This window comes from Grus americana, chromosome 1 (genome assembly GCF_028858705.1).
Source record: "Grus americana isolate bGruAme1 chromosome 1, bGruAme1.mat, whole genome shotgun sequence".
In the NCBI taxonomy this organism is placed as follows: domain Eukaryota; kingdom Metazoa; phylum Chordata; class Aves; order Gruiformes; family Gruidae; genus Grus; species Grus americana.
The window spans coordinates 40148802-40436066 of NC_072852.1; the positions used below are offsets into that span (position 1 = coordinate 40148802).

The 287265-nt window shown below is 40.7% G+C and overlaps 8 protein-coding genes and 1 long non-coding RNA gene across 17 annotated transcripts; 6 read left to right on the forward strand and 3 right to left on the reverse strand.

Annotated features, from left to right (window-relative positions):
* The first annotated feature begins 5533 nt into the window (after nt 1-5533).
* On the forward strand, nt 5534-14531 carry YEATS4 (YEATS domain containing 4). Its single transcript, XM_054839159.1, has 7 exons — nt 5534-5731; nt 5881-6000; nt 6476-6542; nt 6643-6737; nt 9345-9437; nt 9514-9601; nt 11208-14531. Exons 1-7 carry the CDS (start codon nt 5681-5683, stop codon nt 11375-11377), a joined length of 684 nt encoding a protein of 227 aa, XP_054695134.1. The 5' UTR covers nt 5534-5680; the 3' UTR covers nt 11378-14531.
* LOC129211690 (uncharacterized) lies at nt 8213-32838 on the reverse strand. The gene is made up of 3 exons (XR_008578921.1): nt 32598-32838; nt 11182-11246; nt 8213-8922 (listed from the first exon to the last, which is right to left on the reverse strand). It is a non-coding gene; the product is annotated as an uncharacterized LOC129211690 (long non-coding RNA).
* Nucleotides 32839-32937: 99 nt separating this feature from the next.
* FRS2 (fibroblast growth factor receptor substrate 2) lies at nt 32938-93973 on the forward strand. 4 transcript variants are annotated; one of them, XM_054838064.1, is made up of 8 exons: nt 32944-33091; nt 46073-46122; nt 74407-74513; nt 77116-77207; nt 78815-79001; nt 82210-82368; nt 83271-83434; nt 86338-93973. In XM_054838064.1, exons 4-8 carry the CDS (start codon nt 77142-77144, stop codon nt 87286-87288), a joined length of 1527 nt encoding a protein of 508 aa, XP_054694039.1. In that variant the 5' UTR covers nt 32944-33091; nt 46073-46122; nt 74407-74513; nt 77116-77141; the 3' UTR covers nt 87289-93973. The 4 variants fall into 4 exon arrangements, with proteins under 4 accessions (XP_054694022.1, XP_054694039.1, XP_054694030.1 ...); XM_054838055.1 differs by lacking the exon at nt 46073-46122 and adding an exon at nt 58467-58558; XM_054838047.1 differs by lacking the exon at nt 46073-46122 and having other exon boundaries at nt 32938-33091.
* Nucleotides 93974-97896: 3923 nt separating this feature from the next.
* Nucleotides 97897-109839, forward strand: CCT2 (chaperonin containing TCP1 subunit 2). Of its 4 annotated transcripts, none has more exons than XM_054805235.1 (16): nt 97897-98043; nt 99308-99382; nt 99848-99913; nt 100010-100121; nt 101011-101087; nt 102125-102237; nt 102785-102987; nt 103187-103287; nt 103374-103501; nt 105409-105512; nt 106439-106558; nt 107140-107268; nt 107356-107459; nt 108503-108602; nt 109248-109389; nt 109529-109839. In XM_054805235.1, exons 1-16 carry the CDS (start codon nt 98041-98043, stop codon nt 109557-109559), a joined length of 1608 nt encoding a protein of 535 aa, XP_054661210.1. In that variant the 5' UTR covers nt 97897-98040; the 3' UTR covers nt 109560-109839. The 4 variants fall into 4 exon arrangements, with proteins under 4 accessions (XP_054661210.1, XP_054661221.1, XP_054661199.1 ...); XM_054805246.1 differs by lacking the exon at nt 97897-98043 and adding an exon at nt 98306-98507; XM_054805224.1 differs by lacking the exon at nt 97897-98043 and adding an exon at nt 98622-98651.
* Nucleotides 109840-111805: 1966 nt separating this feature from the next.
* On the reverse strand, nt 111806-113389 carry LRRC10 (leucine rich repeat containing 10). The gene has a single exon (XM_054846220.1). The coding sequence runs from the start codon at nt 113312-113314 to the stop codon at nt 112478-112480; it is 837 nt and encodes a 278-aa protein (XP_054702195.1). The 5' UTR covers nt 113315-113389; the 3' UTR covers nt 111806-112477.
* A 4621-nt stretch (nt 113390-118010) lies between these two features.
* LOC129211953 (cathepsin E-like) lies at nt 118011-127686 on the forward strand. The gene is made up of 9 exons (XM_054839781.1): nt 118011-118073; nt 118248-118425; nt 120459-120576; nt 121079-121197; nt 121537-121736; nt 122391-122513; nt 122817-122961; nt 125681-125779; nt 125872-127686. The coding sequence occupies exons 1-9, from the start codon at nt 118018-118020 to the stop codon at nt 126049-126051; spliced, it is 1218 nt and encodes a 405-aa protein (XP_054695756.1). The 5' UTR covers nt 118011-118017; the 3' UTR covers nt 126052-127686.
* Nucleotides 127687-131822: 4136 nt separating this feature from the next.
* BEST3 (bestrophin 3) lies at nt 131823-153600 on the reverse strand. Its single transcript, XM_054843100.1, has 10 exons — nt 153464-153600; nt 149530-149699; nt 147745-147839; nt 146937-147170; nt 141474-141628; nt 140696-140773; nt 140139-140291; nt 136580-136660; nt 135073-135224; nt 131823-132732 (listed from the first exon to the last, which is right to left on the reverse strand). Exons 2-10 carry the CDS (start codon nt 149679-149681, stop codon nt 131823-131825), a joined length of 2010 nt encoding a protein of 669 aa, XP_054699075.1. The 5' UTR covers nt 149682-149699; nt 153464-153600.
* A 16310-nt stretch (nt 153601-169910) lies between these two features.
* On the forward strand, nt 169911-201261 carry RAB3IP (RAB3A interacting protein). Of its 3 annotated transcripts, none has more exons than XM_054847190.1 (11): nt 169911-169999; nt 178225-178500; nt 178710-178971; nt 184949-185044; nt 187808-187885; nt 188257-188460; nt 191920-192048; nt 194337-194449; nt 197927-198026; nt 198133-198202; nt 200898-201261. In XM_054847190.1, the coding sequence occupies exons 2-11, from the start codon at nt 178250-178252 to the stop codon at nt 200978-200980; spliced, it is 1386 nt and encodes a 461-aa protein (XP_054703165.1). In that variant the 5' UTR covers nt 169911-169999; nt 178225-178249; the 3' UTR covers nt 200981-201261. The 3 variants fall into 3 exon arrangements, with proteins under 3 accessions (XP_054703165.1, XP_054703174.1, XP_054703182.1); XM_054847199.1 differs by lacking the exon at nt 200898-201261 and adding an exon at nt 199253-200884; XM_054847207.1 differs by lacking the exon at nt 184949-185044.
* A 2455-nt stretch (nt 201262-203716) lies between these two features.
* Nucleotides 203717-253768, forward strand: MYRFL (myelin regulatory factor like). Its single transcript, XM_054843011.1, has 25 exons — nt 203717-203875; nt 210382-210472; nt 215161-215228; nt 215323-215581; nt 217075-217166; nt 218985-219132; nt 222318-222513; nt 223612-223688; nt 224937-225047; nt 225619-225709; nt 229909-230109; nt 230518-230626; nt 231112-231221; nt 236525-236688; nt 237279-237342; nt 239039-239124; nt 239896-239967; nt 240081-240127; nt 240249-240413; nt 244927-245001; nt 248538-248625; nt 248849-248923; nt 250978-251086; nt 253460-253534; nt 253628-253768. Exons 1-25 carry the CDS (start codon nt 203830-203832, stop codon nt 253712-253714), a joined length of 2706 nt encoding a protein of 901 aa, XP_054698986.1. The 5' UTR covers nt 203717-203829; the 3' UTR covers nt 253715-253768.
* Nucleotides 253769-287265: the final 33497 nt, after the last annotated feature.

Here is a 287265-nt window from a genome sequence, read left to right on the forward strand (position 1 = left end):
GTTGGCAGAAACAGGTTCAGCACGTGTTCTTCAGGGCGCTCCCAGCCCTTTGCTGTAGGCAGGAACCTGGGTAACACGGTATAGTTTAAACAGCCCCATCCATTTTTGCATCATCTTGTTGTGCAGATTTTTTTCATTCCACTTTTGTTCCTAGAGGTTTCCCCTGTAGCTGTATGCCACAACCTACTTGTGACTCTGAAAGAGACTGCTTTGAAGACTGCCCCATTTGAGGTGATTTCCTTTATTTCAGTAGGCACAGAGCATGTGTCTGGTGCCAGTTTCTTCAGTTCTGCCTCTTTTCTTCCTCCCCGCCCCCCCCTCCCCCCTTCTTTCCCTTTTCTTCCTTTTTTAAATGTGCTTCCATGCTGGTAACAACATTCAAGCCTGTGAACATTCAGACAATGAATCCATTGATCTCTTCGTGATCAAATCTTTGTAGGAGATTTAAAAAAGGAAAAGAGACTTGTTCATTCTCCCATATCAGTCTTCTCTATAACAAGTCATGTCCAACATGGCAGATTAAAGGTAAGAGGGGTTGGGAGCCTTGCATACTTCATTGCAAGGCTGCAGGAGAAAGTGAAGTAGCAACACAGGACTGGAAAATGTCACCTGGGATATGAAGTTCAGTCCCCTCCTAGGGCAGCTAACCACGTCTTTTAACCCCTTCTGAGACCCATCTTATGACCAGATAGGGTCTGCCTGGAGGTTTTGCTCCTGCCATTCCTATGGGAAGGCTGCCCCATTGTTCCCTGCTCCAGTGGTTACAAACCTTCTAAGTTGCTGCCTGAATTTCTTCTTGGCCAGATTATATTAATTTGATCTTGTCCTAATGTTGTTCTCGATACAGTTATTTCCGTTCCCATTGTACTTAACCCCTTAAGGCATTTACAACTAGTTAACACTTCCTCTGCCTTTATTTTGGTAAATTTGTTTAAAGCGGCTCTTCCCTTCTTTAGGACAGACTATATTACACCCACTTGCCCCATTCTTGCATATTTGCCTTTTGGTTCATTTTTCCTATAGCAAGAGAGGATATATATTCCTCTAACAGACACAGGCACGCTATTCCAGAGGGGCCTTAGCAAGGTTTGTATGGTGGCATTAACATTCAGTGCATTTACTGAAATTACCTTGCCTGCTGCAGCCTCCTGTAGATCCTGTCTCATCAGATACTACAGTAGGTAACTTTGTCTCAGCAGAGCCCTAGGTGCTTTGATGCTCTTAAATTCTGTTCTGTTCCTATTGTGCCATTTTCTAGATCATTCAGTTTTTCCTACATGAAATCCTTGCTGTCTTCTCTTCCTTCTAAGTTTGTGTCTTCAACAAATACTAACCTATTTTTATGTTGTCTTTAGCAGCCATTTAATTCTTCAATCTCTTTTCTTCTCATTCTGGTGCTACCACTAGAATGAGAGTGGCCACAATTTTGCAATGAAAGGTGTTTGGCTGAAAGTCTTCTGCCACTCACTATTCCTGCCGATTCTTATTGTTGGGAGCGATTTCTAAAATACTAGAGGAACATCCTTGTCATGGAGTTTGCACATTTTATTGCTCCTGCTATACAGTTATTTTGAAATAACACATAGATGCTCTAAAAAACTGCTGGAGTTTCCAGTGCATCTTTGTCCTTCACAAAGCGTGTTTAAAGTCTCATACTTCTCTATAATCTTGGCAAACTGTTCCACTCTCCATCACAAGTCAGTCTTTCCTGCTCCCTTCTCTTCAGTCACCAAGTGAGATCACCAGAAACCCAGTGGATTTTGGGGCAGGCTGATATCACGTGAGAGACAGATGAAGTGGTTATCTAGCTCAACAGAACCAAGAAATAATAAACCTGCAGCAAACAGTGTTGTGGGATTGATGTAGGCACACCCCAGGTAGTTTACCAAAGCTGCTCCACAGTGCTTCGCTTACAAAATCAGTCATAGCTAACCTTCCCTGTGAATTGTGTCCTGAATTGTCGTCATGTTTCCTGCTGCTTTACCACAACAAAATGATAAAGATGGCAGAGCAACACCTGTTGCTCTAGGCGCTCTGCCATCTAAGCGGTGATTGCAGTTGCATCTGCACGCTTGAAATGAGGGATGCTCTCTGCTGATGGGTGGCGTGGGCCGTGATGTTAGGTTACTGTCCTGCCAGTTCATTGACATCACACTCAGGAGTGCATCATCCCAGCCAAAGAACGTGCCCAAGCTAAAGCAAAGCTGCTTGTTTTCTGTACGTTGCCAAGCCTTTGCTACTGGTCTGACTGATGCCTCCCAGGTGCTTACCTGTAGTTGATGACATCTTTATTTCTCTCTGATCTGGAGTCAGAACTGCCAAACTAGAAGGGAACGTGTAGTCGGGAATTTATCCGTTAGCTCCGAGGCCAGATCTTCCTTGAATGATTGTGCTTCTTGCGAGCGTTTCTCTGTGTGTGAATGTAGAATTGCCTTTGCTGTTTTCTCTCTTTCATGCACTCAGGACCGTTTTCAATACCAGAGAAAAAGAGGAGCGCTCTTCTCAGCACAGGGGGAATTGTCACACCTACAAAGTAAAGGATGCAGTCCCAAAAGTTCATAGCCTCAGGGTCTGAAAGATGGTTTATACAGTATTAGGCTTCTTTAAATGCAGCTTTTGAAAAAGAAAGGCGGCCAAGATACAACTAGTTTGTATTCTCATGGTAGCAGAGTGTTAGACTGACTGGGTCAGTGACAATAAATGAAGGCAGTTTCTCCTCTTCTGCTTTCCTTCCTGCGCCACAAAGAAATGAAGGAGAAAGTGGGACCTTCCATCCACCATGAATACTAAGACAGGCTGGAAAATACTCTTCAGGTCCAGCCACAGGAGTGTCTTGAAGCGTCTGTGGGTGGCGAATGCTCTCAGCCATGACAAAAGCGTATTCTGAATAACATGTTTGCAGTTTATAAAATCAACCTGAACTGGAAGTAAAACTAACGCTTTCAAGTTTCACCTCCTTTGAGATGCATTGGGGTTGTTTTCCAGCTCAAAAGGTAAAGTGGAACAACTATACAGAAGACCTAGAAAAGCGGTTAGTTCCCAGATGACTTAGGTGGAGATAATTTTGGGGAGCTCTGCCCATATAAATATTGTCATTTTCAGTCAATGCTTTGGTGAATAATTTTGCTTCAGCTCTGTGAGCTTTCATTGAAAGACAAAACCTCCCTTTGTACCCCACCCCCCAAAAAAACCCCAAACAACTTGTAGCTTCCTGAGGAATAAGAATATCATAAAATAAATACAAATGTGAATCAATGCAGTATTGTTTTCCAGAATTTCCCTACAGCCTGAAACATCTGAGGGGCATAAATGGGATGCTGAAGTTTTAACATGACATTCGAAACATTAGTATTGTTAATTACTTTAAATGGTCATTACTTCAGCAAAATTTGCAGCCAGTTTCTTCCTTGACAACTCATAGGGCAGTTGGGAGAAGGACAGGACCTTTCTTAGAGGTAACCTTTCCTGAAGGAAAATTTTACTTTTCATTAAATAGAGGAAAAATGGAGAGAATAGATATATATTTCATTTTCCCCAATAGCAAAGATAACTGAATTCAGAAGTGGTTACAAAAATAGAAATTAATAAATACCAGGGTCATAGAATCACAGAATGGTTTGGGTTGGAAGGGACCTCAAAGCCCATCTAGTTCCAACCCCCCTGCCATGGCCAGGGACACCCTCCACTAGACCAGGTTGCCCAAAGCCCCATCCAACCTGGCCTTGAACACTTCCAGGGATGGGGCATCCACAGTCTCTCTGGGCAACCTGTTCCAGTGCCTCATCTCCCTCACAGTGAAAATTTTTTTCCCTAATATCTAATCTAAATCTACCCACTTTTAGTTTAAAGCCATTCCTTCTTGTAACACATCACTGTTTCAGCAGACTTTATAGGAAGTATAGGAAGCTTGCAGTATCGGTTCAAACAGGAGTCAAATTCTTGCTGGGGCTGGGCTTATTCACCTTTGTAATGGCCAAGGTGTTTCCCCCAGTCCTGCTGCAGGCTGGTTTACAGGCATTCATCCCTCTATGTGGCCACAGCCAGTGAGGAGTGAGGCAATCTCTGATTACACAGGTTTGCAGGTTGACAGGACCAGAGGCCATGTGCACAAACTGAAACACAGGAGGTTCCTTCTGAACATCAGGAAACACTTTTTCACTGTGAAGGTGACCGAGCACTGGCACAGGCTGCCAAGGGAGATGGTGGAGTCTCCATACCTGGAGATATTCAGAAGCCTTCTGGACACAGACAACTGGCTCTAGGTGACCCTGCTTGTGCAGAGGGGTTGGAGCACGTGACCCTTCCCATGTCAACTGTCCTGTGATACCCTAAAGTTCAAAGCATGGTCTCAAGATCCCCATTTGGCACTCAGCAGTAAAACAAGCAGATCAGGCAGGGTTGGTACAGAGCTGGCAGACCACCACTGGCAGGGGAATGAGGCAGTAACGGTGAATGTTTCTGGTTGACCAACAGCCAGCCACGCGTTTCTGACCTGGTATTTAGAAATACTAATTGTGGATTGCAAGACAGGAGTTAATCTTAAGATCTTTGTTTCTTCCCTGTTGGTGACAGCACAGTTCTGGTTATTAGTCAACCTAAAAATAAGAGGATAAAATGAGGATAACAAATCTAAGTTTGAAGACTAAGGTTTTGGCTGTGTTTATCATGAAGAAATTGAGACCTTTACTAAATAGCTATAGTATTTAGGTATCCCTTTGCCTAGTTACTTATTGCCCTCAGCAAAGGTCAGATAAGAACCCAGGTCTCACAGGCTACTTGATTAACTATAAGGCAATATTAATCCTCAAAAAAAGTGCAATTTACAGCTGTTAAAGTGAACTAGCTGATATCATGATGCAATCAGTATCATCGGGGCTTAGTGTGGAAGATGGAGTCTAGGGGCAATGTTGGAAGCTGCTAACAGAGCTGCGATTTGAAGTGGGACACTCTGAAAAGCTGACCTCTTAAAGAGGTTGCTGAACACGACAGGGACGATTTTCCAGTCCACCTATCAAAGTTCCTGCAATTCCCTGTGCAAAGCTGCCCTAACAAAGCAAATCAAGTAAGATTGCATGCAGGCATACTCTTTCTTGCCAGCACCTTCCTTCTGAAATGAATTCAGCAGATCTGAATTTCAAAGTCTAGTAAAAAGGAAGCAGCTTTGAATGGCATTAAAAAGTAGATCTGCTTGCGGTAGATCAGCTTCCCTATGCCCACTGAAAAAAAACCAAAAACAACTGTGCAAGCTGAACCTCAGGGTTCCAGAATTGCGGCAAACCCCGCTTCTCCGTAGTAATTCCACTATCAAAACATGAACAGTACGTAGCGCAGGGCGCTTCTCATGCTTCACCATTTCGGTAGATCTTAGACGAGAGCTGATTCACCATGGGTGTTAAGGCGGCTGCGTGTGCTTCTTCCTCCCCCGTTACTCCTGCGTGAGGCCCAAACCGTGACACTCACCAAACGCCTCACACCCAGCGGGGTGGGTCGGTCACGCAGTCAGTCACTCGGTTGCCCCGCCCCGCCGTGACGCCAGCGCGCCGCCGGAAGCCGCGGGGGATGGCGGTCGCGGGCCGGCGGCGGGGGCCGGGCCGGGCCGGGCCTGGCGGGGCCTGGCGGCCGCGGCGCGGAAGCTGAGCGCGGGCGGCGCGGCTGCGGGCGGCGCCCCCTCCGGGGCAATATGTTCAAGAGAATGGCTGAGTTCGGGCCTGACTCCGGGGGCAGGGTGAAGGTGCGGATCCCCGGGAGGGAGGGCGGGAAATGCTCCGCGGGGCCTCTGCTGACACCAGCTTAACTCGGGCTACGAAAGTCAGCAAACGCCTTTCAAAACGTATCGTTTCTGTTTGTTGTCTTTTTTTTTTTTTTTTTTTTTTTTTTAAGGGTGTTACCATTGTGAAGCCGATCGTGTATGGAAACGTCGCGCGGTATTTTGGGAAGAAAAGAGAAGAAGATGGTCACACTCACCAGTGGACGGTTTACGTCAAGCCTTACAGAAACGAGGTAAGGCGTTAAGGGGCCGTGGGAAGGCATTGCCGCTCCTGCCTGCGGGACCGCAGGGGCAGAGCGTGGGGGGACGGGGCAGCTCCTCCACCTCTCCCGCTGTCGGGCCAGCAGCACCCCGGAGCAGTGAATCCGGGTTTAAAAAAGCCGGGGTTTGAGGAGAGGGCAGAAGGGCGTTTGGGCATCAGAAGCGGAGGAAATGCACAGGCTGGTGGGTTTCTAAAAAAGGAAAAAGAGGGGGGAAGGCACTTTTCCTCTTGTGTTTTTGGAGTGATAGTTCCAGGCTGGGGGGAAAACTGAAGAGCATTGAGGGACAAAATACCGACAGACCTGCGTGCCCCTACTAGTTCTTGGATCTACCATCTTGCTCTCCTACTGTGTTTAAAATCAGAAGAAACGATAGGCATGTAGGTTGGATTAATAGCAGTTTGGTGTGCTGTGTAAATAATCAGAAATAATGCTGTTTCTGTTTTAGGATATGTCTGCCTATGTGAAAAAAATTCAGTTCAAGTTGCATGAAAGCTACGGTAATCCTTTAAGAGGTGGGTTGCGCATTTGGGCGTTTGCTCCTAGAACTGGGAACTTGATTAGTTCCACTGAGGCTTTATCACCGTATTAACGTTTCTGTGTTTCCTGCTGCAGTTGTTACCAAACCACCATATGAAATCACCGAAACAGGCTGGGGTGAATTTGAAATAATCATTAAGATATTTTTCATCGATCCAAATGAAAGACCTGTAAGTACAATGAACGTCTAACAACACTTAATTAATTATGGTGGCCTAAAGCTGTGCTGAAGTATATTGCTGGCCAAAATAAGTCCCATCAGCCATGGACATAATAAAACCTGTTCTTGTAGGAAAAGTATTTAATGATTGGCCACATTTTCCTGTTTCTGTGCTTTACCACACGTGATGGCTTTTCCTGTGCTTGGCTTCTCTGACATTTACTAATATGTGACCACATGTTGCACCTTACCTGGGTTGAACACACACTGAGGATTTCTTTTTCATGTAGCTTCCTAGTTCTAGGATATTTGCATATTTTAATTATCTTTTCCTTTTTTGTCTATCAGATTTACAAAATTACAGAACAGTAGGGGTTGGAAGGGACCTCTGGACATCACCTAGTCCAACCCTCCTGGCTAAAGCAGGATCACCTACAGCAGGTTGCACAGGATCGTGTCCAGGCGGGTTTTGAATATCTCCAGAGAAGGAGACTCCACAATCTCTCTGGGCAGCCTGTCCCAGTGCTTGGGCACGCTCAGAGTAGAGAAATTTTTCCTCATATTCAGGTGGAACTTTCTGTGTTCCAGTTTGTGCCTGTTGCCCCTTATCCTGTCACTGGGCACCACGGAAAAGAGTCTGGCCCCATCCTCTTGACACGCACTCTTTAGGTATTTGTAAGCGTTGATCAGATCTCATCTCAGTCTTCTCTTGTCCAGGCTAAACAGACCCAGCTCTCTCAGCCTTTCCTCATACGAGAGATGCTCCAGTCCCCTCATCATCCTCGTAGCCCTCCGCTGGACTCTGTCCAGTAGTTCCCTGTCTTTCTTGAACTGGGGAGCCCAGAACTGGACACAGAACTCCAGATGTGGCCTCACCAGGGCAGAGTAGAGGGGGAGGAGAACCTCCCTCGACCTGGGGCCATGCTCTTCTTAATGCACCCCAGGATACCATTGGCCGCCTTGGCCACAAGGGCACATTGCTGGTTCATGGAGAGGTTGTTGTCCATCAGGACTCCCAGGTCCTTCTCTGCAGAGCTGCTTCCCAGCAGGTCAACCCCTAACCTGTACTGGTGCTTGGGGTTCTTCCTCCTTAGGTGCAGGACCCTGCACTTGCCCTGAATTTCATTAGGTTCCTCTCTGTCCAGTTCTCCAGCCTGTCCAGGTCTCGCTGAATGGCAGCGCAGCCTTCTGCTGTATCAGCCACTCCTTCCAGTTTTGTATCATCATCAAACTTGCTGAGGGTACACTCTGTCTCCTCATCTAGGTCATTGATGAATACATTGAACAAGACCGGACCCAGTACTGACCCCTGGGGCACACTGCTAGCTACAGGCCTCCAACCAGACTCTGTGGTGCTTGTCACAACCCTCTGGGCTCTGCCATTCAGCCAGTTCTCAACCCACCTCACTGTCCACTCATGTAACCCACACTTCCTGAACTTGCCTATGAGGCTGTTATGGGAGATGGTGTCAAAAGCCTTGCTGAAGTCGAGGTAGACAACATCCACTGGTCAAAATCAGTCAAAAAGCAGCGATGGTACTATGCTAGCATTAGTTTCTTTCCTAAGAAAACCAGGTTAAGACACTTCTCTACTTGTATAAAGCACTGGAATTTATTTCTTCCCATCCTGTTTTAGACATATCTTGCAGGTTTGTTTATACAGGTTTATGTAGGAAACTTGATTACCATATTTTAGGGGAAGGGGATGTTTACTTCTGGAAAGACTCAGTTCCTTCTGTTGCATGAACTACAGTGATCCTTCTGCTTTAGCCGTTTTTTGCTGAATGAGAGGGAAACTGAATTTTATGTTTTTCTTGATTATGTGAAAATTGATACTAGACTAGAAAGGACTTCCTGCACTGGCATGCTCAGTAGCACTCTGACCTGTCACACTAATTCTGTTCACAGCTTGACCAAACTGTCCTAAAGTTGGTTGGGTGTTTTCTCTTTGCTGTTCTTGGAAGGCTCTTTCAGTGCTTGTCGTGTTTTTCCTTTCCAGGAAGTACCAACCAGAGTAAGGTATCGCTCTCTTCCACGACCATTCGTGGGCCTGTTTGTGGAAGGGAAGAAGTGTGGGCTGTGTCCCCTCTTCCCAGGTCATGGTCCAAGTGGTCAGTAGTTCCTCAGGGTTGGACAGAGGGCTCCCGTTCCTCTCCAGCTCCTGCTGTTCACAGTGCAGTAATGGCAGAGTAACTCTGTAAGGAGAAATTTCAGTGAAAAGCTATTCACAGCTTTCCCCCCCAGTGTTTTTCTTTCACAAGAAGGGATGGCAGGGTCACAGAAAGCACTTTCTAACTGATTAATTGGCAAAGTTGGCTTGAACTAATTCATCTATTTGGAAATGCTACAAGAAGGTATTCTTAGTAGTTTTTATACACCGATCCTAAACCGCTTGCCCAGACATTTTTAAAGTAACAGGGAGCCTTTGGATAGTTAGTGTGTTTAACACTGAATATTAAATTTCAGTAATTCTGCTGAAGTTATATGACATTTGCATTCCTAAAATATTTTTAAATCCTATACAATTGTTTATTAAGAACAAATACTGCTTGTTGATATCTACAAGATTTGTATTTCCCTACAATTGTCAAGCTAATAAAATTCTCTCTTTGTACAGGTAACCTTATATCACTTGCTGAAACTATTTCAGTCTGATACCAATGCCATCCTGGGAAAGAAAACTGTAGTTTCTGAATTCTACGATGAAATGGTATGAAAATTTTTAATGTAATCCTCACTTTATTTTGAAGAGTATTAGTGATATCATTTATTTTTCTCCTTTGTAGATATTTCAAGATCCTACTGCAATGATGCAGCAGCTGTTAACAACATCTCGTCAGCTAACGCTAGGTGCTTATAAGCATGAAACAGAGTGTAAGTTGGAAATGAAAATATTGTAATTTTAGAAATAAACAATCGTTGGGTTTGCTTTTAGTGGTTTGGTTTTTTCCTGGGCCGTAGCAGTACAATGGAATTGGATGCTGCTAAAAAGTGATATTTTTGCATTAAACTAGCTTCAGCTTTTGCAAAGATACTAATACTTCTTTGAAAACTTTTAAGACTTTCTGATCTGTATGCCTGCTGAAAAGGAAAAAAATTATAAATAACTCAGTATGAAAAGTGATGGCATGATCTATGCCTAGTTTAACATCTTTGAAATGAGTTAGAGAATAAATTAAGGCCACTGTATTTGTGATAAAGTTCTGTTTGGCTGATCAGGACGTTAACTGCAAGCAAAGATCACACTTCAAGCACTGAAATACAGAACAGTACAGTTTTAGTCAAAGCAGCAACCCTTTTGGGATAAAGAGTAGTGTCTGAAAGCTCTTCCTGTCTTTTTCCTTTCTGCCTAATTCTTTAACTGTAGGTCATTTCAGAACATACTTTTTCATTATAGCTTAATGTTCTTTGTGTCCTTATCTAATCTGTCTTTAAACATACACCAGAATTTTAAGGGAATTAAAGAAATGAAACAAAAATACATTGATTCATAAAACATAATGCATTTAGTGATGGTTTCTGTTCTGATCTTGTGAATTTCGTCCCTTATCTTCTACTCTGAGAAAGCAAATCTAGTATTTATTGAGCCCAAATCCTACCTTGTTAGTTACCAGCTCCAACGCCATCGTAGTCTGGCTCACCTGGCCTTTGGCTTATCTGCATGTTCCCATGACAACAGCAAATGTTGAGTATTTTTAGACAGTGAATACCTGGAGCTAAGAGTGGTTATGAGTTTGAAGCTCTACAAGTTAGGGTTCCAATTTGCCTTATGTCTGTTCAGGTGTGTGGACATGTGAGCTACTTCTATTCTCCTACCTCAGTTTAGCCAGTCTCGAGGTGGATTTTGTTACCTTGCATGTTGTTATGGTTTATGTGTAGAAAATATTTAATAATTTGAATGATAAAAAAGTCCAAATTTAAACTTTTCTTACTTAAAAGTTCTGCGTGTTTCTCCTGAGAGTAGATAGAAATGTTTAGTAGAGTTTTTTGTATATATTTCCTTAAAACATGCTACTGAAGTAGATAAAAAATAAGACTCTTTTTTTTTTTTTTTTTGCCACTGCTCCACAAGTGGGGCAGCCTGTGTCAGTACTCAGTCACCTTCACAGAAAAAAAAGTGTTTCTTGATCTTCAGAGGGAACCTCCTGTGTTTCAATTTGTGTCTGTGGCCTCATGTGCTGTCGCTGGGCACCACATGCAAATTATTTGTAATTCTCTGTAATTTCCCATTTATTCGCTGTCAACATGTCAGGTTTTTTTTCCCCACTTAACCTTTAAAAAACTCTGGCAAATGATTTAGTGAATTATATAACTCCATCCACAAAACTGATGGGCTGAATGAAGCCACAAAACAAGCTCTTTCCCCCCCTCACCTTTTTTTTATTTTTCAGGACACATACCATCCAAATTATTGTTGCTATTAAAAAAAAAATACAACTTTTCATGGTACTTACAATATTTATTTTTATCACCACCATAGTTGCAGATCTTGAAGTGAAAACCAGGGAAAAGCTGGAAGCTGCCAAAAAGAAAACTAGTTTTGAAATAGCTGAGCTTAAAGAAAGACTAAAAGCAAGTCGTGAAACCATCAACTGTTTAAAGAATGAAATCAGAAAGCTTGAAGAAGATGATCAGTCTAAAGATATGTGATGAGTGTTGACTTGACGAAGAGCCTATACTGAAAACAGAAGGACTTCAGTCATGGAATTCTATGTGTTGTCTTCAATTCTGTCACTGAGACTACCTGAATTTCACTTGCAAATGATTGAAGTATGTGGCAATTGACTTCATAAATGGGAGAAGAAAGAAAGAATGTATCCTTGTTTTATACTTAAAATCTGTAGGTACTTAACAATTTAGTTCAAGTAGAAGGGGTCTTGGAGTCCAGGCTCCTTTTTTTTTTTTTTTTTTAAACTATTTGTGTGGTATATGAAAACTTTGTATTAAGTCTTGTATTAGTTCGATGTGATTTTACCAAATGCTGGTGTTTACTTTACTTGTTTTTTTTTCTACTGATTGCTCAGAGATGCATCTTTAAAGCTGAAAATAAAACATGCATTTTTTTATGTTAATATTTTTTGCCTCTGTCCAGTTGTGGGCTTCCAGAACAATTGTAAATAGCATACCTTGATTTAACGCAGAGGTTGAAATAGAATGGTATGCAAGTTGCTTAAGTCTGGTTACAGTGATTTCTGAATGTCTGCCTGTTATCCGCACAGTGAAACAACTTTCTGAAAACAGGATTTTAAATAACTTGTGTATCTACAGCTAAGAGTTTCTAGCCCCACATCTGCTTTAACACATATAAATGCATCAATTATGTAAGTTATGCTTAGAAGCAGGAAATTATTCCGGTCCTATTTTGTAGAAGTTTGTTTAATATTTATACTGTACTGTGGTCAGTTCATCACACGTTGTCTCTGCCGCTCCTTCCTCCTCAGGGGGAGGACTCCTCACGCTCTTCCCCTGCTCCAGCGTGGGGTCCCTCCCACAGGAGACAGTCCTCCACCAACTTCTCCAACGTGAGTCCTTCCCACAGGCTGCAGTTCTTCACCAACTGCTCGAGCGTGGGTCCCTTCCACAGGGTGCAGACCTTCAGGAACAGACTGCTCCAGCATGGGTCCCCCACAGGGTCACAAGTCCTGCCAGCAAACCTGCTCCAGCGGAGGCTCCTCTCTCCACGGGGCCACAGGTCCAGCCAGGAGCCTGCTTCAGTGTGGGCTTCCTGCAGGGTCACAGCCTCCTTCGGGTGCATCCCCCTGCTCTGGTGTGGGGTCCTCCATGGACCTCCATGGGCTGCAGGGGGACAGCCTGCCTCACCATGGTCTTCTCCAGGGGCTGCAGGGGAATCTCTGCTCCGGCACCTGAAGCACCTCCTCCCCCTTCTGCACTGACCTTGGCATCTGCAGAGTTGTTCCTCTCACTCCTCTGGCTGTAAAAACTGCTGCTTTTTTTTTTTTTTCCCCCTTCTTAAATACATTATTCCTGAGGTGCTACCACCGTTGCTGAAGGGCTCGGCCTTGGCCAGTGGCTGGTCTGTTTTGGAGCTGGCTGGCATTGGCTCTGTCAGACATGGGGGAAACTTCTAGCAGCTTCTCACAGAAGCCACCCCTGTAGCCCCTCCACTACCAAAACCTTGCCATGCAAACCCAATGCATGTTCTGAAGTAACTAGCAAGTGTTCTCCCTGAAAAATCAGTGTGTGATCTTTTGCCTGTAACATCCTTTTTTTTTTTCCCCTTCTTTTTTTCTTCCCTTTTCTAGAGGTAAAAGAGCCTGATAGAGATGGTGCTACCTCAGGTTTTGAAAGGGCTTGGGCATATTTTCTACTGCTTCAAAGTAGAGTGTTGGAGTAAACTCTGCTATAGGGAATCAAACATCTGACATTCCCTCTCCTATAGAAAACAATATTATTAACACTTTGAGAACAAAGCACTCATTTCTTCATGTTTGAAACAACTGATTGGCTTTTACCACAGCTTGGTAAAGATTTAGAACTGAAACAGTTTTAACACTCTATACATAGACTTAGGTTTTTCATTAAGAAATAAAGTGTTAAAATTTGGCATATTTAGTTTATGGTATTATATATACACAGAGGTTGAGGAACAGCTTTGTACCAGTGGTGTCCACACAGATCCTTCCTAGCACTGCAGACTATCCAAATTTTTCTGGCTACCTAACTGGTTTGGTCTATTGATTCAGTAGCCAACTTCCTTTTAAACAGCTGCTGAAGAAGAATGTGCTAGGCAATTGCAGTACAGTACAATGTGCCATTTTCAGAGCTGTGCACTGGAAATAAGACTTGCATGGGCCGTAGTACATTATACATTTAAGGTTGAAATAACACTTTTCAGTGAAAAGTTAAAAAAATATCCATATAATTTTCTTTTGTGATACCTTATTGTTCAAAGTGTTTATTTGGCTGCTTCCTTGTCTTTGACAATCATCAGTAGCAGATTTTTTTTTAAGGAAAAATACAATAAGGTTAGCACAAAGTGAGTCCTCCCAAGTACATTCTCTTAGCTTCTTGCAGATTTATTCCATTTCCTGAGGAGGTTTTTAAGGTCCATTTGTGCATGCTGAAACAAAAATGGGAATGGAAAGCAGTTTTGGTGATACCAGGTTGAATGCAACATTATCATCTTCATATTGGTCAATTAAAATAAAACTAAGGTAGAATAACTCAGATGGAATATGAAATAGGTTCTGCAAGAGCTGTGACTAACAAGAATAGGTCTGATGCAATGGGCTTGAACAGACCAAAAAAGAACAGAGTGATACCTTTTGAATCCAACATTTTCGTAGGAGCCTAAAGTATTCTTTGTGTTTACATGTTTAATAACATCCAATAAACAGCCTAGTATTCAACGTTACAGAAGCAATGATCCTGGCTCCACTGTCAGTAGTCATCAACGTGCTAGAGATGTAATTTTTGTTTGTGTTAGCGGGGTTCCCCCCCCCAGTTTTTCTTTCAACTTTTTTCTATTTTTTTTCCCTCTTTTTTGTGCTCTCTGTAAAGATTACACAAGAGTCATTAGGTTTCCCCATCAATACTAAGGCAAGAAAATAGTCCTAACATCTGTCTGTGCTGAGCAGTTACTGTTGATAGGGGACAGGAAGAATATCTTCTGCTTTACAAAGTTCATTAATATGTTCTGTGTTTTCATTAGAAAATACTTTCTTCAGATGCTGAGAAAGCCATTGAGCCCTGTATTAGGCAGCAATTAAATTCTGGAAAAAAGTTCATGAGAATTAAGTGGTTTAGGATTTTGGCTTGTGAATAAATGTGAAAAAAACCCGCCTCCCTGCATTTGACAATAAACCTACAGCTACCTTCCCTACATGCAACTGCATGGGTTTCAATTAACATGTTATGTTTGGACCTATGTGTTCTGCTGTTAAAAGAGTTGCTGATGCAAGCACCTGAGAGAGCATGTGTACAAAGTAAATGTACAATATAGTGTTGACCTTCTAGTGTGTATCATTTTCAGTGTTACTAGAACTGAAATAGAGTGGGGCACCTAAGGACACAGTTGCATTTGACCTCCATTGCCTTGAAGAACAAGCAAAACCCAAATGCTACATGCCGCTTTATTTTTGGCAGCCCTGCGAAGATGCGATTCCAGACAAATAGTTACAGTTTGTGCTTGCCAGGGGTGCTAACTTAAATGCTATTTATATTGCTGAGACTGACTTTAGACTGTGGTTTCATCCTGAGTTATAATTGTGAAACACAGATGTATTTCAATTTTCTTTGCAAAGGAGGGGGAAAAAAACCCCCCTTCATTGTGCTATAGATAGTTTGATAGCACTGAATTGCACAGTAATTTGTCCAATTGCCAACACTGAAGCTTTAGGCTCCACTTGAAGTAACCCTTTGGTAGATAAAGATAAAACTCAGTTTATCTCAGTTTATATGCTTACTGTTATCAATTTTACCAATGAGGAATGTTTACTTTAGGCATCAAACATGCAAAAGTGGTAGTTACTGTCATTGCCGCTTCCACTATAAAGACTTGGGGGTTTTACATAGTTTAGTTAAGAGATGTTAATAGTCATCACAGTTATTTCAGACACTGACTGCTTACTTACTTCCTACCCAGTATTACTTATTGCTAGTTGCTTTCTTACCTAGCTCCATCTCATACAACTTCTTTCCTTTGCCTTTGGGTTTGGCACACTGTAGTTTACAGTTAGGCTGTGAAGTTGTATAAGGCTGTACTCAGGAGGTTTCCATCAAAAGTGCCATTATCTGACAGGAGATGAGTAAATACACTTAATTCAAAGATTTACTTGAGAATTTCTGTGGTTAGTAGAGATGGGACTGGAAGGAACATTAAGTCACCCTGTTCCTTTTCTTTCTAGACAGATGCTGGTAATAATACCAACCTAAAAACACTTTTGCTGCTTATGCATTTAATCCATATTAAATACAGTAGTGTTTGCTTCTTAATGGGAATACAGATTTAAGAGCATTTCAGCTTGTGTTCAGACATAAGGTTGTTTTCCAAACACCAGGTGGCAGGTATATCCAGTCTCAGCAGCATTTTAATTACTAGGATTTTTGGCAGATCTGTGATATCTTTGCTTGATCTCACTTGCTTTGAGACTTGATCAGCTGATGAGACAACTTGTATTTGCTTCTGTAGAGATGACCAAATTATCTCTTGCATGTTAGGAAACTGTTCAGCAGCCTTGTGAGCAAATCAAATGTGCTGTGCCAGGAAGCAAAAAAAAGTAATGTTTGCAATTTTTGTTCATTTGGCAAAAGAAGTAGCTTTCAAAATACAAATCTCTCTGGCTCTCTGGGATTGTTTTTAGGTTTTGGTTTTTTTTTTTTTTTTTTTGCTTTTTCAGGCTGAGATTGTATGACAATATGAATGAACAAAACATAACTTAGGTACTCTACTGGACTGCATGCTTTGCTCGCACTCAACTGTTTGCACTTAATTTCAGGTGGAAAATGGCAGGATTCTCCACAAGTAATTACTTTTTTTAAATTTAATGTTGATAGAGTTAATAAGCTTCTTTGACTACTTACTGCTTAATGAATACTATGAATGAACCTTTGGCTTCCAAGTATGTTGCAACTTTTAATTTTCCTGAATACAGTAGGGAAGAAGAGCTTAATTTAAGCAAGGGGAAGAAGAGACAATTAGGATAGTAAAAAAAGAACAGCAACAATGAGAAATTCTTGTTATATATACATCATGATATAATTAGTTGGGATTTATTTTAACACTCATTTCTGATACATTTATACTATTTCTGTTTTAAAAAGTTTTAAGCTAGAACATGAAATCATGTTTCTAGTGAAGCAGAATGCAAATGGCTAATACACATCCAAAATTAAAAGTTACATTTCAATTTTCATAGGAAAATCCTCTTGAATGCATACTGATTAGGCCATAAAAAGAACTCATTAGCATTGGAATATGTAGTATTTGTCCTACTCCCTCCCTGATAATTACTGTACTTTTTAAGGTGTTCATGTGTTAAAGAGTGGCTGGCACTTATTCCCACAGTTGTGGAGAATTCTGCACTTTAGGACAGAAACAAATTTCATCTGATCTACTGGCTTCTGCTTTGCGAATACTTTCACCTGAAGCGATCAAAAGCTTTTTCTTCAATGTCTAATTCTGCAATGTCTAGCAAATCTTACATTTTTTTCAGACTCTACAATTCAGCTTTATTTCAAATAACATTTTAAACATATTTTATGTTAATATTTATGTTAAACATTTTATTTCAAATAACATTTTAAATTTTATTTAACCTCTGATCTAGAATGCTATTAAAATGCATGGTTTTTATTTAAATACACTTCTAAGATTCTCAGTGAAACATTTTGGTATCTTTATTCATAGGATCAAGAAACAAGACATATGGCTAAGAAAGGTCTTCACCTGTTGAATTGATCAGACAAAACTGCACCTCACTTTAATGACTCTGAACAAAAGATTTGAAATCATTTCACAGTTAAATCATAGTTTCTAAGCTTGCATCTTTAAGCACTAGCATGCTGGGTAAATACAGGTATTAAGAGTTGGCAAAAAAAACCAAGGTTTATGCCTGTCTGCATGTAACAAGGGTGACAGCTTTTGGACTCAAAACTTGGAGTATGAATAGTGCTGCAGCACTTTGCTGCTCCATGTGCTGAGTCTGTTGAATGTAGCAGGCCCAGCATGTCGCTCCTTCTTCCTGTCTATGTTTATTACAGCAAGAATTAATCCAGGTCACTTTTTGTTTAATCACCATCCTGAATAGAGTGATAACTATGTGCCACCTAACGCTCCATTCAGGTCCTAAGCCACCTGAACTCTGAGTAGGTAATATGGAGAATGTTGAAAAGTCAGGTTTGAGGGGCTTGCAGTTTATTTTTGGTGTTATTTCATGGTTTCTGTATGGAAGTATTTCCTTCATAAATATTTACTCCATTAGCTAAATATTCCTGAGGAAGAAATGTGTATTTTGGACAAATTGGAATTGATTTTTTTCCTTCTTGCTACAGGTTAGGCACATTTGCATGGTGAGGCAAGACACAGGATAGGCATTAAACTAGACAGACTGGACTCTACCACCCTCCTGTGTAGTGGTTGGAACTGATCAAAGCATCCGCTGCTTTGCAAAGCTTTGTGGTCGCTCTGAATCTTCCTTTTTTAGTCCTTAGCAGCAACCGCCAGGAACCGTAGTGTTAGATGAACACGGGCATCGCCCTGGATTATGACAGAATGTTGTGGGCAATGTCAAGGGGGCAAAACTGATCTGGTATGCATTCAACTGCCAAGCCTGCAAGTCAGCATGTGGCTGCTCCTCTTGGGTAGTAGTTTGTACGCTTTGAGCATCTCATCACTGAATAGTCTGCTAGTCCTGCCTGTTTCCTGCTAGATTCATTCTACAGCATTTAACAGTCATGAATCTACCATTTCAAATAGCTAATGCAGTCTAACTGAATTTAAAATAAACAGTGTTTTGAGTTTTGCTTATTTTTTATTAATAAACCAGCAATGAGTCCTAGTCCTTGTGCATTTCCTGAGAATAGAGAAGATACATTTCTAAGGCTGAGAATTCTTTCCAGTAATTTTTTTCCCTCAAGGACAAAAGGCAGAAACAAAGTCATTACTGTAAAGAAGATTCAATTAATTTGTATGAGTTTCAGTGTTACTTTCTTGGAACAGACTAACACAATATGTGTATTTTAAAATGGAAAAGCAGTAAAACTTTTCATGGTTTCATTGTCTGAAAAGTGAAATTTAATTAAACTTCATTCATAGTCTAAACTGACCCTGTATGGTACTAAATGCTTGCAAGTGCCCTGCCTCTGCATTTGGAGCTGGTAATGCTTAGTACTTCACTAAATAAACCTGCCCTTCAGTCCTTGTGAAGTCAGTGGGTTTCAGTCAGACCTCTGGTGAATGACGGTCATAAATCAGTAAATGAAGAACCCACATTTTCATAGTAGAAGGGCCACTTGAGAAAAGGGCCACTTTAGTAATGTTTTATATTTCATGATAGTTAGACTTCACAGCATTCCTTTACGAGTATTAAGCTAAGGCTTTTGGAAGTCTGATAGATACCTACGCATAAATTTAAACAATCGATTTCTTCAATTTGTCACCTAGCCATTGCGACTGCATGCCCTTGTGTTGAATTTGCAGTAAAATTATTTTCTCGTATTTTGTACATTTGCCCAAAGATTTCCCTTTATAAGTTCCATCTCTCTCCTCAGTTCTATGCTACAGCTCCTTCACCACTCGACAAGTACTAAAGAGAAATTATCTGTAAGACAAAAAGCAAAGTATGACTTGGTTTTACTGCTGCTGTTACTTCCAGAGCTTTATCTGACACTGATGCTGTAGAGTGCTAGCTTCAGAGTCTTACCTAAGTCTAGAGATAGTTTGTGTGACAATTCTGAGTACATTTTGTAATCATCTAATAGCTGTTCACAAGCATGTTGAACTTGGTTAGTGGCCACTATATCCGTGTCACCTCTCTGTGGCCTTGTGTAAAAATACCCCAAAAAACCAAAACCCTATGGCTGAACCTCTATGATAGTATCCCTGATACAAAAAAATAAAATTTGCTGATCTACACTATTTTAATAATAGTAACATTTTGTAAACTGCATCTAATGCTAAATCATTGATGCACTGTGTAAGACACTTGTTATCATTACAGCTTTGGTTGGAATTTCTGCTTAAAAAAACCCACCACCAAATAAATCAACTCAGTTACTTGGGTGCATTCTGATCTCTTTACTGCTCTGTAGTCATACTTGTTTTTTGAGGACTGCCTGTGGTTTACTCCACTTGGACTAGAATTGCATCCAAACTAACTTCAGTAAAAACACTTTGTAATTGTGAAGCAGAACTGGATTTGAAATAACATTCTCATGATCAAAGATTCTAAGAAGCTTTTGTAGTAATTGGAGAATAACAACTATATAAAATGTGTTTGCTTCTCATATTTAAATTAAGCATAAAGATAAAATGCATGAGAGGCTTATTAAATGAACATACAGATACTGCATCTGATAAGATCAAAGCAATTGAGTGGGATTTTAATTTAGGCATTTGACTGACTTTGTCTAAAAAAAAAAAGTTTTTGAAGTAATGCTGGCCTTGTTCCATAATATCTGAGAGGTTCTCTCAGTTGTGGATTGCACCACTGGGCTATTCCCTCCACTGCTGATATATTATTTATATCGCATCCTGAGAATACTGTACATGTAAAACGCACAGGCAGAGTTCCAGGCCTGAAGGCCTTCAATCTAAATGGGCAATATAGGATGGGTGGTATAATAAATTGCAGTTCTTTACTTGAACTGTAAGCAATGTCTTTCAGCTCTAAAATTATACCCTTCATCCACTTTGAACTGAAGAAGCATTCAGTACAGTTCTCATCCTGTGGCAACACAACTCAGGCTGACTATAGTGGATAAATGAAGTGACTGCTGTCTATGGGTTTCACCATCTTAAACAAAATAGGCTGCTTTTAAAAAATTCATATTCCTGGAAGTCACTTGCATGAAAATTGTTCTTCAGGTTTTAAAAAAAGGAGAGACGGAAATGAGACTTAACCCAAAATTCTCTGAAAATCTCCCATTTGTATCATAAAGGCTTTGATTGAGGGTTGGAGTGGTCATGCAGTTGTTTGGTACAGAACTAAATAGCCTTGGGAAGAAAACTTAAGAACAAAAACTCTAAGCATCTTGCCTCATTACTTTGACAAAATAAGCCCGTACCTGCCAATTGTGAATGTAGAACAAAACCCCAAATACTTCAGGCTGCTTCATAGATGTTTGCACTGACAAATGGGTCTTAAATAAGACCAGGATATGCAGCCTGCCCTGAGCTCTAACACAAAGAGCAACTATTTGAACATCTCAGGAAAGGCCAAGGGTATGACACACAGAGAAGAAAAATCCATCAAAGATCATCTATGGCCCACAGTTACCAGTTTGGTTCTTCTGTCATAATGAAGCTCTCTTCCGTGAGGGGACTGAAGCTTTCTTAGGAGTGGAATGAACTTCTCCAGGAGTCAAAGACTCATAAACTTCAACTTTTCTCACTTCATCTTGAATATCTATTTCTTTGGGTTCTTTAATGTAAACACAAGCCATTTTTTAAATGCTTTATTAAAGCAAAAACTATTCTGTCAGCTTTCTCTCCTCCTCCTAAGAGGCACTATGGAATAACAAACACAATTGGGACAAACATCTCTTTATAGTAGAGTTAGCTATTCCCACCTAAATCAAACTGCTTTGGGAAAAATTCCATGAGCAGGACATCCTTGGTCTCCATCCTTTAGACTGCGTGAGAGAATAATGTTGGTATATATTTTGATTCTGTCCCTGATTTGGCTTAAAATATATGCTATTATATGTAATTGAAGGGAAATCTAATTATTTCTGCTTAAAATAATTATTGTTTAAAATACCATTAAATTAACAAGTCTGCTTTTATTTCCCTCGTTTCAAGCAATTATGTAGTTTGCTTCTACCAGCTTTATGTGCAAATTTAAGCAGTCCTAAAAGTGAGAAATAATATGCTGGCTGAAAAATGAGGCACTGTAAAAGCAGCTTTATATTCCATTACCAATAATTCTGCTTTGCTGTACTTCATCTTTTCTTCTTCTATGCCTCTTCTGAGGGAACATGCCCAAAGTTATCTCATAGACTTCCATGTTGGCTGTCTCAGCTCTAATTTTAAAAGGTATTTTTTCAAGGGCTGGAGTGGTTCCTCACCTTGGATGGCCCGCTGCCCTCACTTAGTGGTTTCTGCCCACATGGTAAGAAGGTTCTCGCTTTCCTGAAGAAGCCCACTCCTTATATACTGGGGAGAAATAAAAAACAACCTGGCATTTATGTTTTTCTTCTCTTAAAATGTCAGGCTATGATCAGTAGTTCAGCAGCAGCTTCATAAACTGAGCCAAGCAGGGGTGAGACCCTTCAAGAGAAGGGTAGGTGATATCTTTCACAGTCCTCCGATTTTCATCTGTCTGTATAAATCACGATGCTCAGTTATCCATTCACGTCTAGATGTGATTTTGGAGTACGTGGGACAAAGGCAAATGAAAGAAGAGTGAAGCCTGCTGTACCAGTGTTCAGAACTGTTGATCTTGCATTTTCTTTGACCGCTGCTTTCACTAACAAATTATGATTAAGAGGCAGGAAAGAAGAGTAATCCTGCCAGTGTGAGCTTGGGTTCCCTCTGCAGATTTACTGCTGAGCAGGCAGACTTGTTTTGAAAGACAGAAAGAGAGTGTGTTTCACTGTTTTTCAATGTGACAGTTTGACTTCTTCAGAGAAGCTTGTATTTCTTGCATAAAGTAATACATCCACCCCAGAGAAACTGCACGAGGTCACTGTGGGTCCAATTTACTTCACTATTTACATCAAAGTTAATTTGGAGTAATGTATTTTATCTTTTCTACTCCAGATAGGAAAAACACTGGATGAAAACAAACACCATTACATCTGATTTTGCTAAGTCAGATCTATCACTGCTAGGGGAAAAAAATCTAGGTTGCAACTTTAAATGTTCCTTTAAACATTCTTCCTCAGCACACCAAAAGGCAATTTTCTTGAAAAAGCCAGGGTACTTCTCTCATTGCACAGGACACAGTAACTTGTGCGTTAGAGAAAGGAGTTTCAGAAAGGCAGATACAAACTCTGGTATGTAACGTAGATTTGAATTTGACATTGAAGACCATTTCCCAAAGACAATTCAGTCATTCTGCCAACCACAATGTCCCTTAGTTATGCAAATGACTAAGTAGAGCAGCGATTATCTGCCTAAGCCAATGCAGGTCTTCCACCACTGCTAACTATACATTTTCGTGAAGGTATCTGCTGCCCCTATAGGCACCGGGTCCCCTCAAAGTAATTTTAACAAGCTGTGAGCATGGAAAAAAAGTTCATTTAAGTGTAGTCCTTGAACCTGGAATGGTTAATCCATCCATTCATGAAAAGCATCAAAAAGATACTTTGAAGGTTTTATAAAAAACATTCTGTAAGTCATTCTGTAAACTGATGGCAAAATACATACGAGTAATAGCTGTTCTAGTAAAAGTTTACCTCAATTTGCCAGTTTTCTTTTCTCACTGTCTCAGATTCTGTATGCTGCTACACTATGGCCAGACTTTCTGCTACTGCAATGCTTTTCCTGAACTGGACACTGTAGCAGGACATATTCTTGCAAGGATGCAGGCCCAAGGAAAAAAGACGTTACTTCTAACATTTTCTCTCTAGCAGTCACCATTCATGACTTACAACATATACTGTGAAAAGACTGAGAAAACCATTGATTGATTTAAATCAGCCTTAATTTTTTACCAAAGGCAAAAACTCCACACACTGGTGCTTAATCATACTTTCCATCATGTACAAGCATGCAGTTTTCCATACAAATTCCTTAAGGTGTTTAATCTGCTATTGCAAAAATACTTATTTGCATACAATCACACCCTGCTGTGGTTTTAAATGTTTTCTGAGAATACATTTTGAGCCTATTATCTTAACCTCACTGCCTTTCTACCCACATATAGACTAGCAGACATGCAAACACTATAATTTTTATTCAGGCCTGAGTGTAATTAAGTTGAAGTGCATTTGTACTTTAAAACTATAGGACTCAGCTTATTCCATAAGTATTGTTGGTGAATATACTGTTGTTAAGTTGCTGAGCTGTAACAGGGTCTGCAGCTTACAAATAGAAGTTGTTACTATGGGAGAAACAGTGATCAGCAGTTTTGGGTATTTTTGTAGTCTGTATTGTTTGTTCATGCCATGCATGCCAGCTGTTAAACTGTTAAAAGCAGCAGTCAGTCACAAGGAGCACTATTGTATCTTTCAAAAATCTTAACCCAAATACAGAGAAGCACTGACCTGAGTTAGAGAAATCGGAGTAAAAAACCTCTTTTTACCAGCTTTCTTGTTGGAGGCAGGTTTGATCCAGATGCAGAGAATATGCACTTACACAATCACATTGTGTGACAAGGCAGCACATGTGTCCTGGTTTTTGGCTGGACTAGAGTTAATTTTCACAAGAAGCTGGGAGGGGACGCAGCCAGGATAGCTGAGCCAAACTAGCCAAAGGGATATTCCGTACCATGCTCATATATATACTTATACATAAAGGGAGCTGGCCGAGGAGGTGCGGCTGCTCAGGGATGGGATGGGATGGGCATCGGGCTCCGGGGGGGAGAGCAAATAGCATTGTGCATCACCCATTTTGTATATTCTTTTATAAGTATTGTTGTTGTTATTTTCCTCTTCCCTTGCTGTCCTAGTAAACCATCCCTATGCTAACCCACGAGTTTTACCTTTTTCTTTCGATTCTTCTCCCCATCCCACCAGGGGGGCAAGGAGTAAGCAAGCAGCTGCATGGTGCCCAGCTGCTGGCTGGGGCTAAACTACAACAACATGCTATGCTAGGTATACTCTTCCCCATCATTCAATGTCTGGCAAACTAATTATATATCATTTGTTTAAAGAAGACATAGGGAGTAAAAACCAAAGACTGTAAGCATGGACAACAGTACCATTTACTGACTCCTGCTATAGCTGCACCCTGACAAACAACTCCTCTTCTTGACATATCTTTACAAAGTATTTTAATGACTACTGTCAAGCCACTTGACAGAAAGTACGATAGCTGACTCTCGCTTTCTTTATGGCAAATCCAAAGTGTCTTGTCCCCAATATGTTCTGGCACTGAGTTTTAATATATATTAGTTAACCCAGACCAAATACATTTAACTTTTGTCAATGAATATACCATATGAAATAATGTACAGTTAGGGCACAAGCACATGGTAAGAACCTATCTTTAGAAGGCAGAACCATGTAGGTTGCGATGGGCCTCAGGTGGCCACCAAGGCCCACTTACTGCTCAAAGTGGGCCAGTTACAGCCGATTGTTCAGGACCATGTCTAGTCAAGCTTTGAGTATCTCCCAGGAAGGAGGTCACACAACCTCTCTGGTCAACCTGTTCCAATATTTGACCACTTTCATGATAGAAATAAATAAATAAATAAATAAATAAATATCTGTATCTAAGCAGAATTTCCCATGTTTCAACACCTCTGAGAAGAATCTGGCTTGGCCTTCCATGCAGACAGCAGCAGTAAGATCTTCTGTTAGCTGCCTCCTTAAAGGCTGAACGGTATTGGTTCTCTCAGTCTTCTACCACACACTATTTTTCCAGTCCCCTGACCATCTTGGTGTCTCTCTCCTGTACTAGCTGCAAAATAGCCATACAGTATCAGACTACACAGGTATGCCTAACTTGCTTCTGAACTTAATGACCAGGCCTAAACAGTCAGGAAGAGAACAGGTCAGGTATAGCACAATCCTTCTTGATATATATTCAGAGTTTTCAATAAATCATTGCTTAGGAAAAACCTGAATCAAAGGCCACTGTATTCCATTCCATTTACTAGCTGCCAATACACTGCTTCCCTTTTGAGTTTAGTCCCTTTTTGAAAGTAATGACAGTTTTAGCTTCCACATTTCTGGAAGCAGTGAGCTCCATACTTTAGTTCTGCAGCATCTGAAAAAAAAGACTACCTTTTGGCTGTTTTAAACCTGCTGTCCATTATTTCCCCTGTGTGCCCACTTACTAGAAAAAGGAATGAGAGCTCCCTACCTTCTCTCCACAAGCCACCATTTTATATAATTCAGTCATCTTCCCTCAGTTGCCCAGGCATTGTCATTTTTGTCTTTTTCAAACTGAAAAGTCCAAGTGTTGGTAGTTCTGTTTTAAACAGAAACCATTCTCTGTGTTTTATTATTCTTTTCTACCTTTATCTTCTTTCTGACCTGGGAAACCAGAGCTTCAAACTGTTCTCTAGATGTGGCCATACCACTGATATACACAAAGATGTCACAACATTTTCTGCTCCATTCTGTCTTCCTTTTCTAATAATTCCTGGTGTTTTTGACTTGGAATTGGATATTAACTTTCCACAGAATTACCTATAGAGACTCTAAGAACTCCTTCTTCAGCAATAACAGCATATGTAGAACTTGCCACTAGGAACATACAATTAAGATTGGTTTTCCCTGTATGCATTACTTTACAATTATTGAGACTGAATTTCAACTTCTAGTTTAACACCCATGCTGCTCAGCAGAATGAGATCCTTTTGAAACTCCCTGCTCTCAGCTTCATACTGCACTACTGTAAAGGATTTTGCATCAGCAGCAAACCGTGCTGCTTCCTTACTCACTCTCTTTCCAAGACCATTTCTGAGTATGCTAAGTAGTGCAGGCCCCAGCGTGAATCCCTGTGGGAGTCCAACCGTAACTCTCTTGCAGTGTAAAAAATGACTATTTATTGCTACCCCATTAACCCTTCTCTTTCAGCTAGTTACTAATTTGTAAGACAGGCTTCCTTCCTAACCAATGACAGCTAATGTTCTTTAGCAGCACTGGTGAGGGACTGTGCCAAAAGCTCTTTTGAAATCACTACAATGAATGTATCATCACCCTGGTTTATCAGTTTGCTGAGTTCGCCAAAGAACTTCATGATTATGACAAAGCTTCTCTATTTACAAAGACCCATGTTTATTTTTCCACAGTCTGACGTATTTGTCTGTATGCTGAAGCCTCACCCCAGTTCTCTGTCACTGATTTGCTTGTGTGACCTGAGACAAGTCGCGGTGACTACACAAGTAACAGGACTCAGATGCTGAAAATGAACACTTATGATCTTTAAATGCAAAATGACTGTCTTCAAAATTCTCATCCAGTTGCGTTCCAGCTATGGAGGCGCTTACATTCCATAAATTCCTATTTCAATGAGGTTCCCAAAACATCTCTGATTGCTTTAGCATATACTTCCCTGCAAGCTAATTCTACTCCAAAAGGTCCAGCCCAGACAGTCACAACTAAATGATTTCAGTGTCTAGGATTAAGGAAGCTGTAATAACCATATGATGGTTATAGCATACCCTGAGTGAAGGAAAATATTAATTTATATATTCACAGATGGAGGATGAACCCAAACCCAGGTCCCTCACAAGCAGAGTTTTGGGGTTTCTTATCACTGAAGTATAGGAAAAGGACAGGATGGTTTCTCCTACCTTTTAAATGTTCATGTCCTGTATAAAGGGGCCCCCTTAGGCATCTAACATGAAAGAGTTTACAGAAGTGAACTCCAAGTAGAGCAAGCGGCTCCTTCCAACTCAGTTGGTTTTGAGGACGCTGAGAGACACACTTCTAAGTTTTGCAGCTGCACTTGCCTGTCTGCATTGAAACACCTCCCATGTTAGCTGTGTTGTCAAAATAGACTATTTGTCAGTGTCCTGGTTATGAACTTGCAGCGTGGACCTAACTCAACATTCCTGAATTAACACTGCAGTGGCTGAGGCAAAGGCGCATAGTCCATCTGCCAATTTTCCAATAGCAGATATAACACCTGCCCATGGGACACAACAGACTCAAGACCAGCATCTTACAAGATTCTTTTAGTGTTAAGCCCCCAGTCACTGTGACTTCAGTCACATAAATGTCATTGGCCTTTCACAGTGAAAAGTTTAGCCAGCTTCTTGTTAAAAGTGGATCCCATGTGATCCTGTTCCTTCACTTGCTTCCACCATGTACCACACAGGAAAGCTGAATAGAGAACTAGCTGCAATTGATTTCACCCACCAGCAAGGTTCTTCAATGCTGACTGCCACAAATTCGAGCAGTGCAGAACTAAGGCCCTCTGTAGACCCAATCCACACTCCCTTGTAAGTAAAATGAAACTATTTCTTCTCTTGTAAAGGAAACACAGAAATAATTCCTCTAATGCTAATGAAGTGTTAACTAACACAATGACAAATGCCCTAAGAATACCTAAGTAGTTATTCACTGAATGAATAAATAAATAAGGCAACGAGCACTTGCTGCACACAGAGATTTAAAATAACCAGCTGTTTTCTCCTGTGAGAGGCATCTATTCTGTGTCCTGAATGAGGAAGGGGTAAAATAGAAAAATGGTGTACGATAGGCTACTTAATTCTATCATAAGTTGTGTCCACAAAGGAGTCAAAATTACAGTTGCACAAGTTGCCTAATTTTTAAAAGTCTGACATCGTGACAATGCTCTTTGAACACTGTTTTGTATATAGTACATAGTCAAGTGTGCACAGTTCTGAGGCCCTGAAACTCTGAAATAAAAAGGGGTGAAGTAAGGACATAGCAGCAATCTTCACTTGGAATTTCCTTGCTTTCGTCAGCTGAAGTCAGATCTGGAATGTTATTGCAACACACTGTAACTTTTTTGAATTTAATTAGATTTACATCCCACTTGGTTATCACAGGCTAGTTGAAAACAGACGTGTACATTCTACAGTCAACACATTGATGCTCCTTCTGGGAAACAGCCAGCAAGAAGTTACAGAAACTGCATGTGGCAGTCTTTGTTAGGGGAATGAAAAGACTTCAGTTTCGTTAAGCAGAACATTAATTTGTGAGGAGAACTGAATTTGTATATATACTTGGGAAGACCAAAAGGCAGCTTCACTTGCAATGTTTTTCGATATTCAAATGGTAAGGGACAAAATATCTAGTATCTCAAGGAGTAAAATACATAGTATCTCAGACAAACAGCTCAGCCTAAAATGAGGTCAGAGAAAATACCTAAGTTTAAAATTATGTTTTTGCAGCTCATTGTATTATCTTTAGAAGTCTACAGATCAACTGTCACAGTGACAAGTATCTTGTCTTTCACAGTACATTACTTAGAGCACATGGATCCTTTAACCATGTCAGTGGTGTATTTGTACAAGAACAAGACAATTCATACAACTGAGGAAGACCAAATTACAATACAAACAGCCACCTGAGGAATTCCTGAATGACCAGGTCTGCTCCACTTTTCCCTGGATACCACAGCAGTAAGAGCAGAAGGTCTGTCATATTCCAGCAGTCGTTTCAGGAAAAGTTTCACTATGTGAATTAAAATGTCCAACTGGAAGACACCTTTATTTACTATTGGATTTTAACTTCTTTTTTTTCTACTTTTAATTGAAATGATGACAACTTAACTAATGATTAGCTTAACAATATTCAATGAAGTACTGAACTATTGGTTTAAATTATTGGCTCAATCTTGTACTTCCTTCTGAAAAAAACAAAAGACTTTACTGGGGAGGTGTTCTTTCTTAAGAAGTGCAGGATCAGGCCATAAATGGCTGCTATATAGGCCTTACTGTATGCAAGGGCTTTGTTTGATCGTGAAAACAAAAACTTGTTGATTTGATATACAAAGGGTCATTCTACTTAGCCTGCTACACGAGGGGAGGCAGAATGTGACGTGACTGGCGTTACTCTGTTCAACTAGCACACCAAGTCCAACTCTCTCTTTGTAAATCTGTTTTCCAGTTCCTGAAATGTTGTTATAGACTGAATGTGCGTTTTAAAAAAAGAAGTTTTTGTTACAGCGTCAAATGTATTTTGGAAAGGAAGGGGGTCAGAATAAAATTACACCCAAGGTATCCTCTTACAGCAGAGAAAGAGAGCAAGCTTCTGTACCACATTTCAACCAGAAACATGCTTTCGCTGCTGAGTCATAAAGCCTGAAAGATGGTGTTTATAATAGAGCCCTCACCTATAGCTAGGTTAGGTGGTGCCTATAGCAATATCAAAGGACTTCTTTAATACAAAACAAAGTGACTGCAAAGTTCTATGATTTGTCATGAGGCTGTTGCTACGGTTTTATTTTTAAGAGAGACTGTTTACTCTCCTATGTTTACTTAAAGAGCAGAATTTATAGTTGAAACATTAAGGCTCTGAATCAGTATCCCCTTCCAAAAATACATCCAGGCTTCACGCTGGGGTATACACATCTCATACCGATCAGAAAAGGCTTCCCTGATGAGAAGACAAACTATACATGAAATGGGATAGGTTCCAAAGTTCTTGGAAAGAAGAAATATAACTCCTCCTATTCAAACTGTTGAGAAGTTTGTTGCCATGAATCTCTGAAGAATGTATGAAAGGGAACTGCAGAAACACAGTGCAGAATCTGGCATTCTATTCCCCAAGAGTCCCGTCTTTGTCAGACCCAGGCATTAGGAAAGAATACAAGATAAATAAGGAAGCAGTTTCCTAATCAGATAAATCTGCTGTTAAAATGTTGTATGTGACTGGACTGCTCTCTTTCTTACAGAATTGCATACTGCCTAAATCAACATAGGTCACAGACAAAAGCACTTGACTCACAGAGTCCAAATTTCATGATAAAACCCACCACACAATGTTGGGATCATCTTGTAAGAATCCAGGAACTGGAACAAGAAAGTTCTATGAACCGATACTGAAATACATTAGGATAGTGAAATGAGAACTTCTGGAAATATAAGCTACAGTATATCTGATGTAGTTCAATCTTATTTCCTCTTCAAAGACTAAGAATCTTTTCTAAATATTTATATGATCTTCTAATTTTTAAATAAAAAGAAGGTGCTACTGAAAATTTTCACTTGGGGGGAAAGTTTCATTATTGATAAAGGAGTTAATTCTAAATAGTACTAAAATTTAACACCTTTAAAGTGAACATTTAATTGAGTAAACCAGTTATGAATCAGAGAATGATGAAATGTATGATTACTTTTGTTGCCTCAGAAAAGCCATGCATTTAGCACACCCAGTAGCCACTGCATAAGACCATATAAGAAACACTCAAGCAAATAAACCGAAATGCTTAGCTACTAAAATAATTTTACAAATTTTAGCTATGGGCTAACCACTTCTGGAAAGCTTTAAAGGTGACAGCAGCATCCAATTTTTAAAAAGAGAGAATAGTGAAACAATAGAGGAGGTCTCTGACTTCAAAGTTGATCAAAAGAAAGTTTAGGAAGATCTAAAACAGAACTGAAGATGCCATCAAAGAACTTAAAGCAATGTAAATTCATAATTTGCAGAAGTCTGCAAGCAGCTATGCAGTCTTCAAAAGAACAGTAATCTATACAGCATCTGGATGGAGCTTCAATAATCTCAGTTTGGGATGACAAAAATGATTGTAGATATGACTAACAACCAATATGTCATGGAACCAAAAGATCTTTGAAGTGAGAAAAAGAACAATGTGACCAGCTGGAAATTCCCATCAGGACTGAGACACAGCAAGGTCTTAAGAAGCCAGAAAACCACCTGGAGAAAGATTTTTAAGAGCCACAGAGCACAGCAAAGTTCCAGTATCTAAATACAGAACTGGTCTGTCAGTAAATCTGGGTGAGCTGGGTAAGATGACACTCAAGTAAACAGTGAAGATGACCAATTTGACAGGTGAACAAAACCAGTGCTTCACCTTTGATGAAGATGTTGAACTTGACTGTCAAAGAGACACTATGCTATCCAGATTTAATACAAATCCTGACATACAGTTTAAATGCAGCCATTCACTTGAGCTGGTGAAGGCATGGTGAGAGCTAGAGGGAGTAGAAAAAGAAATAAATGACCCAGCAGAAGAGACCTGTGGAGACATTGTTCCTTGCTCATCCAGACACTGCTGAGGCAGCTACGGAAAAATTGCAATGTACAAATACTTAATTGGATGTGGACTCACAGATTGAGATCAACAAGTGAAGCCAAGCAGACTTTAATGCAAATCTGCGTAACAGAGGACCCAAAGGTCATGAGGAATCCTGCAGATGTTTGTCTTAAGAGCAGCTCATTGCTTTGTGGCCCATTGACATGTTACATTTATGGGATGCAAGCATATACAGTATGTTAGATGACAGAGTTTGCTACGCGACTTCACACATTACATGAGTCAGCTATAGGAAAATCAATTCCCTCTACTTTATCCATCGAGCTCTCTGAGCACTGACTCGCACGCACAGAAGCCAACAGCTGCAATGGTACAAATGCTAAACCACAGTTGTGTTCTCTCTCCTCCTTTCATTCTAGATATTATCACCTTTCTAGGATGCACGTCTGAAGAAAATCTCTGCATGGACTTCAGCTTCTCCAACTCTCATAAAACCTACAGATTAAATGAATATTGGGCTAGTGGAATACTGTCATCCATTTGCTTCTGCTACGAAGCAGTAACTGTCAAGGGAAGGGAAGAAAGGTGAGCAACTGTCAGAGCAAGATCCTCCATTCTCCCTGCCAAAGACTTTAGATAACTGAAACATAGTCAAAACACGAGTTGCACAACCTCTCAGAAAGTAAGATAGATAGACAGATCAGTCCCGTGAAGTAACTCAGTGTATGACACTGTTTGGTGGAGAGGTCAGAAGTTAGAGCAAGGCCAAAGAAGCTACACACAACAAGAGAGAAACATAAGTAGCATGATTCGAGACAAAGCTGAGAGTTTTGTGCAGGTTGCTGGCTGCTCTGTGAGCAATGTGTTTGATTTGTGTGTGTGTTGGGACATTAATTACACATTCAAGATTAACTGTAAATTACAAGGTCTTCTGGCCCAAGACCTGTCACACGTATTGGTCTGTAAACAGGCAGCAGACAAGAGGACGTATGGATAGCAACAGTAAGAACAAATGCAAGGTGTTTTTTTGCACAGGCTAACAGGAGCGTTGTTTCCACAAAGCTGCACAACACGCAGGTGTGGCACCTTCCCTCATTCTTCTTGCTTCCCACTTTTCTTTTTTGCTGTATCTTTGTTTTAAATATACACACTGCCTACCTTTGCTTTCAGTTGCATGTAATGTACTTTATGAAAACAGAGCAACTTGAATGGCTGTAGATGAGTTACCATGGCAGTGTCTAAAACAACACTGTGACATCGTGTACAACACAACTGACGGAGGCTGCCATGCAAGAAATTTAAAACAAGCGACACCAAACCGACTGAACCAATCCTTTCCAAAGCTGTGCGCGCAGTTACAGCTTTATTTATTTTTTTTTTTACCTGAGAAACCAGTAAGACCCGCTTCGTGGCCGCCTCCCTCACAGCTGGCCCCTGCACCGCTCGGAGGCGCGCTCCCCACTGCGTGCCGCTTCCCGGGAGAAGCCCTGCCGGCTTCCCCGCCGGGCGGGTGACAGGCCAGGGCCGGGTGAGGAGCCGGGGCCGGATGACAGGCCGCCACGGCCACCACCGGCCCTCACACCGTCCAACGGCCCCCGCACCGTCCGCGCGCGCCCCCAACGGCTCCCCGCGGCGCACGAGCACCCCTGCGTACCACCCGCTGCCCCCGCCCCCTGGCCACTGCCCCCGGAAGGCGTTCGCGTCGTGCCCCGGAAGTTGTCGCGGGCAGAGTCCGGCCCAGAGCGAGGCCCTGTTGCTGCCGCTATCGGGAGGCGCAGCCGTTACCCGCGGCGCGACGCGGGGCCGCCGTCTCCCCCGTCACAGGCGGCCCGGCCGGCCGGCTCGGCGCGGCGGCCAGCGCGGGGCTCATGGCGGAGGTGGGTGCTGGTCCTTCTCCCCCCTTGCCCTCCCGGCTCCTTCTCGCGGGGGTGCCCGGCCGGCTCCGCTGGGAGGGGGCGGCAGCGGAGGCTCCCGGGGCCGGGCTCGGGCCCGGCTCGCTCGTGGGCGGGAGCAGCCCTGTGTCTCGTCTCCTCCCGTGGGAGCCGCGCTGGGACGTGCCCTGCGGTACGACCTGCCCTCCTTCCCCGTCCGAGGTGTGGGTCCGGGGTGCGGGGGCTCGCTGTGGGGGTGGAGGGAGGCGAGTGGCGGCCGGGGGTCCCCGGGGAGGGGACCGCCAAGGGCACGGGGAAGGGACACGACTGAGGCCGGGGGTTGTTTGTGGGTGGGGAAGGCCGAGGGGGGATCACCGCCTTGCTCTGAGGCGGGAGGGAGAGAGCGGGGGTGGATGAGCGGAGTGTGAGTTTAAAAACAAAAGACGAGCCGTTAAAGTTGTCCTGGCGGTTGGTTTGCTGGAGGCAGGTCTGCGCCGGCTGCGGGATCCCGGCTGCCTGACCGCCCGCCTCTGACTGATAGTTCAGTCTCATCTTGTGTGATCTGTCAAGCGCTTGCACCTTCCTTTAGGTCAGCTGCTTCTGTCACACGCCTCTCAAGACAAGTGCATTTTCTGCTCCACGGCGCCGAGCAAGTCCAGGGGCTTTCGAGGTGCGAGCCCTGAGACAGAGCTCCGTGGGGTCAGTGGGTTAGGGTCAGCACGCAGAGCCTCCCACGGGGAAGGTGGTCCTCCGGGCTTTTCAAAGTGTGTATGAATGAAAGTGGTACCTACCTTACTTGCTCGTTATCTTAAATTCCTCTTCCTCTGACATATCCCTAGATGTGAATGTAGCAAGGATAGATCTGAAGAGTCGCAAAGGTCAAAAGGTGTCTGAGTACTCGTTTGACTCTGTTCGCCATCTAAACTTGATTTTCTGGAAAATGAAAGCATGTTTTCTCATCTTCCTGGTCGCTGCATCTTGTTCAATGTTAATGCATAAGAAGGGATAATCATGATTAGAATCACTAGGAATGTTGTCAGACTCTGAGTTGAAAATAATACTGTTATTGCAATGAATATATACTGTAGAACCAACTGGGGTTGGTTTTAGTAAGTTGAAAAAGTTGCCAACTATGGTTTGATATTAATAATATTTTTAACATTTTTTATTTGTGACTTTCTTGAATAGTCTTTGAAATTTTTTAGCTTTTTTTTTTAAAGCGCTAGCGACAAAGTAATGTTTAGTGTAATGAGCAAAAAAGTTTTCTGATTAAGTATTTTTTAATCTTTGTTTAATGGTGTTAATGTTAGCAGTGATTTTATATTATGAATCTGTCATTAAATTTGCTCTGCTAGCTCTTCAACATATTTGTCTTTAGAGGAATGAAAACTTAATTTTTTTAAGATTCACTGCTGTGTTAAAAGTAATTTGGTATTAAGACACATGGGTCCAGATCCAGTAAGCATCCTGTTTTCCTGTTAAAGCCAGCTGAACTGCCAGTGATGTTCGTTGTCTGTTTTCCTAGGATAGCAAGTGCATTCAAAAAACAGACCTGTCTATGCCTGCTTAAAAAAGAAACTGGTATCAGTATAAATCACCAGTTCAAGTCCAAAAACTCTTAACTCTATTCAAAATGGAAAGTGATTAAGAACATTATTCCTTGACTGAGATTCCCTGAGTTTATTTGCCTCTGTGTCAAGAATGCTTTGAAAATGCTTGTTGAAACAAGACGTCAGCAGTTGTATGTGTAGCTGGCTTTCTGGGGTTTTGCTCACTTTCCAGTTCAGTGTCTTGTCTTAAATGTTAGTGGTGAATTGTAGTCAAAATAAACTGTTCTCATTTCTGTATAATTCTTACAAGCAGAGTAGTTTGGAACACTTTTTCATCATACAAGACATTTCTGTAAAAGAGAAGAAAGGTTGTCTTAAATTGTTGCAATGGGCAGGTGGTAGTTTGTAGAAGAATCTGTCTTTATAAGAAAAAGAGAGTTTCATAAACTGGAAAAATATGATATACAGCATTTGGGAAGACTGGTTTGTGGATATGTGAATCTGATTCTGCACTTTAGTTATACAGTTCTTGAACTGTGATGTTGATATGTTTTGTCTTTTAAATAGATATGATTATGTTTCTTTTCTTTGTTAACTGGATGAACATAAACAAATATGTTTACTTGCCATGGAAATAATTCCCTGCTAAATCTAATGATCCAGTAATAAATTATATTGTTTGGAAGTTAGCAAGATTATTGTTAACAGTCTGTCTGTACTCCTACTTACAATACTTTACTGTTCAAAAATTCGTTTGAAAGTAGCCCCCCATGTTTATTAGGGGTCTGATTCTGAACTCATTGACATGAATTTTGTCACTTCTGTGACCATTGGGTCTTGCAGTTTAAGCAAAACAACTTTTTGATAGTGGATGAAATTCACTTCTGAGCAGAGAGGTTTGTAAGAGCACTTTAATCACCTGAACCCTTGTTTAAATGCCTTATAAATACTAAACTGCAGCTAAGGTAATACTTAACATGACTGCATTGGTTTTGTTACGTGTATGTTCTTCCTCTGCAAATATCTGAGGTGATTTAATCAGTGATATTTAAAAGAATAGCTGGTGAAAGTATTAAGTTAAGGTAACTAATGCTCTGTCTTCATTTCATTAAACACAAAGAGTGAAATTGGTTAATGTAGTGAACTGGCCTCACTTCCTGCTGCTTGTGCCCAAGTAGACTGTGGCTGCTTAGGTTTCTGAAATAAATTGGAACAAGTTTTAATCTTAGGAACAAATTAATTATTATAATCATGTTCAGCTGCTCTGGCAAGTTTAAATTTAAAATGTGGTGGTGTACAAGTGTGTTTCCACAGCATCACAAGCTGATCAAAATTGGACCTTCTGCCTTCTCAGCCTCCTTCCTCTTCTTTCTTCCTTGTGCCTGTAAGGATTGCACCGGGAGCTGATTGAGGAAGCTGAACTGGCTGAAAACTATCGACTTTTTTTTTTTTTTTTTTGGTAGAGTTACTTTTTAATTGCCTCAGTGTCCTGAACCGACTCACCCTGCAGTCGCATACCCGTCAGGGCTGTATGAGCAAAGTGGTGGGATCCGAGAGAAGTTGGGAAGAGCGGCGCTGCATGGGCCTGAACACCTGAGACCAATGTTACGGGACTCCAACCTGCAACCTACTGCTTTGCATAGGCGTACAGCTGGCATAGACCAGCTCCACCATTGAAAAACATGGGTCCTGTTTGTTTCCACCCCGTTCTGCTGCTTCCTCCTTTGTGCAGGCAACTACTTGTATGGTTATGTGGTGAATTGGGTTGAGGTTGGAACTGGCTTGGGGGAGGGGCAGGGAGGGGAGGGTTAGGTTTAAGCTGGATCAGTTTGCTGCACAAACATTTGTGCTGGCGCAAAGATGGGGGTGGAAGCAAGCAGTAAGGGGAGCAGGGTGTGTCTGTTTCTTTTGGTGACAGTGACACATTATGCCTGTTTAAAGTATATTTCATACTGACCTAATTCAGTGAGGTTAAGCTCTTACGGCATTGAGGGTTTGAATGGATTGTTCAGTTATGGTTCATGGGCATATTTTACATCTAAGACCCCTTAATCCATGGCAGTGTGTCTCTGATTTCATTATGTACTTTGAAGGGATTTTGAGGGAAGAATCTGGCCTTTTGTATAGTAACTTTTTTTTTAGTATTTTTATTTGGTACCTATTGTTTCATTTAGCAGTACTTAATGGGAAAAATATGCTCCTGTTTATAACTGCTGTTCACCCATCAAATTCTTGAAACAATGAATTTGTTCAGCATGTATGTTGAGTTTTTAAATTTAAAAGACTAAAATCAGCAAAGGTAGTGATCAGAGTGTCCACTAAGAAAACCGCAAGGTATTTTTCAGTAATAAGTAGATTAAAAAAACCAGAGGAACAAACCTATGAAAATTATGATGCTGACCTAAGACATGTAACTACAGACAGTTTCCTAGGAGGCAGTGTGTGACTTTTCTTAAGTAACTATTTAATGGTTAGTGGTGTTCAAAATCTGTCTTAAGGCTTTCAGGCTATTACAGAAGTTGTACTTAATGTTTCAGGATACGGATAGGCATTGATCTCCCCCCCTCCCCCCCAACATCTGTGAAAATTGTAGATACTGTGTCCCCCAGCCATTTGTCTCTACTCCTCTGCTATAGATTACCATGCTTAATGATCCTTTCCACCAAAGAAGCTGTATGCAGTGTTGAGTGCTTTAGGCATAATCAGTAGTTAAATGGACATTATTAACTCAAGCTACCTTCACTGGTCAGTTACCTTGATCAGTTTTTCCTGAAGTGGATTAGTGTGCTTGTACACGATTCACTCTGTTGCAAGTCTGTATGGGTGGCAGCCTCTCTTTGCTGGGTGGCGATGAGTAACTCTGGGCAGTAGCTACTGCTAGAAGAGATGACCTATCTGCAGCTTTTCAGTAATGTTTTCTGAAACAAATGTAATTGGGTTTATTTTTGTCTGCTACTGAATAACATAATTTTGTTATCAAAGCAATTTGAGGAGCTGTTGGCCGAAAGCTGCTGTCCAGAGATGTGTAATTTCACGCAGCATACGCAGATGATCTAGTTGCGTGTAAATTGTAGAACAGCAGTTCTAATATAACAGACGTTGAATTTTCTGCTCTTAAGCATCATCTTTTCTTGTTGGCCCTACTCTGTAATCAGTGTTAGATGTGAACATTCTTTTTGAACTTGAACTGGTGATAAACTGCTGTGTGGTGTTTTCTCATATAAGTATGTATGCATATAAATGTCCGTGTGTGTATGTGTCACGTATTCTCCAAGTATAATGTACTCTTCAAAGTTTCCTCTTCACTGTTTCTGACAGGGTGGCAACAATCATGACAGTCATTTTAGTTCACTCTTTATTGAGGCCCATCCTCCTGGAGCCATGTGATTCTCCAGAATTTCAGTCTTTCCCTCAAGCTTGAAATGACAACAGAAATAATTATTGCTTGGCTTTAATAAAAAGAACTAATAATTTATTTCTCATGTTTATACAATAAAATTTCATGATTATTGCATGTTTGGGACTGACTATATGCATTCTTTTCTAATTAGTGGAAATGGCGTTGTGATTACTGACTGTTTCCTTCTCTTGTCTCAGAGTACTTTAATTTCATGTCTTGTTCTTCTAAAATGCTTTCACATCCATATGTGGAGTAGTGAGATGAGAAACTTCTTGTCACATAAGCTGTACTTAATCTGTCACTGACTTCTCAGGTGGTCCAGGATAATTCCTAAATGTTTTGCTTGAATCTCAGTCAACAAATTAATAGTAATATCTGTGTTAGGCAGTGTGTTCCTCTGAATTATTGCAAGTGTAAAATCATTGTGTTGTGTGTCGTTGCTATCATAGCTGTCTGTGCTGGATGGCCACCTTTATTTACTTCAGCTTTCAGAATCAGCCACAGTTACTAGACCTGCCATTTCTTCTCACAGAACGTTTTTTTTTTTTTTGATGTAAAGGTTCAAGTTCAGTATTGGCTGTAGGTAGAAACACCTCTGCGTTGGTATGTTTTTCATCTGGGATTTTAAAAAAAAGATCCCAAGTGTAGGTTTTAGCTCATCCTTTTTCTTTTCCTTTATTTATGATAAATGTGTATCTTATGGCAAAGGTACTCAAGTATTTCTTGCTATTCAGCTTTTTCTTGTACATGTGTCTGTTACTCTTCCATTGAGGAAAATTGATTCAGAAATTCTGTATGAATTGTCTATGTGTGTAATACAAACAGAACTATAAGGCAGTTGGCATGTCTGAGATAGTGATAGTTTTCATGGACTGTACTCCAAACTCAGGAGAGACTGGGGCACTGTGTTTTTAGTCTGAAGAACTGACTTCTTTCCCTTGGCTTTTCTTCACAGTGATTTTGGACCTGGCAGGGTTGAGATATTACTGCTGTCATTCATACAGTGGTGACGGTTACTGTAAACCACTGATCCGTTACTGTGTGCTGACTCAATGGTGAAAAGTCGCTTTAATTTCCTGCCTTTTCAAGGGTAAAATAGACTCTCTATCCTGTATGCCGGTACTTGGATTCCTGTGTTTCTAATGGAAGATACAGAACTTTGATCTATCTCTCACTGGAGCTGCAGTTTAAACTGGTGTGTTGATATTTCCACTGTTTTCCTGTGGCTGCTGCCAAAGAGGTTAAACTGCCTAGTAGCACTTACCTGTTGGGATTACTCACCTTGACACAAATGAAGCGTTTGTCTTTCAAGCAAATTTTCTTAAATGCTTTGTACAGGGATATTACCTTCTTGTGTGTTAGTATGACACCTGGCACAATATGCAGGTGGGGACATTTCATTCTTACTGTAATTTAGTCAGTAGATCTGACTGTAGTAATACTGCTTGTTTAGAATCATAGAATATTGAAATTTGGAAGGGACTCATTATGTGAGCATTGGAAAGATATTAGTCAGCATATTAGATGTATTTTTGAGATGGAATATCTTTATTTCGTGACTTGCAAGATGTTTTATAGGGTGGAGAGTTGACTGTTTTTGCCATGCCTTAGGACAGTGTGAAATTTTTTTCCCAAATGGAGATGTTGAAGCAGTAGCTTTAAAGGGGAAACACCCACTTTTTTTTTTTTTCCCCCTGCAGAAATGCAGAGTTTGGTTTATGTATAAACTTAAAGTGAAAAATGAATGATCTAGTGCTGTGTTCGATCTTGGTAGCAATGTATCTTGTGCTGAGCTTTTCTGAAATGACAGCAGTAGCTTTTTGCTTAGCTGCGTAGCAGAGCAAAACAGAGCTGACTGTGCAGCAGTTATCCTTCAGACATGTCTAAATTTTTCAGTCTATTTATGAGTATCAACAAACACTTTGTGCATACTTTCGCCATGCGTTGAATGCTTCTATTTTCCTTTAATTTAGCTTAAAACTAGTAATGGAATTCCTGAGGTTTTGAAAGGAATAGCTCTTGGCAAGCCTAGAGTTTTGAAACCAAAGGCAAATTAAGATACCAAGCAAACACAGGGAGGGCTACTTCTTCAGTCAAGTATGTTAAGATTCTTCCGACATCTTAGAGTTTGTTGTATTTATGTTTTTGGTTTGGGTTTTTTTTTTTTTTAAATCTCTTTGAATTACTCCTTTAAAACACAGTTGTTGTTGTTCTTATTTTAAAAAAGTCTTACTGGAAAGCAAGTGGACACTTTTTTTCCCCTTGATGTCACTCAAGTTTAGCTTTTTCAGCCAACCATTAGAAGTAGAAGGTGTAATACTCTGTTCTTTGTAGCTGTCTGTATTTTTCAGTAACTCAAACAATGATTGAAGCATGTAATTAGATTACAAATTTTAAATAAAATATGCTCTTGCTTTTAAATCACAATAACTGTAATTGAAAGTAGTTGTTATAGTACGTCCGTCAGGTGGTACAATAATACAATCCAAAAATTTATTTACTTTTTCAAAGTGTAGTTGTGCTTTTTATAAAGCATATAGCTAAGCTGCTTTAGTTTTGTGGGAATAAGAGGAGATGTGACGTAGGGAAACTTGTCCGGCTGTCACAGCCTTGTCCCTCTGCAGTACTGCTTGCTGCAAGCATCTTCCCTCTTTTGTACCCTCTTCCCACTAATCTGGAGGTGTACGGTGGCCATAAAGTCGTGCATGCTATTTCCTTTATTTAGGTTACTGCATTTCTTTGTAGAGTTTTGTGGCTCTATGTGCCTTCGTTCAGTCCTGCATTTCCTTGCAGTGTTTCTTATAAACATTTTGAATGTCTCAGAGCTCATTATCATCTCTCTCAACTTGTTTACTTGCCATTCGCGACACTGCTGACAGCAGTACAATCCTTTCTCGCCCAGGGCAGTTGTTTGGGAGTAGCCCTCTTTTTTTTTCCCTCTTCTCCATGAATCCACAGTCATGTTTTATTCATATCCATGTTCTTCCTTGTCCAAACAACGTTTTCAAGACCATGTTTTCTTTTCTGTCTTTACAAATGAAGTTTAGGTCCGTATCTGTCATCTGGAGTACTTAAAGTACCTCCTCCCTCTTCTCCTGCAATCTCTTTAAAATACAGCGATTTTTTTAGTAGTCTGACTGCTAGTTTTCCTTTTCAAGCTAAAGCTCATTGTCTTTGAATTTGAAGACCTGCATTTCATATCTCTGCATCATACCCTTTTTCCCTGCTACTCTTGGTCTACTCTCTCCCCCGCCCATGTCTTCATGTTTCATGTCATATTCTTCACTTTGATTTAGGAAACTTGAGTATAATTGTATGTTATGTATGCTAATGCTACTACAATAGAAAATGATTGCACCTCTGACTTTTCTTCATGGGTATTAGAGTATCCTGTTGTCTCTCTGCTTATACAGATGAACTGTGGTTTTTATCTACCAAAGCTGACAGGGATGCATGTTATCTTTGGATCTGTTCTTATAGAGACCTCTTAAATATATATTGCTCTGTATCTTCAAAATCTGGTTCATTTGTCTAATGGCTATACTTTTAATTTTGGAGTAAACAGAGAGCACTGGTGGCATGCTTTGAACTGTTGTGTAAGTATAATGTCAGTTTTTGTGGACTTTATCGTATATGATTTCAGTTAGTAAATACCTTTTTCTGCACTTGGCACGTTTCTTTGGTGAGGCAAATCAGATGTAATCTGCAGTTTTTATTTAGGTGATATACAAATTGAATTAAACTGGCAATAAAAGTAGTATGAAGTGCCATGTCCTATACATCACTTATTGCAGAACTAAAGCTAATATTAACAGAGGTAATATATTTTAAAATTTTTTTAATAAGGAAAGCCAAGTGACTCTTAAATATTTTTTTTTGTGTCTCATGAAACTTGGGGTCACAAGGTTTTTGTGGCTTGTGTTTTGGGGTTTATTTGGGTTTTTTTGAGAAAGTTAAACTTTTGGGGCTCCTCAGTACTTGAGTGTTTTTGGCTGGTAATACAAGGAAAAAGTAAAGAATTACAATAGTCAATAAATTTAAGACAGATACAGCAAGCTATATGTTAGAAGTGGTTTAGGATAGTAGAGTTAAATTGTGAATCTCTCCTGGGTCATGGCAACTGCCTTGTGTTCATTCTCTCTACTGAGTAGACTTTCATGCCTTGAGAGTGCAGTGTACGTGTCACTCATCAATCTGTATTGCCATAAATGTAAAAGGACTAGGGCATTGGTAGCTTTAGTGTTAATTCTTTCAGGTGTACAAATGTTAATGCTCAAGTAAGCTGGATATTTCGTATCGGTCTATACAGTATTTGTGCAGCTAGACTGCAGGTAGTCTTAAATTCTCAAATAATTGGCCCCTACTTTAAGGTTCCTAAAAGCATCTAATTGGCAAATGTTTGGATGTTCTGTGTGAATGTGAATGCCTGCTTTCTTATCTTTCTGATACTGTCTCTTTCTTCATTTACTGTGTAAGTTTCAGGCGATGGTATTCAGTTCCTGAGCGAGCTTCCTCTGCACGTGAAATTTGGTGGGAAGGATACTATTATGTTAATCTTTGTTACTAAAAGGCATTTGGTTAAGACATTTTAAGATCTTAGAAAGTAATGAACAAGCTAATATTAAATACAATATTATCCAATAAATTGTTCTCTAAACTTGAACTTTGTGGTGTTTATTTAGTAGTATTATAACAACATTGTTGTGCCTATATAGAGAGAAATTCTGAGTAATACGTGCCAGTTGATCAGTCCTGCAGCTCCAGAGTGCTCCATTCCTAAAAATTGCTGGATGAGAAAAGAATGTATACAGGAAAGGAAAAAGAGAATATGCCACACAGGCTTCAGACAAGCTATTTTTTCTTTTTTTTCTTTTTTTTCCCCCTTTCTTTTTTTTCCCCTCCTTTGGCAGGTAGATGGGTGAACGTTCCTTATCCTCCCTCCCCAAGTTCCAGAACTTTTTCTGACAACAGAGGTGGGGACAGCGTTTCCAGCTTATCCTCTGGGTCTTTAGTTCTAGAGCAATGTGGGGTTTGTCTCAGAGGTACAACATATACCAGAAACTTAGATAAGCTTCTAGTTTCTGTAAGACTCTTTGGGTTTAAGTGTATATTATAACTGTTATTTTAAGATACTTAAGGCCACTTAGGGACTTGAAATATTTCTACTCATAAAGGGCAATAAAGTGCCCTTCAGAATCTAAAGTTCAAGTTACTTGTCTTAGATTTTCTGTGCCTACAGTGAATGCGGATCATCTGACCTTCACAAATGTGTTTTCTTTTATATGGCTTTCGTCCATAAGTATCAGTACATTTGCTTAATAAATATTTTTTTTTTTTCCTGCTTCAGGGTTCCTTGTTTTGTTAAGTCCCTATAAACTAGTCCTGTAGAGCACAACTTCATGTATGTCTGCTACATTTAAATTTACTTCTCTTGAAGAGTTTGTATTTCTTATGTCAGCTGTAACATAGAATTCTATTTGTTAAATGGCTGTAACTTGCTAATTTTAAATGGAATGTTTTTTAAATAGTTTCATATAAAAGTAAAAAGTAGTTAGTAGTTTCAGTAGTGTGAAATTAGAGAGAACTACCTTTCCGAAGGTTTGATTGTGCCAATACCATACCAGTTTAGCATTTTTCTGTGAATTCTTCACTGCTGATGTTAAAATAAATGAGTAACACTTATTTATTCTAAAGCCTGTCCCCTATCCTGTCTGCCCCCTCCAAGGACATATGCACCTCTGATTTACCCTGGGGCTCAGCCTAAGGCAAGCTGTGAATGTTGGTGTCCAGGTTTAAATATTTGTGAAGTGTTAAGGTTCACAGGTACAAGCATGTAAAAAATTAATTGGCAAGCAGTTAAATGAAGTTTTATGTTCACATCTCACCTCTGATAGCTTCCTATACTCATCTATTGATAAGTAAATTGGAGCTCAATTTTGAGTGGCTTTTTATTTATTTGGATCCTGATTCATGTAAGATTTCGCTTAGTGTTTTGACTTCTCATTGACTTGCAGGTGACAAAACTTGGTGAGATATGTGGGAAGAATAAGGTTCAACCTAAGCATATGCCGGTCAGTTTGTAATTTACTGGTTATAAGCTGCCATTAGGAGTTCGGAGTAGGAAGATGTCTAAGAGTTGGAACTCTGTTCAGCTGAGGCTTTGAGGACAGACTGAAGTACTTAATGATAAGTAGTGTACTCTAGGGAAAGCTCTTAATAAAATGATTAAATGTTGACTACCATGAGATAATTTATGCTAATGAGTGATATTAACCAGTTATGTGATATGTCAAACTGCTTTTGCATTAGTTATAAGATAACTGATTGCAGTGGTACTGTTGATTGGCTGTAGTGCTGACTTATAAAGTGAGCAGCGCATTAAGGGTGGTGCATTGGATTCTTATGAAATGTTCTATCATAAGCGTTAAGTTTTCATAGTTATTGGTAGACGTAGCACATCGGGACATGGTTTAGTAGACATGGTGGTGTTGGGTCGATGGTTGGACTTGATGATCTTAGAGGTCTTTTCCAACCTTAAAGATTCTATGATTTTGTCATGAAGTATGTAGTTTTAGGCTTTTGCACAATAAAAGTTAAGTGTTTGTTTCAACAAGCTATGCATTTAGTAGCTAATTATTTTGAAATTGTCTGACACAGGTTTTTTTAGTGAACTGCTGTAGTGCTTGATTACATACAGTTCTAGAACTTTTTTCAAGAAAATAAACACTTTTGAAGTAAGACCTGTTTTCTAATCCTGCTGCTATGTCAAAATGTCTAGAATAGGCAGATTGTATTTTTCATGTTGCTTTCCAATGCCCCACATAAAAGTGTGTGACCGAGATGTGGGGGGGGTTTGTTTTTTCTTTTAATGGAGTTATGCAAGTTAACATAGCTTTTATGGTTGATTAATAGCTAAAATTATTGGTGAGGTTAGGATGGGAAAGGGATGGCTAGTGTTCATTCTTTCATAGAAAGAAAATCTTCAGCACTCTTCTGTCACTTGGGTGCTTTCAGCTTTATGTTCTGCTCCATCATTAGTCTGTAGAAATGCTAGCATTCAGATTGTCAAAATTGGACATAACCCAGGAGCTGAAAAGAATGTAAACTCTTGTGTAATTAAATATTTAAAGCTTCCTTGTCAGCTAAGGAGGAATAAGTGAAATACTGTGTTAATGAGGTTTTTAAGTAGTTAGATTTTAGGTTTGTTCTGTATGAAATGTTATTTCTCAAGTGTGCTATACCAAGGAAATGTAGCTTCAGAAAGCCTTCTATATTCCTCTCTTCAGAACAAACAAGGAAATGTCACAGAAGAATGCTTGAGACAATGGAATAATAAAGCCTAGCAGTGTATGGTGAACAGTAGAAGTATTTTACATATTACTTCGAATAGTAAATATTGTGGGCTGACTGTTAGTGATTTGAGAGAGATCTTGGTTTACATTCATTGCAAAGGCTTTCTATGAATTAATTCCAATACCAAACACAACTTCCATGAAGTCACATCATTGATTACCTTTCATTATGAATGGACTATTTTGAGGTGGGTAGTTAACAGGAAATTTTGTAAGTGCATAGGTGCATGTAAAAAGAACATAAAACTAGAAAGAATAAGGGGGTGTTGTCTTTGAAATGCAAATGTAGAGTTATGAATGAAATGCAACTAAAATAGTTACCAAAATGTTTGATGTTAAATTTTGTATGTTAAAAGCTACTTGCTGAGTTACTCATAGGCTAACCCTAATAAGAAACTTTATTTGAACTTTCTTTGGGTTTCAAATCTGGGGTTTTTTTGTGAATATATTGCTTTTATGCTGCTGGAGAGAGTAAAAACATTGTTGAATGGAAATTTGGTAAAAATCTCAGAAACCTAGAAGCTGAGTTTCTTTTGCTCTGTGCTAAAATCCCATCACACTTTCTTTCCAAACTGAGATATGGAGAAGAAGAAAATTCCACTCTTTTTTTTTTGGTGGGTGGATTGTTTTGTTGTTGTTGTTAAATAATGTGTAATTTGGGACTTTTAAAAAAATATTTTTACAGAAACACATTGTTACTGAGACTTGAAATTTTTGTGCTGGTGCAGATACACAGTGAGTAGATCTTTCCCACTTCCTCTAAATATTTTTTTTTAAGTTGTTTGAATGGCACAGTTTTGCCCAGCTGCTTTACACTTGGGTGAAATGTTAACAGTTGAATTGGATGTAGGTAGATTTGGGGTTTTTTTTATTTTAACTCAAAAATAGTGACAGCATAGCTTGGGGCAGTCAGTGCACTTTTTTCTAGTTTGCTTTGCACAATCATCTTGTACCTGAATGATTAAACTATTTGTAAATCAGTTTACAGTATGCCGTACAATATTTTTCTGTTTGCTTGCTTTAAGAGGCCATGATGTGAACTGCGTCAATTTAGCTGCTGATTCATGAGTGGTTCAGTGTTTATCTCCTGAATGAGGTAGGGATTTTGTTGAGGGGCTGGCATCTTGTGAGGATAGTGAATTTATCCACTGGCTCCTTGATGGTGGTGGTTGCTGCTTCCCAGAACTTCATTTTATTTCCAAGAAAACTGTAAATGCTTCCCTATGAAGTGTGTGCATTCATAGGCACACATTAGGCCTGTGCCTAATGTACTGAATTGTACCAATGGGTTATGTGGTGCCCTGCGGGTTTTCATACAGGTTTTATGCATTATTTATACATCTATTTTAGTAATATTTTTTTTTAGTAACTAAGCTACTAGGTGTGCTTCATCTAAGGTTATATTTCACTATTCATGACATGTCTATAGCAGTGACTTGGCAGAGATTTTAAACTTTTGCAAATGTAATTAAACTTGTCAAAAGTGTCAACTATAGATGATTCTCTAGGGAAACTCTCAAATGAGTTGTGTACCATACCACACAAGTAGTAGACTGAGTTCTGAGGATCTTATGATTACTTCTTGTTCCCTAGGCTATCTGATGGCCAGTGAGGAAGCCTAGATGTGCTACAGATTAAAGAACTCGGCTCTCGCTTCAGTACATACTGAGTTACAAAAATGGCTAAAATTAACATACCCATACAAATTTGTTCTATCCAGTTTGGCCCTAGTTCAGTGAATATAATGGACAAAATATATCACCTCAGCAGCCAAGAATTAATGCATTTTAGATTGAATAATGTAATGGGCTAACTGATCCATGTTGCTGCTGCGTAGGGCTGTTAAGAGTGGGGAAAGTTTAACATGCTCATGATCCTGTTTGAAGTAGGCTAGTGCAATAGGACTGCCTGCAAAGGTCACTGTCTCTGCTGCAGAAGAATTTGCGTCAGTCTACAGCGCTAGGCAGGCTTCAGAATCTGACAGCAGCCCTCCTTGCAGCATACCACAGACTTTCAGTTGCTGGCACAGCAGAAGCGAGGGATGAATATAATCTGGCTGTGGTTCCATCATATAGTATTAAAAAGTTTTCCAACTGTTTTCCGTTGTGCACTACACTTTGCTGCCCTTTCACTTGTGATGTTATAGATGTATATAGGGTGACTGAAGTAATGTAAATTAGAAGTTCTCTCTCCTTCCCAAAGAAAGTATTATCAGTACATGTGCTCTGCATAATGTTCTTGCTTCTCTAGTTATTTTCCAGAACACTTGTTAAGCAGCATTGACTGAAAACCAACAATTTTATCCTACTGTAATTTAGGGGGTAATGTACAGAAATTGATCTGCATGTTCAAATAGTCAACATAAATGGATTGGAATTTATGAAGGAGCGTAGGGCTGTTAGGTTAATCTTTGAAATATTCAGGGTTAAATAATTTACTTGAAGTTGTACAACAGTATCAAAGCACATATCATGTTCAGAACAAGCAAATTATTAGTGTGTTGTAATGATCGGCTATTATAGAGAATACATCCAATTCACATGTAGAACTGGACCTGTGGAAATCTGGAGTGTTTCACATAGGTGAGCAGCCTAAAGGTTGGTGGGGTTAAACAGAAATTGTAGGAGCTGGGCAAGATAAGATAAGGTAGTGGATGAGCATAGGGAATTGAATGGGAACTGATAAAGGGGACTAGGAATCACTTAGGAAGAAGCTTGATTTTTGGAATATTTTGAATTTTGTGTGCTTGACTTAATTTATCCTAACTTCACCTATTACATATCGAATTTGAATTACAGTGTTTTACTGTCTTACATTAGCTAATTAGCATGTTGCTTAGTTCTAAATTACTTACAAAATATCTGCAATATTGTTAGGTAGGGATAAGTGGCATCTGTGCTTTTGTTTTGGGGTGTCTTCCAGTGTAGACAAAGGGCTTGCAATAAATGGATAGAGTATCTGGGATTAAAGTGCACTGTAAGTAGCACGATGATTACTTCACACAGCTTCTGTAACTTTGTCTAAATTTTCTTCAGTTCCTTTATATTTCTGTTCTAGAAAATAACATAGCTTTTGCAGATTTTGTTGTTGGATTGCAGTTTCTGTAACATACTCTTGTTGACTAATTCAATTATTGCTGGATGCAGTGTGTTGCTTTGACAGAAGCTTGTGTTTTGTTTGCTTGTACAGTCTAAGATACATCATTTTCATTTGCTTTTGAATTTTCTATATTGACTGCAAAAGTACAGAGAGAAAGGAGTCATGGTTTATCTTGGATTATCCAAACTTGCTTTGGAACATTATTGCCAAAGGCTATTACGCTTAGTGATTATTATGTTTATGAAGTTGTTGTATTTTCTCAAACCACAATCCTTGTAAAAGGATAATTAAGTTAAAGCTTGGGCTATTCTTTGCAGATTCTGTGCCAGCGCCAACATATTTTCAAACAATATGTAGTTATCATTTCAAAGGTATCCTTTTAACTTAGAATTTCAAGTAGTGTAATAAGTTTTTAAAACATACTACTGTCCTACTTTACTGAATATTAATTTTAAGGTGAAAGCAAGCCATTTATCTTGCACTGCCATTACAAATAAAATGTGAAATGTGCTACTTAATATGAAGGCTTAAAGTTTATGTTCTTGCTCTAAATTAATTTTTATGCTGTGGTCACAGAGAAGACATTGTGGGTGATGTGATGGTTGGAGGCCATCTTAGGCACAGCAATCACAAAAAGATAGTGTTTGCAATTCTCAGAGAAGTAAGGAGGGGGTTCAGCAGAACAGCTACCTTGGACTTCCAGAAGGCAGACTTTGGCCTGTTTAGGAGCCTGGGTGGCAGAGTCCCTTGGGAGGCAGTCTGGAAGCATAAAGGAGTCCAGGAAGGCTGGAGACTCTTCAGGAAGGAAATCTTCAAGGCGCAGGAGCAAGCTGTCCCCATGTGCTGAAGACCAGCCTAGCTGAACAGAGAGCTTTGACTGGCACTCTGAGGGAAAAAAAAAAAAAGGAGAATTTATGACCTTTGGAAGAAGGGGCAGGCAACTCAGGAGGACTACAAGGATGTCATGGGGTTATGCAGGGCGAAAATGAGAAGGGCCAAAGCCCAGCTAGAACTTAATCTGGCTACTGCCATAGAAGACAATGAAAAATGTTTCTATAAATATGTTAGCAACAAAAGAAGGGCTAAGGAGAATCTCCATCCTTTATTGGATGCAGGGGCAAATATCATGACAAAGGCTGAGGTACTTAATGCCTTCTTTGCCTCAGTCTTTAATAGTAAGACCAGTTGTTCTCCAGGTAACCCCCTGAGCTGGAAGACAGGGATGGAGACCAGAACAAAGCCCCCATAATCCAAGGGAAAATGGTTAGTGACCTGCTACACCACTTAGACACGCACAAGTCTATGGGACCGGACGAGATCCACCCAACAGTACTGAGGGAGCTGGCGGAAGTGCTCACCAAGCCACTTTCCATCATTTATCAGCAGTCCTGGCTAACCAGGGAGGTCCCAGTTGACTGGTAATTAGCAAATGTGATGCCCATCTACAAGAAGGGCCAGAAGGAGGATCTGGGGAACTACAGACCTGTCAGTCTGACCTTGGTGCCAGGGAAGGTTATGGAGTGGATCCTCTTGTGTGCCATCATGCAGCATGTACAGGACAACCAGGCGATCAGGCCCAGTCAGCTTGAGTTTAAGAAAGGCAGGTCCTGCTTGGCTAACCAGATCTCCTTCTGTGACAAGGTGACCCGCTTAGTGGATAAGGGAAAGGTTGTGGATGTTGTCTACCCAGACTTTAGTAAAGCCTTTGACACTGTTTCCCACAGCATTCTGCTGGAGGAATTGGCTGCTCATGGCTTGGACGGGCGTACTCTTCGCTGGGTAAAAAACTTGTTGGATGGCCAGGCCCAAAGAGTTGTGGTGAATGGAGTTAAGTCCAGTTGGTGGCCATTCACAAGTGGTGTTCCCCAGGGCTCAGTATTGGGACTAGTTCGCTTTAATATCTTTATTAACAATCTGGATGAGGGGACCGAGTGCACTCTGAGTCAGTTTGCAGACACCACCAAGTTGGGCGGGAGTGTTGATCTGCTTGAGGGCAGGAAAGCTCCACAGAGGGTTCTGGACAGGCTGGATCAATGGGCCAAGGGCAACTGGATGAGGTTCAACAAGGCTCAGTGCCGGGTCCTGCACTTGGGTCACAACAACCCTATGCAGCCCTACAGCCTTGGGGAAGAGTGGCTGGAAAGCTGCCCGGCAGAGAAGGACCTGAGGGTGATGCTCGACAGCTGGCTGAATATGAGCCAGCAGTGTGCCCAGGCGGCCAAGAAGGCCAACAGCATCCTGGCTTGTATCAGAAATAGTGTGGCCAGCAGGACTAGGGATCGTCTCCCTGTACTGGTGAGGCCGCACCTCGAGTGCTGTGTTCAGTTTTGGGCCCCTCACTACAAGAAAGACATTGAGGTACTGGAACGTGTCCAAAGAAGAGCAACAAAGCTGGTCAAGGGTCTTGAGTGCAAGTCTTAATGAGGAGTGGCTGAGGAAAGGAGGCTGAGGGGAGACCTTATTGCTCCCTACAACTACCTGAAAGGAGGTTGTAGCCAGGTGGGGGTTGGTCTCTTTTTCCAAGGAACAGGCGATAGAACAAGAGGAAATGGCCTCAAGTTGTGCCAGGGGAGGTTTAGGTTGGATATTAGGAGAAATTCCCTCACTGAAAGGGCTGTCAAGCACTGGAACAGGCTGCCCAGGGAAGTGGTGGGGTCACCATCCCTGGAGGTGTTTAAAAGACATGTAGATGTGGTGCTTCGGGACATGGTTTAGTGGTGGACTTGGTAGTGTTAGGTTAACGGTTGGACTTGATGATTTTAGAGGTCTTTTCCAACCTAAATGATTCTATGACTTTTGCAGATTGCGAGGGGACACAAAAATCTTGCTGTTCGCAGCTTTTGTTGCTGAACACTCAATAATCAGGCTTAGCAAATTACAAACTTCCAAAGGTTTCATGCTGTGTGTTTATGTAAAGTATAGATTAATACTGAGTTGTATAATGCTTGAGCTGAAGTTTGTAAGGATGCTTGACAATTTTTCAAATTTTTGAAAAAAATAATGGGAGTGAATTCCATCAGTCAAATGAAAGACCTTAAATGTCAGGAGCTTAATCTTTACTTGTACCTTAAGTGAACCTTTTGTGTTCTTATTTTAAAGGAAATGCAAAAGTCAGTGGACTCTCTAAAAAAAAAATCTGTACTGGCTAAATGGTCACTAATCCTGTTCCTAAACATTTAGGAACTTTTGAAGTTGTACTTGTGCAGAATTTTTGACTTTTTTTCCTGCAGTGTAAATGGAAGTCAGAAATAGCATTGTTAGTTGTAGAACGGCAACATGCTGCTTGTATAAGTCTAGATTCAGTAAGCCTTTTCAATACCGTTCTCGATGTGGCAACTGACATACTATGCTTTCTGTAAAAAAATCTTAACTTTTCCCAACTTTTAAACAGATTTCAGTATTTGCTTGACATTATACTTTGCACACATAACTGTAGCTTTATATGAACTTAACTTCGCATAAAAGATGTTGAAAGAAAGCAGTTTCAGAGGCTACAGCCCGTTTTCCGTTAGGTGTTCTGTAGGTTTCTGTTAGTGGTATACGAGTTGATCTATTTTAGTAGATCCTTGTAATATCTCTTTAGATTATAATGAAACTGTATTTTCATGACCACTTTAAAATGGTCAGAGTATGACCTGTTGCCAAAAAAGAAGAGTATGAGTATGATTTCTCCTTAGGCTTCATGGTTCAGCCTCCCTTTTGTTGGCACTAGTAATAGTAAAAGATTAGCACAGTGGTTTGGATTGAAGCTTTTCTGGCTAAATAGAACATTAGCCAGAGCTGGAAAGACCTTTAGATCAGCTGAAGGTAACACAAAATAGCATTCCAAGAAAGAAGAGCAAATTTAAAATATCCCGTCTCAAAATGATTGTTTAATTCACAAAAGGAAAACGTCATGCTACTTGATAGCTGTGCACCTATTTTCTATACATGGGAGGAAGCAATACATCCTTGTTAAATTGAATTTGTATCATCTCAGAAACATAGGCTTGGTTTTGAAAGCAGTGGTTTTCTTACCTCTTACCTTCTGTCAGTTGTAGTACACATAATTCTAGGAGAGAATTACAAGTTTTTAAAATAATGATTTATTTTTGACATTTTTCTGGGCTTTGGTGTCAACATATAAAGAACAACAAATTGAGTGGGACATAGATGTGTAAATATTAGCATTGAGTCATTTGGACTTCTCTGTGATTTCACAACAGTAGTAAGAAATTATTTTAACTTTTTTTCAGGGAATCAAGCAGGGGTTGGCAGTGTAAAAGTTTATGGAGTAGCTCAATATTTAATCTGCAGTATTTTGAGTGGCCTTTAGTGTTACACAACTGTTTTGATTATTTATATTCACTGTTTTGGCTTTTTTTAAAGGTATACAGTCATCCTAGTTATTCCCTTTATGTAACTAATATCAAATGCTCTGGTTAAAGTACGTAGGTACAACTCATAATGGAAATGATATATGAATAGGATACAACTGAATTTCTTCTGTAAATGGGATTTTTTACATCCTTCTCCCCACCTCCCAGTCATTCCTGCACCACACATACTTAAATATATCTACTGGGACACAATTAATGTAATGTGGTTTTTTAAATTGTGACAGAGAATATTTAAGAGAAATTCAAAACTTTTAAAAGTTTAACTTTAATCTTGAGTATATGGTTAAAAGAGCTTTCACAATTCCAACTGTTTTGAAAGCTGTCTGCCTGGAATGTTAAAATCTTTGACATCAAACGTGACCCTTATAAGCAATATGCTCATGTAAGTAAGTGTAGGAAAAGCACCTATTTTTTTTAAGGTTAATTTTAATATTTCCTTTCCAGTACAAACACTTGTCCTGACTATAAAATAATTGTGGTTTTGGTTATGTTCAGCCACCTTCTGTTCTGTCTGCCTAGATTAATGCTGCTCCTTTGATGTGTAGAATAAATTAAGATACAAAATTATTTGGGATTTCTCCTCACTGTTAAGTTCAAAATGATGGAATATTATTACATGAAACTTAGATTCTTAATGTTAACTTGTAGTTTTATTGACTGTGAGGGGTAGTCTTAGACACAACTGTTCACAGGAATTTTTTTTCTCTGTTCTCCCGAGAAACATCCTATCTGTCCCTGTTGCTTGAAAACAACAAAACCCCCAGGTTTCTAGGGTTGCACTGAATCAGTAGGAAGCTTGTGATGTTAATGACATATTAATAACAACATGGTTTTGCTATTCATACTGCTGTCTTCTTCTGGATAGACTAAATAAGCAAGAACACTTAAATATTTTGAATTTGAAAGGATCAGTTTCTGGTAATTGAAGATGTGGCTTTTAAGGAATGACTTGGAAAATACATATAAATCTTAATGGCATCCTTTAATGGTTTATATTTATCTTGATATTGTTTAAAATATTACTATGTTGTAAATATAGGTAAATTTCTATGGGAAAACATGCACAGAGTATGATACACATGTCTGCGCTATCATTAATTTGACCATTTTTTGGTGGTGGTTTGAAGGGGATGTTTGTCTGTTAACTGAATGTGAATGATAATCTTTTTGTTAGTCCTCACAGATCTGTTACAACTTTTTGAGAAGCCATGTTTATTTTTACAAGTAGCGTAATTTATTTAGCCAGCACAGGCAGCAATAGCAGTAAAGAGATGGAGGCACAGGCAGGCCGTTGGTGCCTTAAAGTGTCTGCAAAGCGCAAAGAGACTATTCCTTTTTACAAAATGAAGACCAGCAACCTATTTCAGAGTTAGTGGGACAAATACTGTATTTGTGTGTTGTGAGGCCACGTGTAAAATCTGTCCTGCTTTAAACCAGTCATACTGGGTAACTGGGGTTTCTTGTGTGTAGTAAAGCTTTGGAAAGGAGAAACAGCATGCTCAGGGACTAGCTGTGTCTGTACTGCCATGCCATTGGGTACAAATGATCATGTCCTTCTGCCTGTTTATTATGTAGCTTTGGTAAAGATTGAACTTTTTGCATTAGAGACTGTAAACTTGGATAATTCTCTGTATTTTAGGACTATGTAATTCATGGCTGTTTCAATCCAACTAATGATCAAAGTTCTTTGAACCAGTCAAGCATACTTGCTGATACGTTTTCAAAACATGCCAATAGCCAAAATTACAAGCTTGTTGGGCCACTTGGGCAGATTGAGATAATTTTTGTGCATTTGGTAGAAGTTGCACCATCCTAATGACTATTTATTCATTGAAGTTCTCACTGGTTGTTTATGGTGTAATCCATACTGATATATGCTCAATTTAATTTACCATGCAGTAACAGGTTTTTTTAAACGTTTGATGGGTACGTGTTCTCTTGGTCCATCTTCTATCCTGGCCACATAGACTTTCCCTTGTATAGCCTTCAGATTGTAAGGGAATGGTGGGAGACTTTTCAACAAGGTGCCCTTTTTGCCTTAGTATATATGAGCAAAGCTGTGAAAATGATTATGAAAAAGATTTTAATTTCACATGATTGAGCCTTCTATATATGGACCTTTGGACTCACTAGTTGTATTATCTCTAAGAACACAGTTCCTGTAGGAAAAGTAAACTACTTTTGACATAGCATGTCTTGAGAATGTCTGTCTTTATTTCAAGGTCTTCCACCATTACTTTTTCTTCCCTTGTCTCTCTGTGTGCTGACTGTAAGTAAGGTATAGCTGGAGTTCTTTAGGAAGCTTTGTCTAAGTCAAGTTTGCTGACAAGTCGTACGTGTTCCCCTTTCCAAGCCTGTACCCGTCAGCTGTATGTTTGATGCCTTTACAATTGTGTGAAGGGTTATAAGCAGTATCATATCAAATAATATTTCTGTAAGTATAGAATTGCACATAAAAACTCATAACTTGTACTCAAATTAAGGGTGAAGTGCAAGGCACTTAAATTGTATGATAAGCATAACACTGTTTTAACATAGTTGAAATGAGTCTGCTCATTGCCAGTTCTTGGACGGAGAATATTTTCACTACATAGGAACAGACAAAAGCAACAAGGTAGCTGTGCCATAAAACAAGGATGCCAGTTTAGACTGGTAGAGGTGTTTCTGCCAAGGAATTGTGGCTGGACTTACAGTTTTCATGTCTGTTACAGTGTGTGTAATGGTCAGCTGAAATTACATCTCTCTTGTGGTAGCTGCAGTAGAAATATTAGGGCAGGAATTACCAACTGTTTTTTAGAGTTTATAGTCTAAATGGATAAGACAGGCATGCAAGAAAAATACATGTATTACATAAGTGATTGTAGATTGAGAGCAATGGTGGTAGCAAGGTCCTGGATATGGACTAGGGATGAGCTGAACAAAGAAAGCAGAATGAGAAGCAGATAGCTGACACGAGGTGTGGTGAGAGGAAAAGGACCAAGGAAGTGAGATGAATACTGTAACAGAAAGAAAAGATCAAGCCAATGTAGGAAAGACAGCAAGACGTAGAGAGAATCTTCCAAAGGGCCTGGCCTTAGTCACCTCTGGTCCTGTTACCTGGTGTACTTGTCTGGCTTCATCTTACTGGCCATCTCTACTGGACAGAATAACTGGCAGTGTGGTGATTGATACTCATCACCCTACTGAGTCACTAAACCCCAAAGTTGGTACAAAAAGGCCAGTTATTTTCAGGGTATTTCCCAGTGGAAGTCTCTGTGCCAGGAGATGGAATTCTGTAGGAAAAACAGGAAAAAAAATGAGGTAGGTAGAAAAGGAACACTATGTTCAGTAATCATGCTTTATGAATCGTCATATAAAATTATCTGAACTGTGTGCTTATGGAAAACTTCCTCTTACATGGTATAGTGAGGATTTTTTCTTTATTTGAATAGGTGAAACTAATTATCAAAGATACTAGATCAAAAGTACCACTTATGTTAATGCAGCCTTAAAGTTTATAGTTCAGACTTTGTACCTTTGTTACATAGCAAACATTTTGATTTTTCTATCCAAAGATGCATATACTTTCAAACCGTGTGTGTTCATTGATGTTATTTCTACTGTTCCATGTTTTAAGATACTCAGTAATCACTTCTGTAATTTATGTCAGTCTTGTATGTAATGTGGTGATAGGCTAAAATGTAGTCCTTGGCAGGATTGTATTTCAACACCAAGTTCAAATGTAGTTTTTATTCTAAAACTGCTTTTGAAAATCTTTAAATATTGGAGAAAGGAGTTGCTTTTTGTTTGTTTGTTTTTAACGCTAACGTTTAGTCATAAGTTGCTTAAGGTTAGAATGGAGGAACCTAGTCTGACTCCTTTGTGTTATGATAAGACACTACATCTCACTCGTTTACTCTTGAATTGAAAGCAGTTAACTTTCTACCTAAATAATGTATTCCAGAACGTTTACTGACCTTGATTTTGGAGCTACTCAAGACATCAAAGCTCCACCAGTTTTCTTGTCAGCTTATTACAGACATTAATTACCATGTAATTATTATATGTTTAATTATTTGGTGGTTTTTGTACTCAGTGGATTTTAAAACTTTTTTTTACTTCTCAAAGGTTCTATCAAGTTATCTCATCTTGAAGTGTAAACTTTTTTTTCCATTTGACCAATGATTTTTGAGTGTAAATATTTATTAAACTAACTTCTAAACCTAGAAGTCACATCTTAATCCATTTGTAATGAACTTACTTGCTTCAGTTTGCCAGATACCTCAGCTGTTCTATATCTCACGTCTTGCAAACACAAGAGAGCAACTCAAAAATCATTACTGCATTTCTTCAGAGAATAAAACACCATACAGGGGTCTCAGGTGACAGTGTTCAGCTAATAAAATATATATGAAATAGCTCCTCAGAAATTACTTTTAAATTGCTGTATTTTGTTACGATAACTAGTAAAAACAAATCCTCTCCGTGGACAGTGGTGGTTCAGTTTAGCTGGTTTAGACTTTTTCTGTATCATTCCCTGGCCTTTCCTGAGCAGTTGAAATGTGTTGTAGGGAGTGAGAAGATCCCTTAATTATTTTACAGGAGTTTGAATATTAACAATGTTAACAAGCAATTTCCCTTACTTAAAAAAAACCCCAACTTCGTTAAAATGTGTAGTTCACTGCAAAAATGATAATAAGCTGGAGTAGAGAAACCTAACGAGGGAAGTCAGTACTTTATATCTTTTACTGCTTTGAGTTTTCACCTAGAGAGTAAATCTAGAGGGGAGTTAGTAAGTCAACTTAAATATCTGTTGGAACTGTTTTTTAACTTACATTCATCTGTACTTGAAGTCTAGTTTAAGGTGTTGAATCATATAAATTAATACTAAATTTAAAGTACAAATCTAGTTCTTAGAATTGAGCAAATTAGAATAGATTTTTGTTTTCTTTCCATTCTTGTCTAAGTGCCAGCAAGCTTTATGGGCTTGTTATTTAAATGGGGTTTATGCCAAAACATTAAACATCCCATGTTTTTAAACAAATTGTGCTGTTTTGCTAGAGACCACTGAGTTATTACCCACAAAATGCTGTAGTTGTAGAATCTGCAAACGATTGGGTTTTGTATCATCTTTGGGCAGACTTCTAATACCCTGAAGCAGCAAATTGGCTGTTTAAACTACGTAAATAAAGTTATCTGTCCTCTTCTAGAAAATTGTTAGATTGGGGTAGTACCCATTTCGCTTGTTGCACTTGCTTTAAAATTAAGCTGCAAGTCCAGTGGATGGGTCAGAATCGTAACTTTTTTAAATGTTTCTGTTAAAACAAACAAACAGGGAAAAAAACTGCCTAAGTTTGAATTTTTCTGTGTTCTGTCCTTCCTTTCAGGTTTTCTGTGACAATAAGGTGTGATTGATTATTTAACTGCAGCACAGAATTGAGTAACTACAAAGGTGTATCTGTGGGTGTAGTTTCAAAGAGCATTTCTTTTTGTGGTGCTGTTGGTGTAAACAGTGCCACCCCCTTATTTGTGTTTGGGTGTTCATGTGGTGAACCTGATCAGGAAGCTGGTCCAGATTAAAAAATAGCTGAGCAAGGAAAATAATGATTATTTTTAACCCAGATCAGGTACGAGTGACATTAATGATGTTTGGAAGTGATGGGTAACTGAAGAAACATTTCTAGAAAGTAAAACCTGAGACAGGTGAAATTCAGGTGGGTATATGGTTTTCTTGTTAGTTTTTCATTTGTATTTTATTTCTCAATAGAAATAAATGATATTTTGCATACATTTAGGCAGAGATGTACATATTAGCTAGAGGAGGAACATAAGTTATCTCTTGTCAAGTTGTGCTAACGAAGCTGTGATCTAGGTATGGCTTGAAGTCCCAGCTGAGCTAAGCACACAGCTAATTGTAGTCCTGCTCCCCCTCTACACATTCCTTCCTTCTCTTGGTTGTGCCAGCTCTGTCACTAAGCCAGCAGGGAGGCAGCTCAGGAAGCTACACTGACTGAAATGTAGCCTTCCAAAAATATATTTTCTGCTGGCCTTGCTCCATGAAGCAGCTCACCATGGAGACCCATGAGAGCCAGAAATCACCTGTAGCCTCTGGACAGCAGGACTGTGACCTCCTGAAAGGTGGTTGCATGTATTTTTAAGCGGCCCTGCTGTCTTGCTCCTGCTCCCTGCGCTGCCTGCCTGTCCCTCCACACTACCATTGCATATGACCCCTGCCTGGTTTCAGCAATTGCCTCTCCCCTCTGCTCCCCTGGCACCCTTGGAATTCTCCATCACCTCCTGCAAAGTGCTGCTCAAACTGGAGAGGAGAGGAGGAGGGATGAGAAGGTGAAATGAGCCTTGAGCTTGTGGACCTCAGTTTGAGGAATGCTGGTTTAGAAGATGCGGTGGCTACTGTATGAATAGGGACTCTTCATAAAGCAGACAACTTGTCTGCTTGAGCCAATAAAGCAGTTAATGTCAAGAATGCTTCAGAATTGGCAACTCCCATAGAGGTCTGCAGGGCTTTCAGAGCATCAGTAGTAGGCTTATTTTGGTTTCTTGTTTGCAAGGCCTTTTTGAAGTTTAAGAATAAAAAATGTAACAGAGAGTTAGTATTTGTGCCTTTTAAGCTAATGTACTCTACTAAGTGCTACTCCTTCAATAGCCGTTAAATAGCACAGCTGGCACAGAATAGTGAGTGTGTGATCTGTTTGGGTACTGTTATTGATGAAAGAGTATAATATAAATATGAAGAATTAATGTAGTGTACCCTAGGAGCACACTTGTTGGTGTGTTGTCCCCCCCGCCTTCAAAGTCTGTTTTCCGCTGTGGAAGTCCCTCGGGGGGGGGGGGGAAATAAAATTGTGTAGCTGTGGAGGGTAGATTTTGGAGTCTTTAGTCCCAAGTAAAGACAAGACCCTGTTGTGGAATTGATACCATTTTCATAGGGTGCTATGGGTGCTACTTTGACATAGTCATGGCTAGTAATGGCAATAAGGTCTTGGCATCTTCAGCAGTCTCTAGAATTAATCTTTTACGAAAGAAAATGGGCATTCAATATAGCCATCAGATGCTAGAAAATGGATGGGCAAGGACAAGCTTGTCCATGCTAACTATGAACCACATCAGCTTGTTTTCTATATGCAAAGTGTTTGAAGTTTTAGTGTAGTATTTTAAACTATATCAACCTCATTCTTAATATCTAGAAGTTGCAGAACTTTCACTCATAAAATAACACAGAATAATAAAGCCAGCGTGCACTTGTATGTAGAGGTTACCACTGAGTGCAGTTGGTAGAGAAACAAACAAAAAAATCTATATGAAGGCTTTGCGGGCTACAGTATTTCAGGTAATATTTGACACTGTACAGTACTCACAATTCCCCATAGCCAAGGAGAGGTGGAGGTGTGTGAGGTTTGTAGTTGTTGATTAGAAAACATGCATGTGGTATCAAGATGAGAATCCAGAAAGGTTATTTTTATCCTTAAAGATTATCTGCCACTTAAGATAATAGGTGATAACTGCAGTATGTTAAGGTGAATATGACTTTTCTGTGTAGTGGAAGGTGCCAATGCTTATAAATGTCATGTGACACACAAAGTCAACAGTTTAATGCTGAATACCTTCCACAGAAATTATTTTCTAAATGACGCTTAGTCAAACTTGTTAATGGCAGGAATCTTATAGAAGGACTTATTTAAATAAAAGTATAGATGACTTTTGATGAGGGAAGCTTCATTTTATTGTAAACTTCTGTTCTTCAAAATGGGCACCTCCACTGTACAAACAGTATTTCAGACTACACATTGGGGACAATAAAAAGCCTGTAGTAGAGCCTTCAGTAATGTCTTGGGAAGAGTTAAGTCTTACAAAAAGAAGCATAAGATCAGATTTTTTTTCATTTCCCACCATCTCAATTCATCTTACCCCACATAATATTCTTCCAGAGAATAAAGATACAGTTGGTAGTAGAGATTAGAAAGGTGTCCCAGGGGAAAAAAAAATTATGTAAATAGTAGCAAATCATGAGGTCCACGACTGATGGTATTGAGGAATTCTAAAATGTGGCTGGGTTTGCAAGCCAGGTGTGCATTCTTAAGTTACAATCCACTATTTTGAAAAGTAAAAGAGAGCAAATGGTTACTCAAGTTAACTTTGTAATGAAACCACTGGTTCTATGACTAATTATTTTACAATACTAATTAAAGGTAGAATTAATTTTTTTTTTTTAGGAAGAACAGTATAACAAAATTCAGTGCAAGATCCTACAGAAGGGCAAGGTGGTATTTACTTCTCTGATCTTTTAAGCTACTTGACGCTTGTTCTCTGACTGACAGATTTCATTTGCTTGCACTCTTGTGTCCACTTGCTCAACAAGCAGCAAGACTTGTGCCCAAGCAGTTTAGCCAGGATCCCTTGTGAGTGGCACAGGACAAGAAAAAAGCTGTCAATCCTCATGACATGTCTGGGGTTCCTCTTGACTGGTAGTGTGAGGGTGGGCAGCTGTTCATTGTCTGATTTTTCCTTTTATTTTTTTAAATATATGTTCTAAGTACATCTAATGGTCTGTTTTCAGGATGGGCTAACAGGAAAAGGAACAAGATATGCAATGTGATGCAATCTCAGCGCTATCCTCCTTGTGTTAGGCTGTGGGCTTTTCCACTGCTAAGTTGTCTGTGCTGTGGTCTGATCAGAGAGCAAGCCTTACTGCTGGGACAACTGTTGTGGGAACGGTGCTCTTTCTTACCGAGACAAGCGAAGCTTTAATCCTTGTACTGCTGCTTGTTCTGATGTGTAGATGCTGACACACATACACCCCCCCCCCCATGTTTCCATTCATGTTGAATATCCTTCTAATACTACTTTTACAGATCTTTACAAGATTAGGAAGAGATTTATACAAAGTGAGCAATTCATTATGGATTCTGTAGAAAGGTATGTTTATTCTTTGCTAAAAGGAACTGCTGTGTGATGTTAACATTGGACAGCAGTTGTCTCATGTGGTATAATAGTCATCCAACAGAATTAAGCTTTGTAGAGCTCTATATTGAGAGATCTGGATTTTTAGCAGTGTTCAACAAGGAGACGTTTTATAAGACCCAAAAAGGAGCTTTTTTAAAAAACAAAAATATAATACAAGGAAATAGACCTTTTAGCTGTGTTAGTTGTAAAGCACTAAGAAAAAAGATTTTTTTGTTTAATGGAACTTTGCTCTCCACTGTACAGGTAGGTTAAGCTACAGTTTTTAGTAACTTCCATTTCATATAGGAAAATACTTTTTAGGGCATGGATCAGATAGACTAATGGGGAGTGTGTTAAATAGCTAACAAAAAACTAAAGATGATGTTGTAGGGGGGCTGGTGACAAGTTATTTAATTGCATATAAGTTGACTATAAGAGATTCAGCAATGAAAAGAAGAAAATGGTTGCTTGGATGCACAAATATGATTATAGTTGGGTTTTACTTAAATCTGCTGTGCAGATCCTCATAATCAGAATTTTAATCAGTCCGTGTAGCCCAAAGCACAGACAGGCATCTGCACAGTCAGGTTACCATGGTTTAACAAATCAGCCACATTAACTAAATGTGCTTATGCTCTTTTTCATTACAAATACAAAGAAAAAAAATTAACCTAAACCTGCATTTTGGCAGATGCAGTTCAGTGGTGACAAAAAGTCAATCTTGCTTTTTATCAGCTACCAGTGAAGAGTCTACATAGTTTTGATTTAGAGGAGTAACTAGCTGTTGTTAATCTTCCCTTTTATACAATGAACTGGGGTCGCAGGGGAGGTAAAGTTAAATGGTTATTAGAATTTCTCCTTAAATTAGGAAGAAAAAAAAAAAGTATGTACAAGAAGCATGTGAGGAGGCATGTAAACAGAACTAAGAAAATCAGGAGTCTTTCAAATGTGATGAAAAGCGTTCTGTGCAGAAAAGGGAGAAATGGTAAATACAGAAGACAAACTATTTTTAAGAGAACCCAGATTTAATCGTATCTTGGGAGGATGGGATTGTCAGTTTCCCAAGAAACAAAAGCCATGTACAAAAGCTAGATGTTCAGGTAAGGCCACGTTCCTTGTATCCAAGTGCTAAGAACTTGCTGATAGAGAAAGAGGAACCAGTGGATGGATGAAGAAGGGCGCATACTGAGAATACAACTGTATTTATTTATTTGTATGAAACACAGTGGTGTGGTCTTAGTTTTGATAACATCTTACTGAAGCTGCTTAACATTTCGGTAAAAAAGACCTTGCAGGCTTTTCAGTGTTCTTTCTATTAATGTATTAGAAGACTGTGTGCAAAACATCAAAAACATAAAAGCAAAACTTAACCTTTCCTGAAATGTTTGAATGAACAATATTTCAGAGATTAAAATATTACAAAATATAAACTCAATGCCATTTACTTAGTTACAAAATTTGGCAGTTTGCTGGCTTTGAAGACTTGGCAAGAGCTGTGGGCCTCAAGTTTTAGGAGGCATTTGTGGTTAAATATTGGAGAGCTGACTCACTATTTACACAGTTTCAAGCCAGACATCCTTTTCAAGAATTAAACTAGATTCTGTCTTCCTCTTAGGCCCCATTACTGGACTTAATTGTTGTAGCCTTATACTTTTATTTTCCCATCTCCTTGCCTTTTTCCTTGATCCTATATCCAAAAAGCATTTCCATAGCAGTGATGCAGAAACAGGACTGAAGTTTTAACCTGCTTTGTCGTTGTGTAAAAAAAACCAAAAAACAAAACAAAAAAAACCTAACCAAAAACCCACAAACCACCACCACCCCACCCCCCCAAAAAAAAAAAAACCAAAACAAACAACCAAAATCAAACCCAACCCCAAAACCACCAATACTTTCTGTTCCTCAGAGGACATTTTTCAAGAGATTCAGAATTTCCAAGAATAAAATAATTTATTAGTGCTTGCTTGTTTAACCTAATGTCACAGTTTGGAGTTTGATGTTCTGGCTGTTTCTTTTAAAAGGATGTAGTTAATCTGGCAGATATTCACAGAAAACAATATGGTGGTGTGGATTTGGAGAAACTGTTTTAGTAAGAAATTGAAAAATATTTGCATGTGTGTAAGTTGTTTTAAAAATGATACCAAGTAAAATATGTCTTGTTTCTCTGGAAGGTTAGAGTAAGAGGATTGGTTTTTGGAGAGCTATTAAAGAATAGAACAGGGAATGTTGTCCCACATCCTCAGAAGGATTAATGGGGATGGTGGAGCAAACAGCTTGTATGCTCCTGTTCAGGATGCATGTTCACTAAAGCCCTAGCATTTTCAAAATGTGCTAGGTGAAGACTTGAAACTCCATTTCATGCCATGTATATATGTATATATGTATGCACTTACCAAATAGAACAGTTGTATCAACCTAGTGCCTGGATAAAATGTGCAATTGCCTTTTATATCACATTAGGATAGACCAATATATGGGGGTGCCACACCTCAGGATAAGGGAATGCGGGTCTGAAAATGTCATGCTAGAGTGAGAGGTGTAGGATAAGCGTCACATAAATCAGTCTTAAACATCACGAAATATTTAAGTGTTAGCATAACGTTGCTGCCTGCTGCAATTCTCTCTAACTCAGCTGTTCGAGTTGGTCTTTATTCTTCAGTTCTACTGTAAATGTGAATAGAAGAGCTTTTCTGTCAGAATGAGCGTGGGTTTTTTTAAGGAATTACTGGTGAACAGTGTTCCAACAAATGTTTAACTAACTTGCCTAAATTTGAGCATTTTGCTAAAATGATCACTTTTAAAGGAGAACTGTAGAGAATTTAATACTAACATGTCATTTCAAAAATTTACATAACAATTCTTCCAAGATCAGTTGGCAGTCCTGAATTTAAACAAACCAACAAAGCTCCTAATTTGCTTTTCTTTATGTTTTTTTTTTCCTTTTCTCTTTTTTAAATAGTATTGGGTATTTTTCTGTAGCACCAAGGTGTGGGCTAGGGTGAGGGGAAAGAAGTAAAAAGTTGCTGATCACTTTGAATCCAAGTATACTGAAACATATACAACAAAATAGATCAAGTTGTGAGGATCTGGGTGTTAAAAAGGAGGAAAAAGAAAAGAAAAGCAAGGCTCCCGTGAGCTGGAGGAGCAGGCGGTTGGCAGCAGCAGGAGGTGCCGGTGGAGGAATGCTGCTGAGAGGGCGAGTTCCTGGTGCCATCCTGCATCAGCCTCCTCACCGTGTGTTCAAAGAGGGCTCTGAGGGCGGCGCGCCGAAACGGCAAGCTTGTGTGCTGAAGCTTGTGTGTGGTTGCAATAATTTTGTTTTCATAGGAGCCAGGAGGCTTTACAGTTTAGCTTGGGTTTTGCCAGCTTTGTGTTTTGGTTTGTGTTTCTCCCCCCCGCCCCCCTTTGGAAAGGGCTAAAGAGAGAAAAGGAGCATACACTTATTACTGTATTTTAATCATAAGTCTGACAACATGCTCATTTAATAAAAAACTTGAGGTAAAACTCCACCTGTTAGCATAAGCAAAGTTAGACACTAGATCCTGCAACTTCACCTCTACCATTCATAGTTTGTTTTCCATAATTGCAGCCAACGGCACCAAGCTCTTTCTCGGCATGTTTAGTTTCTTCTTGGATCTCCTTCATTGTCATTTTTAACTCTGTTATGGTTTGTTAGCACTGCTGCTTTTTCATCCTTCTAGTACTGAGGCACCTTCAATATTAATTCTCTTAGTAATGGTTGCCGAGTGGATGAAGGGCAAGGATAACGTCTGACCTTAGTTCAGCTTGCTTTACTATTAAAATGCCATCTCCCCAAAATGCACTCGCTATTTGGGGGTGAATTGTTGTTACCTTGTTGTTTGTCAGACTGTGTAAGGACACCTGAAAGGAGAGGAGTTGATCTGAAGGATGGCGACACGTGTGGGCAGGCAAGGCGAGCAGTTTGTGCCCCTCTTGCTGTATTTCTCAGGGGTTTCTTCCTGTTCTGCTGAACACTCGTATCCCTTTAAACCCCTGTGTTTCCACAGGAGAACATTCCAGCTCTGGCACCTCTTACATCTGTTCTGTCTCCAAACATTAAAGCAAACTAGTCAGTCTTTGCTGATGTACAGAAATATCCCCCCCCCGCCTCCCCCCGTCGAGTAATTACAAAGTGAAGAAGTCCTTTTTGTGACCATTGGGGGAATAAGGCTCTTGGAGCTGACCACACTCAGTAATTACTAGTTCAGGGCAAATGCTTTATTTTGGTGCTACATCTCTTGTGTGCATGTGAGGTCTGGTACGTGGGAGTCCCGCGTTCCAGAAACCTAAGTTTTGTTTTCCAATTGAAAGAACTTGGCTTCATGGTAGTGAAGATATGCCAGCCAAAATAAATATAAGGTCAAAGTATGGGCTATTTTAAGTCCTAAGTAGGATACCAGGATTCTTAAATCATATAGAATTTGCCACCATGGATTACATCACGACTCTGAAGATGCAGGATTTGCCACATCAGATATATAGGTTATCCATTTAATCCGTTGTATTAGACAGTTATGAAATGGGCAGTTTTTGGCTACCAGCAGAACTCAAAGGACTGATTGCAGTTCCATTTCAGCTTTTACCTATCTTCTGGAAGGAATACCACGGCAATAAAACAATCATTATTTTACTAAGTAACACTTCTCTGACGAGGTAAGTTGGTTTCTCTGTTTATTAGTCTGTTTGCTGTCTCAAATGCCTGTAGGGCGTCCACTTTCATCCAAAATGTATTTTGTGCGGAAAAATTAAAGCTGCTTTGCCCTAGTGACAACTCTGGTTAATGAGCAGAGGATATAATGAGTTACTTAGAAATTGTCTGTGTTATAACCTGAAATGCTCAGTTTTATACTCTCAGTTTGTACTTAATTTCTGAGGTGGCAGTATCCAGGTGAAATTATTCCATGCTGTAGAATAACCATTAGCATCAACAGTGCTCCGAAACTGAGCTGGGAAAATTACTTACCATAATGTATCCATAGGGATTTGGCTGTGCTTTCTTCAAACATTTCCAGTTGCGAGAGTTTAAAAGAGGAGGAAGATGTACCAGAATGAGCTTCAGGGAGGGGCACGTTCTATGCTGTGTGGCTCATCGTAGGGCAAACAGAAAACAGAAGTTGAGTGGAAGGAATCGAGCACGTAAGCTTCAGGTTCTGTCGTAAGATTTCAGGCTGGTAAAGGTAATGCAAATTTTGCCATTGTTTGGGGCAAATTTTTAAGTAGAGAGTTTAATCCACAATTCATGCAGTATCTCTTAATACATGTTTTCCCTTTGACATATGTCCACAGTATTCTACGTGAAGGATCTAGAAAAAGAGACTGCCTTATAAATTGCATCCCATCCTTGCTGCTTATATTTTTGCAGAGTGAAAATTCACTGTTAAACAAATCTAAATAAACCACTTGCAATCAACTATCCAGCAATATTTAACATAGTATGCAAGGGTGGAAATGATGAAACATGAAGGATGTCAAATCTGAAATAAATCAATTTATATTTAGTATCATTCTGTAAAAAGTTTATAAGGAAAAAAGGTCCTTAAGGGAAAAATGAGGGACAGGGAGAGAGATGAAAAGTAAGTTGCAGAGTGGTTTGTATCAGTAAATGATTGACAGTGATTTTGTTTCCATATACTGAAAGCCATTAAAAAAAATAAAAATAACTTCTGTTTTAAAAGAAGTCAGTGTTAAGACATCTGTAACATTCCTATAAGAAGCCACTCATCCAACTGTAATGAAATTAGATTTCTTATTTTGAATATGTCACCTCTGTTGCCAGTATTTTGTGTGTGAGATTGGTTTTGCAGCACGTGCCAGGCAGGTGAACGCATGGTCGCTGTAATACCTGCTCTGAATTGCAGATCCTTATTGTCTGAAACCCTGTATAAATGTAAACATCCAAACACTTGGGGGCCATGAATTTTGAACTTTGAGAGGAAATTATCAAAGTCAGTTTTTCCTATTTCGGATGTTCAGTTGCCTAGCAAATTATTTGTGATGTCTACTCCTAGTGTCTAGTTTAGGTGCAATTTAGACAACCAAAATTTGGACTCTGTTTCTTACACACTGAATGGAAAGAGGTCAGTCTCTGTGGGGCAAAGGCATTGATTGACTGTGTTTAGGTTAGTGACCTAAAATACAGGATGAATCTGGTCTCTACTTAAATAACAGAAACCTTTCCTCCATGCTCCCTAGGTTTTCCTTTACACCTTTCCACTTGAAGTAAAGAATTTACTTTTTAAAAAAAAAAAATTCATCCCAGGTGAGGTAGAGGAAAACAAAAAAGGTCTGTAAGAAACAAAATCTAGAAATGTGATGGGTCTGTTCTTGCACAAAGTATTTTAAGTGTTAGTTATTTTAAGTAATAGTTTTGAGGAGAATAATGTTTATTTTTAAGGAGTTTGATAAGAGGTGACAACATTAACATTCTTGGAGGAAGGGAGAAGAGGGATTTTTACTGACTACTAAGCAATTTGTGCTTAATTTTATATAGATACAAATGATTTGCCATCACTTCTGATCATTCCTAAACTCCCAGGTATCAGGAGAAAGAGCCCTTTCTGGGCTTGGGATGATCCTTTGTGGAGAGCTAATTCTGCCTTTAAGCTGTAAATGCAACAGCCTGCATGTCTCGTAGTAGAGACTTTATGGGTTTTCAGGGAAAAAAAGAAATGTTGTCTCCCACTTGCTTCTGTGGTTTGAGGCTACATCCTTTTACCTGAAAGGAGATTAAGGAGGGGCACCCTTAAACTCTCCCATTTCAAACAGGTTTACACAACAAGCGTCAAGGAGCAAAAAACCCCACTCATAGCTTGCTTGCACTATGCTTTATGTGGAGACATTCAACTACGTTGCAGGAAAACGGCTCCAATCTGGCATGTAGCTTAGGTTCGCATCAGGGCAATTGTGAAGGCTTTGCAGGAGCCTCCTGATTTTCCTAGGAGGCCTGGTCCCTACTGCTGTTATGGCCATCAAACAGAAGGATAAAATTGGGCTCTCAGCCAAACATGCTCCACTTTACACAGGTGGTTATATCTGCAAGGTCATGGTTTCAGTGAAAGATGCCATTTTTGTTAGGTATTCAAGTAAACATCTGTATTTCTATTGTGTGGCTATTGCCAGATGTTCTTGAAATGAGAATGCTTCATGATGAAAAGCGCCCAACATTAATGACCCTAGGATGGAGAGTTGGGTGCGAGTTAAATTTTTCCTTTTGTAGTAAAGTGTCGTTTACATGGTACATGTAAATTGAAACATAGCACGAGTTGAGTTTGAAATAGCTTGTAGAGTCTGTTCTTTCAAAGTTTTAAGAACTTTGGAAGAAAACATGCTAGCAACTTCTAAATTTTCTTGCTTCCACAAACACTAATTTCAGCAGAATCCACAGTCATTTCTTCATACAGTATCTCATGTTCCCAAGTAACTTTTAAAGAGGACCCGAAATGGGGGAGGAAAAGAAATAGTCTCCTGCTTTCTCACTGTTATAATCAGGTAACATTAAGTTGTAAAGAGCTAGAGAAGAAAACTCTGCAGCTAAAAGAACAGTTTGAAAAAGTGAATTTGAAAATATTCGAGAACTTGTCTTTTAAAAATACATAAATGTTTGTCATTCTAACTGTCCTCTAGACATTAACTTGAATTTATTTCACAGAGGGCAGCTATGGTATTGAAACCTTCCTAGCCTTGGTACAGATGACAACTGCTGCATTGTCTGTTCCCTCCACTTTTCTCCCAAGTATTGGGCGTTTCCCTTCGAAAAAACTTCAGGGTTTCTCCTGAAGCTGTAAAGTACAACTCATTTCCATTTTTTTGTTTACTTGATTGGTCTGAGCATTAGTTATGAAGTTAAGAAAGAAGCAGATGTTGAAACCACTCCTATAACTTGCATTTCAAGAGTATGTTGTTAAAACTTTGAATTGAATATAGTCTTTTTGTTTGTTCTTTGACAGTAAACAGCTGTGAGAACCCAATTCTGTAGTTCTGAAATACTCAAGTATTATAGTGCTGGTGCAGCTGAAAAAAATCTTAAATGGACTTAATTTTTGAGCTTTCTGAATTGTAATGATTGATTTGTTGGTATAAAGCATGGTGGCTAATGCGTCAAGTTTAAGTAAACCATGGCTAACACTTTACAATAGTTACGGAAGCCATTTTGAGAAACGTATTTTAGGAAGTTGCAGAGTTTAAAGTATGAAGGTTACATCCCTGTGGTATTATTGAAGACAAAAGAAATATGAAGTGCCAGGCAGTTTCAAGTTTTAAAAGTAATTAGCAATTCAAAAAATATTATTCTACTCACTATGCTAAATAGAATTGTTTAAAGAAATGAATGACAAAGGTGAAATAGTCCTGATTTTGATTATCCGTCAATGAGTTTGCAATTTTAATATACCTCCAAAACTTGCAGCATTTCTGTTTGGTTTGTTTTTTATTACAACTGCCTTATTTCCACAGAAATTTATGTTAAATGTAGAGGGTTTGGTAATACTTCTTTTTACCTTTTTAAGCAAGTATTTTAAATAAGAGTAGGAGATAAAAGTGCAGAGGAGTTCAGTGTTCTAGTGGTTGGGATTATGTCCTTTTATTTTTTTTTTTAAATAGCATAGCCCAAACAAGAAACAGTCTTTGAAAATGGTCGATGCTATTGCTTTAAATTTAAAAGTAGATGCAGTCTGCTAAATTGGCTGATATAGAATGTTATAGGCAAAAATGACAGTGTAAGTGTGTGTTTTTGTTGCTTAGCTGTGATCAAAATATTATCAAGTACTTGATAATATGCTTGATGATACCTGAATGAATAGGTTCAAATGCTTATCAGCCTGAATGCTAACAACCTGTACACAGGCATCTTTCTCCAGTTACTCCATTGTATTCATTGGGCTTTCTAGATATAAAATTTCTGAACGAGGAAAAAGCCCTAGTCATCTATTGTTTGTTTGTGTTGTTTTCTTTTTTCTTTTAAACTACAATTTTGTGGTATAAAATGCCTTAAAATTATGTTAATGCACTTTAGTTATGTTTTCTGCTACTTGTAGCTCTGAGAGCAAGACATACAGAGGATCTAGTGCTGTGGCAGCTAGTGGTTTGAAAGGCCACTTTTTCATTTGAAAAGAATATGTGCAAAAACCAGACGAGGCACCTTTGCTTCTCCCTACCTCTTCTTCGGCATGCTATGGTTTGGAGTTTTTCCTTCCCTGACTTTTAAAAGGTGTGTGTTAGGAATTAATGCGTACAGAAAATATCCCCCAAAGTTCATGTTTGATGCTGCAATGAGAGCATGAAGAGCTAAGTTAATGCCAGTTTTTAGATCAGCTTTGCAACAGTGAGCTGACTTTAATGGGGCGACCGGTTATTGTGAGCGAAAGGAGGAGTATGATTGCAGCTTGTCCATATGGCCTTTCTTATACAAGGGGAATGCACGTGTTGTTCAGACCATTCTCAACCTGGGGAGATTGCAGAATGGCAAATGTTAGAATTTCTACAGGCTTTTGATTGTGACTTTAAAAAAAAAGTCATAATCTACTGTGTTTACACTGATGCCTTGTCTTCCTTGACTTTTGAGAGATTAGCATAATTTGTTGCCACTGCTTAGTCTAGGAGGGAGATATGTTTTACTTTACAAAGCCAAGTAATGAGTCTTACTGAAGATACGGCAGTTCTTAACTTTCATTCCTGTTAACAAGGTTTAGGTAAGTGCTGTCCCCGCTTTGTCTTGCCTGGCATTTCTACCTTGCCAGTGCAGTAATGCGTGTATTAAGGAGAAGCAGAAAATACTCTCCATCCCCGTCCCCCTCCTTTCATGACTGCATGACTCCAACCACCACTGATGCTTCATGAATGGGAAATTACAGCTCCTAAATTTGACATTGTAGACATAACTGAGAAGATTAACTTTAGGGTTGTGACTGTGAAAATGTCTACTTCTTCTTGCATGTGTAAGTTTGGGTAAATATTTTGCAATCTGGGAAGGTTTAAGAAAATCCCAAACAGAGTAAATAGCCAACTTGTAATTGGAAACAAATGGTTGGAAAATTTTGTTATTGCTTTACATTTAAAAGAAGTTAGGTGCTGTAAATTTGTGTGCTTTCTTTTATCCATTAAAAATATCTGTTTAGATCATCTCAGAATTATTCTTAGGTGACTGAAACAGGCTAGTCTACTTTAGGTAGCCAAACAATCTGAAGGCTTTAAAACTTTGCTAGAAAAATATCAGGGTAAATACCAGTGCAAACACACCTGCATTAGTGTAGCTTGCCTGTGATATTTTACTTCATTATTTTTCTAATGAGTACCTGTAAGATCGCACCAGAGTGGGTGGATCAGGCCTTTTGCTCCCTCTTTCCTTTCTCCTATCCTGAAGGTTTTAGCAGGGAACTTGGTAAATGAAGTAAACCCCAGTAATTAGTGAAGGTTTTCTAAAAACTGGGCAGAGGTGGCTAAGGCTGTGATTCCGTCCCCAGCTGGCTCTGGCACTTGCTAGGCTCTCTGTTGAACTGGTTTGGTGTGCTAAGCCAACAAAAGTCTAACCTGACTGAAAAATATAGTTAGATAATACCAGCTAGATTGGGTAGGGCCATCACAGAACCACAGCCTATGCGTGTTATAGAGGGATAGGTCTTGAATACAACTGTGTACAATTTTGTCCAAGATCAAGAAAGCTTATGGCTAAAGGGCAATATGAAGGGTACGTGACTTGCTGCAAGTTCCTAAATACCACTTATGCACAACAGAGAATCTGTAAGTATATGCATGCAAAAAATCTGTCAAGCAGTTCAGTAAGTTTATCGTTCTGTACCTTTGTGACATCTAGGTTTGAGTTTCAAGTTAAATGCCACTGCTTAATTATTTCTTTTTTAATGTCTTATGACAGTGCACTCGAAAATGTACGCTGAGTCTGGATCATCCTTTTATGTTAACTGGAATGGCTTTATTGGGTCACACTCAAAGTATCGGTTTGTCTAGTGTTCTGTTTCTGACAGTAAACAGTAAATTCCGATAGTAAATATATAGGGAAGGGAACAGTAAGAAGGAACATTTTATGATCATTCCCTAATACCCTTCTAAGTATCTGCAGCTTAGAGACTTTTTGAGCCAGATGTGACATCCTTGAGTTTAAAAGCTCTTCATGGAGCTTGCATTTGTCCAATTGCTTTCTGAATCTTTAAATTTTTGGAACTCATTCCCACAAGATGTTGTGGACAACAAAGTTTTAACTTCTTACTATGTGCAAAAAGTACTTTTGTGTATTTTTTGAACCAGCTCCCTAATGCTTGCATTTGGAAAATAGTTATGTATCTTCTCTGTGTCACTTAGAATTCTATACTTATCTTTTCTGTCCCAGATGGTCCCTTTTTCCAGGTTGAGCAATCCTAGTAGCATATTTCTAGGTTTACTGTATCTTTTTTGGCAGGGGGAGACACTATTGCATGCATTGCTACATCTGTGGGTGCACTGTGGATTCATACAATAGAACTGTATTTTCAGGGGGCTCTTCCTTCCAAACAGTTCTGTTTCATTTGCTTTATGATAGCTATTGAGCTAGTGTTTTCATTGAACTGCATGACTCCCTGAGTGATCTTTCCTAACAGATAGAGCTCCTTTGCTAGGTGTGTTATTTTGCATTTACCAGTATTGAATTTCTGCTGTTCTCTTGCACAATCCCTCCACAGTAAGAGCGTTCTGCAACTGTTATCATTACTCCTGATGCTATGCAAAATAGAGAAGTGCTTTGGGTTCCCAGAATGCTTTTAATCCAGGTGCAAGGCAGAGGACAGCAGATGAATACAAAGAATTGTGGCTGCGGCAGTATTGATAAGCAGAGCTGCAATGGTCTCAAACGAGTTTGCATAGATATTGTAAAAGGCTGATAAGAAAGGCTAATAAAGCAGTTTTCTGAGAATTTAGCCTTCTCTTGAGTTCAAGAAGCAGCATCAAAGGAAACATCAAGTGCTCATTTGGCAATTTTCAGACAGAATGGAGGCTGCCAACTGTTAGCCTGATAGAAGCAGCAGCTGAGTTTTTGGTGTTAAATGTGAGTGGATAGCTAGTATGAGAGTAATCTGGGGGGTGGGAGAGGGAAGTGAAAGGAGACAATTTATGGTTAATGTGATGGAGCAAGATTCATGAGGGAAGCAGAGTGATGTGTTATACAAATGCTGAGTTGTATGGCTATGTTCAGTAGGATAAGCAAGAGAGAATTAAGCAGAGTAAGTTGTATGTGTTCTCTTTCTGCTGTGGTTTGGTTTGGTATGTGCTAAGCATAACAGGAGCTTCACATCTGTCATTTCCACACACTAAATTGCGTAAGGAGTGAGTGGAGAATGAGTGGGATCCCCAGCGTGATAGGATACACTGCAGAAAGGGACACCAGATTATTTTCTTCCAAGACCCAGCTTGGCACTGAAATGCTGGGGAAGCTCTAAGAGATGTCTCTTGTCTAAAATGCCACTTAAGATGCATCCTAGCCATGAAGATGTCACTTGACATAATACTTCCCCCCAAAAAAAAATTGTATGCATTTTTGTTAGTTTACTAACTGGCATCTTAAGAACAAGAAAAATTACTTTTTTATGTACTCTTCTAGTTCTAGGTTAAATGATTAGTTCTGTGACAAGACAGCATGACACTTTGAAGTATGACAGAAGCCCTGATGCTGCAGCAGAGGCTGGGAATATTAATGGCCAAATCTAGGTGAGTGATTTTTTCATTCTGCCAATTTCCTAGCTGTTTCATTTCTTCCTCATAGCCTTGGTTCACATCTGTCCTTTGAAGCAGCATTGCAGTTCTTAGTTTTCTGAAGTATTAATGTAAGAATATATCGAAGACAAAATAAGGAGCTTGTATTATTGATTACGTACCCTTTTTTTGTCGTTCTTGAAATACAGTGGCTATACTTCATACATCTTCATAGACTACAACTTTCTACTTGTAACCCTAGTGATTTTTCCCAAACTACTTTGCAGTTAAAAAACAATTAAAAAAAACCCTTGAGTTTGCTGGCACCTGCCTCCAACAGATTTGATTAGTTATTTTATGCTGAATGCAAAGAAAGTTATGACACTATAACAGCATGCTGCTATCTAGTTTTGTTTCCACTTTGTCAAAACGTTTGAGGAGGTTTAAGACTGAGCTTTATTAAGTGGAAGCATCTGTGCCTGAAGGCCGCTAGAAGCATCTGCAACTATGCTGTGTGGACCAGAGCTTGAAATCTTTTGCTGCAAATTTATATATTCATTGTTGATCTGCATTGCAGCTTTTTTCATATGTTGTTCTTTTTAGCAGTGAATTCTCAGAATAAATAGGGTAGCATCAGTAGGCTAAGATGATCAACATCTGAATGTTACTGTAGTAAGGCATTGCAGGGTGCCAGGGTAGGAAATTAGTATTAGTAATTAGTATACAGGTGTTATTACCTGTATTTCCCTTTCTAAATAAACCAGATAGAATTCATAGGCAAAAAAATGGAATAGCTAAAATAACAATGGGATGTGTGAAGACTATTAAAAGTAGTCTATAATTGAGAGACTGATTGGACCGATTAATAAAATTCAAGACTTCACTATGCAAAAAAAACCCAGTTGTGTATAGCATAGTTTCTCTCTGCAACAGTATAAGCACACAACCAACCTTCCCAGTTCCATGTTGTGTTGGGGGAAAAAAGCTTCATCAAATTAATGCATGTTTTCATGTTATGGCCAGAAATGTGACATTAGAGAATCCATGATTTTGTCTCCATGTCTGGTGCTCTGCTTCTTTGTTACTGGATTAATCCAAGCCATGTTGTTACCCTTTCTGTTAAGTTCTCCATTTCACCTCTGTAGGGATTTGGTGGCAAATTTATACAAATTTATACAGTCTCTAGGGTAGCAATATCTGTTTTGAGTGGCTTTTCTGGTCAAGAAGAGGGGATGAGTTAGCTGCTCTGCATTGTATTCCTTGCACCTTATTTCTCAGCAGACTGAAGTGCTACTTGGATACTACTGCTGCATGCTAATACAGATGCCTGTCTAGAAAGCAAGTCCTGGTTTTCTTAAGGCTGCAGCTGATTTATTTCCCCTTGAGTCAGGAAAAGTTATCAACCAGTTCTGTCTGTCTTCATTCTTGATTCCTAATGTCATATCTCTTGTTGCCTTACTAGCTCTCTTCCAGGATTTCGCCCCACTTTTCATTTGTGTAGTGGCAATTTTAGTTCTTATCCAATATAAAGGTCATGTAAATGGGTTAAGTTTTCTTTTGTCTGACTTTCTTGTATTTGAGAAATACAAGACTTACCAACCTCTGCAAGGTGGTAGAGGGAGGAGAAGCAAGTTTTGAGACTTGGTTCTATGAACATTTTATCATACTGTTTTATGAAAGTTTGACCATAAATACAAAAATCTTTCAATGAAAATATCAAAAATATCAAATATTTATTTTGGTTTCCTTAATTTAGACATATTGTTCCATGTTAGTTGAGAATTTTACTGGTTTATAGCAAATGAAGTAGACTGTGTAACACAATTTAATCCAAACGGAACTTCATAGAAATAAAACCCACCACGTTTTAAAATATTTGTGTTGAATGTGGGTTTTTTTTTCCTTCCCTTGACTTCGATATACATAGTTTTATGTACATTGCTATACGGGAAGTATTTAGAAGTAGAAGCACAGAGCCTCACTGCACAGCGGCCAGCACAGGGCTGCTGCCTCCAGGCCTGGAACGCCTCCACCTTCTGTTGCGAGCCAGCCCTGGAGCTGCAGAAGCCAGGGCAGCCTTTCAGGATTGCCATGTGGGCTCTCTGTGTTGCTTGTGCTTGGTAACCTCCTACAGCCCAGGGCTTGTGTGGGCGTCACTGGGGCTGTGCTCAGCAGTCTAAGCCAAGGAGCGCTCGTTTAGACAGAACTGGAACCCAGGTAGTTGCCTCGTGTGAAGGCACTGGTTTAGGAGATGAGAATCGCACCCAGTAAGTTCTTGGTTTTTGTTTTCCCACAAGCTGCTACCATGGCAATCAAGGTGACAAATCAAATGGATCTGTTTGGTAGTAACCTCAATTTGAATTATTGGTGGGACTTTAACGGCCCAGTGTTGCTACTCCTTAATGCCAAATCTAACTTACCTTTGTAAAAATATTTGTAATATTTATGTTGATTTTTTTTTATTACTTATGACTGCAAAATTCATCATGAGGAATTGTAATTTCAGAGAGAAATTTCTGTTGGGTGGTTTTGTTGTTGATACTCTATTTTTACTTCAACTAAATGATCATTTGGCATTTGGGGTTGGGTGTTGGTTTGGTTTTTTTTTCCCCTTTAGAGATCACATGGTCTTCTAAAGAAGTCATGGGTAGCTGTTGTAGCTGTCCAGATAAAGAAACTGTCCCAGATAACCATCGAAACAAGTTTAAGGTAAGCTACTGATATGGTATGCTGTGAATTATTTTGTTGCTTTCTTGCAGAGCTCTTGGTCCATCTCCATTTCAGTTGGTAGGGCCCAAGTAAGCATTGTTACCTCTGGGACGTTATGAAAGTTAGGAAGGGAGTTGTAAGCATAAAGGAAGAGCTGTTGGAGAAGTGTGATTATGAACCTGGATGCGGGGTCAGCAATGGAAAATTTTAGGACTGCTGATTATATTTGAAGTTCATGACTCATTATACCATTTTGAAAACTTTTGTCCTTGAAGAAATTTTATTTATAAATGTGCTTCTGTTCCTTAGATCCCTGGAATTTATAAGCTTGTGAACACTTGTTCATGTGCTTAACATGCTTAACATGAAGCTGCTGAAGTCAGTGACTTTAAATAAACATACCTTTGCATAGTCACACAAGTCAGATTTGCTTCTGTGCTCCAAACTGTCTCCGTGAGTTGGCAAAGGAATGTAATGCTTCCATAGTGAAAAATGATTCATGCATTGCCTGAGGGCAACACTGAAATGAGCTTTAAAGTCATGGGAATTTCTGGAAATGTTTAATATTATCTGTACAAAAAGCTGAAGGATAAAATATTTTTCTGGTTTTTTGCTTTTTATGCATTTGACATCACTTTGTGTAGCTAGTTCCTATTTTTCTCCTTGTAGAATTTCTCTATTGTTTGTGTGGGTCGCTGATTTAGCAGCAGGGGAGAAGAGATGAAAGAATGTAATTTGCAAAATGAAGAAAGTTGGCATAAGCCTCAGTGGCAGATGAAACTATTCCTAATTCTTTTTAATTGACTAGATTTCAAGTTGAAAATGTCTCTTTAAGGAGTAACATTAATTGATACCATAGGGAAGATTTTTAGTAGCCTTTTAATTGAGTAAGAAAAAACCCCACTAAAAGCAGTATTGTGAGATAAAATACATGCAGAGGAAAATATACATTGTCTGAATTCCATAAAGGATGCAGATGACCTCCAACTCTTTTAAAAGAAGAAAGAATAAGAGTTTAAGCTTTATACACATGTTTTCACACAAGATAACCATAGGGTATTTGAATTATTTGTTGACTGTAAAGAGGCAGAAAAAAATAATCTAAAACCATCTGGTGATGCAGCACAGTGCGAGGCTGTACAGGTATGTGAAGGAAGCTTTATCTTGGAGCCCCTTGTCCTTTGTCATTCCTTTCCGCTACTGTAAGTGGGGGTTATATGACAAAGCAAATATTTTTTTTTTTGTAGAAACGGGGTTCTGAAAGATCCCATTAGCTGAGGTATGCCTTATCTCTGTGGAAATACTAGAATAGGTACATAAAGCCAGTTAAAAAAAATTAAACTTAAGAATCTATTCTGTTTTAAATTTCTCCTCAGATTTTATAATAATGTTATGCAGTCTCATTCATATTGCTTTTAAATATGTATTATTTTAATTCTGGGTTGGGGGAGCAAAGGAACTGGTTTGGTGAGGGTTTTTTCCCAAACTTTTACCTTAAGGATCGTAACTTATATGACTTAGTAGATGGAGCGCATCAGTGAAACATTTTTAGTAGTGGTATTGGTGCTCAAAAGAGTACTTAATGCTATTTAACTTCCTTTTTATAGGTTATTAATGTGGATGATGACGGTAATGAACTGGGTTCTGGCATAATGGAACTTACAGACACAGAATTAATTTTGTACACGCGTAAAAGGGACTCTGTAAAATGGCACTACCTCTGTCTCCGTCGCTATGGCTATGACTCAAATCTTTTCTCTTTTGAAAGTGGCCGAAGGTGTCAAACTGGACAAGGTATGTGGAATTTTTGTATATAAAGCTTCTTGGAGATTTATTTGATTTTGGAAGGGGGTTTTGTTTTTAAAAAAGTATGTTTGCCTGTCCTTTGGCAAGGGTTATAAAGGCTATAGTTCTATATGTGAATGGGGTTTCTGGAAAAAAAGTAAGTTACCTTACAAAGAATGGTCTTATAGTAAAATGAGGATTTGAGTTGCACATAGTTTTTGGCATTGTAGGTCTGGAGCACTTCATGTTTGTGTGTGTGTGGATACTTCTGGTCAGCTTTGGAGCTGGTTTTGACAGGGAAGTCCTCCTACCTCAGAGGTTGACTTGGCTTTCAGGGAGGGGCAGTGAAACCTGGAATTGTGGAGAAATCTCCTCAGAATTCAAAGAATTCTCTGTTTTTAGATTTTTAAAAGACTGGAGCACTGGTATGAACTGGATATCTCTATCCTGTTATTGTCTTCAGTAACACACTTGTGTTTCATCCTCTTCCTAAAACAAATACCACTTTCATCCTCAAAGCATGTAAACTCCAGCTATGCTCAGTTATTTTCTGTGTGGCTTTAATTGGAAAAAGATGGTTACCTTTCCCGTTCCCAGATCATGCCTGCCTTGGCCAAGGTTGGCTCCCAGTGAGAAGATTTAGGCTTTTCTCTCTCTCTTCACTGCAGCAGTCCCTGAGGGAATAGCTGCTTTGGGTGGGGTCTCAGCCTCGTTTTGCATCTTTCTACTGTGATGTAGCTGTGTGTAGCTGAAATTCTTATGTATTCATACGTTGTGAAATTAAGTTGCATTCTTATTTTTATTATAGATTTTTAGCATTTACTGGTGTTTTTATCAATAACAACATTTAGCAATTGCATTTTTTTTTTAACTTCACTGTAAAAAAAATCAGGAAGATGAAAGGACTTGGTCATATACAAAGCTGGACAATCTTCATTGTCCAAGCAGAGGTAAGGGCAGACAGGTGTTTTTTGATAAAAGTGTAGAAGGCATTCTCAGTTCATCTCCTAATGAGAAACAGATGTTTTCCAATGTTTTGGTATACTCCATACTAAAGTAAATTTTCAGACTTCTAAGAAGAAAGTAGTAAAGTTTGTTTTGAAGAAAATCACTTTAATTGATTCTGGAGATTTAATTTACTGCTTCTTCTAAACATGTAAAATAGATATAAATAAAATTAAATTGAAAATGCTATTTTGAAGGTTCTTTTCTATGGCCTATTAGGATGTCTGCAAAATTTTCTACCAAGTCTAATTGCTTTCTCTGCTTCCCTCCTAATTTTTTTTTTTTTTTTTAAATAGAGCAGATTAAGCAGTCTGTGTGAGCAGCAACCCTTTCCTCCCTCTTTTGTTTCTTGGCTTCCTTACGTAATATTAAAATACTGCAAATATTGAGGAAAAAAAGAAATCTAGCAGAAAATGTTTTCTTTGCCATTTTGCAATGGAGCATTGTTCCTGAGACCTACACTGGGTTTTGTGGGCACAGTTGCAAAACTTCATCTTCACTTGGTGAGATGACTGAGAAGTTTAATTTGAGAATACCCTGAATACTGCCCAGCAGCTTTTACTGATTGCATTAGTCAGTATTTTTGTTTGTGTTTTCCATTTAATCTCAAATTATATGTATCGATAAGTTGTCAGAATGCACTGATGGTGAAACATTGAGTTTGTGCTAGGTATTTTAAAAACCTTGAAGACATTTTTTGGGAGCACAGCTAATAGATAATTCAGGATAGAAAACTTACTTGGAGGAGCTGGTTTGTCACCATATTGTGTAAGTGACAGATCACATTGTATTTAATGTGAATATATTTAATAAAAATAAAGGTTTCATCAAGTTGTTTTTGCTTGCAGTTTCAGTGCCAATTTGTCTCACCTCATATTTTAAGGAATCAGCAATTTGAAAGTACTTTTTTTTTTTTTTTTTAAACAAAGGAGTAGGGGCAGCTGAATTTCTCAGAAACATACTGGGAGCTTTTTAAAGCTTGTGAACCTAGATTTTTTTTTTTTTCTTTTTTGTCCATTAAGATGTAAGTATCCAGTGGGAATTTTCAGAAAAAAAAGACAAAAAATTAAACATGGACTATTGTACTTGAGCTGGACCATGGGTTGGGGAAGCATAGTAGAAGAAGCTCTACAGCTGCTATGTTGCAAGCATGAAGCTTATTCACTGCACCAGCTGAATAGTAATTGTTGAGCGTCATTCCTCTTAGCCCATTTGGTATATTCCCAGCGGGGCTTTTATGAACTTCTGCCATGTGGAGCATTTCTGGTGGTTCTGATCTGTTACAGTTCTGCGTCCTTAAATAAATACATGATGATAGTAATTGCCAGCACATTAACATAATTGCACTTAGAGAACAAGCTATATAGGTAGGTAGTTTTTAGTAAAGAGTGTTTTAAGATTGTAATACTCGGTTTAAAAAAATGAGCACCTGCACCCACGTTTAACAAGCGTGTCAACTTTAACTTCATGCTTTCAATGGAAGAATAATCCAAAGCTGCGACTTTGCTGGTGAGGGTAAGTTGGGGCGCTCCCTGCTGTTTAAAGGCAAAGTGGCACAATACACACGCAAAATACACGGTATTGCTGCTAACTTTGTGTTCTGTGTCTATCCTTTAGCCTAAAGCAATTGGTTTGTTACTGTCTGTTTCACACAGTTTGTCTTACTAGCTTTTCATTTTAATCTTAAAGAAACAAAACTTTTACCCAGTGTTTAAATCCTTCTTTCCTTTTGTGCAGGTATCTTATTTTTATGGTAATTTAATATAAATTTGGTTTTAAAAATATGACCTTGTAGCACCACAGTAGTTTAATTTAGTGTTTGGGGTTTTTTTTTTTTAGTATTTATTTAACAGGTATTCTTTTTATCAGCTTAAAAAAAAGAAAAAAATCTTGCCCTGTTTTGTGGTTGGTGTTTTTTTTTTTTTTACCCCTCATTTACCACTCAAAACTTAGTTTTGCTTTTAACTGAATCAGTTTTCTGTTCTAATTTTACTTTTGGTGCATGGGAATCTTAGTCTTCTATTAGATAAACACTTCAAAGGTTCTCACAATAATTTTGTGAGTTTTGGTGCAAGAAAAATTTCGTAACACTTTTGCTTATTTAACAGGTATTCATTACATGGATTCCAGTTTTAATGTTTGAAAGTTATATCCATTGTAAGGCATGTTGCTTTTGTTAAAGGATTTTGATTTTTTTCTTGTGCTTTTATAGGAATCTTTGCCTTTAAATGTGCCCGTGCAGAAGAACTATTTAATATGTTGCAAGAGATAATGCAGAATAATAGCATAAACGTGGTAGAAGAACCAGTAGTAGAAAGGAATAATCATCAGACTGAGTTGGAAGCTCCAAGAACTCCTCGAACGCCTACCAGTAAGTACGGTTACACTGTCAGATGACATACCTGAATGTAATGTGGTACTTAGCTTTAAATTAGTTTTCTTTTTAATTACTTAAAGATTTAATGCAAATTAAATGCTATTTTCAGCTAAGAGACTAATTACCAGTAATGTGTTCTCTTGAGGTACTTGCTGAGGATTCTCTTTCGAGAATCTTAAGTCTTGGGAGCAAAACTGTGCTATGGTCAAGTTCCTCAGCTTTAAGAAATAAGCTTTGGGAACTTAGTTGTTGCATAAGAACACTGCTTCAGTATATACCTATTTAATGGCTTTATAATATATCACCATGTTTTACTTGTAGCATTTCTGAGAAATGTTAATGTTGGGCAATGCTCCAACCTTTTTATTAGGAAAAAAAGTAGTAGTAATATCACATCAATAAGTGGGTTTGGAATCTTTCTTTTGCTGTGGGTAGATGGCTGGCTAGTGTGAAATCCTTTCAAAAATACTGGTGGATTTTAATGTAATCCCAGGCAGATGGCTTGATATTTGAAACTAGGAATTCCAGGTTATTCATTATTTATAAGAAAAACAGAAAGCCTAAGTAAATAAGTCCCTGTTTGTTAGGGAGACATGTTGTTAATGGTAGAAAGAGAAGTTGGATAGGGAGTTTACTGGGAGGGCTGTGATGCGCAGTACACCTAGATTTCAGTGATTGTTTCAGACATGTTTCCCAGTAAGTACTGGGATGCCATACTCTGCAATTTGCTTTCCCTTTCCTTCCCCCCAGCAAAATTGAGTCTTGTGAATATTTAAATGTTTTCCATATTTTAATTTCTCTTTTGAAAATCAAAAATGAAGCTATAAAGCATCTTACTCATATACAGTAAAATGTTCTATTTTAATATGGTTTTGCTTGTTTTCTGATTGAATCAGCTCCTGGGTTCATTGCACAAAGTTTACCTAACGGCTATCCCAGATATCCATCTTTTGGAGATACTTCATCACATCCTTCCAGCAGACATCCTTCTGTCGGAAGTGCACGCCTCCCCTCTGTCGGTGAAGAATCAACACATCCTTTACTTGTAGCAGAGGAGCAAGTGGGTATTTTTTTTTTCCCCTCATGTAATTTAGGTTCTATATTAGTTCAAATTTTTCTAATGCTTGTTCTGTAGGCTTTCATTTGTGTTTCTCAGTATCACATGTAATGTATTTCTACTGTATGTTAATTGTGTCAGAAAAGTGTTTGCTTTGCCTCTTTAAAACGATACTTTGTAGGATAGCTTGCTGAGGAAGAGTAACTATTTTAAGTTACTCTTCATATTTATATACAAATAAAGATATAGAAAGTATGTATTTGCATATACTCTTTTCAAAAATTTCAGTAGTTATTTTTAAACACATAAATGATACTTTATAATGAGAGATCCTGGTCAAAAATATTTTTTACATGTAAGTCGTCTATTTGGCGAATAGAAATCATGGAATAATTTTGGTTAGAAAGGACCTTTATAGTCCTCTAGGTCAAATTTTAAAGTAAAAGGTGGCCGCACAGAGTCTTGTCCTGTCATGCTTTGAATACTCCAAACAAGGGGATTTCATGGTGTCTCTGAGCCACGTGTTCCAGTGTTTGACCACCTTCATTGTGAAAGCATTTCTCCCTAATATGTAATCAGGTTTTTTCCTGTTACAGCTGGTGTCCATTGCCCCTTAGCCTTTTGCTGAACATCTACAAAAAGGGTCTGGCTCTGTCTTTTCTTTATCCGTTAGGTAGTTGAAAACAGCTATGAGGTGGTTTCCTGGCCCTCTCTTAAGACTGAACAAGGATGGCTCTCAGCTTTTCCTTGTATGTCACATGCTGCAGCCTCTCTAATCATGGCCCTCCACTGGACTTGCTCCAGTATGGTGATGCCTGTCATGTACTTCAGTCTCACAAGTGCTGAACTGATGGTAATAACCGCTTTTCTTAACCTACTGGCTGTGCTTTTGCTAACGAAATCCAGTGCACATTTGATTTTCATTGCTGCAAGGGCACGCTGCTGGCTCACATTCAGCTTACCATCCACCTGGACCCCTGGTGCTTTTCTGTAAGGCTTTTTTCAAATCAGTGGGTGCCTAGCCTGTACTGTTGGTGATGTTCCATACCAGGCACTGGACTTTGCATTTGCTGTTGTTGAACTTCACAAGGTTTCTATGATGTCAGTTCTCCAAGCTGCTGAGAACTCTCTCAGTGGAAACCGTACCAGTCTGGGATAGACTGAAAACTTTCAGAGGGTGTGTTCTACCTCATCATTCAGGTTGCTGATGAAAATGTTAGTCAAGTTTAATAAAATGTAATGTGGTTTTGGAAGACTCTCGTGTGCAACAAGAAAGTGTTGGTAACCAGAACAAAGTGCAGTGAACTGTCTTGCGGGAAGGGATTTGTTAGGAGCCCTCACAGAAGAGTCCAAGTGTTAGTTTTGGGAGTTATTGAAGAGTAAATGAAATTAAAGAATCAGTGTAGGAGTCAAGTGAGCTGTAAATAACACTTCAGGTTGTAGAGCTTGACAGAGAAGTTGGGAAGGCTAGATGCCTGCTGCTGTAAAATACTACTTTTGCTGTTTGGGTATCCAGACAGAATTAAAATTTAGAGGAGGAATCCATTACTCCAGGCTTTTCTGTTGTCCTGGTTTCGGCAGAGGTGGAGTCAATTTTCTTCCTAGCAGCCGGTATAGTGCTGTGGTTTGGATTTAAGATGAGAATAACATTGATAACACGCTGATGTTTTAGTTGTTGCCAAGCAGTCAAGGACTGTTCAGCTTCTCATACTGATCATACTCACACCAGAAGGTGAGGGGTGCCCAAGAAGCTGGGAGGGGACACAGCCAGGGCAGCTGACCCAAACTGGCCAAAGGGATATTCCATACCATATTGAGGTTATGCTCCATATATAACTGGAGGTTGGCCAGGAAGCAGCGTGTCTCAGGAACTGAATATTGGCTTTGGGTGGTAAGCAATTGTGCTGTTCATCACTTGTTTTGTATATTTATTTATTATTGTTCTCTTCCTTTTCTGTCTTATTACTCAACCCCCAAGTTTTACCTCCTTTTTTTTTTTTTTCCTTCTTTTTTTTCCCCTTTTCAATTCTTTCCTACATCCTGCTTGGGGGAGGAGGTAGTGAATGAACAGCTGTATGGTTGTTGTAGCTGCCTGCCGGCTTAAACCACAACACCCATTCAGCCTTGTGTTGATCTATCGTGGGAACTTGGAGGGATAAACTAGTGGTGTATTCCTGCCTTTCCTAGTGGCATCTGATGCTAACTCCTGCTCGTTTTTAATTCTGACTGCCACAGTTCATATGGAATTGTGTATTTTTCTACTTCAGTTTCTGGTATTAGGAGGCTTTTGGCTCTTGAATAAAAAATGGACTGTTCTTCCAGTAGAGTCAACCTCTCTTCTCATTGCTTGAGTAGTTCACAAGGGGAGATCCTGGGGCATTTTAGGTCTTTTTTGGGGGGTTTGGTTTTTTTTTTAATGGGCAGTAAATTTCCCTTGCAGTGTGGGAATTACAAAGATAAATTTAGCCAAAGCAATTATTGAGTTGTTGGTCACTGTCATGGTAAGGGACAACAAAGCAGAGCTCAGCTTCACTGATTTGTCCAAGTGAACTAATGAGCGAAGTTAGAGCAGCCCTGGTGGAATAGAACCTGAAAAGCTGTAGCTAGAGCACAACTGAGATAAAATATCAAACCAAAGGAATTATTAATGTAGGATGTAAATTCTCTTCTTTTGTTAGAGTCACATTAACAAAACCAACAACAAAATTTCAGGGGAAAAAACCTGAGGACAGCTCAGCAAAATGTGAGAGAGATGACCTTTGCTCTTAAACAGCTGCTATCATGAGATTTGGTTTTCAGGTTTTTTGATTAGAAAAGTGGGGAGTTAAGAAGGAAAGAAATTTTGAGGGGGGGAAAAAGGCACAAATAGCATTTGAATTTCCTTTTTTTTTTTCTTCCCCTTTTAGGTGCACACTTATGTCAACACTACTGGGGTACAAGAGGAAAGAAAAAATCGATCAAGTGTGCATGCGCCACTGGAATCAAAGCTTTCAAACACTGAAACAACTAAAGTGAAAGAAGATCAAATGTGTACTGATGACAGGGATGCTCAGGTTCTCCTGGAGCCTGAAGGAGTCAAGTTTGTTTTAGGACCAACACCTGTTCAAAGGCAGTTAATGGAAAGAGAGAAACTGGAGCAACTTGGGAGAGACCAAGTTAGTGGCAGCAGCACAAACAACACTGAATGGGACACTGGGTATGACAGTGATGAACGTAGAGAAACGCCATCTGGTAATAAATTGGTGTATGAAAATATAAATAGGTTATCAATCCCTAGTGCCTCAGGGGTCAGGAGAGGTCGTTTGACATCAACCAGTACCTCAGACACCCAGAACATTAACAACTCTGCTCAGAGGAGAACTGCGCTGTTGAACTATGAGAACTTGCCATCCTTGCCTCCTGTTTGGGAAGCCCGCAAGCTGAGTAGAGATGAAGATGACAGTTTAGGACCAAAGACCCCATCTCTGAATGGCTACCACAATAACCTAGATCCAATGCATAATTATGTCAATACAGAGAATGTAACAGTACCAGCAAGTGCTCATAAAGTAGAATTTACACGACGTCGGGACTGTACCCCAACAGTCTTTAACTTTGACATTAGGCGTCCAAGTTTAGAACACAGGCAGCTCAACTACATACAGGTTGACTTGGAAGGTGGTAGTGACTCCGACAACCCTCAGACTCCAAAAACCCCCACCACTCCACTTCCGCAAACTCCAACCAGGCGCACAGAGCTGTATGCTGTGATAGACATTGAAAGAACTGCTGCTATGTCAAGCTTGCAAAAAGCACTGCCCCGAGATGATGGTACTTCTAGGAAAACTAGACATAACAGTACTGACCTGCCTATGTGAGCCTGGGAAGCATTAAATCATTTGCACCTTTTGTGAAGTTTATAAAATTGAAGATGCAAATACATTGCATTTCTTAACACTAACGCCTTTTATAGACTAATAGAACTTTTTCTGCATACTTCATGTACTTGTCTAACTAAAGGGAATTAATGTAGAGCAAGTATTCATTTAAGTAACACAATTTCATTCTACAGTAGTAGTAATTACTGCATAGCAGCATCACCACCTTTCACAGTGCCTCTTTAAATTGATTAGAGTCTGAGTGACATGCCAGTTTTGAATTTATAAATATTCTGATCTGGTGCCTATACTCGTTAATGACATTTATAACACTTTTTAAAGCCTCTTGATATGTGCATTATTAGCAGGTAAACCTAATCTTTCAAGATACCTATCTTATGTTCATTCCTCATTGAAGTGGCTCCTCCAGAATGAAATGTATGTAATGCATTAATTCACTCAGTTTGATGTACACAAGATGTATTGGTTCATCTCAAGGGATATAAACACCACACCTTTTTTGTCTTTTTTTTTTTTTTTTTAAGACCTGGGCAAGACCTGGGCAAGAAGGCCTCTAATTCTGAATAGTTTTCTTAACATGTGTGATATTTGAGAGGTCACATCAAAGTTCATTGACCAGAGCTATAAACGCAACTAAACCCAGCCTTCAGCTCCTTACACTAGAAGAGAATTCCGAGTGGTGTATCAAGTTCCTTGTGAAATCTGACAGAATTTTAATCTCATTAGAGTTTTGGGATTTTTTTTTTTGTGAAGGAATTCACAGGATAGCTGTATGAATTAAGGCTCTCTTGTCATTTCTTAGTTCAGTGTGCCTTCCTTTCTTTGCATTTGTGTGTTTTTTATCTGTTCCATAATGTCTTGGTTTAAAAGTCAAAATTTTGTACATAGCTTTAATTATTGTTCAGGGTCATTTACGTGTTTGTCTCTCTGCATTTGACAAAGACAGACTCTGGAAGGTCAAATGGTTGTCTTTGTCCAGTGTTCTACTTTTTTATGCCTGACAGAAATATCCCAGCTCTCCAGCAGCATGCATTATTGCACAACTGGAAAGGTTTATTATGCAGTTATTGTCTTCCTCTAAAGCATCAGACACAGGTTACACGGGAGGCAGGGTACTGGACTTGATAGTTCTTTACAGAAAATTGTACATTCTAGCAATGTGCATCCATAGTTGATAGTATACTTTAATTTAGAAAGATATGTAGTAAATTATCTGAAGGTAGTATTATCTACGAGCATACTACTTTTCCTTTTGCAGTTGGTGAACTTGGTTACAATGATGGCTGCTCAGTGTTACAGGTACATCCACATCCAGGTAGAATGTTGTTTGTTGAATATGCCAAATGCACCCTTAGCAGAAGTTTTGGGTTTGGTTGGTTGGTTTGGTGTTTTTTTTTTTTTTAATACTCTGAATAATTTTAGAATTCTGGCAGTATTGCAGGTGCACCTTGGTACTAGCAGCAGAAGAGGTTACTGTTGAGCCTGTGATTGCAAAGGAACTGACACTTGTCTGAACTGGTGTGATGTAAAATAACCCTTGAACTGTGAGTTAGGAAAAACATGCAAGAAAAGCCATTTGGAGATCTGAAAAAGAATTAAGGGTCTTCATGCAATATTTGAATTGAAGTTTTATAAAAAACAAGCTACAATTATTTTCAGTCTTTTAAATCAGAGTGTATTCCTGTTCCTTTCTTATCTTTTTCTTTGGTTTTCTCTCAGTTTAGTAGTGGCAGCAGTGGTAGCACCTGAAATACATGTGTCTTGCCACACACCATCAAGGGATACCGGGCAACCTTTGCTCTGACCTTCATTATTCTTTACAGACTGTATGGTACTAAAATACCAGATGCACAAAGAACAAAATTTGCAGAAGTAAAAGAAAAAGATGGGAGTCATTGAGACCATTATGAGGAACTTAAATGAGATTTAAAAAAAACCCTTATTAATGATTTCACGGTCAACCTATGCTTACTCTTGTGATGGACCCATTGACTTGTGGGGAGATCTTGGTACTCAAGAAGGTAATGACTACCTAGAGCTAGATATTTTACAGGTCTGCAGTGTTAGTGCTCCTTCACGTCTTTGCCATTGCCTCACCTTACGCTATGGACCAGTCTTGGTCTGTACTGAAGAGAAATTGCCAGGTATTGCAAAATAATACTTACTGGGTTCGTGATACTGGTGTCGTTCTTGTTCTTAGCATATAGCTCACTTAAGTTTGTGAGCCAAACTAATGCTTCAGCATGTGTTTTGAGGCAAATGTGTTTGATCTAGCTAGCTGCCTAGAAATACTTGGTCCTCATCTGTATAGTATGGGTGTTTCAGAAATACTAATTAATTGGACCCTTAAAACACACCTGTGAGGCAGGGAAGTAATAATCTGAATTGACAAATAGGGAAACAGAGGCTTCAGGTAGATCTTAAGTGACTTGCTGAAATTACACCAACCAGCCGTATCCCTCTTTAGTTCTGGGGCACTGTCCTAATAGCCTCAGATATGAGGGATGGTCTGAGTAATACTTTTTTTATGTTGCAAGTTTCGCAATACTTCATAGGGGGTGTTTTCTTAGCTCTGGTCCCCAGAATTGAGAACATACTGAAATTTCAACTTTCTGTAGCCTTAATTATATTAACAAGTCTGATGATGTATTTTCCAGATTTATTTTTTTACCCTCTTACATTTTACAGGTGGGATAATACTTTCTCATTTTGTGTACACTGCAAAGATACTGGGTAATCCCCATTACCTGTGCTACTCATCTTTAGCATTCCTTATTTTCTGCCCCTTGAAGTAGATGTAGTTGCAATGCACTTTACCCTTTAAGACTTGGTAAATATTTTTTAATTCAGTCTCCTTAAAGGCTGGGATGTTAGGTTTAGCATCTGTAATGTAGGATTCAGTTTTCAGCTGAAATCTCTCCACAGCATTTAGATCATATTTATTTTGGGCCCAGAAGTGTGTAAAGTGAGAAACTACCAATATTTAACCATTTTCTGTAGTAACTGAGACGTGAAGTTTACATAAACTAGGTCCTGCAAAAATCACGGCATCTCTATCACTTCTAACTTTCGTGCATAACACATAATTGGCTGCTACCCTTCAAGCACATTTGACAAGGGAAAGCCTTTAACTGTAGGTATTCCTTAATGCAATGGGAAAGACATACATTAGTGTATCTTTTAAACAAGGACACTGAGTTGATAAAAAAGATGAAACAGCGACCAAAAGTACATAACGAAGATGGTACTAGAAATACAGTTGGTGAGAATTTAATCCATTGGTTATATCAGGAAAATATATTTTTTCTCAAATTGATTTCAAGAGGAGGGGCATTTGTTTTAATTTTGTGATGTTTCTTGGTGACTCCATAAAACAATATAAAGACTATTCTGAAAACCTTAACTCTCATGAGAACATTTTTTGTTTCCCCGGTAAATGTTTTGCATGTGACAGGGGTTGAATGTAATGGTGTGTGTTGAAGCCCTATTCCTGTTCCTATTAAAGTCTACAGAACTTTTATAGAAATCTTAAGTATTCAAATGACATTTAATATCATAAACTGTTTCATTTCCCCCCTAGATGTTTGGATAGTTGTGCATGTATATTTACACCTCTGACTAGGGCTTGGGTGTAAAAAGGGCCACAGAAAGGTGTAAGTTGTACAAAGTCCAAACCAATGTCAAAACAGGGCTGGTCTTTTGCAGGTGACAGACCAGCAGTTGATTTTGCTGTTTTTTTAACAGCATGTATCGGCTCCAAATCTGCCTATCCTTGGTTTTGTTTTATATTTAACCACTTCTCAATGAGACAGAGTTATGAGAGAGCAGATTGTCTTTATTCACTGTCAGTGAAGTAAAAATGCAAGTTCTAATTAATGTCAGTTACTACTTTGAGCATATAATGATGTATCTGATTTGGACCTCTATTTCTAAGCAGTATTCTCTTTGTGTAAGGTGGGATCAATGGTGAAATTCCATTTCTGCACTGTACTAATTTATTTAATGGCTGCAAAGAAGATGAAACTGATTTAGTAGGACCTAATAGTGGACTGAAACCTGAAATTCTCCTATTTCCCCTAAAGAAGTTTGGTCCTTTGGTTTGATAGATAGAATTAGGTATTTTTGGAATTTAATTGTAAGATCTTTCCCATCTTTTCCTTGAGGTAGCAATTCAGGCATTTATATTTGACAGTATTTACTTAATATAAACATGAGTTCATTTATGATATCTTTATTTTAAATTCATATACACTCCAAAAGAAAATTCAGGAGCAATTCCACCACAAAAAACTGCGTTAAGATGGAGTCAAGGTTGCTGATGTCCTTCTTTCAGAGCATACATAAGAGACAAGAGTTTGTAAGGTTCTTCTGCAATATTTAGGAATTACTTCCTCTCTTCGATGAGATAAGTGAATAAGAAAAAACCCAAACAACTTAGCAGCTGTAACTCTGACCATGTATACGTTATTTCTTGTGATACTGTGCTGTAAGGTATGTGACTAAGTCTGTCAGATGTCTTATGAGGATATTATCCTAACACAGTGTTTACTCCAGATTAACGCAGTATTTTGTTTGGAAATATGTAGGTGTACAGATAGAATATGAGAGATAAAGTTACCTTTAAAGTTGATGAAACAAGTGTTGGACATTTCTATATTTTTATATATTACAAAGGGCATTTTGAATTTTTCTTGCAGTTTTAGTAATTATTTAGTGTGGTAATATACATATATTGTGACAACATTTTCTGCTATATCCATTACTTTGGTGTAATTCTATTTTATGTAGCAAATATGTGTATATACAAAGGAGATTATGTAAAAAATATGAATAAGAAATAGGCTCGAACCCTTCAGAACAGGGACCATCTTCCTCTGTGTCTGCAAAGTACTTAATGCCTTGGGGGCCCAGCCACAGCTCACGTCTGAGACCCGTGGTGTCCGAATTTCCAAGTGATGAGCGTGGAGGAGCAGCTCCTCTGCTTTCCACGAGAAGCCTTAGTAGAAAAGGTGCCGTGAAGCTCACCTTGCCACTCCCTGGTGGTGGGGCTGTGCTCTGCGTGGCCATTCCCAATGCCACCTGCCAACAACCCGGAGAGCCCAGAGTCCGTGTGTTTGTTTGCTCCAGTCCTTCGCTTTGGCAGTAAGAAAGGGAGTCTGTGGTAGGAGCTTTGATGTCATCAGAGGAATCTTCCTTGTTAGCAGGACGATCCTTCCAGAGCTTGTTCAGGCCTCACGTAGCGTCCTTTGAAGCCAAACAAATGATTTGTGTTGACTTCAAGGGTCACTGGATGTGTTCCTGCAAGATCAAGTTCTGCTGACGTAACAGCTCTGTTACACCTGAGGACCTGGTTGGTCAAGTTCTTCAGGAATGGTCTAAAAATACTGTAAAAATATAAATATATTTAATTACATGTACTGAAAAAAAAATCCTATTTGTTGTGGTCAGAGTTCAGATTCCTATGTGAATTTTGATTTCTTAGTCATACTTGCATATATATTGCTTTAACTATTATGTATGAAAGAGGAAGTGATTCTAAAGTGTGTGAAAGATCAGGATTACACCTGTTTTTTAACAGTTATGTTATTTAGGAATGGATGTCAGCAAATTTAACTCCATATTAATGCAGTTTTTTTGCATTAGAATATGTGTGTATATCATACACCCACATTTTATATATAATATATTATATATTTGGTACTAACTTTGTATTTTCCCTGAAATTTTGCCAAATCTCAAACACAGATGTTCTCACTTGTAAGACTTTGGTACTTAATAACTGAATGTATAAGAAATACTCTGGTATGAAAGGAAAGAGTGTTGTATGGTGTCCCACAATACAGATGTCTCCACCAGCAGGCACGTTGCCTTTTTCACATCTCGCTTCGTTGCAGCATCACCTTTCGTCTCCTGAAAAAGTCTGTGATTTTTAACTAAACTGCAGACCTGCCGTTACAGTACAGCTGAATACCGTGCTAGCATGAAAGCTGACTGGTAGTAGTAAGAATACAATAGTCACCAGTGTGCCACAAATGCATTTATTAAATGCAGAAATAGACATTTCTACAAAGGCCAAAATCTTATGTTGTATGTTCCTTTCTTGTCATTACATTGTATGATATTGTAAGATTATTGTATGTCCTAATTTGCATTATAAAATGTTTTTTCCTACTTAAAGGCATAAATATAGCAACTTTGTATAAAGGTAGCTTTCTAGATTTTTATTTCTTTTATATAAAAAAGTCTAAACAGTGGGAGTACCATTGCCAAATTGTTTATAAAATTACAATTAATTTGCCCTGTTCAGTGAATTTGTTTTTACAAACATTCCATCTGGGTTTTTTTTACAAACATTCTTTTATGAAAAAAGTGATATTATACTATGCAGAAAGAGTGTATTTTTATGCCATTCCACATTAATCTTAAAAAAAATAATTTCACTTATTCTAAGCTGTCATTATTGGGAAAGCTTACCAAATGTGCATTTTTTAAAAATGTATTATGTATTATGACAACATTTTTCCCCTTTACCAGTGCCAACTTCATTTGGAAAAAATAAAATAATTGTAGCATGGCAATAAACTATTGATTTTACATTGAAAATCGTCCGTGGGCTACTTCAATATTTCACAGTATTAGTGTCACTGTCTTGTATTTCATTAGTAAAAGTTTCTTTGCTTCTCTTTAAATCGTTGCTTCAGGTACCCATCTGCTTCTTCCCAGCCGCCCCCGCCCCCCTTGTATTCCACTCATATTTTTAGTAGTGGTAAAGAAACCAACCCCCAAAAAACTCCAAATAAAAAAACACAAAAAAACCAAAACAGAACATGATGACCTGGAGTCTGTAAATTGTAAATTTTTTCTCCAAGTTTTTGTTTCATTTCTACTAGTGTTCTGTCACATCTTTCTCCTGTATGTACACTGAGCTGCTTTTTTTTTGTTGTGGTAGTACTGTTGCTATTGACTACTGGCTAGTGAATCGCATGGCAGCAGTTTGAATGTGCTCCTTTCTCGGGCATTAAATGGCTGAGATTTCACAGAGGCCAAATGGACTTTGTTATCAAGTACTGATAAATTCAGAAAGGAAGTAATAAGAAAATACAAGATGGAAGTCCTGTCCAGGTGGCCTTTTTGCTTTCTTCTGGAGACTACAAAATAAGGTGATGATTTATCAGAATTAAGTATTTCTTCTTTTCTCCCTCCCAAGTCACTGTTTGTAAGGCATAATTTCAATAAAGATGTTTCTAGTCAACAAAGGAACAAAACCCTAAAAATGTCAGATGTTTCATCTTCAGAACCCCTTAAGAAACAACATTAAGTGGTGCTTGCAGTGCGTTGGTCAGGTAACTCGGACGTCTGAAAACTCAGTTCTCAAGAATGTGTTCATATCTCTGGCCAACAGCTTTGCAGCTTTCCTGACGGGAATGGCTGCTTGGCAGTCCATCATGCTTCACATTTCCATACTAATATGATACAGAGCTCTGTGGAAACTTTGGTTCTTTGTACCTTCATTTCAAATAGAAAGGCATCTTTCCAGTAATGTTTTCAAAAATGCTTGAGTGTACTAGTTCTGATGTGACAGTAGGTAAAATATATGCAGTTAGAGAATTAATTGCTAGCAATAGTATAAAACATCATGCAACTGATATAACTGATTCCAATTCAGATATGCATGTCTCGCATTCTTGACGCAATTGATGCTTTGTTCTAAAATAAAATTTTGAAGCTGGCTCAAAGTAGGTGGCATTAAGCAGCCAAGCATTAGAAGGCTGACCCTCCAGCCAGATGTGCCTAGTACTAGGATTTCCAGTAATTATAGAAACTGGCTTTGGTAAAATTCCTGTACGTAAATCACAATAATACATCTGTTAATTTTCAGTTGGGAGCACCTAAAGAGTTGGATTTTTTGAAGAGTCTCTGTTTTCCTTCTATTCCTTCCATTCCTATCTGCTCAGAGGCTTAAGTGACTGGTTTGATTGAAGTTAAACCTCAAATTAGATGCTGTGATGGGTGACTGCATTAGTGGTCCTGGAGAAAACAGGGAACAGTTGCTACTCTATTATTCATAGAATCATAGAATGGTTTGGGTTGGAAGGGACCTTAAAGATCATCTAGTTCCAACCCCCCTGCTGCAGGCAGGAACACCCTCCGCTAGACCACTGATGCAACTAATCAGGTCCCATGGACTTGTGCACCTTCAGGTTCCTTAGATATTCTCGAACCTGATTTTCTCCTACAGTGGGCGGTTCTGCATTCTCCCAGTCCCTGCCTTCTGTGACCTGGGCAGTGTGGCTCAAGCATTTGCCAGTGAAGACTGAGGCGAAGTAGTCATTGAGTACCTCAGCCTTCTCCATATCCTGGGTAACCAGGTCACCCGTTTCATTCTGGAGGGGACCCACATTTTCCCTCATCCTCCTTTTCTCACTGACATGCCTATAGAAGCTTTTCTTGTTGTCCTTGACATCCCTGGCCAGACTAATTTCTATCAGGGCTTTGGCTTTCCTAACCTGACCCCTGGCTGCTCGGACAATTTCTCTGTATTCTTCCCAGGCTGCCTGCCCTTGCTTCCACCCTCTGTAGGCTTCCTTTTTTTGTTTGACTTTGCCCAGGAGCTCCTTGTTCATCCATGGGGGCCTCTTGGTTCCTCTTTGTTGGGATGCATCGCTCCTGAGCTTGGAGGACTTGACCCTTGAATATTAGCCAGCTGTCTTGGGCCCCTCTTCCTTCCAGGGCTTTTGTATTCTACCAAGCAGATCCGTGAAGAGGCCAAAGTCTGCTCTCTTGAAGTCCAGGATAGTGAGCTTGCTGCACGCTCTCCTCACTGCCCTGAGGATCCTGAATTCCTACAGCATTAATACCTCGGCTGTAAGCAGAAAGTCTTGATCTGAATTAAAGTGCTATCAGTAGATAGTGAGGCACATTGAGGTCTGATAGAGAACTCATCCCTGAGCAACCAAGTCTGTGCTTCGCTGAGCTGTCCCATGTGTTGAATGGTCTTTGGGGATGAAACATGCTCCGTTTCTTAAACTTGAAAGAGATGAGGTGATTTACAAACTATGAAAATATTTTATTTTATGAATATATTAAAATGAGGCACTTTTTCATTTTTCCTTCACTTATACACAGTGTGATCTTAAAAATCGCCATGGGCACAACAGAGGTGAGGGGACTGCGCAGTTGGAAGCGAGAGGCAGGAATCTAGAACTAGCGCTGCTGCTGGGCTCTTCCTATTTGGGTGTCACTGCTTTTACACATTACAAATCATAGCTTAGCAATAGTCAAAAGCCCCTTAAACAAACTTACAAATTTGCTATACTAAGTTTTTCTATGGGCATTTGATCTTCCAAAGGCCATAACTCAGTTAATAGTCCGTGGCGCTTTAAAATCTTTTTGCCCCCCCCCAGCTCACACCACAGTAGCAGCAATTGTGAATTAAAACAAAATATTAGTTCAGTGCAAATTTTTACGAATGCTCTAATTCTGAGATAAAAAGTTAACGCTGTTTTATTTGGGTTATTAGCCTAGCCAAAACTTAAGATACTTTTCTACATAACCACGAGGGAAACTGAAAATGTTAAAATTTAGTACTCTAGTTTTCAGAACAAGGTTAGGAGAGATAACATATCTAACTCTCTGAAGAAAACAAAGCAAAAAGTCCAAAGAACTCAAGAACAATACTAACCAGGTATCGACATACTAAAATCCAGAGAGAAATGTGAAAGTTGGCAGAGTTAATTATGTTCTTTCTTGTTGTTTCCACTGGGATAGATACCTGTCTTTGGCCAGTTTGAATCTAGAACAGCTTTGCATATATCCCAAGAGATTTGCATCTGGCAGCAAGAAGAGGAATAGCAGCTGGAATTAAATCTTGAGGAACAAGTCATACAAACTAGTTAACTTTTTTTAATGTGACTAGGTAACTAGCAGGTTTTTTGTGTGGAGGAAAAGCAGCAACAGAACAAGGCTTGCATATGATCTCACGCATCTGCAAAGCTGCCAAAAGAATAGTTACCAATTTTTAATATTGAAATTAAGAGTGTATTGAGTGGGATTGTGCCAGGTTATCTCCTGTTCGCTGCTTTTAATTGGTGATGTGGATGATGTAGCAGATAGCTGGAATGGTCTGGCAGGTGCACTGGAGGCCCGGAGCAGCAATTTTAAATGCTTTTGACTGGTTTGAGAACTGAGCTTCTGGAATATGATGAAATCAAACTGGGGAAATTGCAAACTCCTTTGCTGAGGCAGGAATAACTTGGTATAGAAATACAGTGGAAAGTAAGCACCTAGACGGCAGCTCTTCGGAGAAAGGCTGGTGTGCTGCGGTGCACTGCCAGGCAAACCCAGGTCCGGTGCTGCCGTACAAGAGGCCGACATTGCACAGAACGGGGGAAGAGCCAAGAGGCCTCCAAGTCACGTAACTCATTAAAAAGAAAATAAAGTCCTGCGGCAGGGCTGTGCCTGCCGCGCACAGCCGGTGAGGAAGCCGGGCCGGGAGCAGAGCAGCGCCCGGGCCCGCTGTGGTAACAGCTGCGCCCCACCTCCTGTTCTGGAGCGGAGCGCCGCCGCCGCCTCCTGAGCGACGAACTACGGCTCCCACAGTGCCGCGCGCCGCCGGAAGCGGCGACTCTTCTGACGCCACTTCCGAAGGAGCTCGTGGGGGGCTGTGGAGCCGCGCGCTGGTTCTTTGGTGGAGGTGGCGGTTGGTGGGCTTCCGGCGGCGGCACCGGCATCATGGTGAGCGGCGTGGCGGCGCTTTTGCCCGGGAGGAGGGGGGCGGTGGGTGCGGAGCGGCACAGCACGCCAGGGCGTGGCGGCGGCCGCCGCGCTCCGCGTAGACACGCGTGCGAGGGCCTGGCGGTCGCGCCCCTCCCCCACGCTTTGTCCGGTGCCGTTGCCGCGCTAGCGCGGGGGCGGCCTTGCGCTCTGCCCGGCGGGCGGCCGGGGCGCGGTGGGGGGAGGAGGAAGAGGCGGCCTGTTGGGCCTGGAAGGTTCTAGAGCGCGCGCGGGGGGGGTCCGTCAGGGCGCGGCCGGGCCGAGCCCGGAGCGGGGAGACCCTGAGCGGCTCCCGGTCCCGCGGTGGGCGCCCCTCCGCCTCTCGGGAGAGGCTGTCTCGGCCCGCCCGTGGCGCGCGCCCGCTGCACGGCTGATGTGATGGAGGCAGGCGGGAGGCCGCTTCTTCCTCTCTCTTCGTCTGCGAGGTCTGGAGAGGCGGCACCGAGTCCCCGAGCGTGAGAGGCCGCTCGCGATGGCGTGCCGAGAGCTGTCCTCGCGCTGCCTGCCGTCTCCTACCGCACCCTTCTGATTTTTCTTGTCAAACCAATGATGGAATGGACACGAAACTGGTAGAAAAATCATGTGCTGATCACGCAGCAAAGTGAAAAGCCACAGAGCTCTCTGTAGAGAGAGTTGATACGTTTGTTCTTTTGGGATCTGATCCTAATTCATTTAAGGCCTTGAGTTTTTTGCAGGTATTAGTCTTTAAAGGCATGTATTCGTTGCTGCTATAGTTAATTTGCGTGGAAACGCAAAAAAAAAAAAAAATAGGGTTTGACACAAATATCAGTATATTAAAGACCCGATGTGCTCAGTAACTAGACTTTTTTTTTTTAGTTTCTGCTGGTTGTACCTATATTTGGGTTGTTTGGATCTGATGGTTAGCCACGCAGAACAGCAGCACAGGCATTGCCATGGAGCAGGGTTCTGGTAACGGCCTTTCAGGCTTGTATATCTTATCAGAGAATATGGTATGCAGTCTCTTGGAGTAGATTGCAATCGGTCTAGTGATCTCTTCACGTGATTATGAGATTACAAGATAAATTCACCTTGACTCTTTCTTAAAAATCTATCTTGAGTATACCTTTTATCAAACCCAAATGGGGTATAGAAATAAATTATTTTAATAAACTATTGTTTTAGGTTGTTAGTGTCAGGGGTTTGTTTTTAAAACGCATAGCTTTATTAAAGCTAAAGAAATATTCTTATGTTAATTCTGTTTCAGGCATCCATTTCCCTTGCTCCTGTGAACATTTTCAAGGCAGGTGCAGATGAAGAAAAGGCAGAAACAGCTCGGTTGGTAAGTTTAATGCTCTAAGAAACTGGTGATTAAACTTTGTCTTTTCTACTGTTAAATGTACTTTCAGTTTATGGTGATGTGGAACTTCATCTGTCTCTTACTGTTTTTTCTTGTTGTGTGTCTGTGAACAGAAGGAAGAGGAGTGTTGTTTATGCTAACAATTAGAGAAACTCCTCATAATTGTTCAAAAACTAAGTAACTATACCTTAACTCAGAAGATTGGTGTTCACTGGAAGGCATTTCTTTTGGCCATGAGACAGGCTTTTATAGTTTCTGTGAGAAGTATATTTGATTTGGTTATCAAAATGTAGCAGTTAAGCAACTTGGACCCAGACTCCGCTGAAAGAATTGTGGCTGTGGAAGGGTTGGGTTACGATATCCTCTTGGAAGTTACGGGCTAGTGTCTAATTCTTCTGTTAAAATAGAAATAAATTGCTCTACGAGGTATGTTTGCTTTCATTTCAGTCGTCCTTTGTTGGTGCCATTGCTATTGGTGACCTGGTCAAGAGCACTCTGGGGCCTAAAGGCATGGTAAGACAGCAAGTTCTGAGTGGTTCAGACCTGTTAACTTAGTTTTAATAGTTACAGTAGGTTTTCAAGAAGTATTCTAAATCTTGCATCTTGTAGGACAAGATTCTTTTAAGTACTGGGAGAGATAGCACAGTAACAGTGACCAACGACGGTGCAACCATTCTGAAAGCTATTGGAGTTGACAACCCAGCTGCCAAGGTTTTAGTTGGTGAGTTTTTAACAGCTTGTCATTGCAGTACTTGGCATTTCTTCATTTGTAACTCTGTTGTGTAGTTTTTATTTGTTCTTAGAAAAGTATTATTCAAATAATGTGACAAATCGAAGGGAGGGGGAGCAGAATTCCTGAAGTAAGGAGGCCAAGGTGTTGCAAGAGTTGTGGAACTCTGCAAAAGTAAAACTGAGGTGTATGTTGCTCTTGTAAAACTGTTCTGGTGTCTCGTTGTTTTCCCTCAACACTGGTTTGTCCCAGAAGTCAGAAGGAACAAAAGACAGCTGTGCGCTCCTCTTTTTTCACTGGGAAAATTCAGATCAGAAGTCTGCTGGGGTACAGAGGTTCTCTCTGATTCTCCCTGATTTAAATCTCTTTTTAACACTTATTCAGCATTGTACAGAATTTACCTTTGTGATCAGCTGTCTTAGTGTGCCAGTTCTAGTGACAAGCAGGACCCTGAACAATTCAGTGTCATGTCTCTTAATGATTTCTTGTTTGCTGGGTCCTTGTTTATCAGCAGCTCATGTGGCATCCTTGTTTATTATATTCTCTGATCCTGTATGTGTACCTTAGAGCTTCTATCCAGCCCTACTTCCTTTTGATGACCATCTTTAGGAATGGGGAGAGAGGGGAGTAGCTCTTGACCATCGCCAGGCTGGAACTGGTGTCTAGGTTGCAAATGAAGAGCAGGAATTTGCAGGATGATAAAAACCTGAGATGCAAATCAAATTCCCGTGACTTAGAGTGACATCCTTAAGCTATCGAAGAGCGAGATGCTTTTTTCTTCTCCAGACTAATGTGAGATAAAAATAATTGTATGTGAACCTGGTACTGCTGAGCATGGTATTTTGAATCAAAACATCAATACAGTGTTTTCCTCCTTTAGATATGTCAAAGGTTCAAGATGATGAAGTTGGTGACGGAACTACATCTGTCACAGTGCTGGCGGCTGAATTACTGAGGGTGATGTATTACAGTTTTTCAGATGTGTTTCTATTTGGCAATGTTCTCCTGTGATATCAGTAGGAGGTGTGTTATTTGATATTTATGAAGAGAGCTCCCAAAGTATAGAAATACCTTGCTCCATTGCCATTGAAATTGATAGGAAAAAACCCCCAACCCTTAGGTATTACTTCATCTTTTTATTTGTTTTATTATAGACTATATTCGTTATTATTTGTAAATTCACAAGTATTTTAATTTGGTACATTTTAGAAAATTATTTTCTCTTATTTCATTATGCGAGTGAAACAGAGAAGTATCCCTCTCACAGGTCACTTCCTGGATGTTGCACTGGGCAATATGCAGCACTGCTTAGTTGTGAGGTTCAGTCCTCTGAAATCCTTTTCTATCATATTGAGGAAAAAAAAAAAAAAGCATGTTAAATTCTGTTCTTGTGTGCACAAGACCTGAATTCATACTGTTCCTTTAAACTCTGTGGTTTTTTTATATTTATGTAAAAGTTTACACTGCTAAACTCCAAATCTGAAATTACTGTGAAAGAGACTTCAGAAGTGAGGAATTCTTGTTAGCAGAGCTGTGCCAGTAAATCTAATCTTCTCAGAACCAGGAACTGATCAAGAGCATCTGAGAAATGATCCATCAGCTTGCCAAGTTCCTCACAAACAGGGAGTTTGAATATGGGGTGTTTTTTTTTCCAACTACACTTCAAGCTGCATCTATAAGTGAACAGAAAACTGATCTCAAACATGAAGTGAAAGATTGCTATTTTGAAGTATATGTCTGGTTGCAATTCGTATTGGTTTTAGGATTTTTTTTTTTTCATCAAAATTTCTTGATGATATTCCAAGCACAGATCGTATTTACCTAGATTGTAAAAAAACCTGCCGGTAGGGTGACCATGACTTTAATTTCATTGTTATAGCTCTCTGGCTTTTACTGCTATTCAGAATTTTCTGATTACTTGGAAGTGTCTCTCCTAGTTAGTGTAAATATACCTCGGGGGGGGGGAAACCTAATTCTTAATTTCATTTAAATAGGAGGCAGAATTACTGATTTCAAAGAAGATTCATCCTCAGACCATCATTGCAGGCTGGAGAGCAGCCACAAAAGCTTCAAGAGAGGCACTTTTGAAAGCAGCTGTGGATCATGGGTTAGTTATGTACATTCGCTGTAACTTTATAAACCAGTCAAGATTGAAACATCCATGACAATTATATGCCATTGGGAAATTCTTTGCTCTCTTTTAAGTAGTGTAAAGGCTGAATTTATGAATTTTAACAGTTAAGGAAAAAAAAGACTGCTTTTTTTTAGATGCAGTACGGAAACTTCATGAAATTATTTAAAATTACTTATGATGTGCAGAAACAAAACACAAGCAACAATTTTCTCCCCAGAAGAAAAATCTGAGCTGTTACTTCACATTTAATACTCAGACTGCCGATGTGACTGTTTTCTTTACCTGACACTTTGAGAACACAGACTTTCTAAAGGTGAATGCAGAGGTTCTAATTGAACTTCTATTTCAAATAGAAGGTTGTGTTCCGGAACACTGGACTGTTTCTTTGTAGTGTTCCTCAAAATGGAACATGGTACACATAGATACAGGCTAGAAGAAGTGGGGAGAGACTCACAGTGGTAGGTTAATGATATTTAAGGCTTTTGGACTTTCTACTTTAACTGTACTGACTTTATTTTAGCAACGATGAAGTCAAGTTCCGTGAAGACTTGATGAACATTGCAGGAACAACTCTTTCATCAAAATTGCTTACTCATCATAAAGATCACTTTGTCAAGCTAGCTGTGGAAGCTGTTCTTAGGTTGAAAGGTTCTGGTAATTTGGAGGCTATCCATGTCATTAAGAAACTTGGTGGAAGTTTGGCTGATTCCTACTTAGACGAAGGTAAGTCTTTGTATTGTTGGCTGTAAGTGCACTTGAGAAATGAAGCTGTTGAAAGTTACACATCTACAAATTTGTTTTAGGAAACATTGCTATGTTATTACTAAATTGAATAATAAATATGAGGGAATTTTGTTATAATTTAAATGAATTGTTTTCCTTTTTTAATTTGAAATCTTACAATACCTTTCTGTTACCGCAGGCTTTTTACTTGACAAGAAAATTGGTGTAAATCAGCCAAAAAGAATTGAAAATGCAAAGATTCTAATTGCAAATACTGGTATGGATACAGACAAGATTAAGGTATGTGACTGAACTACTGTTGTGAAACAATGTTTTTGTAAATGGAATTAATTTTTAGACTGAACTCTCTGTTTTCTTTGATTTAGATTTTTGGCTCTCGTGTTAGAGTGGACTCTACAGCAAAAGTAGCAGAAATAGAACAGGCAGAAAAAGAAAAAATGAAAGAGAAGGTAGACCGTATCCTTAAGCATGGAATAAACTGCTTTATTAACAGGTATGTATTTTCTTGGAAAAAGGGGAGAGTTACAAAGTAGCAAGATTTTAGTACTGTTTATTTTAAAGACGAAGAACTGATGATATTTAATCAGGGATCCACGTTTAAGTCCAGTTGAAGCAATGTCACTATGCTTTTATACTAACAGATTTATTCAGTTATGAATACCAGCAGCAATGTCCATGTCCATGTGCCCCTTTTTGGGGGGAAATTGGTGCTGAAACAGTCTGTGCTGCTGAGCGCATTTAGTTCAGATTGACCAGCTATGCTTTTTCCTGCATTAAAATGCTGGTGCTGGAGTACTGCTCCAAATTCAACAGTGTTTGAGAGGCCTCTGTGCTCCCTGTCATGAGCTTTTTCTTTTATGCACATCTTTGAAAGTATGAAAGATAACCATTTTCATTTAAGAGATGTCACAATCTAAGTTGCTTATTTTTGTTAGCAGTGTGCTTCTCTCTTAAACTGTCACAGTGCAAAAAAATCATACAGTTTTTTAATGATGAAAAATGCTTTTGCTTTTCAGTAATTCTTATTTGAGTGGAACTGCCATACTTAATAGCAACTTGACATCTACCTGGTGGTTCAGCACATCCCGTAGTCTACTAGGAAGCTGGTTAGCTAGTACTACACCAAAGGTTAGGAGTTGTAAGAGTAGCACTCTTTTCCACAGTAGCAAAGATTTACTCTTTCAGGACATTGTGCATCGTATAACTCACCTTCAAAATTTGTGTCAAATATCTGTAAGAACCACTGACAGACTGATGAATCTCATAGCCCCTCTATATATGTCATGTTTCACATACGTTGCATTCTAGTGTAGGCAAAATGAGTACTCTGTCCAGTGGATGTGGTACAAATACAGAGTCCTAGAGTCAGGAGTCCTGTTGGCAAATTGATGGAAGAATCCTTTGAAGTATGCAAAAAAAAAAAATCCTTAACTCCTTAATCCTTAACTCCATCGCTGCTACCCTGTATGCTTGTAATGCAGGTAGTTGCCCTAAGGAAGCTCAGGTAGCAGTTAGTCACTGTAGCCAGGCTAGTGATACTCCACTTAGCTTGATTCTTGACTTTCAGATTTATTCCCTGATAAAATTGACTTCTGTTTATAGGCATACTGTAGATCCACTTCACATCTGATACTGTAGATGTTAGCCAGTCAAATACCGCTGAGGAGATGCTTGGCAAAGGTCAAGACCATATGGATCCAGAGTAGGAAGAACCTTCTCTATGCATACCCAGCAGCGCCAATTGTCTATTTGAAGATAGATTAGAACCATCTTTTTTGATGGAGATGGCATCTCTCAGCTCCTGCTCAATCTCTACAATACTCAGTCTCTAATTTGGAAGGGAAAAGTAATTTGGCATCTGTCACTGACCATTCGCTTTAGATGACTACTTCATTCTAGAGAGTGGGATACATATTAATAAGGGAGCACATACTCTTCTCTGTGGTCTGCTATTTGTATACATTACAAGACTGGCCATTTATTGTTCCATAGCGTTGTATACTGTTTGGATTTTATATTGGTTAAGGAATTAAAGATGTTACTTCACATGTTGTTCTACTGTGCCCAGCTAGAATAGGCAGTTAAGTGCACTTAGGATCAAAGGACTTAGAATTTAAAGCATATTGGTCCCTGTGCTTAGTGTGATTGTGTGTCATCTTTTGTAATAGTTGGAATTTTTTTTTCTTTTTTAGCGTTGTATGTTTTCCTGTGACTGCATTTGCTTCTGTGTGGTGTAACATTCCATGTGTAGCAGGTGCCTCACGTATTGACTGCTTTTGTAGCTTTCAGAAACCTGTTGCACATCCATGCTACTGAGAATCGGGTGTCCTTTGTTACTCTGGTATTTTAAAAGGTTTGTTCCATGTGTAATGGGAAGATGTGCCTGTATTTTAATTGTAGGCAGTTGATCTACAACTACCCTGAACAGCTCTTTGGAGCTGCTGGCGTCATGGCTATTGAACATGCAGACTTTGCTGGTGTAGAACGACTGGCTCTTGTTACAGGTGTGTGGAGTACCTTGTATGAAACTTGGAGGGTCACATAATTTGATCTTTAGTAAATGTTAATGCTTTATCACCTAGTTTGTACTTTTTACTGTTAAGCAGATTTGTGAATGTGGAAAGTATTCCAAATAAGCTTTATTTTGCAGTACTTAAATACAAACGTATGTGAAGGACCCTACAAAATTGGCCATAAGTAACTTTGAAATTACTTTGTTGATTTATCAACTGCTATATAACTGTCAGTGTTTTTTCAGAAGCAGATAACTCAGTTTCTGTCTTTAGTATGTTACACTTCACATGTAAATTGTTTTGATTCTGAATCCTCCCTGCGTAATGATTTAAACATACTTTTTTTTCCTCAAGCAACTGTGAATAAAGGATCATAATGCTAACTGTGGAATATAATTCAGCCAGTTAGTGCCAGTTAGTAATTTTCTTTCATATTTAAAATAAAAAAAAAATAGATTCAGGAGGGTGGTGGCCAGTGGTTCTCAGCCATTTTCAGGCAGGCAAAATGAATGCTGGCAGAAGCTCAAGTTTAAAAACCTAACAAATGATTTAGTGTTTTATAAATACTTCATCAGTAAATACTACTAGAACTTTTAAACAGATTGACGTTTTACTACTGGTAAATACCAACATTTATTCTTTAATTCGGACGGAACTCAAAAGCATTACAGCTATTGTAGTTCTTGTGATATGAAAGAAAATACCGGTGTTTTAAGGACTTCTCAACATCAGGAGAAGGTTTCTGGTACCATATGCTGACATTGGAAAAATTTGGCTTATCATTATTGTTAATTTAAATTTATTTTGGGGCAATTACGAAGATGATCTCCTCCTCCCCCCCGCCCCTAGTTAGACCTTGCATGAATGGATGTTTTCATTGTGAGCTCTTTAACTTTTGTATGATCTTACATTTGTAGGTGGTGAAATTGCATCAACCTTTGATCACCCTGAGCTAGTAAAACTAGGAAGCTGCAAGCTTATTGAAGAAGTCATGATTGGAGAAGATAAACTCATTCATTTCTCTGGAGTGGCAATGGGTAAGTGTTTACCACTAATGACATGTTGTAACATTTGTGTCAACCCTCTGCTAACGCTTTTCAGTTACCAGGGCAGTATAGGCATCTTGTAATGATTCATGTAACCTTTTTTATTAAAACCTTGCTCTTCAATACAAATCCTGCAAAGATGTATGTTCAGGGTTGAAATTGTTCATCTAACCTTAAACATACACATAAGCATTTGTAAGGATGGGAACCAAAATTTCTGCTTTGGGAGACTAATTTGACAAGAAAAGTAGTAATCTGTCATACCTCAAGAACTTGAGAGCTTGTTCTAGTAAATGCCAATACTGTAAGTTTCTGAGGGGTTGCTTTAAGATAACATTCATTTTCTGTTCAATTCAGTAAGATGTCACAGAACAGTTAATTGATGAAAGCAGTAGCTTAGTCTACATCGTTTCATTCTACCTGTGAATTGTTGTCATGCTTTCTTTTTCCACCCAAAATTGATTTATGTAAAACTTGACTGCAGTGATAGCAAAACCATTACAAATGTTTTGTGATAGCCTCTTTTTGTGTCTTTGGGTTTTTTTTCATCTTTTCACATTTGCACTTTTTAGGCGAAGCTTGCACCATAGTTTTGCGTGGAGCAACACAGCAGATTCTAGATGAAGCAGAGAGGTCTTTGCATGATGCTCTCTGTGTTCTTGCCCAGACTGTGAAGGACACTAGAACTGTGTATGGTGGAGGTGAATATTAGATTCCTTGTACCTGGTATACGTTTTGTATTATTGTTCAAGTCTGATATAAAACATCTGTGTACCTTCAATGAATAGGTTGTTCAGAGATGCTGATGGCTAACGCTGTCGCAGAACTTGCCATCAGAACACCTGGCAAAGAGTCTGTTGCAATGGAGTCCTTTGCTAAGGCTTTACGAATGGTAAGTTTGTTTAATCAGATTGCTGGATTAATAGACATAAGGTTTCACTAAGTTTACTAACTTCTGAGATCAGATAGTTGCTTCTCTTGGAAAGTTTTGGTTTTCTAAAAGTAAAGTAAAATTTAGCAACATCTCTTGGATGAACAAAGGGGAAAAAGTTACTGTTTTCTCTCTTAGAAAAAGAGTATTGGTGTTTTAATAATTCTACGTGTTATAAAAATCTGAATGTTGATACAATACCTGCAATGTTGATATGATACCTGCAAGGTTGAAAGTGCAACAGAAATAGCACATAAAATCTCTGCTGATTCAGTTGACAGCTGGTTTAGAAAAGAGCAACCCATCGGTTCTATTGATACTCTAGTGCTATTTGTTTGTATTCATGCTCTAGTACTACAGAAGCTTCTAGACTTGCATCGGAGATTGCATTTTAGTAGGAAAAAAGAGTATCACAAGAAATGTTCATGGACTATTATTGTGCTAACAGACTGTCAATTTGAGGAAAAGTTGCCTTCCTATATTTTAAATTAGGGAAAACCTTTCTTAGGAAATGAAAGGCTATAGGAAAGTGCTTCTCCCAAGAAAATTAAGTTAAAGAGCATGGTAAGAATTGGCATTACCCCTTCAGTCAGCGGGTGCAATTTGCATTGCTGTCACTTAAACAGCAAACAGAATGATCTGGTGGTTAATGCTTACCAGCAAACTCATGTTCTTAAAATGAAACTGTTTCTCCAGTTGTAGTCTGAAATGGTAAGAAAGAGACAAATTTCTTTCTGTCCATGTAAAATGAACTGACAGATCTGCTAACGTGCTTCTGTCCTCTCAGCTACTGTCTTAACAAGGTCTTAAACAAAATCCTGAGAAGTAGTTTGACTTTTTTCTTTTTCCCTATGTTCTGATCACTGTAACGGATCATCTGCCATGTTCTTGAAACTTCCTCCTCTTGAAACTGATTAGTAAACTAGTAACATCACAGTATGTTTCATATTTACTAGGGATCAATCCCTGCATTAATTAAAACCAACCTGTGTTTCTCTCCTTAGATCCCAACAATAATAGCCGATAATGCTGGCTATGATAGCGCAGATTTGGTTGCTCAGCTGAGAGCTGCTCACAGTGAAGGGAAGACTACTTACGGACTCGGTGAGGGGCTTGATAATACTTCTGCTCTTGGGATTGCTGTTGGGGAGGGGAATTATTAAACGTGGTCACATCTGTTTGTCACTGATATGTTCAGCTGGAAGAACTAAGTATGTTGATTTGTGTTTGCTTTGCATAGAACATAGAGAGTGTTATATTCTTTTATCATTCTACTGGGCTCTTCACAATGGAGTGAAAAGCCTTGGTTTTAAAGGGCATGGTTTCCACCTGTGAAAACCACTTTCCTTACATTGAGTCTAGTTATATGAAGCTTAAAAAGAAAGGCATTGATTTTTAAAAAAATAAATAAAAAACCAACCAAACACCACCTCCACCCTGAAAAAAACTTAAAAAATGTAGAGAAGAATTCTGAAGTTGCTATACCTAAGGAAGTAACGTTGAGAGCTCTGTTGGGATCTTGCCTCCTCTTCCCAGTGTATAAAGTTTTCATCATTAATTTTTTGGATGCAATTGCAACATGTTAGGCTTAAATCAGGAGCTTGAAGTGAAAGACTTTAATACTTCCCTTACTATCAGTATAGTTCATTTGAGCAGGTAAGTTGCCATACTGTCAGCTGCTTGTAATTTCCTTAGAAAACCCCCTCAAGTTAAAAAAAGCCCAACCTCTTAATGTATCCCTTCTTCCAGATATGAAAGAGGGTATCATTGGAGACATGGCAGTCTTGGGAGTAACGGAAAGTTTCCAAGTCAAGAGACAAGTTTTGCTGAGCGCAGCTGAAGCAGCAGAAATGATTCTTCGTGTAGATGACATTATTAAAGCAGCACCAAGGTAGGATCTGAGTATCTACACTGGATAAAGCTAGCACTGAATGCAAAATAACAACTAAAAATTAAATATGAAGGTGGGTGGGAAGGCTGGTGGACATCAGTTTGGGGAGGAATTTTCTGATTTTTCTTTTTCTCCACAGAAAACGTGTACCAGACCACCGCCCGTGTTAAATTTTCTTCAGTACCTGAGGATATGTGGACCAGATCTCACCTAGTAATTTTTTTAATGATCTAGTTTTCGTGAGGTTATGGAACAGAAGCTTGAGACAAAGCAGATCTCCATCAATGGCATGAAATAACTGCCTTCAGTTGGTTTTAACTTATTTCAGTTTATATGTTGTGGGGAAGATTCACTTGCAAGTAAAACAAGGGTTTTATACAACCCTATTCCTTCTGTTCCTCTCCAGGTTCCACTTAAAATACACAGAAATAAAAAAAAAAATCAAATCCATCAAAGTTGTATTTTTCTTTGTGTAGAATCAAGAAGGGCAGTTTCATTAGAAAAGCAGCGGTGCTCATCCTCAGACAGGAAGTGGTGCCTAGGCAGTCAGCACTGAGGATATCCTGGCGAGCTACAAAGGCTTGAGAGTTTGGGTTGACGTGGTGCATTTAGTGTGAGTGGTTTATTCTCGTCCTGGCTGTATAGGTTTTGAGTTTAGATTCTAGAAATAGGCTTTGAAGTTAAATGTTACCCTTTTCTAGTGATACTGGAGTATATTCATTTTTTGATGGTGAAAGGAAGAGAAAAAGCTTGAAGATGAACCTTGGTCAATGCCCAGAACTAGAACTTAAGAGGTTTTGCAGCTTTTTACACCACAAATGTTATGCAGATAGGAGTTCTTCTGAGAGAGGAGTGAGAGGAAGATGCAGTTTGGGAGAGAGAGATACCGGCATCCTGGACCAAACAGTCTGTGTGTTTGACTGTGAGGTACTGGATTCCGGCTGACTTTACAAACACCTATTATTTATTGCAAGAGAGGGCAGTTAGTGGGGAAAACGGCCAGGCTGCATTGCATTCCTTTTTTTTTCTCTTCTTTTTCCCCAGTTCATGTCCTGTGGCCTACCTTTCCACTCTTTCCTATTCCAGTAGTTGCTGCAAAGGCAGCATGTTTCTCAGTTGGACTAGTTCCGTTACGCTCAGGTTGTAAGGCAGTCTGTGATGCCTGCACCAGTCTTTCTCAGATTCTTGATGACTGTCAGCAGAGGTAAGCGGAGGGGTCCCATCTGCATGGGAGCCCAACGAGAGGCGCTGGCTGGGTGTTGTGACCTTTCCAGCCCTTGCAAGTATAATGCAGCACCTTGGCAAACGCCAGGGGAGGTCTGCCAAAGCAGGAAGATTCATTGGAAATCAAGAAAGTATCTGCGTAAACAGTTTTTTCCCTTAGGTTTTCTGAATAGTTTGTTGATTTCTCCTCCAAACGCTCTCATGTTCTCCAAAAGTGACAATACTGCGTAGAGCGCTGTGTTAAATACAAACTGTTGGCAAGCAGGTGAAAGCACCTTCTTCCCCACCCCCTTGGATAAATAAAGTACCAAATCACTTCCATTGGAAATAAACCACTGAATGGGGATGTTAAAAAAGCCCCAAACTCTTGTCCTGCTGAATAATTTTCTTTTGTAGGAAGAGATGGTTTGTTGGAAAAGGTTAGATAAAGAATTTGGAAAGGGAGAATTCAGTTAATTCTGAAGAAGGATGGTTTAACTCTGTGAGACACTAGTACATTTTATTTAATTTAACGAATAGTAAGCACCCTACATGGGTGCCAGCCAGATCCACATCCAGGCTTCATTTAACAAGACGGTGAGCGCTAGCACAGTCTGTATATTTCCAGATAATTTTTCAAGCATGTAAATGACATTAAGCAGTCACGAACTGGCATTGGATCAAACCTTTTCTGGGAAGTCAACCATCACTTCTGCAGGCTGTGCTGGTGAGACAGTTCCACTTGACAAGTGAGGCGGAGAGGGAAGAGGCTGATCTGCGCCACCAAGGGCTTCCCGCCCTTTTTAAAAAAAACCTCTTTTACCAAATGCGATGATCCATCCCATGGAATCAAAAGCCAGAAATGTCATTTTGAGCCAGATTTCTTTCCTGTGTTACACAATTAAAGGAAAGCATACTTAAAAAAAAAAAAAAAAAGGCTTCATTGCATTTTGAAGGAGATCTGAACTGGCCTGAGTTGCAAGCTGGAGAAATACCCAGCTGAAGTCAACTGAGTAAAGTTTGCCTCTGTTTCAAATTCTATGCAGGCCTGTAGCAGCAGGCTCCCAGCCCTGGGTTTTGTTCATGCGAGTTTATCTTTTGTCGTGGTTTAACCTGGCTGGCAGCTACACCAACCACACAGTCGTTCACTCACCCCCTGCTCAGTGGGATGGGGAAGAGAATTGAAAAGAAAAAAAAATGTAAAATGCATGGATTGAGATAAAGACAGTTTAATAGGACAGAAAAGGGAGAGAATAATGACCATGATAAAAGAATATACAAAACAAGTGATGCACAGCACAATTGCTCACCACCCGGAGCTGATGCTCAGCTGCTTCCTGAGCCACACTGCCTCCCGACCAACCCCCAGTTATATACTGAGCATGACATCATATGATATGAAATATCCCTCTGGCCAGTTTGGGTCAGCTGCTCCACTACCGCTTCCCATGCGGCAGGCAGGGAAACCTTCAAGCTGCAATTGCTGCTGCATTTCAGATAATTCGAGACGAATGCCGTGGGTTACTTCAGAGCTGTGACTCCCACCGGAGAGTTGAGGCTTGGATGCCTCAGCAAGGTGGAGGTGAGAAGAGCGAGCCCTATGGGTGAAGAGCTGCGAGTCCGTACATGCTCTGTACGTACAGCCCACCCATGGAAAACATCTAAACAGTGTCTTCATCTCTACTGCAGACGCTAAGTGGTCCCCACATGGGAGGAGAGGGAAAGGGAGGAAGTCTTTGCTCTAGCGAGAGTGCTGGGTGCTGTGCGAAAGGGGGTGTCTGTACAAGAGAGTTTTGCTGTCACCTAGCCCTGAGCCGGTGCACCTACTCCTGAAGACTAGCCAGGTGGCACGGTGCTCCCTGGAGACAGAGTGGGCAGCTGAGCATCAGCAGGGCTCGGCTTCTGGCTCGGGCTTGGTGGCAGGAGGTGGTGATGGTTTCTCATCAAGCGTGATTTCTATCACTGCCCCGGACCGCTTGCGGGGTTCAGGGGTCTCCTCTGACCATCTCCCCACCCTGCGCACTCCTTTGGCCACTTTGGGTGCATTCCTGCAGGGGTTGTGGTCATAGATCACCAGCTTCAGGCCAGGGAGGTGAGCCAGGCTAGGGAAGAACCGGATGGAGTTGCGATCCACGTCGATCACCTCTAGAAAAGGCATATCCAGGAGCACAGGGGGAAACTCGGACAGCAGGTTGCCCGACAGCCAGATGGTGCGCAGCTCCTGCAGGCACCGCAGCTGGGCAGGGAGCGTGCGCAGCGCGTTGGAGCCGGCGTGCAGGGTCTTGAGCAGGCTGAGCTCGCACACCACCTCGGGCAGGCACTGCAGGCAGTTGGACTCGATCCAGAGGGTCTTGAGGTTCTGCAGGAGCCGGAGCTCAAGGGGCAGGCTGCAGAGCTTGTTGTTGCCCAGGTAGAGGATGCACAGCTGCTTCAGCGTGCAGACAACCAGGGGCAGCGCTTTGAAGTTGTTGAAGTCCAGCGCCAAGATCTGCAGGTTTTGCAACTGCTCCAGCTCAGGGGGCAGATGGTTCAGGTTGTTGTCGCTCAGGTACAGCTTGACCAGTTCTCTAAAAGAGCAAATGTGCAGAGGCAGCCGCCTCAGCTGCCTGCCGCTCAGATCCACCATTTTATCCACTGGCATCTCTTCTAGGTCTTCCAGGAGGTACTTCTGGCACTTGTTGGAGGGCACAAAAGCAACTATGGCTTTCAGACTGTTACCCATCCCAGGATTCTCTTTCTTTGGGGATCGCTGGGACTGCAAGGGACAGGGGCTCGCCTTGGTCTTCTCCTGCTGTGCACTGACCTGCTGGTAACTCCGTCTTCCCAATATAAGGCTCTGTTTACACAGCACCAGTCATTAATCTCAAGGGCTCTGAAATGTTTCTGATAACCGAATGAGTGTTTGGTGACGGGGATTACAGACAGGACGACTTATAGCACAGGTCTCCTTCTTCCACCCACACCCCCCACCCCCTCCGAAAACATTCCTTCTGGCCTCTTCCTGCATACTGCAAATGTTCTCCGATTTTGCCCCAAACCATCACCCGGATGCCTCAGCCCCTCACCTCTTGCTCTGGCTGTGCAGCCAGTGCTGGCTGTGGGGATTGGCTCAGGAAAGTAAACACCAGAGAAGACCAAATTTTTAATGTTTAGCTTTCATGAAACTTTCAGCAAAATGTCGGATGTAATTGAATTGTTGTTTAAAATACGTGTCAAGACTTGACTGACTTCCCAGACGAGTGGCACTTTTAGGGATTTACTTTTCAAGGTGCCAAGTACATAATTTCAGAGTGTAACTTGCCACCCAGTACTTATCTTAAACCTTTAACACAAATACTTGGCAAACTGCTATCTTGAGCTGTTCTACTATTTATGTTGCTAATTTAACGGTGTTTATTATAGCTTCTGGCACTCTTGACTGTGTAGGGCCTTTTTCATTACATTATGTTTTGCTTCTTGTCTGAATCCACGTTTAATACGCTCACTATCACAACCTGCCAAGGCTGCTCTCCGTCTGCCTTCTGACCATGCTACTGCAGTTCCCATGGCCGTACCAAAACATGGCAAGAAGCTTCCATGGATTTAATGCCATCAAGATTCTCACTTGTTACGAATGAGATAAATATGTTAAAAGTTTAGACGTGACTGTGTAAACTCTTCCCCTCCTTCTCTCAGCAAGACCCATTGCTATTCAGGTCAGGAGCACCTCTGATTTCCAGGAGGAACCTTCCCTTGAGTAGGCACCTCTGCATACATTGGCTTCTTGAGCTCCTGCTGTTTTAAGCTTTCTTGGGGGTTGTCCCACCTGTGTGTTGGCCATGGTTCTACCATGATCTTTGGGTTTGAAAGCTGGCAGAGTGTTTTAAGGTGAAATAGCCTTTCCAGCTGTCTACTTTGATATCTGCAGCTCATTGCTGTCTTTTTCCACACTTACTTACTTAATTGAGGGAGGATACTTTCTTCAAACAATCTGCAGTCAGGTTCTGGCCATTAGGTGCTAAACAACCAAAATACGTGATTGGTGGGAGCCACGTATTCTTAGAAAAACAAAAGGCAGAGCAAACAGAAGATTGAGAAAAAGGCGATATCAAACATTTAAGGTGGCCTCTGGATTTCCGGTCAAATCTGGTAACAGAGAGCTCTCTACTGTCACTTGCCTTCAAACGTAAAGCAGCTCTTAGCTATCAACTGAGTATAGGCTATAGGATGTTTACTGGTCTTTTCCTTGCAAGATGGGTGGCTGTGCCACGCAGCAGTGATGGTATAAAGGATGCATGGAGGGTTTCCTGGGGGAGGAGAACAGAGAGGGCATCTAGGGACCAGTATTGCAGCAGGGCAGAGAACAGCGAGTGCTGTGACCTGAGTGCCATAAAGTAGGTTTTGGATGGAGAAGCTGGGCAGAGTATCAAGCCTGGAGAATGAAGATACGTCTCAGTCATCTGTGGCCATGCTGTGGAAGAGAGGCGCTGAAAATACTCTCTCATGATGGAAGGTGGGATGTGCTGAGCGTAGCATCCCAGCAGCAAGAGATGGTTTGTGTTGAATGAGCATCTCAGAGTAGCCACTTCTTTACTGGTTTAACACTACGTGTCCTGTCAGAGGACCACTGTGGGGAACATGGCATTCCTGGATTTCGCAGGGCATCCTTTTCCAAGCAGTTACCCTGGAATGTGATCTGACTTTTAAGAAAATATTCCCATGGCCCTCAGCAGGTTTTTATATTTGTTTCCATTTCTTTAGACTTCTAAAGGGCTCCCCACCCCATTAAGGCACTGTAGGCTACAGGTGGGGAAAAACAAATGCATTTGCCAAAAATAATAATGAATTTACATCCGTGGCAAAGATATCTCCCTTAAACAAATCTTTTCAGATATCCTGCTGATCAGAACAACATAAAGCCTAGGTAAGAGTATATTAATAATATAGTTCAGGCATATTTTTCTTAATAATCCATATGGAGAGAAATAACTTTGCAATATACCTTATGTCTATGGACACAGATACGTATATATTTTTTCTACTTGAATTATTTCTACTTAATGAAACTTTTAAGCTGCAGAGAACTATTTCTTAGGGATCCTCTGCATTGTAGCTTAATCATTATTCCAGCTTATCAAAAAAAGTCACAATGACCTTTTGTTGCTGCATGTTGTACCTCCGTTGGCTAAATGAATGTCTGCTTGGAACACACTGTGAGATCAGAGTATTTGGGAAAAAAAAAACCTTCACATGGTGGGATAATAAAGGGCTACATTTGCAGTAAAATGAACAGTGTTGATCCTTCTGAGAATTAGCGACTCAGTGGAGGCTCTAAGGCAAAAGCAGTCCCCTCAGTAGACCCAGGGCGGTGTTTTGAAAGCCACTTCACGTCTTCAGAGTTATCCCGATGCCTTCCAACATGAGCATTAATGACTTCCCAGAAGCATTTGTGGCATTTGAGGAAAAGTTCAAGCGATAAAGGTGCTTCAGCACAGACATCGTCTTGCTCTCGTCAAAGCGACACTGCCCTACCAGAGGTCACGACATCTGCTCTGCTGCGCGTCAGGTGGCGCGTGTAGGCTCCTTGAGAAATGCCTTTGCCTTCTCAAAGTTCACAAAGGACCACAGCTATTGCTCACTCTTCTCATTTCCTGTGCCCAGCTCCTGCAGCTCTGTGGCTGGGACGGCTGCGGGACAGAAAATGTGGTTGCTTGCTGAGAACATGTGTAAAACCTCTGAGTCCAGAAGAAATGGGGAACACTGCTCAGAGCTAGAGAATTTAAAAAAAAAAACCAACCCAAAACACAATCGAATGGAAATCAATATAAAAGCTGCGTGTTGTTATTCCTGCAATTTTTTGAGAATTTTTTTGAGATTATTTTTTTTAAATAAATAAACCCAGACATATTGGTGCTTTTTCAGATCCAAAGCTCTGCAGACAGCTGTGTGCTGACACCAGGCTCAGCCTTTGCTGAGAGCAGTTAGTGTAGCCCTCACAATTTTGGCGGTAAGTTTGAAAAAACAAACCATTTATTTCAAAATCCAGGTGAGTAATGAAGAGAGCTCTAAAATAATTATTTTAAGCCTCTCATGCCCCTACTCAATCAGCCTGACATAGCAAGGAAAGAGGCTTAAAGGAATAGTTTTTAAGAATGTCTTTAGTATGTGCTCATAATGATTTGCTTTACATTTATTTAAAGGCTGTGACAGATGTTTAGACCCCTTCTTCACTTACAGATGCTGTGTGTTTGGGTTTTTTTCTGTTGTTTTTTTCTGTTGTTTTTTCTTGACTAGGGCATTGTTGCTAGAGTGAATGATGACTCCTCCTCCATGTTCTTGACATTCATTCTTTGCTGCGCATGTCTGCTCTCTTTTGGAGGGGTTACTGAGTTCCAGTTCACCTTCACGTGGTGAGCAGTCTATTTCAAATAAGCGATATATTGCAGGGGAATAATCATTATTGCTCTTTTCCCTGCATCCTAGTTGGGTCTTTTGAACAAAAATGGCTGATTATTCAAATTTAGCCTTAATGTATGTTGGGCTGCACTATGTAATTGCTCAGCACGGGGAAAGCTTCAAAAAGTCTCAGAAGTAAATTGCAGACTCAGTTCTGAGCTTCCTCCCAGGCAGCTAATGGATTTGGGGCTGCTCTCTGTCAGATCAGAGTCTCTTTTTGACACCATTATTTTTCTGCCAGCTTGACTTGAACCCAAGTGTCAGGCAGGGGTGGGAACTGCTAACCTCAGGAAACTCACGGGAAAATAAATCCCCGCGAGTGCTTCCAAATGTCTTGCTGAAATGTGTACAAAACCACTAGCTATTTATTACTCTATGTCACAGGCTGTCATCTTTTTGACTTTTAAGACCCTATTTTTTTGGGGTGGCAATCACATTTATGTTTGGACCAGAGCTCTCCCATAAATAGGGAATTAATCTTCAGTGGTTAGGGGATCACTTGTCACAAACCTATCAAATGTCCGTCTGCTCAGCCCTGCTGAAATGTCTCCATGTAAAAGGAGAACGGTTATATATTATATCCTCTTTCTCTGCTTTAGACACTTCTGGGCCACTTGTCACTAAAGTGAGCTTGAAAAGAAGTTTGCTCAGAGGGAACCAGGCAAGTCCTTGGATCACCTCCTCTTTCCCATGCTAATGGCAGCCAAGCTCACTCTGTTTATTATATTTATGTAAAAGACATTAAGGATTGTTAGTAAAATGTCTATTTGGTCTAGGCTGTGCCCTGGTTATCTGTGCCCTAGTAGCTTCACTGGACACCACTATTTGCACAATCCAGTGGTTACTCTGAGAGCAAATTAATTGGTTTTCTGCCAAAGCACTGACCTCCTGTGATTGATTGACCTGGCGAACGAACAGCCCTCTGCTGACAACGGGGTATAAAAAAGGAACTTCTGAGTAAAGTCATTAGACCCCGAATCACCTGGAGCCATGAAGGTGATACTGTTGGTTGTGGTTTACATCCCGTTCACCGTGGCCGTGGAACGGTAAGAAAACACATCTGGCATCACTGGTGCTTGTCTCAGCTGGCTTCCTGGGGTGACCTGTGCTTGTGCTACCCCAGGTCTCAAAAAAGAAACAAATTAAAAAAAAAAAAGAGTATATGAGAAGTCTAGAAAGAATAAACAGTTAATGTTTGTGTGTTTATTTTATTTGCATAGAATTCCCCTCGTTCGATTCAAATCAATCAAGAAACAGCTGAAGGAAAAGGGAGAATTTGAGGAATTTTGGAGGAATCACCACCCCGACATTTTTGCCCGGAGGTACCTGCATTGCTTCCCCGCAGATATTGCTTTATCGGTAGGAACCGCTTCAGAAAGGCTGTATGATTACATGAATGTAAGTACAGTTTTGGTAATGCAATCATAAGGACTCGTTCTCCTGAAGGCAGATTTTTTTCCCAGCACATTTGAAACCTAGTCTCACAATGAAATTATAGGGCTTGAGGTGTCTCGTTGCTCTATGCTATAAATACTAGATCATCAAAAATTAGTTTACCAGTCTGCAAAATAAAGTGTAGATCTAGGTTAGCATGGGACTTGGGTAGAAAGCTGATGTAATCTAGCAGTGGTAGTCCTGTGACAAGTTTTATTTTTGTATAGGTGTGTATTGGACTTGGTTGGATTTCCAACAAATGTGGGAGGTTTGCCTGTATCAATCTTGGTTCAGGATTGGGTTTTTAGTAGCAGAATCTGATTACTTCAGTTAGCTATATTCTAATTATCAGAAACCTGGATGTTTGCATGTAATAAAAAATCCCCCAAATCTCATTTATTTGATCATGTGGAGTCATAAATCAGTGATAAAAAAGACCCAAGTTTTAGAATTTTTATTTTTCTTCTTTTATCTCCTGAGCTTAATGTCTGTTACATATCTAAGACCGACCTGGGTCTCACACTAACCTGGCTGAATTTACCGTCTAAACTGAAACAGGAAAAATATGAGTTTCATTGGATCTCAGACAGGCAAGTCAGCAGGTCAACCATTTTGTAAACTCTTTCCTGGGTTTAGCTTTTTGCCCATTTGGTTGGTCTCCATTTTCTATTTTATTCGGTTCTTCTGTTAGGCTTATCTAAAGGAAAGCTAAGTTGCAGAAATTTTGTGGAGATTACATCTGAACAGGGAAGGGAAAGCCAAATTAATTCAGCAAGAACTTCCTGACACTTGAGGGCCATAAAGGAATATGTCAAGATGAGCTAGAGATGTGTATGAAGAAGAACAAAGGAGACTGAAACATTTCCGCGTGCTCTAAAGCTTAACAAAGAGGGATAAATGTCAAAATAAGAAAACAAACCCCACATAGCAAGCATATCCAGCTAGCACCAGGAACAGTTTTGTGGAGGTTTCAGTGTGGTGTGTTTGTGAGGTTTTTGGGTTTGGGTTTTTTTGGATCAACATGTCTCAATTTACAGATTAATCAATAAAGGTTTGTTTAATACAGTAAGGAATAAAATCCTGCTGTATAGCTGGATATTCTGTTAAATGGTGTACTTGCTTGCCTTTTCATAATTATCTCATTCAGACCATAAACTCCAGGGTCAGAAACTATATTCAGTGTATTAATTAACAAGTATGCACTTGAAGATACTTATTCAAATATTTGTATTGCTACAAAAGGCTTGGCACTGGGTATTGCTTTTCTATCTGCGTTTGAATTCCAGAAATGCCTCTTCCTAAAAATAGGTCTCTTAATGCTGAAGTGCTCTTCCAGATAGGGGCACTTGGACACTTGCATTCGGGATGTGGATAAGCTCTTCACTCCAGCATTCACGTGTTCACAGATTATCTCTAGCTTCAATTGGTATCCAAGGACGGTCAGTGGTTTCTTTATCCACTGGATGAACTTTGTTCAGTACAGCAGCTACAGTCTCTGCAAGAGAATTCATTTTTTAACTTGCTAATAGCTGCTAATTACAAAGGAAAAAGCCCAGCTACCTGTGACAGCAATTGTGCTGCTGGTGAGAGCCCTCTGACACAGGCAGAGGCAGGTCATGCTGTCTTTGCATCACAGATTTCTTACTGACATCAGCAGGGAGCTGCCTGACAGCCCACATGGTTGTGCGGGAGCTTCATCTTGGGGCTGACCTTGCACCACTGAAGTCGGTGCAAGAGGGCTTGTTGACTTCATGGGGAACCCAACTGAGCATTTGCTTTAAAAATGCTGCACTGTTATGCACTCAGCTGGAGTGAAATCTGCTGCCTGCAGCCACTCGTGGAGCCAGGCACGCGTCCCTGTGGCGTGCATTTGTGTTTAGATGAAATTGCACGGAACCCCCTGAGCAAGCATTGCGTGATGCTCCCAAGTCTGCCTTTTCCTCAGGAATAGCTCACCGGGTGGCAGGCTGGGGCTGACCGGGTTGTTCCTCCCCCAGGCGCAGTACTACGGAGTTGTGAGCGTTGGCACGCCGCCGCAGAGGTTCACTGTCGTGTTTGACACCGGCTCCTCCAATTTTTGGGTCCCTTCCGCTTATTGCATCAGTGAAGCGTGCAGTAAGAAAATTTACCCTGCCTTACGCTCTTTGTATCTCAGGTACCTTGGCCATTTCTTCTTTCCCATGGAGGTCGCCTACAGCAGGGATTTGGGAGGAAGGATTTGGAGCACCCCCAAGGGCTGCTTTCCTCTCCCCAGCTTGCTCCTCCATCTTTGCCCCTCTGTGCCACCCCACAGCCAGGGCAGGCACCAGCTGCAGCTGCCAAACATCCCTCTGCACCACGAGGTGCCTGATGTAAAAAGCATGGAAATAAATCTGGGAGAGCTACAAATAGTGGTGGAAATGCCCATTTTTGTTTTGATTTGCCTTTAAAACCCAAAATAACCTCAGAGGTACAGAAAAACTGGTGTGCTTGTGGAGGAATGGGCACCTCCATCGATGCCTTCCTCGTAAGACAAGCAAAAATCTGCCTCGCCTGCATCTCAGCTGGCTGTGCACGGGGGAGCGGGCACATTGCCGGGACCTCCCCTCAGTGCAGAAGTGTCATTTGTTTTGTGTAGGGGTGCACCAGAAATTTAAGTCCTTTCTGTCGGATTCATATGAGCACGGAGGGGAAGCCTTCTCCTTGCAGTACGGCACGGGACAGCTTCTGGGCATTGCTGGCAAAGACACGCTGCAGGTGAGCCTCCACCTAAAACAGGGTGTCAGCCTCCAGGTCAACGATTTTCAGGGAAGTTCAGATACTGGCCTTGCTCTGGAAGACCTTGTCTGGTTTAAGCAAGGGCAGGGTGAGGTCCCACCAAGCTGTGTGCTGAGAGGTGTGGGTGCTGCTCCAGCTTTGGGCTGCCCAGACAAATCCCTAAGATTTTATTTTGCATTTCTGCTTGTCTCCTTGGGTTTTATCCTGGGTTTATGAAGAAACAGGCACAGAATTAAAGCATTAAAAGTGGCTAATTTCTTGTAATAGATGGTGTCTTTGCTTTCAGTTCTTGGGATTTTTTTTTTTTGTACCGAACAGATCAGTAACATCTCCATCAAGGGACAGGACTTTGGCGAGTCGGTGTTTGAGCCAGGAACAACCTTTGCCCTTGCCCACTTTGATGGCGTGCTGGGCTTGGGCTACCCCTCCTTAGCAGTGGGCAATGCTCTGCCTGTGTTTGACAGCATCATGAACCAGCAGCTGGTAGAGGAGCCAGTCTTCTCTTTCTATCTGAAAAGGTCAGTCTTTAAAGTGACACTGTCAAAAAAGAAGCAAATCTATTTTAATTGTTGAGACATGCATCTGTGTAAGTCTTCAATTTTAGAAAGTAATTTTCCTCATTTCTTTCTTTTTTTTTCAATTTGACACTGAAAAATATGGAGTGAAAAGGAAAAATGTGCTGGGGAGGACCTTGAGTTTTTGGACGGACAGTTATTCTTGTTGGAGCTGGTCATAAACAAAAGAAAAGCTCCCGGCTCAGACTCACCATGTCTGAGTTGCCAGAGGTTTCCTTCTGGCCAGTGGAGATGAAGAGAAAAGCCGTGCTGCACCCAAGTAGCCACTTTTCAGAAAAGAAATGTTGTTACCTTATCTGGACCCAGCTGTAACTCCACCAATTTATCTAGTGTTTATTCTGAGGTGAGAGCAGCAACTGGCTCACCCTGCTCCCAATGCCTGTCTTAGCCCTCGTCAGCCTACACCAAGTTTTCTCAGAAGTTGTTTGGAAGCTCTGAGTTGGGACATATGTAGCTATAGTTTAGAAATTATCCCTTTCAGCCGTCTGTATCTGAATTTAGAAAGGACTGTGCATTGTCTTTTGCTTTTTAAGTGTAATCTCATCGGTGTGTGCTGGCACACTCCCATGTCTGTGTTAACCTGTCTTCTGCTTTCAGAGGAGATGACACTGAGAACGGTGGTGAGTTGATTCTGGGGGGGATAGACCATTCCCTCTACAAAGGTTCAATCCACTGGGTCCCAGTCACCGAGAAAAGCTACTGGCAAATCCACCTGAACAAGTATGTATGTATGTATGTATGTATGAAATAGACACCTGCGGATGAGGACAAATTCATCGGCAGGAGGCAAATGATTAGGGCTGTAGGAGTCCTGAGAGAGAAAAGTGGGTTCACAAATGAGAAGTCATCCTCATGCAGTTTCCTGTTATTGCTTTCTTGTCTTTTAAAGATGTTCTTGTCTTTTAAGACCAGGAAAACTTGGCAGCTAGTTTTAACTTCAGACCGTACTCTGCTACTTTTGCTAGCAATAATGTCACAGTGTATATACCACTTGCTTAAAGACGCTTTGTTTTTCACTCACAGCATAAAGATCCAGGGCCGGGTGGCATTTTGCTCCCACGGCTGTGAAGCCATCGTTGACTCAGGCACTTCTCTTATCACCGGTCCCTCTTCACAAATCAGGCGATTACAGGAGTATATTGGGGCAAGTCCGTCGCATACTGGAGAGGTAAAAACTATATGGCCAGAAAACCACCAGAGAGGAAGAGAAACTGGTATTTGGTGCAAAGAGCTTATAGAGTGGGAGAATAACCAAAAGAGTTGTTCAGAAAGGTCTCAGGGAAAGCCTTGTTTCCAGGAGAGCACTGAACTCAGAGCCGTGCTGGTTTTGACCCATCTGCCTTGCTGTCCCAGCCCTCCTCCCAAATGTCCACCTCCTCTCCTGTACTCATCAGTACTAGTGTGTAAGGAAATAATGGGGGTGTCAGTTTGAGGAATTGATCCATACTCTACATCAGAGATAATTTTCTTATGGAAAATCAGAGGAGCACTTCTTTTCAAAGTCCCTGGCTATAGCCATCGGCTTGCTCGAGCCAGGAGGGGTTCGGTGCTGTTAGCCAGCCCCGTCAGCATCAAATGGGGGTACTTACAGCCCCACAAAGGCTCCACTGACAGGACCTCTCACTGTCAGCTTGCAGCAGAGCAAGCAGTGTCATGCCAGGGCTCCCAGGAAGGATGCGCAGCTGTGATGCTCACAACGCTGACTCCTAGCAGATGAGCCACAGGGTGCAGGACAGACCTCACTGTCTTATCCTCCCTCCTGGACCTTATTCCTCTGTCTCCTCGCTGGTTTTCCTCTCTTCCCTGCTGCTCTTTCCTGCGTCCCCCTTGTTGATGTTCCCCATTGCTCCTCCCCATCCCTGCCTGCCCTCTGAGGAGCACCTCCACCTCCGAGGTTGCTCAAGGTAGGTTAGGCATTCCCACCACCTTGCCTGTGGGTCAGGCTGAGATGTCTCTCTGCTGCTCTTCGCATCTCCCCACTGGCAATTTTCAGATGGCATGACCGAACCCTCGTAATGTCTAAAGCACTGAGATAACAAGCCTGAGACGGCTAAACCCACCTGCCTCCAGGGAGAGAGCAGCTTCTTCACTGTGAGGGTGGTGAGACACTGGAACAGGTTGCCCAGAGAGGCTCTGGATGCCCCATCCCTGGAAGTGTTCAAGGCCAGGTTGGATGAGGCTTTGGGCAGCCTGGTCTAGTGGAGGGTGTCCCTGCCCATGGCAGGGGGGCTGGAACTGGATGGGATTTGAGGTCCCTTCCAACCCAAACCATTCTGTGATTCTATGATTTTTACTGTGCCTTATTGCTGGCCCTGGGCTGACTCCCACAGGTAATTACCACGTTGCTACAGCTCCAGTGCCCCAAGTAAAGCTGCCACATATGGTTGCTGTTAACTTTTAATTGTGTTGTTCCTGACGCAAAACTGCACTTGGAAGAAAATTAAGAATGTTATGGTTACCCAGTGCACTGGGCAATGATCAAAGAGAAAAGTCGACTTTTAATCTGCCTCCTTTTGTATGAGCAGGACCTGGAGTTGCATCTGTGTAACTTGTGAGGCTTCTGATTCTATATCTCAATTAAACCTTAAATTTAATTTTTATTCAAATTTTCAAATACATGTCAAACAGTGTGCTTTAATAACAGGTTGGTTTTATAATGGTACATACTACTGGATATAGATAAAATATATATTTCCAATGCCTTATATTAGTGTAATATAAACAAGAAACAAGTCATTGCAGAATATTATGTACTCCAGTTCTGATATAAAAGCACTCAGACAGCATCTCAGATTCTGCAAAAAAGCATCCTGAAAATAAGACTTTCTATGACTGTTTTTGTAGCACCCACAGACAGACTGAGTCTATTGGCTCAAGTTTATTCCAATATAAGTGATTTTACCAGAACCTTTATCTCTTTCCAGCAAGGATTAATTTGTTCTGGATGTAGTAGCTATGTAAATGAATTATGTCTTGCTTCTTGTATCCTACTAAGCATTATACTGGCTTTTTTTACCCTTGTCCTGCATATCCCACGGTTTATTTTGTTCTAATGGTATGACACCTGATAAGTATACACAAGATTTAGAGCTATGTTTTCATAAAGCAGATTTAACAACAACAAAAATTGTAGATTCTTCCTTATAGGAAGCCTCTAAAACAATGACTTTAAACACTACAGTTTACAGCAAAGATCCCTCTGGGGCTTGGAGCATTCTGTAGTGCCATTTAACATGCCAGTTGTTTCATGAAATAACTAGTAAGGCCAGGAAATGATCTTCTGTGTTACTGTAAGTGAATGTATTATTTATGGAAATTAACGGCCATGCCAAAGTTTAGTCTTTCTTCTGCTCTTTAGATCCCACTTCAGGGCACAGTATAAGTATAAAGTGCCATATTCCTTACTGGCTTTTTTTTTCCTAAAACAGTGATGTTACAGGAGGGAGCAGGGTGAGCTGCAGCCGTAGGGTGCTCCCTGCGTGGGTTGGAGGCAGCTCCCTCCACCCAGTCCGAGTCAGAGCACTGGGGGACTTTTACTCAGCAGACCTTGCTAATACGGGTTCGCCGGGGCTCACACACTCAGTTTTGCTTCTGAGTTGTACGGGGGTGGCATTAGAGTCCCCTTTCACCTTGTCCCTTTTGGGGCTGGTGAGGATTTTCTTCAGCCCTGGGTCCCTAGGGGCTTTGGTGCAGTGGTCTGGGCTGCTAGGCTGGTTTGACCCAGTGCAGGAGCTGGGAAGCCGGAGGGCAGTGTTGGGCCGTAAGTCAGCCTGATGCTGTTTCTCTGTAGTAAATTCACTATTACCTGCTGCAAAAATCTTGAATTCAAAGGGCACTACTTAAAAAAAGGCAAACTGATCCCGTCTCAATCAGTGCATCGCATACAGTTTCTCGTAGACTGCAGAAGACTGTCCAGCTTGCCTCACATAAGCTTCACGATCGGACACCATGAGTACAAGCTGACAGCAGAGCAATACATCATAAAGGTGTGTATCTGTGGGCTCCCCTGTCCCCTGTCCCCGCTCCCTGAGCTGAGGCTGGAGCAGGTGGCCGCAAGGACACGTGCTTTCTCTTGCAGGAGTCTATTGATGACCAAACCTTCTGCATGAGCGGCTTTCAGTCTCTCGACATCACCACTCGCGCTGGCCCGCTCTGGATTTTAGGAGATGTCTTTATGTCTGCATTTTACTGCATTTTTGACCGTGGGAATGACAGAGTGGGATTTGCTAAAGCTGTTCATAGGAAGGATTACTACTGAGTCGTAATAGCATTTATTCTGCCTCAACCTGAATGTTAATGTAGGGATCTTCAACACATATGTGAAGAAGGGCTTTAACTGAAACTCTGGACCTAAATGCAGTTGTGTGTCACCCCCCTCCCCAGGGTTTAAGGGATTTGGGGTGATCCTTGTCCCAAATTATATAGCTTGGTTCAATCTCTATATATACAACTGAGAAACAAATTTTCCTCAATAACTGATGGACATCACAGCTGTCAGGATGAAGTGAAAACAACTCAGCACTCAGATTTGCAAAAGAGCAGGAAGGATAAAAATGCTGAACAGTGCCAGGCTGACAAGATAGCAGTTACGAATGCAGGAAACTAATCCCAGTCTGGTCTGGGTATCCTTTTTTCTTCTTGTGTGGTAGTTTCCATCTCATCTCCTACTGCTTTCCTTTTCCTCATTATTTTCCATGGTTAGGGTTCTGTCCAATCTCATTTCCTTAGTGCCATGTAAATTCTCTTTATATGCGCTTGCTCCAACCAGCTTACATAAAGAGGAGTTTGACTGATGCCCGTGTGACCACTATTTTCCACTACTGTTCCTTGCGCACAATATCCTGCTCCTTACGCCATCTCTCAAACCTGCTTTTTCCCTTGGGTTCATTCTCGCTTGATGTTTTTTTCCTCTTTTGGGTCTCGGCGTTTAATGTCAGTGTCTTAGGTCAGATGCTGCTCTTAGCGCCTGATACCTCTGCCCCTTGGCTGTGCAGGTAGCGGGGAGCAGCATCTATTCACATTACAAAACCCAGACTGCAACCCTTGCAAAGGGAGCTGCAAAGGGATGCCACAGCGTCCCTCCACCTCAGACCAGTTACGAGACCAACACACCAGCACTAAACACCTACTGCCCCTTGCTCAGACACTCGTGGGCAGCAGCGGCAGCAGCTTCAGCGCTGGCAGAGGTGTGAAACAGCCACAGGTAGCTGCGCTGATTCGGCAAAAGAAGAGTCACCTAAATTACACACGTTGGGAGTATTTGTTTGGATCGCTAAAACTGACACTGCCCCCGCACACGTGAATAAAACTTAACCGAGGAAAATCTACTCTGGACTTAGCGCTCTTTCAGTTTCGTTTTATGTTTTCTTACAGCAGTTTCTGTGCGGTGAGGCCAGACAGGAGGGGGAGGAGAGGGTGCAACAGCAATTGAAAATCCAGGTTACTCTGTGGCCTGGAGGGGAGAGATGGGATGTGTTGGGGTGTTGGGGCTGCTCATCTCCCCCTAAAGCCGAAAAATGTCTGCAGCCTTAGCCCCAGGCACCAGGCACCTCCCAGGCAGGGCAGGGCTGGGGGAGCTGGAGACCGGCCAGTTGTAAGACTCAGTAAGTTTTACTAAAGCAAGACAGTTTGCCGGTAGGTATCTCTGATACACTGATCTTGCCTTCCAGTACAAAATACTTGTCTTTCTGGTGCATGTTTTCACAGGTCTCTATCTGCAGCCACGTTGTCTTACACATTTGGCATCCAGGCTATCAACCTCGAGCAACGGGGACTCTGCTGCCAGTTGTCTCTTTTTGCAGACAAGACTGAGCCGTATGCAGTTATTGTGTATTTCAGGCCAATCTTGCCTTGTTTCCCCTTTGTCCCTATCACTCTTAAAGAACAGAGTGACCGTGAGCTAACTTATTTGTCTAAAAAACGTCATTTGTTTGGTCATAAACCAAGACAAACAAACATCTATAAAGCCCTATCACTCATTTAACAGCAGCAGGGTATTTTTGTTTTCTCTACTATTGCAGCAGACTTAACACTCTGGTACATTTCCATTATTTCTAAAACGTGTATATTCCTCAAACATGAGCTTCCACTCAGAGTAAAGAGATCTGTTATTTATGACAGAGGATTTTAAGGGTGGCGGGATAGGTCCCTGCAGCTGGTCAGTCCCTGCACCAATATCTCAGCTCTACAAATTCCAGCGCAGAGTGTGAACACATCCTAGAAATAGGTGGAAAGTCAGGCAGCACGTGCGGGGACCGGCCCTCTCTTTGTTCTGATGTATCTCATCCTGCTCAAGATTAACGCCATTTGATGGGAGCAAGCTGCTGCTCTGACCTATTTGTCTATCCTGGCCCTATTCCCTCCTCAGTCTTTTCCAGCTTTGCCAACTTCTGTAGGTCTGCCTCGCTGTTCCTGGTAGACATCAAGCTGACTTGCGTGGTAGGTCAAACCTTTGCCAGAAGTGCTTCTTGACAGTTCAATACAGTCAAGACGACTGTGTATCTCGAAGTGCCTTTATTCATGCAATAATTTGACATTGTTTATCGAGGTGAACATGAATTGTAAATTGTTGGGTTTGCTAAAATAGTCCATTTACCATTCTAAGGCAAATAGTTTACTGAGAGAAGTGCCTAAGAGAGCACATAATCCCAAAAGATAATTTAATACAAATCAGAGCCCGCAGATGTTTACAAAAGTGAGATAACAGACTAAATGAGAGGAGGAAATTTTTCTGGTAACTCATCCCAGCACTAGCTTCTTTACAAGCCATGGACAGAATATTACAGCTAACCAGGAGCTGGCCCGCTGTGTGAAATGCTATTTGTGTATTGCAGATTACATTGTGGGATTTCAGAGCTGTCATTCCTAATTTAACATGTGTCTCCATGTCTAATAGACACCTCTGTGGGACTTAACTGAAGCTTTTATCTACCTAACGGGTACTGTGTGGCCAGCCTTAGCCTCCACCGAAGAATGAACACAGTTGCTGGGCCAGGCAGTGCTGGCAGAGTAAGCAGGAGAGGTAGCAGAATCACTGCCCACGAGATGCATAATGTCCTGGTGGAAAGCAGCAGTGTGCGTCCTAGGTAGTGGCCAGGCTGAGAAGATGATGGAAGATGAGCAGAGCTGGCTGATGAGAAGCTGGGAAGGCTTCTTCAGGCTTAGCAGTGCCGGGATGAAACGTGCTGATGTCTGGGTTGGGGAGGTTGAGCACTTTGGTCCAACACCTTAAGCCCTGGCGAAAGCTGTGTGAAGGAGGAGAGTGAGGAGGTGTGGTGGGACTGGACCCTCAGTGCAGATTGGTAGTGGGCACTTTACAGGAATATCTAATTTCTGGCTTAAATTCCCATACAGAGAGAAGCACAGTCCCTCAAGCTTATGTACTGTGAGGAGAGAGCTAGATAATAGGCCAGACTTTCTCCACGGCCACTGAAAACCCTTCCTATACGTGGATGGCTGGGAGGTGTATGGCCAAACTCTCCCGAAACATGTATTGCTCTCCTGACTCTAACAAAGTGCTATAGAGGAGTGTTTCAGGCTCCCAAGGAGAACAGCACTTCCTTTTACTTTCTGTCTAACTGTGTGACTGGAGCTGTCTGGGTATCCTTAAAATGTATTGTTTATACTTAAAATTTACCATTTGTTAATGTTAAGCTTGTTGGTAAATGGAGCTCCTTGACAGTTGCAGATGCAATTAAATTGAGAACATACTGAATTGAAAAGTGTGGCTTCAACTAAAGGAAGAAATAGGGAATAGGGAAGAAAGAGGGAATGCTGGAGGAAAATCTTTTCTTCTCTGCTGATGTAGGGAAGGGAAAACTATGTGTTTCCACCAATGTCACAGACCAATAGAGTCCTCTTCCCCGGGGAGAGTCAGCAGTCTGGGGCTCTGATGACTGAAGAGCTGGAGGATGCTGCCAGAAGCTGGATATTGCCTAGTAAGGGCCATCCAGAAAATAGGATTGCTAGGCTAAGGTGCCGTTTAGTTCAATAGAATTTCACTTTACTGAGGTTCTCATTTTGTTGGTCAAACCTGAACATAGCAACTTGATTTGCCTGAGGACTTGTTGCGGAGTGGCAAGGATGAGGTTGCACCAAAACACCTTACTCTGAAACTGTGATCAAACCTCAGCTGCTGTCAGACACCGGCATCACCTCATCTCATGGTGTGAAGAAGTGCCTCCGTAAGTGCCTGGGAAATCTGTGCTTGGCTTTTCTGCATAAACTCGTTTAAACTCATATTTTTCCCGTAATATGAGTTTAAACAGCTCTTCTTTGGGCTAAGTGTCCTCTGCCTCCTAAACTGGTGAGGATACATGTGCTTTTGTCTAGTGTCTTTGAAGAAGGATTTGAAAGGGTGGCACTGCTCAGACTATGTCTAATGCACACCAACAGGAGCCGGTTCCCAGATGGAAACAAAGCTGGAAGAAGTAGAATTGGAGAGGGCGGTTGATTTTTTTTTTCCCCAAGCCTACCCAGATGAGATAGCAGAGTCCTGCTGTATGTGATAGCCTACCGGAAGGGCTCCTCGTCTAAGCTGTTGGCCAGAGGAGCAGGAGCAGGCAGGTCCATTCATTCCCTTCCCAGCTTCAGGAGGTCCTGAAGACTTCCAGCAGCCACTGGTGCTACCAGTTAGCCTGGTAGACATGCTGGTTTGTTGTCTGAAGTACAGCCTTCTGAGCAAGAGAGCTGTCTGGACTTGCTGTCCATACAGTCCACACTGCTTGATGGCTGTTGCAGCCCCCATAATGTTCTGCTTCTCCCCCTCTCTCTGTTCTTCCCAGCCCCTGAGCTACCCGGTCTCTCCCTTGTCTAGGGACACCATCTACTGGGATACTCACTTGTGGGGCAATGCTGGTATCACGCTGTGGACTGTGTTTGTGTAGATGTGGGTGAGAGCTAAAAACAAAGAGCTGCTGATGCTTTCAGGTTTGAGACTTCTTGCAGGAGCAGTAGCTGAAAGGCCAGGTTGCTACCAGGACATTTAGGGAGATGACTTGGCCACCCCTGGAGCAGCAGGAGCCACTCAATGATGGCTTGGGTTTGGGTTAATGGAGAAAGTGTGTGGTACGTCTGGGCAGCATGGGAACAAGGGAGGGGGGAAGGAAGCGGAGAGCAATGTTTGCTAGCAGCCCTCGGCCATTTGGTTGTCTCCCTGGGATGACTGCAGCTTGTGTGCTTCCAGCTGAAGATCTCTGCAAGAGTGGAGCCCTAAGCTTAGTTGCCCCTACAGCTCCATCACCTCTTGACAGAGTGCCACAGCCCTGTCATCACTAGGGAGGCCACCTGGAAATGGCATTTTAGAATAAACAGCCACTAGGTACACCACATACATGCTCCAAGGAGCAGAGACCAAGGATTAGACCTCCTATGCCCAGGTCATCAGAAGTTTTGCCTCTTTCATTTTTCTTAATGAAGTTAAGCATTTAATCCTTTTATTTTTCCACTCTGTAGTGGCATATCTTCTGCAGGAGTGGGGCAGGCTCTTGCCCCACACAAATGAGGAGCCTGATTTTTCAAGTGATCTGCTGGTCAGTGAGAGATGGTGGGATGAATCTCTCCACGCTGAGGAGGTAATTGAGCCCACACCTCCCCTTCTAGCCACTTGGGTAGAAACCAAAACTGTTGGTGGGTCTTACAAGGATGTCATGGACCTTAATCTGAAGGTAGCAGTGTTCAGGGTGGATCCAAAGTGGACAGAGCCACCTCTGCTTTTCAGAAAACGTTAGTGTTTCCTCTAGGTGAGCCTACACAGCTCACTGCCATGTGCGCTGGCTGGTTTGCATCCACTCCTGAGACTCCCAGTTCTTCCCATAAATGTTTTCCCGATAGGGTCACAGATTTCAAGCCAATTTCAGATTTAAAGCGTGTCACCACAATGCCACCTATTTAGGTGCCCAAATCCTCTGTTGGATCTTGCTCAGGACTTGTCTGAGCATTGTGTCTGCCCTTCTGCACTTTCAGCAAATCTGTGTGAGAACCATTTTCAAGAGAAGATGAGAAGTTCCATCAAATGCAAGGGAAGCACGGTCAAAGTTTTCTTTCACTTTTCTCATTAGAAAATTCTACTATGGCTGTTTCTTTACTATCCAGGTTTTCCCATAAGTGCTGCATCTCAAACGTCTCTGGAGCAGCAGCAGCAGCAGTAACATTTTTTCCATCACTAAAGGTCCTTTGTTGTGAAGTTGTCCCAGAATCTGTTAAAGGCGGTGCAGCGTCAGCATTTGACGCTGTAGCATGACTGTGGAAGCTTGGTAAACTCCATCGCTGAAGGTTTTTCTCATGATCTGTTATGAAACCAGCTATGTTACTACTATGGGGTTCATGTTTGGGCTCCCCTATCACAGTGGGAAGTGACTGATGCACCTCAGAGCCTGTGAGGTATGTAGTCATTTCTGGGGGGAAAAAAGGATGGTCCAGAAGAGTCACATTTGCCTCAGTTAGTCTCCTTTGGAGCTTTTCTTCTGGCATGCTTGCAGTGTGCTCTGCTTGCAGATCTGGTTTGCCCAGCACAGGCAGTGCTTTCTCCTCAGCTTCAGAGACAATGACCTCAGGAACTGGCTTGTTTGTCTCGGATGAGGTGTCACTGTCACCAAACTGTGCCTCGTTCCTTGAGGTTTCAGTTATGGGTCCTAGATCTCTGCTACTATGAAGTCTGTTACCTCTATCAACTCCTTCATGTTTCTTCTTGAAGCTGGAAGTAGAGTGTCTCCCTCTTGTGTGCATTTCCTGCAACCGTCTGATGTGCCCCTTTTCATCTGCTGGGAAAAACACGGAATTCTCACTTGTCTGCCGACTGTAGCGCCGGTGAGCCGGGGACGAAGGGCCCTCATGGACGCTGAGAAATCTCTTGACTCTTCTCAGCACTGAGTGCTGTCGTCGGTGTTTCTCCTCTTCCCAGGGCCACTCCTCCCCGTAGAGGAATTCGGTATCAGCCAACCTGCCAAATAAAGACACAAATAGGTGTCACTTACACATAGGAAACGTGTGGTCTGCATGCACATATGTCCTGCTGTCTCAGCAGGAAGACACGGGAACCAAGGTTCTCGTGTGTCCCCAGGAAGGGCATGAAAGGGGTGAGGGTGCCAGGAAATAGTGCCTCTGCTTTTGGACCTGCCAGATCACACAGAAAGCTCTCCACATGCACGTTGGGAGGGCAATCTGCCAGGCATCTGGCACCATTTCATATTTGGGCTGCAGCCCTCTGTGGCAGCTCCACATGGTTAGGTTTGTGCTTAGGGTGAAGGAAAGGGGAGATAGAAACCCTGCTCGGTGCTGTAGATACTTTTTCAGGACAATCCGTTAGGCAAAAATAAAAAAGCTACTCCTGGAAGCTGAGTGTGATGGTTTCAAAAAATGCTGGAATTACTCAAATGGCCAAATCACACTTACTTCTGGGGCACAACAGTGTGCCTGAAAGTCCCACCTGTACCTGGTACTCTTCTCCTGCCCAGCCTTGGTGGCTCATGAGAACAACTATTGCTGCGTCTGCCAGGCAATTCAGTACACATTACTGACTCAGTGCACCCCATAAGACAAGCCAAACTGGCCCAGTTACCTGTCCTAAGGGCAAGGACGGCAAAGGGACTCAGGCCAAATCTGAGGCGAGGAGCACAGGGAGGCAATACCAACCCAGAGGGACAGAGGAACTTCATCCAACATTTGTGAAGATCATGGAATCACAGAATAATTTGGGCTGGAAGAGGGGCCTTTAAATGTCATCTAGTCCAACCCCTCCTGCAATGAGCAGGGACATCTTCCACTAGATCAGGTTGCTCAGAGCCCCGTCCAACCCAACCCTGAATGTTTCCAGGGATGGGGCATCTACCACCTCTCTGGGCAACCTGTTCCAGATGTTGGCTTGAGGGGACTGGAGAAGACTTTGGATTTGGGCTCAAGTTTTATATATTTGCTTTGGACTGGGATGAATCTTTAGACATTGTTTTTGAAGTCTGCATCAGAACTGCCCAGTTTTTTGAGAGAGATGAACAGAGAAACAGTTCAGAGGAGAAAATAATTAATAAAAAAGTCAACACATCAGAGCTGTTTGCATTTCACAGGGGCTAAGGTGGAGCTATTTTTCATTCACTTCCCCCTTCATTTTTTGTGTGAAGTGCTTCTTATTAAAAAAATATTTGCAGACTTAATAATGTTTTCTCTTTGCCATTTTCGCCCTACAAATTGCAGTAAAATAAATTATATTCTATGAGGTTTTCTTCTTTACTTTTTTACTTTCTTCTTTTTGGCCATTTTATAGTTTTTTCCAGAAAGAAATAAATTCTGGAAAGGCTGTGTGTGATAAAAGGAACGCATATAAATCATTGTTCTTTGTAGTAGAATGCATGCAAAAATAGAAAAATAAGAGGAATAAAAATGAGAAAACACCAATTTCCAGGCCAAATGAAGCAAAAAATTAAGCATGTTTTTATTTTGATAAAGGCTGGAAAATTTCTGAGAAATTGAAAACTTCTTGAGATAAGTTTTAAAGTTAAAAAAATGGCTACTATAAAGTTTTAAAAAAGATTTTCAGATAAAAATGTCTATTTACCCTGGTATTTGTTCAGGCATGGTGGTATTTACACTTACTGACCTGTTCTATATTACAGCATGTCACAAGTGTTGAAACTCAGCAGCTTCTAAACTAACTGGCCTATCACTGATTTCTCATATAGATCCTGACAACACGGGGCAATCCTATATCCTGTATATATTTCTTTACAACGACGGTTCCTGTGTTGATCTCTGCAAATAACTCCTCTTCTTTATACCTTCACAAAATCTGACCGCTCCAACTTCCATGCCTAGATTATTAGTCAATGAAAAGTCATACAATGTTTAAGATCATTTCTTGCTTATCTTCACAGACATCTGCACTGATTTTAGCCAGCATCTGCTAACTAAACAAGCAAAGGAATAGCTATTTTGTGAACTTGGGGATGTATGAAGAAGGTGCAGTAAATAAAGAATTATTAAGAAAAGTCACTGTCTTCAGGTGCCATCCTGTGCTCAGAGCCTATCAACAAACCCTCCCTGCAAACATACTCTATTTATTAATTATACTATTTAAGCTACGGGTGCACAGTATGAGCACATGGACCACTGGAGACATCATCCCACCAACCCCAGCCTGTCCACTCCCTCCTAACATTATTTCTCATCTCCATCTTCCCCGCTCGCAGTATTGTCACAGCCCGCAGCCCTGCGCTGACTGTCCGTCAGTCAAGGTGGGCTGTAGGGGTGGCGATCCTTCTGATGGCATTAAGGACCTTTAGTCACTCACCCCATTTCAATAGTCGATCCAAGGAACGAAGGAATACAGTAATCAGCAGCTGCTTTTGTGTAGGGCGGCCGGGCAGAGGAATCGTTCCAATAAATATCTTTCTCCAGCCTTGGTAAGTTCATGTGCATCTCATCCACCGCCAGAAGTGAGACCTTAGATTTTTTTGGTACAAATCATGTCACTTTCAATATAGTACAGTATATGAAATAATCTGCTTTGTACTCCCTGGGTCAACATCTTTTTCAGAAACCCTTTGAAGTAAGCTGTGTATGCTAGCCTGGGCATTGGGAAGAGACTCAGTGGTATAAAATATACCCCCTATACCCTCCTATACTCATGAGAGCATAAATTTTATTGCAACTTGCATCTTCTATGCTGCAAAGGTATTTGTGTCAAACTGAAGTCCTTTCCTCACCCATGATGTGGTTAAATGGACATATGATCCTCCATGTGCTATAGGAAGTCTATGTAGAGTTTTAGTTGTGCTCCTTGAACTGTCCAGAAGCCAAGAAGCTTTCTGATAGGCTTTGTCCACATTTTAACACATGCAGAACCAAATATGTGACTGTCCTGTTCTAGGCCCTTCCAATATACTTTATACAAAGGGCTCTGCAGCACTGTTGCATGAGTACCCTGAAGTGGTGTTAAGCCAGAGAGCATCTCTGGCAGCGTGAAGACTTTTCCCGCTCCTGCACGTACCTGCATTGCGTGCTTTGCTTAATATGCTGGTTTGCTTTCCCTGCCCTTGCTCCCTCTAACACCTGGGCTCTGCTTCACAGCCTCCATGGTCCCCAGCACACGGGGGGGGTCCGACAGCAGCCCAGCCCTACGCTTGGTGCTACCTGCAAGGGGAGCAGCGGGTGCCCCGGGACCTCCCCGTGCCTTTGGGCTTCTTCATGGCACAACAGACCGGGGCCGTTTGGGAATCAGGAGTAACTGCGATAAATGCTTCCCCCAGCCATCTCACAGCTCCTGCCACTGAGGACACTGCATCCTGTGCTGACCGCAGATGCTCCTCTGCTGACCACAGCATTACACCATGAATCATGGTATGGGCCCTGCTTATTAGTTCAGGGACCTACTTGGTCTTGTTGGTATCTTCACTGCAATTTTATTTTTTTTAAAGGAAGATTCACATACAATATTGTAATCTCTGGACATTCAAATTAGCAAAATGTGTTCTTATCTCTCTGGGAATAGATGGCTTTTGGATTTTGCAGGATTGACCTACATTACGTGTTTTTCCAAGCGTAAAGTGAGCTTATAGTTTGAGGTCAGCTGTTTGCATGTTTAGTCAGGCATCAAGAAATGCCAACTACCAAAATCAGGATGCATTAGCTTGTAAAAATAAAATCTGAGGATCACAGCCATAGGTACTCCTTCAGGGAAAGAATTTGTTTTAATGACACTTGTTACCCTTAATTTGTACCTCGACATAAGAAACAGGATTAAATGTAATGATAGTCTATGGTATGGTAAAGCTGCAAGAAGAAATAACAACAGCAACCTGTAAATTTCTATCGATGCACCAGTTAGTTTCAAAATCATCATCATCTTCTCCAAATGGATTGATAAGTTGTTCAGCGACCTGAAAGGAAAATGAGACAGTGAATAGAGGCTGGCATGCCATGTCAGGACTGCTGCTGCAGAGAAAATAGGATCTGAATTTTTCTCTCTCTCCCTGCCTGTCACTCGCAATCATAGCATGAGCTCCCATCTGATGGTTTTGCCAGCCTAGCGAAGGAACAGCTTGCCTTCCCTATAGATTCATACCTCCGTGCCTCATTGGTGCTGTCAATCATGATTGTCGGCACTGGACTACTGGGAATTGAGACATGTCTGGGCCGCGGTAATTGTCACATAAGATAGCAATTACCTTTCCTTACTGTTGTCTTGGGCTGATTTAAATGAATGGGTTAGCAGCCAGAAGCTCTGTTATTGCATTATGGTCTTCGATACACTACCAGCCTATTGGGTCAGTATTCCCGAGTCCTGCAGCTGGAGTCTGCCAGAGGGAATACAGCTCATCTCTTTAGCTCAGCCCGCAGCCCCTGCTTCTCTATCGGGGGTGATGCTGATGGCGTCTCTCTGAAGCTTTGCTGGAAAAGCAGCCCACCGAGACTTGACCTGAGTGGATGCCATGCATCATGCTAGCCAAAGCCAAGAGACAGGATCTGAGTTTGTTCTTTAATTCAGCCTGCTGGTTTGGGTTTCTGTACATGAAGTGATTAAAACTGCAAGGGAGAAGCCCATGCTGTGGAGGAGACAACTGACCAGTGAGCTCAGGCACCTTTGTGGTGAGGCACCTTACTCAGGGAACTGGGCTGGGAAAGGAAATCTCTCTAGCTGCCCACAGCCTTATCCAGTCCTGCTTCCACCAAAGGAATAAATAAATGGAAAAAACCGCAGAGACTGCCCCCCCATCCCCATGATCAGCAAAGTACATTGTGGGGAGAAAACTCATAGCTGCTGGGGAACAACAAAAAAAGATAAAATAGGAAATTTTTTTTTAAAAGTTTTAGGAAATTCAGACTGCTTCTCTATTTCTCAGTTCCTTGGTACACTGAGGTTAAATATCCTCTCCCCTTCATGCTTTTCTCTTTCTGCTTGTCTTTTTCAGCCTCAGTTTTGAAGCTGATCGTGTTCTTGCTGACCCTCCCAAGCCTTCCTGGTGGTCACCAGGGCCACGCACAGGAGCAGTGGCCAGGTCCTTGGTTTAATGTGGATATGGGTGAAGTGACTGTATGATTAAACAGCCCTGCTCATGAACCTTGCTATGGATGGCTATGATCTAAATAACTATTATAAGTAAGGCAGTCACTCCCTGGCTATTTATTCCTACGTGCCTCTAGGTTGTACCAGTGGGTAAGCACTTGCTGACTCTCCCAGGCCAGCGGTGGAAGACAACAAATGAAGTGCTGAGCAGACTAACATGACAAAAACACCCGTAAAGCAGGAGGAACAAAAAAGAGACGGGATACCTCTGCTCACACTCATTGGCCTGCCCTGTGGCATTAAATTTTGGGCATAGCTATGGAAGTGCTGCGATAGGAATGAGCTAGAACGCAGACTGCATTGTGGCTCTCCAGGGAAGACACTGGATCAGCTCGGTGTAAACCGGGGGATCACCGCCCAAAAATCCACTGTAAAACCTGTCACATGAGCTAAAAAAAGTGAGCAGGGCTGGGACAGAGGGAACAGCAGTGGTGGCCTTTTGCTTGGCTGACCTGGTCCTGGCATGTGAGATATGCCTTTATTCTCCAGAAAGGAATGTAATGCTGGACAACTAAGCCCTGTATTTGGAGAGTCCATCTATCCCTGTAATGAAAATGGGGATTTAGAAGTGTCTCACATGGTAGGAAACTTTGCTCCTGTATTGTAGGTATAACAAACCAGGCCCGAGGCCAAGGAATGAGCTCAGTTTAGCCATCATTTCTGAGGAATTGCCAAGTTACTGGAAGTCAATATCTCAGGGGCCTTTCTGCAGCCTGGCAGCCAAAGCCCAATGCACTCAGCAGGAAACCGGTTGTAACCTTCAAGACAGAAATATCCTGACTGGAGGGCACTGCAGGTTCGGACAAACCTCCGGACTGAGGGAGCACTGCCGATATTAAATTTGCTTTTCAAAACTGCTTCTCCTCCCTTTCATTTCCTTATGCAGAAGGTTTTTCAGTTACAATGGCATCTCGTACCTGCCATAGCCAGGAGTTGGCTGGAAGCCCTGAGCATAACTGGAAGAGATGCTACTGACAGCCTTGGGTGCCAATGAAAGGGAAACCATTCCCCGCTTTGGGAACACTGGCAGGGTGGTCAAGAGGAACAGTTTACAGTTTTGTAAGCCACTTGGAAGACATTGCCCAGAGATAAAGCCTCACATTTCTGCAGGAGCAGCGTGCTCTCCCTGCCGTGCAAGCTTCCTCTCCTCTCCTCTCCTCTCCTCTCCTCTCCTCTCCTCTCCTCTCCTCTCCTCTCCTCTCCTCTCCTCTCCTCTCCTCTCCTCTCCTCTCCTTTCTCTCTCCCGCTCCCCTCCAGGCTGGTCCCTACGCTGCAAACCCCTTTTCCCTTGATTTCCTAGGACACAGGGCTAGAGCAGCTTGCCCTGCATGCACTTTACTTCCCCCCCGCAATCTGCCAGCTCAGTGTGCTGCCTTCTCTACTCTGCCCTTTGGAGTTGGCTGTGGGAAGGGGGCTCTAAAATTCCCCAATTTTGTGCAATTTATATTCTAACAGAAAACTTAGCTCTAAGTTTCCAGCCGTGATTAATAATCCCAAAAGGAAATCTTAATGCACATAGACCCTAATGTACCAATTTGCTTTTTATTTGAAACATTCTTTCGGTTAGTCTACCTTGATACTCACTGCAGAGGAGAGATCTGCCGTGAGGTATGTGGCTTAATTACTCAACTATCAGATCGATGGCGTTATGTTAACCGACCAGGCATCAATGGGCTGATGGGTAGCATCCAATTCCTTCTATAACTCTTCTTTTTAATGAATGTTTTTACGCGGTGGGGTTGTAGCCAATATTGGCTGTCACTGTTTGATAGCCCTCTGGAACTGGAGACCTTTAATTGCCTGCATCTGATTAAGTTAACAGCAGATACTAAAGGCTGGCTTTGATCATAAGAAGAAAGTATGATTCAGTCCCTTTCAGCCCATGCCAGGTCTGCAGCAATATTTCCCCATCGCACAGTGGAGGTTTTTTTTTTTTTTTTTTTAATCTTTCATCTGTCATTTTATAATGACTTATAAGTTCTGGGACCCAGTTTTGCTGGAGTAATACTTCCTTGGGGAGTTGTGGCTGCACTGGTCCTACTATGTGGGCTCTTTCAGGTTCCTGACCGTTTCTTACTGTAAGATCTGGCAGGTAGAATTAAAAATGTATTGGATTATGTTTATTTATGACCACAGGACACTTTGGGCTCAATTCGGCCTTGCTATAACTCCATTAATCTTCGGTGATTTTACAGTGTGCCACAAATCTGACACCTTGACTTCAGCTCTGACACCTTCACCAGCTCCCCTAGGGAGGGTTCCCCCATGACCTTTCCAGAAAGCTAGTTTACCTTGAGCCATCCTGCGTAGAAGAAGAACTGTAACAGTGTGAAGATTGGAATGTAAAGATCTAAGTCATGTCCCTGATACCCTTGGTCAGTATCCAAAAATTGGCGCCCTATCAGGCAGGCAAAGAAAAAAGTATAGACTGCGAGAGTAACAACCTGCAAAGAACAAAACTTCTTTGAAATTGTGCAATCATACAATATCTCATGCATAAGGCAACACATACCCAAAGGCCTCTGACTGCCTTTTGCCATATAATTTATGAATCTGTAGGGAGGTATTACAAATAGAGAGGCCACAGGAATAATTATAGCCAGGAAGAAGACCCAGGAAACATAAAAACATTTTAGTGCTTCCCTCCCCTCTCCCAAATTATGCGAGGCCTTCAAAACATCTCCGCATTAAATATGACTTAAATAGTTAGCCAGGCGCCCATAGTCCTGTAGGGGTCAACGAGTGCTCAACAGCTCAGAGACTCTGGTTGAATCTATGGATGTTGTGCACCAAACTCCCCTTATATGGACATTTTTATCAAATTTTGTAAAGGGTAATGTCTCCGTACCTGAGTGTAGACCAGTGGAATTCCAACCCAGTCATAACCAAACAAAAGACTACACCAAGACCGGTACTTATTCATCTCCTGCAAGGGGGAAAAAAAAAAGAAGAAAAAACCAACCCCCAACAAAGTAAAATTGCATGAAGTTCAATTCTAAATGATAAACATCTTGCTACAATTCATTTTTGCACATGTAAAAAGACAGGGAGATAAGAAAGCATAGTATATATAAATTGATATCACAATTATATCCAGCACCCCATTGTCATGTTTGAATAATTATTTAGTTTATGGAGTTGGAATGCTTAGTATAGTACATATTTATTCACAAATTATCTTTTGTTTCTATCTTATCTACAGTCTAGTGACACACAAAAGAGAATATATTATATCACAAAAAGATGTTTGACCATTTAATGAAATATTCAGGGAGATTATCTTCCCTGAAACTGATATTAAAATCTTCCAAACGTCAAATTATTCTCATTTTTTTCCCTGCAGCAATGGAAGAAGTATGAATTTACAGTGATGTTACAATAATTTTTTACTCCTCAATTTGTTGCTTCAGTTAATATCTTCTTAGTCATATAAATACAATCCCAGCCACCTGCTGCTGTATGTGCTTGAGTGTACATCGGTACACAGAGAATAGTGGTATAAATCTTGAGTAATATCATTTAGATGACAGTGGAGAGTTCTGTGCACTAAATCAAATTATACAAGTGAAAAGCTACCGCATAGCAATTTCAGATTAGTTTTCTGTAGATTTACTTTTTGTACTTACGTTCATCAGTGTCTGCAGATCTACACTGTCTCGAATTCTTCCCTCTTTTCGTGCCTTCGATGCCAAATTTCCAAACCATACAAATGGAACCCAGTATTTAAGGTGGGGAGACTTAAGGTCATCAAAAATTTTTCTTTCATATCTTGTCATAAAACCTATTTACATAAAATAAAGACTTCATTTATTCTGTGCAGTCAGTCAGTGCAACTGGAGTTATAAATTTTGAATATGTTTGAATCTGTTTATGTGATATTTGCATAGAACTATGCAAAACACTATTTTATAATTCTAACTAGTAGCCTCCTCCTTCTTATTTTATTTTCTTTTTTTTTTTTTTTAGTTTTTTTGCCAGGATAGATCTTGCTTGAAACAACTTCTTTTTGCAATAACTTCCTACGCAAAATCCCTCTTGATCAATATATGCAATAATTTGCTATTAACTGTGTTCTCATACCTAACTGCTGACATATTGTAGATACATATAATACCAAGAATTGTACAGATTACCATCTAGTTTCATATTCTGCTTTCAGAAAAACAAGGAACGGGAGGTATCAGTTAAGAAACTATCACTTTTCAGCAATGATGGCTTTTAGCAGCATCTCAACATATGTTATAAGGGCAGTTACGTGACCTTCTGATTCTGATAATTTTTTGGTAAATCTGCAAAGCAGTGAGCAAGCAACAGAGGATACAAGCGCGTGCATGAAAACAGAGAGCGTGCCTTCTGCCAGCGAAATACTTCCCTGCCAGATTGCGTTTCATGTTTTCTTTGGGGTTAGGAAGGCGTGCAAAGAGATGGAAAAGGAATCGTGCACAGAAATCCCGCTGCTAGTGGGACGCTGGGCCAGATGCCATGCTGCGGGGCTGCAGGCTGAAGCTGCTCTCTGCTTGGCGATTTGCCTCGCCGGGGGTGCCGGGAAGGTAGTGAGTTACCTGCAGAGTTCTCCTGGCTTTGTGAAGCCCTGTGTCCCCCGGCTGCAAGCAAGGCCAAGGTCAGATCGCGGGGGAGCCAGGGCTGTGCGGGACAAAACCTGCAGCAGAGCAGCTCGCTGCCTGGGACTGGCATGGGAGCAGCTGGTTTTTGGAGCAGCACCTCCACCCCCTTAGGCTTCGTGGGTAAGAAAGCTCTGCACTGCTGTCCTCCTTCCCCCCAGCTTTTGAGAAGAACAACCTCAGAAAATTCATGAGGGGGAACTTGACGTTTTCCTTAGTCCAAATCCTGGATTTTTCTGGGATTGGAGCAATCTTCAGGTCAGGGGGATCTTAGATTTTGTTCAGGTGTGTGTGTCAGCTGCCAGGGTGGGTCTAAAGCTTCTTTCGTTGTGTTGACATTAGCTCCAAAACAGGACAAAGTTAATAACATAGCTGCCCCAAAATGAGGGGCTCAGCCAATTTATTACAAGTTTGAGTGCTGAAAATTCAGTAAGGGAACTGAGAATAGACAGGAATTTTTTTCTAGTCTCCAACTAGCAACTAAGAATTAGGCCATTGTTATTAACATTGCTAATGATACATGAAGCAGCAAAAGAATAAATATACACAAACTCAGTTGTGTTTTGTATAAAAATGTGAATAAGGTAAAAGTAGATTTGTTAAACATGGCGACCTTCTTAAATATTATGATGTTGGGGAAAATGTCACTGTTGTGCAGTTGCAACAAGTGAACACATGAGGTATGAAATACTGTAACTACCGAGAAGGAACACAAGGACAGGGCAGAAAATTCTGTGGAAGAGGAAAAGTTGAGCAGCAAGACGCAGTACTCCTGCAGTACCCTCAAATCTGAGAACAGAATAAGATACAGCTTTTAAAAGGTCCCTGGGCAGTTTGCAGCCAGCTCTCATCATCTACTGCACAGAAATAATCAGGCAACCAGACAAACTGACCTGCTCGTCAGGAGTCCTGACTCCTAAAGTCAGTCTTTCAGGCTGCCTTTGATTTTTGGCTGGCCAGCCTGCTCATTACGGGACAGGAAAAGATGTTTCTATCAGGCTGAAACAGGCAGACAGAATATCAGAAAATTGACAGTCTGGAGTAAACACTGGATGCAAGACACTTGAGAGGCTCTGGGAAGTCATTATCTGAGGGTGTCCCAAGGATCAGTTCAGCTCTCCATCAAACCTGGATACCTTTTAGTTCAGAAAAGCTCAACAAAGCCTTGTTCTTTTAACAATAACATTCAAATTGCCATTATTTTTAAAGTTAAGGTGGTTATGTTTCTATTAATTAAATATTCTCCTTGATAGATATTAATAAGGCCCAGTATTCTTCTCACAGACAATATTAAACAAGTCTGGATTGCTCTTACTGCTGGTGAAGGTTATGGCAGTGCAAACAATATGCAGTTCAGAACCTCCTGCTATTATTGCAGCAGTAAAGAAACACTTTATATTCCATCAAATACAGGGGAGGATATCAAATCTCAGTTATTAAAATTAAATGGTTTCTAAATATGATCATACTATTTTTATTCAAGAGTATTCAAAGCATTAACTGAGGAACTCTCTGAACAAGAACTCTGGTTTTGACAAGCACTGGAAGACTGGAGCAGCTCCAGAAAACCGAAAATATTTGCAAATACTGTGCCAAGATCTTGAAAAGGATGATCTAAGGAATGACAGGGCACTGAATCCTTGTGAAAGCATGAAAAGCTTGACATGGGATACAATCAGTAGGAATTAAAGGACACTAATGTGAACAGTATCAGCCACAGTGATCTTATGGGAAAATTATTGACGAGAACACAAGCCTGGCTGGATAAAGTCACTCGTAGTCTCCCTCAAGTGAATCAAGGAATATTCAGTTCTCCCATCAAAACTGAATGGTTTGAGACAAAACTGGTTCAGGGCACACACATTAAATACTCTGAAGACTAGTGGTTGGAGAAGAAGGAACTGAGCAGCGGTCATCTCATCTCCAGAGTGCGCTAACTATGGCCAAGCAGATAAAAGTTTCACTTTCTGCTTCTGTTGGAAAGAATTTAGGTACTTCGTTCCAGTGGAGGGTTTGGGACTGCGACGTTCAGCCATTCCTAGGTATTCATGTAGTTGGGCTCACACCTCAAGTTTCTCTTCCTCATTTTCTATCAGCTGTTCTGGGCTGCTCTCTGCCCAGCTGCTGACTCAGTACTCATGTGTTTTGAGACTCATGTTCTTGAGCATCCAACTTCCCTCTTGTGCCTTGCAGCCAACAGGATTGGTACGCTCAGGACTGCTGCTAGGCATTTGGCGCTTACAGCATACGTACCGCAGTACTCAGCATCATAACGTCATGAATCTACATGCATCTACTGCCTACAACTCCATAAAGAAGGCTAAAAAATGAAAGAGATTAGGAAGCAGTTAGGAGGAAGATCCAGCACTGAAGACCGTCCCTTGTAGGGAGAGACTACAGAAGGTGAAGCTTCTAAGTTTATTCAAGCCGTTACGCACTCTGCTATTTGAGAGAAAATGGTGTTTTCATCTAATTAGAAAAAGAACAGCCCAAACCAATTACAAAATACACTGACTAGAAGATGACTCTATGCAAGTTCAGACTGAGAATAAAATTTCACTTTTCAACAGCGAGTTCATCATTGTGAATGTCAGTTCACCTAGGATGTGGTGTAGTCTCCATTATCCTCAGCTGAATTTTAAATCAGGGCTGGTTATATTCCTAGAAGCTATTATAGCTCAGTTATTGCAACATGATAAAGGATGTTGTGAGTAAGCTTTTTATGCCTTGTGTTATGGATGACTCAGACTAGATTATCATGATACTGCTCTCAGATTTAAAATCTGTGAATTTAAGCAGTTTATTTGCCGAAAAGAGAAACGTGTAGCAATAGTTACGCTGCGGCAGTTCTCCGTTTGATAGCGAAATGCAAAATCGGCACAAGTTGTTTCAATGATGACTGCGCTTTAAGTATCAGATTCAGCCACTCGCATTCATATCAAATGCTGCACTCCCATGCAGTCTGATGTGTAATGCCATAGGGAGCTAGGGAGGGGATAACTGCAGAGTACTACCTTAATCACTGGATGTTAATAGGAGCAAAACATACCCCCAAGCGCTCAGTACTGCATCAACAAAAATTCTGTGGCACAATATGCATTAAAACCTACAGAATAACTACTGAAATCCACAGAGCTGACTACACTATCAATACTTAGTTATACAGTTTCTAGGAGAATATTTTCCACTGTTAAAAAAACCCAAACAACCAAAACTTGTTTTCCAGTCTACAATTTTTGTACAACGCTGCAACATTTTGTCTCTTTTGGAACAGATTGTCTTTAGCAATAGGAAGGCAGAGCTGGATTAGCCTGCTGGAAATGTTGTAATTTTCCAGTGCGTACGAGAAGCAGATTGCTGGGGAGAGCGACAGAAGCTTCCTTGACCTCTCACGGGCTCAGGTAAACAGTTTTGTGGCACAGCACAAGGAAGACAATTTCAAAATCCAACTGAATCCAACATAAATGATTTTTTTTCTGTAAGACCAGTGCGTTCTGTATTTTGCCTGATTTTTTTTTTTTAATAGCCAAAGCTTCTCACACATATTTGAAATGTGTATATGTATATACACGCTGCATATTTTAACTTGCTACAACTTTGCTTACTAATCTCTGCCAAGGAAATAATTTTAAGAAATGCAAGACGTTCAGTAAAGAATGTATGACTTTTCCCGTTTGGAACAGATGCCCACATCTCTGCCCTGGTGTCCTACCCCTGACACTGACCACGCTAGTCATCACACCTTGCCTTTAAGTACTCATTGGTCGGTCCTTCATAGACAGGGAAAGTCTTACATGATTGAACTCTCTTCCCCATCATCACACTCACTGTGTTATCAAAACAAACAGAAAATAAAGACACGCTTAATACTGAGTGTATTTATCCCTGAAGAACTAAGCTTAAGGTGAGGTTGTAAATCTGAAGAAAAAATCCTTGGGGTTGGGGTTTTTTAAGATTATCACAACACTTAAAATGTGCAGTCTACTTAAATTCAGATAAAGCTGTACTTGGGAAGTGCCTGCAGAGATCAGTCTCTGATACACGAGACAAAGTTATATCCCAGACATCAAGGTAATACCATATAACAAGTCACCATTCCTACTGCATCATACTATATCACAACTACATTATTTTTCACGCTTTGGAGAATGTTGTGCCTGCTCCATATACCTGGGTGTTTGGGACAGGCCTATTGCCTCCATGATGTCTGAAAGCAGATCACTCAAGAATCTCAAGCTCATTTGATTTCTACAGTGTCTCTAGATGAAGACTTCAAGAGCATTAAAGATGCACACTTAAGGGCACGTCATTTAAGCGACTGACAAAAACGTGGTAGCTTTGGCGTGGGTTAGTATGAGGCACACATGGGGCCAAAGAGGAAAGAAAAAATGATCCTGGCTCCTTCCCTTCCTGTGCCCCCACCACTGAGGGAAAGGACAGAAATTTTGGGCAGGAGGACTCCAGTACCTGCTCCTACCACGTGGTCCATGGTGGGGAACCTTTTGTACACGGCTGTGCTCACGGAGCGAAAGATCAGCAGAGATGTCAAATTCACATAACGCATGAGAGTCCTCCTTAACAAGCGCCCATATTCATCTCTGCCCTGGACACAGCTAGAGATGAGGAACATCAGACGATCTGGCCACGGCAAGTTCACAAACTGGTTCCACCAGCGATTCACCACCAAAGTAACGTAGAAACCTGGGGGTTAGAAGGAAAAAAAAAAAGTCTAGGGCCTATCAGGATTTCTGTTTAGGTTACTTTGATTTAGTTTGCAGAGTGTTATCCATATCACTAAGCTGCTCTATTTCCCAGAATAAATGCAGTAAGTTGCGTCAAAACCCAGGATGCACGCAATGCTAATTATTTAATAGACACTGCAACTTAATGGCCCATTACAGCTGAGTATCTCATACTCATGAACTTCCAAACTTCCTCTTCTGTAGTAAACCTTGAGTGGACTTAGTGCTTTGAAAGATCAGGCACAATGTATAAGTGTTTGTGGGCCCTATATATACACACACATACACACACACACATACACATATATGTATGTATGGAAACTTTACTCTTTTGTTGGTATATTAAGAACACGACCATAAATGCCAAAAGAGACTTGAATTTAAGGAGACCTGTTGGAAGCTGATGATTTTATTGTGAGCCTCTAACCTCCCATATGCCCCTCAGCTCTGAAATGCTTCCATGCACAGACATTCACAAAACGCCTGAAAAGAGACAGCATTGGAGAATAATTTCACATGTAACCGGTACTTACCAAGCACAAAAGTTACTGGGATTTGTTCAGCATATTTGTCACAGTAAATCGATAATTTCTCAAAGAACCGTTTTTGGCTACCTGTAAGAAAAAATCTGCAGCAAAAATAAAATGTATCTGTCCTTTCATAATACTCTGGCACTAACTACAAAGTGCAAATTGTATAAATAATCAGGTATGTGCAATCAGGAGCAGCCCTGTCTAATGTCTTCAAGTGAATTCTTAAAGCACTGAACACTTCTGGCATGTAATAAAGAAGCCGGGGGAGAAGACAATATTATTCTCTGGTCTTTGCAGTTTTCTCATGACTAATTTGACTGGCACTACTAATTAGGATCAATACACCTGGAGAATGAGCTTGCTATCTCCTACAGACCAAAGCCAATAGTAAGCCATAAGTCTGTAGGTAGAGCTTGCTCTTGTTTTTTGGAGGGCTACTTAATAAAAATGCTCAGGTCTGCTTGAATTGCAAAAGGTTACCAGTCTCTAATTGCTCTTATTTGAAAATGCTACGTTGGTGCGGCAGTTTTTACTCTTACTCCTATGAAATTTCCCTTTTCCACAAGATTAAAAACACAACAACAGTGAGGAAAATATTCACCAAATGATAGAAAATGAGTGGAGCATGGCAGCTTCTGCCCATGCAGAAAGGTATCTAATAAAATACAAGTTAAATATAAACAATTATTTTATTTGTAATGACTATTACAGTTTTTCTTTGATTTCATATAAAAGGAATACATGACAAATATTTGGTGGGTTTTGCTTACAATTGTGCAGTAAAAACTGCAGTGCATATAGAAAGCTTTCCATGGTATATTTACCATGGTCTTTAATTGCCTAATATTTCAGTAAAACTAGATTCATTTAAATAAATGTGTGACTCTGATGTTTCTCTACATATTAATGCCGTAATCTTCTTTCTGAGTTTACAGATATAGATTACTGAACATTTTGGAAAATTAGTGATTAATCACAGACAAACTGAAGCTCATTTTCTCCTTGCTGCACATAAAAAGCAACCACTGAGGTCTAATTACAGATCAAGGTAAGAGCTGAATCATGATTTTGATACCTCTGTGTAGTGTACTTCATCAGTTAAAAGTTTCACTGTACTAATTGATGCATTGCATCTGACATATAGGTATTTAATTCACACCTTGGTGGAAGAAGCAACTCCTTCTAATGTGACTGTCCCAGGTGCTGGGTGACACAAAGGTAATAACTACGTCTGATTTCCATGAAAGCTTGGCCCTCTGCAAGCTTAAAAATAAAATTTGCCATGCCATCCTAGCTTTAAGCAAAACTTTGCTTTTCCTGACTATATAACCTGGCTCTCAAATTATTACCTTTCAGGGTTGTTAAAGAAATTACTGCTGAGCAACTGAAGACACAATTCTGCAAGTAGAACAAAAGGTCTATACTTTTCATTTAAAGCAGAGAGGCACGCTCGGCGCCACCGACTCGACATCGGAACGATAAAATCTGTATAACATAGGCTAGCTATGGGTGTTTATTTAGCCTAACTTCAGTAGGACAGTTGCTCAAAGCTGGGCTGAAAGTAGAATCAGCTGAATACGATAGACAGTATTTTATTTATACCCTATGTACTTTCTCTGGAACGTTAAAATAAATGTGGAAAGGAAAGGACATTAGAAAAGGTCCAAGGAAAAGACAATAACTATGCAGTAGCCTCCCGCCCCAACTCTCATTCTTCAGCCTAACATTATGAAGTGTGAAACTTCAGTATAACATTTAATGAGACGTGAATTGGAAAGAGTGTACCTGTATAATACACTTATCGCTGTGTAAAGAGTAGCAAAAACAATAAATTCTCTGTACAGCAATTTGTAGATGCTGCCTTTCCACTTTAGGAGTAATCTGTGAAATCCAAAGAAAGTGGCATTTGCTACTTTGCTGGAGTAAGTGACTGTCATCGTCTTGGCAGGCTGCGCCTAGAAACAGTAGAAGAGAAGCAGGAAACCAACAACATTTTAGACAGCGTATCCTAACCTGAATGCACCCTTGTATAGACAGATACATACACATATACACGCACATATTCACATATAATAGTATATGTATACATAAATACATGCTGTGTGCGTTTATATATATATGCAGAGAAAAATAAAAAAAATCTTGCAGTTACAAGCCCCGTTGAGACCTGCAGATTGATTGATGCAAGGCTGTATTCGGGCTTTACCTCAAAGGCCACCCAAAAGCAACAGCTAGCACCGAATGCGGCCACCTGCCTGGGTGGCAGCGGCAGGGACACGTTACACCTCTGAAGCCTCTGCTTACTCCCAGTTTGCTCCAGTCCAGTGTGAGCAAAGAAAAGGAAGTAAATTTACCTGGATTTTTTTTTTCAAAACTCTGTCAGCACTCCAGCAACAGAAGTAAAGCTAAATGTCACAAATGCACTTTCCTCCCCAGCCAGTATTTTTAGCTGGCTTTGGTAATTATACTCATCTAAACCCAAATGAGGTTTGGAGACTGCCTCTTTCATTAACAGTTACGACAGCAGCTGAGATCAGCTGGGGAACCCTGTTATTTCTCGTCTTGGCAGCTAGACGTACTCATCAATAGTTCAGCATTGCATGGCCACGCACAAAAAGCCCCAGGGTTGCTCAGGTAGGCAACGTGCCACACTGTGTAATTAAAACAGTACTAAAAGTATACAGATAAATATTTTACACTGGTTTTGTTAATTGCTTACCCAGTGTAGGGAGATGCTAGAGGAACTTTTATATGCTCACTAAAAAAAACCTAACTCCAAATGTGGATGAAAGCAGTTTTATACAGCATGCATGAAAGGGAGTAGCTAAGGCAAGCACAAAGCCTCAGGGTAGTTATTGTATATCATAAATATGATTCTTGCCTATATTTTCTTGATGCCAGTGTAGGTCATTTACTCTCAGGAAAAAGAAAAGTGAACTCACAGTTAATAGATGGCTTGATAGTATTTTATGCAACTTGGCTCTGTCTCTGATGCAGAGCATAAAGTAAGCCATTAAAATTCAGCTGTAAAAGTGCCACTTTTTCTTTTAGTCACCAAGGGAATCAGCAGGGAAAAGACACCATAAGCCTTCTATTGCTGACAGACTGTCTCTTCTCGTCTGCAGAATGGCTGCTCGAGATTTGCCAGCGTGGGCTTGAAGATTTTTTTGGTGTGTTTGTTTTTTTTAAATAAGATTCATGGGTTTTATTCCTTAGCATCCAAATGATAGTTTTCCTGTTTCTGAGACTTGGCACATGCCTTTAAATTTTTTGTTCTTGTTGTTGAACTCCAGAAAGTTCAATTCGGGAGCCAAACTGGCTGACTGGCATGCAGAAATGCAGTCCTGTCTGCTAAAAAGACTGTGGTCAGGATGCAACGCTTAAGAAGATGGAAGCAGCGATTTCCATTCTCCAGCAGATATAGGGCTTTATGAACAATGGGAGAAACCTGTGGCTAGGCTATAGAGGAGGAATGGGGTACAAAAATACTCTTAACCATACACTGAGTTTCCTGGGATCACTGTAAAAGGCTTTAGTCCTTGCCCATTAATGCTAGGGAGTATGTGTGTTCAAGCCATATCATCGAGAAGTGTCTCTCTATCACTAATATCCAATTTGCAATGGAAACCTCCAGTTGGACTGCCTGCGAGTGAGGACTTAGATCTAAGTGAGGTCTTATATCTAGCAAAGATACCTGATAATGTGAGGGCTTATAGCCTGGCGGGAACCCAGACCCCCAGCGTAACACGGTGCAACGATTAGAAGACGAAGTTAGACAAATGCAGTCCAAAGTAAAACATAAATCGCTATCTGTGGGGGCAACCACATATGGAAACAGGGGACTGGATGGATGCCCTGTGGTTTAGGATCTTTAAGACGAGAGCATATAGTGTGACAAAAGAGGACCTTCAGGAAGAATTCACAAAGCCGGGACATACAGGGCTGGGGCTGAGTGGCTCTGGTGGTGTCACCAGGTATCTGGGCATCTCTGAAACTTTCTGTTCAGTCTCTTCTGTCCTGGGCTACGGAGGAAGCAAGGTTGCCTGTAGCACCTCATGGCATCTGCAGCTCTGCAGGTAGGCAGTGATTTAGCGTCAAATCCACGGCTCAGTTTCTGCACATGAGGTTCAGGAAGGAGTCGTCCTCCCAGGCATCAGTGACTGAATGGTGCCAGAAATTGGCCACTAGCTGAGCTGGACAAAATGGGTCCACCTTCTCTACGGAGCTGCAGCAAGGCCTAGTGGATGGGGTTTGACCACAACTGCGGAGCTGTAATGATAATAGGATTCAGGATTAAGAATGTTTCCCCCAACATTAGAGTGGGATAGGAGAGTTTTCTCCAGGAAGTGCAATTTGCCTGATTGATACGAGCAACTATATTTCACCTGATCGGATTCCAGCCGTCTCTCTTAGCACTTTACTCGATGCCCTTGACTCTGAATAGAAACTCTTTGAATTATCTTGGGAGGCACTGGACGTCCGCAGCTTTTTCTTTCTGCCTCTGAAATGGGGCAAATAAAAGTGGGACTGTTACAGCAATTTCAGGCTTTGGTGCCTTGGTCTCCTTGCCTTGCCTTGCCCGCGAGGCACTGTGTTTTAGCTTCCTGCTAAGCAAATGCTTTATTGAACATTTATCATCGGGTTCATATACAGATTTCAGAGTAATATAGTGTAATGTCCTAAAATATACAGTAGCTCAGATTAAGGTGATCTAAGAACCCTTTAGACTACACGAAATTATGAAAGACAGCTAAGCGTCTGATTAGATTTCACACCATAGCAAACACAGATTTAAACCCGCCCTTGTGTTTTTTCCTCCGGGAACAACCAGAACCACTTGCGTACAGCCCCCCACCAACGGGAAGTTTTGGCGTAAAGCCTTGCACTGGGTCTGGTTCTTGCACAGTGGTCCCAAGCTCTTGGTTCACAGGCGGCATGTTGACCCAGAGTCTTTCCAACATTACTTACGGTCACAGGAAATTAAAAAGCTAAAACTGAGACAGACAGGAAGAGCAAAGCATAATGATGCCCCCCAGCACATTCCTGCCTGAGCGCTGTTTTGGTCTGGGCCACAGAAGGACAGAGAGCGTACGATTAGATACCACAGGAACTGGTGTCATGAAAGATTTTCCTATTAATTGTGTTGCCCTCAACTTCATTAGCATATAGAGGGCTAGGCTATCTGCTAGTACGGATTTGCGAGTTTTGAAGACATAACACAAGTTATACCCATTTTATGCCTGCAGAGACTTCGGCTCATAGCTGTGACACTGCTTTTCCTTTTGTTCAGCGTTTGTTCCCTCTTTCTCAAGCACAAACTTTCTCAAGCACAGGCTGAAATGTGAGTTATATATTATTCTACTTTTGCTAAGATCATCAGAAGCCTTTAGGCATAAACACCTAAAAATAAAAGACTTTTTTTTCCCCCTACTAATATTGAGCCCAACTGTAAATGCGATTTTTGCCTGGCTGAGAATTTCAGGATGCATTAGGTTTCAGAGAGAAACCACAGTAAAAAATAACAGCCATCAGTGTTTCCTAACTGACCCTGAAAGGCACGTTACAGAATGTATAAATAAATAGTGCCTCTGCACAGACCTACCCCTTGTCATGGTATCACCGTATTCCTTGGTTTCTGGCATAGTAGAGAAAGTGAGCGAGAGAGGTTCAAGTTAAGACAACTGCAAAAGCACAGTAAGCGCACGCTATATCCACTGACCTGCTATTTAGATTCGGCAATCCAAGCCCAAAGGCAAATCCTGGACCCTTCCTCTTTCTCAGATGTCCCAAACAAAGTCCCCTTTAAGTCCGTAATAGTCACCTTGCTCTTCCCTTAACCTGAAGCAAGGGGTTGCTGCTGCCGAGCCCCAGGAGGAGTGGACTGACAAGAACAGGGGTTAAAATGTCTTTCCACTTCTGGAAGTCTGTTTTTGCCAAGTACTCTGTCCTGTCAGTTACGGAGGGAACAAACGCAAGCAGCAGCAGCAGCAGCAGCTGCTGATCTTGCTCTTTTCTAGTCTATAATTATAACGCCACTTGCCATCGGAAGGACCCCTTTCATTTGAATGAAGAATCTTGCGACAGTTTGGCTGGCACCTCCAATTTTCTACATTTTATTTCCTGTCCCCAAAAGGGGGTGGATAAGAAGGGAGCATTTTTCTCTGAGACTTCTCTTGAAAAGCGTGATCTCTCTGAGCCAGCCCTGCGAAGACACATCGGTGAGTAGCACTGACTACATCTAAATGGGAAGTGCAGAGACAACCCCACCAAACTTGGGACTGTGCCCCAGCTGCACCTCGATCTCACCCTGGAGCATACCTTTGCTCCCTCACTGCACTGCTGATTCCAATTGGGAAATCAGGTCCCTGGGGTAGAAATCACCCATCCCTCAAAACAGGCAGAGTTGCTGTTACCAAAAGTCCCGTCAATGTCAATGAACCTATTCAAGATGGTACATCGCAGCATGTGAAAGCCCTTCTGCGACTGGAGGATCTGCACAGGACTTCTTGTCCCATTTCCCTTTGTAAAATGAGATGAACTCTGTCTTTTATGACCCATGGCATTAAGAGGGAGTTGTAAAAGGTGATAGACTGTGAAAGCCCAGGAGATATCACATAATGTTGCCATAAATCTCTATGGAGAATGAAATAATGCGACTGTGAAGTAAATAAAAAAAAATTGCAGGGGGAGAGAGTAAGCAAGATTTATAGATCTAATACATTTTACAATGAAAGGTATTTTCCCCCACCTTAGTCCCATTAGGCTATTTGAGACCACTTATTTAATTAAAACTCTCTTGCAAAGAAAATCAGTTGCTGCCACTGTTTGTCTGTCTTCTTGTTGGCAATGGTAGAAGGAAGACACTTCGATGTCAAAGCAGGCGAGACATTAGACTGTGGCATGTGTGTGTCAGGCAGTGGCCTGTGGTGAAAGATGACAAATCATTTTAGCATTCAGTGACTTGGCATGAAGAAACATACTGCCTGATCCTATTACAGTGACTGCCCTCTGCAAGGAAAACTCCTAACAACAGGGATATTTTAAGGTCACTGGTAAAATAATTACTTAGACCTAAAACATTTTTCTCTGCTGAGTAGAATCGTTTGCTGGTCTCACTGAGCAGTAAATAATAGCACCTCTGTGTGTCAGTGGGTATCAGGTGGTTTTTCTGGCAGCTTTTTGGTCTTCCTGCAGATTGGAGCAGCTGAGATTGCTCCACTGGCTCTGAGCTGTTTTGCAGAAGACACAAGATTTAGAGCTCCTATGTGTTCAGAGGTAGAAATAAATACAGGTTTCCAGCCATGTAGCTCCATTGTGACTGGTTCTGTAGGAAATACTCCTCTTTTTATCACTAAGGTGCCCCTAAGTCTTTGCTGGATTTTTCCCAAAGACAGATGTTTTTATCTCTCTTTCCCCAATTCCCCCCTCCCCAAGAGAAGCAGACTTGATTGGTGTAGAGCCCTTGCTAAGAGAGGCTGCTGCGTGGCTTTACTGCACCCTCTGACTTGGCTGGTCCTCCCATTCTAAGCTGTCCACCCCCATAAGTTGCCTTGGTCCATCTGAAGGTGGGAGAAAGAGGGGGGAGAGAGTGGTAACTTGTCACTGCTACTGCAACGTCCCCGGTTAATGAATTTACTGCCTTTTCTAGCTGGCATCAATGTCTGTGTTAGCATGAGTGAGTGGATACCTTTACTGCAAATTTTAAGGCAGTCTTACATTTTGATTCAGTTCTTCAGTTTAGCTTTATATCAAAATTTTGAATCTACATTAAAAATGCACTGGTGGTGGGCTCCAAAAGCTCACTTATTACAGAAGGGCCATGAAAGCCATCACAATGATGTCTGTGGTTCAGTAAGGACTAGCTACAGATCTCTGCAAAAATCCCTTTTTTTTTTTTTCCCCCCAAGACATTAGAAGCTGCCTTCTGCTTTAGAGGCAGAGGATAAAGATGGGGACTTGGGAGGGAGAAAACAGCAGTGAATGCTTTTCCCAGTCTCTGACAAAAGTGTCAGCTAAGGCTAAGGACTGAGAAAATATTGGTTAATGACAGTCACGCTCCTTTGCTTCTGGGTGATGTTGACACGGCCGTGACAGTCCTGCTGTATAAGAAATGCCTGCTGGAGCTTTGAGAGGGCTGATGGCAAGGAAGCCGTGCGCAGGACATTGCCGCAGTGAGCACACAGCTAAGCAGAGCTGTAGGGAGGCATCGGGGCAAAGGGAGACCTGTGGCATCCGTTCTTCTGCCCCTCCACTATTGGGCTGCAGCTTCACAGGGGTGTGACAGCACCGGGGATGGAGAGAACTGTCCCATCTCCTCCTCCCGCCTCCCCACATTATCGGCCACTGTATACCAGTGGCCAGAGACAGCATAGCTGTGGTGGCAGTGGAAGCAAGGTGCCCAATGGCCTCTTTGGGGAGAAGAGATGGAGCTGGCAGACAGAGGGATCAAGGGAGCAGTTTTGTGGACGCTGCTGATGTCCTGGCCTCCTCCTGGGTAGCAGCAGGGACCAGTCGAGGTTGGGCAGGGTTGTTCCCTTATGGCAAATCACCCTCTAGAGCAGAGCTCTTTCATGTGGCCTCCCCCCAACTTGCCTACCAATAAATCCCCGTTCCTGCATGCTGCTCATCACTGATGAGCTTCCAACAAGGTTGGGATAGATACACTGAGTTGGGCCAGCAGGCATTAGCTGGGCAAGGTAGCCTTGGGCAATTTGACAGGAAAGGGGACGTGGGTTTTCTGGAGCATTTCTGCCTGGAGTTATCAAGGAATGAGCCTGGACTAGTTCCCAGAGATTCAAGAGAAAGAATTTTTTTAAAATAATTCTGATGATTTCTGCCAAGCTGGTACGGTAAAGAGTATTCCATCAAACACTGAGCTTGGGAACAGACTCTGAAGGACAGAAAGCCCTGCAGTCTGTGACCTGCTATTAGGAACTGGAACTCATCTCTCCTACTTTCTCATAACCCTGTCTTTCTGCCAAATTTGTTGAATGAGTATATCTATGCTACAAAGAGCCACTTGGGCAATCTGAGTGATCTCCTAGCACTTTAATACATTATTTAGTGAAGAAGCACATTCAGATAGGGTGCCAACTGATTAACTGGCTAACAGGCAGCTGATGTATACAACATATAAAGAAAATAAATAAATATATATATTTGAAGAAAAAAAGAAGAAAAAACTTCCGTAAGGATTCATATTTTTCTTGTCTCCCCTCTGCTATGTGACTGTTTCTACCATAAGATGTATGGGTGCTCATGACCACTTATTAGTCCACTGAGTCCACTGCAGCAAATGAAGTTTTATAGCAAATTCTTAAAATTTCATAACAATGAGCAAGGACCTCCAAACTGTTGCTATACTTCCAGTGCTCTATATACTACAAACCACTAATTTTTTTCACCTTTGTATTTTGCAGATCTTGGAGATCATTTAAAATCTATATGGAGTCTTATTACGGACTACTAATCCAAATGAAGCTATCTTCAAGCCATGATAAATAAGTAATACTTTGTTAAGATATTCACACCTTTGCCATCACATGCAATTATCTTTAACAGGTGTCATATTGCAGATAACATGCAGAAATTCTGTTTGGAAACACTATGTTCCTAAAAGGTTACCAAAAAAGGATGGATTTGTGAAGTGTGTAAAATAGTATTTCACTTTTGCAATGAATAGTTTCATTTTATCACTTCTTGTCCTTTTCCTGACCTTTCCTGATGGACATCCTTAGCAAATGTTGTTTTATCATCATGAAATAGGAGCAAAAGAGGTTCTTTTGTTTTACAGGTGTCTATGGTAGACAGGAATTTGAGAGGTCTTATCTACAAAAATAGTTTCCAGAAGTTCCTCTGTATATGCAGCCCTACTAATGATCACTGCTAATGGTGCATTCTGCATTCATGTTCTCTTGATGTGCTTTGGACACATATAAATCACACAGAGACAAAAACATTTTAGCATTGTGTAACTAGATAGGTTTCTGCTAATATCATCCATGGGTGTTTAACAAGACAGCGCAGTGCAACAGACGGTAGAAATCTGTCAAATACAAGTTATTTCATTTATTTGTGCTTCCTGCTCCTCTTTCCTCTTGATTTTTATGCCCATTTATACTGGAAGATTTTTGGAAGAGACGCTAATTCATATTGTGTGTTAGCGAAGCTTCAAGCAAACATGTCAGTATCTGTAACAACAACGCATAACGCTGATATCCAAAGAAATGCCATAATAACTAGGCTAAAATGTGGTCTGAACAACACGAAAGAATTTTCTTATTGAGAAGAAGTGAATAATTAAAGTGTTAAGAAGAGGGCAGTATTAAAGAAGCTGCTGACAGATTTTCTCAGACGAGAATATATTGAGCTTTGCTTTATTTTCCTACTTACTGTCACTTGCTGCTGGAATTCCTGTCTTAAACAAATGAGTAAATTAACATAAAATGTCCTCGGCCTGTAGAATGAACATGTAGAGAGCTGCTGTGATATCTTACAGTCTCTTTCATGAGAGAAATTGCAATAATTAAAAGTTAATCTAGTGGGAGAGATACCACCGTACTTAGCATCACTCAGTGTGGGTTGTGGAAATATACTTTAAAGGAAGCTCTTTTATCTCTGGAAGTCACATGGCAGAATACTTCAGAGGATTACAAATGAATTTGTCTGCAGGATAAAGCCTGCTGCCCCGACAGATTAATTCTCTGAGTACTGTAAAACTGCATTCAGAAACAGTTGCTTTGCAACTTCTTTGTAATGAAATAAACATCATTTGTTATGCGGTACTGCTGAGTTTGGTATTAGAAATATTATTATCACTGTGACTGTTATCAGCCTCAACAATCTTTCTATTGCTGGAAGGCCCAGACACACAAAATCAAACTGATGCCATGGCGCAGGACTTGTCAGACAGAAGATGGGATCAACAAAACAACCGGGAATAGGATGTCCAGGAACTGGGCTCAAAAGTCAGCGCCTGGATTGACTGGGAGAGCTTTCTCTTGACTTAAGACCTACCTCTCCAAAGTGCTACCTACTTATCTCGTTCATCTGCAACGGGCCGGGTGGGTTAGTTCATATATGCTAATGTACCTTCAGCTTAAGTGAAAGCTAAATGGTGAACAGGGCAATTGCAGGAGGAGAGGTGCTTGGTTCTGCTCTATGGACTGGCTCTTCTGAAGTCAGTGTCATTCTGCTTCGCAAGATGACCAGAGTTTCAAAACTTCTTGCACAATGTCAAGCATTCGATATTAGATCATTTCCTTGCTTGGCTAAAAATGTAGCTGATTGCACAGCCATTTGCATAATCATACTTTTGTACATGCAGGATGCTGAAAAACTGTAATTTCTTTTCTTTTTTAATGAAGAAGTTCTGTTAGCAGAATTTTGCATTGTCGTGGACATTGAAGAATATTGATGATTGATAGTCTGTGTTTTATAATGTATATTAATGTCTCCTGCACTTCTTAGGGAGTTAGATTTGAGAGAGATCTTTTCTCACATTCGAATGTTTCTTTTATAAGAATACCAGAAGTGTTTATTTGTATTAGAGTTAATAGTGCACCTTTGTAACGCAGGCATGTTTGTGCTCTAGTCAAGATTTTTGAGGTATCACTAGAAGCATCATAAACTCATGTGCTTTATGGCTTTAGGGGCTACGTTTTTAGTGAGTGGCGTTACATCTCTGAGAGTAGCAAATGATAACTCTTGTTCCCTGCATGGAAATATAATAATAACAATATCAACAACAATAACAATAATACATAACAATGGACAATACACATAACAGTACAACCGAACCATTCTGTTTCTCCTATTTAATAATTAACGAGGACAACTTTGATTATTCTTTGAAGAAATTCTCTTTACAAATGTATTTTGATTTGTGTATATGAAAAACCACCTGTAAGAATGGTGATCCAGATTAGTACACGACTTTAAGAGAATAACACTGTGCAATAATGATTGATGCAAAGCTCTGGTGCAATCTACCATACACAACGGGGTTAGAGGTGTGATTAAACCATGCTGACGGCAGAAACTATACTCTTCGTTATCTGTATTCAAATTAAAGGGGGCTTCAAATCAAAATCTAGAGCCATGTTACAGTCCCAATGCAATTGGGACTGTAAGGATGGAGGATTTTCTTGAGCTGTGTCTTGGACAGAAGGATTTGTGGGACTATCTGTATGAGAGAGAAAGGGAAAGATGAGACAGAAGAGATTCAGAAAACAAGATGGAGACTACAAACAAAGAGAAAAGCATTTGCAGGGAAAAGTGTTTAGAAAAGGCAAGTTCTTTTGAGTTAGATATTGTCTGGAAAGGACTTGGAATGGTTGTTGTTGCTCTATTTATGAGAATAGGATTATTGGTATTTGTGCATAAAAAAGGATTACATCGGGATGGCTGACCACAGAATCACAGAATGTCTGGGGTTGGAAGGGACCTCTGGAGATCATCTAGTCAAACCCCCCTGGCTAAAGCAGGATCACCTACAGCAGGTTGCACAGGATCGTGTCCAGGCGGGTTTTGAATATCTCCAGAGAAGGGAGACTCCACAACCTCTCTGGGCAGCCTGTCCCAGTGCTTGGGCACGCTCAGAGTAGAAAAGTTTTTCCTCATATTCAGGTGGAACTTTCTGTGTTCCAGTTTGTGCCTGTTGCCCCTTATCCTGTCACTGGGCACCATTGAGAAGAGTCTGGCCCCATCCTCTTGACTCCCACTTTTGTTTATAACTGTTGATAAGATCCCCTCTCAGTCTTCTCTTGTCCAGGCTAAACAGACCCAGCTCTCTCAGCCTTTCCTCATACGAGAGATGCTCCAGTCCCCTCATCATCCTCGTAGCCCTCCGCTGGACTCTGTCCAGTAGTTCCCTGTCTTTCTTGAACTGGGGAGCCCAGAACTGGACACAGAACTCCAGATGTGCCCTCACCAGGGCAGAGTAGAGGGGGAGGAGAACCTCCCTCGACCTGGGGCCATGCTCTTCTTAATGCACCCCAGGATACCATTGGCCGCCTTGGCCACAAGGGCACATTGCTGGTTCATGGAGAGGTTGTTGTCCATCAGGACTCCCAGGTCCTTCTCTGCAGAGCTGCTTCCCAGCAGGTCAACCCCTAACCTGTACTGGTGCTTGGGGTTCTTCCTCCTTAGGTGCAGGACCCTACACTTGCCCTGAATTTCATTAGGTTCCTCTCTGTCCAGTTCTCCAGCCTGTCCAGGTCTCGCTGAATGGCAGCGCAGCCTTCTGCTGTATCAGCCACTCCTTCCAGTTTTGTATCATCATCAAACTTGCTGAGGGTACACTCTGTCTCCTCATCTAGGTCATTGATGAATACATTGAACAAGACCGGACCCAGTACTGACCCCTGGGGCACACTGCTAGCTACAGGCCTCCAACCAGACTCTGTGGTGCTTGTCACAACCCTCTGGGCTCTGCCATTCAGCCAGTTCTCAACCCACCTCACTGTCCACTCATGTAACTCACACTTCCTGAACTTGCCTATGAGGCTGTTATGGGAGATGGTGTCAAAAGCCTTACTGAAGTCAAGGTAGACAACATCCACTGCTCTCCCTTCATCCACCCAGCCAGTCATGCTGTCATAGAAGGCTATCAGATTGGTCAGGCATGATTTCTCCTTGGTGAATCCATGCTGACCACGCCCAATAACCTTCTTCTCCTCCAGATGCTTAGAGATGACCTCCAGAATCAGCTGTTTCATCACCTTTCCAGGGATGGAGGTGAGGGTGACTGGCCTGTAGTTTCCCAGGTCCTCCTTCTTGCCCTTTCTGAAGACTGGAGTGACACTGGCTTTCCTCCAGTCCTCAGGGACCTCTCCTGTTCTCCATGACCTTTCAGAGATGATGGAGAGTGTCATAGCAATAACATCTGCCATGTCCCTGAGCACTTGTGGGTGCATCCCATTGGGGCCCATGGATTTGTGGATGTCAAATTTGCCTAGATGATCTCTAACCCAATCCACCTGGACGAAGGGAAAGTCTTCCTTTCTCCAGACTTTCTTTCCTACCTCCAGGGTCTGGAATTCCTGAGGGATGGCCTTAGCAGCAAAGACTGAAGCAAAGAAGGCATTCAGTACGTCTGCCTTCTAGGTATCCTCCAACACCAGGGCACCCGCCTCATTCAGCAGCGGGCCCACATTTTTCCTAGTCTTTCTTTTGCTGCTGATGTTCTTGAAGAAGCCCTTCTTGTTGTCCTTCACATCCCTTGCTGGATTTAATTCCAAGTGGGCCTTAGCCTTTCTTGTTGCATCCCTGCATACTCTGACAACATTCCTATACTCCTCCCAAGTGGCCAGTTCCTTTTTCCACATTCTGTAAACTTCCTTCTTCCCTTTGAGTTCTTCCACCATCAATTTCTTTTTGTAAAGGGAACAACTCACAGGAGTTCTTTTTCTTATTTACCTAGTTTTAGTTCAAAAAAGCCTAATAAACTTACTGCTATTAAATTAAAGTACCATTAAAAATGGTACTTGATACACACGTGAAAAGGATAAAAGTGAGGACATTACTCCATGACTCAGGTGGTCCTGCCAGTCGTGTATTAAAGCTAGCTCTGGCTTTCCTCCCTTGCATATTTCAATGCTAAACATTTCCCTCAGAACATCATTTGTTCACTTTGCAGATATTAAGGGGGGGGGGCGGGGAAGAGTATAAAAAGAGAAAGTAGCATCCAGGAAAAAGAATAGTGAGTTTAATGAACAGAGATAAACAACTAACATTTCCTTTTTCTATGGACAAGCCCAATCATTTTCACCTGAACCACAACAAACCCTCTCATTCTCTGCTTTCTGCAACTTTTTACTTAGAAAAAATGCCTAAACAGCCTGGGTAGCTTTGGCAAAATAGGCACTATGCTGTGTTTGTTTACCTTGGTTCAAAATCGAAAGTCTCATTGCTCCCCCAGACACGAGGTTTAGTCTGTGAGCCAAGAACAGATGAAACAAACCCTACGCTCATTGTGTCACTACTGAGCCCAGTGCATGGCCCAGAACACAGATGGGCATCAAACGGTGCTAGCCAAGGAATTTATCCTTCACACTCCTCTGGGTAAATCCATGCTTTGGCTATTTTAGTGACATGACGGAAACCTCTTCCTGCCACGGTGAGCGTGGGCACATTTCTAGTCAAGGTAACGCAAGTCCTGCGGGGCCTGGCACTTTTAAGGTCACTTTGGGAGGTGTAACAGAGTAATCCCTCTCTTTTTGTGGAACTGGAACTGCTCTGGTATCGATACTACTTCAGCATTTTTTACCATCTATGCAATTGAGTAAAGGGTTCGGATTACTTTTCAGAAATGCCTCTCTGCTGTGCTGACCTTGCAGAGCATTGCCACCATGAGTGTGCCAAGCTGGAGAAGACAGCAGAAGACAAGGAGAAGAAAAGGCCACTCTAAACTGGGAGGCATTCCTATGTCCAGTGCAGTGATGTCCATACCAAGTAGGTAAAGCTGGACAGAAGACGAATAAAACAGTGTATCTATCAAATAGAGAAATGGTTGGTACTTGCAAAAACTTTTCCATAAGACCAGCTTCATCTCACAGAGCAAAACTTAGCAATAACTGGCAGCCTCGATTGAAGTCTGGTTTTGAATCTCTGTGTCATTGAGCAAAAATAAAGAAAAATCAGCCCATTAAAGCCACATCTTCCACTTTTACAGAAACTTCAGTCTGAAAGAATGAAGATCTTTGAAAAATTCATTATTTAAACTTTATCACGTGACCACATGTTATGGGGAAGGAGGAAGAAGTCTCATGAATTTCAATTTAGAGATGGATAAATTAAGGCACAGGGAGGGTACGCAGGTCCAAAGCAGAACTGTTAATAAAACATAGGATTCCTGAATCCTCAGTCTGTGCTTTTCACTGTTATTATTTGGAATATCTAATGGAGTAATTTTTGGAGTCTCATCAGGTAAAGGGATTCTTGAGTTTTAACTATAGGTTTGTCAGGGCTACAGTTTGTTTGGCTTTTGGGGGGTTAATTTTCAGGTGAAAATATATTTTGTATTTTTATGTTCTGATTTTTGAGTTCAGGTTCAGCATCTCTGCCGTTCTCCATCTAGGGATGAATATGTTGTACTATTTTTAATTGCACTCTGGATCCGTCCCTGGCTTGCTTCTAAAGATAAACAAAAGCACATGTCAGTCCTTACATAAGTTGGTAAGGCCATTTCAGTTTTTTTGTTTCTTCCTCTTAGTATTAAGTTACATTTATAAGCACCTTCAAAAAACCCAGAAGCATTATTTATTTTATATGCAACAGTAGAATCTGCCTAGTTGGGCAGCTTGTCTGCAGAATCAGTCTTAAAAAAGTGGACAATTGTAAACTAATGTGCTTGAAGGGGAAATTTCTTTTTAATCCTTGTCATTTAACAGTTGACATTTAATAGTTAATAGAGAATTTATATTCTTTATTCATTTCTATCTTCCCTGATTAGGCTGTGTTCTGTGTAGTCATATAAAGGTTGGGGTTTTTTTTAACACAGTAGAGAATTTGCCATTCTTGTTATATTGTGTCATTGAGTTCTGCAGGTTGTCTATAGATATATGCTGTGGATAAAAGGACTTTATTGCCCAAATTTGTATTTTTTCATATTCAAGCCTTGACTTTTAATTAAGGAATACAGGTTTTTAATGGGCATTCACTTTTTAGACATCATTTTAAGCTCTGATTTCTGATGCTGATTTAGTGCGTTGACAAGTCTAACAGAGGAGAGGACTATGAAGTGGTTTGAGGATTTGATGCTGCAACAGATTTGTTGTGTGATTTCAGCACATCGTTTGAGTCATTCCAGGACAAATAGGAAAGAATCAATATATGTGATATAGATAGAGTTTGGTAAGGCTTTTGAAATTCCCTCCTATGACATCTCAGAAAAAAGGGAAGGACACACTGTCTATCATAAACTACTGCAAAGACAGCACAAGACTGATAGGAAAACCATGCTCAAACCATGGTTTTGGATAGCTAATTGTTAAAGTATCTCATTTCAGAGGATCATTCTGGTTCTGATAATGTGCAATATTTTAATTAATTACTTGGCTGGTGGAATAGGGATTGCAGTTATCAAATTTGCAAGATATGAAGGGCCATAAACTTTTTTTTTTTGTTTTTCAGAACTGGATTAGAATTCAGTAAGAATCAATGGACAGAGAAGAAAGTTCACAAGTGAAGTCACACACAAGTTGGAGAAAGACTGGTTAAGCAGCATTCTGCTGCCATAAGAAAAACAAGCAAGGGATCTTTGCTGGGATGTATAAGCAGGTGTGTGATACGTTAAAGGCAGTGCTGTTCATACCGCAGCTGGAGTGCTGTGCTCAGACTTGAACACTGTTCTACAAAGATGAGGACCCACAGGAAGAAGCCCAGAGAGAATAATAAAAACAACTGGAGGTCTAAAACCCATCACCTATGAGAAAAGATTAAAATAACTGTGTTTATTCTTTGAGAAAATGGAGGGGATAGATGATGCCATCAAATACCCTGAAGATTGTTGCTTCCTGCATCCACTGAGATAAGCTCATTACCTCTTGTCCTACACTGCAGCAAAGTAGATTAGGTTAGACTTTGGAAAATATTTCTAACTCCAAGGTTAGTTCGGCACTGGAATGCACTGCTTAGGGAGGCTGTGCTGTCTTCCACCACTGGAAGTTTTGAGAAAGGGCTTCAGGAGCAGTTTAATGTCAATCCTCCCTACTTGCTATTATTTGGGGTTTTTTTAGTGGGTAGATTTGAAGAAAAACACAGACCTCACTGGTTTTAACGTTATATCAGTTGAATCAGGGAAAGCAGCAAAAAGATAAGAACTGCAGTTTTAGGACTCCCATAAGCTGGATGCTTATTTATGCCAATGTACCAATCAGATTTACTTTCCAAATGCTTAGCTAAACGTTGAAGAAATATGCCTGACTGGGGAATTCTTGTCCATATTACGGTTCCCAAAACTGCTAGAACTGGTTCATCTGAGCTTGTAGAAGGGGGGAAAAAAATCTCTAAAATAACTAAGATTTATAGTCTCTGTACCTTTTTTGAACATAGGAGATCATTCTTTGTTTCTTTTCACTGTGCTACGGGGTTGCAATGCATGTGTGACTTCTATTAAAAGATTCATCCTTTGGTTTGCTTGAGTTTATTGTTTTGTAATATCTTCATTGAAAGGGAGGCAATAATTACAGTTTATTCAATATTAAAAAATAATAAAAGAAACAAGTAGGAAGTACCACAGGCAAGTAGAAAATAAGATTTCAAAGTTTATCTGCTTTATTTACCCATGAAATTGTTGAGACATCCTCCCCCACCACACACTTGAACATCTTCCATAAAGAGAACAACCACCTCATTCTTTTATTCCTCCCAACCTGTAGGAGGAAAAATTTGATTAGCTGGCATTGGTGTTTTTGCATAGAGATGAGAAACTTTAATTAAAGTCAGATCAAAGAAAAATGCTGCACTTGGCTTCTTTAAAGTCCTGCAGCCATTCTTGCCTTCAACAGAGAAGACTGCCATGGTCTGGGGCTACCTTCTGTGAAACACCTTCATCTCTTGTGCTTTTACCTCCCTGAAACAGATTTCTTAGGTCCAGTGGATTGTAACTATTAGTGGAAACAGCCACTTTTGAAGACATAGTCTCTCAGACTGATGGTTTAAATGCAATAAAAGACCTGGACGGACAGAGACGCAGTTCAGGGAGACTCTGTGCAGTACGGGAACCGTTTGCAATGATGTTTACCACATTCTGCACCAGTATGACTGGAGAGAAGCAATGCAAGTGAGGCTGTCGGCTGTTAGTACATAGATTGCTATGGCTAAGTCTCTGGTGAGATACCTATCCAGCTTTCTATCTAGCTGGAGAATGGGAATTTCTGATTTGAGGCATTTAACCGCACTGAAGAGTTCAAAAGGAACAGATTAACTGATTTAACAAGCTGAGTGAATAGATTTGATGGGAGCAGCAAATACTAGTGTTCACTAGAAATAACGCAGTTTCAGCAAAGTCCGTCCTCCAGATTTTGTACATTGTGTAGCTTTGTTGAATGATCCTGTCAGATTACATCTGTTTAATCAGAGATGGCACCCATGGCATATGTTATTCCACCAAAGATATAAACTGTACATCACTGGCACTAGTGACTTTGCTCATTTAGAACAATAGCAATGCATGATTTTGTTTCTAAAAGGACTTCAGTTCTCCTGATTGCCAGGGACCTAAGGGCACTAAAAGGCCTTAATCAGCCTCATCTGGGACCCCTACTCAGGCATCTTCTTCCCCCCTGGAAGGGGCTCCAGGACTCCATTTAAGCTCAGGCCCAGGCCATCAGGGTTTGCCTGGGCTGTGTCTTGGGTGAGCCTGTCTTGGTTGCTCCCTCCTTGGATGAGCCTCAGACCTAAATTATAGGTGTAGGTCTACATCTAGGTCTCTAGTTCTGTCTCTTGCTCTTCCTGACAAGACTTCCTGGATGGATTCTGGACTTGATTTGACATCTCACCTTGTGTCATGGTCACTAGGTGTATGACAAAACCTGTTGCTGTCACCAACCTAGCCCTGCTCTTGACTGTGGCCTCATCAGTGGGGTTGTCCTTGGCTCCCAGCTCAGGATGCCTGGAGGAACAGCCCTGCTCTAATGTGCAGCATAGGAAGGAACCAAGGATTGGATAAAAGTACTCTTTTAAAATAGATTTTTTTTTTTTGTCTCCCAAAAAGGTGCCTATTTCTCTTATTTATGTTTCTGGATTTAATCCGAATTGTTTCAACTTTTAATTTTAACCATGTAAGTTATATTTTCTGTGGTTTGTTGCTGCCTGACTTTTAAAGTATTACATACAGAAAAATACAGGAGTACTTTGACAAAATAAATCTGTTGGTGATTAATTTTAGCACAGTCAAATGTCTTTGGAACTGTATTGCTTTTATTTCTTGAAATGCAAGACGTCTAATATGGTTAAGACAGTGGATTGTCATGCCAAGTACAGTTGTTGTACAGGATTAAGAACTATAGGATTACAGATCCTAATTATGGACTCTTGTAGGTTTACTATGTCTTAATGCATTGTTTTTCAACTTCTGACTCCACTCGTCATGTCTCTTTTGCAATCGTGTTTTTAATGAACCTTCTGATGCATCTTCCAATTTGGCAGACCTGTATTCTGATAGCACTGCCTGGGTTCTACTGCATGTCAATATTAGCAAATTGAATAATTTTAAAGGTCAGAGCTCTTCAAACTGAACACCTCTGTTCTATGAGCATTTTCACAACAAACTTCAATTTATACTGCTATTTGAATGTTCCACTTCTTGTACTGCTTGGTTTTTTGGCTTTCAGATTGCGTCTAGAAAAACTGTGGATGATGATTTTCTGTAGCCATTTTTGCTGCCTGAGCCCCCTTGCAGTCAGTGTAGATTAACATACTGAAAAGGAATGTAGAAGATATTGCTATTTATAGGTAATATATTTATTTTACAATGAATGGCATTGATAAATTTGTCTTTTGACATCCTCCTTGTCATATTAATTTGCCCTCAATGAACTTCTTGCTTGGTGGATGCCATGGTGAATGTGCCACAGAGAACACTATTTGTCTGTGGCTATGTCCTGCAGGACTGGCCAAACAGGATTCTTTCACATTCAGTGGAAAGCTGTCAAGATAATTAACGTTTCAATTATTGACTGGAATGTGGCCTAGATTCCTTAACTGATGAATGGGACAAGATCTTGTTTACATTAGCTTTTTACTAAAGTTCCTCAGCATTGCAGCACATAGTTCAATTCAGCTGCACTAACAACAAGGAAAGTACATAGCCCAGCCAAGACTGCTGTCATCTGAAGAATATTTTTTGGTAATCTAATGGAACCAGTGGTAAAATGGAGTCTTGTTTATAGTAGCTTTCCAACCATTTGCCTACTGCTTTGAAAGACATAGAAAACACTAAACAGTACAGACCAGGACTCCTAAAGGAAAAAATGAAGGCTGCATGTTAACCTCTGAAAAGCTGGAAAATTGCCTGAAGTTGTGTCAGGATGGCAGTAATGAAGGCTTAAGGACACAGGCAAGCCAAGATGAGAGGTAGTAGTAGTATCTCTTTATCGGACAGACTAGTAGAGCTGGAAAAACACATCTTTTTAGCAGGTGAGCTCTATTTTAGCTCTATGTGTGGCCTTATTTCACAAGTCTTGTGCATATAAATTACAGTTCAGTCTTTAATTATTACATACGTTAGGCAGGATTGGCACCTGATTTGGGGCAGTGCATGCCCCATGAGTGAAAATCACTGGATAATGAACTGGAATAACTCTCATTTTTAATTGTGTAATCCTGCGCCTTTGTTACTGTGCACCACTAAATACAGAATTATTAACTTCCTTGTGTTTTTTCACAGTTACAAAACATTCAGACTTTAATAGCCCTGTCCTCACGCGCCCTTGACCCGAAGCCATGTTTTAACCCTCTCTTCCAGGTGATGAGTGGAGGCACAGAAATGTCGGCTGATCCCTCCTGAAGCTACAAGTGTCTGCAGCCTGTCCGTTTGCAGCCTCACTTCTTGTGAAATGTGGCGCCTGACAGCGATCGGGCCCTGTGCTGTGTCTGCTGTGAGTCTGTGGCACCTTTCCAGCCGGGCCGTAAGGAAGCAATCTAACACATCGTGTGGTTAGAATGTCGTTAACCATGGGCCACCCTGGTGCCACTTGGAGGGCAGGGATGGAGGCTGCCCCCGACCCATGCATCCAGCCGTGCAACACGTCAGCTTTCCCTCGGCCTCAGCCTCGTCTTGCCAGACCTTCTGGCCCCTGAAACCCTGGCTGCCTGTTGACAGTGTGGCTGACGATGAGGACCATGAAGGAAAAGCCTCCCTGAGACTGTCCCTCAAGAAGTATTTTGGGTCACTGGCAGCTGAGGGCAGACAGTGAGGCCTGGACACCACCACTGACAGGAAGCTGCTCTGGCCGGCCCTGCACCTCAGCCTCCTCCGGAGGCGCCCAGCCTGTCCCCCGGCCTGAGGGAGCTGCCGTGCGCGGGGGGCTCGCCCGCCTCCGCTTCGCTCCCCTACTCCGGGGCCGGCGCCCGAGGGCGGTTACCCTCTCCCCCGCTAGGGGGCGGCGGGGGTCGCGCACACTTGCCCCCCTCCACCCCCCTGCGGGCGGTGCGTCCGCGGGGCGCATGCGCGGCGGCTGCCCAGCGCCCCGCCCCCCCCAGGTTGGCTGAGGGGACGCGGTGCGGCGGACGATCTCGCTGTGCTCGGCAGGTACGTGGCGGCGGGGAGCTGCGTGGCCCTCGGCCCCGCTGGCGTGAGGGGGGTGGTCGGCCCGGGCTGCGGTTCCCCGATAGCGCCGCCGCACCTGCTCGGCGCCGCGCTCCCGGGAGCCCGTGCCCGGGCGGGCGGAGCCGGCGCCGCCTGGGCGGGCTGCCCCTTGTCGGGGTGCGGTGGCCGGGGGCGGCTGGCTTCGTCGCGCCGGACCCGCCGCCTGCCCGCTGTGGCCACCTAGGCTGCGGGGACTGGGGTGGGGGGGGTCCCCCCTGGAAGAACGCGGGGGCAGGTGGCGGCCCGGGCCGTGCTGCTCTGGCCGTCTGCGGCGGGAAGGCGCTGCTGACCCGGGCGCCGCCGGCTCCGTCGGGGTTTGCGTGGGTGCCCCCAAATCCGGCCGCGGCCGAAAGCAAAACTGGGCAAAAGTAGTTCTCGGGGATCACCCCAGAAAGTGTCGGGCGCACCTGCCCCGGGAGAGCCGGCAGCGGCGATGGACAAAGAGCCGTCGCGTGCCCGGAGTTGGCGGCTCGGGGCAACCGTCCTCCCCTCAGGGCTGCCTGCGCGGGGGCGGCGGGGCGGAAGGGCGTCCGGGCAGGAATGACTAAAAGAGGGAGAGGGGAGTTGTGAGAAAGGGCTAAGCTGGTGCTGAAGTCGTCTTCTCCGCTCACAAACCTCTCGGCCGGCGGGGCGGGAGGCGCGGCGGTAGAGGAGAGCGACGAGAGAGGTGGGAGGGGGGGTAGGGCCGCTCGGTGAGTTCCCCAACTTCGCCCCCCTCCGCCTGGGCCTGGGGCGGCGGTGCCGAGGGGCGCCAGAACCAGCGCGGTTGGAGACCGAAGGGGAGTTCTGCTTTGTGGGACTGTGGAGCTGCGCTCGCCTGTCGCGTTTCTGGTTGCTTTAAGGTCTTTGAGCGACATAGAGGTTAATACCTGGCCGCCGATAAGTAGTCTGTAGTAGTAGGGATTTCAGTTAACCTTAATTTCGTAATGCGGTTACGTTAGAGAGTAAGTCGCAGAAAGGAAATTCTGGTTACAAGTTGATTACAAGTGATGAGCTGTGCAGAAATTTGCACTGCCTAAGTGCTGATGCTCCACTTGTTTCCTGAGAGTCCCAGGGATCTGGAAGCAGGAGAGCACGGAGTGGCCAAATCTTTAATGATACCCTCAATGCTCGTCTTGCTAAGGAAAAGCAACAGTGTTTTCATCGGTTTGAGAGTGTTGTCTGTTTTGTTTGCAGATAGCATACTAATCTTTATATTGCTTGATTCGTTCACAGTGTTCGTTTGTATGCATGTTCTTAGGAAGTCTCAAAACCAGTGATCTAGATAGCTAAAATAATTAATCTTCCACAGACTTGCCGTAACTGTGAAATTATCAGCTTCTCTTTTAAAACAGATGTAAGGTTATTCAGTCTAGAAGCATGTATTGGCAGCTACCATCTGTTCAAATATTTGTATTCCTCAGTAAAATATAGGGCAAAACCTGAGGTCTCATTGCTTTAATATTTTTATTGTTGTTTTTATTATAGATTTGTTTAATGAGTTCTGGGGAGGGTTAAAGTCAGGCCTCTTGTATTTGTGTCTTGGCAGTCGTTCTTCTGCTGTGCTTGGTTAATGTTACCTAGTGAGCAAAGAAGGATAAATAATTTACCATTCTCATTATGCTTTTAATAAATAACAAATGGGAGTGCAGCTCACAGCTGTGACTGAAATATCCATCTTGTTACACTACCTTTAAAAGGGGAATTTTTTTCTGTAGGAAAACAGTCACAATAAGCTGTTTGATTATAGACTGCAGCTATCTTCATAGCTTTTATTGACTTGATTTAAAATTCATGGTAAATGCCAAATGAGCTGGTCTCTTACTGTTCTACTTATGTTTATGGATTTTCCCAGAAAAGAAATGTGTACTTTGGATTTTTGTTTTTAAGACCCCTTTTAATATGGCATTTAACATCTTGTCTTACTGTAACTTGACTAAAACTCGTATTAGACACTTTAATTATGCTTAATAATATGCTAATGTTTTTTCAGAAATTAAGAAAAATGTTTCTTTAAATGCATTTGCAGATACATTTAGAAAGCGTTACATATAATGAAAATTGTGATCATTTTTACTTAAGTTTACTAGTTGAATATTTTCAGTGTTAACTGAAAATGAGAGGGGTCTTTAGGTCCAAGTCTTGACAAGAATCACGCTGTAGTCTCAGTGATCAGGCTTAAACCAGAGATGAGATTGTGAAGTTGTTGACAAGATAAGGTGGAACAATGCTCTGTCTTAAAAAGAACAGCAGCTGCAAAGAGAATCACATTTGCAGTTAAATTAACTTGGTTTAGAGAGTCTTTCTGAACCGAACAGCATTCTTTGAATATTTGTTTACAATAAAAGTTTGCAGTATTCTACCTTGCAAAGCACTGATTTTTCTCTCTAGTAAGAGGTGTACTATCTACCAGACTCTAAACCATGTTTATTTATAGGTTTCATAAGCACTTCATAAATATAGGTCGTTGAATCTGTGTGCTGCTTGTTTCTGTAAGAGACACACTTACTGGCTGCACCTGTATTTTTCTAGTTGAAGATGCCCTATAATGAAGTTTTCAGAGATTTTTTTTGTAATAATCAGTTCAGCAAAAGAAAAATTCTTTTAACTTTATAAAGTCTTGCCATCAAATAGACTACATATTTCTTTTAAAACAGTGTGAAATAGTGTTTTGAATGCCTGATGTGAGAGTAAAGAGTAGAAAAAGACTGATGTCACAGCATTATATGATGAAACTAGTGGGAATGCAATAGGAAAATATTCTCATGTTGAACCAAATATGGTTTTGCTAGTTCTTAAATTCTGTAGACTAGCCTAACTTCGAATACCTTCTATTTACCATCTGTTGGTAAATATGTAGTGCAAGGTCACTTGCAAATAAAAGTAGAATATCTGAAGATGGGAGCAGTTCAGTGCTTTCTTTTTCTTTCATATCTTACTGCCTCCAAAAAAAACTTGTTGCGTATTTGGGTTCCTGGAGTAGAAATTTCTATCATAATTGCAAAATTGTAAAGGTGGTAATTGTTTTTTGCAAACCTTAAGGGAATTCCTGAGCCAAATCTTGAATTGTATTTATGCAATGAACTGGCATAGATAACAATGTTTAAACTTGCTTGAATTCTGTGGCTAAGCTTAAATATAAAACAGGTTAGGGGAAAAAAAATAAATTACCAAACTTTTGTCCTGTGCCAACATCTGATGAATATCTCATACTGGATAGACTGACTTGGTAATTGAATTGGTTTTGAACTTTAAATTACTTTCCATATATGCATTACAACAATTTTACTTTTTAAACTGCCTGCATCTGATAGGCATAGGTGTGGAGTAGCAGTACTTAATTGAACTGCTTCTTTAAAAGGTCTGTATTACTTCACTACTTTTAATTCCCTACTGAGTTCCTTAGAGCTTAAACCATATTACATTCCAGACTGTATAATGCCAAATATTTCCAAACATTTTTTTTTAAACCCGCTGAGAAAAATGCAGGCCCAGTGGTGGGCTAATGCCAGTCCTTTTGAGGAACGGCTACAGAAAATTCACTTTCCTATCCCCTCCCAAATTAACTGAAGCAGTTGTTGGAGTCTAATAAATGAAGTCCGTGAGACTTTATTATATTTTGAAAGGCCTACTGCGTGAAGATTAAAACATTATAGCTAATAGGCACCTTTTTTTGGTAAATGCTAACTAGAATTTACTTTTCTTCAAAATGTTTAGAAACAGTAATTTCTTTTTTCCTTATATTATTTTTTTTTTTCACTCGAGCAGGTAATGGTTCTGTTGTGGTGGTGCTCTTTAATAGTAAAGCTAAAAATGAGATTTTTGATGTGTGAAGAGTTTGGTGCTGGCATTGCTTTTAAATGGCCTGCAACAGTTAGGAGATTGTTCAAAGTTGTCATCTTCAACCAGTCTTATATTTAAAAGCAATCTGTGAAAGACAAACTCCAGAGTTTGTAGTAGGCGGTTTTCAGCAAGACTTTCCCCACCCCCCCACCCCCAAAAGAAAACAAACCACAGTAAATACTGCTTTTCAGGGAGCCTTTTAGTATTTAGTTATTGACTGCTTTGATTCAGACAAGTAGCTGAACCCCTCTTAGAGTAATAACAGGAAAATTAGATTAAACATTTTGATTTGACTGCTGTTGAAAATGTTCACAGTTCTTGATTCCTGTTAGAAGCTATAGAAACGTGTTAAACTGATTTCTTTGTAGTATGTTTTCATTTAATATTAGATAAAATAACAGATTTGAGCATAGTTTCATCATGAAGTTATGTGGGTAGTCAGCAGTGCAAATGTGGCAGTGGAGAGGTAATAAAAAGCTGCAACATTTTGACAGCTTCCACCAAATTTGCATTATTTCCAGATGAAAGTGTAAGGAAATGAATTTATTTTGGTTTTTTAATCCAGATTTGTTACAGTACTTGAATTTTGTATATCATCCAAATTGCATACTGTCAACTCAGACAAAAATAATCATGTATTTGGTAGGCACTAATGCTATTCCAGGCTTTCACCATATATTAAATTGGTAGAAAAAGTATTGAGAAAATTCATGATTTTGTTTAATAAGTGTGCTGCCCTGAAATGTCAGAATATCGGCTTTTGTTCACAGTAGCAGAATTACTACTAAAGAGTGCTGTGTCAACACTGTGGGTTTTTTACAAACTGTCAGCTTGGCTCCTAGTAAAGTTCTCCGCTTACCATGCGCTTCATGTTGCTTCCCAGCAAGGCTGTTCATTGCTGCCTTAGCCAATAATATGAACCCCCTCAGCCTTAACCAAGCCTGTAATCTTTAATGACACTGACATTTAATGTGAGGGTTTTTTTCCTCCTTTTGTTTACCATTATTTTGAAGAGTTCTTTCCCAAAAGAGAGCTTTTATTTTTAGGACTACCTAGCTTTTTGCATGTGTGTTTGGTTTCACTAATGCGTAATGTGTGTTCAACTGGCATCTCAAAACAGATATTTAATATGAGCTTCTTTGTCTTGTATGGGTGGTGTACCCAGCTTCTGCCTGCTCACTGCGAAGTGAGAAGTAACACTAGGAAAGAAAAATGTTGTGAATGGGAAGTGTTTTACACAGATGGTATGCTTACAAGTGCCCGTTTGACAGGCTATGGGAAAAGTTTAGCTGAGGGACTTTATTTTCAGCTCTTCCAGGAATAACGTTTATAACTTTTTAACTTTCTGTATCAGAAAAAGCTCGGGTTTTGATAATTGAGAAGACATGCATGGATTTATTTACTCATAAATCTCTCTTGTCTGTTTAGGCTGAGATTGATATTTAATGTATAAGCAGAATGATAGTCTTGTAAATAAAATTACTTTTTTTTTTTTTTTTACTATTAAAAACTGCAGGACGTAGGTAGGTTAAGTGGAAGAGCTGTAGGAAAGGACTTAAGTGGAACATTTCTCATAGAAGTAGGAGCATGTAGGTAGGATAGATTATTTTTTTTAACAAGCATACTACTTTGCATATCGTAGATTGATGTGATGGTCCGGAGGCGGAGCTAGACATGCATTTCAACATCGGGAAGATAATAAGCAGGCTTTTAATCATTTTCTCTGTGTGAGCCAGGGTGACTTTCTGCACTTCATAACGTAGCTGAACTTTTGTAAATTATCATAAAGATATGGAATAGCACATCTTCGAGCCTGTTGCTTAAGTACATCAAGTATTTGGTCCAAACTGATAGTCCTAAGATTTGTACAGAAATAGTAAAATACATTAAAAACTGAGAAATAAGGTTTTCTTGAGCCTTTTATTTCTTGGAAATACCTAAATAGTATTTTTTAAAAATCATTTTGGAGAAAAAAACCTCTCATAGAAAATTTCAGCCCAATGAAGTATACAACTGAAAACAATCAGTGGTACTGGTGATGCAAAATACTGTGGTACCGCTATTGAACATCAGGTCAGACTGAGTTTTCAGTAGAATTATGAACGCGTCTTTCAGGTTTTAAATCAAACTAATCAACAGTAGGGAAGACTGTGACGGAAGAGTTGTTCCTGATCTGCTCTCAGCTACGTTCTCAGTCTTTGCTTCTGTTAGGAAAGTGCACCAAAAACCACCCAGGTGCTGTAGGAATAGAAAAGGCAAGGCATTCAGGCAGCCTTTCTCCATCCCTGTTCAGAAGCCTACATCTTCTGTTAATTGTGAAGATTGGAATCCAAAGAATCAGGAATATGGAGAGACATCTTGGCAGTGTTGCCAATATAGTAGTATTGGGTGTTTCTTACTTGGTGGTTGAAAAAGAGGAGAGTGGTGGGAACAATGAAAGCAAATGTGTTTTTGCAGATGTGAGCCTGACTTTGAGACTGGCAGGATGAATATTTTTCAGCTGGGCTGATGGACTTTAAAGGACTGTTTATGCAATTTTATTTTTTCAAGATGGCATTGCATTAAATGTAAAACAATGACATGTAATAGTTGCACTGTAAAGCTGAAAACATTTTTGAAATTTAACCTTGAAGAAATGTCCTCTGGCTCTGGCAGTCCCTCCATTTTAACTTGTTGACTCAGCAGGCTTTATCATCATGTAGGGCATGTAATTAGAATGCTTATAATAGTTTAAGAAGAACTATAGGGAAAACAAACAAGAATATTTTTCAAACTTACCTAAACTCAAAACTAAGCTGTTCATCTCTGTGTTACGGTAGAAAAGCTCCAAAGCGCAAAACTGTGACAGTGTTTCTCTGTGTAAATCATGTTTGTGCAACTGTTATTGATAGTTCAAAATAAAACAAATTTCTGCATCAAACAAAAAAAAAAACCCACCCCAAACCAAAAACCATCCCTTTTTATTCCTGTAAGGTCCTTTTTGTCCCTTAAGTCTGGGAAGTTTCTTAGAGGTGGTTGGTTTTTTTTTTGTGGGAGCAATTAAGAGGCAGAGAAAAAAATAACATATTCTTACTATTTGAACAAATGCATTTCTTCCAAATGTACCTGGTAAAGCAACTTGTTCAACACAGATGTATACACACTCAGTACAATACTTGAAATGGAAACCAGTTTTGAAGTGTTCTTTGAGTTTAAGATGACCAAAAAGTATTGATATAACTAAAACATTACTGCATATGCTAATTTGGGGTTCCATTCTTGGTATTGTCTGTGTTTTATGAAGCAGCTAATGAACTGGATGCACATGTAAGTAGATGGCATCATCTCTTTGTGGCTATGACAGTCATCTTTCCAGACCTTTTTTCTGTCCTGTCTTACAAATGGAAAGACCCAAGCAGATTTCTCTGTAAAATGCAATATATTATTTCATGTAGATGCTACAGTTCTTCTTTTGCACGTTAAGTACCTTTGTGAAGTCTTAATTTTCTCTCGTCTTTATTTATATAACATGAAAAATGGTTTTTGCAGTGAATAATTACTGCTAAGTAATTCGTTCACAAATTTTTCCATAGTACTTCCAACTTACAGTTTTGAATCATGCAAAGATTTTTGTGATCTCTGATAAACTGCTGGAAAATAGGAGCTTTCTATTGAGGCTTGTAAAAATTAATCTGTTTTACTTGTTTTCTGTTGATCTTATGAAAAACATATGGAATTAAAATGTAGTATATTTTTGGTATGATACTTATTCACAGTTGTTATCATCACTTAATCATGTGATGTATTAAATACACATCATCATACTTCATGAGGAGTCTTATTGGCTAGTTCTATCATTTCAGTGAACTGTGACAAGATCAGATGTGTAGTGTAACCAGAACTGCTATGGACTGTAATTTATTTAAAGATTCACTGATTTCTGTCTCTAGGTTATTTGATTCATTGAGATTAAAAGTGGAAGCTTTAGGTTTTAATTTTTTTTTCTTACTGGTTCCCAGGTCTCCCTGTCTTTCATAAATATAATATATGCATGTTTTGATAAAAAACAGCTCTAGGCTATATTAAAGATGACTTTGTTTTATGATATAGACCATGTTCTTGATTTCATCATCCCATTTAGATGTGGGGTCTGCTATTAGATCTTCTGGACTCAACAGTCCAATGTGTGGAAAAGAAAAATTTTTTGGTGGTTTGAAGTTGATACTTTTGCAAAATTAGTCCATGGTTTCCATTATATCAGGAAGTAATCTGAGCATATGTCTGGGTGTTTTTTTAAATTCAAATAGTTGTCAGATATCAGAATGCAAACAGGAAGTATATAATTATAATGTGATTATTTAATTCAGGGTTTCATATGATGAGGCTTTTATTATGGCCAGTGATCCCTTGGAAGGCTTTCATGAAGTGAACCTCGCTTCGCCTACTACACCAGATCTTCTTGGAGTAAATGAGCCAGGGACTCAGGAACAAACTACCTCACCCAGTGTTATCTACCGACCACATCCTTCTGTTGTCTCCTCCACACCAATCCAACCCAATGCATTAAATGTTTCTGACCTTCCCACACAACCTGTTTATTCATCTCCCAGACAACTGAATTGTGGAGAAGCATCAGGTGTCAGGTAAGTTCTGTGTGTCTTTTTATTTTAATTGCTGATGTTTGTTGCATATAAACCGCTTGCTTTACTAAAGATATAATTTTAATATTACTTACAGTGTTGTAATGTTAAGTTGTGTCCATAATGATACATTCAACACCATTACTGCCACTTCTAAAATATTTCTTCTTAATGTATTATATAAATAAAAATATATGTCACTCTCTTTACAGCATCAATGTTACCGACGCAGTACTGTGTTCTACCTCTGGACCCCAGGGTGGGTCATTCAATCACAGTAATTCCAGAAAGGAGAGCAATAACGCAGAGAGAGAGTTTTTGCAGGGTGCTACAGTAGCAGATGTTGCTGAAGGAAATGAAGATATTTTTGGGTTAAGTACAGACGGTTTATCTCACTTACGGAGCCCATCTGTACTGGAAGTAAGAGAAAAGGGCTATGAAAGATTGAAAGAAGAACTTGCAAAAGCTCAGAGGGTAAGGCTTGTTGTCTTGTCTCCTCCCACTTTTTCTGTCTTCAGAGTGGTTCTTATATTGCACAGTGATAGATGGGCCAGAAGGTGCAGTCTGAGTCTACTGATTTCTTCTAGAATTGTTAGGATGTAATTATTTTATGTAAAGTTATTCTGAATATGTGCAGTGGTAATGTCTTAGAATTATTCCTTGATAGTGTTGTGGTTTTTTTTCTAGTGCTGCTGCTACTTAACCACAGAAAGCTGCAATATTTGGTTAAACACACTTTTTCTTTGAAATGTAGACTGTTCCTTCATTCTGACATTTGAGAATAGGAGTAATTTTCTGACATTCCATTGTTACAGTACAAGTATTTATAGATGCTGATTATATACCTCTTGAGTCTTCTTTCTCATAGAGTATAAAAGTGTACCATGTGTCATGGAATATAGAAATGCTTTAGAACAGGGGTACTTGTGATGTTTCATAGAGGAACGTCTCCATAGGAAAGAAGCAATAAAGATGTCACTGGTGTTCTTTAGAGCACTGTTACACCACACTTCAAATTGAATATGAATACCTTTGAAGACGCTCTGGCTCAATTCATTAATATTTGTAAAGCGCTTTGTCTTGTTTGGGTGGATGGTGCTATATAAATGCAAAGCCATTATTTATCATTTTAACATCCCTCTGTGCTTAAACTTCTGAGTAGATTTTGTGCTATTTGTATCTGTGCCCTTTCCTCTCCTCTACATGATTCCATTCTTGTTTAGATGTAAGCTCATCTTATGTTGTGTTTGAACTCATTTTCCTCTGTTTGTTACCTCACCTTGTTGAATGTAGTCATCATTGCTGTCAGTTGCATTTGCCCTTGTTAATGTGAATCTTAAATATGGATTCTGATATCATTTCTTCTGTTGATTGTTTTATTGTTGAGTAGTTGCTTCCTTGGCTAATATGTTCATTTGACCACTGAAAGGAAACATTAACCTGACCTAAGTTTGAGGAACTTGCATGTGAATATATAATCCTAGCAGTTCAGCTTGGAACCTTAGAAAGTAAGAACAAATTAAAGTTTAAACTTGAGAAAAGTTCTTCCAGCTCCTGACAGCACCAAAGTACAGCTAATGTACTTGAAAATCACAACTTAGATCTGCTGTTGTTGCCTTGGAATTATCTGAAAATCTTATTCCAGTGTATACCAGTTTGTCTCTTAAAGATTGAAATGTTTCCTACTTCACTCCAAAATTTAAGGTTATTTTTAAGGAAATGGCATTAAGGCTGCTTGGGCATACTAACTGCATGTTATGTGTGGTCTTAACAAAAGCAATTCAGCACTAATTTGAGACTGTTGATGTCAAAGTTCTTGCTAATTCTCAGCCCATGAGGTTGATTCTTACCAGCGTTATACTGGATGGGTGACTTATTTTGTCTGCTTGTCTTCCTAAACTTGCACTGTTTCAGAGTTGCTCAGTAACGTAGGAGCCATAGCAGGAGTTTTTACAGCCTGTACAACAATGAACACTATTCCTTCCGTATTATCTACTTTCTTCCACTTCCTATGTGAGGACTAGTTTTTTCTATCCTTAGTTTATCTCTGATTGCTTTCTTCCAAAAGTCATGTCTGTTCACGTAGGGCTGTGCCCACTCTGCGATACTCAGTAGGTCATGCAGTCTTTAAACTTTCATTTTCAAGTATATTCACTTTTGTCAATGAGTACTCTCTTAAAAAATCTGTAGGGAAATCATTAATAGGTAGTGCCTGTGTATAGCTGGTTGTTTTTTGCATAATGGTTTTAAATTCTCTGTAAGTCTCTGTGCTGTTTATTAGGAACAGTGAGAAAAATGAGAATTACAATTTGCACTTGAATTTTGTGAGTTTGAGCCTGGAAACCTTACAGACTACAGACTTTCCAGGAGTGAACAAAGTAAACACAAATTTGCTCTCTTACATTTTTCATTTGTTCCAAATTTCTTACCCAAACTCTATGCTATTGTGATATGCATTAAAGATTGATTTGAATTTATTGCAGTTGTGATCAGAAAGGGAACTAGAAAGAAAATAAGAATTTTGAAGCTTAGGGCTCCACCATCTAATTTTTTTTTCATGTGTCTGCTTGGAGTGCAATTTTTTTCGTAATATACTCTTAGTTTTTATATTAGAAAATATATGTATGGTATGTAATTGTTAGACATTTAAGTATGGTTCTTGAAGAAATTATTCAGGAATAAAGATTTTTTTTTTTTCTCCTTTGTGTATGCCTTGTATTTCTTAAGACTACAGGCTTCTCAAAATGAACAGCATTGCTGGCAAAATTGTTAAAAAAAAGTTTTTAAAAAAATTTGTTTCTTGATGAGAGGAAATATTCCTTCTGCTTCAATCTAGATCAGTTGCAGCACCAAATCACATAATGAGATTGGGAGAAGGGTTGGGTCAGAGATAACAGCAGGGCAGCATTCTATACTAATAGAGCATATACGATTGGACGTACTTTTGCCTTAAAATGCCCCTTTAATTAAAATGACGTAGACTTTTCACTCTTTGAGACCATTCCGGTAATTTTTCCTTACTTTTTCACTGAAGACTTAATTTCTGGCTATATTCTGTGAACTGGAGCTGAAGAGCCCTTGCTTTAGATGATCTGAACCTTTCTCCTTGTTTTGCTACCCTTTTAAAGCAGCATAAGGAAAATTGAGAAGGTGTTAAAAGGCTTAGTGATTCAATGCCTGGGACCTTATCTCCTCATGTCTCACCGTATTTGCATTTTTTCTGCCATGTATGGATTGAGCTGTGTCACTGTGGTTACTGAAGGTGGATCAACATGTAGATAACATCTGAGAGAACAGTGATGGTATTTTGATATATGGTATTTCTTGATGTGCAAGCTTAGTGGAGTCCTTGCAAAGGAATACCTTTTGTTTGCTTTTCATCTTAATTAACCAGCATGTTGCATGTATTTTGGATAGCTCGCTTGTAGTTTCTGAGTTGTGGCAGTTCATAGTCATGTTTCCTTGAATTTTTGTGTGATTTGGCCCTGAAGTTATTTCCTGATCAGTCAGACTGTCAATATAATGATGTCATCCATGACTGCAGAGGGAAACTTAGATTTCTGTGTTGGTATGCTTTCTCTTGGAGTGTTGAAATTTCCAGCTCTCACTGATGGTTAGCCCCCTTCTCTTATGAGCAAAGAGCAATCTACCAGAGATGTTGGTTGCAAATGCTGTGTTTGGTTTGAGAATGAATTCCATGCTTCCCACAGTCTTTAAGATCTGTAGGGTTGTTGGTAACAGGTGAAACCAGGTTTGACTTTTTGTAGTAGAAATCTGAATTACTGATATTTTCCTAGTAGAGTGAAATTGAGAGGTTTTTTTCCACACAGATACAGTGATTCTTGTGAAAGAGGTGATAGTATAGAATGTGGTATTGTAAATTTCAACATAGCTTAAGAACCTGATCCTCATATCTAGATTTTTCTTTCAAAGGCTTCAATTTATGTATGCATTCTTCATCTCAGAAACAAACTGAGTGTTACAATTTGATCTCTTGTCTTCAGATCTTGTGTGTTGATACAGGATTTGAAGTAGATTTTTTTTTTCTCATTGTTCTGCCTGTATCATCAAAGAATCCAGTATAACAGAGGCTGTTGCCATTATATGTTCTTCTGTGCAGGCTAACACTGACAGTTAAATCTCTCTATTTTTTCACAGTAAAACATGGCATTTTAAAACTCTGCATGAATTAATGAATAGATTCATAATGACTATCCAGGCATTCCAGCAGTACTATACAGTACATTCAGCATTCTTAAATTTCTGTTGTCATTTGCTTATAAGTTAGTGAACAATTAAAATGAGGATGCTCCAGAATAATATACCATCCCAGAATTCCACTGAGGAGTATACTTTCAAGGTTTTCTAAAACAAATTGTAGCTGAATTGTAAGGTCACTGGCTTGTGATTGTTAAAGATGGGTTGATTCTCTCAAGATGTTTTATAGCAGTTCCTTGCAGTGATAAAAGTTTTCAGTTTCCACACCTCTGACTGATGCTGTTGTAGTGTATTGTAGGCATAGAAATTTTCTCAGGCAAGAAGACGACTGTATGCATGCAAATCAGTGATGTAAACCAAAAGAAATGTATTGATGTATTCTCTGCGTTTATAGAAACGCATGAAACTTGAGCTTTAAGCATTTTGCATCAGAATCTTTGATTTCCTTACTGAGAAACCATACTTTATATGGGAAATACTTCAACACAATGAAATTTTGTTTCCTCTTTCTTTTTTTAACCCCCTCTTTTTTCCCAGTATTTTTTTTTCTTTGGCTTTTTGTATTCCTTTTTCCTTCTCTTCCATCTGTAGCTATTTTCCTGTGCTGCTTTTTTTTTTTTAGAGGGAGGTCACTGTTTGCAGAATAGTAGCTATCAAGTAAGAGTTGACTACTATTTGAGAAATACCATGTTTGGAAAAAACGTATCATTTAAGTGGTACCTTTCAAAAGAGTTAAAAGGTTGCATATGGAAAGCGAAAAAAAATCAAAATAGGAAACAAACTAGGCGAAAAATCAATCAAAATGTCCAAAGTTAAAACCAAATAAAAGAAAGGAGAAATAATGCCTTTGATACTGAATGAGTTTAGAACAGTCCTTAAACACTTGTTGAATTTAGGAGCTGAAGTCAGAGGACCCTTCATCTTAGAGGAAAATCTATTACCAGTTTCACTGCAGAAATTGAGAGCTAATATCAGCATGCTACAAGGCAAGATGTAGTTTCCCACATTGTTGTGTACAACATTAAGCATGAAGAGTTTGGGAGAAACACTAACCACCTCCCAGAGACACAAGGGAAGCTGCCATTTAGACCTTTTTATGACTGTAGTGACTGGCCTCCCAGAGTTTTCTGAAGGCAGCTGTTTTCTTTACTGGTTTCTGGAGGTCGTCAAAGCAAATCATTGCTAGATTGTATTTGGAGTCTTTAACGTGTCGGTGACAGGCTTGGGTCCTGCATTTCAGGAGTGATGGTAGTGTAGTAGCTAGCTTGGCGGGGGAAAAGAGGAGGAGGAAAAACTAGATGGGGATGTGAGGCAAGTTATGCCCCAAAAAAATGTTTGAAAGGTCAAAGTGGACTGTCTGCTGCTTTTCTTTCCCTTACTTTTTCTCGCCATCCTTCTCTTTCTTGCAAGAGATTCCAGGGTTTAATGGTGGGGAAAGGCAGAGAGTATCCCTTCTTTCAAATTCCTTGTCAAACTTTTTCTACTTCTCTGAAAATTACCCTACTTTTCCCTCAGACTTAGGAAAATACAGATGAGAGAGGGCATATGTAACCCTTCTACTGCCAAATCTGTGTTAAAATCTTACTGTAAAGGTGTTACGGTCAGGCCGCCTTCACTGAAATTTCAGTGGTGTAGACAAATAACGTTTTGAATTTCATTAAGTTGCTTTGATTTATATATCTGCATAAACAAGAGCCAGGATATAATTACAGTATGATTTTGGAATTGTATTAGTTGTAAGGAGATACGCAGGAGAAATTATAGTAAAATATGTTTTAAGATTCTTTTAGAATTTGGGATTGAGACAAAGCTTTTTTTTTTTTTAACATTACTTTCTTTAAATGTCTATTAAGGAATGGGTAAACAGAACTGGTATTCTGTCTGTCCCAGTAATTAATTTGGTCTATATTGTAAGTGACTTAAGTCTTCTGTACTTTCAGGAAAAAAGTTTTTTTTACTTCAGAGTATTTTGGATACGCTGATATCTGGAATAGAGGTACTTTAGATTGGCCTGGTACATTGCTGTATAGCAGGAAGAATAGCTATTTATATGTACAGCAGTAATTTAATTGCTTCTAGTGTTAAGATTAATATTTTGAAAGGTTTTGTTTAGCAAAGGTTTTATGTTCCTCTGATTATTTTTGTTCTTTTTCTCCCCCCTCTCTGTGGTATTAGCTTTAAAAGGCCAAATTACTACTCTAAGTCAGAATAAATAACTTTCAATTTTCCATAGGAGCTGAAGTTAAAAGATGAAGAATGTGAAAGGCTTTCTAAAGTGCGAGATCAACTTGGACAGGAATTGGAAGAACTTACAGCTAGTCTGTTTGAGGTTTGTTGGAGTCTTCGATGTGATATACTTAAAGGAAGCTGAGCCAGATGTTTTATGTAGAATCAGTATATTGTATGCTGAATTTTTCTGCAATAAGCTTATAAAGGGATTTGTGTCCTGAAGACCCGGATGTGTTGAAGTAGAGGCTTAAGAGCAAGCAGTAGCCTTTTCACTTACATGAAAGAGACCTTGTTGAGCTTGTCAATCTGCCTAGGTACAAAATGAGGAAAATAAGGAAAATATATCAGAAAGCTTAAAACTGTTTAGGGTTATTTTTTGGCGTAACTATTTTGAGACAGCTTCTCTGTCTGACAACAAGGCTATCTAGATAAAGAGCCAAATTTGGGGTTGCCATGGTGACTAAGTAAAATAATGTAGTTCCAGATCAATGGAGGTAGCAAGTATGTAACTTCACCATGCTTTTGGCTTTTGCATTTTGGGTCTGGCAGCATGCTACTCCCACAAACTTGAAAAGAAACATTAATACTGAGTGATGCACCAGGATGAAACATGGCTACCAAGTGAGAAGTCTGAACTTTGAGTGGGACCTTTTCATTTGAGAAAACGGCAGTAGTGCCAGCAAAGATTCTTATATTACACAGAAAAAAAATCTTAAATCCATACTCAAAGCAGGATCAGGTCTCATTTTATCATAGAAATGTATGTAGGAATGCCTAGAGGCTAAATTGTGATACCTGCAACAGTCAGAATAAATTTCATAATCCGGATATGATTTATATCTTTAAGATAAAGGAGGTTAGATTTAGCTTAGATATTAGGAAGAAGTTCTTCACTGTGAGGGTGGTGAGACACTGGAACAGGTTGCCCAGAGAAGCTGTGGATGCCCCCTCCCTGGAAGTGTTCAAGGCCAGGTTGGATGGGGCTTTGGGCAACCTGGTCTAGTGGAGGGTGTCCCTGCCCATGGCAGGGGGGTTGGAACTAGATGATCTTTGAGGTCCCTTCCAACCCAAACCATTCTACGATTCTATGTTTACCAAATCTTAAGTACTGGCTTTCAGCATATACATAAAGATACAACATTAGGTATGTTTTAGAAACAGTATTTAAGCCTGTGATGTTGTGTTAGTATAAAAGTACTATTAACACCTTGAAAATACTGACATTCAAAAATCAAACTACAAACTGCTCTGTGGGTTGGCAGCGTGTTTTATTTCATCATCCCAGTAGGGCAGAGTTACTTAAAATATTAAGCAGTTCCTGCGTGTGAATAAATGGGAGACTGGAAAGGTACTTTTTAGCATAAATACTTGTGTATGTTGGGGGGGAGGAAAATGTGGGGCAGGTATTTTAACTGTAGAGGAATAAAAATAAAATTATCAGTGAAATTTTATATTAATGACACTTTAACTTAGAACAGTGTATCAATATATTAAAGCTATGTTTCAAATACAGCATATTAGTAAAAATTGTTTTAATTAGGCATGTCACTTGAATTTTCTTTCATGATTTGATTTCACTAAGAAGCCCTAACAAAACAGTGTTGAAGTTTCTTGATTTTTGCACTGGGATCTACAGCCCTCGAATTCATGTTCTATTCTGAATCCCACTAATTTCAGTGACCATATAATGGATATGCTGGAGCTTATATTAATGCATCCCAGTGGAGGACTGAGACTTGTTTTGCACAGCTGGGTGTATATATTACATTGTTACACTGTAATAGCACTGTTACATTCTTTGCTTTCAAAAGTGCATCACTAAGCAGAAACTGCATGGTCAATGTTAAATGTATTTGTACACATTGTATAAATGTGTATGTTCCCATTCCTGCATGTGTCTGTTGTTACTTAAGAGAGTTTTACAAACAGCTGTGTTGTATGCCAGTGGGAGCCAAATCTTTTGGTATGATGATGTATGAACTTTTTTGTTATATTTATATAGCGTCCAGATACATGCTAGGCGCTTTACAGATATGAAAAGGATCCTATCGCAAGTAATTTAGTCGCTGGCCCTGATCTTTCAATCGTTGTTGCCTTCAGTAAGTACAAAGAACTGTAATTTGATCACAGGCGCAAATTGCTGGATCAGAGCCTAAACAAATACATTACGCAGATGAAAGGCTTAGAGGTACGAGGTAAAAAGATGTTTAAAAAATTCCCAGTCCTTTTATGCTTTCTACTTTATTTGCTTAGCCTTGTTTCTTTACTTGGATTGTTTTTTTAGTGCTTTTTCTGTTCTATTTAGGAAATGCTTATTAATCCATAAACTCTTTTTTAAACTGGTGCTTTGTCTGTTTTATCGATGGTAAGAATTCAGACTTCGTAGTTGTTTGACCGGTTCCTTCATGCAGAAATTTACAGTTGACTAAAACTGGTTATTCTGGCTAGAAGAAGGGAGAAGTTCTTTTGAATGTGCTACTGTACTCATGTTGCTTTTGTTGCTACTGGTTGAGTCTTTCTCTTGGGGGTCAAGGAACTTGACTTGTCAGCCACCGAAGCGTGACTGGAGCCTGGTGTTCATGACAGGTATTGTTCCTGCTGTGGGGGGGGAGTGGATGGAGTTGCTGAATTTCTGAAAATGGGCTCAGGACCCAGGAGAAAAAACTTGGTGGGGCAGTGATGAATTGAAATTATATATTTGTAGATATTTTTTGCTATGTAACTGTTTAATTTCAGACTGTTGCACAACTTGCTGTTCACAAGTAGTCTCCATGAAGCAAAAGTATGTCCTTAGGTTTTTTTGTTTTACTGGATCTTGTAAATTTGTGTAAAGCATTTACACTAGCTAAACATTTCTTTATAGGAAGCACACAAAATGGTTAAAGAAGCTAATGTCAAACAAGCTGCAGCGGAAAAACAGCTAAAGGAAGCACAGGGAAAGGTGAGATTTTTCCGACTTGCTTTGTCTTTTCACATGGTTAGAAATCTAAACTGTGACTCATAGAGATGTAAATAGAGCATTACCTGTATACATTATTAAAATCTATACAAAGTTTTCTGTCGTCTTGATATATTCTTAGCTAACAGCTCTGGACACAGAGCTGGTGTTTCAGCATATCAGATCGTTAGTAAGGTGCATAGGAAACCACTTTTACTACAGTATGCAATTGCGTAGGCATCTGTGCGTTAGTACTGTTGGAAGATGGAGGTCTTGATTTGAACCAAGACAACTGGAAATTTTGTTAAATGATTTAACACATTAATAGCCTAATATGATATTTTTGTTAATGACATTATTCCCCCCCGCCCCAGATTGATGTCCTCCAGGCTGAAGTAGCAGCACTGAAAACGCTAGTACTGTCTACTTCACCGACATCTCCAACTAAAGAGTTTCAGTCTACTGGAAAAACTCCTTTTAAGAAAGGCCATGCAAGAAACAAGAGTACAAGCAGTGCTATGGGTGGCAGTCATCAGGACCTTACCATGATGCAGCCAATTGTAAAAGACTGTAAAGAGGTAACAGTACAAGGATTGTCCTCTTTTTGCTGATAAGCTGGCTTTATTGTTTTGTTTTGTTCACAGTAAATCTAGTGTATATTAAATCTTCATGTAATACTGACTATTTTAGAGATATTTTTCATTAATGAAAGAAAATTTTTCTTGCATACAAATAGGTAGTGATTTTTCCAAGTCTTGTTTACCTTTAAATCATTAAGTGAAGATATTTGAAATATTGGAATTAATAATTTAAATATGGGTATTAAAAAAAAAAGAGGTGCAGTATAATTATATGAGAAGTCCTGATGGCTTTTACAAAGTCCATCACTGAAAAGTTCATAAACTTTCATAAATGTTTTATAAACTGTCATAGAAAAGAGGAAGAGTCATTTATAGATCAATAATGGGTGAAAGAGGCCAGGGAAAAGACAGAATCAATGATTTATTAGAGAACAGGAGGAGAGTTACCACTGGAGTACCAGAGGGACTTGTGATTTTTTTTTTTTTATCTACTCATGTAATTGAAAATGGGAAAATAACGAGGCGACAAGTTCGTGCTTGAGTCCTTAGAATGGTAGTAGCAAAAGGTGACCAAACAGTTGAGAAGGATCTTATGATACTGAGTGGTTAGTAGAACAACAGATAAAATTAAAAATCAATAAATGAGAAATGAGGCATTTAGGGAAAAAATGCAACTCTAGTAGACGTGCAGTTGTGAAGTTAGAAGTAGCTACATTGTGCTGGATAAAAAAAAGTAGTGTACTTGTGGATAATTTTCTGAAAACACCATCTCAGTGCTCAGTGATGGTCAAAGACCCAGAGAGCCTTAGGGTTTGTTAGGAAAGGCATAAATAGCAAAAGAAAAAGCATTATACTGCTGTATAAACATGTAGTAAATGTGTGTGTCTATGCATGCCGCTATGATATCTTCATCTCAGAAAGGACATAATGAAAATATGAGGAAGTGTGAGACATAGATGGTCAAACCTATGGAAGTATTTTTGTGTAGAGAGAGAGACACTTGAGGTAGAACAAAAATTTATACAATCACAAGTGACATGGGGAAAGTGAATGGTGAACAAATATTAATGATTTCTTGCAATGAGCAAACTCTGGAAGCTGAAAGGAAAATAATTTTCAGTCAGTACATAATGAAACTTTACAACTCATTGTCAGGAGCTAACAAGATTAAAAATATAAATATGTTCAAAATATAGTCATGCAAAGTGACAAAAGAAAAGCCTGTCAAGATACATAGAAGATAGATATGAGATTTGGCTTAGGAAGCTTCTTTACAGATTGTTGGAAGTTGAGAGGCTGTGAAATGAAGGCATGTCACTGTCTTTCCCCTTGTACTGCTCTGCAGCCAGCTCCGTGACTGCTGGCCATTGTCAGATGGGTAACAGGCCAACTGGATCTTTAATGTGCGGCCATTTTTATACTTTCTTTTGCCAGTCATCATTAAGTGCATTTATACTATACACCCTTTTACTATAAATCTAGAAAATAAAGACATTTTCCAGTTTCTGTTTCATACTTGGGCTTAAAAAAAAAAAAAAAAGAAAAAAAGCTTTACATCCTGCCTGCCCACCTTCAGTGGTATCTGGGATGTTTTCATTATTAAAGTTGAATCCTTGTTGCCCTTCAGAAAAGGGGAGAGCTGAGATGGAATCCACTTACTTTGTAAGCATCACACTGAGGTCACAACTCAATGACATTTTTAAGCGTCAGGCAAGAGAGGGAGACGCAAGAAATTTGTTTTGCCTCAATTACTTGTGGAGAGAAAGTGGTCAATGTGAAGGACATGCTGCAGAAGGCCCAGTTTGCCTGACATTTTTCTTTAGTTCAGTCTCCTTTCTGTTGGCTGCATGAGGAGACACTTCGAGGCTAATTGAGGCTGCTCAAAACAGGTGACACTTTTTTTCCAGTGACAGCTCAGGGAATCAATATGAAACACATGGATTTTCCACCCACTGGGACTTGAGCCTTTCTGTCTCTCTTCTGAGCAGGAGTATTTAATGAAGTGCAACATGGGGTGAAGGAAGCAAGACTGCCTCTGGCATGGTGGCTAGGACATTGTTTTAAGCAGGGGAGACATGCCTTCCCTACTGCTTTTGTTATCCAGTGCTTTGTGGTTTTGTTTAGTGCTTTTGTTTATTGTTGGTCCAAGGTAAATGTTTTTACATTTCTGGGGGCTGGGTCTGAAACCCTCTTTCTGCTCCCTTCTTGCTAAATGTTCTTGCCACAGAGTGAGGTTGCCCTTTGCTGCCTAGATTGTAGGCAGGCAGGTAGCATCCACTCAGCGTAAATGCAGTGTTGTTCAAAGAGCTGAAATGTTTCTCTGATGTTATGTTTTACTGTAGAATGAAAACATTAAAAATTTAACTAGAATTATTATTACAATTGGCTATATATTTAATTGCAGGTAATCAAAACTTTGATCTAGTGAAAGTGCAAGTAAAGGCAGGGAGGAGATACACATGTAGCACACAGCGTAGATGGCAAAGGAAGAACATCAAGCTGTATTCACTGAGCAGTTTTTTTCAAGGCAGCTTCTTTATAAATTGGTTTGGGTGAAATTGAGTTAAATCTAGAAAATAATCGAGTTAATAAGAAATGCATCTTGATTTTTAGATTCTCATAGAACAAATCAAAAATGGCTTTTTTTTCTGCTGCTATTTCTTGATTGTATTCATTTTAAAGCCAGACCTGAGATGGGTTTTAAGGTATGGGAAATGTTCCTCTAGGGAGCACATTACACCTATTGAATTTCATTTGTACAATGAGCTTTGTGGCTTAGCAACCAGAACATTTATGGACTAGCTTAATTAAGATGGTTGTTCCTGATTGTACCTGAGTGTAAGGCAGGTAGCTCTAATGGAAAACAAATCTGCCAGTCTAATTTTTGTAGGTTCTTTTCCAAGAAAAAAAAAAAACCAAACCAAAAATGACAGAAGAACTGCCCAAAATATATATATGTAAAAGAATGGCAAAGTGCTGGGAGCTCAGAGAAGGGGTAATGCATGGGGAAAGAACAAAAGACTGAAAGAGGTTGGTTCAAAGCAGTGTACTTATCTTTTTAAGAGGATTAAAAATCAACTATTTTAATGTTTTGTAATGAAGATGCATCAAGAAGAAAATTACTTTTTTGTTTCTTTCTTTTAAACAATCAGCTAAGTTTTTCAAAGCTTAGGGAAGGAAGGAGAGGTAATTAGCTTGTTGCTGGTGTTGTGGTGACCAGTGAATGCATTACCTCTCTGTCTTGAAAATGACACATTTTGATTTGCTTATATTTACAGTCTTCAGAAAGTGGCTTTAAGGAGGTGTTCATAGCTGGCGCACAACAGCATTCTTTCACAGTACAATGGAAAGCTTTTAGTTTTAATGCTCATTATTTACCTGTGGATATTTGCAAATGATAGACACTAGTGTAGTAATTGTAGTACTAAAATATGTGAATCTCTGTGTCTGTTCTAGGCTGACCTATCTTTGTACAATGAATTCAGGTCTTGGAAGGATGAGCCTACTATGGACAGAACATGTCCTTTCTTGGATAAAATTTATCGAGAAGATATTTTTCCATGTTTAACCTTCTCAAAAAGTGAGGTAATGGAAATAGTCTCAATGTGGTCACTGATGCTTTTTCCTTAAATATGTTACATGAAGCCAATAGAATGTACTAAAAATGTTTTTGTATGAAGATTAACCATTTTTGTTCAATTAGAGTGTGACAGTTTACAGTGAAGTGCTGAAGTATAGCCTGGAGTGTTGAAATTATAATTTTTTTCTTCACTATTTCATTTATGTTATTCCAGATATGGCCTTTTTAGGTCTGCTCCTTCAGATGTTACTCTTACCTGGTAGAATCTGATGTTTGTAGGAATGGATGATGGTTTTCTTCCTGATATTTCAAAGATACTCTTTTGTAGAAATAGTGTCCTGTCACTGTCTCTTGTTTATTATATAGGGGGCAGTAGAGACCACTATATTTAACTTTGTAGACCAATTTTCTCTCATATCAATCAGAGCAGGCTGCAAGCACAGCCTGGGCATTTTCTTGAACAGAGGTTTGAGTTACAAGAATTAGACTTTAGGATTTGATATGATTCAACAGGGACAGTTTGGGAATGTGGTTTTAGATGAAACAAATTATGAGACTTTTTTTTTCCTTGTGTTACTCCAATAAACTGTTCCATACAGGGGAAAGACTAGAATTTTGCCCATCCTGGGGATAATGTGGAGCTGATTCCAGCTCCAACTGCTTTACTTAGTTTTTGTTCTTAAGCAGCATTTACAGGCTGTAGTTGTGATATCAGCCTCTAGGAGAAAGAGACCATATTCTTAGATCTTATTAAAATAACAAATTTTAAAGCCTTCAGGCTTCATGTATTTTTTCCTAATAAAATTAAACACCTCACATTGAAAACGCTGTATTTTCTTAATAACATTTACCTGTTGTTTTCATGTGGTGTTACATTCTTTTCCCATGCTTTTCATCTACTGTTACTTGCTAGCTGTAAGCATGCACAATCTTTTAGTTATTTGTATGCCGATTCATTATGGTTGGTGTACAGCATCATATGAACCTCTCCCACTAAAAAGTTTACTTGGTTACTATGGGAATTAAATTGCTTCTGCAGTGTAAGCAGGCCGCGCTGTTGTCTTTCCCAGCGACTTCATTTTGGTTTTTTTTTCTGCTTCAGTGGTGATATAATTACTGTAGATGAGTATTTCCTCTTAAGGAAAGAATGAGGCTTCTAGCACTTATCAGTTATATCAGTTACTGTTTCCAGATGTTGTGCATAGTGACCAACTTCTGTTTTCACTTGAATATTGATAAAATAATGTGCCGTTAAACAACAAACTACACATGTATTGTGTTTTTGAATAGTTGGAAATGCAGTTATCTGAATGGTTGATGTATTACATTAACTCTCAGTAACCTCTTGTGTATGTGTGTAGTGTTTTGCTTTGGGGAGATGGCAGAGAAAGAGTATTTCATATGAACTACTTCAATAGTAACATTCTGGTTGTAAGATATCCAAAGTACAATAGAAAAATTATCATTATTACTCAGTAGGAAGGAACCTTCGCACAGAATTATTTCACTAATAATGGAAATTACACCTTTTAAATCAAGTAATGGCTATTATTTGTCCATACTTAAACAGTAGTCTTGGGCAGGTGTTGAGTCCAATCAAGCAAAATGAGCATATTTCTAGTGTATTATGATTGCATCTGTATACAGAATTAACATAAAAAGCCTGAGCAAAGTTGCACTTTGTTTCATGAAGATGATGTTTTAACTAGACTAGTGTTTGAAAGTTGCAACTGGCTTTTCTATATGTTATGTTGGCTTTTCTATATATCGTTCAGTCTTTCTTGTTTGAACACCTTTGTAAAGCTGTCTTTGGCTGAAAAACAGTGACGTAATATTTACTTCTTTTTTGAAAGATAAGGAAGCATGCTGCATCATTTTGTGTTTCTGTAGAACACAATAAAATTAGAGCAATTTTTTTAAATAAACAAAGTTTGTGCCGTGTCCAGTCTCTGGTAAGAACATTGCATGTACAAATGTATGTGCTGTTTGGGCTTATGAAGAATGACTGAAAATACAGTTAGCATTTTAAACATGCTTGACTACATTCCTGGCTGTAAAGGCAGTTATCTTGCTTCAGGGCAGAGTTATCTGGAGGGCAGAATTTAAACAGGAGCCTAGAAATGGGACCTCTTGCTCACGATGAAAGGAAAATCTCATTTGTAATTGAATTTCTGTTTGAGTTGAATTTTTTTTTTTGGTGTTCCTAACTTTGCAGAAGAAGAAATATGTCACTGCTTTGAGGCAATGGATAACACAGAGCTGTTTTTAACTGCTTTCTAAATTTCTCTTGCAGTTGGCCTCAGCTGTTCTGGAAGCTGTTGAAAACAACACTCTGAGCATTGAACCTGTTGGCTTGCAACCTGTTCGATTTGTGAAAGCTTCTGCAGTTGAATGTGGGGGACCAAAGTATGTTAAGCTAACAGAGGGGGAATCTTGACTTATTTGAGAGAACAGTTTTCTCAATCCAAAAGTTATCAACTGATCACCTCAGTCAAATTTGTGTATCTCAAACTTTATTTCCTAAAATCTATGACTTTGAAGATTGCCATTACAAAATTTTATGGGGAAAGTAAGCAACTAATAAATTTAAAAAGACTAATATAGAACAAACCTTTAAGACAAATTCCTATTTTGGGAGAGCTGTTTACTTATGATGCGTTGACCACAAAAGTAACATTCACTTCTTTGGAAAAGGCCATCCTGATACTTAAAACACATGCTTTTAAACTAGGGGCTATCACCTGGAAAGCATGATGAAAGAAATAGGTAATGAAGTAGTACAGGCCGAGTATCAGACATCTGGAGCATTTGTGGCATAAGAAATTTAGGATGTACATAGCACACTGACAAAGGTAGCTGAAGGATTTGAGAGGAGGTATGTAGAGTAAATCCTCTGAATTTGAGTAGGAGGAATGTAGTCAAGTGGGAATGAAGGTGAAGTTGAGTTTGAACCTAAAGCAGGAAGTATGCTTGAATGACAGGAAGGTTATTTTAGAAATTTTGGAATGGTCCCAGAGGAATCTGAAGCAAGACTTGTTGTCAGGTACTGATACAGACATTAGAGTTAAGTCAGGAGGGACTTGCCTGAGGCACTGGGGCTTTGATGGATGTGGAGGAGAAGGAAAGGATTTGTAGTGTGCTTTAGAGTATGTTGGGGTTAAGCAAGCAAGGTCAGTGTTCATCTAGAGCCTTCCAAATCTTGAGAAAGCCTTCACTTTTCTATTGGAGATCTTTTGGACAAGTTGACAATTCTCTCTGTAACACTTTTTTTGGCAGAGCTCAGTTTTCTGATAGAAAATTTGCATCAAATTGCTTTCATCTGACAAGAATTTTTTTTTCTTCTTTCTCATTGCTATTGGTTTTCAGTTCTTTTTTTTCCCCCTCTGTTCTTGAGTGGAAGAGAAAATACATTTAACATAATTTCAAAATTTTTTACTTTCTCTTTAAGGAAGCTGTGTAAAATGAAAATTGTGTTTTATAACTTAGTATTTGATCCTTTCTAGCCTACAAAATTCAGGCATTCGTATATCAGCTTACTCCTGTCACTAGAAAACACACTTTTTGAGCTCTGAGAGTGGCTTATCAGAAGGGCCCACCACCAATAATGGAGCTGCTCAAGGGGTGGTGATTTCAAGTCCACGATACACTGCTGTGAGCTGCGTTCCATGAATGCAATAGAGAATCTGGACAGCCAGAGGAAACTGAAACAAATCACGTGTCGTTAAAGAGCAATTGGCAAATGGATATAAAATCATTGTGGTTCAAGCAACTTCCCTACTTCTCAATGTGATGAAATATTTACTCAAAAACAAGAGACTCAGTTGCATCATTCAGAAGTTTCATGAGATTTTGTTAACCTATTTTCTCCAGTGCAACACGATTTTTTAATTGGAACTTATGTAATCATTAAACAGTTGGCGAGGTATAAATTAATGATTTGAGATGACTATGCACAAATTGTAATTTAGTTATATCAAAAGGCCAGGCATGCTCCTTTCTTCCTTTTCCCACTGTCATGCAAGGACAAAAACTTTTGTGGTATTGCTTGTAGATAAGTAATAGATAAGCAATAAGTAATATGTAGGTGTAATTTGACAGCAAATGTGCTTTGCCTTATATATAATTACTGGCACGGGGTGCCAGTTTTCACTGAATCAGAGTAGCAGTTTCATATTTTTTATTTTTCTATGGTGCAAAGCACTATTTTTATTGAAACCATGTTCTTAAATAGGTAACAAAATATAGACAAACTGTAAATAACTAATAACAAAAACTGGAGTAATGTTTTCAAAGGAATTATTTTATTGTACAGTTGCCTGGGGGATGGGGGAATAGATGCAGAAAATAGTGGGTAATAGCCCAACAGCAAAACAAGGAGCGGAGGGTGGAGAGCTGTGCTAATAGTGAAGAAATGTTCTTGATATACCGAAGTTATTGAAAGGTGCCTGTGATGGTGTGTAGTAAGTGCTGCCTTAATGGAAGACAGCTGGGCTTCCCCACAGGATTTGAATAATTGTCCCCACAGGGAACAAAGTGTTAAGCCGCATGTGTGCTGTACAGTGCGGAACTGAGTCATTAGTAGTAACCATCATGCCAGTATTTAACCTGGTGTGATGGAAGATAACATATAGAAGGTAATTCTTATAGCCAGAAGGAAAAAAGGGCTAGCATTGAAAGTCTGTCTGTCTTCTCACAAAAACTTGAGTGAAATTGCGATCAGCTTGCTTCAGCTACTGTAGGATTTCTTGGATCAATGGTCTGTTGTCAGTCTTCATAAATTGCTGTGGAAAATCACATACACTGTTCAATTTTCCCATCTTACATAGTTCTGGGGACCAGCTGCAGGCTCTTTAAAAGGGCCTCTGAGCCACTGTTTAGAACCACAGAAGCTTAGTAATTTTTGTTTCACTTTTGAAAGGCTGCTTGTTCTTAGACTCGCTAATTTTGTGAGGTAGAAATGGAAAGGAGAAGAGCCAGCAGCTTTTAAAATCAATGAAATGGTGGATGCCATGACAACCCAGTTCATCTCAGATCCTACAATATAAAAATTCCAAGTAAATCAAATTCCTGTTTTATTTACATTTATTAAGATTGTACTAGTAGTGGTTTCTTCAAGAGATTCAAACCTTTCTCTAAAGAATGTTGGAGGAAACTTACTTTAAAGTTGTTTGCCTTTTCCTGAATTGTTTTTTGGGAAGAATTTGTGGTGAGTACTGACCTTTCCTTGTTCCTGAATACGACATACTTGTGATACACCAAAAGCAGTAAACTTGATTATTTTACCATCACTTTTTATAATGGTAATGGAAGGAATTATTTCTAGACAGCCTATTTTCCTTTGTCTCAAATTATTTTATACTCTGAATATAAAATATGATTTTAATTTGGGTATGAATGCAAAGCTGGTCTCTGAAGCCACTCAAACACGTTCTGAGAATTGACTGCTATTTTGTAGGGCTGATATTTTTTATGATAAAATACAACATCAGGCAGAGTTGTTTAAAAATCTGTTTAAATGTTGGCATCAACTGATAATTTAAACAATGTTTATTTCACATATGAAGAGTTAATTAAAGAAATCCCACTGTTCAAGAGTTGTCAAGGCAGCCTGAATTAGTGAATATGGAAGTACATGACCAGAGCTGAAGAAAGTTGTAAAATCAGAAATGCATCACGATGCACTGGTATTGAAACAAAATTAGTCCTTGTGGAACTAAAATAATTGACAACATAATGTAATAATTGCAACTTGTAAAATGAAGACAGGCACTTGGGTATCTGTGCCAATATGAAGCAATTACATTAACACCTTAAATGCATGCAGGTGTTTAGACGTTAATGTTCGATTTGTTTATTAAATCATGCAAATTTTCTATTTTGTAGGAAATGTGCTCTCAGTGGACAAAGTAAGTCATGCAAGCATAGAATCAAATTAGGAGATTCAAGCAGTTATTACTACATTTCTCCTTTCTGTCGTTACAGGGTAAGTAGATTTAATGTGACTTCATTTTGAGTAGTAGTTATTTAGTTGTTTCTCCATACCATTATACAAAATGATACTAACTGCCATTACTTTTATATGGGTTCAGATCACTTCTGTGTGTAACTTCTTTACGTATATTCGATACATCCAGCAAGGACTGTTGAAGCAGCAAGATGGTGAGTAGGAAATTGTATTTGGCATATATAGACATTTACATAGTGCGTGTGCCTAAAACTTGCTATCTGTGCACAGTAGCAGTGACCTGACATCACAGGAAACCTATCTGTTGGCAGTGATGGTTGTAATTATGAGACTTTGGTGATATCCCACCCTCCAATGAAGTTTTTGTTTGTTTTTTTTTTAAAGAACAACAAATTATAAAGCAGTGATTTTTAGTCCATCTAAAACTGCCTTATCTTATTCAGTAGGAAATGTTATGAAAAATTCCGTAACAAGAGGAGTTAGAGTTTTTCTACACAGTCTTGAAAAATCAAGGCTTTTTGACAGAATATGTAGATATTTTAGACCAAACCGACTTCAGTTTGGTTTGATCTGGGCCATTTTTTATTTTCACAGGGTGCATTGGTGCATCTTCTCATTTTGTGCATTGAGAATTCAGACAGCCCTTCTTGTCAGACTACCTTTCAGGGAGAACTGGCAAGGATGACAATATTTTGAGTTAAGCTGTGAAAAAAGTACACGGGGAACCATACTGTAATTGTTCATCTGAGTGCAGCTGAGAAATGAGGTCTTGGTCATTGCTGTGGCATGGCAAAGTCTTTTTAGGGCTGTGGTTATAAATGCATCTAAGGCTTGGTTACTCCCCACCCCAAAAGATAAATGTGTTTTTTACTGTCATTGCTTCAGGCTGGTTTGGTTTGGTTGGTTGGTTTTTTTTCCTCACCCGAGTTACCTGGTCATTTTGTTCCTGTCAGGCTAGCATATCCAACAGCTGCCCATTTAAACTCTGTGCAGTAATTCAGAAATTTGCTTAACTGTGCTATTCAGTTTCAATATGTCCATATAAAAGAAGATGGTTATGAAAATGTACGCACTGTACACCTGGTTACTTAATTCTGGAATTTAAAAATATATTGCGTGATAGATTTGTAGTTATTTGTCTTCATTTGTGAGACTATTTTACCTGTTTATCACTAAAAGAAAATGATGATGATTTGATTGTGTTTAAACTGTACACAATTGATTTAATTGTATTTCCTGTCCAGGTCAAAGAATGTTGCCCAACAGCCTTCAGTCCAAGGTTTTTTGAAACAGACCATATCAGACTTAGGCTCCTGGATTTCCTAAGCAGATAGCAGAAAAAATGTCATTAGCCCTCTGTTGACAGTTAATTTAAAAAAATGGCTTTCACTGTTAAAATTTTTCTTTTTAGTTCAGTTGCATTTTTGAAAGTAGATTAAACCAGCATTGTAATGTTTATGGATGTCTGTGCTTTTTATTCTTCCAGTTTTCGAGTCTGTGTGGATTGGCTTCATCCAGAATTTGGCTAGAATTAGCCCCACTTTGATTTACCTCACCTATAGTCATCTCCTCTGATATTTCCCAATTTCAAGAGCTCAGTATTTTAGCTACACACAAATCTTTTCTTCCCATTTCTAACCTGAAGTATTCCTGAGGTGATAAATAGAGAGACTGTTCCTTACAAAAAATAACGCTGTTAACTTTCCTTGTCAAAGGGAATTATTTTCATGGCATTTACCAAAAATTCACCTATTACATACACTAAATTGTTTAATAAAACCTTCAGATGGTGGTAATTTTTATGGATGTACTAGCATTGCAGAAGATCTTGAAAATGTGTTATTTAAATTTTAATTTGGTTTATAGTTAAAAGGCTTTTTCTTTGACCAAAAAGACCTATATAGTTTCAACTAAAAATTGTTCACTTTTCTATTGAGATAAATTAATATTTTTTTTCCATCAAATAATAAAATGTTCTCAGCCTTATCAGAATTACTTATTCTTCGGAAGAAGTTTTGAAAGAAAACTTGAGTTTGGTGTTTCAGCTCAATTGTCATATTTACCATTAAAAACAGAGAATTTGCATTTGTAGCTTTATGTAAATATTTCAACAATATGTTTAGAAGAATGTAGGCACTCATGGTGATTGCATAATGCATTGTATGTATTTCTCCTCATGCACCATATAATTTTTGAGACAGAGGTCACTTACAAAAATGGGTTTTGAAACATGGTTGGGAAGACCTTGTACTTGTTGCTTAGGTTAATAATCTTTGTAGTCAGTCATTTTACATCATGATCTTGACTGCTTGGAAGTTATTTTTGTCTTGAATAATTGTATGCTCCATTTTGATTTGTATTGCTGTGATGTCTAGAAGCTTCAGGTATGCGCTAGGCTTATCAAGTTTAGCAGTTTATTGCTGCTGGCAGATTAGTGGTAGAAAAAAGAGGGAAGAAGTAAAATTACAAGTGGAAAAACTACAACAAGATTACAGATTCTGTGATGAAACAGTTCTTTTCCAACAAGTTCTACTTTTTCTTGTAGTCTCTTTTACAGAAAATGAGTCAAGGGGCAGGGCAATTAAAATGAGAAACAGCAATTAATTGAAGCTGACAAGAAGAGCTGATGTATTTTTATTCACCAATTTAAAAATTGTCTAAAATTGGGAATTTTTTACAGGACCATCATTTAGAATTTTTAAAATAAATACTTCAACAAATTTTGTCACAACCAAGCACAAATAGCCCTCACATATTAATTCTGGTTCTACTAGATGTTTGTTACTTCTATAGTTCTCCTACACTGATGTACAGTGAGGCAGCCTGTGTACATCAGTTGAAATAAAATATGAATTCAGTATGTTTAATGATATTTCTGTCTTTTTTTAGTGGATCAGATGTTCTGGGAAGTTATGCAGCTGAGAAGAGAGATGTCACTAGCAAAACTTGGCTATTACAAGGAAGAGCTCTAAATCTTTTTACTCTTGCGCATGCATGAACTTCATTGAATATACATAACTAAAATTGCTGAATCTTTTTTTGTCACTTGATATTTATTTCCACAAAGTGGGTCCAAGATCTTTCTCCTTTTGCAGATTGCACTAAGAAGTACTGTGATTGGTTTAAACTGACTTTTGCTGTATATGCGTACATATAATAATTAGTTGAACAAATGTGGTAAGCACTTGCAAGTGTATTAGTGATTGTAATTTACATTTAAAAACAAAACTTCTGATTAAAGTGTTAGTCTGAAGCAGTGTCTGTCTTCTGTTCTTTCTCGTGCAGAATGCTGTGAATCTCCCTCATAAGTCATTCCCAAATGTAAAACTGAGATGATTTTATGAAGAGGGAGTAAATGCCTGATGTTTTCTTCATTGTAGTGTTTAGACATAGGTGTGTATGTCAATACAGTTAACAGACAACTAGGAGAACTTGGAATTCTTTCAAGTGCTGCTTTCCTACATTTTTCATTTTTAAAACAACGTAAGAAGATAAACATGTATAGTGAATATATTAGTGAACAACAGAATTACCTTGGTCACTCTTTGGTTAGGAGTCTGTCCTGGTCCCTATCTGACTGCTAAAAACATTAGAATTTTTTCATTCCTTTAAATGATTTATTTTTCTCCTACTTTTTCGGGATTTCCAGTTTTCAATGTTTTATACATCAGTTTCCCACAGCTGTCCTTCAAATTGGAAAATAGTCATTACATGATTTCTTTAACATGCTGCTGATAATTTCCATATAATTTTAGCAGTTTCTTCACACACACAATTTGCTATGAAGAGAACCCAAAAAAAGATCATGGCATCTTAAGGAAGATGCTTTTTCTGTTCAAGTGCTACTTTTGCACTTCAGGTGGTCCTTCTTCCCTGAGCATAGTCTAAGCTGAAAGCAGTTGATGAGGTTACAAGGAACATAGTCGTGGGTATGTGGTAGACTTGGTATGTAAAAGCCCTTTTGGAAAAACACTAGGTTGTGATCATGAGAGCCATTTATCAATTACAGGTAAGATTAAAGCATTGGCAGGTAAACTGACAAACATTAGAAGTAAAGGCAAGTTTATATAGTTGGTTCTTTAAGAAGAAGCATCTCAGTGGATGCAGATTTCTTTTGTTTGGTGCAGAACAAAAATAACACTGTTCATCACTGTCTTACTGGAGTGTTCTCCATTTTACAAAAGTAAATAGAATGAGCAGTGAAATTTAAAACCATACTTGTGTTGCTTGCACATATATGTGCCTGAAAACACTTTGCAAGTGTTGGCTTTGATTAGGCATTTCGATCTTAACATGGAAACAAACAATTGAATGTATTTTACTAGTAGTGGAATATGTCCAGCCTGGCGTATTTCAGTACTGAAGAAATTTTTATCGGTCTCCTGTCACTGGGTACTAGTTCCTACTGTAGAAACCTGGAAGAATTCTAACTTCAGTTGTTAAAAGGCTGTTTATTATTTCAGTAATACTAAGGAAGTCTGGTTTTACTCACTTAGAAAACAGACTGTGTTTGTTGGTCTTATGTTTTATGTTAGCCTCATAAACACTTCCTTAAATGATTGTTAATCCTTAGTTTACATAATGAAATCAAACCGTTGCCCAGATTAGCTAAAACTAGTTCAATGATAGCTGGTAGCTGCTGCTGTTCTGCCTTAATAATCCTGTATAAGTGTTGCTCACTCAAGCAGAGAGGAGTCCTCCTCTCTGTACATGATAGCGTCAAGACATAAATGGTGTCTGAAGGTTACTATGCTGAGGTGATTTTCTCATACCAGGGACTACAAAGATGTACCCAGCATATCTCGGTGGTAGTGACTGTTTGGCTCGATTACATCAACATCGTGTAAATACTGATTGGCTTGCTTCTGTCTTCAGGTTCCTTCCCCAAAATTCTTTTCTGTATTTTTAATACAAGCTGCCTATCACGAGAAAGCTGTATCACTCTGAGTGTCTGGGGCGTGTAAAAACTGCAACAGTTAGTTGTCATCTGAATACAGCTACTTCAGCAAATGGCCTTATTCCCAGACTTCTTCATTGAAGCTTTTGTTGACAACCAAATGCTTCTTACAGATGCCTACTCAAAATGTCTGAATATTTTTTCTCCTGTTTGCTTAGGGGTGACAGAACAGGAGCAATTTTCAGTGTACAAAGATCAATTTAAAGAAAGGGATATAGGATTCGCTACTAGGCTTAAAAGACCTTTGTTCAATGTTCAACTTTCCCGTATGTTTTTCAATGTTACCTTAGACAAACAGGTTAATCTGTAATTTAGTTTTGTTAATAATAATAATAATGTAGAAGTTCTGCTTCCCTATAATCAAACTGCTGTGAGATAATTTTTTTAGAGCAGTTGTACAGTCTGAAGCTCTTAAATGGGTTAGTACATACAGTGAAACTGGTAGGGCTTTGCTCTTGCATTTTTGATTACTGTTGCTTTCATCAGTAGTATTAAGTACATCACCTGTGTGAAAGTACAGAGACAAGATAAGTAATTTTTATTGCCGCATTTTTTTGCGCATGTGTAATTATGGTTAGTACTGGGACCAAAGGTCCTTAAAACAAGAACACCGGACATACTGAACGGAAGAACGCACATCACCTTCATCTTGGCTCAAAAACGTTGTCAGGTTCTCCTTTAGGTGTAGCAGAGTTGAAGTGTGGCCGTGGCTCTAGTTAGGAAGGAATGAAATCAGCTGGGAGAAAGTCATCAAAACTTCTGACAAAGGCATGATGTGTTCCTTGACACGTTCATAGTCATCTGGAAGAGAGACAGTGGGACTCCTCAAGCAGTAGGAAAGCAAACCACTTCTACTGGCTTTTCATGGATGTGGTGGGAGAAAATGAGGCCTTGCAGCAGTTCTTTGAAGGTAAGAGTCAAGTTTTAAGAGACAGTTAACTTCTGATGGCAGCAAAAATACAGTAATTGTTTGGGGTTAATTGAAGAAGAAAAGGAGTACCCAAAGCTGTATTTATACAAAGCTACTGTGTAAGGTGATACCAGAGTGAAATGGTACGAATGGTACACATGCGCTGCAGTGCGTTTTTCTTCGTACTTCGGCCAGAGACCAGCGGGAAGGTGAACCCAGCAGAGCCACAGGACTGCCGGGGTAATTGCCAGGAAGAAAAACCGGGAAGTGGCTGAGGTCTCCTTGCAATTGATCACATATTTCTCTCCCTGCTCTATCATTCTGTGTGAGGTTAAAAAGGGCTTGCTTTCCACAGATATCATTCTTCTGAAACAGCCTGATTATAACTGGTGAAATGGTAATTGTGGCAGTGTCCTCAGGATTCTTCTGAGAAGCTAAACTCGATTATTTTTTTTGGTGTCTTTTGGCTGGGATCTGTCCTGCCTTTTTCCCAAAGACATTTTACATTCAAGCAGGCCTCATTAGTCTCCTGCCTTTCTCTTACCACAAAGTTTAATTTCTAATAGATGCCATAACAAAACCATGTTTCTAAGGCCCTGCCATAACGTGATTCAAAATGGCTGTTGGAAGGCTTATGTACTTTTTACTTTACTTTTTACTAAATCTTTTCTTTCCCTTCCTCCAGTTTACTTTTTTTTTTATTATTAACCTTTCTATTCCAAGCTTTTCTTTCTGTATTTGTTTTCCTTTTATTACCTGTGCAGGTATTCATGTGATACTGATCTCAAAGTAACTTGGAAAACTACCTTTTCTGTTTTAGATAACATGGACAATTTTTCTTTCCCTGCATTTAATTTCAATTTACTAAATAAGCGTGGGTTTGTTTGGGGTTTTCTGTGGGTTGGTTTTGGTTTTGTTTTGTTTTTTTTTTTTTTTTTCCTGGCACTCTGTTGACCTTGGTGGGAGGTGGCAACTCTAACTTTCCAGTTAATTTCAAACTAGGAAATTAAAGATTCTCCAGCATTGATTAAGAAAACGTATTTAAGCCAAGAAATTTATATCAGTACACCACAATCTAGGGCTGCTAGCCAGCAGATGTGGTATCTATAGATTTTAGCAAATTCGTCCCACGTTTCTTAAGTTCACTTTAAGTCATGGAGATCAAAAGCTAACAAACTTGCTTGGCTTTACTTTCAGCAACATAATGTTTGTTTTTATCAAGCTCTTTGTTCAAGTACTGCACTGTATAGCTGTTAAATACTTAAAATAGCATTGGACATAAATTATATTAAAAACCCCTCATAATTAGAAAAAATTTTAGGAACTGACTTGGAAAACAGGACTCTGGGAAGTATGGGCTAGGTTCTGTTGGCTTTTGTGACAACAGTACTTTGATGGTAGAAGGTGTCTCAGATATTTTAGTTGTGTGAGCTCTTTAACTAGAACGACAAATTTAACTCTTTTTAGGAGGTAATTTGGTAGAACCTCTGTCCGGGGCAACATGAGGGGAAGAAGCCCTGTCAAATTCCATTTAATTACAGGAAAAAAAGAAACACCTTGGGAGGCTATGTTCCTTCAGTAATGTCCTGTGGTTGTGCTGTGTAGCGCTAGAATGCGTCAAAGGTCTGCTAACGCCATGCAGCACGCAGGGTACTGTCAGATAGCAGAATTTCACTATCTGGACACTAAGATTAGATATGTGTCAAGGCTACAAGAGCTAATCATGCTTCCATTCAGCACACAGTGGCTAGTATCCTCCTGCTGTTAAACCATAGGTAAATCTGCAAAGGGAGCAAGCTGGCTTAAAGCAGGGTTTGCATTATTTTCAAGCAGGGGTTAGCTTCACTGAACGTAAGGCCAACTTTAACTGATGGCCTCTCTCCAGCTTAGCACTACAGCTTGTGGGTTGGCTTTATAATGCCACCTCATGAAGCAAGAGCAATAAACTAGTTCTAACTTGGTGGTGTCCGAGATTAGTCATAGCAGCGTTAGAACTTTGTCTTTCAAGGCTGCAAAAAAAGCTGAGTCCTGCAGTATCAAGTGGAGAATGCTGCCACTGAGGAAGTCTCTCTGCTTTATCAGTGGTTTGGTTTTGGTTTCCAAATGCATGAGCTGGCAGCTAAGCACATGTAGATCTGTTCTGTAAGATTATTTGAAATTCATGAGCAAAAAGGATTCAATTTTCCCTATTGCTTTAGTTCCTTACGGTGCGTATTTGTTTTGACGCTCGTTAGTAAGATAAACTCACATCTGCAATATCGAGAGGGGACAGTCTGAAAAAAGGATTCCCACCCCCACCCCCCCAAGGAAAATGAGATAATGTTTGTTCTCCTGTTGATCACTACTTTCAGTCATTAATAGATCTCTTAGATTAGATAGGACTCTGATTAGGATTTGACCTTGGCTTTTTCTCATTCAAATAAATGACTTTTCTCTTGTGGTGTGGCAAGTTCTTGGGGTATTTTTCCTGTCTCATTTTGCTCCTCCCACACTAGAGATTTCATCTTTGCACATTTTTTCTATGTTTTCCATTGGAATTAATATTTTTAATTAAAACATTTGTATTTTTGACTCAATAACTTCCTGTTTGTCATTTGACTTAGGGCTCCTGATTAGCTCTTCTGCCTGGCAGTGTGCAGCAGAGCAATCTACTCTTGCTGGTGTTATCAACGGGTTGAGACACTGAATGAAGGCTGACCTAGTTACACCGTTAAACTCAGTCTTTTTTTGTTTGGTTTGGTTTGGTTTGGTTGTTTGTTGTTGGAAGGTACATTGAGGTATCTGAAATGCGTGTGGTCTCAGTGCTCTCTGTGGTCTAAATAAGTCTCTTAGTGAAATCACCACCTCTTTGTATGCTTATGCTCCAGCATGGGTAACACTGAATATGGTTTGGGGCTACTGGTGAATAAATTAAGCCAGAGAACAAACGTGCCATTAAACATGGCTATCTTGAACTGTTTAAATAGTGACCAGTACTTGGAGTCCTTTAGCATGAAAGAAGTTGATGAACTACCAGCCCCCTGAGTACGACTTATCTTAGTGTAAGCCCATGAAGTTCAACTGGACTTTTCTCTGAGCCTCTATAGTGGAGCTCATAAGGTGTTGAGGCCTGTTTGGCCTCAGTGGTAAAGTACCTGCAGATGAAAATCAGTTAATTCTCAAGCGGAAACATTGCCCTCAACTTGCAAGGGTTTGTAGCAAATGTTATTAATTTGTTCTTTCAGCAAGTAGGTATTAAGGAGCACTGTGTTTGTGTGCCATTTTTACATCTCAAGCTGTTATTTAAGCGTTGTTCCCTGTATAGAATAGCTGATGTTTTAACACAGATTTTACTACAAATAGCTGGACTCGGCTGGGAACCTCTTGGCATCCTCTTTTAGTGTCAAGAAATGATTAGTTTAGTACTGATTTTTAGTCAATACAAAAAGTTAGAGAGAATATTTTATTGGTCATGGACTGAATTTATGTTTGCAGAAAGAGCACCCTAAGATCCTGGTTATTTGGGTACTCCTTTGGAAAGGGATGGCTGTAGTTCAAGCCATATTCACAACCGCGTGTGACTTTCTCTGAAATAGCTGCTCAAAGACATAAAACTTACTGCAAAGAGTTTCTGGTTCTCTGTCGCCCATCCTTCATTTTGCATTTAGATACTACTGAAAAGGCAGCAATTGATTTAAATGCAGTTGTATGTAAGGCACTATGTGGAAGTGCTGGAGAGTTAATCAAGGCAGGTAACTCAGGGATCAAGACTGTTGGCTGCGGAAGTGCAGAGTATCAAGGGAAGCTCGGGAGCCAGGTGATGAGCCTCATGGCTGGAGGAATGGAGGGGATGTCTGCCAAAGAGATGAAACGTGTAGCTGCCAGATGAGGAGGCTGGAGTTCAGAGTACTCCTCGGGGGCCTGGGGCTGGGAACAGGGACAGGCTTGGTGAGAATGGACAGGGAAGCAGAAACCAGTGGTAGAACTGACAGGTTTTAGACTTCAGATTGAAGGAGAGGAAACAACGGAGTATCAAGCTTATGGAGAAATGGGAAAAATATATGCTGGCTATGACTGCAGTCTCTGTTCTGCAAACAACTGTGCATGAAACCCCAGTCACTGTCTTGGCCTTTCATCTTCATCAGTTTGTTGGGTAGCTGGCAATCCCCTGCACCGTGACACCAAAGTCAAATGTGTCACCCGGTGCAGACCTTTCCCAGAGATGTCTGGGCACGTTGTGGAGTGTGGACTGGGAGCAGAGATCCCCAGCACAAGCTGATAAAGGCTGCTGACTCCGCACATCTTCTGGCAGCTCTTAGCCAGGCACACGGCTCTGCACAGGAAGCTGTGTGCTCACAGGGGCCTCTCAGCAGCGCTTGTCCACCTACCTACACAGTTCTCTGCTCTTGCAGCCACCTAACGTCCAGGCGAGCGACTGGCATGCATGCTACCCGTGTCTATTAAGTACTTACTGTGATCAAATGCCTGTGAAATGGGTGCCACCATTTAAAATAAATTTGCATATGATCCAACAGCTCTTCCTCTGCTGCAACAGATGCTGATGCAAGCACATGATGCCACTGACCTGGAAAGTACATTCGGAAAGGAAGAATAAAGGGCAGCCAAATGTACTGGCTCTTCTGTGCACCCATATTGTGAACTGTCATTAGCAGTGGCCTATCTTCTTCCTTGTGTGCTTCCTTCCTCTCCCAGCACAGAATTACTTGTTCCTTCCTTCTCCTCCTATCCATTTAACTGTTTATGCAAAGCAAAGAGATTAAGAGGGGATAGCACATATTGCTGTTGTCATCACTTAGCAACAGGGCTTATCTCTGGACTGTGGGATGCCCATGTTAAAGGCCCTGCCCTTCTTTGATTCATAGCTGTACTTCAAAAGAGATTGTCTGACCTTGGTCAAAATAAGGAATTCTTGGTTTTGTGGTACAGGAAAAACACTTTTTATCTGACCTGTGGCCTCATGTTAACAACAAAACTATATTATTCTGCATGAGGGCCAGGCGATTTGAACAGGAGGAACAGATGGGCAAAAGGAAGAGAAGGTGATTGAATCATTTTCCTGTGGACTACATTAGCAAAAGGAGAAGTCTTTGAGATTCAAGGGGGGATAGCCTAAATTCAGACATGAAGAACAAAAAGATGAGAATCTAACAAGTTTGAGGAAGGCTGCTAAGGAAAGCCAGTCTCTTTTGTACTCTCAAGCTGGTTTTGCAAAGTGCTTTGATGCAACTTCAAGACTTTCCATGTTACAATTTTGCTGAGACAAGTCTGCTGCACCTATTGAATCTGTTCTTCTCTGATGTGTGAGGGATGGGTTTGTATACAATGTCAGTATGTTGGGATGCAAGGATCTGTCGTAGCACACCTGCAAGTTTCTATCTCGCAGTGAAAGGCAACCACAATCAAGTCTGCAGCAGCAAAAAGCAAATGATGCCTAGACTAATCTGTGATCACAAAGCCATTTAGATATTAGCGACGTGCATTTACGTATTGAGAGACATGCAAGGGAATTCCTGTGCAAGGTGGTGGATTTTTAGATGCTGCTTGCAGTTAAGTACTGTCTAAACACTGGATCAAGAAGGAACCATGTTAGAGACATCAGGAAAAGAACAGGAGAAATTTTGATATGACTTCTTACCATGCACATGCCTGATGCTAGTGCAGTGAGAAGGCAGTAAAAGCCCCAAAGGCAGTTAGCTCCTGTGCTCGATGACAGTGATTAACCTGTTGTGTTCTCTCACAAATGGTCGGTGCCGCCATTCTCAATTTGCAGGCTGGTCCCTTTTACCTCATGTAGCAGAGGAGAGAGCAGCAACTTCACATCCTTATCTTGTTTGCTTTCTGACTGACCGCACCCGAGTTTATGGAAGGCTTGCTGGAGGGGCAGGGAGCCTACAAAGCAGTTCTGTTTGTTTGGCTTTTTTAGAGTTCCGGCTGACTTTCTACAAAAGTTGTCATGAATTCCGGAGACTTTATAATCATAAAATCTGTTTATAGCCTTCAGTTAGCAAGCAACAAAGGATAAAGTACTGAACCTTTCTATTCATTAAAACATTTAACATGTTAGTGGGCTGTTTTTTCAGGGAGAATAAAAGGAAAACACTAATCCCTGTAACATTTCTAAAGCTTTAGTTTTGCTTTCTTAATAAGAGTATGAAGTTATCTTCAAAACCCCCTTTTTTCCCCCCAGTTGCAGACTGGAGGCCTTCATCCTCTTGCTGTGGCAATTCCATGAAGCTTTAATGCCATGCATGAGCTGCTGCTTGTCTGGTGCTCCTGTGTCATCTTCACCTTCTTCTGCACATCCTCTTTTACTCTGCCTTTCCTGTCATCATTTCTCCCAGAGTGACTAAAACCAGAACCGTAACCCACCTGTTACACACGATTCAGGACGGATTTGGTTTTCCTTTGTGTAGCAGAGCGGGCAGCGTTACTTACTCTGAAGTACTGACGATTCCCTCTGAACTCCCCTCTCATAATTTCTGTCCTTTTGACATTTTTAATTTTAGGGCAAGACGTCCATGGAGCCTTGGAGAATCCCATGGTGGATACAAGTATGTTGGAAGAATTCATCAGTAGTGATGTAGAGTTTGGAACTTTGTAAGTATTACAGCAACATGTACTTCCCCTCCTTAGTAAACAGCTCTTTTCATGAGTACCGTGATAAAATCTGAATGTAATAGTCAGATCTGAAATCTGAGTTTCAAGAGGATTGTGGCTTTCTTGATATTGTTACTTGAAGCTGAAGATGACTTGGAAAAATGAATTACAGACAGTAATGGAAATATGGTTGTTTTTTAGTTCCAACAGAATGAATGATAATGAAGTCTGGGATAATTCACAACTGTTATGCTAATTGTGGTATTAAATGCAAAGCTGTTATTTTAACATTCCTGTAAGTACTAGTTTAGTGTTTATGTACAGAATAAGTGATATAAGTGAGACTAATGTATAATAAATTGAGAGAATAATGTAAACCTCCCAGTTCGAGGGAAGCAGGGCTATTGTTTTCATCCTAATGCTTCATTCAGAACAGAGGAACTGTCCATTAATCTCTTCTGAGACTAACTTCAAGACATACAAAGGATACATAATGCAAAGGGTCGTGGTCAAGGGTGGAAAGTTACAGCAGATCTATCAAAGACTTCAAGCCCAAATCTTTCATCTAGACAACTGTCAGATGACTCTTGTTCAATGCAAAATATTATTAATGGGCTGACACTTGCACTTGCCAGGAAGTAGTGCAAGAGGGGATGTTTTAAAAATAATTAAACACGGGATTTTTCATTTTGGACACACTCAGCAGCACACATATTTACTCAGAGTGGGCTAAATTGGCTTCTACCTGCTCTAAATCATGAATAATGAATTGATTCTCTCTCTGCCCATGCTATAAAAGTAAAGAAGAATGAAGAGGTGATTGTATATAAATATACATAACCTTCATTTTTAGAGTAACTAAACATGTGTCAGGTTAAACAGATTATTGAACTCCTGTATGACAACTTTAAAATGTTACTCTTTTGCTTTTATTCACAACAGCAGAAATATAAATGTGTACATATATATGTTATTATGTAGCTTAAGTATGTTAGATATAATAGTTGCAGTGCTACTAAGTATTTACATGCAAGGAAATAATCTGTAAAGCTATTATGGGTTTTGCTCAACAGGATTTTACACTGATGCTACAGTAATACTTCATTAACTATAGGATTAAGAAGAACATTTACTGAATCATTAGATCTCTAAAAGTAAAATGATGAAGTATTTGTCTGTATTGCAGACTATTTGTGCATAAACAGAACAGAATCTCATAAAGGAACTTGCCAAAATGTGTCAAAGGAGAAAACGTTAAAAGCCTCCATATATGTGTCTATATATATACACACACATATATACGTATATATAAAACGCAGATCAACATAACAGCACGTGCAATACCGAATGCAGACTGCAAGGAAAAGGGTGCTGTTACCACTAGGGTCTTGGGTGCATCAGGAAGTGTCCATTAAAGATCGCCTTGCATCAGACAGCCCATTGGCATATTTATTCCCCTCTTACATCACACGCGAAGCACCGGGTAATTTCCTCATCTTTTCCTACAGTAATAGCTTACTCTTGAGGGGTGAAGGGAGAACAAGGGTTGCATGTCCTTTCCTAAGTAGGCATTTAAGTGATATACTATGTCTGTAATACAGATCATTTAAACTACAGAACATTTTTTCCTTAAAAAACACAATACCAGTTTCAGTAAAGTTCTAACTTGGAGACATACCCCTACTACCGCTGTACTTCATGTATGCTTTCCCTGTCCTAGACAGCGTTTGTCTCTATTTTACTAAAATACTCTAAAGCAGAAATTGAGTACCCAAGGCAGTGTCTGAAACCAGGAACATGAACTGAATGTGCAGAAGGGAAGGTTTAGACTTTTATGGATGTATCTTTTTAAATTTTACAAGACACATTTGGAATTCAGTAGCTATGGATCACGCATCCCACAGAAAAAAAAATAATTGTTTACTGACACTCTATTCAAAGTTGAAAACAATGTTTAGAGCAGTAGACACGGTATTTAAAAGCATCAAAAAATTTGTTTTGAAGGAAATTAAAGATTATTCTAATGTGGAATTTTTAAATTTATTTTTTGAAAGTAATCATGTAGTCGAAGCTAACCCAAAATGCAGGGTTGTGGATGTGGTATGTTAGAAAACCAGTAGCGATACTCTTACAAAATACGCAAGAATGTGTCAAAAGTAATAGGCTGTGACCAAAAATGAAACTGTTCTCTCATGTCATCCAAACTCAGAAATACAAAACCTGAAGTAGAAGCAGTAGAATGAAAATCAGGTGATGGAAATTTTCCATTGATGCTTGAAAATATTTGCTGAATATGTAGGAACACATGTGTTTTCTGAATATGAGGGTGCCCCTTTAAGCAATTTTATTTCACTCAACTTCTGCCACTACACTGGACAAAAGTGTAAAGGAGGTATGTGTCACTAAATTTCTGTCATCCTTCCTCTGCTCTAGCATTTTTAGCCTAACAGGCATCTTAAGCACTTGTCTTTCAGGCAGTGGTTCAGAGCAGTGTTTGAGCCTACAATTCATAGGAATACCTGAAAGGGTTAAGAGTCCATTTCTTGAACCTCCATTTATTCCTAATGTAATAGAGGAACCCTCTGTAGTTCCTTTAAATGGCAGTGAGATGGCATAGGATTTTTTTTCACAGAGCACACTTAAGTTGTTTGGCTTTCCACACTGACCTCTCCAAGCAGGGGTGTTAAAACATAAATCTCTCTTGCTTGGCTATGGGGTTTGGCAAGGAGGTGGCTGTAGATCACGTGGAATTTCCTGGTTCCCAGCCAGAATTGCTCTGTCATGCCTTTGGTCCCAGGATCTCGTAATGACTGTTGGAGCGTAACTGCCTTCTCATCCCATGCCTCTGCACCTGGTCCTGGTAATGCTCCCACCGGGGGTCTGAAGGTGCTGTGCTGGGACCTTGCCTCAGCAGGCTGCCAAGGGTGGTCCTCCTACGTGGTGCCCTGAGCTGCTGTGGAGGTGGCCCTGCTTTCCAATACAAAGGATGTGAACTGGGAGATGAGCCTCTTGCTTATGTAGCTCCACACAGAGGAAAGCAGCCCAGCTCTGCCTGAATTTGGCGTGGCGCAGTCTTACTCAGCAGGCATTTTTAAGGCAGGTGACACGGAAGCTGTACTACGTGGGGTGCTATGTGGGTCTGCACTTTGTGAGCACCCTTTGTTGGGGGCAAGAGAGCCTAGACTCAAGAAATTTTTACTTTGTTACCCATTAACAAACTTATTATCACTGACTCGTGTATTGAGAAAAGAGAATATAAACAATTAAACACGTAGGTAAAGAACATTCCTTCCCCTCCCGCCTTTTCGAAGCTCAATTTAAACCGAGCACTTCTCCCTCCTTCCTACTTCCCTTGTAGTCGCCGCTCCTTACACTCGGTCCCTCCCACTGCCGCCGGATAGGGGCGGGGGGTGCGGCGGAGCGCAACGGCTTCTCCTTCCCGCTCCTCGCTCGTTTTCCTCAGTTCCGGCATGGGTGGCTCACGGCCCGCAGCCCCCTCGGGGTGTCCCCGCTCCAGCGTGGCGCGTCCCGGGGCCGCAGCCTCAGCAAGAGCGGGCCCGGCGCTCGCTGCCGCGGGAGCTGGGCGCCGCTGATTGGCTGGCTGAGGCTCTGGCGGGCGAGGGGCCGCTGCGGCGGGGCAGAGCCGGCTGGAACCGGCTGCGGGCGGCTAAGTGCTGTCTTCCTGTAGGGCACCCTGCGGCCACCGCTGCCCAGATCCTGTCCGGCACACCCTTACGAGTTATTCTTTATTTAAGTTTCAGCAATGTGTCGAGATTCTTCCTGGTGATAAACTCAGGTGCTATAAATAAACGGTCAGCAATGGTATTTGGGTTAAAACATGACTAAATAGCTTGTTTTCTGTGAGGAATGAGAAGGGGTTTTTTTGTTTTTGAAGCTTTTCTTTAGGAGGCTGGTGGGATGGACCTGTTAGTACTTTTTATTTTCAATTCTTTTGCAATTTAGGCATAGAAGATACTAATTATTGGTCCCCCACTATGTTCTTCCAAACTGAATTGGAAGACCGGGTTGGACTGGAAAGAGGGAAGGTAGCTTGTCACCTGTGGAAACCCCTCACGGGCTTCTGGGTCTTCTTGGTGAGCTTGTAAAAGCTCGTTTCAGACCGGGCAAATATGCTTCCCATGTGTGTGGCAGCCCCCACTTCCCTCCATGCTTGGGCTGCTTCTTGTGAGCAAGGTGCTAACGTGGGACCTGCTAACACCTGATAGAGACCGAGAGTGCTTTGGCCAAAGTAAGATCTTAAGAAGTAGGCTAGTGGATGAAGATGCTACAGATCTTTAACCTGTAGCCTAGAGAGAGTGGGTTCAAAGCCCTTGTGAGCTCTGTGTATTCAGTCTTGCTGGTGTGCCCGGAGGGGATTGATGAACCCCGGAGGGGTCATGGGAAGGAAGGAGGATTGAACTCAGCGAGTCTGGAGCGGAGTTTGGGCAAGAGCTGGCAGGGATGGGGCCTCCCTGTATGGGGGAGAGGTGGAGGGCCATAGGAGATGGTCTGATGAAGTGTAAGTGACGTTGCTCCTGTGAGACAGGGCAGCAGCTGTGGTGAGCAATGCTTCCTGAAGACCCTTGTCAGTAGCCTGGCGGTCCCTCTCCAGCTGCTTTCAGCATTGCTTTGTGGTTGTCTGCCATGTCTCCTCCCAGTAAAAAGTAAAATCTCTTTTTCATCCCTAGGCAAAGCCAGTTGCCAGACTCCCCACCGGACTCTGGATCAGAGCCATGTTCTCCACCACAGCTGCAGAGTAGGTCACATGAATTTATCCTCTCCCAAGCTTGTAAAAAGGTCTCCAGCTCCTTTTCTTTCTCCTTACTTTGATGTTTGTTTACTTCTTACAGCCCCATGGTATGACACTACATGGCCCAGTGGGCCGCAGCCTCTGGTCCCATGCCCGTCTGCTGTGGCACCCAGCAAGCTTCCATGCAGGTTCACGGAGACTTACTCTGACCCCAATGCCAGTGGACATCCCTGCAGCATCCCCCAAGGCTGCTGCCTGAAGACAGAAAATGCTGTGACTCCTTGGAATAATTCTATGTCCTCCAGCTATTTGGGTTTTAATTATTCATACTTTCAGCCAAATGCATCTCAGATTTCTGGGTAAATGATAAAGCTTTTATGCAAAGGATGGGACAGATATATATATAAAAAAATAGAGCTGGTAGAAGACGTGGTGTAAAATCCCCTTGAGTGTAAGGTTTTCCACAGGATGGCAGTGTTTAGACGTGTTTGAGATACTTGTGGTTGAGGGTTCTTTAAACATCTTGATTCAAGTTCAGATTGGAAGTAGGAATGGATTTCAACTTTTAAAATGTAGAAGGCTAAAGAGAGATCAACAGGTGCTTCATAACTGGATTATAAAAATATTCAGGCATTTTGCAATACTAATTGCATGGTTTTGTCCATAAGGATCTTGTAAGTGTTCTGACAATTGGCATGAGAGAAAAAAACCCAAACCCTGCCATATTTATGTAAGCAAGTGAAATGGTATTCATATACCATCTGCCATATTCACCCATCAGTATGTTGTGGATGCTTAATTATTTAAAATACATTGGGTAGTACAAGCATCCAAGTATGATTCCTAGTAAGAATGAATTGACTGATGCATGCCAGAGGGGGACCTCCCTGGTTATGGGGAGAGAAATGTGAATTCATCAGTGTTAGTCTTGGGCTTGCAGATGTTCTGTTCCTTTCCCCTCTTCTGTACAGAGCTCAATTACATGTTACATGTGATGTGGGGGAAGCTGCACCTGGGTTTCTCAGTGAAGCTGTTTGTGTTCTTTATTTATTTGTTTTCCAGTAGAAGGTGCCAGATAGTCAAAATCATGTTATTTTTTGAGGGAATACTTTAGTTATTGGAACTTAAGATACAAAATACTTCTTAACCAAATGTGGAACTTCTGAACAAACCCAGAAAAAGAATAACAGGGTGATAGCTGGGCTTTTTTTCTGCTCGTGGAGAAACTTTAGTTTGAGTACCTACTGGGCCTGACTGAGACCTGGAGTTTGGCTTGTTTTTTTTTTTTTCCATCCAGAAGGAATGACCATCTGTCAGGATATTCTAGCTTACATTTTATATCAAAACTTTGGAATAAGGTTTTTTCCCTTTGAACAAAGTATTTTTTGAAATCTCAATTTCTGGGAAAGGAGAAAACTGTAACCCACCAGTTGCCCCTTGAGATCTCTTCGTTAATGCATTAGTTTAACTGCTACTAGTGCTTTCTGTATTAATAAGGAAAGTGAGTTCATGTTTGGTGGAGTACAATTATTCAAGACAAAGCTGTGATTTTAATGCAAATATCAGGAGACAGTAAAACCGTGTCACATATGCACTGTGTAAATATTTAAAGAGGTCAACTTCTCTAGTCCTATGAAATAATAATAATAAAAAACTAATTTATGTTTTGGAAGGAAAAATTGCGTAATTCAGTTTTAAAAAGCCAACAACAATCTCTCTTCCCCCCCCCCCAAATCACAATTTGGGTGACAGTACAGTTAGAATAAGATACCAGGGTGTTGTCTTGTTCTGATTCTGTAACATCTGTATTTATACTTATAAATGAGTAATGCAACGTGTATTTTTAAAAAAGTATTTCTGCAGCATCAGGCAAAAAAAGGAAGCTCTCACAATTACTGGGAGATGCCACTGATTCTCCAGTCAAGTCTCAGGACTCCAGACAAGGTAAGCAACCGTATGAAAATGAAATTTAATGTTTCATACCATAGATAAGTAAATATTTTAAGAGCACGGCTCCTGCTGGCTTTGAAAAGGTACCAGTCTGTACTCCACTACCAGGTTTGGAGGAATTTACCTTTTCAGTGTTTTTGAAAACCAGCACCTATTTATATTTGGTGAAGAGATAAGAAGTGTTAGAGGTTCATGTTTCCTGAGGACTCTGGACAAAATATTCTGCCCTTCTGCATGCATGAGCCTGCAGTACACAGATGATACCATACTCTGCTGACTTTGCTTGGCAGTAAATTAACTGGGCAAAGAAACCACCGTGGGTCAGCTTAACAGGGAATTAATGTGGTGGATGAGCAAACAGATCGCAGTTTCCCTTTATGATCTCAACTCCATATTTTTTTTACAAAGTGTATCCATGCACAAGCTTGGTAAAAGCTGTGTGTTCTTCCCCACCCCTTCCCCAAATTAGTTTGGTTCATTGTTTTATCAAGATAAAAACGCTAAGCTTATACCAATTGATACAAAAAGCTTATCAGGCATGTACAGAAATGGATCGCCTTCTGTGAAGTGTGAGGCTCTCTCTGAATGAACAGTTTATCTGAGGAATTTCATCCTTGTCTGTTAATGGAAAATCTGAGAGTTGCTTGTTACTTCTTCGGAGTAAATGATTTTTAAGCATTAAATCAATCTTTTAGAACACTTTTAATAAGTGGCAACTGGATTCACTAGGTTACTTTTCCTGTGGTATCTTTTATTCGATCAATGTTGCTTGATTGGGACTAGTCCTCTAAGTCTACCACTGCTGGGAAGAGAAGATGAGCAGATGTTCCTGTATCTAAAATTGCTATTGCTGCTTTTAATATTTAAAGACACAGCTTTGAAATATGCTTTCCTTGGGAGTCACTGTTAATAAAATCTCACTGACACACATGCTATTGGAAAAAGAATACAGCCATTGGTAAAAATGGCATGGGGATCATTTAGAAATGTGTGAATTTCGTTACTATGGTGGTTTGTTTTTGTTTTATATTCTCACTCTGCTGTATGTCAGAAGTGGGAAGCTGGAAATGAAGCTTGGGCCTGAAATGATTCTGTAGGCTCTGTCTTACTGTGCTGCCACTGGCTGTGAACGCATCTTAGCTTATATGCTCAATGACATATTTTCTCCTGTCCTTACTGCACTCCATTTATCTGTCTCTCTTATCACATTCTCCTCTGTCTTCATAAAACGTATAATATCTCAGAGAATTATGGTTGACCCTGTCTGTCTCAGAATGCCATGAAGTATAGTCAGAAAGCATTAACCAGTCAACCAGATGTAGCAGTGAATGTGCTTGCTATTGGAAAACTGTGCCTCCTGCTCTGGAACAAAGGACCTGTTGCAATGAGTTGGAGTATATTCAGTTTAAACCTGTAGTAGAGAGAATGGGAAATGTATGTAATTATTTTACTTAATTGCTTCTTGCAGTGTTGCAGATTTACAGTAAAATGCTTAGCTTTCCCTTTTTTTTTTTTTTTCTTTTTTTTTCTCCGAAGGAAACTATCCATCCTTTGGAAGAGAATAAAAATAGGAAGTGCTACTTATGTAATATTTTGCTAATCAGGAAAGTTGAAAATTTTATTTTGTAGGGTAAGGGAATATAACACATTTTTTTGCAATAACTGCAAAGGACAATCAGATTTAAATACATATGCAATATATTCATGCTTTATATGTATGTATATATATGTAAATATATTTATAAAAATGTTTATGCAGGATTTTTGGCTAGTCACAAAAGTAATAACGGAATTGTCACTATCTCTCTACAGCAACCGTTAAGGACTGTGCTGCTGAAGTGCAGGAATATGACAGTGATGGACAGAATGCAGCTTTGGAAAAATGCTGTCAAGCTCTAACATGGCAACCGTATCAAACTTCTCAGTGGAACAGCTTATTTAACTCTAATTATGAAAAACTGTAAGCACCAATGTTTGCACTTGGAGAAAGTGATTTCTTGGGGATTTTTTTGCTGGTATTGTAGTTTTGTAGGAATAAATGCTATGCTTGGCATCCCTTGTTCATACTGAAAATAAGGCTGGAGAAGGAGGTACAGCAGGCATGATGGAGTATGAACCTGCAGATATATCAGAAAAGCAGAACTTTAAACACTGGTTGAAATTCATGCCAGATTTTTGATTTCCCTTCAGGGATTTAAGGGCAAAAGAAAAATGAGTTTAACTTAAAATACCTGTTAATTTTTGTTTATTTTGTCAAGCACATTGGGGCAAATAATTACGGAGCATATGGCACCTTTCCCTCTAATGGCCTAAAAACATTAAAGAAAAATGGAAATAGAAGATACCTGTATTACTTCTGGGTTCTTATAACCTAAGTCTTAATAACTATAGAAATATGTTTGACATGCAACTGTTTAGTCAAAGAGTTTTCCTGTATAAATCAGAACTGTAAATAATTTTTTTTTGGCCACATGATCTGGGAAAGGTCATTCCAAGTTCACTTTATATCCCTGGTTTTCTCCATTCTAGTATTTAGTGAATGATGTCTTTTAACAAAAGCCCTTCTGCAGCGTCTGGTCTGTTCACCAGGATTGGTCCAAACAATTTACCACTTTCTCCACAGGACTTAAACAGCATAGTAAATTTGACCGTTCTTCTAGGCCAGCCTGCTAAAAGCACGCATGGGAGTTTGGAGTGTATCAGTGTCATTGCTGGATGCTGACATTCCTTGCTTGTGCACAGCGTGATAGGGGCAGTACACACCTTACTGTGTCCCACACAACCCTCCTCCTAAGGTATTGACATGATGAGAGCAGATGGCTCAGTGCCCACACCTTTCTACTCCTTGGGAGCTGGATGGGCCAAGAAACCTCTGGCTGTGTTTGTGATGTGAATTGTCACTGACGGAAGTGGCTTCCAACTCCTGTTACACTTTCAGTTGATGGCTATGTTAGAGCTGTGAGTTGATGGAGGGAGATTGCTCTCCTGCTGCTACCCAATTCCTTGTTGGTTCCCATACACTTAAAATTGAAGTTCCAGACTCACATTTCTTGGTGGCTTGTGTCAACAAAGACAACGTGATGCTGAGCATTAAGGCATCCAACTACACGTACCATTACCATTACTGTGGAAAGGGATTGAGAGATTATTTGCGGAGGATGTCTGTTACTTTCAAGTGAGGTCAATGGCAGTGCCTTTGTTCCAAGGTACACTGTAATTATGGCACAGTGCACAGATTTTCTGAGTAGTGATTCTGTATTGTTAGCTTCAAGAGAGTCATGTGCTTATCACTGCTCAGTGTAGATGAATTGGTCCTATACCTTGAAATTGCTGTGCCCACTGTAAGGACTTTTCTCAGGTTAATTATTATTTTCCATTTTATTAATCCAATATTTTAACCTTTTGATTATTTCATTCACAACAAAATGCTGTTAGCTGAGGTAGATTCATTAGAAAAGGTTACTCTACCATTAATTGTGCCCTGCATTGTATATGCTGGGCACTTTTTTAGCCCCATGCGCCATTACTGTTGTGATTGGTGGGACTCAGTTACAAAGATGTTGTCTGAAGGGTCAAATTCTGAACAGAAAGAGAAATTTGAAGTGTATTTCTAGTAGGGATGCTTGTGTGACAGGGATATCCCTTGCTATCTAAAAATTCTTCAGATTTTATTGTGCTGCTTGGTAAGACTGACCATCCTTTGTGTGATGAGATCAAAATATGCATTTGCTCTTAATTACTGTAAATGGCATACTCAGAAAATGATAAACATGAAATTCCTCTTTGGAATTGTTCCAAATAATTCAACTTGGAGAGGTGGAAATTTGTGCTTTTGCTTCTCAATTTGCTTGCATGTGTAAGCCAGTATTCTGAAATTGCTTTAAAAACATCAGCTAATAAATTTGCTTCACACATAAATCTGAAAAACAACTCCTTTCCCTACACACATTTCCTACATAAATAAAAAGAATTACCAGTTGTAGGAAGAAACTGAAAAAGTTTTGTCTCTTTAATAGTGATGATTTGAGGAGATGGTAGACACTTCATTATATTTTAAATATGAATTAACATATGATTTAGTAGTTTTGAAGTAGTTATAAAGTAGTTTTCTCTTTATTCCCTGTTCCAGATAATCGGTGATTGTTTGAAAGGGGCCTTTTGTTCATAATTTATAAAAAGATAATAAAATCTGTACGTCTGTACTTTCTTGTGAAGTCTTTACATTTTGATTTTTCCAACTAATAATGTGCAAACAAATGGATGAGTTCTGAAAAGCCATCCTCAGTAATTGCGTTAATAAGAGTTACTCAGTAGCATCAGATGAGATCATCATTATCAAACTTTCATTAGCAAGAAAAGCCAATGCCCATATAAGAGAACCTTGCCATGTAGTCCTGTTATTTCAGAATTATCCATCACTTAAATCAGAGGACTGGAAACATTGTTGGGATGGTGAGTTCACTGGCTCTTTTAGAAAGACCTTTCCTTGTTTGCTCTGAATCATAAGGACAGAATACTCTTTATCTTTGAGTGACAAATTAGCCCTTCAAATAAATAGAATAGGGTTTCCTTAGTTGGGGTAAAATGGGCAACATTATAAAGGAGAGTTTCATCGTCTTCTGGCCAGAGGGTCAGTATTGATAGCTTTTCTTTTAGCTTGAGTAAACCCTTATGCGAATCCCAGCAGCTTCTGCAGAAGCACTTGGTGTGGGAATTTGGGAACAAAATAGAAAGTCTGGCTGGCTCATTAGGACGCTGTTGTCTGCAGCACTCCTTCAGCTCTGTTGTTTATAGCAATGAATGCTTGAATACACTAAAAAGTTTGGTTGTGCTTTTATGTACACAGAGTCCCTTTATAACAGATTTGTAAGTGAGGAGTATGTAAACTTCTCCACCTCTGGTTTCCAAACATTTCATGTGTCAGACTAGAATTAGAGTGCACTTCATATGCATTTTCATTTTTACATCACTAAGAGATGAAGAAGAAAATACTGGTAGAATTGGTGATTGTAAAGATGTATTTTGGCTCCCATTTTGTCAGTAAAGATCAGATGGATTTTCAGACCACGTGAAAAATAGGAATTCAAGATGTCATTCAAAAATGCCTGTACTTAAAGTTGCTATTCTTTCTTCTTGTTTTTGTAGACCCACTGTAGGATATCAGATTGTCACAGATAAAGGGTTTAATTTTTCAACAACAGATGATGCCTTTGTGTGCCAGAAGAAGAATCATTTCCAAATCACAGTCCATATTAGAATCACTGGACATCCAAAATATGTCAAAACTCAGCTGGGGGGAAAACCAATAGAAAAGTTTTACTTGAAAGCTTTTGGAATAAAGGTAAGTATTCCTCCTCTTTGTGATTATTACTTTTAATAAATTAGTATGTGATTATATATAGAATAAGGTAAATAATTGAAATGAACTCTTAGTAATTTTTGACCAAGATCTGACAAAAGAGAACTCTTTTAAGTTACTAGTGACTTTTGTGTGGAACTCTTTTGCAAAAAAGTGATGTTTTATGGATGCTTGTGCTGGTATATGCTGAAGGATGTCATGTTTGCCTGTTTGCCATGGTTTCACTGACTTCCCTCTCTTTGGCTGAAATTTTGTTGCCTTTGTGGGCAGTGCAGGGGCGTCAGCTGGTGTGTAGGTGGCCAGTCTACCCATTGGTCAAAAAGATGTGTTGAAAAAGCAATTCACAAAGCAAAGAAAAAGAATCAAATCTGTTTTTCCTGAACAGTACGTGTGTAGAAAAACAACAAAATTTCCCCATTTCTTCTTGCCAGACTTTCCATTTTCATTTTAAGAACCAAATTCTTCCCAGCCAGTATGGGTCCACAAGCTTGCCTATACAGAAGTAGTAAGAAATTTTAATCTTTCTGAAAGATTATACCAGTGTTTTTACTTACTACCAAAATTCAGTGATTTAGAAAATCCATGTAGCTGTTTTACAAGGCAGTTACTACCAGTTTTGCTTAATGCATTCTAACGTAGAAGAAATTAGTGTATATTACTGTCATCTGCTCCCATTTGAAGCAAAGCGCTGCTTGGTACCATTCCAGAAAGGTACAGAAATCTACATTAAAATAAGGAACTACCTTGCATAGGTTCAGTTCTAATGTTAAATATCTACATTTATGCTTTGGGATAAAATGAACCAATAACAGTCTAGATTCAGAAAGCAATTTTTCTTTTGTAAATAAATGTTTTTTTTTCTTCTGTCAAGTTATGTCCACACAAAGATTTGGGTTTTCAGACTAGTTGTCAGGTGTTAATTGATCAGGAGTCAATTCCAGTGTTAATTTCTATGTAGTTCTGTGAGAAATGAGATTTCACTGTTTCAGACACAATTTGCCTATTAATTTCTATTTCAAATTATATATGTTTGAGAATTTAATATTATTGTCATTTTTGAAAATTCTTTTTTCTTTATAGGTGGAAGCTCCAAACCAGACAATTGCTATTGAACAGTCTCAGTCAGATCGAAGCAAAAAAACTTTCCATCCTGTTAAGTAAGAGAAATTTATTCCACTTAATTTCAATGTGTGATTGGTCTGAAATGTAAAGTAGTTGTTTCTTGGAAACTTATAGTAGCTTTAAGCCAGTTTTCTGATCTTTATCTGAATTCCCTTTTGGTGCACACATAGAGTCAAAGTAGTAATATATACCTGGTCTCCCTTCATTAGGGACAATTTTCAGCTGCTTTACAAACTTTAAGTATATCTATCCAAAATATTTATATTCAGCTAGCAACACTGTTGTATGGTGTTTAGAGCTGTATGGCAGATGCATTTCTCATCTTAAGAAATGTCAGTAATGGTCCTGTTCTACATGGGCATGAGATGTATTTTCAGTGCTTTTAAGGGGGAGTGCCTCTGCTGGAAACATACATGCAGCTTCTCCCTGGAACTCTCTGCCATTCTTCTGCATCTGAACTCACTGGCAGAATCAATGTTTGTTCTTCTGTTGGAGCTGTTCTGTTACCTGTAAATTATTAAATAAACCTTAAAACAGAAAAAGATAAGGCAGTGTCAAGTTTGACAGGACAGTGCTGGGATAAAGGCTGCAATACACAATCTGCAAAAATGAACTTTGAGCTTGGGAGAAGAGCTCCATTTTTACTTAATTACCTCCATCATGGCATTTTTCTTCTTTTTGCATACTGAAGAACAGATTCTGTGTGTAAATTGTTTCATGGGTGATGATTTTTTCATTTATACCAGATGAGAATGCAGTTGGTAGACTGTTGTTTTCTCCACGCAAACTCTTTATTCAGACTATTTATCACTTACAGGAGCAGTGCCACTAAGTATTTGAGACATAGATCTATATTTTATACTTCCAGACATAAAGGTTAGGTGAAAAAAGGGACAAGCAGTAGAATTTATTTATTTTAATGTGGAAATTCAGGTCCAATAATAAGCAATGTTACCCTTGGCAGGCAACAAATACCCATCATATGGAACACATATGGTTTTATTATGTTCAAGACTGTGTACAAACAGACCAAGAACAGTTATTACTAAGAACAGTTTCCCACTGCTGGTGCTTTATCCTGTTTGTTTATCTCTTTGACATAGTCACTGTGGTGTTAGTGCATTTTTATAAACCAGGGTTACTGCATTTTTACTGGGGTTTCTCTGTTTTTTCATTTGTCAATTTTTCTCAGAACTGTTTTAATGAGTTTGAGGAAATCTGGCTTGAGCCAGGTAGATCTCCAAATGCTTATTTCCCTGATCTTGTCTACTTTTCTGTTTTAGAGTTGATCTACCAGGGGACCAGATAACTAAAGTAACACTGGGAAGATTGCATTTCAGTGAAACAACAGCAAATAATATGAGAAAAAAGGGGAAACCTAATCCTGACCAGAGGTATTGCAGTAGCTAGTTGCCCTCTGTGTGTGAAGTGGAAAAGAGGTCTACTTTAGCATGGAGCTGATGCTTGTGAAAAATCTCAGCATTGCCAAATCCTGTGATTTTTTGAATTTCAAATTCTGTGATACTTGGTATCTGCTTAAAGGCCTCTCTTCTGGAATCACAGTGTGATGTGAGAATAAAAGAAAATGTCTCATCCTTATGGTTAGAGATTGTTTCGGGAAATCACAACCAGAATGTTGGCTGACAAAATTGGGCAGTCAAAAAATCAAATGATGATCATTTTTTTTCTGGGGAAGGAAGGGTCTTCATCTCTGAGTCTTCAGTACTTAAATTTTTCAAAATTACTGTAATTTTTGTTCATTTTCAGTGATTGTGGTGCTTGAAAGAGATTATTATTTGAGAGTAAAGGACATACTTTTTCTTTGATATTGTAACATAAATATATTTAAAAAGATCATCTGGCTATCTTTTTATGTATCAGTAATAGCAGTTGCATTAAAACATTTTTTTCTGTGAAAAGACATTACTTCAATTTGTTATCTTGATTAAATCAATTTTGAATTAGATACTTCATGCTGGTAGTTGGACTGTATGCTGTCTCTCAGGACCAATTCTACCTACTGTCTGCAAATGTCTCTGAAAAGATCATTGTGAGGGTAGGTAGAAATTTGTATTGCTTTCATGTGAAAAGTATTTACAAAACTGTTTTGATATTCACAGGAGACTGTGGGGGGTGATTCTTCAGCATAAAAACTGCCATTGAATCAAAAAGATGGAGGAAAAAAATTGTGATTGCATATTGTATGAGTATGTTGTTATCTTTTAATTATTGGGATTTTAAAACATTGAAAGTAGAGCTATAGCAGAATTTAAAAGGAAAGCTTATTGTGGATTCCAGTACAAAATATGGGGTTTTTTCCATATTGTTTTTAGTTTGAGATGAAACAATTTCGTACACTTGCCAGGAATTTAGTAAATGCTTTCATTGACTGGATGCTTTATTTTCAAAGGAGGAAGAGAATGAAAAAAAAAAAAGTTACAAGGAAAGAAAGTCAAGCAGCTCTAGGAAGATTAAGACCTGTAGCTGCCCCTTTCCAGTGTGTTTCCAGAGTGTCCCAGCTCTTAATTTGGTGGTTGTAATATAGGTTTCAAACTAGAAAAAGGAAGAATTGGTCTTTCTTCCTCACGACCATTACTATTCAATCCCATGATCCACTTAAAGTTTTCCTTTTAGTACTCAGCGTTAGCCTACAGTTAGAGTTAGACTTGGAAGAGAGAAAAACTGTAGAGCTCTATTGTAACAGGAGCTACAGACGGTTAGGGTTAGGAAAGAGAGAAAGCACAGAGCCCCAGCATAAGTGGGGTTGCGAGGGGGCTGCCAAAAGCTTTCAGTCCTGGTCTCTTTTTCGTATGACCAGTAGCTGGTGGTTAATGTTTGAACTGGGCGTAGTCTAGGGTTATGGTTATTTCTAGGGCAAAGATTATATTTAGGGCTTAGAAAGATAGGAAATGCATAGGTGCTGTGTGGTGGGGCTGCAAAGGATGGTGAGGGCCTCTGGAAGATTGCAATCCAGCAAACTTTTTCATGTGGGCCAATCAAGGAGCATCTTTTTTGCATGGAGTCTTTCTAGTCCTTGGTTTATGGTAAGGAATAGGCTTAGCATTTTGGTTTATTGTCGGGTAAGACCAAGAGCTCTAGTCTAATAAGTGGGGCTGGAAAGGGGCTTCCAAAGAAAGGTGAGGGCTTGTCAAAAGCTTTTAGTTGTGGCATCATTTTTTGTAGGCCATTGCTTGGGTCTTTTTTGGCAGCACATCATCTGCCTAGGCTTATGGTTACAGCCTGGTGTAGCATGAGGATTTGGTAAGAGCAAAAGTGCAAATCCCCAGTATGCATGGTGTTGCACAGGGGCTGCCTAAGGAAGATGAGGGCTTTCAGATGGTTTCAGTCCTGGCTCCTTTTTTGTCTGGGCCATAACTTTGTGTCCTCTTGTGCCATAAACCCTGTTCCTGCAGTTACAGTTAGGTTTTTGGAGGGCAGTATGGCCGAGAGCTCCGTTCTGGGTGGGGCTGCGAAAGGGCTTTGAAAGCAGTGTTTGGAGTTAGTAGTTTTGTGCCCTGCTGAGAAGTTTTATCATCCTGGCCATTGCTGTCAGTTCTTTTATTTCAAGACACTGAAGCATTGTGTTTGTATCATTCCCACATATTTAATTGTTTTCCTTTTTTGTCCGTTAAGTTCCACAATACTGCTTTCATCTGAATTTATTTTTCTGCGTCTAGCAGTGTTGCAAATATAATCTCTTTACTGATTTGGTAAAGCCACTGAATTTTCACATTTGACTCATCCTTAGGATTATTGTTACTGTATAAGATACATATTTTTAAGTAAGATTTAGACATTTACATTTTTGTACCATTTTTAATGTTAGGTTCTTTTGAAATTTCAGTGAAGAGTGCTCCTTCGATGTGTGTGAGACAATTTTTTAATAGGAATCCAGGGAATGAGATTTTGCAAACCTGACCACTATTGCAGACAAAGAAAAAAGGGAGAAAAGCAGAAGAATCAAGGGGCTGTGATTTGAAGTGGTGCAAATGTCAACAGGAAAGCTGGAAAGAAAAAGAAAAAAAAAAAGTCATTTTCCAGATGTCTGCCAGGGCTTGAGTGGCAGGGTACAGTGAGCCAGCCACTGGTTACCTTAAAGTGGCAAAGCTGTGCACATGCACTGCGAGAGAAAGCAACTCATGGTCTGGCTGTTTATACACTCAAACGTAATGTAACAAAACTACCAGCTGAGTAGTGGTTATCAGGCATATCAGATCATGCTCTAATTGTGACAAACAGTGGTAAGTGCACAGCACCGTGCAGTGTAGATGGCAAAGACTTTTGAAAACCTGGCTTCTTTAAATGAGTGCAAACTTTTTATCGTGATCATACTTTTGTTCAGACTCAAATTTTAAAGCCTGAATTCAAAGTTTTAAAAAAATAAAAACCAAAATTAATTATTGAAACCAAATGTTTTTTCTAATTCTATATGCTCCATTGTTTTTTTGGTGTTCTAAGAAAGACCCTGTTCCCTTGACATGAAATTTCTAATACGAGTTAATTTTAAACATTACAGAGGATTTGAGACAATTTATGAATATGTTTATTTTGCTATTGCTTAGTGAAAATGACATTTTGTTAACTAGATAGAAGCAATTATTTGTTTTTCCAGATGGTCACCTCTTCAGGAACTGCTATTTTTAGACTTCATAGGTCTCTGGAACCTAGCAAACAGGTTTTGAATGTAATTTATACTTCAGTATCTCAGTTGCTGAGTAAAAGCAAAATTAATTTGGTAGCTGTGACTTGCAGAAATTACTATTAGAAAGTGAATTTGTTCCTGCCCATTTCATTAAGTAGTGTTTTCTACCCGTTCAAACCCACAAATAAATGAAAAAACCTCATGATTCCATTTTATTTTTGAGGCATATTAGTAAGACTTAAGCTCCTCAGAATGTCAAAAGACTTTTGATTTAGTGATTTAATAGTATTTCCTGGGCCATAGTTCGTTGGGACATTTCATTTGGGGCAGCACTGAATGAACAATGCTTGACTCATTTCTGCTCCTATCAGGCTTCTTGCTCCTGTTGCCACACTCCTCCTTAGCCATGCTCATGAACTGCTTTTCCAGGGCCCTGCAATGAACAGGAATGGGGATTTGTGTTAAAAATAAGTCTAATTTTTGTACTTGGTTAATTTTAAGTCAGACTGGTTCCTCCATTGTCATCTATGGTGTATCAGCAGAACTGAGGTCTGGCAGGTGGAGATGGGTGACAGGGTGATGCGGACTGCCTCCACTGGTTCTGCTGCCAGAAGAAGTGTACATCAAGCTATGGCCCCGGGGCATAGTTTGGATGCCTTTCCTCCCCCTGTGTCACGGTTCTCTATTCCTTCAGTTGTGCTGAGGCGGTTGTCTGTCTGATATTGCTGCAAAATGATTGCAGGAGATAGAATGGGCCTGAAAAGTAAACCTCAGCCCTACAAAAACTAACCTCCTCCACGGTCATGGCTCCCCAGCGGATGTTTTTTCATGATTGTGAAAAGGGAGTGTGTGGAGGGGACAGTCTCACTACCTGTTCCTGCTTCCTCTCCTGCTCCTTGTTTTAATATTTTTGTTGTGGACCAAGGCTCCACTGTACTAGATATTGTGTAAACAGAGAACAAAATGAGTCCTTTCCACAAATGGTTTACAGTTAAATTTGTAATTTACCAATTAGGTAATGCAGTTGGGCTTCTTTTTTCCACTTGTTTTAAATAGTTATTTCTAGAAACCTGCAATACATGCCATTTATAGTTTGGAGCATCTACTTGAGAACAGGACCTGTGAATGCAAGCCAAGATCACCTCTGATCTGTTCAGCACAGGCTTTGAATACATGCTGGAAAAGTTTGTGAAACAGCATGTAAAAGAAAAAAGCTGGAATGGCCAAAGCATGTTAAAAAAAATATTTTTTGAATCACATGTATTTAATCGCTGCCTTGTTTGCTCTTTTCTGATTTCCAGCCCCAGCTAAAAATTGCTGGTAAATAAATGGTTATGTGGCATAATGTCAAAGTTAAAATTTGGAAAGCTTTGGACATTGATAGTTTAGCTTACGGTGATAATAAAATAGAATTCAAGGGAAAAAGCAATGACACCAATGCTGTATGAGCAAAAACACTTACTCTGGGTTTTTTCTGTTAGTGAGTTAGAAAAGCTCTTGAATACAATTTAAATATTAAAGCTTTGACATTTCATTTTCCCTGAATTCCTAATGGAATAAGCAATAGTACATCTATGCTATACTATATCTTTAAACATAATTTTTTCTTCCAGGCATCTAACCCAGGGCAGTTTGAAAATGACGGTGATGTACTGTGGCAGCGAGGACATGTTCCAGAGACGATAGTCTATCATGGTCGAGTAGGAATTAACACAGATGCACCAGACGAAGCACTGGTTGTCTGCGGAAATGCAAAAGTTATGGGCAGAGTCATGCACCCATCTGACAGCCGAGCAAAACAGAATATCCGGGAGGTGAGAGCTCTGGAGTATTTAGGGCATTTATGTTTGCACCACAGCACATGTATGGATCATTGTTCTGACATGTGAAGCAGCTTCTTTATCCTGGATGTGCTGAAATGCTGGCCTAAAGAAATTGTCTGTACCGCTGTGTTCTGAGAGCCATCGCCTATGGACCTTGGAAGAGCTTGACCATAGAAGCTGGGGATATCTGTGTAAATGGGAGTTGTCAGACTGCAGAGTAGCTGGCAATAGAAATACAAATAGCACTCTGCTAACAGGGAATGGGAAGATTGTCGGTATTTTTTGATGTGAAGATTGGCCAAGTGGCCGTGTCAGGCTTGTCGCTATCTCAGTGATGTCCTAGATGCCATGACCATTTTTAATGTTTCAACATCTGAATCTTGGTATTTGTCCAACTAGGTTGATACGAATGAGCAGTTGAGAAGAATAACACAAATGAGGCTGGTGGAGTATGACTACAAGCCTGAATTTGCATCTGTTATGGGAATAAAAAACACCCATGAAACAGGTATTCAGTCAGCTTTGTTCCCATTTTTCATTAATTTACACAATTGTTCATTGTGCCATAGTGCCTTTTAACACCCTGTATTCCATCCTCATTTCTTAGGATACTACAATTGCCCACTTTGCTGTGTTTCTCTTGTGATAAAAAAATGCCAAAATGAAGTATTTCTGGTAATTTTCCAACTTCTGTTTCAATTTTTAAAGATAGGAGGTTATTTTTTCAGAGTTTTAATGAGAATGAAGTACACGATCACAAGCAATTTTGTTCTTATTGCAGAGAAATGGGAATTCTAAAGGTTTATGTTTGTTTTCTGTAGAATGGAGAAAAAAAAAAACAAAGCAAAATCCTGGATTTTCCTACCACACAGAAGTTCTAGATCATGTTTGGCCCTCTCTGTAGCTCTTAGGATGGGCGACCTAAACCTTTTAGGATGGTCAATGGTATGCCACTGTGTTTCTTGACTTTAGTTTCTGTTATCTTGTGAACAGGAATAATAGCCCAGGAAGTGAAGGAGCTTTTACCTCAAGCTGTTAGAGAAGTTGGAGATGTTGCTTGTGATGATGGAGAAAAAATAGAAAACTTCCTCATGGTTGATAAGGTATGGTCTTGAGAGAGAAAGTGGAGGTGTGTATTTAGACTGTTCCTTTTGTATATGGAGCTATAAACACACACAATGCTTTATACAAAGCTGTATTTACAAAAACAGTGTTTGGCAAATCATTGAGAAAAACTGAACCATGAGGTGTCAGTAAATGGTTGAATCTTTTAATGAAAAAAGTATTTACATTAAAATCTCGTTATAATAATAAACATACAATAAAAGAGAAAAGAAAAAAACTAACTTTGCTGAATAAAGGTGGATAGTGATTTCATAGCATTGGCCCAACAAGTGGGACTCCAAAACGTTCTTTTCTGTTTAAGTTAATTAAGTGTTCCAGAAGTGAATTAAGCAATGATAGCGTTCTATTTGTTAAATAAAAACTTCCTTACTCTAATCCTGGTGTAATCACTTCATACCAAATACAAATGCTAATTCTTTGCGGTCTGCCAGAAGGTTTTTTGGTCATCCGAAATCCTTAATGTAGCTTCAAAATCATGTAAAATGTTTATGGTACACAAAGTAATTACTGTGCTCACAGGTTGGAAACAATGCCTTAGTCTGTTGTCCTGTGCTCTCTTCCCCTACTTTCCTGTAGAAATAGGACTGCAGGGGACTGTCAGTCACAGAATCCGGTCACACATGACTGCAGACAGCACTTGTCCAGAACATTTCTGAGAGCGGCCCCTCTGTTATGTGCTGGTTCACTGCAGGTCAAGGACCACTTCCCAGCTTTTTCCCGCTTACAGCTGATAAGAGCAAGAGGGAGGTTTTACAGAGTGGTAACCTTGTCTTGTCTGGATGATGTCATGAACACAATCCTGTATTCATTATAATCATGCATTCTTTCAGTATTCTATAGAAAACACAAGTTTACACTACCAAACTTGGAGGAAATATCTATTAAAAATATTGCATTTCACTTGTCTTTTGATAGGCTACAAATAAGTTAAATTCATAGGTTAAATCTGCTAGGCTGTATTCCATACAAAGGAGACATGAATTAGACACCTTGAATAAAGCTGTAGAAAGAGCACTTTGTAGAGATACTGTTGAAAAGAAAACTTCTAGAAAATTTGCTGTGTTTGGTAAGGGTTCCAGCCTGTAGCTGATTTCTAGATGCTCATAGAAGACCAGTGGTGTTAGATCGTGACTCTAGGTTCATTTTGTGCTTTAGCCCTTCCCATTACATTGTGTGGCAGCTGCAGCATCATTTGCATTACTGAGCCCCCACAAACTGCTTTGGAATAGTAATTTTTTTTCTGGCAAAACTTTTAGGTTGGACAATTGATTTAGTGGAAAAAATGCTACAAAATGTATCTAATGGAAATATCTCTCTCTACTGAAATATCACACAAAATACTGTCTGTAACAGTGCCTCACAGCACTGCTGTTTGAGCCCGTCATGTTCCCTTTCTCCTCTGTAGCTCGGGTCTCTGGACAGCGTTTGCCAGATGTGCTCCAGCAAATGGACAAAGCCTGCTGTACCCTGCAGGGTGATGCGGATGTGGCCCAAGCAGGAATGAGTTGTTAGAGCAATCGCTTATTTACTACTTAGCTTTTTCTTGACTACTTGGCTAGGTCTGAGATCACTTCACAAACACTTTGACATTGTTTTAATTTGGTTAGGTAAATTACTGCAGTGCAACCTGTGCTTTCTCCTCTTTCTCCTAACACCTGTGGCAGAGCATGTGCACGTCAATTCTGTGACCTTTGGGGAGACAGGGGCAGGAGACATCTGTGCCTGGCAAGATCATGGAGCAGATCCTCCTGGAAACTATGCTCAGGCACATGGAAAATGAGGAAGTGATTGGTGACAGCCAACATGGCTTGAGTAAGGCCAAATAGTGCCTAACAAATTTGGTGGCCTTCTATGATGGGGTTACAGCATTGGTGGATAAAGGAAGAGTGACAGACATCCTCTATCTGGCCTTGTGCAAAGCATTTGACACTGTGCCGCACAACATCCTTGTCTCTAAATTGGGGAGACATGGATTCGATTGATGGACCACTCAGTGGATAAGGAACAGGCTGGATGATCACACTCAAAGAATTGTGGTCAATGGCTCAATGTCCAAGTGGAGATCAGTGACAAGTGGTGTTCCTCAGAGGTCAGTACTGGGACCAGCACTGTTTAACATCTTTGTCGGCAACATGGGCAGTGGGATTGAGTGCACCCTCAGCAAGTTTGCCAGTGACACCAAGCTGTGTGGTGTGGTCGACACGCTGGAGGGAAGGGATGCCATCCAGAGGGACCTGGACAGGCTTGAGAGGTGGGCCCGTGCAAATTGCATGAAGTTCAACAAGGCCAAATGCAAGGTCTTGCATGTGGGTCGGCACAATCCCAAGCACAGCTACAGACTGAACAGAGAATGGATTCAGAGTAGCCTTGAGGAGAAGGACTTGGGGGTTCTGGTGGATGAAAAGCTGGATGTGAGCCGGCAATGTATGCTCACAGGCCAGAAAGCCAACCATATCCTGGGCTGCATCAAAAGAAGTGTGACCAGCAGGTCAAGGGAGGTGATCCTGCCCCTCTACTGCACTCTTGTGAGACCCCACCTGGAGTACTGCATCCAGCTTTGGGGGCCCCAGTACAAGAGAGACATTGAGCTGTTGGAGACAGTCCAGAGGAGGGCCACAGAGATGATCAAAGGGCTGGAGCACCTCTTTTATGAGGACAGGCTGAGAAGAGAAGCTCTGGGGAGACCTAATTGTGGCCTTCCAGTACCTGAAGGGGGCCTAAGGAAAGATGGTGAGGGACTGTTTATCAGACAGTGTAGTGATAGGACAAAGGGTAATGGGTTTAAACTAAAAGAGGGTAGATATAGATTAGATACTAGGAAGAAATTCTTTACTGTTAAGAGTGGTGAGGCACTGGAACAGGTTGCCCAGAGAGGTTGTGGCAGCCTCATCCCTGGAAGTATTCAAGGCCAGGTTGAATGAGGCTTTGGGCAGCCTGGTCTAGTGGAGGGTGTCCCTGCCCGCAGCAGGGGGGTTGGAACTAGATGATCTTTAAGGTCCCTTCCAACCCAAACCATTCTATGATTTTTTAGATGATCTTTAAGGTCCCTTCCAACCCAAACCATTCTATGATTTTATAATTTATGTCTAACAGTTTAAGATGTATACTGGATTCAGAGCTTTGGGACATCTAATATCCCAGGTGGAATATCTGCTCTAAATACCTTGAGCTCCCAACTCCAGAATAGCTCAGCACCTTGAGCAGTAAATAAACAGTGCTTCATATCTTTGCTTACAGTTAGGCAGGTGATGAGGCCTTGAAATTTGTTATTTCACATTCCAAGTTTAGTTCTGGGTAAGCAGGATATTGGCTGGTTTGGTTGTGTCTCTTTGCCAGTTACCTGTTTGGTGTTGTTGAACTCTGTGAAATTAATTGATAGCATTACACATTTGAACCAGGCTCTGCTACTTTCTAGAGAAATGTCAACCGTGTGGAAATTTTCTGTTTTGGGACGAGAATCTTTCTTTTCTTCTCAACCCCACTGCGCTCAGCAGTTTGCTATCAGTGAGGCAGTAAAACTCTTATCAGTCCTTTTTTCCCAAAGAAAGTATTCCTTCATTTTGCCAGATGAGCTGTTTTCTCAGCTACTTGAAGTCGCCTAGAAGAGATGCATGCATAATTTGTAGAGAATGGAAAGGGCAGCTGTTACATATCATTGATATGAGGACAAGTGTCCATATAAATTATTTCAGAGTTCTGGGCACAGGAGGTTATTTTGAAGTCACTTCTTAGTGACTGATCAACAGCCTGTTGATCTTCTGGCAATAGAGCAGTTTGCAACTTACCACTGATACCTGTGCTCTGGTTCTGTTTATACAAAATACTGTCTGTTTTTGTGCAATGCAGTCACCTTTAAAAGAAAGTTGTGTGTGACATTTACAACATGAAAGGCAAAACTGCTTTTGCCTTACTTCTGCATGGCTTGACTAGACTGGAACACTTAGTGACATTAACTGCAGTAATAGCTTCATCCAAGGTTTAATGGCATCAGTCTGGTTGTACGTTAGTACGAGAAAGCTGTTCTTTCAAATACCGCACAGCAAGTATGATGTTATCATGTGCCTGCAGTGGATCAGTATGCAGTGGATCGGTAACCATTTTTGGCTCAGAAATGGATAAAGTACTGTCCTGGGTTTGGCTAGGATAAAGTTAATTTTTACCAGAAGCTGGGATGGGACACTGTCAGGACAGGTGACCCAAACGAGCCAAAGGGGGTATTCCATGCCACGTGACATCATGCTCAGTGTAAAAAGGGGGGCTAGTGTGTGTGTGGGGGGTGGCACAGCTCGAGGGCATGTGGCTGGGGAATGGTCCGGCTTCGGGACAGGTCTGAGTTGTACGGTCATTGGGTGAGAAACTGCATTGTATATCACCAGTTTTGCATATTCTGTTAAGTAGTGTTGTTATTTCCTGCTCCTTTTGCTGTCCCAGTAAACTGTCCTTATCCCAACCCACTGGCTTTTGCCTTTGCCTTCACATTTTCCTCCCCATCCCACCGGGGGAGGGGGGAGTGAGTGAGGGGCCACATGGTGCTCAGCTGCTGGCTGGGGCTAAACCTGGATGATTGTAATGAGAGTTTCTCTAGCAGCAGATACCTAGATGATAAGCAGGGGGTAGAATAATTTCCTGGGTAAAATATTCTGAAGGAGTAAATGGAGGATGTCTGAACTGTGTTAGTTGTGGAGCTGATCGTGGTATTAGAACTTACAGAACTGGAGAGGTTGAAGGGGAGAACAAAATATCACGCCACCACAGCTTGACCTCTGGTTTGAATCTTTCCCTGTCTCACCGATTCCTGTGTGATTCATGTCATGTGTACAACATGGATAGAAACTTTGGCTTGTCTGAGCCAGGTTAGTCAATCCTTTAGGCAGATGGTTGGATGTACATTTTGCTAAGGGATTCCGAAATCTACGTTTCGGCTGCAGCACTACAAACCAAATAGTAGATGCCTGTTGTGATAGCATTAAGGTTTAAAATTCAACACAGTATGAAGGTAAACTATAGTTTAAATTCTTGGCCTACCAAGCCCTTTAGCTTCTTCAAATTTTTCTGCAAATCCTCATTTTCAATGTACTGCAACTTGAACATAAGCAGTTTTTACAATCTAGCAAAAGGGTTTTATAGTCATAAGTTTGTCCCATTTACAGTGAGATGACTTGTGTTTGCATTTTAAATATTCAATGTATCCTTACATAGGTGAATTCCATATTCATTACTGCTTGTTACATCTGATTGATGAATGTACTGTATCTACTTTTGTCATTGTTTTGCTTCTCAGGATCAGATCTTTATGGAGAATGTTGGTGCTGTAAAGCAGCTTTGTAAACTAACCAACAATCTTGAAGTCAGAATAGAAGAATTGGAACAGTGGAATAGGAAACTGGCCAGGCTGAAACGGATGAGCAGCTTAAAGTCAACAGTCAGTGAAGAGAGCAAAGTCAGGTACCTCTGTCTGAAATGTTCTCTGATCGTTGTCACAGAAGTTGGTAAAGTGGTCTCTGGGGTAGAAGTGAAACCCGATTTTGCTTGACAGTGGAGTTCAGCTCATTTCCAACATTTAAGTTGTGCAAAAATGCAAATTTCTCATATTTTTTAACTCACTGACAAAATTAATATTTGAAATAGCTGTTGAATTGCAGTCATTTTTGTAATTGCTTCAGTTGCATAAAGCAAGGGTAGATTATGTCCAGTTACAGCCCTGGAGCTTGGAAATTGCTGCTAAGAGAAATCCGCAAAGCTGCTTCTGCAAGAAAGAATCTTCATTAGTGCTTCAGTGGAAGTGATGAGCATTTCCTATTTCTAAACCATTTCCCCAAGTTTTCATTGAAATCAAATGTAGCATTTAATAGCATTCACCTGAATGAGTTAACTGGAGGCCTTTGTTCTTAAAAATGAATCTGATGACACTTCTGCCTTTCTCTTTTTAAATGTTAAAATTGCAAAAGCAAGTGACATTAACACCCTGTTGAAAATGTCTCTCATTTATTAGTTGCTGAAGCATTTGAATGTTAAAGAGATCTTGTCTCTTACAGCAGGTATAGTCGAGCTACTAGTCTTTTGCCATCAAAAAAATCAGTCCCGCTAAAATCCAGCAAGGTGAGTGAAATTAAAGATATGAAATATACCTGTGAGAGAGTTTTTGTAAGTGCTGAAGTATCGGTGAAAGCTTTCATGTTTCTAAATATAGAATTAAATTCCTTAGCCAGAATAATTAAAAAACTAACTGCTTAAAAACTAACTGTACCAAGATAGAAAATACATATGAGACATTTCTACTTCTCACATTGTCTGTGAGAGAGTATATCCGCACTGTGCAATGGTGTGAAGGAGGAGACCAACAGGAGAGAATAGTTGAGCCTATAGGTGTGCTCATGTGTTGCAGTGCAGCCTCACACAGAAATGCTCATTTCAGTTTGGAAGTCTGCACAGTGATAATTCTTTCTCAGCTTTCTTCCTTGAGTGAGTCTTTCTCTGTGGTTTGCAGTTAGCATCTCCTGTTTTGTACTGGACAATGCTGTCTTTCGGGTGGTTAAGACCTGGATAGGATGTCGTTGCTATTGCTGGATGACTTCCTCTTGCCCATATCCTGATACAGAAAGAGGAGACCCCTTTTCACAGGGATTGAATGAGTTGGAAATAGATGCTGAGCTTTTTCAAGACAGTCTTCCTAGGCTGCTAAATCCTGTTAACTTTAAGATGAACCAATGCTCATTTGCCTACCTTGCTTTTGCCAGTGCCAAAGAGCAAGAGAAAATAATAGGTCAAATGTTCTTTATTCCATAATGACAATCAAATGCTCCATCATATCTAAGAACATCCTACTTGTTTGGAAAGTGCCTTTCTTCTGCATTTACACCAACCCTGGTTTAACATGATCTGAGCATATACTGAAAGCTGCTCATCTTTTAGTTGTGGCCACTGCTTACCAAGTTCTTCACTTGATTTTGAAATAGAATCATAGAATCATAGAATGGTTTGGGTTGGAAGGGACCTCAAAGATCATCTAGTTCCAACCCCCCTGCCATGGGCAGGGACACCCTCCACTAGACCAGGCTGCCCAAAGCCTCATCCAACCTGGCCTTGAACGCTTCCAGGGATGGGGCATCCACAACCTCTTTGGGCAACCTGTTCCAGTGTCTCACCACTCTAACAGTAAAGAATTTCTTTCTAACATCTAATCCAAATTGATCCTCCTTCAACGTAAACCCATTACCCCTTGTCCTGTCACTACACTCCCTGATGACCAGTCCCTCTCCATCTTTCCTGTAGGCTCCCTTCAGATACTGGAAAGCCGCAATTAGATCTCCCTGGAGCCGTCTTTTCTCCAGGCTGAACAATCCCACCTCTCTCAGCCTGTCCTCATAGGAGAGGTGCTCCAGCCCTCTGATCAGCTTTGTGGCCCTCCTCTGGACTTGCTCCAACAGCTCCATGTCTCTCTTGTACTGGGGCCCCCAGAGCTGGATGCAGTACTCCAGGTGGGGTCTCAAATACTTCAAGAATATGAAAAATGGCAGGAAGAAAAAAGAAGGAGCTGTTATTTTTATCCACCCTTTCTTCCTGTGTAATGTTTGTGTCCCTAGACTGTCAACAGTGTGCAGCGCACTCACAGATTTAGGGAGCCTTTCATTAAGTTTTTCTCTTTAGACATTGACCTCTATGCAAGGATTACTTTTATGGTTCCTTTGAAAGAAACAAGGTTAACTTAAAGTCAAACTAGCGTAGTATTTCTTAATCTACTAGTAGTAGCTTAGTTATGTGCCGCTTAAATTAATCAAACATTTTTTGTTCCTAGGTTTGTTTGTCAAAGACGAAAGAGTCTTGCTCCATGAAGATTTTCCGTGTGACTATAATAGCTTTGGTTGCTATTATGGCACTATGGTAACAATTAATTATCAACAAGTTGACTTGTTTCTCCCTTCCCCTTTCTATTTATCTCATGAGAAAGAAGATTGTGATTTTTTTCTTCTTCTCATTCTTCCTACTCAACACTATGTATTAAAATTAACAGTGAACATGCCTGGTAATATTGTAAAGTTGAAATAATTTTAGAAAAGTGAGATACTCACGTGGTGTGCACACAACTAATATCTGTCCGTGTCACAATGTATGGTGCACCTTGAACGTATCTCGATGGCTGATGCTACAGGTGCAAAGCTGGGCTCGTGAGGCTCTGCATGTCTTATGCAATCATTCCGTGCCTAAGTACAATTCCTGATGTAGAGAGTGATTTTGTTGTGTGAAATGAAGCTGGACTTGTTCCCAATGTGGTGGGCAGTCCTGTGACTCTGAAAGTTTAACTTTTGACATTGGACTTGTGGAAAGGAAAGTATGCTCTGGGCTTTTGAGATTGCCATTTTCTGTTTCCAGTCCAAAAAACTGTGGCTTACAATCTCTCTGTGAACTGACTACTTTGAACTGGTGGTGTGATTCTATTTACAATGGAAAACTGACCATATTTTGTGTTGAATTTAGCTGTATAGAAGTATCTGATCTGAAACCCATTAAATTCAGTCAAAATTTTTCCCACTAAAAGGGAAGTGATCAGATAGTTTACATTACTACATTTGGACAAGATGCTGCCCAGGTATTATTCATGTTATGTTACGTAAGAGATGGATGTAAATCTACAGAATACTTCTCTTTCTACAGCGCTTTGACAATATCAACCCTATATTTACTTAGCATTCATGACAGACGTTTTGAAAAACATCCGATTTACAGGCAAGTAGTTAAATTAGCGAATTAGAATTAGTAATAGATTGTGGACCAATCTGTTTTGGTCCACAACTCTGATGTCCATTTGTTAATGAATTGGTTTTTTTTTTCTTCATCAGCAGTACCTCAAGTTCTGTTCTACTCTCTCCCTCTACCACTACAGCAGGTACTGTATCTCTGCTGGTCTACATGCACGTAACAGGCTTTCAGTTTCTGTGCTAGTATAAAACACCAATAGACACACAGCACTGGTGAGAATTGTGTCTTTTTTTTTTCTTTTCCTTTAGCATTGCAGGAGGAAAGTACAATTTCTCTGAGCACTCAACCCATCAGCAGGATCCCTGAAGTGAATTTCTGTGACATTTTGCCTTGTGACAAGGTCTATTGTTGTCCAATTCATCAAACAAAAGTCAGATCTCTAAGTTATGAGAAAACCAATGCAAAGGAGAAACGTAAGTTGAAACATTAATTTCTATTATTTACCATTTGAGTAAAGACTATATGAAGAGTGTGGGGGAAGGGGCAAGAATTTCTAAAGGTAGTTAGCTTCCAACAAAAGTGCCTAATCCAGAGGATTTAAAAAAATCCTGATGTAACTAATCATCACTGCAGTCAATATGTTTTTGAAAAATCTGGCCTGGTTACCTTTAAGAGTTCTGGGTCCTAAGATATTTTGTCAAGTGTCAAGGTTCTTCCTGGCCATTCATGGTAAATGATTTCATGTGAACCAGAAAGTTACTAATCCCTTTAATTAACCTTTGGCTACAGTTGGCCAGGAGTTGACTGGGAGTATTGGAGGGTGAATTAACAGATGTGAAAAAACCCCAGAACACTTAATGGTGTCACAGTGTGGTGATACTACAGCTTTTCTGTGGGCAGAGATGGAAATTCAACTGCCAGAAAACATAAAACTTAGAATTAAAAGTCTGCTCATTCAGGCAGGGTTTTTGAATAGAGAAATGTTATTTGAAGGCAGAGCTCTATGAAATAAATTACTTTTACTGTGATGAATTCTCTTTCAGATATTGTCTGCCAGATGTTACGTGTGTAATATATGAGTAGGTGTATTGTTTACAACTTTTATAATATTTATAAGAGTTTATACATGAAGGTATGCACAAGTTGTTGAAATCTGTATTCCTCTTTCCCAGATGTTAACATTGTCAATGGCTAGAAGCAAGTGTTAGTCTTACTAAACTCAGCAGTCATACTCTTCCTTTCTTGGCCTTGGGAACGTTTCTTGTATCAACCGCAGTTGTCAAGTTGAGGTGAAATTGGGGACGAACGCAGTTCAGCCTCCGAAGTACAAATATCTACCAGGGCTGTGACACTCTTACCACATGAACTGTTGCAGTGGGATTCACCCACTGGCCGTTCTTTATAGTGCAAAGTGCTGTTGTCTGCACGCAAGCTGCATGTAGGTGGTCCTCGTGATTCTTGTGATTAGTGCTGCAGTAAGCCCTGTGGCAGATACAGCTCAATACAGTGCTTTCAAGAGGTCGTACCTAAGTGATTTGTATTGCTCTGAAGCCTGAAAGACCGTTGATTAATAAAAAAGACATTAATCTAATTTACAAATGAGGGAACTGTAGACAGATGAAAATGAAATATGAAAACCTTCTATCCCCAGCTGGCTGCTTTTGATATTAGGTGGAAAGAGAAGATAAGAGTAAACACAAAGCCTTACCTTCTCAAGGTCTTATGCTCCAAATAGCATTAAGTGTGGATCCAAGAGTGAAAAATCAGCACAGTACACAAGCTACTGAAAGATTTCAGATCTGCACAAGTTTAATGAAGCTGAATGTATCCCCAGACAGAAGGTAACAATGTCAATATGAAATCCAAACAGAAGGAGAACCAACATGCTGCTTAATGTAGCTGTAGCCAAGATAAATGAAAAGGAAAATGCTTTCAGAACAAAAAGCTAAGAGTTAAATACGGGGAATAATCAAGATAAACAGTGGATATTTTAGAATCAACTGATTAGTCTGATTCATGGAAAGATAAAACTATTTCACATTGCAGTTGAATTATATGCTAATTTAGGAGTTCATATTTAACAGACCTTTTACTGTTCCACCATGTGATACCTGAATTCTGTGGGTGCAGGCTACTACTGAGTGCATCCAGTGTAGATCCTAATCCCTTGCATCTCAGATTTATTGCTGAGAAGGCTGTTAGGAGTGTTGAAGTAGAAACAAAAGCATTCGTAAGCATGAGAAAATATATTAAACAAAAATTCAGCACATCTTTATGTAGTCTGGCTTAATGGGGCCTTTTTCCTCATACTGTATTTAAGAAGTGGTTTCTCTGAAGGATTTAGACTTTCGAACTCTTATTGATTTCAGTGGAAAGGAGGAGTGTGAATACCCTTCAGCATCTGGGCCTTTTCTGCTCTCTGCTTCCATGTTGTTAGTTGTCACTGCTCACCCCTTCATCTTAAGTCTCACTGGTAACCAGGGGCTGTCTGTACTTTCTCTTAGGGTGTTTCTTGTCCCTGGTGTCTCTCCCCTCACAATAAAAGCTTGGTGAGGGGTCCTGCTGGATTTTGGTCAACTTCATGCATTTTCATTTATTGTCTTCAGGTGGTAGTTAATGGATTCATAGCAAGGTACTGCCACAAGAAGTCATCAGCAGGGTTTTCCATACTGTTTATAGAATATTACAACTCATGTGAATTAAAGCCAGAGTGTGCTTGAGGAAAAAAAAAGGATACCAGATTTATTGGATGAGTTTATCTGAATCTTGTATGAAGATAACGGTTGTCCTCATTACGTTCTGGTCATGCTCATACTTTTGTATTTGTTATTGAATTGGATCTTCCCATCCCACTTTGAGAAAACCCTCAGAGTTACCATATGTGACAGAGTGGAAGTTTACCACAATTTATTGAAGGCTGCTACAGTGGTTTTGGTGGTTCCTGGTGTTCTCAATTGGCAACTTGAGCTCCAAATAAAAATAACTTCAGGGTCCTGTTTTCTACATTTCATTTGGATTGCATCAGCTTAAAGGACAATGAAATAGTAATTTTATGAAGAGTAAAAAACCAAGTAAAAATAATTTTCTGTACTGATTCCTGACTCAGTTTAAATAGTTGAAATCTCAGTGAAGTAAATCTGTCTTCATCCAGTTTTTATATAAATTTCAGATACCCACTTAATGCTTTCTTCTGTCATCTGTCAAAGAATCACAGTATTAAATGTTTAGTAATTCAGAGTATGTAATAAACATTCCTGCCAACACTTGCACAGCAGAAGTATTGTATCTACAGGGAGAAATCTTTCTTTCAGTGAGGAATCTTTTACCTTTACTAGGGGATATAGGTTTTCCTACAGAATAGTTCTCTGTTAATGAAAATGCAAAAAGGCAGGGAATGTTTAATGCATTGGTAACATATCTAGACTATTAAGAGAAAACAGCAGAAAGCAAAAGGAAGATGTGACAACTGGCTTGTAAATTAAAAGGAGGAATGAGAGAATGAATAGGTCTTTACTGTACATGTATAACTGATTGTGTTCAGTAGCTATTTTTCTAGGTGTGTGGCAGCAGATATCAGAGTAAAGAAATGGGACAGCAGATAACTACTAAATGCAACAGTTACCACCTTAGTTGGCAGAACTGGCAGATCTGTGTGATGAGCAAGTAGGTAGAAAATGGATTCAAGAAATAACTGGCAGCAGTATCACAGATTCATAACAAAACACAAAAATGATAGAAATCCCAGAGATGATTTTGTATTACATTGCTTCTGGGTCCTCAGATTCCAGTTGTTAATGTTGTTGCACGCTCTCAGTTACCTACTAGCATGAGGAAAGTCTGAATTTTCATATTTCCCAATAGTGAAATGAAACCCCAAATCTAGAATGAATAATAAAACAGTAAGGTCAGTCCAACTGTCTTGTTTCAATCTCAGTGAAATAATGCATTTTGATCCTTCCTTTTGTAAAATAATTTTTTATATAATGTAATAGTGACTTCTGTTCTAAACAGTCATTTTGAAATCAGAATGTTTCCTTTGGAAAATGAGGGAATGGAACATATTGGTATTCCAGAAATACCTGATTCCAGTTTTTCCCAGAAGAAATGGTGTTTGACAAAGCATGTTAGTTTAGGCAAGATCAACATTTCTCAGTGCCAGGTTATTGGTAACATGTCTCTGGAGAGATTCTTGGCTGGCAATTAGTGTGAAAGCACAGGAATAGCTTTAAACCATTTCCCATGGGCTTGAAGGGCCTTTTGTCTTCCCTAGGTTGTACGTTGTGATGATTATTCAAAAATTGTTTTAAAATTCACTTTTCTAGCGAAATGCTGAGAAAATGAATAGAGTAAAAAAAAAAAAAATCATCAGCTTATATTTCTCAGCCTAGTTCAATGTTTGACATTTCAGAGGTGACATCAATGAACATGGTTATCATGTTATTAGAGCTGTGTATTAGTTTCTTTAATTTGGTCACTTACCCTTCTCTCTCTGAAGTGTTGTGTCTCACTTGGGTCAGTCATCAGTGTCTTACATCTCACATTCAAAAAGCAAAGTTATTCCCCTGGCCTATGTTTGCATGGCAGATGCCTATTTATTCATTTTCTCACTAATAAGAAAGATGTGGCTTTATGATCACATTTGTGCTGAAGGCCTGACTGGATGTTGACTTTTGCTTTGGTTCTGTATTATAACAATTGGTGATATTCTATGTGTGGGATGAAATCTTTTCTATTAGACTATTTTTTGAAATGTTTCAGATATACTGTAGAATTTCAAAAGCTTGTTTCATGTTATCTACAAACTTTTTTTGACTATATATACCTTCTGAATAGGGGTGCTTTGTATTTTAAAGGTTTCTCTCAGGGTTATGCATACCTTTATTTAAGACATAATTAACAAAACATCTTCTGGTGTTGTATTCATGTTTTGCTTTTACAACTGTGCAAGACTAACTTGGGGACATTTGTACATACATCTTTTTACAGAAAACAAAAATAGCATGTTACCTGAAATAAATCCAGTCAAAAAATCTAATGGAAGACCTGATCTTGGAAATGACTGTAAGTCTCTTTTTTAAAAAAAAACCCACCTGTTGAAATGTATAACTGTATAACTTTGAAAAGCCACCCTTAGGCTTGGAATTCTGCTACTGGAATTTAGAGAAGTTTCATTTATAACTGGTCATTATAGAGAATTAGCACTTAGGAATCTATTAAATACCTGTGATTCACTATCATTTTCTTGTCATTGCAATTTATTCTTACATCTGCATTAGATTTTTATAGACGTTCTGGCTGCCCTCCCTAGAGAGTTCTTAGACGTGGCTTTAGGTGCAATAAAATGACAAGTGACATTTTCCTTGACAGGGGCTGAAATCTTTCAAGGTGCTCAACACTGCTAACACTTATACAGCAAAATGCTTAAGCATATGAGCATATTTGTGTGCAGGCAATGTGTGATGCAGTGTAAAGGAAGTGTTTGGAGTTTGGCTCAGTTGACCTAACGGATTAAATGTGTCAACTGCTGAAAGGGGCCATCTCCACCTTAGGATCCTGACATTGCCTGCATTAGTGGAGATGAAATGAAGTTCTTCGACACAGGACATTTGGCTTGATTTCAGGCTCCCCTTTTAGTGACTGTGCACTGCTGTCAGAGCCAGTCTGGGCTGAAAATATTGATTCTTTTCCGTGAAGATGAGTTCATCTGCTGATTACATATGTTGTAATGGTATGGTCTGGCATTCATTCAGTATGAGCAAGATTATGCCTTGTTTTTTCTGTTTACGTGGATGCTCTGGTTTAAGGTTTGGGTTTTTTTAATAAATGTTCAATTAAAGATTAGACAGTATTTGGATGATAAAACATGTATACACTGGCAGGTACTTAAAGCAGGTTGCTACCCAGGGCCATGTGAGGAATAGAACATAGGTTCTGTTTGTTGCCTGGGTATGCCCCAGTGGGAAAATCTGGGAAAAATCATTCCCCTTCTGATTTTTTTTACATGGCTACGCACCTCAGAAGAGGGCCTCTGTGGCATTATTATGATACATGTTGTAATGAGATACTGTGTCAGAGGGAAATGTTCTTCTGTACTAGTTCTTTGAGATGAACATGCTCAATTTCCCTCTGTCACTTTAGCATATGTATGGATATTTGCATGCTGAAAGTTAAGTATATACTACCACACAGATGTTTTATAATCAGAGCACAGGTCAGCCTATAATCGTCAAGTTTCTTTGCAAAGCAGGAAACTGTTGCTGTAGAACAGAGGAACAGAAACACACCTGCATGTTTCCAATGCTGTAAATGTGTCCAGAAGAAATAAGCTTTTCAGGATGCAGCTCAGTGCAGTGATTGCTGGGCCAGCTGTGAAAGCAGAAGCTGTGCTGCTGTGTTACCACACTGGTTTTTGCAGGATTAATCTGCCTTGGAGAAGAGCCACACCATCGTGGCTATACTCTTCATCTCACCATAAGCTCCCACCTTAGAGAAAGCCTGCATGGCACAGAGACACTGGCCCAAGGTAGCATAAGAAGCCTGTGGCAAATGTGGGAACCTAATCCAGCCTGGTTAGGGACATAATCATTCTGGTAACCGGTTACTTTCCTCATCTTTCCTGGTAATCAGTACACCAGTTATGGTTTGAGGTTGTTTTTTTTCCCCAGAAACTAGTTTTTCAGTTACTAGTGTCTAGATATCTAACTGCATTGCATGCTGCCCTGAAACATATTTTACATGTACATATGTATGAATACAATGTATATACATTGTTTATACATAAGATGTTGAGCTAATTCTAAAATACAATATTATGTAGAGATTTTATTCCACATTCCCATTCCTCAGACTGTAAACTTCCTCCAAGTTCAAGATGTAAGTGTTGGGAAGATATCAATATAGTATCCTGCTACTGCTGGTTTTAGTTGTTCTTATTACCACAGTTTACTTAGGATCAAAGTGCATATATATTTTTGGTTAGCTGAGCATATTTTGATTCTCATTTCCTGATATTCATATATGTAGAATATTACAAAACTCTAAGTTCTTGCAAGTTCAAGTCAGCATTTTATGAAGAAATTACAATATTCATTAGAGTTAGGTAGTTTTCCTGTACTTAGGATTAGAAACAAGTTTTGTTGCATTCCAAATTATTTCTTTCAGTAAAGATCATGTTTTTCAAATTAATGGTTACTTGCGTCAGCGTGGCTTCTAGTACATCAAAATGAACATTGGCACGTTGGTAGTCCTACTTGGACTACCATCAAAATAGCCTTCAACGTCTGCCCAAAATAAAATGTTACAATATTAGGTGCCTGCCCAGGATATTTGTCTTTGTAAATTGAACAAGGATTTTATCTCCCGTGTGTGGTGGGTTGACCCTGGCTGGAGGCCAGGTGCCCACCAGAGCCGCTCTCTCACTCCCCTCATTCACTAAACAGGGGAGAAAAGGCATAACGAAATGCTTGTAGGTCAAGATAAGGACAGGGAGAGATCACTCATCAGTTATCATCACAAGCAAAACAGACCGAACTTAGAGAGGGGATTCATCTAATTTATTACTAGGCAAAACAGAGTAGAGGAATGAGAAAATAAAATCAACTCTTAAAACACCTCCCCCCACCCCTCCCATCTTCCCGGGCTCAACTTCACTCCCGGCTTCAACCTTCCCCCCCCTCAGCGGCACAGGGGGACGGGGAGTGGGGGTTACGGTCAGTTCATCTCACGGTGTTTCTGCCGCTTCTTCATCCTCAGGGGGAGGACTCCTCTCATCGTTCCCCTGCTCCAGCATGGAGTCCCTCTCACGGGGTGCAGACCTTCAGGAGCAAACTGCTCCAGCGTGGGGTCCCCCACGGGGTCACAAGTCCTGCCAGCAAACCTGCCCTGGCGTGGACTCCCCTCTTCACGGGTCCACCGGTCCGGCCAGGAACTTCCTCCAGCGTGGGCTTCCCACGGGCCGCAGCCTCCTTCAGGTGCCTCCACCTGCTCCGGCGTGGGGTCCTCCACGGGCTGCAGGTGGAATCGCTACACCCCCTCATCCTTCCTCCATGGACTGCAGGGGGACAGCCTGCTTCACCATGGCCTTCACCACGGGCTGCAGGGGGATCTCTGCTCCGGCGCCTGGAGCTCCTCCTCCCCCTCCATCTGCACTGACCTTGGTGTCTGCAGAGTTTCTTACATCTTCTCACTCCTCTCTCCGGCTGCAAAAGCTCTCTCTCTCTAAGTGTTTTTCTACTTCTTAAATATGTTATCACAGAGGCGCTGATTGGCTTGGCCTTGGCCAGCGGCGGGCCCGTCTTAGAGCCGGCTGGCATTGGCTCTGTCAGACACAGGGGGAGCTTCTAGCAGCTTCTCACAGAAGCCACCCCTGTAGCCCCCCCTGCCACCAAAACCCTGCCACGCAAACCCAACACACCGTGTAATGGCAGAATGAAGGTAATCAACCAAAGGCTTTTTACTGAGCGCTAATTTAGACCTGTAGCATCTCCTGTAGTGGCAAGCAAGGGAGTAGATGTCACTATATTAACTGCAATTTTATTATGCTCTTATCTAAGATTTCTGAAATAATCAAGAAGAAAACATTATTCTTAATATTTTAGGGATTGATACAACAATCAGTTCCATACAGATTTTGGAAACTCAGCAAAGCATTGACAATCGCTATTGTAGTAAAAATCTACAGTGCAGGTAGGTAAATTGTTTTGTTAAGCTTTATTATGGTGGAATAGAATCCCATTAATGTGGCATGACTACTTGGCTGTCTCCTTCTCAGAGTTGTTTCCTCTAGTGTGCAGGAGTTTCTTCTACCTTTTCATGTTTCTTTCTTTTAAAATTTAAATGCAGTTTCCATGTTTTTGCAAAGATGCTACCCGTCTCAAAATCTTATGTGCATTAATGCCACCTTTTTCAGGTCTGGAAATTACAGCTATGTTATTCCTGTTAACAAATATACACCCATGGATGTAGAAATCTCACTGGAAATAAAGTAAGTACGGTTAAAGATAATACACACATAACAAGACGGTGGTTCATTTCTTGCCTGATTTCTGTTGTGACATGAATTTGTCCCTATTCGGAGGAGTGGGACAAATCTATGCACAACTAAGTCCTTAATATAGACCTTTAGGTAGGTGCAACACCGCTCTCAGCCAAAAGACAGTTTCACCCATTGATGCAGATACTAAAATCCAGTAGTCTTAAGCTTCAGTCTAAGAATCATTTGAGCAGACATGTACGCATATATTAGCAGGATTGTGGCCTGTAGACTAGGGATTTGAGGTTTTTTTGGTGTAGAGAAATATTATTAGACACACACACATATATAGAGATACATATATAACTCCAGAGAACACCTTTTTTGGCCTGTTGTGCCAAGCACTGCAGAAGGGGATTTTTGTGCAGGAACCTCTGGTAATACCTAAAATTGTGACTTACAGCAGGAATAAGCAGAAAACTTATGCCTCTCAGCAGATGTTTTCTCCTCAAATAAAAGTCTAGCTCCATTGTGTTCTCCCAGAAGTGACAAATCCTTTCTTCTGGGCTTCTTTTCTGAGAAAGGCCAGTGATAGCCAGAATAGCTCTTAAACACTCTGGTTGATGACTCCAGTCTCTCCAAGAAATGGCCCTGTGAAGTTATGGATGGTCTTTGGGTTCAGTCTTTTAATCTTGAATATTATCCTTGTAAACATCCGCCTTTTTCAGATATGAGGAAATGTAATAGTACTCCTGAAGTGCCTGCTTCTTTTCTACAGCAACTGAAAATCTGTCTTTTAAGTGTATGCAATTATAAACTAATAATGCAACCCTCCCATATAGGGATTAATACATCATACTCAGAGTTCCACTGTAGCAGGTGATGAATTTATTTTGGATATTGGTTTGTGGTTTGAGGGGAGGGGGATTTTTCAATATATACCTTTGCTATAAACTTTCACTAAACAAAGCTGCAAACTTAACAAAACCAAAAACGCTTAAGAAAACCCAAACATATTTGGATTATTGCTGTGTCCAAATAATGTAAGACACTGCAACTACTTCAAAAATTTGGAAAACTTTATGCCTGCTGAATAAAACCAAATGACACCAACACAGTACTGACAGCCCATCTAGGACAGAGAATCTGCCATATATGAATAATATGCTTTAAAATTGATGTTTCTAAAATACCTTGTTAAGATTGTGAAAGCACATTTTGCTGGAGGTACTTCATTGTTCCCCACAGCGTAAACCATAAATATTGATGTCACCTTTTCCCCACCTTCTGCTTTCATTTTTTTCTGCTAGCTGTTGCCATATCTGAGTTCCTTTGGACCTCCAAGGAATTTTTGTTTGTTTATACTTGTCTCAGAAAAGCCATCTGGTAAGCTAGGAAGTGCCAGAAACTCTCTCTAGGAATAGTTTGGAGAAGTTATGACCATGGGGTCTTTGCTGTTGAAGAATTCTGAATGAAATTCTGTTTGCCACTGCTTTCCCAGACAAAGTCTGGGATATTTTTACTTCTTTTTAATGATGTACTTGCATGTGTACAGTAGTAAATGGGAGTTCTTTATATAAATCCCTGTTTTAAGGCTTATTATGGGTTCGTCATCCACAAAATTGATGTTGTGTTTAGATTCCCAGGTACCCTCTGGCACAGGTATATTATGCCTATGCATGATGTAAACCACCACACATCTCAAGCATGTCATGACCATTAATTTGTATAAAAAGTCATATACAATAGCTTCTGGTATGAACATGCTTCAGGTTTGAGGAAGTTTAGTGTACATTTCTAGATTTATCTTAACAACTGTAAAGATCACTCAGGTTTTCAAACAAAAAAACATCCTCCGTTTGTGGGAGGGGATGGGGCAAGATTAGAGGTTGGTGGCCTAGATTTATCTTCTTCATACCAACCAGTGAAGTAAGCTCCTCTGCTTTATTTCTCCACAATTCAATTCTTTGGATTTTTCGCCCTGTATGTATATTGTATTTTTATATATATGATTCTTCTATATAAGAGCAATGGGATAAATCCTTATTTTTCTCTGTTTCTTGAAGCACCACAGAACCATTAATTATATTTCTCTGCAAAGTCACATTTGGAAATTATTGCTCCCATTATTCTTCAAGCCAAAACAGTAGGAAGGATTTCCTAGAAACCACACAGGTAAGATTTTTCCAACAATACTCTGCCTTGTGGGGATCATTTTTATAAAATTAATGGCTGCAAAATTCTGATCTTGATTAAGGTAGTACCTGAAGGGGCCTACAAGAAAGCTGAAGAGGGACTGTGTTGAAGGGCAGATAGTGATAGGACAAGAGGTAATGGCTTTAAGTTGAAAGAAGGTAGATTTATATTAGATATTAGGAAGAAATTCTTCACTGTGAGGGAGATGAGGCACTGGAACAGGTTGCCCAGGGAGGTTGTGGATGCCCCATCCCTGGAAGTGTTCAAGGCCAGGTTGGATGGCGCTTTGAGCAACCTGGTCTAGTGGAGGGTGTCCCTCCCAATGGCAGGAACTAGATGATCTTCAAGGTCCCTTCCAACCCAAATCATTCTGCGGTTCTATGAAATCGAAATGGTGCTTTGACTCTGCCAGTCATAGCTGGCTTTGGCATGGCCATAATGAGATGCAAACTTTTTGTAGGAGTCAGTTTTCTGCTGACTTTCGTAAAAGCCTATCTAGTGACTCTCTACAAGGACAGTTTTGAGTCTACTTCAGCCTAACTCACCACTATAACTCAATATATCTCCAGAGAGACTTAAGAAATGGGAGTACTTTTCACACAGAGCCGTAGGAGACAATCTCCTCCAAACTCATCTACTCTACTGTTTCCATTATTGTCTTATGGGTAATGAATTCCAGTTTTTAAGTCTTGAATTCACTGGAAACAATGGTGGTATTCCCCTTTATTTCTCTGTGAACAGGAGTTTACCGGTAAATCTCTCTAGGGAAAATTCATTGTGAAAGCAAGACTTGTTTACACATCATTCTCTGGATTGCCTCAATTGGAATAAAAGCTGTTAAAACATGTTAGCTTTTTCCAGTAAAAAAGTATTTAGAGACCGGATCTTGCAAACTTTTGATCACCTCCAGTAAATCGCTGCAGGCCTTAAACTCCCTTCAGATTATCTGGAAATACAAGACTCTTTCAAGGCCTTGATTTGTCCACATTGCTTGGAGAGGTTTATTCTGGCTAAAACAGTCGGAAAGGTAGAAGCAAGTATAGTAGCATTTCTGAACACATTGTGGGAGAAACCTCCATGAAGTTGGAAGTAATTTCAGAGTCGTCTTTAGATTTCTGATTTATGGTGCCATACACGATATGTTCTTAATTGATTTTAAATTACTTTTTTGTTGCTTTGTCAAATTAGAGCAGTTGGGATACCCCCACCCTTAAACTGACTTTCTGATTAAGTTTTCAAACGCAAATGTCTTTGCAAAATGTTACAGGCTTCTCTGCAACTGCTGCAAAGCCATCAGAAAGCCAAAATTGTCCAAGTTTTGACCTGTCAGCCGTAATTCCAACAGAATTGAAATTAAGTCAGACCCACAGAGTTTTGCAATGCAGAAATATCATTGAAGCTTACTGCCAAAACTGGTCAAAGAGATTTCCTGTGTCAACCTGAAATCCACATCAAAAGACTAAAGCTAACTAGCCTCCAGCAGCAGTGAGCATTCAGGTTTGATGTTGCTCAGAATAGAAATGCTGCCTAGTTGAAGAGGGGTTTTTTCAAGAGGATTTTCCTAGGCACTGGAAGGCTTATTCCCTACCAAAGGGCAGGACAGCAATCATCTGGACTCAGCAGTGTCACTAAGTTGTATCATGTGAACATACCGTCTCCAACAGAGAGAATGTGTCAGCAAGTGAAGGGAGGAGGGAAAGATGAAGGAGTTGAGACAGTAGAAACATGAAATAAAAGTTACCATGGATCATTAGGTCAAAAGGAGGTGAGGATTGAATTTTATATTATTTAATGTAGCATAAACATTTCGGATACAAAATACATTATTTCCTCTGTACACGGCAGGACACTGCAATCAGAAATAGCATGAAATCTTGCCTGTGACTGCTTTTGAAATACTGAGTGAAGATGCTACTCATATCTTTAGAATATATAGAGGAACTTTCACTCTTTGAGGACTACTAAAGTTGCTGGTTCAAAATCAGCAGAATTGCCATTTGCTACTATTACACCTTAAACTTCTTGGGCCACCTGGCACATCAGGAACAATCCCTATTTATTATGGGATTTGCTTAGAAAACTAGAGAGGGAGTTTGGTTATTCAGAGCCAGCTGGGTGTCCTGGGAGCCAGATGTCCGTCAGTTCCTGTGCAGAGCTGATCAGAACAGACCCACATTTGCAGGGTTTAAAGTCAGCACTTTGTCTTTAAATACTCTGACTATAGCTATCAAGTCTTGTTATCGTAATTACTTTGCACCACATTTGTCAATGCAATGTTTCCAGAGCTGATCCTTCTCTCCAATTTAATGTGAAATAAGGTTATCTAATCTCTCTCTCTCATTTATCATCTAGGGACGTCAGCATATTTGGACTCTCCCTGTAGCTAAATTGTATGACAGCGCATACTATTTCCGTGTAGCTGTACCGGTAAGCCTTTTCAAATGGCAACACAGCAAAAGACAAATAGCATTTGAACTGAGAGAAGATCCTGTTTGAATCTCCTTTATTTTTCTTCTTCAGGGTTTTGCAAGCTGCTCGACAGATCCTTATTTTGCTGGGATGTTTTTTACTGATTACTACTTCTATTTTTATCGGCAGTGTAACTAAAATGTTGCTGATCATTCTGCTCTTTGGGGAAGAGACAATGAAGCTCTTGATATGAGAAAGAGACTTGTGAATGGCCCTGGATATTTTTTTAAACCTCTTGCTGAGCTGTATGGCACTTTCTTGTTTGTTTCACTTTTAAATTAAAAAAAAAAAAAAAAAAGGAAAAGAGAAAAATAAAGCGTTTGACAACAACTGTAGCTCTGCATTTCCGGGAACTGTTTCTAAAAGGACATGAGGCAATGGAGTATATGATGTGTAAATAAATAATCCCATTGATCATAGTGAAGTTATATGATATTGTCCATATAGCAGACAAGAACAAATGGGTAGGAGCTCTGCTGAGCTGGAATACACTCCAGTCCTCAGAAGATGGTAAGACAATAAAATGTTATTTGAAATCAGGAGACCTGCATCTGTCCTACAGGCATATACCTTCTTTTAGTATCTACTGCCCTTTATTTATATATAAATCTGGGTTTTTTTCACTAACAAAAGCAAAACCAATCAAAACTTTGAGAGAGAAATGTAGCGCTGTGCAAATGCCTTCTAAAATAAGTGCTGTAAGTTAGGGAACAACAGGTCAATTCTGCGGTCTGTAAGTATTTCCATTTCAGAAAGCAGTGCCATCATTACCGTTACAATTGTGTGATTTAATGATGCTGCTGCTGTTTGAATGAGATATGTTTCAGCTAGCTTTTTTTAAAAAAACAGCTGTACAGCAGGAATGAACTACTTACTCATAAATTCAGGTTATTTTTTTCTTAGTGTTTGTGATTTGTGCTAGTGTGATGAAAGAATAGAAATATTGGAGAAGAATAATGTCTTGCCTGCACAGCTTTCTAAGATGCATATGGATACACACTTGCATGGGAGAAATCTTTCTGTTTATATTTAGGAAATACATTTTTAAGGGAAAGCTATTTGAATGAAATTCCACATTAGTTGCTCAGACAGAAGGAAAACAGATGTAATAACCAAGTACAGTATAAATAGTGTTGTGGGGTATGTTTAGAACAATCATTCATTTTGTGTAGAGAAGAGAAAGTAAATATAATGGAGAGACTGTAGGCTTTTAAAGATTTATAATGTACAAGTTACATGTGAACAACCTTACTCTGAATGAAATTCTTTATTTAGCAGTGAAAGGGAAACATTAGGAAGAAAAATTAATCTCTAAAAAAGAGCTGACCACAGTCTTTGTAAACACCAGTGTGTCTTAATTGTGTATTTATTGCCTGATGATGCAATGGGAGAGTTTAATTTGTTTCTATGCCTTCATTTGGCATTTCTTTTCTCACTATTTCAGGATTTCCTTTAAGGGTGACCTTCTCACTGATTTTTTTATATATATGTCCTTCATTTGGGGTTTACTGTAATGTCCATGGGGTTTTTTTCCTTAAATGACTCACTACTTTGACCTTAAATATATTAAGGGATTTGTTTTGTTTTATTTTTTTCCCGGGAAGTATTTGTGGTGTAAACCACATGTTCTGTAATATCCCAGAGACTAACTAGACTTGGAACTCTGGATCCAAAGGCATCAGAAGTTTATGCCTTTAGGTTTTTATGGTCCATACTAGAGGGTAATTCCTAAGAAGTGTCACCCAGTCAAAGATGATAATGCATGTGCATTTTGACCAAAAATTGTACCTTTCTAGACCCACCTGGTTTTCGTCACTGTTCTGGGTTGAAATACTGTTCCCAGTGGCACAGAGCACTGCAGTAGAAGAATATAAGCTCCCGGTGTTTCCTGTCATCAAAAAACTTCCTGTGATTAGAGTCTTGGATGAGATGCATGTGGGATAGCAACTGTTTTCTTCGTGAAAAACCTTGTGGTGATTTTATTGCACATTACTTTGCCCATTCAGGAATTTTCAACTAGTTCTTTACTCCTGTCATTCATTTTTAGTAAGGCACTCTTGAAGATTTTATTCAGATTTAAGATGACAAGGTGCTGTACAAAGGCTGTGTTCTAACATGTCCGAGGTAACAAAAATCCACCTTGGCAAAAGCTTGGAGGAACTGGCAGAAATTAAATACTTGGCATTGAAAGAACTGTGATAAATAATCTTCAGGCTCCTGAGAAAAGCTGTGAATGCTAATGAAAGACTTTTTTGAAATGGGATGACATATTAACAGTAGTGTTTTGATCATTTTAAATGGGGATCAGATGACTTCTGTCCCTTCGTGACACTAATTATTTTGGGGTTACCACTGAATGAGTTAGTGGATCAGGGGCCAGGAGAAAATGCTAGAAGTGTAACAGAACCCTGAGCATCCCTGAGCATGCCCTGGTTTTTCATCTAGAAGTTTAGTCTAGTTAAAAAAACCAAAACTTTGCTATTTGCCTGGGATTTCACATAGACCAGGTCCAAAAGTGCAGGAGAAGATGCCCAATGTAATGATTCAGCCTGTACTTGCATTATGGCTCTTTTGTCTGAGAGTCAGCCAGGTGCTTGGTCACTTGGAAGTCCCCGAAAATGTTTTCATTCTCCTTCCACCTGGATAATGTTTTCAGAAAACATTGAATTGCCAGGCAAGTGCTGGCTGGCTGTACATTGCATCTCCAGTGGGTTCAACAAGCCCAGGGATGGTCAGCTGGTGCTGGTTTTGGCTGGGATAGAGTTAATTTTCTTCAAAGTGGCTGGTTTGGGGCTGTGTTTGGATTTGTGCTGGAAGCAGTGTTGATAACACAGGGATGTTTTAGTTACTGCTGAGCAGTGCTGACACAGAGCCAAGGCCTTTTCTGCTTCTCAGACTGCCCTGCCAGCTTGTAGGTTGGGGGCGCACAAGGAGTTGGGAGGGGACACAGCTGGGACAGCTGACCCCAACTGACCTAAGGGATATTCCATAACTTATGATGTCACATTCAGCATATGCAGCTGGGGGAAGAAGGAGGAAGGAGGAGGGATGTTCTGAGTGACGGTGTTTGTCTTCCCAAGTAACCGTTAGGCCTGATGGAGCCCTGCTTCCCTGGGGATGGCTGAACACCTGCCTGCGATGGGAAGTGGTGAATGAATTCCTTGTCTGGCTCTGCGTGCACACGGGGCTTTTGCTTTACCTATTAAATTGCCCTTATCCCAGCCCATGAGTTTTGATTCTCTCCCCGACCCTGCTGGGGGGATTGAGTAGCTGGGTGGTGTTTAGCTGCTTACTGGAGTGAAACCGTGACGCAGCTTCACCCCATGTGCAGTGGGTGACATACATGCCTAGATTTTGTTCTGTTTTGGTGTGGAAGTACGGAAGCTCCAGGAATGATTCTAACTCCTGTATCTGCTGAGCCTTCACTTTCCTGTGTTTGGGGAGGTGGAACTCATGCTGACACCACTGGACTAGTGATGTTCTCTACCTCATGCAGTCCTTCTCCCTTGTGCAACATTGAACTAGGACTACCATAGAAGAATACCACATGGAAAACACGGTTGGCAGCACTTTCTGTCATGAAAAACTAAAGGAAGTATGGATTGACTCTTCCAAGTGAAAATCATGGTTCTAAAAAGTTCAAGCATCTCAGGGGTGGGGGTTTTTTTTGCCATTTCTGTGTGCTCAGTGATAAAGTTGCAACAATGTTTAATAGTGGTCATTACAATGTAATTTGAAACAGTTTTTGTGATACTGAATAATGAATTTTTTTTGTTTTATGCACAGTCTACCTGGAACAGGAAATTCCCTTTCCCTTACCTATTTTTAACACAACGTGGATGAATTGTAGAGACCTTCAGACATCCATCAGTGGAATTTTTCCCCCTAACGTGAGAGGGAGCTGAGGCAAAGCAAACTTCTAGTCTGGGTGATAGACACAGCCGTAAATGGCAGGAGGCAAAGGTAGAGCTAGAATCTGGTGCCATCTGAGCTGGGTTTCAAACCATGCTGTTCATACCAAGAGCATGATATGGCAATTCACAGTTTTACTTGACCGTAACAGAAATGACCTGGCCTTGCTGTCCGTAAGTTTGATCTAGCAGTGGCTGTGGTGTTTTCAGTAAGGACCTGAGATCACTTGGAAGCCCGGTGCGCTAAGCGGAGAAGCTATAAAGGGAAAATCCTGTATGGTCACCCCACGGAAACCAAGTACAAGGCAGGAGAGCAGAAGGAGTGGTTCTGAGGTGGGAGTGTGCAGCTGGAATAGCTGATAGCCTTCGGGCACAACCCCAGCCAGAGCTGTAGACAGCTGTGAGCAAAGGGGCATTTTGCTTTCCGGCCACAGCCCAGTGCAGAGGACTCTCTAGTTCAGAAGAGGCCTGGCAGGTAGTGAGGAGGCTATTCGTGTTGACCTGGTGAGATGATGTGAGACTACCGTGAGATGGTAGCAATCCCATAGCTGAGTTTGGGGTCCTGCACTGCACAGGTCTGAAGGGAGACCTGAAGGTGAGCTTTTGATCAAGTCCTGCTTATCTACCTTTTTCTAGGATCATAGCTTGCTCGCTAGAATCAGAAAAATACTTGCATTAAGAATTGTTAGCGGGTTAAATTCTGCTCACGGTGCGAGAAGTTGCTCACTCAGGAGTCACTGACTTCTTAAATTACAAATCCATTGCATAGAACCTGAGACAATCCAGCTGCAAAATGAAAACCTGATTTACATGAGGTTTACTCTTTCTGTTGATCTGAGTGCTAGAGTGTGTTCAAAATAAGTCAGCTTATTGTAGGCATAGAAACTAGTTTCCAGATACACAAAAAATTAATCATAATTGATAAACTACTTGCAGTGCTTTAAGTCTTCTATATGACACATTGCTTTATATGAATGAAGACATGGCTTTTATATATGACATTATAGTACACTTAGGAGCATCGAACACAACTGATGGAAACTCATAGAAGTCATTTACTGATCTTACCTTCATCTTGGAATAATTCTACTTAACGTCACAGCTAAACTGTGCTGCAGGGAAACAATTTCGTGCAGATTTGTGTCCTCTATTGCTGGCAGTCCACTACTGCAAAAGTCCCAGCCCCTCTTCTGCCTTCTGTGGATCGCTCTGCCACGTGATGTTCGCTTCCTCCCATGTTGCTCCCTGTTGGACGAGGCACGGGGCAGGACCAGCTCCAACTTGAGCTGTCCTCATACTGACGGGGAAAGCTGGCTGCTCCCTCACACAGGGAATTCCTACCCACCTTTGGAAGTAGTAAATTGTTCCTGTCTGGTTTTTGTGTGGGTATCAGTTTGGGTCTTTTTCTCTTCTTGGCTTCAGATTTTCTTGAATCTTGTAGAAATGTAATATGGTTGAGCCTCTATTGAATTTGATTGTAATTGATCAACACATTAAAAATTATTAGTAAGCAGCTCAGGGAGGTTGATCATACCAGCTTGGAAATTTGATGCTCTGTTTGAAGCCAGGATTTAGTTCATTCCAGAAAAAACAGTCTTCATTGATGGTTTCCTAGGGGACATGGCGCTTTTTGAAACAGGATGTTTGGGAAATTTTAGTTTGTAAATCCAGAGTTTTGGATGACACCTTTGACCCAAGGAGGGAGGGATCGAGTCTCGCTTCTCTGTAGACCTGGGGCCGCTGCCGAAGCCTGCATGCCTCCATTGCTCACTAATCAAACTTTGCTAATAATATTTTCCCTTCTTGAAGGGGAAGAGGAACTGGAAGTAGGGCAGTGTTGTAAGGGTAAATAACACACCGAGATGCTCACATGTGTCAGGATTATATACGTTTGGGACTAATCAAACAGATCCTGTTTTAGTAAAACATCGTGCTCAGCATTTTTGAAAAGTCAGGCCCAGTGAGAAGTGTATAGCTCTAACTTTAGCTTTTCAGTTTGAATGCTTTGATCTTGTCATGTTAACTCAAAATCCTCATTAGGCTATAGAAATGTTTCTCTGGAAGAAACATGAGCATTTTTTTTTCTAGACAATGGTGATCAAGTAATTGGAAGAAACAGTTTTCACTGTCACATTTCCACACACCCTCTTGCTCTTATGCATGCATAGTATTTGTTAAATTTTTCTAATATATGGATGTGTTTGCTCACTATGGAATGCGTAATCTTAAATAACACCTGTAAACCACCAAATAACACCTGGAGTGGCAGCTGCTGGCTATGTCCCGCGCTCTCAAAATCATTTGGCTGAAAGAACAGCGCTTTCTAAGGAAAGGCCAGAGCATTACCATGTCCCAGTCCTAGATTACATATGTTTTGTCTGCTGACTTGCTTTTCCCCTCCTGCTAAGCCTTGGGGAGTGCCGAGCAGTGGTGACACCCCGGTAGCAGGCACCAGCAGCCTGGCTGATGCGCCCCGGGGCACCATGGCCGCTGCCCGGAGGGGCCAGGCTCAGGTACCCACCTGGCCCAGCCTCTGCGGTCCCCAGTGAGACTCGGGACGTGGGGCTTAGTGAGCACAACCAGAGCAGCAGTGAGGTTCGAGACATGTTGAGGGACTTTAGTTAGTCCTGGAGTGTCTGGTCCAGGTCCAGTGTAGGTTATAAAGAGAAAAATTCATGCACTCACAGCACTTCGGGCACTGACGTCCTCATATATGTAGTCTCCTCTCCCCTCTCCAGCTTCCCCAAGTAGCATGTTTTCTGTCAAAATAGCACATGAATGAACATTTTCAGTGCAAGCCCAAGCCCTGTATTCAAAACAACAGGTTTCACCCTGGCAATCCTGACCCAGTTTTAACCCTGGTTGCTATGGTGCTCTGCAGGCTGGGCGATCCGTGGGGCAGGGCGATCTGGTGATGGCACACAAGCCTTTTGTTGCTCCTTGGCCTGGGTCCAGCCAGCTTGTTTGCCCCTTCTCCCTCCACCCCGCAGCAGCTGGCAGCGGCCTACATCTGCCGGCTGGGAGCAGCAGCGTGGCTGCAGCCTCTGCCGACTCCACGGGTCCTTCTCCCGGAGAAGCCACCAACTCCCAGGCACCCAGAGCTGCTCTCCTGCAGACCACAGCTCCCATCCTTTGGCTGCATGCCCCCGTATTGGAAAAGCCTTCATCTTCCTGCTCCGGGGCTTTGAGCAGGCTCCCTCTCCTCTTCCCTCACTAGTTGCTTTCCAGCTGTCCTGTGCCCTGCTTTACTCCCTCCGAGAAAGGAACTTGTTACAATACTTTTAAAGGATGAGATTTAAAATAGGTCATCTTCTTAGAAACGAGTAGAAAGGAAAGTGACTTTTATGAACAGGATTTAAAACGAAACTCATTATTTTAAAGGCGGATGTTTTAATTTCTAGCTGATGTTAAATATATCGCAATTGCCTACATGCAGTAATATAATCACAGGATTTGCAAATTTGAGTTTAATGTTAATTTAGCTGGTAGAGATACTCTGCAGGGTAATCGGTGCTTTGCATTTTTCATTCAATCTTAATGTTACACTTTTCCTTCCACAACATAATCTAAACCACAGACCAGCTGGCTGTGTTGATTAAAATCCGCTTTCTGCTTTTTATTAATCTTCATGGTTTTGCCCTAGAATTATGAAGTGGTCATGGTCTATCAGGAAGGAAATCTGCTGGGCCAGAATGCGGTATTTACAAATCAAGATTTCTGCCTAAAGCATATTGCCGATTCCTAAAATAAGTTGTGTCCTGAACGCTTTCTTACATCCGTGGAGCCTTACGTGAGTTTGGAACAAAGCTCTTCAGGTTAAGTTACTTACAAATAATTCATTGTGTGACACATTTCCTCACTGAAAACCTAGATTAAGAGAATGTCATTAGGGGATGGGGGTGAGGGAACACTTTTGTTGTCTATAGCCCTAATCCTGCCTTTCAGAGGCGTAGAGTTGTGCAAGCTCTTGATATGGACCCTCATTGCCTTTACCTTGATGGCAGAGGGAGAAGGGACGGGAGAATGGAGCACTGATGCAGGCGTCAGAGGTTCCTCAGGACGCACAGCAAAAGGACAGGAAATGTTCTCAAGCGGAAGGTGATGGAGCAGTGGGAAGGATGCTCTGATTCCCAAAATTGGTCCAAAGGCTGCTGGGGCACAGCCTCGATCTTCCTTGCTCTGTAAAGCTGTTTGTACAAAGGCCGTTTGTCCAGACTAGATGAGATTCACCCCAAACAAGTAATGATGTGCTCTGTGTGTTGTTGCTTTTTTGTAAATAACTATTTGAACACGATGAATTGATTTTTTAAAACTAATTTGATGTGATGATTAGGCAATCACTTTAGCATGTGTTTTTTCAATTATCTCTTGTTAACAAAATGAGGCAGTAACTAAGCATAATCTATCTTTTCCTGATTTCTCACAAGGTTAATTAAGACTGCGGATATTATTGCTGAGGAGTTTGGATGTCTTTGCATCTAGGGATGGTTGAAGTGGTTATATCCTGTAGTTATGTCACCTATACTTTGGCGAAGATCCTACGCTTAAGGATGGTACTCAGTGAAAGTGTTACATAGGTAGAGAGATCTGCCTACAGGTCTTTGCTGCACTCTTCCCTTCCCTGCTGTATGTTGCTGTTGGGGACTGTGTCAGCGCATACATTTGGGGCAGAGAGAGCACAAAATGATGATGGATGCTTATAAATGATGCATGCTAATACCTTAGAATTTTGCTACAGGGAGTCTGGTTTGGTCGTAGGCTTTACTCTTTTGTTTCCGTAGTTGCACTTAACTACAAACACCCATTTTTAATAGTAAAAATAAATTGCCTTTCGAATTCTATGCCATTGCTGTCTGATTTGAGCTTTGGCAAGGGGCTGGAAGATTTGCAGGGTGAAAAGTCACGGCCCCAAAGTTTTCTAGAAGCTTTTCTCTCACTCTGAGGAATGATACGTCTCAGCTCAGCATGTCTCTCACCATTGCAGGAGTATCCATCCTACAGCACAGCAGGAGCTGTTCTTTGTCTTCTTGTGGGTGTCTTAAGCCTTTGTAGGGTGCCCTTTCCTCGAAGTCACGTTTCTCAGTTTCTAGGCTGGTTTGGAGTCTGCTGCAACCTTATGATTTTGCAATTTTAATCTTCAAAAAGCAGTTCCTTTTTCTTACTTTGGAGGGTCTCGGCTGCCAAAAAGTCAGTTCTGACTTCCCCTCTTCCCAATTTACTTCTGTCAGTTTTCCAGGCATTGATAATAGTTTTTGAAGCTCTGATTTTTTCAGGCATAGCAGCTTGCTGTGGTAACGTCATTGCTGATGGGGTGCTGGTGAGCATTGCTTGGCTGGCTGCTGAAGGCTCATGGGCACTGCTTAAAAAAACAAACCCCAAGAGTCTGCTTTGTTTTTCTCCTCATGACTGCACAGCTCTTACTTTCATTGGACTTTTGCCATCTCAGGTGTTTTCTTTATTAAGCGTGTTTTCTTGAATATAGTGCACATAGCAGCTGGGCTCTGGCCGCAGAAGTGACTGGTAGCGGCATTCAGTCGATGCCCGTCCCCTGCAGCCTCCTGCATTCCCATCTAGCTTCCCCCTACAGCATCATGGCCGAGGCAGCTCAAATTGTCCTCGTGGCAGTAGTCTTATCACTTTCCTTTGTGATCTACTTGCTTTAAGGATCTGTCACTTCGTCTCTTCGTAAATATCATCCCAAATTCAAAATTCTTGCCCTTATCTTCCAGAAATATTCAGCAGCGTGGGATCTCTCTGCTGGCTTTTGTGTTTCTCCCTCCTTTTGGGCCATCACTTCTGTCCCTGTGCTTCCTCGTGTAAATCCCTCTTCCAGGTCACTATTTCCTGCAAATACTAACCTAAATCATCAGTCTCAGCCATATGTATACAAATTTGTATTTCATGAGCTTTCCTACTGTAATGTTGTTTCTTCAATGTCTTCTGTACTGCTGGATGGTCTTACTGACTTCATCTGGTGTTCCACGTGGCACTGGTGGCCCTCTGGGTACGCACGGCAGGCCTCCGGGTGCTCTGTCCACACGCTCCCCAGCACAGGGCACAAGCTGAATGCTTCACAAGCAGAAAATACAAAAATCAACAGAACTGCTTAACAAAAAGAATGCAAACTCTGCATTTCTGGTTCATTTTACTGTCCCTTAAGGATTTCTTTTTTGCATTAAGTTATGCAGTTAAATGTATTTTTCAAGACAACCAAAGAGTGACCTGTAGGATCTCAATCCATCTGCTTTGGCCTGGTTCAGTTTCCTAGCTTCTGTTCAGACAACTACCAAGAACCATACTCCCTGTGTTTACTTATTTAAACTTGATTAGGTATCCTGGTTACACAAATCAAAACAAAAATGGTCTGTGTATACAAGAAGCAGCTGATGTTCTGTTTTTTGGTGTAAAATATATGTAGAGAAATTTTTTTTCAATACAGAAAGAAGAAAAAAATCCAAACCTTTGAAAGTCAAGCATATTAAAGGAGATGGTTGCAAGAAGTACGTATGCTGTACATAATATATGACTTTCTTCCTCTTCTATGTCTGCCCTCCGAAAGATGAAAAATTACAAGGGCTGAAACTGAAAGCATCATTAAATGTTAATCTGCTGGGGCTTCCTCAGTGCTAGTGAGGTCAGGCTCTGCCTCAGAACACACTGACAGATGGAGCATCCTCTGTGAAATCGTGCCGCCTTGCCAAACGCCGTCGGTAGGCGAGCTGTCGCCGTGCACGTGCTCCCTGCCCCGGGGTGCGAGCACCCCGAGGGACCCGACCCCCGTGCAGGAAAATGCCGGCGTGGTGTGTCATGCGGACACTGAGTCAGGAAGGACGGGCTTTAGGTTAGGACCAGTAATGCGCTTTCTGCCTCTGTGAGCGTATCGTAACCTGCAGGCAGGAAAATGCGGGTTTTGAAAATGGTTTGTCCTGGCGTAGCGCTGAGCCCAGGATCTCTAAATCGCTCTGAAGGGCAGTGTCCCTGCTGAGCCTGGTTCCTCTGTTTTTCATCGCCTTGTATGAAAAAACCCTAAAGTCTCGGAGGCTTACCATGTTTGCAAAATTAAGTTAAAAGCTCCTGACTGACAGTCTTAAGGGCTTTTCCCATAAACAAGTAAAGCTACACTGCAGCCAAGACAGAAGGATAGGTGTTGCTTGGTGTCCAGACCTGCCTACTTTTGACCAGACTCCCTACGTTGCTGCGCTTTTGGCATCACCACATCATAACTCGCCAGCTAATTTAGTGATGAAGCTGCTGACAGGAAAACAAACCAGTCGAGTTCCTCCCTAAAGCTTTGGCAGAGCAAAAATGGGAATGATCCCCAAATCAATGCCTGCCCCAGCTCCTTTTTGCCAAAGTCTTTTGTGGTGGAGGAGCTGAGGCTGTTCCCCAGGGCGGCCAGAGCCAGCGTTGCAGACACCATGGCCTTAGGGCCCGTCTGCTCTCGTTCGGGAGGGAGGTGACAGGAGCACTAGTTCAATGTGACCCACCTCAGTGACGTTACACACAGTTGCTCTGCTAGCCTCATCCTCTGCCTAGTGTGCGTGTCCTGGCTCTGGTGTCCTAAAGCTCTGGTGAAGTGGTGGTGTCATCACCTCAGTGCTACCTGACGCATTTTGATGATGACCTGGGTTACAAATGTAGTTCAAGCAACTTGTGAGAGGCACTGTTGCCATCGATAAATTATATGTTTCGGGTTTTAGCAAAATCCTTAGAAAACAGTGGAGCTTTGCTCAGGCGCTGCTGCTTATAAGCCCGCTCATTTCAACTGTGTCTAACCTGGGTTGCGCGTTTTCCCAGCATAGGCAATTTCCAGAAGTCATTTGCTGGGCTTAATCACCTGTTGAAGGCCGAGGACATTTGTGGAACCTTAAAATGAAGCTTTTAAACTGAAATGTGGTATCAAGAATTGAGGCTTTGTATTCAGGCTCTCGCCTCAGCTGAACTGAACAGCATTAAACCTGAAACGAATGGGCTGTGTACCTTCACCTATGCATCACAGCAGAGAGGAAAGCAACATAATCCTTGCTTAACAGAAAAACATTTTACTGCCAGCAAAATCTGCAGTTGTTTCTAGCTTTTGAGGCAATTGCAAGCTTTCACTCACAGTGGTTGTAAAGAGGTAAATACCCAGAATGTGAAGGTGTCTCAGCCCTGAACAGAATAATGTCTAGGGCTAAGCAGTACTGGTGGTGGTGTACCTTAAAATACCAACACATCACTGGCAGTTTGACTGACAGGCAGCTCAGATGTCCATGAACCGCGGACAAGGCGATAAATTGTGAAGCTGAGCTAGGGACAGCAGAGGCTGAGGCTGCTATACCTGAGGTTTCCCAAGAGGGCCATAGCAGAGCGAGGAGCAGAAACTACATCTTCCGAAGCGCACAACGGCCTCCAAGCCTACAGCTCGCCTTTGCTCTCTCACGGCCGTCTCTTAACCCCTGTTCGTAAGCTCTGCTCTGAGCCTGCCTTTCAGTGGGTGGCACAGAGCCAGCTCACGTAAGCCTGTGATGAGCTTTGCAGTCCGATAATGTTTCTCCGAAAAGTAGGCATCATGCTGATGATGTGACAGACAGTTTCACGTTGGGTGAAATCTCACTGACTGTGGGATTAAATTTATGTTTCTCCAAAAAGGCTGGTACAAAAATGTGCTTATCTCAGAAGAAGTGAAGTTCTCCCTTGGCTGAGTGGAGTTGGCTCATCTTCTGGGGAGGGGGGGAACGTCGCCACTGCTGCATGGGATATCTGGGAGCACAAGTTCTACACGGGATGGGAAGAGAGGGCCAAGGTTGCTTCCCTTACGATTCATCTTGGGCTTAGAACATTTTTGTGGATTGTGGAGTTATAAAATGCTGGCACCTGCGTGTCTTGTCTTTCCTTCCTCTTCCCACAGGTTTTATTCAGACTTGTGTCAGTTTTCTTCTCCAGGTATATACCCAGCTGGATTTTGATAATGCCTCCAGAGGCTCCTGTGTGGTTCTCTCTTCAATTACTGCCTCCCCTCTGGGAAGATTTTACATTTCAAAATGTGTTGAAAAGCACATTTCCCACATTTACTTCAACAGCGCTAACAGAGCTCCCTCCCTGGGCTCTGGAGACTCCCAGGACACAGGGTCAGTGCATTGCCCTGCTTCAGTGTAGCCATGTCAGATTTTGTTTTTAAAATGGCTCATTCAACATACCCTGGAATATCAATCCTTTCTCTTCAATAGATAAGCCCGTGTTTTTGGCAGGAAATGCAGGAAAATGGCCAGTACAGAGCAATAACTGTGTGAACTTGCTTCTGCTGAATGCTGCATCATGCTAAGCTCTCTGGACCAGATGGGGCTCCAGATGAGGGTCAGACATCCACTTTTTTATGTCTCTGGAGCAAACATTCCCCTATTTTCATGCTTCCTTTTGCAGGGAGCGTGCCTCATGTCTGAGCGGGGAGATGGCCATTTGTGTAGCAGAGCTGGTGCAATGTGTCGCAAATAAAACATGCGCTGTCCTTCACCCTGGAGGCCTTGCTTTTTTCCTTTCTTCTTTAATTGTTTCAGTGGACCTAACTAAGCCACTCAAACAGAAAGCCTGGGGTTGTTCCATGTGCAAGAAATATGCAGTAGCCATTGCGAGCGGGGTGGTGCGGTTCCTGGAGCTCTGCAGCGGGCACCCCGAGACCGAGGTGCTGTCATTTGGCTGTGTCCGTTGCTGACCCGGAGAAGGAGAATTTGACTCATTGACTTGGCTCCCTCCGCTGCTTGGTGCTGCAGTGTCAGCCAGCGCCATACGAGTGTGGGTTCATCTTCGCAGTGCTTTTCAGGGAGAAGCAGGCAAGGCAGCTAGAAGCCCACCCCAAAATGTAAGTAAGTGAGGTCTCCACAAGTATTGCTGATGAGCCCTGCGGAGGCATAACTAGAGAGCCCTCACAGCTTGCAGAAGCTCACTTGGCATTTGTGTTGAGTGTCAGGGAAAGAGGAACAGCCCTCTTGACTCCTCAGGGGGTGTCTTCTGACATCTGCCACAGGGTAATGGTGGTTTTTATCACAGTTTGCCTGCTTGAGGAGAAAATAATGGAGCTTAGTTACCTAAGGTGTAAGCTAGATGGTGCTAGAGCATACTAGCAAAATGATGTTCACCGATTACATTAAAATAGGATCATCACAAGAAAACATAATAAGGGAAACTCCTCAGAGTTAGAGACTTTTAACACCTGGTTTTGCCTGCTACTTTTGTTCTGACTGTGTAAAAGTAGTTTTGACATCCCCAGTCCTCTCAGAATGCCCTGTCAAACATATTAACTTACGGAAACCTCTCTTTGATATTCTTATATAGAACAGATTAATAAGCTGACCCTGCTCTGTGATTTGAAGTAAGGTAAGGTTTTTCCCTCTCTCCTTCACCTCTCTGCATGACGCTGGAAGAGCGGTTAGACATTCCCCAATGCCAAAGGGCAGCACCACTTGATGCGGCGCTTACAGAGGAAGATGTGCATCGATGGAGTAAGCGTTCAAAAGCAGTTGTGGGACTAAAGGGCATAATTCCCATCAAAAACCAGTGAGAGCTGAACTTCAGAGTTTCCTACACTGCGGGGCTTCCCCTGGTGTATTTTCCTAGCTGCATAAAGCATCTCTAGAAATGGATAGTGCTGTGACAAATATGTATTACTGAGTGCAGCAAAAGGAGTAAAACTGGGAAAGTTGAATATGTTCAATGCATTTAAATCTGCCTGGAGGTTAATAATTTAATTGGCAGAGTGCCCTAGATTTCTGGCTAATGGGCCTGTTTTCAAGAGCTCCTGCCGCATCTGACATACTGGCCCGCTGCTGTTCAGACACAGTTGTACATCTGGTGATCCGAGCTGCGCCGCTCCATCTCTCGCACCCCTTCGGTGAGTGTGTCAGAGCTGGGGTGACGCCGAAATACTCAGCCAAAGATCTGTGCTTTCATCTGAGGCTTGAGGACGTGCTGGAAGCAGTCCTTTTTGCAGTGAGCAATGTGATCGGCAGGCACAGTGGAAAACTGCTGCGGTGAGCGGAAGAAACGATGCTTGCACAGCACCGGTGCTGCTCTGTGAGGTGTACACGTGGGAATATAGGTCAGTGAAACATCCAGAGGGGTTGCACAGCTGCAAAGGGCATATTTATGTGCACGGGGTGCAGACAGAAGGCTTGAGCTATCCAGGCTGCCGCTGAGCAGCCTGGTGTGTGCCTGGGGAACAGCGTGCTGACACACATTGTGCAAGCCTGGTCCTCAGAAATGGCTACAGCACTTTGTTCCAGAGCTGCCCTCAGGCTGGCATGGATGTTTTGGCTCTGGAGTGGGGTGTCTGAGGCACAGTGCTGCGAGGCGCATGGATTGCCTGGGGCTTGTGGCTCCCCTGGGAGTCCCGGCAGGGGTATGTGCCTGGTTCTTGGAGCTGCACTGGGCTTGGTCACCACAAATGTGAGCAAGGTGAGGTGTGGAGGCTAGAGCAGGTATCATCTGTGTTTTCTAGCTGTATCAACTGATCTAACAGGTGTGGGTTTGGACTCAGAAGCCTTTTTTCAGGCCTGAAGCAGTCACAGACAGTTTTGCTCTTAAGCAATGCAAAATTGTGTAGCTTCACTTGCATCAGCTGGTGGAATATTTAAAGCTTTGTAGTATGAGGTGTCCCCAGTTTCTTGGTCCCCTCCTGCTTATGTCTGTGTGCAACATCTTATAAAATTTCGCCATTCTTTGCTGCTTGCATTTATTTGATTGCCATGATTACCCTGGTATCAATACAAGCTGGGGGATTGAGAGATTGAGAGCAGCCCTCCGGAGAAGGACTTGGTGGTTCTGGTGGATGAAAAACTGGACATGAGCTGGCAGTGTGCGCTTGCACCGTGTCCTGGGCTGCATCAAAAGAAGTGTGACCAGCAGGTCGAGGGAGGTGATCCTGCCCCTCTACTCTGCTCTTGTGAGACCCCACCTGGAGTACTGCATCCAGCTCTGGGGGCCCCAGCACAGGAGAGACATTGAGCTGTTGGAGTGAGTTCAGAGGAGGGCCACAAAGCTGATCAGAGGGCTGGAGCACCTCTCCTGTGAGGACAGGCTGAGAGAGTTGGGGTTGTTCAGCCTGGAGAAGAGAAGCTCTGGCGAGACCTTATTGTGGCCTTTCAATACTTAAAGGGGGCTTATAAGAAAGATGGGGACAGACTGTTTAGTAGGGCCTGTTGCAATAGGACAAGGGGTAATGGTTTTAAACTAAAAGAGGGTAGATTCAGACTAGATCTAAGGAAGAAATATTTTACAATGACAGTGGTGAGACACTGGAACAGATTGTCCAGAGAGGTGGTAGATACCTCATCGCCAGAAACACTCAAGGTCAGGTTGGACGGGGCTCTGAGAAACCTGGTCTAGTTGAAGATGTCCCTGCTCATTGCAGGGGGGTTGGACTAGATGACCTTTAAAGGTCCCTTCCAACTCAAACTAGTCTATGATTTTATGATTAATTCCAGTCAGTTTTTAAGGTCTTAGGGGAACAAAAACACTCCATATTTGGGTTTTATAAGAATGTTATGAATTTTATCACAGACTGCTAGGAAATTTCTTTTCAACCAACAGTGGACAGAGCCTATGGAAAGGTCCCACTGAAATATCAAGCCACTGGACATTTTTTCCCCATTTGCCTGAGTTTGGAAGGCACACACAGCTCAACTGGGAGTCTGTTTGCTTTTTAAGAGCTTTGGAGGTTTTTGGTTTGAAGCAGCTGCCATTACCATCAGCTGAGGACAGCAGCTTGGTGGAGGAAGCCTTTCATGTCCTTCTTTATAGCACTTACAATATTATTTGTTATTCCATCAAGGATGTGCTGTGGGGTCCTGACTGGGAGTTCTCATTAATGAAGAACTGAGATTTCTGAACACCTCAGGCTGCTGCCTACAGCTTTCTTTGTGATCCTCTCCTGAGACCAACAAGAAACACCCAATTCCCAAATTTGCAGTGAATGCTTTATTTCCCTTGATTCTCTCTACCAGCTGGCTTGCCCTTAAAATTTACCTGCAGGGAATGACTAAAGGCTTGCTTGTGAATATTAAAAAAAAAAAAAAAAGGCTTAAGACTTCATAAGACATTTGTTGCCAACATGAAGACCACCAAAGCTTATTGTGCTATTACTGAAGAAAACATTTTTTTCAAAGGAGTTATTTTGACTAGCTCGAGTTTCCTAGACTTCCAAAGTTCATAGAATCACAGAATGGTTTGGGTTGGAAGGGACCTCAAAGATCATCTAGTTCCAACCCCCCCCCACCATGGGCAGGGTCACGCTCCACTAGACCAATTTCCAACCCATAACCAGATACCAGTTTCTTTGGATCCTTCACACATTGGTTTTTACCAAAGTGATGAGCTTACTACTCTTATGCTGGCTTCAGTTTCTCTCAGTAAGGGAAATAAAGGCATTAAAAACCATCCCTCCACCCAATATGTTGAGAAAGTATGCTAGCATTGACAACAGGCTGGCTGATATTCATAATAATATTTTAACTGGACTGCACCAAAAGTTTCCACTAGTCTTTTGGCTGTTCATTAATATTCTATGAAAGCATCCATATTTTTCAAAATCAGTCTCTAAGCTGGAAATAATTTCTAGTTTTGCAGTAGAAGAGTGGAGGTTGAGAAAAAAACCATGGGTTTAAAGGAAGATGGGATTTTCTTCCTGCCGTCTACCGTGTTTGATGTGTTCAGCTATGCACTGCTTGGAAATCAACCAAGGATGTTACAACAGATGTCTGACTAGTCATTCAGCTCGGTATTGAAGATTCAAGCAGTGCTGAGCTTGAAGTCAGCTGGTGGTAGCACTTGACCCAAGTTCAGTGATCGCACCCCAGGGCTTATTGAGCATGCTGTGATTGTTGGGTGATGTTATCCAAGCAGATGTTCAGCTGGCAAACTTGCCTTACTCTGTTGTTCTGTCCTCTGAGAAAATGTGGAAAACACACTACATTGGGTCTTCCTGGAGGAGAAATTGAGGCCGTAGGGAGAAGAGCTTGCCGATCGTGGCAGCCAAATATTCCCACTTGGAATTCAGCGTGTCCCCCTGTCCATCTCAGAGTGAAGCTGCAAAGCTGAGTTCACTGGCAGCCCTTCCGAGTTTGCTGCCTGCTCTGGTTTATGAAACAAACTCTGTAAAACCTAGTTCATATGTTTATTTTACCAGAAATCGTATTGGTTTGTGATACCACAACTGAGCGTGTTCATGGATATTTGATCCCTGTCAGGATAAGACAAAGATTCGCTCTACAAGGAATTTTAAGTCAAATGTTAGTTCTGTCTCAGCCACGATTATATATGTGCTCACAAAAATTAATTTGGTGCTTTATTCCTGCCATGAACAACGCAAGATTTTCCTTTGGGGATTCTAAGATTGTCCTTACCTAGTAATTAAATCTTAATCAGGTTTTTTCCAAAAGCAGTACGTTTGGCTTGCAAGGGAGGAGGTCTCTCAGTGTCCGTCCGTCCCTCCTCCTTCTCCCAGTTCCGTTTGCCTCGTCAGCCGTTCAGCCTCTGACTCTGCAAACCGATACCTAGATCCGCCGTGCATGAAAAATCTGTGCTCTGCATCCTGCCAGGAGTCATTTCGGCTTTGTTCCCCTGGCATCCAAAGGAGGTTTTCCTCCCCGAGCATGACACGCTTTCTCTGCCAGGAGCCAGGGACGCACAATGTGGCTGGCACAGGGCCACCACACGCCGTACCTGCCTGCTGCCAAGTGGGGACATGAGGCTGAGATCAAAAGGCTCCGGGCAGGAGGCCCTGGAGAGTTCCCGCTTCTCATCCATCCCGAGGGGTTTGCTGGCAGAGTCACCTTGGGTAAACGGCTTCTGCCCTCGCAACAGCCAGCCTGGAAAACTGTATGTGCGTGACAGAGCAGGGAAACCTCCTAGATTTAGAAAAAGATAGTATACAATGCAGTGTGCAGATGTTTTATCTATATTTGTGTATGTGGTATTTCAGCAACATCAATGACTGTAGATGTTTGTCCTGTTGTGAAATCAATCCCATATGTATCCTGTCCTGGATTCTGACGTTATGTTTATCTTGTCAGGAGTTGAGTATTTTCTTTGTTCTCCCCAAACTCAAATCCTTTAGTGTTATTCTGTAAGAAAATGCATTGTTCTTATATATCCACCCTTTTGGTGCTGGAGTGCCATATTACTATTCTTATTTTGTTTCTAGAAATGCTCGTAAAAGTGATGTACTTTTCCAGGAAGGTAGATAGCTATCTATCTCACTGGTTTTCAACACCATCACCATTTCAGAACAATGATCTGCAGTGCTGGCAGCTGCAGGATGCCTTTCTTTGTACAAAAGGATAGTCTTCAAAAGCATAAAGTCATTAAGCTCTACAAAATCTTTTGTACAAGTAAAGTTTATAGATGAATTAACTACCATGAAAAAAGCAGACAACAGAACAAATAACAAAATCTGATCACCTTTCCTGTCTCTTGCTCAGACTACTACATATATTTGTCCCAATGACAAATCTTTAAAATTAATCGTGGATTCGCTTTCAGCTAAGGATAAACTATGACAATGCAATCTATTGGAATGGAGGGTTTGGTTTTTTTTTTTCTTTTTTGTTTTCATTCTTGAACCATATTCTGGGCTATAGGGCTTTCCAATTTAATGTACAAACCTCTTTCTTTTCCAGCCAAGAACCAAACATATATAATATGTATGTATGAATGCTTATTTCTGTAAAAAAACCCATTATTTTTGCCTTTTAAAATGCACATAAATGTTGCTAGATATGAAATGTTTAGAACTTGTAGGGCTGAAAAACATGGTGATACTACTTTAGCTTTATCACAGCTTTGTCCTTTGCATGCCTCAAGGACTTACTCTGCTATGAAAATTATATGCATATCCTTGGAGAAACCTTTTCTTTTTCCTTTCTTTTTTGTTTTCTTTTGCAGACATAATCTACACCATGGTAATAAAAATTAAGCCTCGGTCGAGTTTTGCCAGGAATATTAGGATGCTATCCCATTCTTCTCTCGTTCATCTTAGAGGACTCGGGGGGGATTTGATTTGGTTCTGGTTGCCACCGACATGTGCATTGCAGATGCCAGAAAGACCTTTGGGAGACTCAAACACTGTCATGCAGGAGCTACTGGTAGTGACGACTGCATGCTATCTAGAGAAGGCATTTGCTAATTCCTTTTGTGCTTCTGACATGAGTTTGTGGAAACAGACCAAAGTGGTTTTCACTGCTCAAACCAGTGACCAGCGTGAAGGAATAAAGTTTTTTTCTGAGTCAAATTGTCTGCAGCCTGTGCCAGTGTTCAGAGTCATGACACCATAGCCTGATCATTTCAGTATGACGTGTGTTGCAAGGAGAAGCTTCTGTCACCCATTCTGAAAGATCAAAGGCCTCCAAGATGTGCATATGTTTCACAGTCAGCGGTAATTGGTTTTATGCCGAGCTTCACTACAAGATTGGTTTTGAATTTTGTCCATCTGAAGTAACATAGCAGTTAAGATTTACCTAGCTTATAGTGTTAAGAATTGTATTAGAAGTAATTTGCCTAAGGACTAATATCTGAACTGTTTTCTTCAGCCACTCTTCTTGGACAAGGCCACTGAAAACAGAGATGCTGCCTTTGCTTTCCCGACGGTAGGATCCTATTCTCTAGCTTGGATGAACCTCCTTGTACTATGTAGGGCATTCAACTTCTTTGTGTGCCTGTAAAAATGGAAGTAACATGACAATATTGGGACTTCCCTAGCTGTGTTCGGTATTTACACCGAATATCTGAGTGGCCTGCTCTCTTCCTCTCCCACTGACAGACCACCAGAGCCTTCTTCAGTCCTCCTCCTCCCACGACTACCTGGCTTCCTCTGGCTCCCGAGATCTATCTCCAGGGCCCACCCTCCCAGTACCTTGCCGGGCAGTGACAGAAGTCAAGTAATCTGCAGCTGGTTTGATTCAGTGCATTTACTCCCATGTTGTGCCCTCCACGTTGTGCTTGGGTCAGCCACCTCCCTTGCTTTGCCCCTAACGCAGCACTGCTGGTCTTCACAGTGTTTACACACTGGCTTTCCTTTAAATGCGTAAGCACAAAGTGCTTGTAGGAGTGGAGCCCAGGCTGACTTGCTCTTGGTCCAGCGGGAGAATTAGTGCCATTCAAGAGTATGGTCATTCTTCTGGTGGTTGAAGAGGCAGAAGTCGAAGGGTGGTCAGTAAGATCCCCCCTGGTCAGTGCCAATACCTTGGCTAGCACCCTGGCAGAGCAGCATAACTAAGTCCTTAGTGGCTTCCCTTTGAGTCAGCCATGAATGTGTAAGGATAAAACCAGGACTCAGTTTACCAGTAAGTCCAGTTCCAGAAATCCAGCTGAAGATTTTTTTGGTGAGGGATGAATGTTGTATTCAAGGATTACCAGATCTTGAAACCACAAAAGGCACTCAGCCTCGCAGGTGCCTCCGGTGCACTTATCAAAGGTGGGCTCCTCTGGCTGAATGTGGAAGGTATTTCGAGGGATAATGTAAGGAGTATGTGAGCCCCTGATGAGGAAGATTGATGGTAAAGGGTCCATAGCACTACAACCAGTTGCCAAAAGTGGTGGAAAGACGCTTGTCTCAGTTCTGTGGAAAGACACCTGCCTACTGCAGAGGTGAGCACCACAGAAAGCTGTCTGTGTGCTTCTGCATGTGCACATGGACTGTTTCCGCTGCCTCTCGTTTTCATCCATATTGTACCTAGGTAAGGATGAGGAGAAGGAAAAGTCAAGGCTCTTCACGTTGATTACACTTTGGCAGTGGGTTGCTCTAGTGAGAGCGTTACTGATGTGATGGGGCAGGAGGAGCGGGAGGGACGGGAGTGACCTGCTCCTGGCTGGTTTCCTGCCTCTTAGGATAAATCTACAGCATACATTTTTTCTGCAGCCTTCATCATGCTGACATTGATGTCAGTCTGCACTGACTTGTTTTCTCATAGCAAACACAAACAGTGCTTGATGTGCATACTGTCATTTTCACAGCCCATATGGTCTTCTCAGGTTCCTCAGGTGCTTGTCAGAAAGGGGTTATTCATCAGCAGCTTAATTCACGGCTCCTTGGGGAGTCAGGGATGCTCCTCAAGGAGGGTGAGCAGCTAATCCAAGCCTAGCACTAGCCTCCGTCTAGGATGGTCTGATAATTGGCAATGTGGAACATGGGAATCATTTAAGAAAAAAATGAACCACCTTGAGGAAGGAACGATTCCTGAAATTACTGTAATCAAACACCCGTGTGCCTGCGAGGCAGCCCAGCTGGATCTTCTACAGTAGCGGGGGCCATGGACTTTTACCCCCTTAAACATGAAGTTGGAGCTGGTGGTCCAGAGGAAGGGGCAATGAAGTGCAAAAGCTTCAAAGGCTTCAGCTACTGTTTCCCTCTGCCTGGGGTCAGCCCTGTTAAATGTGAGACTCTCTGGATAAACGAGCCTAGGAGGTGCAGGATTTTCTGCCAGAACAGAGATGCTGGGTAATCAGTCACATTAATTTGGGCTAAGTGAAGCATGAATGAGGCCTTTACCATTCATTCAATGTTAATCATATTGTTAGCTAGAATAACAAAACTGACTCTGTAGAAATCCAGTCTAATTTCCTTTTGTTGTAAAGTTAATCCAACCATGTTGTTATTGCGTAGAAGTTCTGTCTTCCTAAAAGATCTTTGACATTGGCTTAACATCTCTTTCATAAGCTTAATTCTCCTGATTGAATAGTGTTTTGGTATTTAGCAGAGATAACTACTCCATATATTTTGTGAAAATAAACTTGTAATCATCTGTATACCCTTGAAAAGGGAGACTACCAAGCATGCATCCAGGCAGAGTGTGGTAACTCTGAAATAATAAGGAAGAATCAGATGAGAAATATAAATAGTGACCTAGACATTGTCCAAAAGGTAAAATCACGTGAGAAATATTAAGGTGTATCTTCCCTGAAAGATGAGAGAGACAGATATGTGTTTATACTCATTTGGTAGATGAGAGAAAACAAGGCTTGGAAAGGGCATCTTAATCTGTTATTTAAGAGGTATTTCAGCTCAATAAAGAATTAGATCATATGTATGACCTGAACCTTGGCTAATGATGGTTCTTCCTTAATATGTCCTTAAAATACAGAACCGCACTGAAGAAAAGATTTAGGTCAGTTAATCCAAACCTATCCCAATCTCACCCTCTGATGCTGAGGTAATCAAAAGAGTTGAAAAATACAATTAAGTCCTATTTTCAGGTCTGGCTTTTAAGCATGCCTTGTGCCCTCCACTTAAAATATTGCCTCCAGGTACCCTGACATACTTTATACACAAAAGCATGAAAATATGTATACACAGACACACAGTAAAGTTGCTGGCAGCCGATGCATTTAACTCTCAGCCAACCGCACTTGTGTGGTGCTTGTCCTTAGTGAACCTTCCTCTGGTATTTCTTTTGTGTTTCAGGCTCCTGTAACATTGAGTTTTCATCACAAAAGCAATGGGGTCACATTTGGTTGGTTGGTTGGTTCAGTGTGGAGAATGGTACGGGGCTTCCCTTGCATCCAAAGTCTCAGAATCACAGAATAATAGAATGGTAGGGATTGGAAGGGACCTCAGGAGATCATCGAGTCCAACCCCCCTGCTAAAGCAGGATCACCTAGAGCAGGTTGCACAGGATCGCGTCCAGGCGGGTTTTGCATATCTCCAGAGAAGGAAGACTCCACAGCCTCTCTGGGCAGCCTGTTCCAGTGCTCGGTCACCCTCAAAGTGAAGAAGTTTTTTTCCTCGTGTTGAGATGGAACCTCCAGTTCCAGTTTGTGCCTGTTGCCCCTTATCCTGTTACTGGGCACCATTGAGATGAGCCTGGCCCCATCCTCTTGACATCCCCCTGTTAGATATTTATAAGTATTGATAGATATTTATAAGTATCGATAACCATCTTCTCCAATATTGCCTGAGTCTACCTTGATGTGTTTAAGCAGATGTAAGAGCGCGCTGCCCCGGGAGGGTTGTGTCTGCCCTTTCCACCCTGGTGCTCCCGTCTCCTCCCTGTGTTGGTGTCAGCAGCTGCACTGCTGTGCCACGGTGCAGTACGTTGGGGTCAGGTTGAGGAACACACCGAAACCTAATACAGCAAATGAATAAGCCGAGGTTAACGCCTGGTCAGACCCGTGAGCTGATCTGACACACCGTGTGGCAGCATCATCCCCAGCCCTGACCCAACAGCAGCTGTGGGAACACGTAGCCAGGGACTGGCTTGTGCCTTTCAGCCACAACATGGTCTTGCACTGGCTCAAGTTGCCTGTAACGCCTTTCCTTAGCCCACGTGACTGAATTTATAGACAAAAGGGAAAATTTAGTAGAAATTTTTAATTCTTCCTTTAAAGATAAATCCCACTGTCTAAACCCAGGAAACACATAAAAAGAATAAACCCTTCATTTTGAAAATTCCTTTCTCTTAAAGCTGGTTGCATGACTTTTTGACAGGCTGACCTGTAACATCCCAGGCCCTAGGCTCGGTAGCTTTATGGATGAAGCGCCCTCTTGGAGTTATCTTCCAGTTAAGTTGCAGATCAGCATAGCAATTTTCATTTTCATATTTATAGCTGCTCTTTTAGTCCCGCTAATTATCTTAATTCAGTACAGTTCAGCAGAGGTCCTAGCAGTGCTCTTATCTCTGCATGTTTTATGACCAACCAGTGAACAGAGCCAAGGTTGTATCTCAGGCTTTTGCACAGACCCCCCCCCCCCCCCCCTCAGGGACTCCCATCTATGCTTCGGACATCATTGTGGCAAGAGAGGAAGCAATTCAACATTTGACTTTATCTTCTTGCAGACAGCAGGACCAGATCACCCCCAAATTCAAAGACTTGGGTCTCTGTCTGGTGCTGGTGCCTGAAAGTGTCACAGGACTTGCGTGCAGTGAGGCATGCCAAGCAAGCTTGAAGCTCTTCTCCCCAACCCCTCCAAATACACATCATGTGTTGCTCCAGACATCGCTGGCTGTAAGAATGTAAAGCGCCCATGCGATGCTCAGCATCATTAGCACCATTCTTTTTCCTGTTAATTAACCAAAGCCAGAGAAGATTAGAAAATACGTTGTAAGCGCACCTCTCCAGCTGCCATCCTGCAGTATCATGGACAGGAGTGGTTCCAAGCCTTCCTTATTTTAGTGGATTTCTGGGCATGAGTGAGGTGCCAGGTCCGCTCTGAAAGGAGGTGTCATTTTTCTCCTAGACAGAAAGTGGCACCAAGAAAGAACACCCCAAATTCCAGCACCTTTGAAAGCTGGGGAAGCTGGTCTACATTGTAGCTCATGCCAACTCTGAAGACTTGTTGCTTGGAGGTTCTGGTTGTTATCAGCACAAAGTGGCTGCCTCTCTGCCTGCAGGTACCTAGGTGGGGTTATATGGGACCGTAAATCACTGCTGGTGAAGCACTTTCCCGGGTCTTTGTTCTCTCTTGGCTTCATGTGTCAGAAAATAATAACAAACTTCTGTGAGGGATTCTCAGTAATGGGTTGTTGTCACTGTTTTATGGGTATAGGAACTGCCTTCCAGGATAACCCCCGGTCCACACCTAGGTTAGTGTCCTATGTTCAATACTGGCCAGTGCCGCTGGGAAAAATGCCCATAAGCACTATAGCAGCAGGTTGCCCATGCATTCTCCTTGACCTGTGTGTGATGCCTGAGTACCAATAAAACTTTTATCTTTTTCTCCAGTGTGTTGAGGAAAATGAGAATATTTGTGCAGGCTGCATTTTAAAGTGTCCTGAGGACTCTCTAATACTCCCAAGTTTTCTGTATTTATAAGTATGCCATGTTTGTAAACATGTTTCATTGTAATGCTAATCAACTGAGGCTGACAGCCAGCGCTTTATTGGGAAAGACTTTCAATCCTGTAGTGCTTTTTAGAGATGTTGTCCCACGTACATCTGTTACTAGGCTTGTTGCTTGGTACGTGGTCCTCAGTACTCCCAGTGTCCTTCATGTGTGGGTGAGGGGGTCCTCAGTACTCCCAGTGTCATTCATGTGTGGGTGAGGGGCTGTTCCTGACTGGGTGGGCAGAGGGTCTGTGCGTCCTCATCTTCACCGCCTGGTGGGACGGCAGCCCCGGCCGCCGTGAAAGGGAAAGGTGTGAGGTGTGCCGCGCAGGCAGCTCAGCCGTGACCCCCCCAACCACCTCAAATTGTCCGTCAGCTGCTTTAGCAGACAAATGTAAGTATGAGGTCAGATGGCTGCCAGATCTTGTGTTCTGGGATCGTGCCTGAGGTGCCGCATCTTTCCTTATTCTTAGCTGGCATCATGTTTGCCTGCTTGTGTTGCATAGATGTTTTTAATTTGCTATTTCAAAGCCCCGTAAGTGAGACAGTCTTAGCTGCCATACCCTTGTCATGGTTGTGACTTCTTATTCCTGCTCTCCTGTGGGACTTTGGATTTATTTCTTTTTTTTCTTTTTTTTTTTTTCTTTTTTGGTTTTAAAGATGGAATCTGGTGGCTGGAGTTGTTTGCTTTTGCTCCTCAGTGCACAGAGTAAGATGGCCCATTGGGAATTAATTTTCTGCAACAGTGGTTGGAGAAGCATTGTTCACCTCTGGAGAGGCTGTGGCCACGTGAAGGCCAGCACAGATGACCAGCATCTCCTCACACCATCCTGGAGCAGTTTCATGAGACGGTGGTGCCCTCCTTTGTCCCCGAGGATAAATCTGACTTCTTCCGATTCATTCTCATTTTAGAAAAAGTTGGGGACAGAAACTGTCCTCAAGAAATATTGTTATGAAAATATAGTTGGGACTTTGGCTATTTTGTTTAACAGGGTTGTTAGCAGATGGAATCGAATGTCCAAAGATGTTTTAGTTTTGATTGAATGGGACAATGGTATAAGGTTAATTAAGTGCCAATTGATTTTTGCAAACAATATTGGAAAACAGGAATTATGAAACAAAATTTGCTGAAAAGTTATCACCCTTCAGATGTTTTTAATCAAGTGGCTTTTAATTAATCTACAATTGTTACATTGTATTTAAACATGTATTATGATTGCTAAATTCTAATTAAATAATGATTGATTACTTAAAATAGAAGAGGGGAAAACAATCTGCTCTGATAATGTCTTACTCGAAGCATAGATTTCTGTGTCCTTGCCAGTGCTGGCCCCATCTGATATCAGTAATATTTTCTGTCAGGAGAAAGACCGTTTCTCACTGAAATGTAATTAGGCAGTAAATTAGTGGTGGTCACGTGAGCGATGAAAACTCTGGAGCACTTTGCCGGGGTGTGTGGTGAAAGCTGCTCCCGGCTGGCGGGGAGGGTGCGCACAGCTCCGCCAGCCCTGCCCGGGGTGGATGCTTGGGGTGTGAGTGTGAGATGGGAACCCCTCCTGCGCCCACCCCGCGGGGGCACCCTGCTCTCCTTCCAGGGCCACGATGTGGACGTGCTTCGGCGGTGAGGAGCGTGGCAAACCCAGGACTGACTTGGTGTGGGTGGAAAAGCGGTGGAAACTGGTGCTGTATCCCACTGGTGGCTGTACATGTCTTTTGACATGTCTTTCTTAGTCAGGCAAGTCGATGGTTAGCTTTAAGGTTTTCTTCTCGTTGGTCTATTATGAGAAGAATATGAAAGGCATACAGTGTCTGATACATGATAAACAGGAATAGAGAAATGAGTTATATCAGTAAGGAAGGTATCAGGTGATACAGGGATGTCCAGCAGCAGGATTTTGGAGAGGCAGAGCATGAGAGGACAGCGAATGGACCTTCCTGTGGATGGGTTAGGGGCAAAGGTTGCTGCCCCTCTAAGTTTTCACCCATAGCTGTTACAGTCATGGGATGTGGGGTCATGGATGTTATTCTGCGTGTTATTCAATCACCAGTCAAGGGAACCCCTTGCAAAAGCTGGTATTGCAGAAGTGCTCTGCTGCTCCCTATTTTGACAGAGAGACCAGGGATGAGCAAAGGAGGGATTTTTTTTCATGCTCTGAAAGCCACAGCCTTTCCGGATAGACATGGAAATGCGGAGATGAGCCAGTTTGCCAGAGCTGATGCTGCACTTGTGTCTCCTCCATAAGGCGTCTCTGAATAAAGAAGTACAGCTCCCAGCACTGTTGGTTCAGCACTTTGCTTACTTCAAACACAATGACAGGTGTTGTTTTGAATTAGTGGCAAAGTAGTCATCATCAAAATTACACTTACAATATGGTGAACTTTAGCATTTACCAAGAGTTATGCATCTCCAGTATGTTTATTGGTGTCTAATCTCCAAGGTTGGATCCCCTCAGCAGAAAAGTTGACACTGAACTGCTTTCTGGATTTTCTCAAGCACTGTAAAACACAATTATCTTTACTCAAGCTTTCTGCAGATAAACTAGAAAATGAATTACTCTCAGATGTTATCCTTTAAGAAGCTTTTTAAGAGAGAAGAAAACAAGTTTTAAGCCCTCAAGGAAGGGTGGCTGTCTCTTGTGGGGTGGGAGTATCTTATAATCTTGTAAAAACACTCAAATAGCTCCTGTAACCTAAAAATCTCAGTGAAGATGATTTTTTGTTATTCTGCCATAGCTGTTTGAGGCCAAGCCTGTATGTTCCTTAGTTGAGCTTTGCCTCAGTGGTATTCAGGTTAAAAAGAAAAATATGAGGATGCTCCTGCACCTCGCTGAGGCTGTGTTGCCCAAAGTCAGTGCTTTGAGGCTTGAAGTGAGTTCAATCTCTGCCCCTTGGTGGTCGCCACATCTCGGCTCTCCCGAGGGGAAGAGCTCCTCAGAAGCTGTGGCTGTCTCCTTTCCATGAGCTCAGAGGGAAGGGTCTCCATCAAACGGAGTAGCTCTGATGCCTTGAATGTCTTGTGGAAGTACCTTGGCTCAAATAAAGGAGGTAGACAGTAGGCAAAGCAAACAAACTTTTGCAACCTTTTTCTCCTAATCAAGAGGAAAAGAAAATAATTGGTTTTGAAACTGGCACTTTTCAGCAGACCAGCACTTCCAACTTCTGTAGGTGAGCCATGGAGTTATTTGCTCGATGTATCAATAATCTTAAAAAGGGATGAAAAAAAAAATTAGTTCCATAGTTTGCAAATGACATCAAATATTTAAGTTAGGACAGAAAAAAAGAAAATATGCAAATGTACAATTTATTGTTCATTGGCAGTAGCTTTTTCCCCTTAGAACAGGCAGATACAGAAGAGCAATTAACTAAGGGTCTTGCGTTTCGGTGTGTGTGAGGGGGAGCACAACCCATTCAGGTTAGAGCACGCAGTGGAGACAAAAAGTACTTCTGTCCCTCCTGGATGATGAACGAGAGCAAACCCTGAGCGTGCCTCCTGCTGAGAGACAAAATTCACGGTGGCTTTGTGCCATGGGTGGCCTGGCCCTCGCCAGGGGACAGGACCCAGCCTGGCATGGCACCGAGCAGCTGTGTCCCTGCCGAGGTGATGAGGTCTGGGATCAATGCTTGTGCTGGTGAGCTGGCCAAGACCTTCACGAGCTGCTGATGGGAATGATTTGAATGATGGATTTACCCCAGGGGACGCTGGATTAATTTGCAGGCAGGATGGAGGGAAAAAGCTAGATGTGACTGTCGACAGATCACAGAAAACCTCTAGCTGATGTACTTAGTGATTTAAAAATAACAACCCAAGTGCCAGATTGTGTAAGGGACAGAGTGGAAAAAAATTACATGGGATTATTATTTTTCCTTTCAAGGAATTTGCTGTGTACCTTACCGGAAACATGGCTCCTGTTCTGTTTGCCTGTTGTTTAGCAGAGGAGAGAGTGCTCTGAACTGGGCAATAAAAATTAATGAGAGCGAGAAAAGATCTCCGGGAAATACAAAAGAAAAAAATAGATTTTTTTTCAGCTAGAGAGGAGATGAATGCAGAGACATGGTGGAAGGATGTACGGTAACAAACAGTACAGAGTGAGCAAATTGGCCCAACTGAATTTCCTTCTAGTACTAGCAAAAGAGGAGATTTTGTAAAATGAATGCATTCATGTAAAATGAACAACTTACTTAAAGGAAAGTGTTAGCAATCTTACTGAAAGAAGGAACAAACCCAGTGTATTTCAAAAGCTCTGCATATCCTAAATCCTCCAATTATACAACCTTTGCAGTAATCATATGGCCATCACAGTATTACCATTTTACAAAAGATGACATTGAAATACAGCTTTTTTTGTGATGAATACTGGTTTCAGTAAAGAGTAGGGTGGTTTCACAGTCATAATAATCCTAATGTTTTCTATCTCCTCTTCAAATATGTGATTGTGCGTTTGTTTGATAGCTAGCTTGGGGTAAGCGCGCTGCAGATTTATTTGCCTTGCCTTGTAAGTGAAAAGAAATAAAACATGGCAGAGAGTTTTTGGGTTGAGATGTGGGTGAAATCCAACACTCGCTTCTCAAGAAACAAAGGGGCTTTGTGCGAGGGGCCGCGGGGCACACCACCGATCTGCCCAGGCAATGCCGCAGGGTAGGGATACAGCGCTCATGTTTCTGTGGCTGATAAGCGGTGGCTACTTCTTCTTTCTCCAGACCTGAGGACCGCTTACATCGGTGTCATCAGAAGAGCCGCTCTCCTGGGTTGAATCAAAGGTCCCTCGCCCCTTGGTTTTTGTCTCAGGCATTTTACTGTGTGTCCCCTAGGTTATCGTGTGGTTTCCAGTGCCTCTCGGTGCCATTCAGCAAAGCCTATCTCCAATCTTCTTTGTTTTTTCTGCATGAGTACGTGGGAGAGGACACGGTGCGGCATGGGTCCTACCTCCTGCTAAATGGAGAGGTCTGCAGAGTTCAGGCTCTCTGTTTCCAACTCAGCTTATCCAGTGAGCTTTTTGTGTAACAGTAAGAAAAATCTATCCACTTTTTTCTGCTCAGTACCTTCATAGGTATTTCTCTAAAATTGCTCTGCTGGTCAACTAAGAAGTGTTTTTATTGCTGTTGGTAGTGTAATGAGATTTCCCCTCTTAGATGTTTTTATGTACTTTCCAGAGTAGAACTGAACCAACTACAGTTTTAATGTGGCTTCTTATCAGATTGAAATTGTATAGACTAGAGATTTTTTTTTTTCTCTCTTTCTTTTTTAAATTGGCTTCTGATCTACCATTGCATATAAAAGCTTCTTACCTGGAACTGTCATTTTTGAAGTGCTGCATGTTACACTATTTCCATGTTTGCTTGGTTGTTTTTTTTTCCTGAAATATGGCACCTGTTTTTCCTAGTAATTAGTGCAACAGTTCATGCCAAAGCTAACAAATTAAAGGCTTGGCATTAATTTCATCAGGTTACTAAAGCACGAACTCATCTCTCTATTTTTATTCATCTAATAGTAAGTACAGATGCCAAAAGTAATTTTCTAGTTCCTGCTCCATGCTCAGAGCAGGGAGAGAAGCGCCCACAGAAGGCTACTTAACCTGCAAATGCTAAACACTGAAGGAGATGATCTGCCATTTGGAGATGCTCTCTTTCCCCTTTGCCAGAAGAGGAAGCCTAGATGACTAGTTTAGACTAATCTAGCCTACACCTAGGTAAGACAAGCACCATCCCAATTTACCAGTTTACTTAAACACTTACAAGGGTCTTTAGACCACAAGGTTGTGCGATATCCCACTGCAATATACGCTGAGAAGGCTCAGAATAGTCCTGGTTTGGTACCTGGACTGTAATTCAAAATTTATTTTAGGAAAAACTCCCCCCCATAGCAATGTTAAATAAGAAGTGCTGCCTTATTTAAATAATATTAAGTGCCATAGTATCTAAATTGAATTAAAATGTTTCATTTTCATAAGCAATTGTTTCTTTATTTCCTGCCTTTTTTCCTATTACATATGGCATTTGTACAATGAACAAATTAAGAAGATTCAACAAATATTCTTCAATGGAAACTGAATTTAGGTATGAATAGAAATGACAAATCAAAAGGCTAAACCCCAGTTGCATCAAGAAGTACGTTAAAATCCCTCCTATAAAGCAAAGATACATACCATACCTGGATGGGGCTCTATTTTATATGAAAACTAGGCTTTATATGTTTTGAAAGTTTGAGGGGTTTTTTGCTCTTCTGCCTTGTCCTCTGGTACCTGCTGTGGCCTCCCCCTCCCCTTCTCTTTTTTTTTGGTGGAATGACCCAGAGATTATAGCAACTCTAATAGCACGGGGAAGCCATTTCCCAGCCAAAGTTAATCTCAACCACAGTGCCCTGGGAGGAATCGATGAGGTGAGGGGAGCTTTTTTAAAAAAACAAAAAGCATATTCATTTTATTAGCAGTACTTTTTCTATCTAAATATTCAGGGACCACAGCAAGATACCCCACCAAAAACCATTAGAAAGACACTGGAAAGTTTTAATCCTTTTTCTCTTTTTATTGATGTTTATCAGCTGCCTCGGGTCAGAGCCCCTAGGTAAAATGTCCCTTGGTTTTCTCCTCATTTGCAATCCTCACTGTATGAAATCCACAGCCATGGCTGGCTCCAGGGGGCACAGCCGAACCTCTTCTCTCAAATAGCAGTGCAAGGTTTAAAATTTTTTTTTTGGCAAGAAGTGAGTTATCCACAGTTTGATAACACATTACAGATCCAAGAGCGGTGTGATTGCAAAGGGGACTTAGGTTTTTTTCCTGAACTTTGTATCTTCATTGCTTAGTTTCAGATGTGTTGGTCTGCAGTGTTTTTAATTAAAGTATTAGTCAACATTCCTATACCTTATTTGGGCTCAAAAATCCCTGGATGAGGGACTGCCCTGCCTGGCGGGCAGCAGGGACATGTCCTCTCCTCTCACACCTTTTTTTCTGATTTCTGATGCTGCACAAGGCACTGCATGCATTGCTTAGGAACAGTAGGAAACTGCCTGCGTCCTGATTTAAATTATTATGTTGTCTAGAGAAACAACATTCAGATCAAACATCTTTAAAAAAAAAAAGAAAATCCCATATGCTGTGAATTCCAAACAAAGCTGGAGTTTGCCTGGGAAGTAATGACACCAGCCTGTTGTGCTCTTCCGCAAGAGCCTGTAATTATTTCTCTCCTCAAACTGTGCATACATCATTGAGGAGGCTGATACATAAATAAAAAGGCTGCATTAATTTCAAGCTACATTAGGAATGCAGGAGTAAAAATAACCGATGTCTGATGGATAGAAAAAAAAAGGCAAAATTAGAAGAAATCTGACTGGGAGGTTTCTAGGGGAGTTATAGAGCAAGGAGGAAAAAAACCTTAAACCATCAGAAAGCAAAAAAGTTTGCTATTGCTGAAGGATTAGATACAGCATGTGGGCTCTGCAGGTTCCTGCAGGTCTTATACTTACAGAATCAGGGAATCATTTAGGTTGGAAAAGACCTTTAAGATCATCAAGTCCAACCATTAACCTAGCACTGCCAAGTCCACCACTAAACCATGTCCCTAAGCACCACATCTACATGTCTTTTAAATACCTCCAGGGATGGTGGCTCAACCACTTCCCTGGGCAGCCTGTTCCAGTGCTTGACAACCCTTTCGGTGAAGAAATTTTTCCTAATAGCCAATCTAAACCTCCCCTGGCTCAATCATTTACAGGCTGGGCAAAGGCAGCACTGCAAGGGCATGGTGTAACCCCTGGGTCTTCATCTTGTCTTCTTCAAGGCCATGAGGAAAACGTGCTCGTGTGACACACAGTGTGATTTTTCTAAATGACATTATTTCTCCAGAAGGAGGACACGTACTGGGAAAATAGGTAGATGGAGCTGACAGAGGCTGTCGGGGAGGTGTTGGGTGCTCCCGCTTTCCTTCTGCTATTCTGGAGTTTGCAGTTTAACTTCAAAGGCTTCGGTGTGCCTGAGCACCAGCTATTTGAAAT

Excerpts from the sequence above, each read along its gene's own strand:
- CCT2 (XM_054805224.1), top strand. Across the intron at positions 99,383-99,847 it reads AGGCAGAAACAGCTCGGTTG|TCGTCCTTTGTTGGTGCCAT; the intron begins GTAAGTTTAATG and ends CTTTCATTTCAG. Across the intron at positions 107,460-108,502 it reads TTGCTAAGGCTTTACGAATG|ATCCCAACAATAATAGCCGA; the intron begins GTAAGTTTGTTT and ends TTCTCTCCTTAG.
- BEST3 (XM_054843100.1), bottom strand. The coding sequence starts at position 149,681 with ATGACAGTCACTTACTCCAGCAAAGTAGCAAATGCCACTTTCTTTGGA. Across the intron at positions 136,661-140,138 it reads TCTACGCAGGATGGCTCAAG|GTCGCTGAACAACTTATCAA; the intron begins GTAAACTAGCTT and ends TTTTCCTTTCAG. Across the intron at positions 132,733-135,072 it reads GGATCGACTATTGAAATGGG|GTTGGCTGATACCGAATTCC; the intron begins GTGAGTGACTAA and ends TTTATTTGGCAG.
- YEATS4 (XM_054839159.1), top strand. The coding sequence starts at position 5,681 with ATGTTCAAGAGAATGGCTGAGTTCGGGCCTGACTCCGGGGGCAGGGTG. Across the intron at positions 6,001-6,475 it reads TCAAGCCTTACAGAAACGAG|GATATGTCTGCCTATGTGAA; the intron begins GTAAGGCGTTAA and ends TTTCTGTTTTAG. Across the intron at positions 9,602-11,207 it reads TTATAAGCATGAAACAGAGT|TTGCAGATCTTGAAGTGAAA; the intron begins GTAAGTTGGAAA and ends TCACCACCATAG.
- RAB3IP (XM_054847190.1), top strand. The coding sequence starts at position 178,250 with ATGGCCAGTGATCCCTTGGAAGGCTTTCATGAAGTGAACCTCGCTTCG. Across the intron at positions 188,461-191,919 it reads TTGTAAAAGACTGTAAAGAG|GCTGACCTATCTTTGTACAA; the intron begins GTAACAGTACAA and ends TGTCTGTTCTAG. Across the intron at positions 194,450-197,926 it reads GTTGAATGTGGGGGACCAAA|GAAATGTGCTCTCAGTGGAC; the intron begins GTATGTTAAGCT and ends TCTATTTTGTAG.
- LRRC10 (XM_054846220.1), bottom strand. The coding sequence starts at position 113,314 with ATGGGTAACAGTCTGAAAGCCATAGTTGCTTTTGTGCCCTCCAACAAG.
- MYRFL (XM_054843011.1), top strand. The coding sequence starts at position 203,830 with ATGGATGTGGTGGGAGAAAATGAGGCCTTGCAGCAGTTCTTTGAAG. Across the intron at positions 239,125-239,895 it reads GTTGCTATTATGGCACTATG|CGCTTTGACAATATCAACCC; the intron begins GTAACAATTAAT and ends CTCTTTCTACAG. Across the intron at positions 251,087-253,459 it reads ATTTCCTAGAAACCACACAG|GGACGTCAGCATATTTGGAC; the intron begins GTAAGATTTTTC and ends TTTATCATCTAG.
- FRS2 (XM_054838036.1), top strand. The coding sequence starts at position 77,061 with ATGATCATTTGGCATTTGGGGTTGGGTGTTGGTTTGGTTTTTTTTTCC. Across the intron at positions 79,002-82,209 it reads AAGGTGTCAAACTGGACAAG|GAATCTTTGCCTTTAAATGT; the intron begins GTATGTGGAATT and ends GTGCTTTTATAG. Across the intron at positions 83,435-86,337 it reads TACTTGTAGCAGAGGAGCAA|GTGCACACTTATGTCAACAC; the intron begins GTGGGTATTTTT and ends TTCCCCTTTTAG.
- LOC129211953 (XM_054839781.1), top strand. The coding sequence starts at position 118,018 with ATGAAGGTGATACTGTTGGTTGTGGTTTACATCCCGTTCACCGTGGCC. Across the intron at positions 122,514-122,816 it reads TGGCAAATCCACCTGAACAA|CATAAAGATCCAGGGCCGGG; the intron begins GTATGTATGTAT and ends TTTCACTCACAG. Across the intron at positions 125,780-125,871 it reads CAGAGCAATACATCATAAAG|GAGTCTATTGATGACCAAAC; the intron begins GTGTGTATCTGT and ends TTTCTCTTGCAG.